The following is a 288,358-nucleotide window of genomic DNA, read 5'->3' on the forward strand; positions in this document are numbered from 1 at the left end:
AAAGTTAGTTGCAAAATACTGAGTTATGTGTGTGTAGCCAATGCACATGGGTAGACCTGTTCATGAATTCACATAAGCAAACCCACATGAGGGAACCCGACATACATAAGCAGGGGGTTTAGAGAGGAGAGACGGAGATGAGGGGCTCCATGAATAAAGATAATGTGAAAAGTAGATACATACATTTGTTTGATATCATCTGAAAAAAAATAACGAACCATTTTATTGACATTTCTCACCTTATAAGAAAACTATTACATGCATAAAACTTAAGAACTGATGTGCCAAAAGGGGAAATGCAAAGAAAAAACCAACAAGCCTGTTGAACGCCTTCCTGTGTACTGTCATTGATAATATGAAGGAATGAACTACAATCATATTCAGAAACCAAGACAATGCAAAAAAAATATTCATACCATGCCCACCTTCAGTGACATTTTTGCATTATTTCAAAAGCACCTGATATGTTACTCCTCTGCATAAGTAGGTTTTAGATCCAAATCTTGAATATAGGTGTGTTCATGCTTTTAGGCTAAAATCTTTGAAGACAGTGAACATTTCAAGCTTCTGAGCCCGACGACAACACAAAGGCTCACGCATTCACACACAGCTAACTCTGGTGAAGCATTTGTAAGACTGCCTCAGCGCAATCCGTCTACTTTGCAACTTTGACTTCAGGTGTTTGTTGCCCCCAAAAAGGCTCAACACAGTCAAATTAAGATTTGGTAGTAGAAAGAGTCTGAAATTAAGAAAATATAAAATCCGAAGACAGCTCCCATCAGAGTTCTAAAACCATCATGGTGCGAAACTATAAAATTTACTTATCCAGGTGTGAACCAGATGCTTTAAGATTATTTTAAGGTACTTTCTCTTCTGCAAAGATCTGCCTTTCAACATACTCTTAAGGATTACATATTGATGATTCACACTTGTGCTGAACACATTCCACATTGCTTAGGTAGGAGTTACTTCTAACAAAAACCAAACAAGGGCTTTTGAAGATTTATTTAACTGGTGTTTTACTGGTTGTCATTTATTTTCTAGCATTTTGGGGAAAAAATCTGACAGCAGATTTAGAATATAGAGGAATATTACAATTGTTAAAAAGCACTCAGTGATATTAGAGGTAGTAAAGCAGTAAGAAAAAAGTGGAACTCTTAAGATATCTTTTTATGTACAGAATCCTTATTACATGTGTGATATTCAGCTCATTACAATAAAAGACTGTCTCTGGACAAACAGGTATGAAGTAGTTGGCAACAGAAATCTGATACTGTAAAATATGCAAATGACAAACACCACCGTTTTCAGTAAACTTACATAGAGCCCACATGTAACAAAGAGTATGAAGTATGTAGTATACATTTTCAGGTCAGGTTGAACAGAAATAAATTTAATTTTATTGCACTGTAAGTAAAACTGAGAAAATATCTGGACCTTCCCCCCCCCCAAATTTCCCACTAGGCCTGTGGTAAAAATAAATATTAGAAAAACACGGTGTACGGTTTATCATAGAGAGAATATAATGCTGCGAGTGAGGCTGTGACAGACCGCTTCAAGTCACAAAAGGGGACTGGTGTAAATCCTCAGCAAGAAAAGGCCCTCCATGGGCATCGGCATGTCCTGCAGTGACTGAACCCTCATTACTGAAAGAGTCATGGAGGAAACAATTATACAAGGCTGAGGCATTTTTCTAGGCTAATTGGGATATGACAATCTGGCCGCAGAAGCCTCCCTCCGACTGTACTTGCTGGTTTCCAACCCCTGCAGCTGAGATATTTCACCTCGTGGCTTTTCTTCCTCGAGGAAAACGACATATCTCCAGAGAGCTGGCTCTCAGCTAATTTCAGCCATGCCAGGGATGCATTTGCCAGACATATGTTGGGGAGAAGCTGGGGCAGGCTGTCTACCATGCAATTATCATGACCTCATTAGACAAAATCGCCAGGTCCACACCCATGGAGACCCTCCCAAGATAAACACACCCCCACCTCGCCCTTCTCCCTTTGACCACGTCCCCGACTCTGCCTCAGATCCCCATTTCCAGCCTCTCGCTCTGCCTTTTCTTTTTTTTCTCATCTCCTGTTCTCCTGCCCATCTTGTTCTCTTCTTCTTCTTCTTCTCTATTTCCCTCTCCATGTTCTCATTTCCTCTCCTTTGACCTTTTTTTTTTTTTTTTTTTTTGGTCCTCTCTCATCTCATCTACCTAGGCAATTCTTTTGGGATTGGGATGGACACCTCTCGGAGCAAATTCTCTGTGGTACGTTTTTGCAGCTGACCCCAGAGTCACATCCTTTGTCATGCTAAATATGTCACCCTTGGCCCACACTGGCTCTTTGTAACCCAAATGTGTCATTCCCTTTGGCAAGGTAGAGTGTTTAGAGCAGTAAACACTCTATAGGATATCAAAATCCTACTGATGTATTGCCCTCAGCAACACATTTAGGCCAGATTTTTTTAAAAAGATTTATTTATTTATTTGAGAGAGAGAGAGAGAGAGCAGGGGGAGAGCCAGAGGGAGAGGAAGAGCATCTCAAGCAGACTCCTTGCTGAGTGCAGAGCCCCACGCAGGACTCGATCTCACGCTCCTGAGATCATGGCCTGAGCTGAAATCAAAAGTCGAACACTTAACCCGCTGAGCCACCCAGGCGCCCCTAGGCCCAATTTTCAAGGCCCCTCCCTTTTCAGAGTCTCCTGTATTTAAGGCTTCTGTTTGATTTATGCTTAAAGCCAGTAAGTTATTTTCTGCAAAATAAGAGGCAAAAAGTCAATTTTATCTCATTAAAATGGAGACTGTTCCTTTGAAAATCTGGCCAGAAATGTTGGTGGGATTGCTCTACTCATCAAGGTTCAAAAGACCGAAGAGATCGGACATCACCAGGAGAATAAACATGACAGTGCTGTGCCAATATACAAGATGTCAGAGCCAGCGACTGATACCGCTGTGATGGGTGACTAGGGCTCGCCTATCAGAAAGGAAACAGTTAAAGTAAATCAAATCTAAAGTATGGGAAGGCATCATCCACCCACTACTGTGACACTGTACATATGAAATAGTTCCCAGTCAGAGTCAAGGAAAGAAGCCCCTTTGGAGCTCTCTGGAGGTGGGTGTTCTACTCACGGAGTGACTGCAAACGTGGTCCCATGCATCCACAACAACACGATGCCAACTCCCCACCTCCAGTAATATTAGCCACTGTCTGATAATAAATACTAATATTTATTACCTAATAGCACTAATAGGTTAGGTACCCACCTTATTCCCCTTTCAAAATGCTAACCCTCTGATTTTTACATTGTGAATTCTCTCGTGATTAAAGCCGGAGTTAAAAATAGTGCTCATCTGTGTGGTTCTTGACAAAATTTCAAATGAAGCCAAATTCTCTCATCCTGTTTGAACCAGACAAGAAGTTACTGCCTTCGTGGTTTTTTTTTTCTTCTTGAATCCTATTAGCTGTTCCGTGATTCACGGCTTAGTATGTGATCATGGCATTCTTTTCTGTGATTAACCCAAGTTAAAATTTACATTGTCTGCTTTTTTTCTTCAGATTTTCTAATTGGATAAAAAGGAACACACTTAGCATTCAGTGGGAATTATGATAATGGAAATGACCCTAGTCAGCCATGATGGCACTAAAAATACGTGGTTTGCTAATTATAAAAGGAAAAAAAAAGCTATTCTGTCAGTTTAAAAGCTTCATCTCTTAATGGGCAGCAAGCGCAGAGTTTCTTTGTCTGAAGAGTGTCTTCAAATCAGTTGTTTCTTTTGTATCAGCATCCAAAGAATCTGCTTTTGTTACCTGAAAAATTCAATAGAAATTTCTAGCAATATAAGAAATATTTTTAAAGGGTCAAGGGCACTATCTGAAATGAAAAGGATGCTATGGAGATAGATAGATGATGGATGGATGGATGGATAGATAGAGACAAAATCTCGTGACATTCAAATGTTTCTAAATCATCCTGGAATGTTCACAATGAAGGGAACTGTAGTCACTGGGTCTCAAATTTCGCTCTGAAACACCTGGAGGGCTTATTAAAACACAAAACGTGGGCAGATTCAGCAGAATTTGCCTTTGCAGCAAGCACGGGTGATGCTGACGCTGTTGGTCCAACAACAACCCTGTGAGAACCTCGGAGCCAGGCCAACCCTCTTGATTTATGGAGTAGGAACCTGCCATTTGAATATGGAGCGCAGTGCTACACAGCTTGCAGGTGGAGGAGGGTCAGAAAAGAACCTGGCTCTCCTTGCTCCTGGTTCCATCCTTGGTCCTCTCCACCAGGGCTTCTCAAACCCTCGTGTGTATCTACCATGACCTGGGGAACTGGTTCAAACACAGACTGTGGTTCAATAGGTCTGGGGTACGATTTGGGCTTGTATGTTTCTAACAAGTTCCCAGGTGCTGACCTTGAAGCTGGTCCACAGACTGACTTTGAGTAGCAAGGTCTTACACTGTGTTATGCAACAGTGGCTTCTTTATGTGAATTACCCTCCAAAAAGGTAGAACAAATTTTTTTCTAATAAAATTTATTTTAGAGAAGTTTTAGGTTCAGAGAAAAATTGAGCAGGCAGTACAGAGGGTCTCCATGTACCCTCCATCACCATGCACAACCTTGCCCTCTATCAACGTCCCCAACAAGAGTGATGATGACCTTACACTGATCCATCATTATCACCCAAAGTCCATCGTTTATATTAGGGTACACAGTTGTTGTCATTGTAAGTTCTATGGCTTTTGACAAACGTATAACGGTGTGTATCTGCTGTCATAGTATTACACAGAACACTTTGACTGCCTTCAAAATCCCCTGTGCTCTGCCCATCCATCCTTCCCTAACCCTTGGCAACCACTGATCTCTTTGTCTGTATTGTGTTTGCCTTTTCCCGAATGCCATATAGTTGGAATCAGACAGTATGTGGACTTTTCAGTATTGACTTTTTTCACTTTGGTTCCTCCACGTATTTTCATGGCTTGATAGCTCATTTCTTTCTAGCGCTGAATAATATTCCATCATCTTGATATATCACCATTTATCTATTCAAGTATTGAAGGACATCTTGGTTGCTTCCAAGTTTTAGCAATTAGGAATAGAGCTGCTATAAACATCCATGTGCGGGTTTTTGTGTGGACATAAGTTTTCAACTCCTTTGGGTAAATACCAAGGAATGTAATTGCTGGATCATATGGTAGGAGTATGTTTAGTTTTGTAAGAAACTGCCAAATTGTCTTCCAAAGTGGCTGTAGCATTCTGCGTTTCCACCAGCAATGTATGAGAGTTCTCATTGCTCCACATCCTCACTTGTATTTCGTGTTGTCACTGCTCCAAATTTTGATCATTCTAATAGGTGTCTAGTAATATCTCATTATTATTTTAATTTTCAATTCCCTAATGATACGTGATGTTGGACATCTTTTCCTGTGCTTATCCACCATCTGTATATCTTCTTTGATGAGGTGTCTGTTAAGTACCTTGGCTCATTTTTTAAATTGGTGATATTTTTTAATTTTTGAGTTTTAAGAGTTCTTTCTATATTTTGGATAAATCTTTTATAAGTTACATCTTTTGCAAATGTTTTCTCCCAGTCTGTGACTTGTCTTCTTGAATTATTAAAAATATCTTTTAAACTACCTTTTTATTACATCAGAAGAGGAAGAATACTCTGAACATGCTGAGTATTTTTTATGGACGTGTTAAAACTGTTTTAATGAGTAGTTATTAAATAGCCATCGATCACTAGCTTGTATATGTATCCATTCATTCGAGAGCCTCTATTATCAAGAGCTTTCCCTGTGCGAAGAATTTGGAACACCAGAGTCTTAAGACCCAGTCTCAGGCATCAAGTCTAGTTAGGAAGGTGAGTGTAAGATGAGGAACAGAGTGCACTGTTGTAAGTGTGACCACGAGCAATGTATATAGGAATGGAATGAGTGCTGTAGGGAAAGAGTATTTAGAAACGACTTAGGAGAGGGGGTAACTTCTGAGCTGAATTTAAAGGTACACGTGGGGGTTGAACAGATATTGAGAGGGGTATGGAGGAGGGACAGACATTCCAGACTGACGTGTCACAGAACTTAAGAGTAGAAGAGGAAAGGTCTGAAGACAAAACATTGATGAAGGTTTATTTACATTTAGGGAGACAAGGGAGGAAGTTAAAGCAAAACAGAGTTAGGGCATCTTCAGAGACTTGGGAGAAGCTAATGTCCAGAGGTAAATTTAAAAATAACATAGGGTTACCTCTTGATTGTTCTTGGACTCCAGTAGGCATAAACAACAAGCATCTAGCTCCTTATCAGATTTGTAGTCTATAGAAAACTCAATACACTATAGCTCAGTAGGACTGATTATTAAGGCAGATGCTCTGGCTAAACTTCCGGGACTCATATAAATTTAAAAGTTGCAGTTTTAAAAAACACTATCTCTCTTAAGCAATTAAAACTTTAACACAGGAACAACTATTTTAAGTGAAATGTACTTTAAAGCAATCCAATAAAACAGACTCAGTTGGTCAGATTGCAAACTTTAGGCAGGCAGGAACTTTGACTTAAATTCATAAGGTCCTGAAGATTAATTAACTAGTATTTTTACTTCTACTCTTGCCCTTTACTTCTTTTAAAATGTTATTTATATATATATGTATTTATTACATATATTTATATTTATCCCATATTTATTTTATATGTATATTATATATAGTATATATTTATCCCATATTTATTTTATATGTGTAATATATATTTAGATATTAAGAAAGGTCTTGTTTTCTCTCTACATTTATTCTCAACTTAGCTCAGTTGCAAACCTCTGCTCTTTTTGGCAGCTCTCTTCTCTTCAGGGAGCGATCTTTCTCTGACTCAGACATTTCTGCTTTTTCCCCTCTCTCCTGTAAGACCTCTACCTAAATTTTCCAGCTATATTTCAGCTAAAATATCCCTTCTTTCCTGTGTGGGTAATTCATTTTTCTCCAGTTTATTTTCTACTCTGCAGTTTCCCTGTCCTTCCCTGGAAGAAAGACCTTTTATAGGACTTTTCTAGCTCTCAACATATCCATGCACAGTGATTTAGAGTTAACGTTGCAAATTGTCCTAAAATATGACTTTTTAGTTTGAGAGAGAATATTTGTAAATACCCAGAATCTTTTCAGACAGAAACTGAAGTAAGACTTGAACTTATTCCATGCCAGTGAACTGATTTTCCTGTTTTCTGCCTAAACTTGTGACAATGACAATAAACACTTAAATACTAAACATTGTTACCAATTTAAAAAATATTCAGTACTTAACACAGTTAAGATAATATTTATAGACCGGCTGTCATGTCAACTCAGAAACTGTTAGCTTTTAATATGTAAAATATAAATATAGAAAAATATACTTTTGCACTATCAGGCAGAAGGAAAGAAATAATGAAGATTAGAACATTAATCAATGAAATTGAAAACAGGAAAACAGTAGAGAAAATCAATGGAACAAAAAGCTGGTTCTTTGGAAAAAATCAATAAAACTGACAAATCTCTAGCAAGACCGACAAAGATTAAAAAGAGAGAAAAGACACAAATCACCAACATTAGGAACAAAACAGGATCTATCAATACAGATCCTGCAAACATCATGATAAAGGAATACTACAACCCACTTTATGCTCATAAATTTGACAACTTAGAAGAAATGGACCTTAAAACCACAAGGTATTAAAACTCAGCCAAGATGAAATAGGCAACCTGAATAGTCCTACAAACATTAAATTGAGTTGGTAATTAAAAAGCTCTTGAAAAAGAAACTTCTAAGCCCAGATGGTTTCACTGGAGTATTCTACCAAACACTTAAGTAATTAACACCAATTTTACACAATCCCTTCCAGGAAATAGAAGAGGAGGGAACATTTCCCAGCTCATCTAATACTACCCTCATATCAAAATCAGACAAAGACACTAAAGAAAAAGAAAACTATAGGCCAATATCACTCATGAACTTAGCTGCAAAAATGTGCAACAAAATATTAGCAAATCCAGCAATGTATAAAATTAATTATGTACCATGACCAAAGAGGATTTATTCCAGGTCTGCATGGCTGGTTCAACATTTGAAAAATCAATGTAATTCACCATATCAACAGGCTAAAGAGGAAAGATCATATGATCATATCAATTGATGTAGAAGACATACTTGACAAAATCCAATACCTGATTATAACAAAAATCCTCAGCAAACTACCGATAGAGGGAAACTTCTTAACTTGATAAAGTGCATCTACAAAACACCTAGCACTAACATGATACTTAACAGTGAAAGACTCATGGCCAGGATATCCATTCTCACCATTCTTATTTAATGTAGGACTGGAAGTTCCAGCCATGAGATAAAGGAAGGAAAGGAGGAAGGAAAAAAAAAAATAGGAGTAAAATCTTTGGTAACAGATTAATAGCAGAAAATCTGATGACAGGTGTTACCAGGCAAAAGTTCTGAGACTTGATACCAATATCGTTATCTAAAAATGTAAAACTAATAAACTAAACCTCATCAAAATCTTAAAATTTTGCTCAATAAAAGACTGTTAAATGGATGAAAAAACAAGCTCTGGGCCAGGAGAAATATTTTCAAGGCATCTATCTGACCAACAACTAGTATCTAGAATATGTTACAAGCCCTCAAAACTCAATGTCACACCAATAATCCAATTAAAAATGGGCAAAAGCCATGGAGAAGTATTTTACCAAAAAGGATATATGGATGACGAATAAGCATGGGAAAATGTATCAGCCACTAGGAAAACATAAAATATAGGCATAATAAGATATCGCTACCTACCCATCACAAAGGCTAAAATGAAGAAGAGCAACCACAGCAAATGCTGACAAGATTGCAGAGAAGCTGAATCACTCAAACATTGCTGGTGAGAATGAAAAATGGTACTACTACTCTGGAAAATAGTTTGGCAGCTTCTTACACATCTACATACACAAATAGCCTATGACCCAGCAATTGCCTTTGGGCAATCCCAAAGAAATAAAAACTTATATGCACACAGAAACATTAACGGTTGTTTTAATGATAGCCAAGGACTGGAAACAACCCACATACCCTTCAACAGGTGAATGGTTAGACGAACTGTGGTACATCCGTACCCTAGAATACGACTCAGCAATAAAAAGCATATCCTTATCCATTCATCTGTCGATGGACATCTTGGCTCTTTCCATAATGCAATCCCTATCAAAATACCATCAACTTTATTCAAACAGATGGAACAAATAATCCTAAAATTTGTATGGAACCAGAAGAGACCCTGAATAGCCAGAGGAATGTTGAAAAAGCAAAGCAAAGCTGGCGGCATCACAATTCCGGACTTCCAGCTCTATTACAAAGCTGTCATCATCAAGACAGTATGGTACTGGCACAAAAACAGACACATAGATCAATGGAACAGAATCGAGAGCCCAGAAATGGACCCTCAACTCTATGACCAACTAATCTTCGACAAAGCAGGAAAGAATGTCCAATGGAAAAAAGACAGTCTCTTCAACAAATGGTGTTGGGAAAATGGGACAGCCACATGCAGAAGAATGAAACTGGACCATTTCCTTACACCACACACAAAAATAGACTCCAAATGGTTGAAAGACCTAAACGTGAGACAGGAGTCCATCCAAATCCTAAAGGAGAACACAGGCAGCAACCTCTTCGACCTCAGCCGCAGCAACTTCTTCCTAGAAACATCACCAAAGGCAAAGGAAGCAAGGGCATTTTTTAATTTTTTTCTCCAACTTTGTTCTTTTTGAAAAGATTTATTTATATTTTAATTTAAATTCAATTAATTAACCTATAATGTATTATTAGTTTCAGAGGTAGAAGTCAGTGATTCATCAGTCTTATATAACACCTAACACCCAGTGCTCATTACATCATGTGCCCTCCTTAATGTCCATCACCCAGTTACCCGATTCCCCACCCACCTCCCCTCCAGCAACCCTCAGCTTGTTCCCTATTATACACAAACAATGAGTCATGGAACACTACATCAAAAACTAATGATGTAATGTATGGTGATTAACATAACATAATAAAATTTTTTAAAAATGCAAAAAAAAAAAGCATATCCTTTGAGGACATAAGATGAATCTCTGGGGAATTACACTGAGTGAAAAAAGCCAATCCTAAAAGATGACATACTGTAATCCATTCCATTTAGACAATATTCTTAATATGCTAAAATTATAGAAATGGAAGAGAATAACTGGATGCCAGTGTGAATCAACAGGGTAGGTAGATGTGGCCACAAAGGGGCAATGGACAGGCTCTTTGCCTGTAGTAAGGTTGTGATATTTTACTATAGCTTACTGTAGTTTTATAAGATGTTACCGTTGAGAGAAACCGGGTCGAGTACGTGGGATCTCCCTGAATTATTTCTTTTTCTTTTTTTAATAGATTTTTTTTATTCATTTGAGACATAGAGATAGAGAGAGAGAGCATGAACAGGGGGAGAGGCAGAGGGAGAGGGAGAAGCAGGCTCCCCACTGAGCCAGGAGCCGGACTTGGGGCTCCATCCCAGGACTCTGGGATCATGACCCAAGCCGAAGGCAGACGCTTAACCATCTGAGCCACCCAGGTGCCCCTCCCTGAATTATTTCTTAAAACTTCATGTGAACCTCCAGTTATCTCAAATTAAAACTTTAAACAATCAGTTCTAATCTTTTCCCACTTTCCAATTATTTAATGAATTTTTCATCAATGCCAAAAAGACCTAGGAATCAAATTATAATTCTATGGCGAGGCAAGGGGGAATTATTAATCTGTTTTACAGAATATTGACTAATGATTATAATATTAATAACATGTACTATAAACATGAAGCTCTCCCTCTGGGATCTTGCAAGACAAACAGAATGTGGCATCGCCTCCCCAGGTCTCATATGGAACAACGTGGTGTGTGAGAAACCAAAATATTGGGTGTGAGTACAATCTCAGATTCTCCATCTGGAATGTTAACAAAGTGGCATTTCTATCTTCATCTCCTCCAAACTAGGCTGTAAGTAGTGTTTCTTCTGTGATTACTACTCAGGCTTATTAATGAGTTTTTTTTTCTCTGATGATGACACATTTATTAACATTAAGATAGTTAATGTGGGATTGTTTGTTAATTAGAGTGATTCTTTAATGTGAAATGAAAATCTCATCATTTCCATACAAAGAAAGTCATTACAAGAGATTACAATCTAGGAATTGAGGCCTGGGATTGAATGCTGTCACCACGAGCTCTTGTTTATTCTTCACACCATCACGTATGGACCTTGACAGTATAGATAACGTGCCCATTGTGTATTCTGTTATCTATTAATTTATGCAATTTTATATTCATTTATTCAACTAACATTTCTTGAGAACAGAGCATGTGCATAAAATGATGCTGGGCACTGAAGGAGAGTAGAAAGGTAAATCAAGCTGTGCCCTCAAGCAGACTTCAGAGTAACACACAACCAGAAATATCAACTGCATAAAATAGAAAGTCTTAAATGCCCTAAGATACAAGCCATAAAAGCAAAGGACAGTCAGTGTTCAGAGGAAATGAGTCTTTCCAACTCAGGGAAACTGGCGAAGGCTTTATGGAGAGAATGATGTCTGGTGGAATTTTTAAGAAGGCAAGGTTTAAACAGACTGAGAGTGAAGGTTTAGAACAGAGCAGGAGTCAAGACCATCTGGAATTGCCAGGGAAGGCTGAGGTCACCTGGGCTGATAAAGGGATGGACTTGATTCTATCTCTCACACAGATCACTGAAACTTGCTTGGATTCTCAGGGACAGGTCAGTGACAATGAGGCAGTGAAGTTTCTTCAGCCATTTTTTTTTTTTTTTTAGATTTTATTTATTTATTTGACAGAGAGAGACACAGAGAGAGGGAACACAAGCAGGGGGAATGGCAGGCAGAGGGAGAAGCAGACTCCCTGCTGAGCAAGGAGCCCGATGTGGGGCTCCATCCCAGGACCCTGGGATCATGACCTGAGCCGAAGGCAGACGCTTAACCGACTGCACCACCTAGGCGCCCCTCTTCAGCCATTTCTTACTGGCACCTAGTTCCTTATTCATAAGATAAATTTTACAGAAATTAAGGAACCACAGATACCTCCAGTACCTAAATAATTACATAATTTTAGTATTTTCACTGGCCAGGAGATAGAATAAGAGAAAGTGGGTGCAAGGTTTAGCAGTCAGATAGGAAATCAAGTACAAGTATGAATTGTGTGTGTGTGTGTCTGTGTGTGTGTGTCTGTGTGTGGCTGTGGTGGGGTGGGGACTAGGGTTTAAGAAGGGCAGCACTTCAGTACCAGGGGACTTTGGGCCGGTGTCCACAAGAAAAGAGAAATGGATACTCATCATCATAGGGCATTACAAGGAGTCGATCATTGACTAAGTCAGTGTGAGAAAATATCAAATGTAAATTTCTTTCATTTTTGTGGCTGTCTGTACCCGGTGAAGTTCAGGTAGTAAATAATTTAATTTACCATTAATCCTCTAAAGAGTTTAAGGGAGGGGCTGTGATTTTTTTCATTTGCATATTTTATTTGTTAGTTGGAGACATCCTTTCTGATGCTCATCCATATACTTTCATATTAGATGCTTAAGATGCTTAGTAAAGTCTTCATGTCGGGCAGGGTCTGCTCACAAATTTAAATTTTCTTTCCCTGTTCCCTGAATCTGTACACCTCCAGAATCTGGACATCCCCCAAATGTGTGTATCTGTGCTGTGTGTGTTTGTGTGAGTTGGGGTACGGAAGGAAAAGACATAAGGGAAGGTGGTCGTATCACATATAAACTATTGAAAAATTGATCTTAAATTTCCTTGAAACTTCCAATGACTAGAAAGTTATTTTCATCTTAGTAAAAAACAGCAAAATGAAATGTAATGAGCCCTACGATTGTGAAGTTATGTGCGGTTTGAGTATGTGTTGATCAAGTCCCAGACATAACTGTTATCAATTTCTTCAGATAATTTTAGAAACCTCAGGTTTTGATCTCAAAAAATTAGTAAATGTTAGAATAGTTGGCCATCGGGGCACCTGGGTGGCTTAGTCATCAGGCGTCTGCCTTCGGCTCAGGTCACGATCCCAGGGTCCTGGGATCGAGCCCCGCATCCGGCTCCCTGCTCGCCAGGGAGTCTGCTTCTCCCTCTCCCACTCCCCCTGCTTGTGTTCCCTCTCTCGCTGTGTCTCTGTCAAATAAGTAAATAAAATCTTTAAAAAAGAAAAATAGAATAGTTGGCCTTCATTATGCCCCACCTCTAATTTGACTAATGGGAGACATGATAAGAACAACCTAGAAACAAAGTCTTGAAATGTAAACACAGAGGCCCTGCCTGTCCCTGCCTGCCCCTTTCACTTTCTAATTTCCATAGAGATATTGTGAATTCACATAGCAGACCTGTTTCAATCAGCACATTTCAAAAAAAAGGGAAAATACTCAGATCAACAAAGACTGTTTTTAATTTAGCCTGATGAGCTGTATTTCAAACAGCCATGTAGATAGGAGGCTTAAGAGGCGTTTGCTTACACACACACACACACACAAACCTCCCCGTTTAAAGCCAACTCTTGTAATCACTAGATTGCAGGACTGAACTTCTTGGGAGACATGCCATCTAAGAACCCACAACTTCACAGAGAAGTTTAATTACTACATTGCCCCTTGGAGCTTACCCTCAACTCTGATGAGTAGATTTCATGTTAACCTTATAAACAAAATGTCTAAGCTCTTACTGCTCAGAGTAAAACATGGCTGTACATTTTCGCAAGCAATCCGTCCCAACACGAAGAATCTCCAAAGAAAACAATCCCTTATAAGCCCATGTGGTCATGTCAAATACCACAACCCAGGCAAAGAGATCCAATGTGAGTTTTCTTCCTCGTGTGAAGGTCTAGTTCACTCACCTGAACAAACTGGCCTCTGATACACATTACATCATGAGCATGAGATCAGAGTTTTCTTCTGTAGATAATACTTAATGCAGAAACATAGGAGGCCTGTGTTTCTCTGAATAGCTGGAGTTACAATTATTTTAAAGGGTGAATAAACTATTTGAGTACAAAGTTTCAAAGCACTGGTTCCAAATTATGAAGTGTTCGACATCGGACTAATCACTCTACACGACGATGCCTGACAATTGTTCTCAGGGCCTGGATCTGTAACTCTTACCCTGGCACGTAGGTTTCTCTTAAAATCTGTAATTACCCTAGTGTCCAAGTAGGAACGGAAAGGTAATTAAAAATAATAGTTAAAGTTCACACCGGAGACTAAAGAATCCAAGGAAAGTGGTTGTTCGGTATCTTTATCTTTCACGAGCGTTAACAGATTAGAATTGTGGGTTTGTCGTTTTTGGCAAATATTTTTATTTTGTAGTGATGGAAATATTTGGCTGTGCAAAATGTGTTTTGGTCAGGTAGACTCAGAATCCAGGCCATCCATCACTGGGGTAATGTCAGGACTAGGGTCATTTGGCAGGTGGAGGAGAACATGAATTCCCCAGGAGATGGAGCAGAGAACAATCCCTGAATGACCGCGTATCTGGGGTGGTGATAGCAGCTGCAGGCCATTATCTGCTTCCTCACCCCAAGACATATATCTGCAAATCACAGAGTGACTCAGACCTTCTCGAATGTGCGCAGGACCACAATTACTTTGGAAAGTGGGAAGAGGTCGGCTGCAGGTCTGGGTGGGTCTTGAACATTTAGGTACGCCCTGAGCAGGTGGGCCATTCCAGCCTCTGCTGTGCTGGGCACTCGGAGGTCTCAGCAGACTTAGGGGCATGGCCCGAACCTAGAGTAAGTATCTTCCACAATGGTCAGGTCACACCATCCTCATTCCCCCAGTGGGCGTGGTCTCTCAGTGGCCAACCTCTTCTGCAATATAGACCAGCCCAGTACAAAAGGTCTGGCCATGCAGTGGTTGTGAGTGGGGGATGGGGGTAGATGATAACGTGGCTACTCCTGACACGAATGAGCACAAATTTTCCTCTGTGGGTTGTGCTCAATGTAAATGGCAAATTTTCCAAGTTGTTCTTTGCGTCTGCCTACCATAACTCAAAGAGACTAAGACTCTTGTTACATACATAGGCCAAAATCCTCCCTTGGAGGGGTAGCTGGGCCAGATGCAGCACTTTCAGAAGCCTGAAGAGTTTGTTGTGACATGAGGCTGCACTGATGCTATTATAGCAAACAGGGAAACAAAGACACTCCTAGTTGGACCTGCACCTTGAACACCTGACCCCGGGTCCTCAGTCCTCACCCTGACCTCCATTCAAACTATACCGCCTGAAGGTGCACAACCAGCAGATACATCTCTGCAGTAACTGCCTTTTAGTAGTGAGGTCAAATGTGATAATAGCTAAAGTATCTTCCCATTTTCTTGGATCCACAAGCGTTCCTTAGGCTTTGCCTTACATGTATATCCTGGTACTGTTGGAGACCAGCTCCTGATAGAATTTTCCAGCTCTTATGGGTCATGGTAAAATCCTTTCACCAGGTGTTTCGCCTGCGTCAAGGATATTTCTTTCCGAACTGCCTCACTGCTGATCCAATATGGCAGATTTGTATTTTCACGGTTAGTGGATTTATGCTTCTTCATGATGATCTATGCCCGTGCTGGCACCTCGTCATCAAAGCACAAGAGAATAAGGATTCTTCACTCTTCCTTTGAGATTGAGGGCCCTTTGGTGTTTCCAGGGGGGCTGGAGTTGGAGGGGGTATTCCTATTAATAGATGAAAGATGAATTTACCAGAAAGACTATTTAAAGATAAGCCCTTGCTGTGTGCACATCAAGCTGGCACTTGAGTTCCCAGTTTTGGACTGTCTGAGATGAGGAGGAATGCTGGAGCCCCAGCTGCTTCTCATTTGGCTCGCCTTGAAAAACGCCCCCCACCCCATGCCCGCTTTATAGGTGTCACATGGTTCTGCAGCTGAACTGGTTTTTCTCTAACTCGGCTGTTTCACATGCAAAATATTTTGAGTCAGATACACATTAGCTCAGAGGACCTTAATTTCCATCTCCTAAACTAAAATTTTAGGAAAGGACTTTTTTTTTTTAATTAAAATAGGGCGGGGCTGCCTGTAGGGCAAAGGGGATCAAAATGTTTCATGTCAGCTTCATACCAAGATCTTCACTCTGATGGTTCCATGATTTTTCTCTCTGACGATGTTGTATTCAGGGTCTAGGCAGTTTTATGTGTAAGCAACAAGAACCTAGTCTGTTTTTGAAAAATGATGCTGGAAAGAAAGAAAAAAGCATGTGCCTTTGTAAAACCCAAACCCAATGATCTTAGGCCGATTTATTTTCCACCTAATTTCTCAGTCTTTTATTAAGAATGTAAATATTTAATTAAAGTCCGTTACGTACATATTTGAATTAATGTATAGCGTTCAGTGCTCAAATTTCGGTATTTGGGTGGGAGAATGAACCCTCTAGCTTTTGAGATATGCTAAGATTAATGAAAAGGAAGAATCTGAGGAAAACAAGATTCATTAGTGACTCTTCTCACAACCGCCTCTTGATTTCCCTTCCTCTAGACACATAGGCTGAGTCTCTTTATCCTGGATCGGCTCTTCTAGGAATAAGCTCCCTGAGGATCACAGATCTGTGATCCATTTTGACAGGAAATGCAGGGAGGTGTGTATTTGTGGATATGTATTCAAAATGTCTGCCCTAGGGTTGTCCTCAAGCCTTCAGGAGCTACCCTTCTTTTTCGTACCCCAATAACTTGGATCAATACCCAGTCTATACCTCAGTGCCCCTCCCCATTATTTTCACAGATTTCCCAAAAGGATTTGTTTCCCAGTTTATCTCTTTCTCTGAATTCCTGTGCCTCTGTGACAGCCTACCCCTTTATATTTTCTCAGGCCATTCTAGACAGCCCGAGGGCTACCTTGCTCCACAGAGCTCGGGGGTACTTCTCACTTTGTAGTCTATGGGGATGACATCTCCCAGAGCGCATCCAGGAGTCAATGGTGTTCCTGGCACTGGGCAACATAGCAGCTGCAAAGCTCAAAAAAAAAATTTTTTTTTTTTACTTGCAAAAATACTATTAATGCAAGATAGAAGTTTGTGGAAAATGTTCTGGCTAATAGAGAGTAATTATGTCACAGGGCGGAAGACCTTTTAGACGCTTCAGGCTAGGTGAGAGGAGGAAGGGTTCCACTCTCATAGCCAAACAGATCCAGGCCATGAGGGTATTTTATTGGGAAAAAAAAAATTCTTGAAAAGAATTCTGCCTTCCTCCTAAGCCTTTGCCTCAAGATGCGAAAATGACAGGTATTTTTATTGCCTTGCCAGATGGCTTGAAGCAAAAGGAGGGAAGCATGAGCTGAGACCGTAGGGATGATTTAGGACTATGGCAAAGCCCCAAACTGAAATCCCTGGATTCATCCCCTACTTGCCACTTCACATTATAAATTCAGTCTTTCTCAGACTAAGAGAAACGGGGAAATGCAGCTTTCAGAAACAAGTTTCTCTTATCTATCTAACATCAACCAGTTTTTACTCTATTGATTTAAAAATCTTCCTCCTGCCCTAGGTCTTTCTTAAATTGCCAATTAGCTGGTTCCTAATGTCCTGTCACCAACATTAAGATCCCCTGATTAGGGGTTTATAACTGCAATCTAATTTTTGTTAAATTTCTTGAGATGTGAAGTTTTCCCCTCCTGTGTCATTCTTGTCTTGAACATGAACATATTCAATTGAGGGAAAGGCAAATACATTTTTATTTTTATTATTTTTTTAAGATTTTATTTATTTATTTAAGAGGGAGAGAATGAGAGAGACAGCATTAGAGGAGAGAGGGTCAGAGGGAGAAGCAGACTCCTTGCTGAGCAGGGAGCCTGATGCGGGACTTGATCCCGGGACTCCAGGATCATGACCTGAGCCGAAGGCAGTCACTTAACCAAATGAGCCACCCAGGCGCCCCAATAAATTTTTATTTTATAAGTGATACAGGAGAGCTTAATGCAATCTGAATCAAAGTCTTCAATTATTCTTTATCCTTCAAAGAGCTACATCATTGAATAAAAATTATTGCTGTACCTCTTACTTTCCTTTATGTTGTGCTAGAGCTATGTAAGTTGAACAAAGGCCTTCACCTGTGGAAAAATTAGAAAGTTCTGTGTTTAGATGTAACCACGTCCAAAATAGCTAAGTAGCCAGGAAAATCTCTTCCTGGTAATAGAACATCAGTCATATTTCAAACTACCTTATAAAAGGACCTAATGGAACTAGAAGGATTGACCAGAGAATAATTAATTGAATTTAAGGACATATTTGGAGGAAACACTGCAGTCTATGAAGTGAATTTTTACTTATATTTAAGAAATACAAATAGATCACCTTTTTCCTAAGAACCTCAGATTAAATTCTATTCCCAAGGATCCTAATCAAAAATCACTTCTATGAAGGTTTTTCAGTTGCTTCTTAGAAAATAAGATTGAAATCCTACATAGAGTCTACTGATCTTCCTCGGCTTCTGATGGGGTCACATCCCAATAAACCCGTCATAAATTGAAAATACCGTGAGTCGAAAATGTGTTTAATACCTACGATCGTAGCTTAGTGTAGCCTACCAGAAACGTGCCCAGAACCCTTACAGTAGCCTACAGTTGGACAAAATTATCTCACACAAAGCCTATTTTATCATCAAGTGCTAAATATTTCATGAGATTGATCCAATTCTGCACTGAAAGTGAAAAACAGAGAGATTGTATGGTGACGGAATGGTTGTAAGTGTGTTGGTTGTTTCCCTTTGTGACCGAGTGCCTGATTGGGAGCGGTAGCTGCCCAGCATGATGACAGGGTATCACACCGCACATCACTAGCCCAGGGAAAGATCAAAATTCAAACTACCATTTCTACTGAATGCATATTGCTTTTTACACCATGATATGGTAGAAAAGTTGTGAAGTCAAACCATAGTCTGACCGGGGCCATCTGTAGCTGTTTAAAGAAAAAAATAATCATGATATGAAATGGGGAGTCTGAAGGTATCAGAAAATATGGGACTGAATTGAAAAGACACACAAAAAAAGCCACTGCTGAATGTTTTATGGAACATTGCTGTCTTTTCATCCCAATTAGACTCCCTATGTGGTGTTTGGATTTTTTTTTTTTTTTTTTTTGAGCTCCCTTGCTGAATGTAACATGGTAGGCATTTAAACGAGGTTCAACAGAAGCAGTCAGCACACCTAGAAACTCGTGTGCCTTCTAAAAGACGAGGGCAGGTTAGCCCTGGTGGAAGTAAGCGGGAAGTGCGGGAAAAGTCATCAGTAAAATCCACACATTTCAAACAACAAGATCTTTCACTGCCTTGCTCATGCAATGTCAAGAGGCTGCCTTATGTTGGAGAATGTTCCCTGGCAGAGCTCTCTTCGCCTGCTGTGGGGAGGAGCGTCATGACTGCTAAGTTATAGCTGCAGCTCTGTTAAGATATTCCATGAAGTTTCCTGTCAAAATGGCAAAGGCAGAAAGCCAGGCTAGATTGGTGTGGTAGGGAGCTGCCTCTTAATGTACTTTAAGGAGTTTCTGAAAGCCACTCTGTCACTGAATACCTCCCGCCAGAAAGTGCCTGAAAGCCTCACCATAATATGCATTTCTTTTGCACGAAAGGGGAGTCTAAACAGATTTATTAGGAGCCTGTTAACTGCACACATAATCCAAGAAATGTACCCACTAGCAGCCTTCACTTATGTAACTTCATCAGCTCTTCTCCAGATCCCATTAGGACCCAGATGGAGTGGGACCTAAGACAAGTATGTTTTGGTGGCATCTGTTGAGTGGAGGCAGAAAAGCCTGGGAGGTGGTACACAGTCCAGATCCAAGAATAAAGTGTGGTCCCAGACAGTCCAGCCCAGGGTGAAGATAGTGGATTTCTAGAGGCGAGGGAAGTCAGGGCCTATTTTGAGAGAGAGAAGGCAGTTGAAAAGTGAAATGAGGTGGTCGACTTAAGCTTTGCCTATCCCACAGTTTTGCAGTCAAGTACTGGCCTTGAGTGAGGAAGGACCCTGCTTCGATGGCAGCCATTCACCACTCATTGATGATTGCCACTGGAAAACAAAAGAACAACCCAGAAGTCCGGTTGATCTGCACTTCAAATGCGGTTCCACATTTCAGCGTTGGACAGGAAGCTGCCATCAGGAGTTCATCTTTCTTGTCAGCAAAGAGGCAAGCCTTGCTGTTTTGCCTGGCCAGGGCGCGTTGGCCAAATAAGCGGCTACCACTGGAGATTTCACTAAAAAATCATCTACATTATTTTCTTACTTTGGGTAGAACTGAAGAAAAGAAAACAGAAGCGAACATGGGCCCTGCTGCCTCGCCGGGGTCCCAGGCCAGGCACCAGCACATCCTGGGCAGCTTGGATTATCTGAGAACAAGCCGTATACATCAGTCAGCACATTTTACCTCCCAGCTCCAGGCATAAAAATGCCAGCACAAAGAAATCTAAGCCAGGTGATAAACCACCCCAAGAAGGGATCGCTTTTTCAACTTCTCCTGCCTGGAGAAGGTAGAGGAAAATATTCCAGGTAATTGACTCAGGCTTCATTTGCCTGAAGTGTCACAAACCACCTCCCACCCCCCCACCAAAAAAAAGGGCTGATACTGTCTGCTGGTTTAATAATGACACAAAAGCACAAAGAAAGGTCTAAACTATTTTTAAAGATCCAGAAGTTTCCTTGGAAAGGAATTCAAGGCAGAAGGTAAAATAAATGGATCCTGTCCACCAGGCTGATTAAAGAGTAGCAACTGTTTTGTCAGCACTGCCAGGACTCAAACAGCCCCACGGAATTCAGAATTAGAGATGCTCGTAAGCCTCTTGATCTAGACAAATGGACCACAGACATCCGCCCGGAAGGTGAAGAACCGTTTTACTAACTGTCTTGTGTGGTAATTGACAGAAGCTGACAACAAAAATGGCAGACATGTAGGTCAGGAGGTCAGTCATCTGCCAACATCCGTAACCCTAGGGAAGGCAACTATGCATGTGTGGTTGTGGGTGTAGACCTCACCCATCCTGGGCCAGATCATTTATATTCATGTTTCTCTTCATGTCACGCTTCAAATCACGCCTTGCTGCTGCCTATCTCATGAGACCCAGTGTGTGTACCCACAAAGATGCATGCAAGATGAAGATTTTAATTAGCCCTTGTCCTGATCGCTAGGTCATAGTTCATGAGTAGGAAACTACTGTAACAATAGTAAAAGTAATCATAATTTTAAAAGGGAGAAGAGCATAAGAATATATTGAGGGTTGTTTATTTTATCACTAGATCTAATAGCAAAAGCAAAAGCAAGCAAAAAAACTAGAGACAGACTAAATGTCCATTGAGATACATTGAAATATTCGTCAGGCACCAAATAAAATGAGGTGGACCTATATATTCTACATGAAAAGATGTCCATAAGATGCTTTTAATTGTTAAAAAAATTAAGTGGGAAACAAGATGCCAACTTTGATTTGATTTTATGTTAAAAAGAAGAGATATTTTTTGATATAGGTAAGAAGTGTCTGGAAGAGTACACTCAAAACACACACTTGAAGAATAGGTTTGAAAAGTGAGGTTTGGATTTTCATTTTCTAATGAGTTGACTTCTTTAGTAGTTATATGTTTTTTTAAAAAAATGAGCAGATATTAGCTGGTTGATTTTTTTTAATAGTCAATTTTTTTATTTAAAAAAGAGGGAAATGGTGAAACAGAAAAGTAACATGGAAAGAGCTGAGAGATATGGTTCAATATATGTGCTTTTGCCTGCAGAGCACCTTGTATGCCATACAAAAATAGTCCATTTCATGGTGATGATTTAGTCTGTGTTCAACTCCAGTGGGTAAGTTAAGATTGATAGTCTCTTTAGAATTTCCGAGTGCACGTGTGTAATTTTTGCTAACACATTGAGCGAAGGAAAGAGAAATTATGTAATCATTTCCACTTTTCCTCTTTCTTTTCTTTACTTTGGGAGGCCCGTGTTACTCTTTCTTGCTTTCTCTCTCTCTCTTTTTTACACAGTTTTTATTTGCTCTTGAACATAATCTACTAGTTATGAGTCTTTTGATGACAGGCGACAGAAACCCAGCTAAACTAGCTTATGATGAAAAGGAAAGCAGACTGGGAATTTGGGGATCATGTGAATAAGAAATCCAGGGGCTTACATTTTTCATCAACGTTTTCTTTCTTTTTACCCCTCTCAGTACTGCCTTTCTCTCTGTTGGCTCCATGCTCCATTAGGCTCTTGATGGGGGTGGAGCAGAAATGGCCAACATGGCTGCCTTAGACTCCCATCACTCCCAAAGCTAACAACCCTACAGAACAAGAGAGAATGCCTCTCTTTCAGTCACTCAACAAATCCCCCATCCCTGTGCAATCTCTAGGGTCACTAGAGTGAGAGACTCTGATGGGTTGGTCTTGGCAATGTGCCCATCCTGATGGTGAGGGAGGCAGGTCAAGTGATAAACAAATCTGTCAACAGAGGAAGGCTGAGTTCCCCCTTTTCTTCCCCAGAAGAAAAAGATAATAGCTCTTACCAGAGGGGATAAGGTCTGGGAAGTAGGCAAAAACTACAGATATACACTAAACATGGGGTTTTAAAATGTGTCACGTTCCATACGAAGAAGTAACAGAGCCTTGCTCATCTTCTTGATCTTCATAAACTCTTGGAACTTTTCCCTCCTTTTGCTTCCATAAGTTCTTTACAACTCTCTCACTGGATTGGAACACATGATTGCCTGTGATTCTCTTCCCTTGTGTATCCTATTTCGAGCAAAATGCTCTTCCTCTGTCTTACCCAGCTGTCCTGTCACTTGCCTTCCTGTGATTTATCTCAAAAGGAAACTCTGGTAAAATGAAAAATTCTGATTTTTAAGATTTCCTATTTGATTACGGGGGAAGAAAATACAGTGTTTCAGAGAGGCATTTTAAGACTCTTGAGCTGGTGAGTTTTGCATAAAAATAACTTATGTTCTTTTCCCCGAGCCAGCGGTCCTTTAAAAAAAGCAGGTGTTCCGGATACTAGAGATGACAAACAGCTTTATAACTAACACAAGGAAGAGCAGAGGACAGTGAACTCCTCTGCCAAGTGTTAAAGCCAAGGGCAAAATATTCCAAAATGGATTTTTCTAGAACCATTTCAAAACAGGGGAGGCCAGAGGATTAGTAAAACTGTGAATGTACAGTCTGGTCACTTTGAAGGTTGACGTATTAGCTAGTTTGCTAATGGCGTACATTTGCACACATCTTTTCAAGGGAAAAGATTTTTCCTTCAGCCAACTATGAAGATATGATAGGGTTTTCCTCTGTCCTCAGCTCATGCTAAGCATCATCAACATCTGTTGCATAGTCTACATGGAGTGGGGCTGTTGCCATGAAATTTTCAGAATATACACTGGATGTCTCAGCTGATTGCAAAGGCTTATTTTCTGCTTGTTTAGTTGTGTGGAGGGAGGGACAGGGAGGTGGGGTATAGGGTTGGAGAATCATGCATGCTCTTTTGTTTAAAAAAGCACAAGCAATCTAAAGGACCCTCAGTTACTGGGCACAAGGATAAAATAGTGTCTTGTTTTATTTTGTTTTGTTTTTTCCTCCCCTGGGTTCCTTCTTTGGAAGCATCTGCAGAGCACCCCAGTAATTTCCTCCCAACACTTATTGATGAGTTTTCTACCAACCATCCATTTTTCCAATACGGTGTAACTGTCACACCCATCTGTTACCTTCCACCTAAACCTAAAGCAATTAGCCACCTGTTTCCCCCCCTCCCCCGACAACACAGCCATCCATTTTGACAGAATGCTTTAGGATGGATGTGTAGGGGAGCAGGTATGGTGAGGTCTTTTCCCCCAGAACACAGCTGTCCAAGAACAATTGAGCAGAATGTGTGAGTTTAAGGGTTGAAGTATTGGGATTAAAAAAATTAATGGTGAAATTAATTTTCAGTATTTTATTTAATCCAATATATGTGAACATTATACAGTTATTAGTGGGATATTTTTACATTCTCTTTTCTGTACCGAGACTTTGAAATCTGATGTGTATATTATATGTACAGCATGTCTCAATTTGGACTAGCCTTAGTTCAAGTGCTCAATAACTACCTCTAGGTACTGACTACTGTATTGAACAACGTAGCCAAGGGGGACCCTGTAGGCTATACTTAACATATTTGCTGTGGACTTGTTATGCTTTTTATATAATACTACATAGTTCTGTGCAGTTCAGGATGCTGTGAACAATAGAATTGTGTTTTTTTCAAAAACGTTCATTTCCTCGAATCTGTACCAAGATTCCAAGTTCTTTTCCTCTAGTCAATCCAGCTTAGTAAAGCCATTGCCAAGGTCATGACAGATGTTAGAAAAATGTGGAAAGTTCGAGCTGAGGAAAAGCACTCCAAATTTCAAAGTCACAGTTCTTAAATTCCACATTAGATACCAAACATTTTTTGATGTACGTCCCTCATTATTTATGATTCTCATAGACCTTTTCATCCCCTGCGTGATTTCCTGCTACCCAACTTGCTCTGGAAAGTCTTTTGTGTTCCAGTCTCAGTTGTCCAAGGTTTTGGAACAATTCATCTCCTTTCCACCTCAGCTACACATGTTCAATAACAATGATTGATCTCCACACCACGGAGGATGCCGGAGGAGCTTCTTCTTTCTCTGAGGACTCGCTGTCTGGGGATGAGCGATACGCAGTGATACTGTTCTCACAGATGCTTTGCAAGCACTTTTAATGGGTCAGTATTTCCACTTGTGTTTCCTGAACATATGGTTAGTGGAATGGTGTTGTTGATTGTTTTTGTATGCGTGTGGTGACAGTCCAAGAGGTGGGTTGATATGACCCTCCTTAAATTGCTTCATTATTTGAGAACTACTCTGAACGCTCTTTTGGTTTCTTAGTAGTTGGTGGTGGGGTGCTCAGCAGTCCCAGCTCCTTCTTCTTTCTAGGACTCCCTTCCACCGTTCATAGGGTTGGCTTCTTCTCTTTCTTCATATCTCAGAGGCCTTCCCTGACCACCCAGTGTTATATTAGATCCTTTTTTTAAAGATTTTATTTATTTATTTGAGAGAGAGAGAGAGCATGAGGGGAGGAGGGGCAGAGGGAAAAGCAGACTCCCCTCTGAGCAGCGAGCCTGATGCGGGGCTCGATCCCAGGACCCCAGGTTCATGACCTGAGCGGAAGGCAGACGCTTAACCAACTGAACCACCCAGGCGCCCCTAGAACCTTTACTTTTGTTGCCACAATAATCTGTTTTCTGCCTTCATAGCTCTTAGCAACACTGAAATATACTTGTTTATTGACTATCTATAAGGCAGTCTGGTGTGTCTGTTCTATCCACCCCAGTATATCCTAAACAAGGAGCACATTGCCAAGTGCACAGCAGGTGCTCAAAAATATTACTTTGTTGGATAAATGCATAACAAGTTACTTTGTATTTTTCTAAGAACCCTATTTTTCCATTTCTATCACATTAATGGTAAACCCATCAAAATCGGGCTCAGTTGGTTAAGCGACTGCCTTCGGCTCAGGTCATGATCCTGGAGTCCCGGGATCGAGTCCCATATCGGGCTCCCTGCTCAGCAGGGAGTCTGCTTCTCCCTCTGACCCTCCCCCTCTCATGCTCTCTCTCTCTCTCTCATTCTCTCTCTCAAATAAATAAATAAATAAAATCTTAAAAAAAAATCATATTGTCAGCCGTAGAGTTAAAGATACTGACAATGCTTCTCTGACTAAAGATGTTTCATTTTTCAAAATACTTCCTCTTCATCTGTTCCTGAATTGTGCATCAAATCACCAATGGAAGTCTGGGAAAAATGTTAAATGCCATTTAGAATCCAAAGTTAAATATCACATTAGAGGATCCACATTTTTAAAAATCTTAACTTGCCAGAGCAACAGTGACAATACTTAAACCCAAACTGAAAGTCTTCCCAAATAACAGTTCATGTAATCTTAGAGATTATAAAAAAAGTAGGGCCGTCGGTAACTATACACATACGGCATAGGAATCCAAGAATTTACTTCTACTCTGGTTTAAGGAGTGAAGAATCCCAGGGCTATTTAATGCCAGGATGCAGGTAGAGAAATAATGAACTTCACAGCCAGCTAGCATAGCATTGGGCTTTAGAACCCACATTGCCAGGGAATTCACGCAGGTGCTATTGGCTTTCTAGAGTTCGTTCATTTGACAAATACTTATTAATATTCTTAGTGTGTTCAACTTCAAGTGCTCTTTGAATATTAACTTAATCAATTATCATAACAATCTGGGGAAATAGGCACTATTAGTGTCCCATTTTGTAGTCGTGGAAACTAGGACCTAACCACGTTAACCACCCCTGAGGATAGTATGAGATGAAGCTGAGATTTGAACCTGGAGAGTCTAACACCCAGATCAGTGTGCTTAACGTCTACACTACAGGGTTGCCCTAGACTTTAAATTTAAAAGCATTTAGTCTATCAACAATTACATCTTTCTCTATTCTCTCCACAGGCTGCCTTTAAATCATTTCCCATGATTTACAAGGAACATTTTTCATTGGCCATTAGCTCTCCTCATCCAGTTCAATATGAATTTAGCTTTTCTCTTCTTGTTTTCTTCTAAAGAGGACCGTATGTCCCCAGGCTGAGGACTTGGGAACCGGAAGCTATAAATTTAGAGAAAAAAAGTAAAACTCACAACAGAGTCATATCTAAGAAAACTAAAAACCTCACTTCATTTTCAGTTTTTCTTCCCAAAAGCTGTTTGGACATAGGATTTATTCTGGTTTGGAACAGAGGGGATTACAATTACTTATCCATTCACTGATGGCTTTCTTCTGCAACTTAGAGGTGACCAGTACTAATGTCATGGCTTATCCAAGGGGAAAAAGTTTTTATTCTATTAACCTACCAGAAGCTGCTTAGAGATAAAGCCAAAAAACAGTCCATTATAGCTTTAGTCCCCATGGCATCTAAATCCTTTTGTTGCCCCTCAGAGGGATGAGCATCAGCTGTAGACCTACCCAATCGTCTCCAAATGCATGGGTTTAGTCTCAAGGTAAAAGAGGTAAGAATAAAGGTGAATTACTTATAAGGACAACAGAAACTCTGAATCCAAGCGGATATATATATCACAGTAATATTCACAGCACAGATTAGGTGCTATCGTGAAATGATTATCAAAATGAAGAAGAGAGACTGTGTTATTGCCCAGAGGACCAGGCATAATTAAGTACATAGTGTGGTTACAATTGGTAAGTAATCAGTGGAACGCATTTTTGTCAGTCTCATATTCTGCATCGGGGGCAGGTCCATGGGAACGTGGCATGGTGTTCGGAAGTTGACCTGCATTCCTCTTCAAATCATTTAACCACACTCGCTGACCTGCATTCCTTTTTATAACCATCTAATCGAATTCATTTCAAATACCAAAACCTCCAGTTTGAGATTTAATCGATGTTTACGCACACGTGTGAAATCTCTAGTGTCCACATGTACATTTGAGGATGAAGAGTGCACGTTTGCTGCATTTCACAAGACCTCCCGGCCATAGTGTTTCATTCTTTTTTTTTTTAAGATTTTATTTATTTATTTCAGAGAGAGAATGAGAGATAGAAAGCATGAGAGGGAAGAGGGTCAGAGGGAGAAGCAGACTCCCTGCTGAGCAGGAAGCCCGATGTGGGACTCGATCCCGGGACTCCAGCATCAAGACCTGAGCCGAAGGCAGTCGCTCAACCAACTGAGCCACCGAGGCGCCCGTATAGTGTTTCATTCTCCCGTATAGTGTTTCATTCTTAAATGAATTCCCTCTCTCTCTTCTCCTTCCCCTCCGTCCCCCTCCTCCCCCTCCCCCTCTCTCCCCCTCCTACCTCTCCTCCCCCTTCTTTTCTTAAGAGGTCTTTAATCTGTGGGATATTCCAATTGTTGAAAGCATCCGTCCTGCACCCGAATCTTAGAAATTATTTCTCTCTCCTATTGGTCCATGTTGGAAAGTAGTGCAACCCAGTAGGCAAATTACTAATGTGGAAGCTCTGGAAAATATATTAATCCCATGGTAGAGCATAAAGAATCTGGCTGAGTAGTTAATAACTAAGATATTTTTATGTACACGTGTCATATTATGAAAGTAAGTATGCTGACCATTTGGCAACTTACAGCATCTTCATTTATCCCTAACTACTAAGTTGGATGCTCTGATATAGGAGGGCTTTTCAAGTTACCAACAGAAAAAAGAAACCTATGGAAAAGTTGAATAATGAGACTGTGCAATTTGGAGGATTTAAAACACTGCTCAATTATTGTTGTAGAGTGTTAGGAATTTCCCTTGCAGACAAAAATGTTGGATGTGAAAGTTTGCTTAGAAATAACCGTCTTGTGGTTAAATAACAGTTCCTCGGCCTCAATTCACATCAAGTGACTAGGGTAGCTATTCATGAAGATAAAAAATGCACTAGAATCTGAAGGGTAGGAGGATGGCATCAAAGCCAAACACAGGCACGTAAGATTGATTTTATTCAGGTTCTTGTAATAGCCCGAGCACCTAAATCTGAGTATCCGAGTGTTTCTGCAGCAGGATTTTGTGTTAGATTTTTACAGGGAGGGAGAGACAAGTCACAGGTGGGGTGACTTACATTTGGGATTGTTTTGCAATCAAGGGAAGTCTAGGTCAGTTAGCTGAACAGGAAATGTTTTTTCTGTGTCTAGCAAGTTTCAGAGGGACAAACATTTTAATCTCGGCTATTCATTCATGAGACAAAGAAAGGGAAGTTGGAGGGTCTGTGTCTAGTCTTGTCAGCACGTTCAGGCAGAAGGGGAAAAGTCTGTGTTTGGTTGGCCTTGTCATAGGTAAACAAGGGAGCCACCTGTGAATCTTATGGAGTCATGAGAAAGAGTAGACCATGAGTTTTATCAATCATTTGGGGAAGTGACTCTTTGGGGTAAGCCATTTTCCAGAACACAAGAAGGTGGGGGCATTTCTCATTCCTTGCTGATTTCTGGGAGCACAGGCTCGGGCACATTTCACCCTTTTCAGTGGCAGCCTGAATCAGACTGGCGGCGTCAGCAGACAGATAAGGAGATGGGATTTAACCCAGGGGGAGTCTACTCCAACAGATCTGAAGGCAACAAGCCACCTTGTTGGCCTTGAAAGGGCCTTGAAAGGGCCTTCCATACAAAGTATCCAGGAAAAGGTGACCTATTAATAAAGATGACATGAGGAGGATCTCTGGGAAAAGAGACCCAACCTTTGGGCAGTTTGCTGAAGAAATACCACTTCAAAACAGGGTTTACGGATGAAGCCTAACAATAATGGGCAGAGAGTCTCTCCTGGGAGCAGGTGAAACGGTGAGCCCAAGTCAACCTCAGGGAGAAGAAAGCGCTAACCTGCAAAAATCTGGCCACTGGAGTAAAGTAAGTATAGTTAAATCCAATCATGAAACTTACATACTGCCTGCCTGAATAAAGTTTGGATCCAGAGTTCCTCTCCGTATTTCAACAGCTTTACAAATTCACTGGGCTCTCTGCTAGTAACTCACTATGGAAGAGAACAGAGGAAACACCATGGCCCCAGATCAGCTGATTTACCAAAAAAACAAAAAAACAAAACCCTTTGCCCCGGTAGAGTCTTTTTGTATTTTTGCCCCAGGCTGCCTCAGAACCACATGTCAAGACACTCCTTCTCCTGATCGTAGTTTCACACATGATTTAATGGTTTCCATTTAAAAACACCAACAACCAGGGGCACCTGGGTGGCTCAGTCGGCTAAGCGTTTGCCTTCAGCTCAGGTCATGATCTCAGGGTCCTGGGATCGAGCCCCGCATCAGGCACCCTGCTCAGTGGGAAGCCTGCTTCTCCCTCTGCCACGCCCCCTGCTTGTGTTCCCTCTCGCTGTGTCTCTCTCTGTCAAATAAATAAATGAAATCTTAAAAAGAAAAATTTAAAATAAATAAATAAAAATACCAACAACAAAACTTCCAATGATCTGTAAGAATAGGCAAAAGCATAGTAATGGGATTAATTGAAATCACGGGATAATCTCAGTGAATCGGGTTAACAATCCATAAACTTCCTTCTACACCAAATCTTTTATTAAAGCTGCTATATTATAAGCAGCTAAGCTGCCGGACTTCAATTTCATCTCCCTTCCAATTCTAACTTTATTAGAAGTCTAAGATGAAGCAAAAAGCTAACAGAGAAAAGACATATTGAAGGGTGCAGGAATCACAAGTGAAGAAATGACCATAGACAACTGGTCAGGTGAGGAATGCCAAATTCCTAGTCACACTCAGCGCAGGCGGGTGAAGATACGCGGATGCAGAAGAGATCAGCGCTGTCTAAAGAGCACGTGGAAGATGAGCGTGTGCAGGTGGGGAGAAACAAGTGAGTATGTCCTATAACCAGTCTTTTTTCTGTGAAACTCAAAACTGTTCAAAAACGGCTCCTCATCATTTTTTGTCGGTCACATTTCTTTACCATGGGTTTGGTGATTATTTCAGAAAGTAAAATTTGCTATAGCGTTTGCATTTCTGTCCAACATCTATTCCCCTACTTAAGCTCTATGGCTTTCAGGCAAAATATGCAGAGAATTTTCTCTGGTTTTATCTACAGTGAAATGTAAAATGTTCACATTTCCCCATCTTAATATTTACCAAATATTCTGGGTATGTTGTAGGATGCCTGTCCTTCTTCTCTTGTTTAAGATTTTATTATTTGACAGAGAGAAAGCACAAGCAGGGGGAGCAGCAGGGAGAGGGAGAAGCAGGCTCCTCACTGAGCAGGGAGCCTGATGCAGGGCTGGATCCCAGGACCCTGATACCATGACCCCAGTGGAAGGCAGATGCTTACCCGACTGAGCCACCCAGTTGCCCATCGTCCTTGTTCTCTTGTGATTGGTGGAGCCACATGACTACTTCCGGCCAATGAGTTGTGAGCAGCCGTGACATGTCTAACTCCTAAGCTGCAGCATCTAATTCCTCATTAAAGACCCTTCTGAGTTCTCTTTCCCTCATTAGAGTGATGAGCAATATTGCTGTTAGCAACTTGCTCCATTTGGCTAGAGTCTTAAAATCAAAAAGACCTGAAACAGAGATGCAACTGACCTGGACTTGACCTCTAGTGAGAGCAAGAAATACATTTTTACTGTTCTCTGAAAGTTCTGAGTTGTTGCATGATTGTTACCACAGCGTAACCTAACCTATCCTGACTGATACAGTCACGTTTATGTAAGAAGTATGGTCTGATTCTCGATATAAATACCTTGTAATTACTTACATACATTTGTACAAGCAAATGAAACAAATGTGACTCCAGAATAAAATAGTCTGCCCCAACCAAATTATAGTTCTCAGCCAGAAATCAGAAAGGACTTCAAACAGATCTTCCCTCAATGACACAAACTGTGCAACGAGAATAAAAAACCTGAGCCTTTAATACAGAGTGAGATGTTTTATTAAAGAAAATCTACATTTCAAGAATAGGGGAAAAAAGAGAATGGTTTTCTGCTTGATTACTGCCAGTGTTATAGCAGGTTTATCCAATGTTTGTCACACAATAAAGATATATTATGGAAACTGGGTAGAAGGATAGAGGCAGATGTTTAATTGTAATAATTGAATGAACAATTAGATGTCAGCTCTTTGGCAGATGATATACAGTGAAATGCACTTTCGTACTAATTATTTTCAGTAGCTAACTCTTGAGTATAAAAATGTGCTCAGTGTTGAAGACCCAAATGAGTAATACAAACTCCCTGGCATCTTGATGGGAACTGACAGTTGAATAGTAGGGGATGAGAAATGGACATGAGGGGAGCCTGGGTGGCCTAGATGGTCAAGCGTCTGACTCTTGATTTTGGCTTAGGTCCTGATCACGGGCTCCTGGGATGGAGACCTACGGGGGCTTCCCACTCACGGGGGAGTCCGCTTGCCTCCCTCTGCCCCTCCCCCTGTGCACGCACTGCTCTCTCTCAAGTAAATAATTTTTTTTTAAAGAAATGGACATGAAGCAGAAATACGCTAACTGCTCTAAAAGGTGCACATCCTGTGCAGTGGTAGGCATGGGTGGGGAGTACTCTTAAAAGGGATAAATGGTCCAGGGGCTGTGGTCGCCAAGCCATTCCATTGGTACTAACTAGCCTACCGAGGCAGCTGCTTGATTGGAAAACTGAGTATCAGAGACTGGTTGGTAATTGGTAATAAGCAGCTAAAAGACTAGGCAGAGTAATTTATGAACTTGATAAAAAGTCAACATGATGTTGAAGAAGCTAGCTTTCTTGCCATCCAATCTAAAATCTAGCAGGTCTGTTCCAACCCAATTACTTCACTCCTTCCACACTTTGGTGTATCAATTTGTGGTTTAGGATTCAACAACAGACTGCACAGGAGAAGGAAACCAACAAACGATCCAAGCAAAAGCAAACTCGTGGACTATGTAGGAAAGTATATATAAGCACAGGTTTAAATCACAGTGTAAAAATAATCACACGGAAACAATGGTAAACATGTAATCAAAAACATGTTAGAAAGAGAATAAACCATGGGAAAAGAACTATAAAAAAACAGGGGAAACTATCTGAAACAACATCTCAGAGATTGCTCTTTTACACTATGGCACGCTATTCCTTTGGCTACACAACAACAGAATTTTTTTTTTCTGGGACAACCCATTTTCTGTACATTCGACACAATCGGTTCCCTTCTTGAACCATTTAAAGTGAGTTAACACCTGGCTCACTGTTAGAGCTAGTAGACGTTCGGGGTAGTGGGAAAAAGATGCCCGTTTATTATTCTCCAACAAATTACTCCTATGATACATTAAAATCTGATTTTTAAAAAACAGCATGTCAAAATATTTAACAAGATGGCGGTGGAAGTAGGCTCTCTATGGACCACGTCAAGGATGACACCAATTTCCATCCATATCTACTGGATGGAAGCAAGATGTGCTTTTCACAGAGTTTATACTAGGCAAAAAAAAAAAAAAAAAGGAAAACACAAAAAACAGTATTTTTATTTTAACCAGATGTGAATGAATTAAGCCCAATATTTTCAAGTATTTTTAGTGCCATATGATGTCATCTGATTTTATACTTTTCTACTGAGGGATAATGTGTGTTTTTAAAATTGTGAAGCCACTTTCCACGCATGTACTTGATGTCTTATACATGATCAATTACAATAAACAAATTACAACACTGCAGGACACAATCTTGGCTGTTGATGTCAAAAAGCGGAGAGAGAGAAATTTAGTTTCTCAATAGGAAATCAAATTAAAAGCATGTGAAATGTCTTCTGCTGGCCTTCAAGGTAGTCCTCATTTCGGTAATTATTGTACGCACCCAAACAGGTCCAGACAGGATTGCCGGCCATGTCCTCCTAACCCTACAGTTTGCCTCTTTCCTGCCAACAGAGGCCCAAGGACTCTATAGGCACTGTGTACAGTATTACACTAGTCATCCAGAGAACTAGTTTTTAAACAACCAGATCGTTTCTGGTTGCTATGTATTAAATATATATTATTATTAACATATGCAGCAATACATTATATGCTATTAATATATGGTACATTATCTTTATTCTGTGTAGTAAATATATTATCGATGATGTATTTTCAATGACAGGCTAACACATGCTACACATCCCCAGTACCATTAACGCAGATAAGCGCTGAGTTTCCCAGGACCGTGGCGCCACTCTCGCTCCCTTGGAACTGGCAAGGGAACAAAGAGAATGGATGGATGAGAACTTGCTTCCTCACACTTTTCTCTGGGGCAACATCAGGCAAGCAGCCACACCCTGGAGCAAGAGAGTGGCCCTCAATAGCTCTGCTGAGTGAACTTCTCCGAGTCATCTCTCCTGGGAAAGAGATTTCTTAAAAACCATTTAAAGCTTTCCAAAGGGCAAAAGACAGATGGTCCTGAGCCAACGTTACCATAAATGCTTCCACTCTCCCTGATTTCATTTCGGAAATAAGGAAGGAAAGAGGCAGTCACCACTGCCGGCTTGCCCACACGCCTCATCCAGCTACCCCCCCACCCCACCCCCACCCCCACCCCCGCCTCCCATTAAGAAAAAGACGGTAAAAGCGAAGTTAATATTACTGTAGGGCCCTTAGAATAGTAAACGTTGTCGAATTAAAGAGCCATTATTTCAGACCGAAGTCTCCATCCAGCACCCACGCCGGAGCAAAGGACAGTCCGGGCCAAGATCCCTTGCCATCCACTCCTTGGCGAAGTCCTGGAGGGGGCGAGCCTCGCGAGCGGGAGGGAGGAGTGGGGGCGAGGACTCCGTGCCAGCGCCACATCCTCTGCCAAAGGCTTCCCAAGCTCAGCAGTGTCCCAGGACTGTGCCCACCTTCCGTTTCCCCTCCCCGAGTCCCTTCTCCCGGTTCAGGCTGGACCGCCGGACTGGCTTGGGGACCAACGAGGCGGCAGCGGCTGACGCGTGGATCCCGGTGAGGGGGGATTTCATTTCCAGGGAGAGAGGCCGCCGAGCCGGGGGATGGCGGTGGGGGGGGAAGCAGGGGGCGGAGGAGAAAGAGGGAAGCGGGGGCAAAAAGTAGGAGGGGAGGAGAGAAGAAGCCCAGCCGCGGAGAAGCAAAGGCGGCAGAGGTGAAGGAGCGAGAGGTGGAGAAGGAAGCGCAGGTTCGCGGACTGGAGCCGGCGGGCCGGCGGGCGGGCGGGGAGGCGGTGCGGGAGGGGCGTGGGCCGGCCGGGGAAGGTCGCCGTCAGCCAGGCGGAGCGGGACTCGCGGTCTCCGGGGGGGCGGGCGCGGGGCGCTCGGCGGCTCCCGCAGCCCGCGCGGTGTGGCCGCGCCCCCGTCCCCGGCGGTGCGCCCGCGCCGCGCCCCGCGTCCTCCGCCCCCCCCGCCCCGCGCGCCGCGCCGGCTCCGCGCCCGGCCGCCCCGGGGCTGCCCCCGCCCCGCGCGCGCCCGTTGGGGGGCCGGGGGAGCGACGCCGGCGGCCCGGCCGCATTGTGACGTAGCGGGGCCGCGGCAGCGCCTCTGCCGCCCGCAGCCCGCCCGCTCCCGCTGCGGCGGCTCCTGCTCCCGCCGCCGCCGCCGCCGTCTACCCGTGCGTCCGTCAGTCGGTCCGCGCTCCCGAGTCGCCGGCGCGCCGGGCGCCCCCGGTGAGTCCAGGTCCCCGGCGGGCGCGGCGGGGAGGCGGGGGGCGGCGGCGCGGGCGACTGAGCCTGTCCAAGTTTGCACCGGGCGACCCCGGCGGGTGTCGCCCCTGCTCCCCGCAGCCCCCGGGGCCCCCTTTGTGCCGCGAGTCCCGGCTGCCCGGGCAGCGGCGGTGCCACTGCAGCAAGGGTTTGGGGGAAGGTCTCTATAGTAACGGCGGCGGCGGCGGCTGCCGAGCGGCAGCTTTACTCTGGGGAAGGGGGGGAGACAGCCCCCACCTCGGTTGCCAAAGGATTGTTCTTTTCCTTTGCCCGTTTGGTGTGGTTATTATCCGTGCTGCCCCTTCACATCGTATCGGAGGCGGCGATGGGCAGTGCCCCAGCGCCTAAGAGTCCAGATAATGAGGGGCCAAGTAATAGTAACAGCGACAGTACCAAATAACAATAATAACGCGAAAGAGGGACGCCTGGGGTTGCTGCCGCCCCGGGGAGCCCCACGCGCGTCCTCGGGGCTCCCGGGCTGCCCCGTCCAGCCGCAGGGCTCAGACCTGCCCCGGGCGCTGTCCTGCTTCCCAGGCTCGTCCGCGTCGATTTGAGCCGGGAAATGTGCCTCTCTTGGCCTTCCCTCGTGGTGATGACTTTCATCTGCAGGTGGTAAGTGAGGTGAACTGGTATTTTGGCTATTGTTAAATGCCACGTTTTGTTTATTTCATTTTTACGAAAAGAAAAGAAGGGAAAATTATGAGCCATTCCTGGCAGCCATACAGTTTCCACAGGAAATACTAGCATTCTTTGAGGAACACGCTACTGCTTGCAGCGAAGAAAGTCTACGAAACAAAAAGGCAACAGCATTGTTGCTCATTTTCAATGGTCCGCTAGGAGAGGATGGGGGGGTGGGGGGGGGGGTGAACGTGTGTTGTTTTTTCCTGTGGGAATGTTGCTTTCCTTGGGAAAGTTCATTGAGGAAGCAGTACTGTTGGTGTCCGTTTGACCCTGGCTGGTGCCTGGGCCTCCTGGCTCTTCTTGACTATTACTGACAAGTGCCCATCAAAGAGCCTGGAGGCAGGGAAGAGCCCAGAGGAAGGGAGAGCCGGTGCAGGACCGTCTCGCCACACACCACGTGCTGTGGAGCCCGGCCAGGGTGCAGTTTGCAAAATGAAATAAGGGCTGTCTGGGGAGGTTTATGAGGATTACATGTGTGCAGAGTATGTCAGTTCTCCAAGGTGTCACTCTAAACACGTAATTTTCAAGCACCACTTTCTTCGCTGAATCTGCAGGAAGGCAAAAAACCTATTTCTCTTATTACGGAGCAGACATCCCAATTGGGAATGGGCTGAAATCTGTGCTTCATTTGTACATATTGAAATTTTAAAAGGCAGAGAGAACAAGGTCTAGGGAAGCAGTATGCTAATGTGTTGACATCTGGGAGAAAACATTTATTGGCTATTCCCGATGAAGCTCAATGTTAATTTAGGCTCAGTGTGGTTCGAGTGGAAGGGACATAGCTTTAAGGGGTTCTTAAAACTATTTGAAGAAGGTGTGACATTTTGCTGTCAATCACGGAAGTCTCTCCGGAAGGCAGTTTTCACTGACGATTACCCATAACCAAATACGTGGGAGTTCCCGAGTCTAGAAGAAGATGGTGCTTCTCTTAAGGGTCTTTTGGACATCTCAGAAATCAAATAGAACAAAATAAGGGATATAACTTTGAATGTAAACTTCATTTTCTCCATCAGAAGCACTTCATGAGGAAAGGTTACGAGATAGTAGATGTGAAATGATGCTGCATTTATTGATTTGACATTTACCATGTGTTGATGTCCGAAAGGACATGACTAGCCAGATGAATCTCTCTATAAACTATGTCGCAGCTTTGCTAATTCCAGGCAGTTGGTGCAGGTGTCAGTGGAAATGTGGAACAGAGGCCAAGAAACTTTGTGTGCACTCTTGTTTTGGAAGGAATTGTAGTAGTACTTTACTGTTCTTAAGAGGAGGGAAACCCACACAAACATCTAATACAAACAAATGATCTTTGATATTATCAGAGAAAGCCTGGAGCTGTTTTTCTTGCTAGATTTAAGGCATTGCTTGTCAGAAGACGAAATCTCACAAGGAGCAGGTGCACCATTATAAGAAACACAAGGGAAATTCTCTTTTAAATGCAAAATCTAATTGAACGGCAACAAGAGAATCAGTGACACTCTTAGAATAGAAGCCTTGTTTTTGGCAGTCTGTCAGGTTACAGTTGCAAACCACATAGGAGAAATATGTGTCTTGGGAGAACAATAATATCCTGGCGAAAATCAAACAGTTACTTCTGTGAAACTTTTACCCTTGTATATTTGTTTCCTTGTGCGCCTTTGATTGATAGGCAGGTCTCCTTACAAGGAGTAATTTACTGAAAATCAATAAATCGGTTACTTTTATGATATATACTTTGAATGATTTTGCACTGCACATGGATAACTAGATTTCATTTTTTATGGTTTGCATCTTCACTCTCTTTTAAGCTTTAAAAGTTAATGATCAAGTTATGTGTTGAAATGATGACTATGAATTGATAAGACTGATGGCTAGGCCCTGGACAAACATTAATTGATCCCTAAATAGTTATAGTATATTCACTTTGTGCATTTGGGGCATATAAAAATATAAAACACACAATCTCTTCACGGGGCTCTTAGAAGGGAGGAAATAGGACACATGAAAGATACTTTATGATCCAGCACCCAAGATGCTGAATAGTAATTGGAAAGGAGTTCTGAGGAGAAAATGACCAAATCAGCTCAGATGTTTTATCCATTATGGTGTCGCTGCATAACCAATCACCCCAAAATACAGTTGCTTAAAGCAACCACGAAAGCTCATGATTCTATGGTCAGTGGTTTGGGCTGAGTTCAGCTGGGTGGTTCTTCTGCTTTTCTTGACGGGAGTTCCCTCGGGCATCTTCAGTCCGCTGGTGGGTGAGCTGGTGGCAGGACGATCTGGGATGGCTTCAGTTATGTCTGGCAGTTACCATGCTGTTAGCCAGGTTAACAGGTGACCAGGACATGTAACTCCCATTCTTGAGCAGATGAGACTGGGCTTCTTTACAAGACAAGCACTGTACCAAGAGCAGCAAAAAAGCAAGTATGAAGCCTTTGCGTATATCCTGTTTGTTACTCTCCCATTGTTCAGAGCAAATCACAAGGTCACCCTGCATTCAAGGGGTGTAGAAAGACTCCACTTATAAGGAGAGGAAGCCCCCCCAAAATTGTAGTCTTTTGTTTGTTTGTTTCAATTTACTACATGTTTGAATACTCATTCTGGTGTATGTTTTCTACTAAGGAAGAGTCTACTATGAGTCAAGAGAGATCAGTGGGCAGCCCAGAATTTAGGTTAGGGAATGCCATCATTGTCCTGTAGTCTTTGTTCTATAAACCTCAAGTAAGTGAGGAATAATGCAGCAATAGTAAAAGTTGAGTCACAGCTTTCTGCCAGTGGAATCAGGATGGTTTGGTGACAGTAGGCTGGTGGCAGAGTCAGCAAACCATTGTTGGGAGGTGAGGAAGGCTCTGGCAAAGGTGGAGGCAGAGACAAGGAAAAGGAAGGGATCACTCTGGGGGGTCCCATATTTTAGGATTAGGTGACTGATGATGATAAGGCACTACTGAAAGCCTCCAGTCAAAATCATTCTGAAATTTTAAAAAAGCTTAAGTGTCTGAAGGAACAATTGTGCCGTCTTGAAAAATAGAGAAATCAATAAGTGATTTATATGGGGGGAGGAGAAAAATTCAGTTCCAGAAAGGTTGATTGAAAGAGATAAATTGAATGTGAAAGTACTTTATAAACTGCAGAGTATGCTGTGAACGTTAGCTATAGCTTAGTGCTTAAGTTGCAGTGAATTATATAGACTTGAGTTTCTCTAGAGTAAAGCAACAGAAACCAAAAGGCAACCTGGAGGATATCCCAAGGGTCAAAGGCAAGTCAGAAGAACCACTTTCAGGATGGAAACAGAACTACTTGGGGACCAGGCGAGTAAGAACTCAAGTTTTTTTCCGGAAGACACAGCTGGAGGTCTGCCCTTGGACTTAGCATAGCCTCAAAGAGAAAACCTTTGGGGGTACCTGGGTGATTCAGCCAGTTGAGCATCTGACTCTGGGTTTCGGCTCAGATCATGATCTCAGAGTCGTGAGATGGAGCCCCGGGTCCCAGGTCGGGCTCCACGCTAGCATGGAGTCTTCTTGTCCCCCTCTCCCTTCCCCTCCCCTTGCTCTTTGTTTCTCTCTCTCTCTCTCTCTCTCAAATTAAATAAATAAATAAATACATACATACATACATACATACAACCTTAAAAAAGAGAGAGAAAACCTTTGGCCTAATGTGAATGGCATGCACACTGCTTAGCTGGGCCCATGGGTTGACCACACCACTAAGATGGCACACAGTGAGGAGTCAGTAGGTGCTTCCTCAGAGGACAGGGGTGTAATGCTCTCAGAAGTGGGAATGGACACAGGATGGCAAAACCAACACCTGCCCACCGGCAATGAACCCTTGCAGATTTGTTTGGACCTAGCCCCTGAGAAGCCCACAGGATAGGAGCTGACAGCTCAGGCATACTTACATAGAGCTCTGTGGGTGCATTAATAAGAGTTAAACCCATGCTAGTGTTGGGGTCTTTTCATGGAAGGAGAGTAAAGAAAGAAGGCCCAACATCGTACGTCCTCCAGGCTCCTCCATAAATGTCAGTGGTTGTTCTATTAGAGGGGAGAGGAATTCAAAACACATTCAGTGCTTTTTCACCTGAGGGCTCAGTGGAGGTGCAGCTTCGCCAGCCTTGGGTTATTGATGGCCAGTCTGAAATTCAGGTAGTGCCCTCACCATCAAGGGCAGCTGTGGGCCAGACAGAAACACCTGGCCACTCTAGCATCACCACAGTCTGAAGAGCACACACAGCTGCTCGTTATGGAAGGGCCTCGGATAGCCCCACTCAAATCCAAGCACACACTTTTATAGTTTCTTTTGTAAAGCCTAAGAACCCTGAAGATGCTCAATAAATGTTAACTTAATGAGTGAATGTGCCATGATCTGGTACGGTAACATTTTCTAAAGCAGTCTCGTTTGACTTTTCATTAGTCACAGTAGAATTTGCTATAAAATCCCTAAAATGTCTTTTTTTAGATTCAAATGTTTCAAGGTACTATTGTCTCATGGAGGTTTTTATAGTCCACCACTCACAGACGTAGACTCTTTCTTTTTGGAGACACAGTTTTCTTTACTTCTTATCTTTATCAGCAGCTCTTGGCTGCAAGTCACAGAAACCTAGCAGACACTTGGTCAGGCGGGAAGGGGCATGTGTTGGCTCCTGTATGGGAAAAGTTCAGGAAGAATCCAGTCTGATTTCCCCCTCTTCTTTGTGGTGGTAGGATGGTCATCAGCAGCTTCAAGCTTAACCCCTGCAGGAAAAGAGAATAATTTGGGATTAACTCGAATTAGTGGGCACATGCCCATGCCTGAACCAGCTGCTGGGGCCAGGGGTTTGGAACACGTGTTCGCTTGTCTTTGACGACGTGCCCAGGCCTGGAGCCTTGGGGAACAGGAGTAGCAGTCCATGTGCGGAGGCGGGAGATGTGCAAATGCTGGAGCTGCATGGGAGGGTGGTCAGCAAAACCCTCCTAAACCCAATGGCCTGAAAGCAGGAAGGGGTTGGTTCCTAAAAAGAAAATATGGAAAAGAAGAGAAAGTGGATACAGTGCAAGCAAAGGGGCCGGTGTCTGCTCTTGCATCTGTTTTCCCTCGTGGACGCATCATCCTCTCTGCCCCCAAGCCGTGAACCTGGGAATGATCCCGATGTGACCTCCACCTGGTGAATCACCAGGACTGCCTTCTCTGTCTCCATCTTACTCTTTCCCCACATTAGTTTAGAGTTAGAGCCTCCCTGTTTCACCCTGCACAAGTCCCCTCTGAAAATGCCACATCCAGTCTCTCCGCTTCAACTCTGTCCTCCCCACCATTTGTTTCTAAAGAACAAATAGATGAAATCGAACCAGGTAACTGCCTAAGAGCCATTCAAAACCTCATAACCCTGGGGGGCGGGGGGAAGACCAAGCTCCTGATCTTGAATTCCGTGGTTGCCGGGGTTCTCCATGATGAGGGCCCTGCCTTATGCCCTTGAACATCCCCTCCTCCTTCCACACTCAACCCAAGTGTTGCTCTTGCAAGAAGCCTTTGCTGAATGCCAGGTCCTGCCCAGCCCTGCATCATAGTTTACTTTGAAACCTTGTTTCAAATGCTGGGGATTTGTGACTCTCTCCCCGGGGCTACTGACAGTGACAGCTGCCTGGGGCTTTCTCGTCTTTGTGCATCCCTGTGCCTAGTGCGGGGCTCCTTGTGCATCCCTGTGCCTAGTGCGGGGCTCCTCAAAAGAAGCTCTACTGTAGAAGAATGAATGAAAACTCTGTGCTGAGTCATTCATCTTGGTGATTTTCAAGGTTTACTCTATTTCCTTTAACTCGATTTCTTAAATTTGCATCTCACAGTGTTGGCTCCGAAAGCAGGTACTCTTTGAAATTGCTGCTCAGACACTTTTCAACTGTTTTCCCAGCTGCTTGGTATGCTCGTTGCCTGCTTGGTCGCTAACAGCTACTTCAAGGAAGAAGCTGAAAAATATCAGCCATCAGCCGCCCAAAGACAGTCTCGAAGCTAGACTGTGTGGCTCAGAGACCAGATGAGGAATACCTTCCGCCCCCCCCGCCCCCGCCATAAAAGAGGTTATTTAATAGTTAATATTTATGAGGCACTTTCTCTGCGTTGGGTGCTTAACAGATGACTTACAATTATTTTCTTATTAATTCTCACAGCAGCCCTAGGAAGGAGATATTACCAGTATACATCCTTTTTCTGCCTATGAGGAAACTAAGATTTACAGAGTTGGAGGGGCTTGCTTGCCACTCAGGTCCCTTCTTCCCGGAGATTGTTCAGCCGTCAGACACACCTCTAGGTTGTTGAGGATTAGGATCAAGCTTTGATTGGGCTCTTCCAATTCACCCATTACGATTTTTGCTGTTATTGCTCTAACGTGAAGTGACCACCTCCTAAGAATAAAACATGCCACCTACCTCCCTTGGCTTTCAATGTGTCAAAAAAGACTATGGAGAAAGATGTATCTAAAGCAGTAAGGACTCCGGTACCATAGTTGAAACGAAGACGAATGTCTCCCTTAGAAATTTCGTGATATTCCTACGGTTCTGCTGTTGCCAGATAATAAAGGGCTCCCCTATGGACGTTGTACTGCTGTGTATAGAATGCAGGCATCCTGAAGAGCCAGAGGGAAGTCTTAGTTCTGAGGATCACTCAGAAACTGAGTCCATAGATCAGTAAAATGAGCCAAACATTTTGGAAGCCACAGCAGCTCAATGGTTTTTACCAGTTTTCAGTCTGAGAGCCAGTTGAGAGCTTTTTTTTTTTTTTTTTAAGATTTTATTTATTTGACAGAGAGCAAGAGAGCACAAACAGGGGAAGCAGCAAAGGGAGAGGGAGAAGCAGACTCCCCGCTGAGCAAGGAGCCCAATGTGGGACTCATCGATCCCAGGACCCTGAGATCATGACCTGAGCTGAAGGCAGATGTTTAACCGACTGAGCCACCCAGGGGCCTCGAGCCCGGTGAGGTTCTGATGAAAGCTATGGAGACTTTGCTCAGAGAAAATAGATGTGCCTCCACACCACTGAGTTCACGGGCTTCCAGGATCCATGGAAGCCCGTTTTTGGATTTGCCGGGGCTCCATAGCCTCCAGGTCAGACACCTTGTTTCAAAGCTGTAATCCGGAAGACAGGTAATAGCCATTGTAGTATATTGACCACATCCTGCCGGTCACCTGCAGGTTTATCCACTGTTTACCCTGTGCCACTCCTTTTGGAGAAGTACAGAGCCCTAAGCACCCCTCTAAGACACGGATTCTGAGCCCTGTTGGAAGGGGTGGGGAGTGAAGTTAGGGGAGGAACCCCGTCTCCCAGCTAGCAAGGGGCGAGAGTGGGATTGAATGCAGGACCCACACCTGCATCGCTGCTACTTCGCTCGGCCTCCACGCTCGCTTCTCTTACCACACTGGGCATGAGGTCGGTGCCCCGGAAATTCTGAGCCTTTGTTAGCCCTGACCCCCCACCCCACCCTTCAGTGCCCCTGTTGGAAGTGGGTCACACAGCTGCTTCTGCGGCAGGAGCTGCTGGAAATGTCTCCCGTGCAGGAGCTGAAAGGGCTGGGCAGGTCTCAGCTCCTCTCCTCCTTCCCCTGTGACAACACCTCATACCCGCATACAGCCCTGCTGCCGGACCCTGGCTAGGTGAGCTCCCCGCTCATTCCAGAGTGCATTTAGCACACTGGGAAACCTTGACTGCAAGGGTCCTCCACTGCAAAGCTGGCTGCAAATTCTCCGTAGGAACCCCTCCCCAGGCGGTTATTTTGAGCTCGCCGTATGCCAGGCACCTCTCAGAGCCAGAGTGAGCACACAGATGTGGTTCCCGAGCTCATGGCATTTCCATGTAGTCTATATCTCGCTGGAAAGGGGGTGGACAAAGAAATAAAGTGTAATGTTTTAGGAAAAAGGAAGTGTAAAGGATTGATTCTACTCCAGTTTCCATTCTTTGCGGCTTTACAACTCTAGGCACAAATGTGTCTCCTTCCCTAGCACCTTCCTCCCTCCCCTGGGATGTTGAGAGTGCTGATTTCCAGAGACTTTAGTAGACAGAGTAATGGGGACCCAGGCACCCCAGGCATCTCAACCACCCCTTTGCAAATGAGCAGGCAGAGTGACCAGATGACCGGCCAGATGGGGTGGAGACACAGGGCTAGCTAGTTGGTCTGGTCCCCAGCAGAGCATGGCTCCCTGTAAACCACAGGCTGCCTCTAATTTATCTGTGATGTGATGATTGTCATTTTGGCCTTTATGGTGTGGTCTCTCTGCTGCACATGAATCTGGCAGGCGTGCACTGCTCAGGAAGCAAACACAATACCAACCTCTGCTCCGTCTTTGCAGCCCCTGAGAGGGGCCCCTGGGGGCTCGTTTCTATGCAGTTCCTTCTTCCTGCTCACCCACCTGCGCCCACACCTGCCCCTGAGCCACCCTCCCAGGTTCTTTCCCCAAGCATTGCCTTGTGCCTCCTTAGACCAGAACAGGCAAATAGAAATAATAGATCCAAGAATGTGAGCCACTTAGGTGATTCCAGGTTCTCTAGTAAGCACATAAAGAAAAGTAAGAAGAAACAGGTAGAATTAATTTTAATAATATATTTAACTTAACCCACTATATCCCAAATATTAGCATTTCCACATATAATATAAAAAAATTATTAACCAGATAGTTTTCCTTCTTATTTTCCACATTTTCTGAAATTTGATGTGTATTTTATTTTTAACTCAGACGCTAGGCACGCTTGTGATGCTCGGGAGCCACATGTGGCTTGTGGCTCCCATGGTGGACTCCAGGCCTGGGCTCTGAGGAGGCACAGGGTGTCCCAGGGGCAGACTCAGCAACTACTGTCTCTGGCTCCCTCAGCAATTAGCTTGAACCTCTACTGTTGCCCCTGTTAGACATGGCTGACTGTGCCCTCGAACGTGGGCTCTTGAGCTCAGGGAATGCGTCGGTCATCTTCCTGCCCCCAGTGAGGAATGCAGTGTGTAGGAGGCCCACAGTTGGCCTTCCGTATGGTGGGAACTCATTAACGGATGAGGAAAGGTTATTTGTTACCCCCAGGAGCCGCAGGGATTGGTGTGTATATGGGGTGGGGGGCTTGCCTTGCGTGACCTCCCTTTGCCTGTCACTGCCTGGCTCTGTCCAGTGCCACAGAATTGCATTTGAGTCAGACTGTGAACAGACAGGAAGCCTCTACAGTGAATAGGGATGTCCCAGCCTAGAGTTGTTCTGAGCTCCTGCAAGTCTGCTTGAGCTCCAGGCTTCATCTCTTTTAATATTGAGTACTAGGACAGCTTACACAAAGCCCAGTGTGTTAAAGCTTAATGGTCTTATTTAACAGGATAACAGCAACAACAAAATCCCCAAATATATAGGATAGACCAAACACCAAAAAGGCCAACTGATATCCAGAACATTCAATATACAGGAAAGGAATTGCTGTGTCAGGGAGCTGAAAAGAGTCATCGTCATGAGAGCTTTCTCTGTTTCCAGTGGTTTTGGACTCATCACGCCTCCCCGGGGAGAATGGGAGATTGATATCCTGAGTAAATTAGCATTTGCACACACAGTTTTTGAAATTTTGCAAGTGCTTCAAACCCACTAATGTGCATGTGCTTGTTTGTCCACTTTACCCCTAATAGTAAATGTCACTTGAAATAATTCATACAACCAAGTCTCACAGATTGGCGCTCCCATAAAGCCCATACTAACCACATATTCAGATAAATGCAAAGTTTGAAAATGGAAGAAATTATTGCTATTTGATCTGTGAAGTGATTCTTGTCTCAGAGAAGAGTATGGTTACCTCAGCCCAATTAAAGAGTGTTGTGAAATAGAAAATGGAATCAGGCCTATCCTCCGTTTTACTGTTGATGACCAGTTTCAAGCTGGAAAGCTCATGGACCTGCTTGGGGGTTTTTGTGTCTCAGAGGGCACACAGGGAAAAGTCAGTCCTGCTGTCACAAGCCATGAGGGGGTGGGGCGGGGATGAATGAAAATGTTTGAACAATTCCTCAGCTAAACTCTTTGGAACAGTTTGGAGACAAGGTAGCTTGCCAGTATTTTTGCGAAGTAGATTCTAAAAAGTTAAAAAAAAATCATAGCCTACATCACAGACATCATATGGTAGATAACTGAACACCAGCCATGTTTAAGTAATTGGAAGATCCCTTCTTTAATAAGTCAAGGATGGTTTGAGACAGACAAAGCTTTACATCTGTTGGCTCCAGTTTGGAGAATGCTGCTTTCATCTGAGTCTCTTAGAAAGGAACTCGTGCCTCTCTGTGACCAAAATATACTTCGTCCAACATGACAGTTCGGCTGTGCTGTGTTGGTGTAATTGAAAACGTATAAAAAGGCTGAGAGCTACTTTTGAATTGGCTCGGTGAACTTGGACGGGATCTGTCAAAGTGGTGAAAGGTTTAAAGGAATTTTCATAAATGAGGTCTCCAAGCTGTGTTTTAACCATTGAATTCCAAGGAACTCCAAGGCCCGTGAACTCGGAGAATAGCGCCTTGGAGAAGAGCAGTCATATCAAGATGGAAATAAATGATTCATTTTCATTCCCCTAGTTCTGCAGACATAAGCACACTTAACTGCTGATCATCATAATTTAGCAGTACTGTTGTGCACTAAAAATACAATTTAAAAGTCTAATCTTTAATTAAATTGAGTACTCACAGATTAACATGGTTACAAATCTTGGGAGCTGGATATAGCACAATGTTTACTCATGTTGCTAGGAAATAGCAGAGCTCTTTGTAAGTTACAGATTGATTTGGTAAGTAGAGAGATGCGGGCTTCTCCCAGCAAGGACTTGATGATTTCTTCTCAGTTTCTGTTGCATAATGTATGTAAATGAATGTCACGTAGCAGAAATCCTGCACACTCAGAGCTTTTGTTGGCGACCGAAAGCACAGGTGTGTGCACCTGAGTAAACATTTGGGAGATCTTTGAAAGGGTGATTTTACTGTGAGCTCTTCGATGAAATAAACATCATCAAGTGTTTGGGTTTTTAATGAACTGAATTTTTCCATTTGTTAGAATTATCAAGAAAAAGGATTGCTCTTTAAAATATAATTACCAGGAGGCTAATTGATGGTTTTGCATTCTTGCCATTTGTGGGAAACTGTGAAATTAGTACAGAAATTTGAGACAGGTTGATGGTTTTCCAGAATCATTAAAACTCGCATGTAGGAAATCCACTCTGCTATTCTTTTTTTCTCCTTTCCCTGCCTTTGGCAAACCTCGCTGCATGACACACTTACAATAGTTTTTAAAAATGCAAAGCTAGTGCTTGTATAGCATGAAAGAGATTGCTGGGCCAGCTCACTTGCCTTGTCCCTGAAAAGACAAAAGATTTCTATGTGCTACTTCAGTCAGGATCAGGCAGCAAAGAGTGGCCTCCTCAAGTTCAAAAGTAGGACTCAGAAAAAAAAAAAAAAAAAAAACCCACAGGAACAAATTACTGTTTGATCTGTTTGAGGCAGCCCCTTATCTATGGAGCTGGTATTTCAAACTAGAGTCCCTTCCTAAGAGATGGAAAACTAGTAGAATACTTGATTTTCTCCAGGAATGACATCAGGGTGAGGATGCTCGTTACAGGATTTTAGCCTATATCCAAGCTCTGAACAACGTGGGGAGAAGTAAAGGATGGTGCTGCCGGCGGGGGGGTAGGGGGGTCAGGAGAGCACTCCCAGATGTGCGCCCATGACCTCTATTGGTAATTAACACACTTTTAACTTCCCTCTGGATAGGTGTTGACTTCTTACTGCAGAAAGCTGTTGTTGATTTTGGTAAGAATTGTTTTCTCAATCCGTGCATGTACCTAGCACAGTCTCAAGTGTGTACTCTATAACCAGTACCTGTTGGCTGAATACATGAATCCTTCAACATGTCTTGAATATAAAAGTATTAATATTATAAGACCCAAGGCTTACTCTGTTGCAGTTAATAGGGGTTAAGGACTTGTCTCCTCAAAAGATATTGTCATGTCACCTGTGTTATATATATTCAGAACATTCTTCTGAGGCAGAATACTATCAGACAAGGGGGCAGAATGCCATGTGATGGAAGGTTTCACTGCTCAGCCCCTGTTGGAATGAGTGATGGAATTGTAAGAAGTGAGAGACTGGCTATTACAGAACTTTTCTTGCAAGAAAGGAATTTGGGGATTTGACAATAATGAGATGGACAAATGAGATAAAACTAGCACATACAGGGCGCCTGGGTGGCTCAGATGGTTAAGCGTCTGCCTTCGGCTCAGGTCATGATCCCAGGGTCCTGGGATCGAGTCCCACATCGGGCTCCCTGCTCCTTAGGAGCCTGCTTCTCCCTCTGCTTCTCTCTCTCTCTCTGTCTCTCATGAATAAATAAAATCTTTAAAAAAAAAAACACACATACATTATGAGCTTCTTGGGGGTGGCAGTTATTTATAATCATTCTGTCTCCCCAGACGCCTGACAGCATACTTATACATGGTGTGGGATAAAGATGGCGGGTAGGAGGCAAAATACCATACTGGTTATGAGCTTGAACTTCCACCTCAGAGCAAGGCTTGGCTCATTCTCTTACACTGTGTGTGATGTCATGTACTTACTAAACCTCCTGACATTATTTCTTCTCTTACTAAGAGATATTTTATTGCTTACATCACTTATTCAGGGTAAGTGGATAATCGGGTTCACTGTCTTCCTTTCTCTATCTGCTTTGTGTACTGAGATGCTTGAACTAAATAAGCAGGCTCCTTTGTTCTCTGGCTTCTGGTTGGGTCTGGCCAGTGGAAGGCATCATCAGGATATGAGCAAGCAGGTAGCAAGAGAATTTGAGCTCTTGACTTCCTGGATTTCCTCCTTACCAGGTTATCTCTTGCTTCTGTAGGCCATGGCTCCTGGGAGGGAGCCAAATCCCTCAAGCTGCTTTCTAAATTCTGGTAACTGTGCCCTCCTGCCGACGCTTCATGCTAGTAACCACTGTCCTTTAGACTCACTCGCTCACTGTGCCATCTCTCGGGAGTTACTCCAAACCCTGCCCACACCTTTTCACACAGTCTCTTTATTAAACTACCCTCGAATTGCATTTGTGTGTATCACCTGTTTGCTGTTGGGAACCTGACGCAAGTGACAACCTGTCTCAGAGGTCATTGTGAGAATGACACGATTGAGGTAGAATTTAAAACAATGATGGGCTCGTAGCGAGTACTCAACAAGGTTATGTATCGTTATCATACATCGTTTTTCTTTTTTACAGAGTATTGGGTTTGCCATAATAATTATTACTGCGTTGTGTTAAATCTTAAAAAGGTGAGAAGAAAACAACTCATGTTGCAAAGGTTAAAAATGGGAACTGCAAGATAGAGGAAGAGCAAGGGCTAAAGTCAGCAAGTGTCCTGTAGCAGAGCTAAAAAGTCAATTAAAGATTTCTGACTCGGTTTCACCACACAGGCTACATAGTCACCACACATCTGGAAAAGAAAGTGACAACTTCCAAGTATTTAGTCACTTAAAACATCATCTACTTGGGATAATTGGGTGTGCTTCATGCAGCAAACCCTGTTTGTGATCACTAAATAATAATTGGGCTGAATCATGGATGTCTCCTCATCTTCAGCTTCATGACCATAAGGGCTGGGACTGAGCATTTTCACACTCATGCCCTCCTGGTAGTTTCAGGACAGATGGTCCTCAGGACTGAATTTCTTCTAGGCTCTCGGGTGTAGACGTGCTTCTATATAATCAAAGCTGACTAGGAGACCAGCATTATGATGCTCATGTAGTAGATTTTCTGCATGTACACACATTCTGTCTTTGAGTTCTCATTCTTGAGTCCCATAAAATAGGTCACTGTGATATTTAGAGTCATCTTGTCTATAACATATAGTACACTGATTAAACTGTCTGTCAAGAATGAAAACTAACGGAGTCCCTGAAGAGGTAGGGGCCAGTGTGAAAACAAAACTTCCTGTGACTTCTTTCCATTTGATGATACATTTGTCGTAGTTGTTGAAATTCTGGACTGGATGGATGTATCTTTCAGTGGCTTGGAAAAATTGTGCAAGTGTTCTCAAACTAGAGAGAGTGAATTTCAGAAATGTCTCATTTTTACAATTAAGTAGAGTCAGGGGAGGCATAGAAATTTGAAGGGCCTTTTGATGTCAGTCCAAATAAGGATTTATATATTGTCCCTTTTGTTCAAGGAGCTGAGTAGAGAAAAAAACATCTCCCATTGCCAGAATTGCTGATGCTTCTGGAAGGAATGGTTGTCATTTGAACATTTGGATCTCTTTATGCTTTCACGTTTGGCTTTAAAGTCAACCCTAGGTAGGCTTCCTGCCTTTCATTATAAAAAATATGTTTTTCGTGTATTGGGCACTTAGCAAATAGGAAGTTTTCTAACTCATTATCTATCATCTGTGTATTTATTGTCTTTAAACTGTCCTTTCTGGAAGAAATAGTATGTTAAAGTGCCATCATGATCTCCCCATTGATCCTAACGAAGCTTCCTATTACTTCATTTCAGCCCTTTACTTGTGCTTAGATTCCATCTCTTGCCATTTTTTTTTTTTTTTTTTTTTTGCCTCAAGTTAAGTGCAGTGGCATTTTCGCTGAGAGGAACCAGTGTATTCATAGTGTTCATTATTCTAAATGATTACGCTGTTGTCACCACATCAGTTGTGTTGACATGAGTACTAGTAACGTGGGAATAAAATTAAATTCTTAGTTGATCGTACCAAAAATATCACGTTACTCTACCCAAGAACCCTCTGTGGCCGCTTGCCAAACAGAAGTAGTCATGAGTCCTTTAAAGCCGAGTAACTGATGGTGTTCACAGATGGAAGACACATTACTTTATGCAGTCGTTCTGTAAACACGCTTTGATACCTTTCCTTGTGTAGACTCAGTCTTTTCCTTCTATGAACTTTCTGCCTCGTGGAGGAGAGAAACTTGTTTGTCTGGAGTAGAGGTGTGAACAAGTTCTATACTAGGGAGGAGGAGGGAGCCGTGAACTCCACCGGAGATGGGGAGGCAGGTGGTCAGATTATCAAGGGCTTCCCAGGCAAAGGGACCTTTGATTTAGAGTTCAAGGCCAAATGGGTGTGTTCACCAGGCAGAAAATTTAGGGGAGGGCAATTTAAGGAAGGGCAACTTCACAGACTTGTGAAGTTTAAAGTATTTTGATGTGACTTCACGGTAAGATAGATGGTGTAGAGTGGCAGGAGAAAATGTCAAAAGGATGACTGAATTTTCTTCAAATCTTCATCTGTTTCCCACTATGGACAAAGGGGGCTTATGTTTCTTTTTCAATGAGTGACGCTAATAAATAATCCTACATAGATTCTTGTGTCATCCATTCTTAGGGCTTATATTATCACCTGTGTTGGTAACTTCCAGATTTTTCTCTCTAGTCCTGGATTAGAGATCTTCTTTGTCTTCTGGTCATGTATATTGTGATGTTTCATTGGCTCTCATAATTTACACCCCCAAAGTAAATTCACCCTTTCCCTCAAAATCTTGGCTCTTCCTCCATTTCTTAATTGAGTAAATGGCCCCAGCTTTCAACGAAATTATGTGTAATTTTCAACCCCCTGTTCTTTTAAATCCCCTGGTACCTCTAGCATCCCAATACTCAGTAAGTCTTGCTTTGTTTAGTCAGTTACTCTCAACATCATTGACTGTTTTCCATCCCCATTTCTAGTGTCTTTACTCAAGGTGTCAGCATTTTCCCCTTTGATTACCATAGCAACCTTTCAACTCAACCCTACCCCTTTCTGATTAGTTCCCGCACTATTACCAAGTTCATCTTTCTAAAATTGATTGTGTCTGTGTTTGTGCTAGTAAATTTGTAATAGGTTTTCATTGCCTACAGATAAAATAAAAAATGCTTAGCATCACATACAAACCCTCATGATTGGCCCTGCACACCTGTCCAGCCTCATGGGTCCCAGGCCAATCTCCCACCCCTCTCGAGACTTATTCAGTGACTTGAAGCTCCCTATAGTTTCCAGTCTTGTAATTTCCTAGGAATTGTCCCTTTTCTCTTCCCAGACTTCTTACCCTGTGAACTCATTTCCCCTGCCTCCACCCAGATTGGGGTGAGGTGTTTCCACAACTGTGTGGTGATTACTTACTTTTTTTTTTTTTGGTCTCCAGTAGACTCACAGCTCCTCAATGCCAGGCTCCATGTCTCATTCATGTCTGCCATATTCCCAGTGCTTACCTTCATGTCTGGCACATAGTTGTAGCAAAAATTAGAGTGTTTTTGAAGCACTTATTATAGACCAGGCAAAGTGTTAACTTATTTACATACATTATCTCCTTTAAAGGGGAAAAACAACATCAAGCTTTGTTTTGGAAAGGGAACGTGGCGGAAAAGTGCAGATTAGGTAAGAGATTTATAACAGGGAGTCAACCTAGGGTGGTTATTTTAGCAACTGAGAATTTGAAAGAGAACTTTACTAGTGTAGGAGCAGTAGAAGTTAAGTGGAGAGAATTTATTATAGTGATTATTAGAAATGCTGAACCAATAGATGGGTGGGTGGATGGGTGGAGAGCCCAGCATGTGTTCCTTAGAACTTACCATAGAACTTTATTTAACTTACGAGTCTTATTAACCTTGGTGTGACAAGCTTATTAGGACTAGAGCAGCAACTCTCTGATGCAGGTGCAGAAGCAGCCTGTGTGGCAACATCCTGAGAGGAAACCGAGTCAAAAGCAGACAGGTTGTAAGAGAGTGTTATGGGATGGCTTTTAAAAATAGATATTTAGGGCGCCTGGGTGGCTCAGTCGTTAAGCGTCTGCCTTCGGCTCAGGTCATGATCCCAGTGTCCTGGGATCGGGTCCCACATTGGGCTCCCTGCTCCACAGGAAGCCTGCTTCTCCCTCTCCCACTCCCCCTGCTTGTGTTCCTGCTCTCGCTATGTCTCTCTCTGTCAAATAAATAAATAAAATCTTTTAAAAAAATAGATATTTAAGGTGCACCCGGGTGGCTCAGTCGTTAAGCATCTGCCTTCGGCTCAGGTCGTGATCCCAGGGTCCTGGGATCGAGCCCCACATCGGGCTCCCTGCTCAGTGGGAAGCCTGCTTTTCCCTCTCCCACTCCCCCTGCTTGTGTTCCCTCTCTCGCTGTGTCTCTCTCTGTGTCAAATAAATAAATAAAATCTTAAAAAAATAGATATTTAAAACTTTATGTATAAAATTATAAAATTAGTTTCAAAATTTTTCAGATAGGTGTGGGAGTCTGTTAAATAATGTAGAATTTTTTCAATCAAAAATGAAGCTTTGAGCGAAGTAATCCTAAGCTTAGGGATTGTAGGCAGAGGGTAATGGTCAAAAGCATGGACCCTATAGTCAGATTGTCTGGTTTGAATTCTTGCTCAGACATGTGCAAGCTGTAGATCGTAGGTCCAATTCTTAACCTCTAAAGTGGCAGCACCATCTCCGTTAGGGTGTTATAACAATGAAGTGAAAAGAGGAAAGCGAGTGCCACTGTGGCATAGTGGGATGTGGTGGCCACTCATTGAAGTCTGGATTTACCTCCGGGTACAAACTTGATTGTTAGCAGTAGGGAGAAAGGGAGTATTTACTGCATTTGTGTTTCACCTTATGGGGTGTTTTTTTAAGATTTTATTGATTTATTTGAGAGAGAGCAAGCAGCAGATGTAGAGGGAGAAGCCAGGGAAGTCAGAAAATATTTGTTGATTTAATGAATGACTGCCTAACAATAATGAACAGTGAACAATGAATAAATGAATGAATGAATGATAACCCCTTGAAGTATGGACCTAGTGAGGTTCTTCTGACTGTCTGCTTTTTTGCTTTCCCTGGTTTCTTTGATAGATCAACTCCATACATGCAGTGTCTTCCCTCAATTCTCTGTTATTCTCTGTACCTTTACCTTGTGTTATTTTTTTTCTTTTAATATTTACCCCCAACCTATCCTATGTTTACTTGCTTTTTTATTGTCTGTCATCCCCCACCTGAATGTAAATCTACATGTGTAAGACTTGCCTTTGTTCACTGCTATATTCCCCAAAGCTGGTAGAGTGGCTGGCCCATAGCAGAAATTGAGTAAATATTTGTTGAATGAATAAGTGTGCAGTTGGAAGCCTGTGCTTGGTAGAGAGTCTTAGGCAGGTTATCTGGCCACATAAATGTGTTTTTGTAAATACTGTTTGCTGAATACATTGGGATGCTTGTTTATGTTTATAAAAACATAAAACTGGGAAAATATGAAGTGTCAGTAGAAAAATTTTAAATCACTCTCCAACTCTGAGGCAGTGATTTCAGATTTTTGTATGTTAGCCCTTCCTGTATTTGATAGCATAATTATGTGTCTTCTTGGATATATTATCTTATACCCTGCATGTTTTTATTTGGTATTGTATCATCAGTATCTTTTTATGTTTTTACAAATGTTTTTGTAAAAACTTCTACTTAAAAATGATGGAGAAAAAGTACATTTCTCGCCGCCTTCCAAACAATGACAGGAATAATGAAAAACAGAGAAGAAAATCCATATGTAATAAAACAAGTCATTAGCAACAAGCCCAGAGCACTTGAGGTATACCTGCCAAGCATGTCATGTTTGGATAGAGGTGAAGGAAGACATAAGAACCTACACTTATCATCTTGGACCTTGAGCAAGACCCAGACTTCCTTCAAATTCACTGCACTGCTGTGAACGACTTCTCCAGGGTCCCTGAGGTGTGGGACAAGACCTAGAGCTGTAGAGAGACTGTGGGAGAAGTTGGGAGTGACTCTGTCAACACCCAGATGTCTGCCACTGAAAGGTAGAGGATGGACCTGGAGGAGAAACCATTCTGATGTGTCATTTTAATTTTCCTCTCCCTAGCTTACTGGCCTAGGGAGCCTGGTCAAAGTGAAGGGCAGAAAGGAGAGGGAGCAGGCAGCCATTGCTCAGAAGGACTTTGCCACAAGGCACATGGGAGCAAGCATTGGGAGGAGCTTGGGACAGAAGAGAAGGCCTTTCTGGAAGAGCCAACCCAGGCTTTTAGGGAAATCCATTACTTATTTCAGACTCTGAGAACATGCTAAGACGCTAAATAGTATATGGTGAACTGAAAGAGTGAATACTTTCCCCCCGACCTCTTTGATAGAGAGACATCGCCACTAGGGAGAAAAGAACCCGTTAAGATTAGAACTAAGAATGAAATAGCTGAGCTTGTACAAACTTTGTGTAGTTTACAGAAAGAGGTTAGCACAAAGATAGGAGCCATAAATCAAAGATTAAGCAACATGGCACAAAGGGGCATGTGTTTCTGTAATTGTAAAATGAGCTTTGTAGCAGAAAGGGAAGCCGAGCTTTTCAAATTTCTGGAATGTTACTGTTTATTTATGAGCCAAGATAAAACTCATTTTTAGATAAATGACTAAATTGAAATACTGTAATGCATACCATTCAAGCGCTGTTATGGCTTAAAAATGTGACTATAAAAATGTCACATTATCGCGGAACCTATTTGTTGGTTAGGTGTTGTTCGAGTCCTATCTACTCAGTTTATTGACTCCCACTAGGTTTCACTACTGCCTGCCTTGCATAGCCAATACACAGTGACTATTGTGAAAGCAAGCTGTAGGCCTTTGTACTGCACACAGCCCTGAAGATCTCAGGACCTATTTAAGCCAGAGCTGAAGTTGTTGACCATGATATTCAATGAAGTAGATATAAGAGCTTTGCATTGACAGAGACCATTTGCAGTAAAGCCATGGGTTCTTCAAAATTCAGTTCATGTTCGATTTGAAACTTTACATCTTACTTTCTAGTTTTTCTACCCCTGCCCTTGAGCACTCAAGCTATGATAATATCTTCCTACCATATTTAATGAAGGCAGAGCTTACTCTATAACTCATTTAATAAAAACCAACACACGTCCTGCATATTGTATACCTTGCAGGTTATGAATTGAGATCTAATATCAATGTTAGTGAATTGCATTTTACATGTCCTTTGATGCTGCAAATAAAATGTTTAGAGACAGATGACAATAAGAAGTCAGAAATAATGGAAGATGGAATATATGTTATGATGGACATGGAGGAGTTGGCAGCCCCAAGAAGGAACAGATCAGTGTGGAAGGCTTGAGCTTTGTGAAGAGAAGAGAAGTCAATCAAGAGGATGAGTCAGGGAAAAAAAAAAAAAAGAATGAGTCAGGCAACACCATGAGAGGATGCTGTGGCATGCTTTGCATTCTCCAAAGAAGTTACAAGAAGAGGAACATCAGGAAAATGAAATTACAATGGCGAACTAATAATAGCAAACATGTACTTACCATGTGCAGTCACCGACCTAAATGCTTGACATAGGTTAGCAGATTTCATCTTCATGGTATTCCAGTGAGGTAGGAATGATTAACATCTCTACTGTATAGATTAAAAAAAAAAAAAAAGCTTAGAAAGTTAGAATAATTTGCTCAGGTCACACAGCTAACAAGAGGCCCAGCTGGGATTTGAACCTGGGGACCTTAGATCCAAATCTGTACTCTTAATCATTATCCTGCATTGTCTCTTTCAGACATGGGTAACAAATTCAGATGATTTATGGAGAGTTTAACTGTTTATTGTATGAATGAGTTGGCAGGCAAATCTTTGTTCAAGGTCAACACCAGAGTGATTCATACTCAAGAAAGGACCAACAGAGGTGATGAGTTAAAGAGGGCACATGAGTTCATCTCGGTGGGATCAGGTAGTAAAACTGAGGGAGGGAAAACATAGGGCGTATTAGAGAAAATATGTTAATAGCAAAGCCTTATCTGGAAAATGTGGATTCATATTAGAAAAATTGTTTCTTGTACAAGTTCTGTTTTGCAATTGAGAAATATTAAAAAACATGCTAATATTATGCACCTTTGCAGTAGTTCTAGATTAAGTAGCACATGCAATATTTCATTGTCACTGCTATTCAAATGTATAAAATCCTAATTTGGGGTAATCCAGTAATTTGTGGATTATTCCTTCAAATTAGGCCCCTTGGGTGAAAGGGATACTGACCCTAAAGGTGTGGATTTAGTTATTGCAGTTTTCAGGAAATGTCATTAAATTGCCAGAGATAATATTAAATCAGTGTAGGTTTGGCCAGAAGGTACTTTTAAATGCATTTGACAAAGTGCCTTCACTTTTAACAACTACCACAGTTGAAGGGGTGAGAGGAAGACTTCAAGGCAACTCAAATACCTGTTTTCAAGCATTTTTCCCGTTTCCATTTTCTTAACAACCAAGATACTGTTGAATCTTATTTCAAATAAAAACAAAACCTAATGTTTTAGCATCCATCTTTAGTGGAATATTGTTGTTGGGGTAGGGGTGGGGGACAGTTCTGTAGAGAAGTTCGAGTTGTACAATTGCCAAGGACCCAAACAATCAGCTTCATCATTGGTCATATCTAAGGTTTTGTCTTTACAATGTCAAATAAATGTTCAGTTCTAGTAACCATTCAAGTTTGTGAACATATAAGCAAAACTAATCATTGGGCTTCTTTTCTGTCATCTTTCTCAACCAGAGGTACCCATTTGAGTTTGTAGAGACCACAGATAGACCAGCTCTTAGGAGACATAAAAGATGTCTCAGTGATGTTGGGTGTAGGACACCTGATCTCAGAAACCTTTAAAGCAGGGGAGGGAGGCAAGATGTTGGAAGAGTAGGGGACCTCGTTTCATATGGTCCCTTGAATTTAGCTAGATAACCATCAAATCATTCTGAACACCTATGAATTCAACCTGAGATGTAAGAAGAGAATTGCTGCAATTCTACAAATAGGAAAGCGACACTTTTTGTAAGGTAGGAGGTGTGTGGAAGTGAATCAGAGGGGACATATCTGAAGCTAAATGATGGGGCGAAGGAGCCTCTGTAAGCCAGCTACCAGAAAGTGATATAGCAGCAGAGTATAAAATAGGAACTTTTAGAAGTCTGCTCCTGTAAGGGATGTCCCTGCTGAAAGGTGTTCAGGTGGCAAAGTGGGGCAGGATACTAGGATACAGTTTCTTATTTTATGAACCTTTGTTTTTAAGTGTTTTTTTTTAACTTTCAGTTTCACATTTACATTTTATAGATATATTCTTCATTTTTGTCTTCCTTTCACTGTATTCAGTTTTATTTTTGTATAGATATAAGGTTTGCTTTATTTACAATTTGGGGATTTAGTGTCATCTAACAAACAGACCAAACTACACCCAGGACCAAGTGGATCACCCTGTTTGTCCACCTGGAAGATTATATTCTCTCTTTATTCCCTTTTGTTTGTTTGTTTGTTTCTTACCTCTTTGGATCTGTCTAGTGTGTATTTCACTTGGGTCATGGTTGATATTTTTTATTTTGTTCTGGGAAAAATGTTTAGAAAGAGGAATTCACAAGAAAGGAAAGAACCAGAGGTGATACTCTCTGCCACAGATCTAATTGATCTGGATATAAGTAAAATGTCAGAGCTGGAATTCAGGATAACGATTATGAATTTTCTAGCTGGGCTTGAAAAAAGTGTAAAAGACACTAGAGAATCTCTTAGTGCGGAAATAAAATCTAATCAGGCTGAATGTACAAATGCTTTAACTGAGATGCCATCTAAAATGGATGCTCTAACAGCTAGGGTAAATGAGGCAAAAGAGAGAGTCAGTGACATAGAAGACAAGATGATGGAAAGGAAGGAAGCTGAGGAAAACAGAGAAAACTAATGGACCGTGAGGGGAGGCTTCGAGAAATCAACAATACCATAAAGGAAAACAATATTAGAATTATTGGGGTACCAGAGGAAGAAGAGAGAGAGAGGGAGAGAGAAGGTATATTTGAGCAGATCATAGCTGAGAACTTCCCTAATCTGGGGAAGGAAACAGGCACTGAAGTACAAGAGGTAGTGAGAACGCCCCCAAAATCAATAAAAATAGATCAACAACCAGACATACAATAGTGAAACTTGCAAATATTAGACATAAAGAGAAAATCCTGAAAGCAGCTCAAGGCCAGGAGTTCCTTAACCTAAAATGATAGAACATTAGACTGACAACAGACCTATCCACAGAGACCTGGCAGGCCAGAAAGGGCTGGCATGATATATTCAGTGTACTAAATGGGAAAAACGTGCAGCCAAGAATACTATATCCAGCAAGGCTGTCATTCAGGATGGAAGGAGAGATAAAGTGCTTCCAGGAGAAACAGAAACTAAAAGAATTTGTGATCACTAAACCAGCCCTGCAAGAAATATTAAAGGGGATCCTGTAAGCAAAGAGGGAGCCCAAAAGTAACATAGATGAGAAAAAAACAGAGACAATCTACAGAAACAGGGACTTTACAGGTAATAAAATGGCACTAAATCCATATCTGTCAATAGTTACTCTGAATGTAAATGAGGTAAATGCTCCAATTAAAAGGCACAGGGTATCAGATTGGATAAAAAAGCAATATCCATCCATATGCTGTCTACAAGAGATTCATTTTAGACCTAAAGACACCTCCAGATTGAAAGTGAGGGAGTGGAGAACTATGTATCATGCCATTGGACCTCAAAAGAAAGTTGGGGTAGCAATCCTCATATCAGACAAATTAGATTTTAAACCAAAGACTGTAGTAAGGGATGAAGAGAGACACTATATCATAATTAAAGGGTCTATCCAATAAGAATATCTAACAATAATAAGTATTTATGTTCCTAATTTGGGAGCAGCCAATTATATAAACCAATTAAAAATGAAATTAAAGAAACACATTGATAATAATACAATATAGTAGGGGACTTCAAAACCCCACCCACAGCAATGGATAGATCACCTAAGCAGAATATCAACAAAAAAACAAGAGCTTTGAATGACACACTGGACCAGATGGACTTCACAGATAAATACAGAACATTCCATCCTAAAGCAACAGAATACACAAACTTCTTGAGTGCACATGGAACATTACCCAGAATAGATCACAAATCAGGTCTCAACAGGTATCAAAAGACTGGGATTATTCCCTGCATATTTTCAGACCACAATGCTTTGAAACTTGAACTCAATCACAAGAGGAAATTTGGAAGGAACTCAAACACTTGGAAGTTTTAAAGAGCATCCTACTAAAGAATGAATAGGTCAATGAGGAAATTAAAGAAGAATTAAAAAATTCATGGAAACAAATGAAAATGAAAACACAACTGTTCAAAACTTTTGGGATATAGCAAAGGCAGTCCTAAGAGGGAAGTACATAGCAATACAAGCCTTTCTCAAAAAATTAGAAAAGTCTCAAATACATAAGCTAAACTTACACCTAAAGGAGCTGGAGAAAGAATAGCAAATAAAGCCTAAACCCAGCAGGAGAAAAGAAATAATAAAGATTAGAGCAGAACTCAATGAAATAGAAACCAGAAGAACAGTAAAACAGAGCAATGATACTAGAAGCTGGTTCTTCGAAAGAATAAGATAGATAACCCCTTGGCCAGACTTATCAGAAAAGAGAAAGGACCCAAATTAATAAAATCATGAATGAAAGAGGAGAGATCATGACCAACACCAAAGAAATACAAACAATTTTAAGAAGCTATTATTAACTATATGCCAACAAATTAGGCAATCTAGAAGAAATGGATGCATTCCTGGAAACTTATAAACTACCAAAACTGAGACAGGAAGAATAGAAAACCTGAACAGCCACATAATCAACAAGGAAATTGAAGCAGTAATCAGAAATCTCCCAACAAACAAGAGTCCAGGGCTGGATGGCTTCCTGGAGGAATTATACCAAACATTTAAAGAAGAACTAATACCTATTCTTCTGAAGCTATACCAAAAAATAGAAAGGGAAGGAAAACTCCCAATCTCATTCTATGAAGCCAAGATTACCTTGATCCCAAAACCAGACAAAGACCCCATCAAAAAGAATTACAGCCGAATATCTCTGATGAACATGGATGCCAAAATTCTCACCAGGCTCCTAGCCAATAGGATCCAACAGTACATTAAAAGGATTATTCACCACAACTAAGTTGGATTTATTCCTCGCCTGCAAGGGTGGTTCAACATTCACAAATCAATCAACGTGATACATCACATTAATAAAAGAAAAGACAAGAATCATATGATTGATGCAGAAAAAGCATTTGATATAATACAGCACCCTTTCTTGATTAAAACTCTCCACAGTGTAGGGATAGAGGGAACATACCTCAATATCATAAAAGCCATCTATGAAAAGCCCACAGCTATCATTCTCAATGGGCAAAAACTGAGTGCTTTTCCCCTAAGGTCAGGAACACGACAGGGATGCCCACTCTTACCACTGTTGTTCAACATAGTACTAGAAGTCCTAGCTTCAGCATTCATACAACAACAAATATAAAAATAAAAGGCACTCAAGTTGGCAAAGAAGAAGTCAAACTCACTTTTTGCAGATGACATGATGCTTTATGTGGAAAACCTAAAAGACTCCACCCCAAAATTGCTAGGACTCATACAAGAATTCAGCAACATGGCAGGATATAAAATCAATGTGCCAGAAATCTGTTGCATTTCTATATACTAACACTGAGACAGAAAAAAGAGAAATTAAGGAATCTATTCCATTTACAATTGTACCCAAAACCATAAGATACCTGGGAATAAACCTACCAAAGAGGTAAAGGATCTTTACTCTAAAAACTACAGAACACTTATGAAAGAAATTGAGGAAGACACAAAGAAATGGAAAAACATTCCATGCTCATGGATTGGAAGAATAAATATTGTTAAAATGTCTGTGCTACCTAGAGCAATCTACACATTCAGTGCAATCCCTATCAAAATACCATCAACATTTTTCACAGAGCTGGAACAAATAATCCTAAAATTTGTATGGAACCAGAAAAGACCAGAGGAATAGCCAGAGGAATGTTGAAAAAGAAAAGCAAAGCTGGTGGCATCACAATGCCAGACTTCAAGCTCTATTACAAAGGTGTAATCATTAAGACAGTATGGTATTGGCACAAAAACAGACACATAGATCTATGGAACAGAATAGAGAGCCCAGAAATGGACCCTCAACTCTATGGTCAACTAATCTTTGACAAAGCAGGAAAGAATGTCCAATGGAAAAAGGACAGTCTCTTCAGTAAATGGTTCTGGGAAAATTGGACAGCCACACGAACCGTTTTCTTACACCATACACAAAGACAAACTCGAAATGGATGAAAGACCTAATGTGAGACAGGAATCCATCAAAATCCTAGAGGAGAACACAGGAAGCAACCTCTTCGACTTCAGTCACAGCAACTTCTTGCTAGACATGTCTCCAAAGGCAAGGGAAAACAAAAGCAAAAATGAACTATTGGAACTTCATCAAGATAAAAAGCTTCTGCATGGCAAAGGAAACAGTCAACAAAAATAAAAGTCAACCTATGGAATGGGAGAAGATATTTGCAAATGACAGATAAAGGGTTAGTATCCAAGATCTATAAAGAACTTATCAAACTCAACACCCAAAGAACAAGTAATCCAGTCAAGAAATGGGCAGAAGACATGAACAGACATTTCTCCAAAGAAGACATACAAATAGCCAACAGACACATGAAAAAATGTTCAACATCACTTGGCATCAGGGAAATACAAAGCCACAATGAGATACCACCTCACACCAGTCAGAATGGCTAACATTAACAAGACAGGAAACAACAAATATTGGTGAGGATATGGAGAAAGGGGAACCCTCTTACACCGACGGTGGGAATGCAAGCTGGTACAGCCACTCTGGAAAACAGTATGGAGGTTCCTTAAGAAGTTAAAAATAGAGGTGTCCTGTGACCCAGCAATTGCAGTATTAGGTATTTACCCCAAAGATACAAATATAGTGATCCGAAGGAGCACCTGCACCCCAGTGTTCATAGCAGCAATTTCCATGATCACCAAATTGTGGAAGGAGCAAGATGTCCGTCAACAGATGAATGGATAAAGAAAATGTAGTATGTATGTACAATGGAATATTACTAAGCCGTCAGAAAGGATGAATACCTACCATTTAGACTGAAGTGGATGGAACTGGAGGGTATGATGCTGAGTGAATAAAGTCATTCAGAGAAAGACAATTATCATATGGTTTTGCTCATATGTGGAATGTAAGAAACAGCACAGAGGATCATAGGGGAAGGGAGGGAAAACTGAATGGAAAGTCCTCAGAGAAGGAGACAAACCATGAGAGACTCTTAAAATCTAGAAAACAAACTGAGGGTTGCTGGAGGGGAGATGGGTGGGGAATGGGGTGACTGGGTGATGGGTATCAAGGAGGACCCGTGATGTAATGAGTACTGGGTGTTATATGCAACTGATAAATTATTGAACACTACATCTGAAACTAATGATGTACTATATGTTGGCTAATTGAATTTAAATTAAAAAAAAAAAAGAAACCTTTAAAGCACACTGAGATTTGGTGGATGGTTTCTCTGGGCTACACTGTTGCATTTCAGGTCCCCTGGAAACACTGTGTAGGAAGTTGATTAGAGAGTTCTCTTTAGATCAACCCCTGTGGAAAGAAGGGAGGGAAACATAGGTGGGCAGAAGTCGTGGGGCTCTTATGCAGTCTTGCCAAAGGCCTCAGTTGACCTGTGAGGAGCTCTGAAGCCAGGAGGGCCCCCTCAAGAGTATCAAGTTGGGACAGAAAGGCCTGGCCTGTATAACTCCATGCCAGCCAGTCGCTGGATGCAGGCTGCCCTTGGAGGGTGGCTCTGTCCAGCCAGGGACAATTCCCAGAGAAAGTCGACAGCTGAGGGCAACATCCTTTCTAGCAGCCAGGGAAGTAAGTCCTCTGGGTAACACACGATAGTGCTATCCACTACTAAACTGTGATTATTATTACCAAACTATTACAAACTGCCAAACTATTTGGAAATTTTAGGAAAACACTGGAATAATTAAAAATAATATCTACATTTTATCCTTGACATTGAGGTTATATATGGCGTTATCACAGAAACCTCATTTTACAAAGAAAATAAAGCTAAGAGAAATCTTGTTATTTGAATAAGTCTTTTTTTGCATGGGAAAGGGGAAGAGGCCCTCTCTTTAGTTACATCCTGGTTATCAAGAGAATGTGTGTGGTGTGCACAAGAGTGTGTGTAAAAGATCGAGCCACTTTTAGTCTCAGCCACCGTATCAGGAGCTCAGGGAATTGAATCTGTGTGACTCTCCTGTGAGGAAGGTACTGTTGATCTGATTCTACTGATAGAGAAACAGACTCACAGAGGTCAAGTGACTGGTCCAAGATCACACAGCTAATTAATGGGGTAGTCATGACTCTAAATCAAATCTGCCCAAATCAAAGCCCTTTTTCTTGATCCTATGCTCCATAGTTAGTTCTAATCCTTGAACTTTCGCCAGAGATTTTCTGCTTCAGTAGATAACTTTCTACCCTTGTTTTAATGATGTCTCCTTATCTAGGTTTCTATTCTCCCTAACCGCAGAAATTTGATACTTAAACTGGGTGTTTATCGCATTTGACCCTTGCCACAACTTCTGTAGATAGAAGGCAAGTATGCTTATCCCCACCTATCAAGACGGTAGAGCCCATGGCAGTGGCCTGGCCTCCTGTGAAAGGGTCACTTCCAAGATGGCTTCTGCCCTATATTTCTGGCCCACTTAGTAGATGAGTTAGCAGGTAAAGGAAATTTGTGATGCAAACCTGTGGGAGTCAGACGTGAAGTTGGGTGTACTCATTCCAGAGCCCATGCTTGATTTCCCCTTCAGTGGGATTAACACAGAAAAAAGTGTGTGTGTGTGTGTGTGTGTGTTTGTGTGTGTGTGTGTGTGTGTGTGTAGTGTGTACAGAAACAAACCAACCTTTAAATGACCCTACATTATAATCATTTCATTCATGATGAGATTTTGGAACCAGTAGAAAGAAATCACAGGAGTGGTCACTAGGAAAAATAGAAGCCTACAGACTTGAAGTATGTGACTTTTGGAATGAATCGAAACCTCATTTAAATTAGAATAACTTCCTGTGGGCTTCTCATTTGATGAGAATGCCTGAACTGTGTTCTCTTACACCATGTTCTGAATTCTGAGAGAAAACGATTGATTGCTCCCCACAGTTGCATCAGGTTACAAATGAGGCAACACCCCTATTACTCTGTGACAGTCGACTTCCTCCAGTTGGTCTGACAGCACAATTGAAGTAGACAAGGTTCTCTTGTTCCTTTGCTTATTTTAATAGGGTACTGCTCATGTCAGATAATCCAAGAGGATTTTAAGACATTTCTCAGATTTTCGTATCATTTTTCGTCTTCTACAGAAAAAAAAAAAAAAGGAATGAGAGTCACTGTAGTCTCTTTTGTCACATATATTCTTTGATGTAATGAAGTAAATGACAAATAATCTCATTGTAAAGTGTTTTATGCCTTTTCTCAGGCACCTATGACTTTATTCATATGTCTTTGGTTTCAGCTCAGATTTTAATTTAATGGAGGATTTCAGGAACAGCTGGATGGAACAGATATTTTCCCATGATGGATACAGTGTTCCGTATATATTATGTAACTCTGCATTATAAATTATTAGGGATTTTAGTATTAAAAACAGGTGACAGTGTGTTTGCTTTTTGAAATGCAGAAAGGAGGGTACTTTTATATAAACATACAGAAATCTGAATATATCATGAACATGCACACATGCAGGTGCATGCATTAACAACCGCAAGTCAGCCACTTAAAAATATGCATTCACACTTTATCTATATTAATCTAAACGTCTGCAAACTGGATTATCACTACTAGCAGTCAAGACCAGCTAAGGATCTATTACTCATTTTGTACTATTCTGGGTATTAAAATGGTCACAACTGCAGTAATACTGTCTCATATTTATACACGCATATTATGAAGTTAGGCTGACACTGACAATTTATAAAGGTTTATGAATGAGAACCACATTAAAGATGTCTTTGAGTTCTCTTTTTTGTTTCCTACGGTGAAGTCAAAAGTCAAGTACTAATAAAATACCTGGAAATTCATATATAATGTACCACGATTTAATAAGGACCTTTGGGTCACAATGTTATTTTAGATCCCTGTAGTATTTGAATGAGGTTTTGTGTGTCATTCGAGTCTGTTGGCCCACGTCTTCAAGGGAATGCTCATTTCCTAAAACCTCTTTATGGGCTAAGCTTAGGAGTTGATAGCAGGACTCACATGCACCTCTGCTTCTTCTAGGGGCAAGTACACTAAAGTCATGTGAGTACAGAGTCAGGAGGATACTTGGAGACCCGGAGGGAGATTTGGGTATCATACAGTGGGAAGTGGTGGAAACTGGCAAACTGAATGATGTAGGTATGGTCTGAAGGAGGCAGCTGGGTTTGTGACCACTTGGGAAGGTAGTGCCAGTTTCTCCACATCTGATTTTTAAGAGAAGACAAAAATATGGATGTTTTTTGTAAAATGCCTTATTTTTAGAAGACCAAGTGGGCTCAATCAACCCACTCTGTGGGCTTCATGTGCCCAAAGGTCTCTGGTGTTCATATTCCATGTAAATCATGGAAACTTGAGTTGTCTTCGATTTTATATACGTGGGATGCCAATATAGTTTAAGTGGGAAAAATAATAGAATCTTCAAAATAGAATCAAAGCCAATTTGGGATAGGTTTAAATTTTCTTCTTCAAGTGTTAAAAAGAAGAAAAAAAGTATCTCTCCAGTTTTCTAGTTTAAGCCATGTATATATATGTATTTTTCAGCCAAATAAAGAAGGAAGGGGTGGAATCCCGTTTTATTTAGGATATTGTCTTTTATTATTGATTGGTCCAAAATTAGATACCAAATTTCCTCTTTCCCATTTATATCTCAGTATGAGATTTCCTGTCTTGATTCAAGCCTTTGTGGCCTGTTTTTATCTGATCATTTGTCTGATATCCTTGATATGTTTTTATAACATTTTTTACAGAAAATGTAAGTGCTATTTATGGAAAGAAAGCCAGTCGGCTGTGAAGGGTCTCTTGTGATTTCTCAAGTTGTTTTCACATTCAACCAATATTGGCTTCTAGAACAGAAGTCTGAGAACTAACCCTGAATGTTAGACCCCTGAACATGGGTTTCTTTCCTTTCCAAGTCCGTCTTCCGTGGCAGAGAGAAAAGATGAATGGGGATGGAAAATAGATGTGTGTCACTGAGCAGGAGGTTAATTATATTAATTTCAGACTCAACCCAGCTTGAAGACTGTATAATAATCTATAAAAAATGGAATGCCAACGTGGAGCCAAAGTACGATTACCTTTTTCTTTCTGAGAGCACAATATGTTAGAGTCATCAGGAGCTCATAAATTGCCCTTACAAGCGGTTTAGAAAAGGACACTGTATGAAGCCTACTTAGAATTGGAAACTGGGGAGATTCTTTTCCCTATTGCACCTGAGGTATTTTTTCCATGTGTTGAGTTTCATTTTGGTCGTTCAGTGGAGAACATGGAAATTCTGCTGGACTTCTCCCGCATGTGATGGATGAGGAGGGGTCAAGATGCAATTGAGTTATTTTAAATACTGAAGAGCCAAGTGTAAATAGTCCTCTGCAGTGCTCTTTCCTCCTTGTGTGTGTGAATACAGGGATCCATCATGTTTCCCCCTCATTTGTACTAAGTTACCTGGTAAGAATTACACGGTGGATGAGAATGGGAATGAGTAGAAGGAATGATGAAACATTCCGATTTCTTCCAACACCGACCTCTCCTTCCCTCGCTAGGGAAGCTTTGGTTCTCTCCTTCCTCAGTAAGTACTAAGAATCACTGGGCAACAGACCAGTGAGGACTGTTGACATCTTGAAGCAGAGGAATGGTTTTCAAACTATTAGTAACACTCATGAAAGTAACTCAGAATGTCAGGTGAATCTACCCTTAAACTTTGTCCATGGTGCATATTATCTTCAGTATTTACTCTTACTTTGTCCTACAAACATAACTTCAATGACCCCATTTGTTAAAACATAGGAACACCTAACATTTCATTATCCCAAGGAAGCACATGCTCCTACAATGCCATGGAAATCTTGAAGTAAATTTTACTGCCTTGTCACCTGTGTCTAGACAAATTTATTAGGCACTTGCTGATGGTGAGTAATACCTGTTTATTAAGCTGATTTTCAGGCTGCTTACAGGAGAGCTTCCATAAATTAGCTTTAGTACCTTAGAACTTAAGCTTAAACAGAGATTAGGCATTCATAAATTGAATCAAGTGATCATGGTCTAAGACGAAAGAAAAATGTTTTTTAATGCATTTTTGGCCCACCACCCCTCCCTTTCTTTCAGCCCCAGGAGCCTGCTTTACCATAAGGAAGGACATATTTAAAGTTACAATCTCTAGTGCCAGAAATTTCTACTTTATGTCTTGGCTAACCAGTGAGGATAATCAGCACCTTGTCTCTCTTAAAACTGACAGTGGGGACGCCTGGGTGGCTCAGTTGGTTAAGCGGCTGCCTTCGGCCCGGGTCATGATCCCAGGGTCCTGGGATCGAGTCCCACATCGGGCTCCTTGCTCGGCAGGGAGCCTGCTTCTCCCTCTCTCTCCCTCTGCTTGTGCTCTCTCTGTCAAATAAATAAAATCTTTAAAAATATATATATATTTAAAAAAAAAACTGACAGTGTACATTTTTAAAGTGTTGAAAGAGAAGTATACAAAGCTCACAGGTTGAGCAGTCTCAATTCCCTGGTCTCGGTGAAGATTTTGAAGCTTCAGTTGTTTTTAGTTGTCACGGTAACGCACTGTTAATGAATCGGGCTACTTGGTGCATTGGTATTTTCTAGCTAATACAGAAAAATCAGAAGTGCGTACTCTGAAATACAAAAATCAACTTTATTCATGGCAGTGTTCATCTTGTTGGGTTTAATGGTACCTTTTCTAAAAGGAACAGTCCGTTTCCCAGTTTGGTAAGCCTGTCAGCTGTTTACTGTTAAAAAGGCAAACCATGTAAAGACTCAGATTTTATCTTTTTGGGAATGAACCCAATCTCAGGTTTTAAATGAACTCTGCTTAAACTCTGTACTCTCACAAGTGCAATGACCCTCCCAATTTACTTTGCACTTTTATGTGGAAACAGTAGGCGTGCATATGCCTCTTATCACTTTGAAATTTTGCTGCCTTCAGGACCTCCTCAGAAGGGCACTAACAACCTTTGTCTCTTCGGGTCCTGTGGGAAACCATGGTCTTTGGGCAGGGTCTACCATTTGAAACCCAGCCCTACTATCTTGGAAATGCTGGATAGGAAGAGATACATGATGGTATGGTGAGAGTAGCCAGCACTTAAATCAGTAATACCCCATGCTGAATTTCCAGGGTCCTTTGTCTCTCATAAATTCACTTCTTGATTATGTCATAGTATCAAAAGTTAAAGGAGTATAACATAAACTTGAAGACAGTTTCTCTAGCAAATTTAAATAAAACATGATTTTTATCTCCAAGTCACCTTTCTCTCTCAGAGACTGGAACGAACTTCTGTGGATGGAGACGTGTGGGAGGTTTTGGGTTTTAGCTGTGTGTGCCCACCAGCTGCATGTTCTCGCATTGCTCTGGTTGGCGATGTTAAAGCATTTTTTGGTTTTTCCTTTCCTCCTCTTCTACTCTTCGGGGGTTGATCCACTCTTGTCTGGTTGCCCAAGTACTTACATCAGAGCTGGGTGGTTTGGGGGATGGAACCAGCCCTGCCTTGCTCCCTCCCAGTGGGACTCCCTGCTCCAGCTCATAGGTCCTTACGTAGTGTCTACAGGGAGGACAACTGCAGGCTTCCAGGCCCTCCAGCAAGCCAAGATCTGGCATCTCTTTACCACGATTCAGATTGCTGGATATGGATTTGGATGCTAAAGAAAAGGCAGGATCATTTCAATCCACTTGCAACTGCCAGTCATAATTGAAGCCTACGGAGCACCCAGTGGAGTTCAAGTATTTGCAGATGATGTCTCATTTATCCTCATGTTAGTCCTCAGGGAAACTTGGATGGCCACTATCCCCAATTTATGGGTGAGCCAACAAGGCTTATAAAGAAGTCAGGGAACTTGACCCTGGTTATTCCTCAGGTGAGTGTAGTCCACCCTGGCTTCAGAGCCCAGGCACTTCACGCCGCCATGTGTCCTCCCAACTGTCTCTTCCACTCACGGGGATGTAAATGCATTCCACGGTGTAACCCCCCTACTCTGTCCCTTGTTTTCACAGCAACAGGATGACAGCAGGCCTTGCTCTTTTTCCAGGGGCAGAAGGTTTAAGATACATGGTTCTTAGAGATGGTTCATAAGTGATTTTCGCAATGGATATGTGAAACTCCATCTCCATATTTGCTTCGAGTAAGAAACAAAACAGAATCTCTTCTCTTCCTTCCTCTTAATACTTGTGATTACACTTGAATGGTAAGAGATGCCATGGCAGATTGCATCTTAAAATAGTGTTAGCAAATATGTTCAGGAGTTAAAATTATAGAAGTTGTTCATACCAACCAGATTTGCCAGTGACACAATACAAACTGAGTTTTTAATGTGGAAAGCAACTTGGGCACTTAGCTCTCAAGCTCCGTCAACCAAGTGTTATTTTCTGCTTGCTGCTTAGTTGTAGAGAGCGAAGTATTTGTTTAGAGAACTAAATTCTTGCCAGAGAGTCATTTTCTCAAGTTCCTCTTGATCTCCACTCCCCTCTGTCATTAGAGTAGGAACACATTTTTAAAAATTCAATAATTTGAACTGGGGACTGTTGAAATTCGTGTGAAGTTCAGTTACAGGATATTTGAAAGAATAAGAGTTTGGCTTTTCTATGGAAGCAGTTATTTTATCTGAAGTAAGGACATGTTAGTAATTATATCTTGCTTTAATCCACCACTGAGAGTGTTGTGTAAATAAGCTCTATGTGGACATTCTTAATGGATGCTGTGCTGTTGTTTTCTCCGAGGTAGGTAGTCAGGGTTTGGGAGAGGCCAAGCATGCCTCGTTCTCGATGATAGGATTTCTTTCTCAGCCTTGGTTCTCCTGACATTTTGGGACAGATCATTTGCTGTCGTAGGGTTGTCCTCCTGCACTGCAGGATATTTAGCAGCATCTCTGGCCCCTGCACACTGGTTGTCAGCAGCCCCTTCCTCCCAGCTGTAACAATCAGAAATGTTTTGACATTGCCTGGCATCCCATGGGGACACAAATTACTCCAGATTGAGAACCATTGTTTTTTTGGTTCTCCACCTGAGAAACCACAGTTAGGGATCAAAATATCCACTCTTTAGATGGCCAAGCTGAGGTGGAGGACATGCCTAACATCTGAGACCGAGGTGGATTTGTTTTGTCTTTTCAGACATCTCTGCCCAGCTGTCGTCTTGCCGAGCCTTCCATAACCACTCTGTTGAGAAGTAGCACAACTCTGATGACCGTCCCCATTCCCCTCACCCTGCTCTAACCATCTTTCTAGCCCCCTCCTCAATCTAAAATTATATATTTAACTCTGTGTTACCTTTTGCCCCATTAAAATGTAAGCTACACAAGAGCAGGAAATTTGTGTTATATTCAGGACTGTAACCCCAGAGCATAGCTCAATGCCTGGCACCTAATTTGCAATCCATGACTAATTATTGGCTAAATGAGTCGATTATATTTAGAGACACTTAACTGCAAAAATGTAAAGAGTCATGGTATTAAGGATCACAAATACAGATTAAAAGAAATTGTTGAGAAAATTTTTAATGAGGAAGAACGGCTTCACGTATGACACTTCTACCTAATAGTTTTATAATTATTTATTCCATAATTGAAACTTGGGTTTTTCCTTCACTTGATGTAAGTAGTTTTACTGGAGCCTATTTTTCATGTCAAGAAAACAATGGCTTTGGACAAGAGAAAGCTTTGAGCTGTAAGGGAATGAGAGAAAGCCTAGATGATGCATGAAGTGGGAAGACACTAGGAAAATACTAACATTTCTTATACAAGCAGTCTTTGAAAATGTATCAGTAAGGAAAAAGCAGTTAGGTGGTTTCACTGGAAGGAATAAAAAGACAAATACAATATTCCTTTGAACACTTGTTTTGTCCTCGCTGAATTAACAACCGAAGTTTGGAATTGAAAGCAAATAATTTCTCCACTGAGAGTTTAAAATTTTCATTCCATATTTTCAAAACTTTTCTTGTTTCATACTTACTTTTTCAGCTCCCTAAGTGTAACCAACTGCAACTATTTTTAAGTATCCTTACACTCAGCCTTTTGAATTAAAATATTTGCCTTTAATAGGAAATCTACATTTCATTATAAAGATGGAACACAAAATCCTGGGCTTAGTTATAAGGCCCCAAGATGAATGGGTAAAAATGCTCTAAGGTTAGCAAAGAGTAAAGATACACGTTTGACCAAATGTGTTTTAGTCTTGAAAATTATGGACATGTGTCCTGGCAAGGTGAAGAATGCAGCCCCTTCAGGCTGTGCCCTGAACACCACTGAAATTCTATAGAACAAGGATGACCACCCTGGCCCTGGGCAGAGGCCAGAATTCACCACTACCGTCCACAAAGGGGCTGTGGTAATTTATCTTTCCAAAAGTGTTAATACCAAATTCGTTGTTGATCAGAGTGCCTTCAGGTGGTTTGTAATTATGCCTCTTTAGTTCTTTCAAAGAACCTAATATTTCTCACTTTCAAACAAAGGATAATAGAATTATTAAGAATGCTAGATTTGTTTTGTTTTTGTTTTTTCTCTATATCTGCTTCCTGAGATATATGTGAAGTGCTGAAGAGTCCAGGAGGACAGCCCTAGGGCTGTGTTTTGGGCACCTGTTTGTTGTCTCTTCCTTTATTTGCTGAGACTTAGAGAGGAGTTGACCCACCCAATCTCGCACAGTGTATTACTGACAGATCCATCACACCTGACCTCTCATGATCTCTGTCCGGTGTTATTCCCTTCCTTCACTTATGGTATCATGTGACTGTGACTTATCCCTCGTGGATTATAACATTGCTCAACCCCTGGAGTCAGGATTTTTGGTAGAGTTTTGTAATGATAATAAGATGAGTGGAGGTGCCAGAGAGCAAAGAAACAAGAGAGAGCTGCCATTCCCTTAAATTCTATCTGATGGCAGAACATTTTAGGAGTATGTGCACTCAACAGACGTGCTAAGTTTCTGTTTGGTACAAACTATCATAATCGGTGATATGGGAGACCCAGAGATGGATATGATCTGGCCCTGCCCTCCAGGAAAGCATGCCTTCTAATGATTTTCTTCCTGGAGTCCATCCAGGGCAGCCCATCACCACAGACCTTTCTGGAAGTGCTAGAGATTCAAGAATGTCATGCCCCATGTGACTTTTGGAGACCCAACAGAATTACACTGTGTGGTTTGGCTAGTAGCATTTTTGTAGGTCTTTAGAATTCAGCTTCTCAGAGATTTTTTTTTAAACTCAAAAATGCATTTCATTTATCCCATGGTTGGGTCTGTTTGGCTTTTTATTTTCTAAGTACATTAACATCACTAAATGAGGTTAAAAGTAGGATTCCAGTGTTAAAGATGAGGGAATAGAGCTTGTCTCAAATAGCTGATGATTTTTCCAAAACTGAAACGAAATTTCCTCTTTTCTCTCTGTTCACGTAGAAGGCAATTTGACCAGTAAGTACAACTACATCCTGTCTCCTGTAGAGCATAGATTTATGGACTAATACAGTGTAAAAGCTGTAAAATTATTAGAGATGGCCTAGACAGCTAAGTCAGTAGCCACTTAAATACACATCTTCCTTCTTGCCATTGAATAATAGGACTCTCACATTTTTCCTAATAACCTACTGGAATTTGGGTAAATGAAAGTAGGGTTGATATGATCTATTTGCAGGCCTTCCGACATGTCCAGTCCATGGTAGTATAAAGACAAGAAGTCAATTTTAAAACCTTTTAGTAGCCACACAGCAAGTAATCATTTCATTGACTTACTGAGGTATTTGAACTGTGGGGTTGTAAGCGAAACTAATGATTCGGATATAATTATGGATATAATGAAAGCACTTGTCAATGGATTGTGTAAGGTGTTTTGTTTTTTTTTTATCACATTAACTATATTACCAAATAATTAGAACAGAGTTTGAGGCAAGCTTTCCAGGAATGATTCCCAGATGTGAGCGAGCTCATTTTTATCATTAGATTGGAGGTAACATTTCAATGCAGCTAGAGGAAAAGAAAAAAGTATTCCAGTAGAACCTTCAAGAAGCTGGGTGTTATTTAACTTTCTTCATTTTACCCACAAATTATTTGAAAAGATAGACTATGAATTCTTTGTCATCCATAATACATGACAGCTTTCTGGAAGGGCTGTGTGAGAAATGCTTTTTAAAGCTTGTTGGGATAAAGTGGCAATCATAGCATCTTGACGGCAAAGAACATCTGTTTACCAGCTCTGCTTTCTTTGCCTGGTTGTAGGAGTGCTTGAGGGAATGATTTCTTTTTTGTATCTTGACAGGCTTCTGTGCTCAGGGCCAGACTGTGAAGATAACAGTAGTGTGTGTGTGTGTTTGTGTGTATGTGTATGTGCATATGTGCAGAGCATGCTGAAATCTGAAGCGTGGCCACATAAGAATACGTTCCATTTCAGTAGATAAGTGGGAAGTCCTTGGTACTTTCCCATATGGGTAGATACCCTCAATTTGGAAAATAAATAATATTAATTTTCCTTTGTCTCCCTTGTAATTAAGTTCTCAATTTCTAGACATGCCTCACATTTTTAACTAAAATGATGCATTCACAGTGGTACCTTGGAATAACGAGCACCATATTCAGGCAGTTCTGTTTCTGTCTTATTTGTAGAATATTGTGAAAAGAAGTATCTTAGGATTTTTTGGCCTGAAATTGAACTACAAAGTTTTTTAAGGGAGGGAAAAGTTGAATTTGGGCAACATTCATCCTCATTTTCTCCCTGATACCATTTTTTATTTAAAAAATAAAAAAGTGTTTCTCTTTCTATTTCTCCTTTTTTCCCAGCCTTTGAATATTCAGTATTACCAAGTACGTAATGAGCAAGCCAAATTATAGCTAATTTGTTTTTACCTCTTAAATTAAGTGATTTTCCATATGCAAAGTAGTACAAATATTAATCATTGATTATATGTACATTTTGTTAAGTTTCTGGGATTCCCTCCTTTATATCAAATTCCAAGGGACATATATGTCATTCAAAGTATTTTAAGAATTGGGATACAATTGAAAAATTTTATATTTCCATGTATTTTATATGTTGCTTAAAGAAATGTGAAACATGGAAACCACTTTTACAAAGTTTATTCATTCACATTAAGATATCTTTGTTCGTTAGAGGAAAAAAAGATATGTAAGCCTGGCTTTCACTTTATGGGACTTTAGTTAGGGAATTATGATTTTTCTTTACCTCGATGTTCTTAAATAAGTGGTGTGGTAAGCCATCAGCATCTCAGTCCTCAAGTACAGTTACAAGGTGAGCTGTCATAAGAGGAAAATGTTCATTGAAGAAACAACTAATTATAAAAATAGCCTTCAAGAACCATGTCAAATTAATGTCTCTTTTCATCAGTTTTGGGCTGATTATAAGATGCTTACAGCAATTTAATGCAAAAAATGCAATGCTAAAAATGCAGTGCACATACAATCCATATAACAAAGCACATTGATTGCAAATTTATTTATTTTTTTGTAAAGATCTCATTTTTTTAAGTAATGTCTACACCCAATGTGGGGCTCAAACTTACAACCCTGAGATCAAGAGTCACGCTTTACCAACCGAGTCAGCCAGGCATCCTTCTACATATTCTTTAATTCAAAGAAATTGATGTTGGAAAACAGCATGAGGACATCAGTGGACATAAATCCATTGATAAATGAGGACCCGTCAGAGTTATACCAATGAACAGTTTAAAATGAGAGGACTAAAATGGATGAGGACATAAGTTAGATGTTTCATAAGAGAATTATTTCAGAATCAAGGGATAAGAGGAACTTGGGGAAATTAATGACATTTTTGAGAATTCTTCACATACAGTTCTAGTTGAAGCAGAACTGTTGTATAATTTTGTCAGAAAAGAAAAATTTTAGGGGTGCCCAGGTGGCTCATTTGGTTGGGCATCTAACTCTTGATCTCAGCTCAGGTCTTGATCTCAGGATCATAGGTTCAAGCCCCAAGTTGGGCTTCATGCTGGGCATGGAGCCTACTTAAAAAAAAAAAATTTTTGTCCTGAAAAATCAGCCCTTGATTCAATCTTTACTCCAGTTCATAGCCACAAGCACAGACTAAACTTTATTCCTTATGATATAATTTTAATGAATTTATTTAAGGTAATAACCCAGCATGGTTTTTTTCACTATTTCTCTGAAAAAGTGGATTGGCCTTTTCCTGTTACCAATTTTCCTCTAATAATAAAACTCTCCTGCATAAAGCCATCACTCTGAGTTATCCGTCACCAGTAATTATGAATAGTGCCTTAGTTGACCCCTGCCTTTAAAACCCTAACTATTTATTTGTCTCTTCTCAGAATATTAATTTAGCACAGTGTTTCTCAACTCTGGTCACACTTTAAAAATACTTGAGGAGTCTTTTGGAATATGGACGGCCTGCGTGCACTCCCAGAACATTTAAATCCGAATCTCAGTGGGGTGGTGCTTGAGGTGAACTCTTTTGAAAGCTTCCCATGAGATGCCAGTGAGTGCCACTGATAGGACATCAAGAAGGTATTAAAACTTCCAACAATTAGCTTTACAACCAAAGAAAAGGTATGATAGCATTTCTTTCCCCTTCATACATTTTTTTTTTAATACACTGAAAACTTCTAAGGTTTCCCCTACTACTATTCCCCCCCTTGAAAAAGTAATGAGAGCTTATTAGGTCTTTTTTTGACCAGAAAGAGAAATATTCTTAAGCAAGGGAACTCATTTCTGTATTTTGAAAGCTATTTCTTTAGTTTGTCTTCTCTCCTGTGTTTGCTGTCTCTGGAGAAAGTATCATATTCATACTGGTGTTTCTGAGAGATTGAGGATCCTTCAGGAAGGACCTCTGCAGACTCCTCACACCTCCCCCTTTCTCATCCCCTCTCCTCTGCCATCCCATCATGCAGCCTCCTCTAGCCACCCAAGTGTACCCTCTGTTTCCTAAATCTGTGGTGCTTCATCCAGCCGTAATGCTCTTGATGGAACTCTTCTCTGCCCAAGGCTGTCTTGCTCATCTGCCTATCGGCAGTAGAACACCTCCCAACTTCCAAAGTCCTTCCCACCCACATCAGCCGAATGTTCTCTAGAAAGATCAACGGCATTGTATTCTTCCCTATACGAATTTTCCAATTTGCTTATACTAGAGAGACAGTGAGTTCTTTATTAGAAAATGACTGAGAAGGACATAATGCGGGGGGAGGGGGGATCTCAAAGTTGCGTTCACCTATAATAGAAGAATATTCTGTGTCTTGGTCATGTTGTATTTCTGCATTTTGAGCAACTTAAGAATGGCATTATCTGAATCCAGGGATCTGTCCCAGCTAAAGACTTGTAAATACATAAATAAGGTGGCTGATTTATATGTTTTAGAGGAAAGAGATATCAGAGGTAGTTTTGTAAGTTCCTTTCAAATACAGAAAATAATTTCTTTCTTAATTCAGTTCCAGCTAATGCATTTTTTTAAAAATTGGGCTGACATAATTTTTTCATACTATCATTTTACTTCAGTGTACACTAAGTGGGTCTGATACTTTAGATTTGTGCATTCCTTTCCTGCCCAAAAGATAATGCCTTACAAAGGGCTTATAAGGTTTAGAGTTTAGCTTGAACCATTATTGATGATGAGGGAGGTCTTACAAATCATCTTTCTGTATTTTAGCTCAGATTCTGACTCACAGCTCATCATTGACCAATGTTAATTGCATGGGTTTTGGGCAACAATCATGTTATCTTATTTTTTTTGTGCTTATATGTGCCACAAAGCTTGGAGATCACATAATATGTACAATGGGCTTAGGGGACAGGTCTCCAAACCACTCTGTGACAAAAAGGTGGACGTCTGATGAGAATGTGGAGCAAAGGGAAGGTATGAGATGAGCTCTCACACAGTGAATAGGGAGAATAGATTGGGTGGTACCAAAGGATTTCTTGAGGCTTAACAGAAGCCAGAACACCAGAGATCATGTAATAGCTAAGACATTCAGTATTTATTCTTGCTTATAGTGTTGAGTGTTGTTTACTTTCTTTAATACTAAAGAGCCTTGTTAGATACATTAACTACGGGTCTAGTGCATCACTTACAGTAATCCAGATCTTATTTTACTCTATCTGGTGCTGTAGCTCCAACATTTTTCTATTGATTCGTCATATTTACTTTTGTGTTTTCTCGCATATGAAGTGTTAACCCTTTTGCATGTTTTGTTACCCTGCCTAAATTCTGTTTTCTGATATCTTCTCTATTCTTTTTATATCTTCTTTTCCCCCACTAAAAGATGTGCTTTTTGATTCCAGAGGTTCATTAAGAATGTGAACCAATGAAAGACATACTATTTCTTCTGTAGTGGTTTTGCACTTAATATAACCGGTAAGCAGCTTTTTATATTTCGCATTTAATGTCATTAGGACCCAGGCAGGCCTAAACAAAGGGCACTAATCAGCAGTATGCAACATCTTCTCTCTGTGTTTGGACGCAGCTGTAACTGGGATGTTTGTACTGACCGCATGGAGAAAGACTGGCTGCTTAGCAAACTTGGCCAACCCTAACTTGAGCCAAAAGAGTTTGTATACAGTATGTTGGCTGCGTACCAGAAGACCAGAAGATTGCCTTGCTCAGAAAGAAGGGTCTGTCAGTGAGGATGACCTCTTGTTTCCCAAAAAGCAAGACACTGTGATCTCACCTACGGATACCCTCTCAGAGGCAGGCCACGTCTGATTCATCTAATGGCTGTGTTGAAAGCAACAAGGCTTACGAATGATTGGCAAAGAGCAGTTTTCAAAATCTTGGATGCTCATTGTTTGTTAATGATGTTTTCAGAAACATATTAAACTGGTACATTTGTATTTTCTGTGAAACTCCCTTGTTATCTTGTCTCTGCTCTTCTTATCAGATTTCACCCAAACCCTCTGAGAAAAATGAATCCTTGTATATCACTTCTACCTTGTCATCAAAAATGACACCACTGCTTGTATGAAAATCTCAAAGGTCTTTACACAGTTTCCGGGCTTTAAAAAAAAAAAAAAAAAAAAAGGCTATATTTTCTTATTAAGCCTTCTTTTAAACAATGTCCAGGATTTAATAGTTTCTTTTAAAATATTGGAGTTTCTATTGGGCTCTCTTTAATAGGGTTAAAATCTACTTTTTGGGCAAAGTTGTCTTCTCTCATTACTAAGTTTTCTGCTTCTCTTCCTGAAGGACAAATTGCAAATGTGAGATTCTAGCAATTTTTTGATTTGCAAGATTCTGTTGTACAATAAAGAGAAATCTTTCAGGATGCCTGGGTGGCTCAGTCAGTTAAGCATCTGCCTTCGGCTCAGGTCATGATCCCAGGGTCCTGGGATGGAGTCCTGCATCGGGCTCCCTGCTCAGTAGGGAGCCTGCTTCTCCCTCTGCCTGCCGCTCCTCCTGCTTCTGTTCTCTCTCTGACAAATAAATAAAAAAGAGAGAGAGAGAGAAACCTTTCTTCATGGTTCTCTGTGGAGTGTGGGAAAATAATTCCTCACCACAAAAGAGGTTTTTGGAGGTTTTTTAAAAAATATTTTTAACCTCTTTAAAATTTCAGATAGCTTTTAAAAATTTAGTTATTTGACATTAATACATTGCATGTTAATATAAACAATATACACTATTATTTTGAGATAAGATTTGACCTCATGGAATCCTATTCTAATGAAAGACAAAAGTTGGAAAGTAAATATTATTTACCCTGGTTTATAATATCCGAGTCTGAAAACAAAGTTTCAGAGATTTATTTAAGCTTTAGATAAGCTTTCTTAATTCTGATGTCTTGTTTCCTTTTTTTTTAACTAATTAACACTCTCGTTTACAAAATCAAAGATTATTCTTCACTGTCTTTGTGATTTTCCTATATATCAAATTTTTTTTTGTCTAAGAAGTGCTTTATTTTCACCTTATTATATCTGGTCATTTAAGGAAATTATTTTTGTCTTTTATAAGACAAAAGCTTCTCACTTTTGAAAGAGCTAAGTTTCTTTTTAATTTTATTTATCATGTTTGATTATTTTTAAATGTTTCTTGTTACTTAGATTAAGGAACCAAATATTATTGGAAAGTCACCCCTGATCCTATCTTAATGAAATGTGTACATTTCCTCTGAGAACTTTTTGAATTTTGCCTTCCCCAGTTCAGATTTGAAATACAGAAAAATAAGTAAATTGCCAGGATATCTTTTACACCTAAATCAACTTTGGAGATTTCATAGTCATGGGAAATATCACAAAGATATATACTTTCATCTTGTAAAAGAGAAGTACTAGAAATAATTAGTTTTCTTTGAAATGTTACTATTGTAAAAGTTCATGGGAAGAGCTGTGTAGCAAGCTTAGCCTCTCAGCCTTCCCTATGTTATAGCTGTACAGATAAATTGTTTTTAATATAAATATTTCTGAATTTTATGCTTTCATGGGAAGTCCCTGGATATTTGTCAATTCCCCCACTTTCCATATTTTTAATAGACATTATTTTTTAAAACAGTTATAGATTGAAAGCAAAATCGAGAGGAAGGTAGAGATTTCCCAAATACTTGTTGCCCCCAACATGCCATGGACTCCCCCATTATCAACATCCCCCCCAGAGTGGTACATTTGGTACAATTGGTGACCCTACATTTGCATATCATTATTACCCAAAGTCCTTAGTTTACATTAGGCTTTACTCTTGGTATTGTACAGTTCATGGGTTTGACAAGCATATAATGACATATATCCACCCTTACAGTATCCTACAGACAAGTTTCCCTGCCCTATAAAATCTCGGTGTTCTGCCTATTCCTTCCTCCCTCCACATAGCTTTCTCTTGCCCACTCTGAACCTTGTGAAAAAAAAATCAAGCTTTTTAGTCCTCACAGGTAGAAGACAAGAAAAAAAAAATCACTGTGGGCAGATGACGGAACATAAGACAACTTTGGGTTCCTTGAAAAGAGGGTATTGGTCCATCCTTCCAACAAATATTTCCTTCTGTTATCTTTGTGCAAATGAATTACAGGCTACTCAAAATCACCCCACTTTACAAATAAGTAATATGGTCAACTATAGCTGACATGCCATGGCTCTAGCTGAGCAATTGATTAGAACCGTGGACTGTTGGGAACTTTATCGAGAACAGTTCTGGAATCATCCCCTGATTCCAGTTACTCTACTAGTGGATACAGAAGCCCATCTCCATGGAATCCTTTAATACACATCAACAAAGATGTATCGCCTGGACTCTGCTTATAGCTCTTTTTATTACAGTGATCAGTTGTATTGCCCTAGATGATTTCAGAAGTTATTTTTCTTGTATATTGGGTTAGTAATTAGCATCGGTAGAATTTTAGAGCTAGAAGGAATGAAGAGTTACATACAACAGTGTGGATGAGTTTTCCAAACATTATGTTGAGCAAAAGAATCCAGAACACTGTGTGACTCCATTTATGTAAAGTTAACAAAGCCACCCACCTGATTGTGTGGGAATTCAGGAGAGCCGTTACCTAGGGTCGGGGAGGGAGCAATGACTGAAATGGGACAAGGAGAGAACTTTAGTTTGTGAAAATTCATTAACCTTACAATTAGGATTTGTGTACTTTACAACCAAAAGCTTAAAAGAATTCTAACAATCATGAGATATAATCTGGGCGGGGGGGGGGGGGGGGGGGGGCGGTTGGCGATAGCGGCTGTAGTTAAAGCAGGAGTAGTACAAGGGACTCAAATGGGGGTCATGTGAAGGTGAGCCAGTGTGAAAATCACTGGTGTAACCTACCCACTCCATTGAAGAACTGAGGGAAGGAGGGTTCCCCAGAGACCTTAAGTTGACCAGATTTCACAGGCTATTTGCTGACAACATACATTAACTCATTCGATGCATATATAGAACACGGACCATACCCCAGGTATGGGCCGGGATACTGGGATATAGTTGGGAACCAGGCTGACCCAGGCAGACCCAGCCAGACCCTGCCCTCACAGAGTTTAGAATTCAGGGTTTCCAGCTGACCCCATTGCATGACCTGGCCCACCCAAGTAGACGTTTGAGTTTGCACTTCCTTGACTCACATTAATTTTCCTACTTCAGAAAATGGGACATTCTCTTTTGCTAAGGCTCAGACTAGAATTTCCTTCCCACTTCTACTTGCTGCCTGTTTCATGGTGTTCGAGGAAGAATGTTTTTGAGAAATCAAAGGTAGTCTCTTCTTTCCAAGAGACACTGGTCTTCCTCAGCGGCTGTGCTGAGAGCAGAGAGAACTCTTGCCCAGGCCTCTGGGCTTGCCCACTGGAGTCACCATTATTTCTGGGCGGGTAAACTCACTCACATCACTTGGCTCCCAGGCTCCTCATATGAGCAGGCTCTCATCTGCATGTCAATGAGGCTTAAAACCCTGTGGAAAGAATTAACTGGTCTGGGATATTGATGCAAATTTTCAGCAAAGGCAATTGAAAGGAAAGTTGCCCTGACTGAGCTGATTGTCTTGGAGCAGATATATAGTGAAGTAATCATGTTAATATTATGTGACTCCGGTTATATGATATTTTCAATGATCAGCCTAGTAGGAGTTTAAACATGAGCAAAAACACAAACTAATCAAAAACAGTAAATGAAACATCTCTTTTAAAGTAGATCAACTGGCCTTTTATTTATTTTTATACTTTTTTTATTCAGATTAAAGCCTAGGACAAATTCAGATTTCCTTCGGTTTATGAGCCATGTTTTCTCTTGCAGTTTTAAACTAACAATATTAATTTCCAGTTGTATTTCTTTTCCTTTAGGACTAATTAAAGAAAATATGTTTGTTTTTATAGGCATCACTCCCAAATCTTCAAGTGCCAGGATATAAATTCTGGTTTTATGTTCCAAAAGAATGTTTAGGTTTTGAGATCATATAATCTTTAGTAGAATAAAAGTTCGTGGTGTGAGGGGGTGCATATGTTCTTTGTTCACAAGTTTCGCCTCATACCGTAGACATTTCTAGAAAGGTAAGCAAATTCCATGCAAAGACTATCCTGTTAATTCGCCATGGGTTATTAAAATAAACACACAACAAATTCAATTTAGATTTAAAACTATGTTTCAGAGGCCACACGTTTAGTAGGTAAGATGTCTATATTCTCTTATTTGTGTTAATGTCCTTCATGTAGGAGACTTCCTTCAAAAATTCTTGAGAGAGCTTGATTTTCAACTTTATTCAAACTGCAAGATGAGGGGCACCCTGGCTCAGTCATTTAGCATCTGCCTTTGGCTCAGGTCATGATCCCAGGGTCCTGGGATCGAGCCCCACATCGGGCTTGCTGCTCGGCGGGAAGCCTGCTTCTCCCTCTCCCACTCCCCGTGCTTGTGTTCCCTCTCTCGCTGTGTCTCTCTCTGTCAAATAAATAAATAAAATCTTCCAACTGCAAGATGGTAATAGACGATCTTTCATGATCTTCCTTCTGAGAAAAATTGAAGCAAGTCTGTGCCAATAATGGTATACAGCGAACCCCCTTTCTCTAAAGTGATTAGGTTATACACCCAGTGCAGGAGGCCAAAATTATGTCTAGTGAAAATGACCCTTGAATGCCCGTTAAATTGCCCATGAAATCCACCTTCCCATAAGCCTGGCGCTTTGTTTGAGCGTCCGATGAGGTACAACCCCACACTCTAGGAAAAAGTAACCCTAGAAAGGCACCCAACATGGTAAGATCCCCACCCCATGAAATGCATGGGAACCAAGTCAATGGGTGGGACAGCTAATTTCCTATCTTGATTCTCTTGTTCATTATCAGGCCCAGACTCATGGAAAGGAACAGAGAGTGCAATTTCCTACACTAGGTCAGGTGCTTTGCTTTCTTCCCCCATTTCTCTGTGGAGCTGAACTTAAGTTAAACGCCTCCATGCGGTGACTGTGAAGCCCCTAAGGGGCTTTTCTGTGCATAACACACCAATGGCCAGGTCACTTGTCAGCACCTGAAAAGAGCACATGTAAGGAGAGATTTCAGTGGTCCGGACCCCAGCTCTGCTACTAGATAGCATTTGATTATGATTTCAGATAACTGTCTTTGAAGGTAGGTGGCATTTATGCACGTTTGAATACATAGAGATTATATTTAATACTATGCCAAAGTGTAATTTGGCCACAGTAGAACATTGTACAAGTTGGCTTTCTTTTTAAAAGGTCATTAACACGGTTTATACGCCTAATGTTAAAGAAGTTCTTTTTGATCAAGACTGATCACTAATTGGGCATAATTTACCTAAAATGTTATTCATATACACAGACACACACACAGGCTTCCTCACTTTACCAATAAGGGCTTTTCTAGTTTGACTAGATCTTGGAAGATCCAAGATTTTGCTCCTGCTGTTCAGGGTTCAAAGGTCATCCCCTCCTCAGAGTTCAGTGATGTTGGGATAAACTTTACAGCTAACTTGGGAATCCTCCTCCTCCATTTACCCTTTCTTCCTCACACCCACATATCCTGTCAACCACATGCGTCCGTCACCAAGCTGAGGCCTGTTGGCGCCACCCTCACCGTGCATTCTGAGCCTGGCCCTGGCATGGTGCTAGACAAGCCACGGGAGCATGGGCCCCAACTGTCTGGTTCCTGCTTAACCAGCCACTGTGTCCACTTTTCCACTCTGGCAGTCTGGTCTCCAGCGAGCCACATGTCTGATCTTATTGAACGTAAATCAGCTCATGGTACGCTCCCACTTGAAACCGATCCCTGGCTTCCCTCCCCATCAGAGGAAATTCCAGACCCCTTTATGTGGGCCCTGTGGCCCTGCGTGCTCACACTTCTGCCTGCCTCCCCGACCCTGTCCCCTTAGACTCGCTCCGGCTGTCCTCCATGCTGGCCTTCTTGCTGTATCTCCCTGAAGGTCACTGTCACCTCAGGTCCTTTGTCCTTTCCCTTCCTTCTGCTTATAATCCTCTCCCCCCATGTTTTTGTGTGGCTTGATGCCTCTTGTCATGCAGAAAGAGGCCTTTCTTGACCCACCAGAATTAAAAGAGCCCATCCTTCCCACAGTCACCTTCAGCCTGCTCCTTCTGTTTTTTTTTTTTTTAATTGCACTCATCCAAACCTGAAAAGATTTTATGTCTACTTACTTGTTTATTGTATGATTAATCTGTCCCATACGGTAGCCACTAGCCACATGTGGGCATTTAAGTTTAAATACAATACATTTAAACTGAAACTGAAATGAAATAAAATTTAAAATTAAATTTCTCAATTGCACTAGCCTCCCAAAGCAGGCTTCGTGCCACCATACCAGAAAATGCAGATTAAGAACATTCCCGTCATTACAGAAAGTTCTCTTGGATGGCACTGCATTGAAATACGAGTTCCCTGAGGTCACCAAGCCTATCTGGCCTGTTCACTGCTGAATGCCCAATGGCTGTGTCCCATCCATGCCGCTCAGTAGATAAGAGTGGAAGGAAGGGGGCGGGGAGAGCCTTACATTTTTCAGGGAGAGATATCTTCATGTATGCAATCCTTCCATACCCCTAAATTGACTTAAATTTCAGGATTAAAATAATTGTGTTTCTTAAGGGGGAATATTTAACCATCATAATGGAATCCTTTTTAATACACCTCTGTTGATCATGTTTCATCTAATCTCCTTAGAGCCTCAACCTACAAATAAAGACGCGACTTCGGGGAGAAAAGCGCATTTCCCGTCTCTTTTCAGCACAATAAACCATTTTCCTCCTTTTATCTCCAGGATATATGCACATTTTTTTTTCTCTTAGTAGGGCTCCAGTTCCCAAAAGTTAGAAATCTGGAATGTGTTTACCTGCAGGTTATTTGTGTAATTTTTCTGAATTTATCTTTCTGAAAGCATCTTGACAGGGTATGGATTTGCCACCCTCTGTATCATGCCAGACTGGGGAGACTGGGTGCAGTCGCTGAGTGCTGATTAAAAGCAGCACCTTCCCTCTGGCTTGCTTCAGAGCTAAGACCCTTATAAATTGTTGCTGTGAACTTTTGAACTCAGAGAAACTTCTGGATATATGTAAGAAGAGCTAAGATAATCCCGGGCTAAGAATTTGTGTCTTCCTCGTAACAAATCACATCTAGGAAAAAATAAGTTTGATTCTTGGATTTTTAAGACTTTCTTATAATGTTTTAAAACTTACCCAAAACCTTCAAATATACTTCATAGAAGGTTTTTAAAATATATCTTAATATACAATTGCCTAGGTAGGAAATCGTTCGTTCCATCTAGTAGACAGGAAAATTATTTTCAAATAAGGATGGGTTCAAAAACAAGAATTTTCGTCGTTTTTGCTTTAAGACAGAGAAATCATTTACAACCACAACAATTTAGTAAACCATGTTCTGAAGCCTAGATAACCAGAAGTTTATTAGATTTGAACTGTCACAATAATGTCAGAACTTTTAAAAATTTTTGAGCAAGTTTCAAGTTGAAGTTTCCGTTGCCCTGAGAAACATGAGATGTTGAGATCTCGAATAAAACAAAAAAACACTTTGCAGATCTACTGTGCCTTTCTTTCTCCAGAAAACCTAATGAATTAGGGAATCATACTTTTTATTTAATAAGATCTTACAAGAGCAGTATAATAGCTATTAATGGAAAGTTGCATTAATTTTATTTTTATTGGAGAAGGTAAAGCATAAAATGCCTTTAAAAGCTGAGTACTAAGCAGCCTGACTCTGTAGGCTTAGAGATAAAGATTGGGTCTCTGACATGCGTTGCTGGCCACAAATAATATTGCCCTCAACTCCTCAAGAGGAGGGGTATCTCATGCTGCAAGGATCCTATGTATGGAACGTGCTCCAGCTTTGAGAACCTGTTGGATTTTAAGAACCTCTTTATGCAGACAGGGTTGATTATTTGCACTCGTGGTGAGGCTCTTTCATGCCGAAGTGGGGAAACATTGTTCCAAGGAGCACCTGTAACCACTTTTTCAAAGTTCTTTTTGGATTTTAACATTTTGATGTCAGAATTGCTCTTGGCTCACTGAGCCCTGAATATTTAGTAACATGGCCAGCCTCTCAGAAGAATATCCCACAACAGGCACATACGTAAGAACGCTTGGAAGTGGGCGCCTGGGTGGCTCAGCTGGTTAAGCGACTGCCTTCGGCTCAGCTCATGATCCTGGAGTCCTGGGATCGAGTCCCGCATCGGGCTCCCTGCTCAGCAGGGAATCTGCTTCTCCCGCTGACCCTCTTCCCTCTCATGCTCTCTATCTCTCATTCTCTCTCTCTCAAATAAATATAATAAGATCTTTAAAAAAAAAAAAAGAATGCTTGGAAGTGCTTCAATGTCTCTAGCAGCACCTGTTGAACAAAATGCCTGGAACCACCTTGGAGCCATGCATCTTCTGTCTTCCAGAAACGACATTTCAGTTTCTTTGTTATGGAGGCTGGTAACGAACAGGGTTGTATTAGGGACTGAACTGAAGACTCCTCTGGTTGCCACCAGCTCCGGCATCCTGCACCAAATACATTGTCTCCTTTGCACAAAGTGGAGCAATCTTGGGCTCTCTTGTTCCATGTGGATTGTGGGATTGTAATCCTTTCTCCACCAGTCACTTGCTCTGTGAACTAATGACTGTCGCTTCACCCATGTCTGTTTTCCTGCCTCTAAAATGGGGATGCTTCCACAAGCTTTGCCGAGCTGTTCTAAGCATTACAAGTCAGGCATGTAAAGGGCCCGGCGCGTGATTAATTGCTCAGAAAACAGTACTGTCTCTTTAGCTTCATGAAATCCATTAGCTGGAACTCCTCTTGGAGAAGAGAACTCTGTTTTTGGATTGCATTCACTTCGCTCTTAACTTTTATTTTGTAAAGTCTCCAAGTATGCTCCATGAAAAAAAAAAAAGGTATGATTATTTGTACCAGAGCTCCTCATTATCTGAGAGTAGTCGGGGAGTAGAATAAAAGACCGCTTAAAGTGAAGTCGCTAAACCCTGGAACATGTCTTCCTACTAAATACTAAGACAAACAAAATTAACGAGATTTAGGTTAGAACTTTGAATGAATCGGCAGTCAGGTCTTTCAACAATACATTCATATAACATGACATCCATCATTTTGTGTTTGGCTTTGCAGTATATAACAATGGTCATTTTTACAAAAAAAGAGAGAGAGAGAGATCTTGGGCTTCACCAGCTGGCCCACCCCTTCTCTTTATCATTTGATAGTCAACTCATTCTCTTGTGAAACATCTATTAGACCACCATCCTTGCTGATGTGTTTCTGAAATTACTAACTGCTTCAGCTTCTCTAGTGACCTGATGTATACTTCGAAGAGTTACTCAGCATCTTGTTTCTGATTTCAAGAATGCTGCATCTTTTGTAAGCTTTGCAATTTTACTTCCAATCCACTTATGTTGTGTCTGTGTTGCACTGAGGGAGGGTTTAAAACCTTCCATAGACAGAGCAGGATCAACTTCGAAAGATGTTGATTTAATGGATATAGAGCCTTGCTACTTCTAAGCAGGAGAGGGACACTTGAGCGGGGGTAGTTTTTAGAAACCGTCAATTCATGAATATTTTCATGTTATGATGACTTTTGTATCACTGCACACCCTTGAAACTGTGGGAGGTTGGATAACTAGGCTTCCCTGTGTAGAATGATTGTCATCCCCTGATGAAGAAGAGCTGTATCACTGACCTAAAGGTCCCCAGCATGATCTTTTTCAGCATGTTTGCTCATGCTGGCCCCTGGGTTTTCCAGAATGGCTTTTCCATCAGTACCACTTGATCTTCTGCGTCCACATAATCAGTTCATAATGACAGCCCGGACATAGAAAAATGGGGAAAGATCTGTCTTGCTTCCTTAGCTCTGTATCAGCACAATCAACTTTTAACCATCTATAAAACTAGCCTGTAATGACTTTTTTTTAAATGACCCTTGTGTAATCTTCTACTACTGGAGGATAGACGCAGTCTGGGGACAACTAAAAATAGCCAAGAATGTGTGAATGTTCTGAATTCCAGCTGCAGAGTCCTGATTTCCAAATCATCACTGACCTTGTTACGCTGAGTAATTTTGCTTATCACTGGAGATACATAGTTGATCTATACTAAGAATAAAAATAAAAACAGTTACAACTGACATCTATTGAGCACTATTCTAAGGACTTTGTCTACATGATCTCATTTAATCTTCACAATATCCCCAAAGGTCAAATATGCTTTTATTATTACAGATGAAGACACTGAGTCCCCATTACTTAAAAGCCTGTGAACATTGGGTGATGAAGTAGAAATCTAGCAAGAGTATGGGGTGAATCTAGATGTTGTTGCCCACTGAAGTATAAAGGTATACCAGTATGGATCACCCTTGTGGGGTGATGGTATTGGAAATTCAGGAATCTGGTGTTTCCTGACCCCCGAAATGGAGCAAATGGAAAGAATGATGGTGGAGAGCCAAGTTTTTCCTTTGTTAAGCTCAGCAACGTGCAGGGGAACCAAGGAAGGACTCAATTAGAGTTTGACAAAGCAGAGGTCCAGCTGAGGCTGAACGGAGCATGAACCAAACTCAGTGGCCTTGGCAATGCCTCCCTTCCCTAACAATGATATAGCAAACACATGCAGTTGCACGTGCTCCAGCTAGCCGCACCTTGGGGGGAGAGAGTTTGAAAAGCTCAACAAGGGTTTGAGACCCAGACAAAAGACGTGTCCAAGAGGGAAGGAATCTGTGTTTAAAACATTGCATTTCCAGGTACCATGGCTTTTGTTGTTAGTTTCACTGACTTGGTTGCACAGAATGTCAGCAATCCAATTAGTCCCCTGTCTATGTTGTCTTGCCTGTTCTACCAGGTGGCCCTGCTTCCTGCCAGGGTCTTGGTGTGGAAGTGACAGAGCTCTTCCTGAGACCCCGTGGAAGGTGGCTGAGACTGATCGGGACCCCAGTAGTTGAAATTAGCTCCCTTTGCCGTACCTCACCTGGAAGAGTTAGGCCCAGGAAAAGAGAAAATGGGTGTAGAACTAGAAGGAAAGACGGACGTTGAAATTGAGAATCCCAACATGACTGAGGTACAGAAGGAAAAGGAAGAAAGAAAACAAAATCCTGATTTTCCATAACACGTAGAACAGTACTGGAAACTGATTAGGAGTTAAGAACCGTTTCTTGATTAATCTAAAATGGTTTGAAGCTGAAAATTTTCATAAAGAAATAGTACATAAAATATATCTAAAAAAAGTAAGCATCTACATTCAACTTAGAGATTGATGTAGATGTGAGACTTTTGATGCACAGTTTAAAAAACTGTATCCAAACAGATGTATTATTTGTACGAACATGTCCTGTGCCAGCTTGTAATGAGAATGGGACCTTGATGGGTGTTGATGTTGATGGGTGTCTCGCTAATGAAGTCATTTGGACTAGGTGCCTTGGTATGGGTGTATGGGCAGCAACCAACTTTAGGTCACGTTGCTTTAATGTCAAAAAATAATTTTTTTTCCCACTAATTTTATTTCATTTGTGTTACCATTATTTATTTATTTATTTAATTTTCAATAAATTCCAAATACATAGCGGACAGGACAACTCAGGAGATGTGTTTTCTCTACCCAGAATACCATTAGCAAATTGTTGGGCCGTAAGCAAATCACTGGTTCCTTTTAGATGTAATTTCCTTAACTTGTAAGCTGACAAGACTGTGCTAGATAATCACTGTTTTTCTAAGTGCTTTTTCAATTTTTTAGAAAAGTTCTAGGTGCACAGCAAAATTGATGGGAAGGTACAGAGATTTCCTCAGTACCCTCTGCCCCCACACATGCCTAGCTTCCCCCATTACCAACATCCCCCACCAGAGTGGTACCTTTGTTACAATTGATGAACCTACATTGACACATCTTAAGCATCTGAAGTCCGTGGTTTTTACCTTACACTCTTGGTGTTGTATAGTTTACAGGTTTGGACAAATGTCTAATGACATGTATCCACAATTACAGAATCATACAGACTGTTTTCACTGCTTTATAAATCCTCTGTGCTCTGTCCATTCATCCATCTCCCTGTACCTCACACCCCTGGCAACCACTGAGCTTTTTATAGTTTTGCCTTTCTTACCATGTCATATGGTTAGGATCATACAGTATGTAGACTTTCCGATTGGCTTCTTTCATTTAGTAATATGCATTTAAAGTTCCTCCGTGTCCTTTGTTGGCTTGATAGCTCATTTGCTTTTAGTGCTGAATTATTTTCCATTATCAGGATATACCCCAGCTTATTTATCCATTCACCTACTGAAGGACATCTTCATTCCTTCCAAGTTTTGGAATTGTGAATAAAGCTGCTGTAAACATCCCCAGGCAGATTTTCACGTGGACATTGTTTTCCACTCCTGTGGGTAAATATCAAGGAGCACAATTGCTGGATCTCGTGGTAAGAATATGTATAGTTTTGTAACATACTGCCAAACTGTCTTCCAATATGGCTGTACCATTTTGCATTCCCACCACCAGTGAATGAAAGTTCCTGTTGCTCCACATCCTCACCAGCATTTGGTGTTGTCAGTGTTGTCAGTAAATCCAGGATTTAGGCCATTCTATTAGGTGTATAGGGGTATCTCATCATTATTTTAAATGTCGTTTTCCTGATACCATATGAAATGGAGCATTTTTTCATATGCTTACTTGCCATCTGTATATCTTCTTTGGTGAGATGTCTTTTAAGACCTTTGGTCCATTTTTTAACTGGTTGTTTACTTTTTGTTTTGTTGAGTTTCAAGTGCGCTTCAGCTATTTTGGATAGCAGTTCTTTATCAGATGTGTCTTGCACAAATATTCTCTTCCAGTGTGTGGCTTGTCTTATCATCCTCTGGAAACAGTCTTTCACAGGGGAGAAGTATTTAATTTTAATGAAGTCCAGTTTATCAATGATCTCTTTTATGGATTGTGCCTTTGGTGTTTTAGCTAAAAAGTCATCACCATACCCAAGGTTATCTAGGTTTTCCCTTATGTTACCTTCTAGGAGTTTCATAGTTGTACATTTTACATTTACTATGATCCATTTTGAATTAATTTTTATGAAGGGTAAGGTTTGTATGTAGATTAATTTTTTTAAAGATTTTATTTATTTATTTGAGAGAGAGAGAGAATGAGAGATAGAAAGCACGAGAGGGAAGAGGGTCAGAGGGAGAAGCAGACTCCCTGCCAAGCAGGGAGCCCAATGTGGGACTCGATCCCAGGACTCCAGGATCATGACCTGAGCCAAAGGCAGTCGCTTAACCAACTGAGCCACCCAGGCGCCCAGTAGATTAATTTTTTTGCATGTGGATGTGCAGTTGCTCCAGCACTGTTTGTTGAGAAGACTACCCTTGATTCATTGTATTGCCTTTCTTCTTTGTCAAAGGTTGACTATATTTATGTGGACCTATTTCTGGGTTCCCTATTCTGTTGATCTATATATTCTTTTTGCCAATACCCCACTGTCATGATTACAATAGCTTAATAATAAGTCTTGAAGTCAGGTAATGTTAGTCCTCCAACTTTGTTCTTCTCTTTCAATATTGTGTTGCCTGTTCTGGGTCTTTCACATCTCCATATAGATTTTAGAATTAGTGTGTTAGTACCCACAAAATAACTTGTGGAATTTTGTTTGTGGTTACGTAGAATCTATAGATCAAGTTGGGAAGAACTGACATAACATTATTGAGTCTTCCTCTCCATGAATGTGGACTATCTCTCCATTAATTTAGTTCTCCTTTATTTTTGTTCTTTAGTATTTTGTAGTTTTCCTTAAATAGATATTGTATATAGTTTATTGGATTTATACCTAAATATTTCATTTTAGGGGTGTTAATGTAAGTAATACTTACTTGTTCATTGATGGTATGTAGGAAAGCTATTGACTTTTGTATATTAAACTTATATCCTGCAACCTTGCTACAACTGCTTATTCTAGGAGTTTTCTGTCAATTCTTTCAGATTTTCTAAATAGACAATCATGTCATTTGTAAACAAAAACAGTTTTCTTTCTTTCCAATCTGTATAACTTTTATTTCCTTTTGTCTAGTTGCATTAGGTTAAGACTTGCAGTACAATGTTGAAAAGTAGTGGTGAGAGAGGACATCTTTGCTTTAAGCGTCCCATCATTAAATATAATGTTAACTGTAGAGTTTTGTAAATATTACTAAGTTGAGGAAGTTTTCTTCTATTCAGTAATTTTTAAAGTAATAGTTTTCAGTGGTATTCTCCAATGAAAGGAAACAAAGAAGAGAATAGTAGTAAAAAGAGGTACACGTAAAACATTTGGATAAGACTAGAGTTTGAACTTAAAATGATTCTCAGAAGAACTGGTCATTCTTACTGGTGGTGTTTTTTTTCCCCTTTGATTCCTGCCTGCTTTGTGGCCCTCCCCTGACCCTTGGTCAGCCTTGTTTGGTATGTTCACTGTTGTCAAATCTCCATCTTTCCCTTACTTTCCCCCAGTTCTCTTTGTAAACTATATCAAACCATGAGCCCTAAATTTTTTGGAATAATGACTGACTTTATGATACATGCCTTTCCCCAAAATGCAATTATGCCCCATATTTATTTATTTTAACTATATTAAACTATGATTTGTTTTGTGGTAAGACTTCTCTGCAATACTGGTACAGAAAATTTTGGATGCCTTCTGTGGCTAAACTAAAGTTAGCTTCTTATAAAAATATCCCTGTTTGGTTTCACTGCTTCATTCAGTAGACTTTTTTATTCATTCAATAAATTTTTGAGTGCCTTCCATATGCCACAGTATGTGCTGACCACTGTGGCTTACGGTGGACAAGACAAATGATCTCATCATGTAGGAGGCAGATATATGAGCAGATAATAATATCAGGTTACTATCAGTACACTGAATGTAGTTTGCTCAGGAATTTTGCATGGAGGAAAAGGCAGGGAGGTACTCTAAACTTGAGGTCAGGTGTAGACTTGGACACTTCCTTAGAAGTTACTTCCTAAGTCACCCCCAAGGTAAGTCTTTAAAAGTATGTTTAAAGGGTAAACACGGTGAATTAGTCAAACAACAATAAACAGAAACCACTCTAGATATTTCAAACAGAGGGAAACTAGAATAGGGCATTAGTTTCTTCATTGCTGGAAGAGCTGAAACACTAAACTAAGCAAGATAAAGCTGTCCTGAGATCTGCAAAGGCAGAGAAGCCACCACCACTCCTAGGGCTGAAAGGGCAAAAGAAGGAGATCTGTTACCACCTTCAAGTTAGGGTGATTGTGCCTTCTAGCACAATTGAGAATGCGAATGACGCTAATAATGCCTGCCTTAGGAGCTGATGACATGTAGGAAATACAAGCAGGGCAAGTGTGTGTGTGCGTGTGTGTGCGCACGTGCGTGCGATATATAGATATATATGGATAGACAGAAAGACACTTACCAAGTCCTTGTCTCTACCGTCTAATCTTCTGCCCAAGCCTGCTCTTGGCCAGACCCACCAGGAAGTCAGTCAGCTGGCAAAGAGCTTAAGAAATACAGTTGTCTGAGAGAATGGATCTGAGAATAAATAGGCAAATGATTGCGCCATTCGTTGGCGAATGAAAAGCAAGAGGTGGGGGTTTGGACATTTTGAGGTGGTCCCAAGAGGAGGAGGATGTACACAGAGATACCGGCATGAGCCAAAACCCCAGGACATGGAACAGCATGGAATATGCACAGCATCTCAGTTGGTGTCCTTAAAGTTTCCAGTGTGAATCAGAGGTTCGTAGGAGGCCCCCAAGATGATTGGCTCCTTATGACTGGTGGAGGAACTGGCCGTCTGTCTCCTAGGCAGTGGGAAGACACTCAAGTGTTTTCAGTAGGCCATCTTTATGTTTTAAGTCACTCGGACAGTTGTGTAGACAGAATGATTTTGAAGAATGAAAAGTATACTAATTTTTTGGCCTTTAATTTTGTCCTTCTCTATTCATTCAAGCAAGAAACAATGAGAGGAAGCTGTAATAAGAAGTGGTCAGAAGGATGGAAAGGATAAAAATTTAATTGACAGGATGAGTGAATGTCAGGTGTGTGTGGGAGAGGGAGGGACCAGGGATAATACCCAAGTCTCTATCCTTAGCTGAGCAGAGGATGATGGTGTCCCAAGTAAGGTTGAGTTGGAGCCTGTAGGACATCCAAGGAAGGATATCACAAAGCAGATGGCTGGCTGTATGTGTAGGGGTCAGTGGTTGAGTGGGACATGAACCAAGACTTTGGACCCGCCGGGAGCAAAATATTGGAGCTGTGAAGGAAAAAGGGAAAGAATGTCAGACAGGTCGAGGGGTTATCGGATTTAGTATTTAGAAGCTGACCTTGTTCTAAATCATTTTTAGAGGAAAAAGCAGTAGAAACTCACTTGTGGGGAGTTAAGTCAAAGAACATGGGAAAGTGGCAGGTGTGGAATGTAGATGCCTCTTTTGAGAAGTTTGGATGAGAGGGGAGAAAAGGTGGAGTGGAATCCAGAGCCAGGATGGGTTTTATTTGTAGTGTTAGTGAGACTTGAGGATGTGTGTGGTCAGGAGATGGGCTTTATCTTCAAAGAATTGAGTAGAGATAGAGGTAGAGATAGAGACCCAGGGTCTCAGGACTGGAGTCAGGCCTGGAGAAGGTTGGGGGAATTTTCCACAGCTGCTTGCCAAGGAACTGAGCCCTATGCTGCAAAAAAAAAACGTGCATCCAGAAGTTCAACCTTTGGCAAAGAGCCTGTGTAGCACCTTCCACTTACAAGCAGAAAATACCTTCGTGACTGTCTGTATGATTTTAGGACATAAATACAAAACCAGCGGTTGTAAAACACCTTCAGACTGGGTTCGCAATTTCATTGACCCTACGATCGCCCCATAGCTGTGTGTGTAAACAGATATGTACACATGCATACATAGATGTATGTACACTTGTACATGTACACACACACACACACACACACACACACACACACACACGGCTAGATATATTTCATTGTCTCTTGGGACATTAGGAGCCTGAGACTCATTAGGAGCCTGAGACTCAGAGCAGATATGCCTAAACAAAGCTTTCATGATCCATACATGATTGAACCCAGGGCTTCTGGCCTCACATTCCTAGGGACAGCCCTTGTGATTCTCACAGATTGGCCTGAAGAGCATCAGATAGAGGCATTCCCCCCTCCACGCTACTTTCTGGTTGACGAGGCCTTTCTGTCTCAGAGATCTGGGGGCCTCTCTCTGGCACCTCCGGTGTTGAGTGGCTGAGCAGCTTCCCCGTGCTCCAGAAAGCTGCTCCTCTTCTTATATTGCTAGTTTCTCCACTACCAGCCAGGCTTCAGTGTTCTTCTGTCATACCTTCCCCAGATTCTGCCCACAGAGCCTTTCTACCTGGCCTCTTTCTTTCCAGGTACAGTAAGGAAAGGTACCACCGGGGGCTTTACACTTGCAGACTTTTTCATCAAGGCCTAGTTCTCAAATTCTCTCACATTTCCCTGCTCCCAAAATTCTTTGAGCATTTGAATCCAGTATTTCTCCCCATTCTGACTCAAGGTGCTGCCAACCCACTGCTCTTTGGAGCCACACCACCCTTGGGGGATTCTGGATTCAGGGACGTATCCGCTGGAACCAGCTGGGCAGGTTACTCAGGATTATTGAAGCTAATAATGCCTTGTAGGTTATTGGGAGGATTTCAGGAGAAAACGTGTGTGAAGGATCCAGCTCAGTGCCAGGCTTAATCAATCTTCGCTCCCTTTCCCCACCCGAGTGCCCTGGAGCTCTTACCCACATTTCCCAGCACTTAGCACACTAATATAATTAGCAACATTAATGTATCTAAAAGGCAATTACCATTTAATTGCTCTGACCCCAACCAGCCTGAAGTTCCATTCCATTCACTTCCAATTTGGAGCCAAGGGGCTTTAGTCCTACCCGGACTGGTCACAAAATCACTGCCTTAACAGAGAACTGAACATAACTTCAGGCAGCCATTGATTACAAGGCAAATGATTTGGTAATTCTCTCCATTTTGCTCTGTATTAAAATGCAAATATCAGTTTGCTCCTGTCCAGTGGACAAATCAGACAATTTCAAACATCATCTTGCTGTGACTTAGTGAATTATGCTGCTCGGTTAGACCAGCCCCGGCTTTCCAGAAGGCGCACGCTTCCCCGTATGCGCTCTACCGATCTTCATTGAACTAACTTAGTGCCCTTGTATAGATTCAGGCTTAGAATCAAGTTTCAGGCATCTCTTCTTAGAAGACATTTATTTATATTACATACTCAATTTAAAGAAATAAATGCCCTTCCCTCAGCCTGCAAAGTTTGTTTATCTTAGCGCTACTGTGAGAACCTAACGTCCAATTGAAGGCAGCGTGGTTTTTTCCCTCCTCCTCTGACCCAACATCGCCTAAAGTAACAGTAGTTTCTAATCAAGGGGAACCCGAAGTATTCTGAGACTTCTGAATCCCCATCTTTAATATTAGAACTGTGCATGTGCATTTGAGGAAACCTAGATTGCCCTAAGCCACACGGAAAGCATTGACATCTGGACCACTCTACATGTGATTGCGAGCTCAAGGAAAATCTAAATAACTCGAGCAGTTTGCGATTTGGAAAACAGCCTGGGCCGTATACATTTCCCCTTCATTCTTTGTTAAATCTTCCGCCAAAGTAAATGGGAGCCATGGAGAACCTTTGAACTGCTAGTTCTCCAGTGACCTCAGTGAGGCTGGATTGGCAGAAGCAGCGATGCGTTTCCACAGGAGGATGTTTTCCCTTCCCTTCTTGAAGTGCACGCGTGCCGGGGCCCTCTGCAGGTGGAGGATGCGGCTTGCAGCCGGGCCTCCCCGCGTTGGCCCCGGCACTTCGGGAGCTCCTCGCTGCGGCCCGCGGGGCTCCCTGGAGTTGCCCCCCCCGCCGGCCTCTTAGCACCTCCGCCTCACAATTCGGGCAGCTTGTCCACCTTCCGTCCCTTTCAGAAAGAGCTGTTGGAAGCGCGAGGTCTGGAGTGCGGTGCCCACCTGTTCCCCCCCAAGTCCCCGCAAGCCGATTCGCTCCTCCCCACTCCTGTCTCCTTTTTTGTGAACTGGAGATTGAAAAAAAATAGCCCTGCCCACGGGAGCCCCTCTTCTCTCTGAATGTCTTATTCTTGTCCTCCTGACCAATTTGTTACCTTTTATGGTGTGTTATTTATTCACGATTAATAATTATTTATTTAAATAGGCCTTACCACAAATGACCTAACATATTAGATATGTGTGTATGTATATGTAATACAACAGAATATATATGTAACATATATATTATACATGACTACACCAGATTTTGCCACTTTTTTATAATTTATTGATTTTTATTAACGTATAATGTATTATTTGTTTCAGAGGTACGGGTCTGTGATTCATCAGTCTTATACAATTCACAGCACTCACCATAGCGCATAATCTCCCCAATGGCTATTACCCAGCCACCCCATCCCTCCCACCCCCCTCCACTCCAGCAACTCTCAGTTTGTCTCCTGAGATTAAGAGTCTCTTATGGTCTGTCTCCCTCTCTGGTTTCATCTTGTTTCATTTTTCCCTCCCGTCCCCTTTGATCCTCTGCCTTGTTTCTCAAATTCCACATATCAGTGAGATCATATGATAATTGTCTTTCTCTGACTTATTTTGCTCAGCATAATACCCTCTAGTTCCATCCATGTCATTGCAAATGACAAGATTTCATTTTTGATGGCTGCATAATATTCCACTGTATATATATATATATATATATATATATATACACCACATCTTTTATCCATTCATCTGTCAATGGACATCTTGGCTCTTTCCATAGTTTGGCTATTGTGGACATTGCTGCTATAAACATTGGGGTGCATTGAAGGCAGGACAGTGGCATTCATTCTCAGCATAGTGAGTTCTGTCTTGGGAAGGCATCTCTTCAGCCCTAGTGTGCCATCAGTAAAGAAGAGTACTATCCATCCGTCAAGACAATATTCACAAAAATTAATTTTACTCCCCTTGTACTTTAATGTATGCTAGTTCTCCGGTGTAGAAATAACCCTGAAGGGGAAAAAAAATGACACGTGTTTTACACTTTCACTCTAATGCAAAGGAGCATATTACATGTTTGCTAATCCTTTGAAAAACAAAAAATGTTTACATAAGCCTTTATTTTGGGGGGGGGAGATGTTTATAAGACACTTTTTTACCCTTAGCCCTCGGCTCTGAAAAGTCAGAGCTTCTATTAGCCATCAGTTGTTACTATTTGGGCATATTTGAGAAATGGCACCACTTAGACAGTTTCTTAATGTATTATCCCCAAGTCAAATCTCGAATTATGATTATAGTCTCATGATTAAGTTTCGTCTGTTTAGGGTGGTTCTTCCTTGCTCTCCAAATTCATTCCAGGTGGTCACTGTGCCTCTTTAAACAGGGTTGTGGGGGTGGGGTTGACAGCCTTTCTCTGTTCCAGTCAGGGAGCAGAGACTGGTGTGCAGAATATTTAGAGATCTTTATGGATCTGGAAGTCTAAGTGCCCAAAATGTGTAGCCTTGGAGGAGGGAGAACCATTATGGCCAAAAACCTGCATGACTTGTGTATTATAAACCTGAGGAAACTCTTCTCAAAAGGAGTTGCTCAGAGGCACTACGTGTTGGGTGTATCTACTGTAAATCCTTAGGGGAAGATGGAGAATAGTTCACAGAGAATCCATAGTCTGACAGCATGTGTGGAGACAGTGACTAAGAACCAGTGGCTTGAGAATCCATCATACGTGGCTTTGACTCCTGTCTCCATTACTCAATAGCTTTGAGCAATTTACTTTCTAGACTGGTCTTCTATTTACTCAGTGAAATGAGAATGATATTAAGTATTAAATAAGATTAAATTTATAAAGGAACCCGCCAACACAGTGTCTGGCTCGAATTGGTGTCAAATAAATGGTAGCAGGTGTGAGCATTATTATTGTGTTATTTCTGTTATTTTTATCAGTTATTTTTATCATTGTTATTATTACCAGCATCATAAGAAACTCAGGGGTGCCTGTTTGACGGAGTGTAAATAATGCTGAGGTAATGGATATGTTTTAGGGAAGAAAAAGGTGGTGTGGGGGTTCTGAGGTGGCTACCTGTCTTCGTAGCCAATTAGGGATAAGGGGTTTAATAGGAAGGGTCAGCCCCCCAAACACCACTCTCCCCCCCCCACCCCCTGGAAGCTTTCTTACCCACTAACGCTGCCGTAAACCTCTTACACGCATCCTTACTAAAGGAGTTGGTGTATACCAAATACCGATCTTATCCTGACATAGATAAAATATCTGCCCATCTCTTATCTCTTTGATCTGTATTTTTTGCTCGGGCCAGTGTTGTCCCAGTTTAGTAGAGATACAGGGAGAATACAATTCTCTCCCCTCACTGAAAGCCCTGATTTGTAGCATTTGATCATTGGCGTGGTGTCAGTACTCCCAGCATACCCAATGTCAAGCTCCCAACATGAAGCCAGTGAATACAGAGTTGGGAAGAGGTGTGCACAGTTGCTGAAGTGAGGGAAGGCTGCGTCCGGTACACCACTGAGGCAGACAGAGCATGAGCTAGGACAGTATAGAGTGGGATGCTTGGCAGCGCAACTTAGGAGCAAATACAGCAGAGGGAAAGTGGTTTGTCCCCAGCATGGAGCGTTATGATATACCTAGCCAACAGAATTCATCCAGAAAGTGAATTATGCCTGATTACTTGAGCGACGTGTTTCAGTGCTGTTTTTCTGTCCTTGCTCTGTTACTCTCCCAACATTCTTAGGACAGAAATCTTTTCCTAGTCCTCCGTGCACTGGGAGGTGGGGAGGTGGGAGGGTCCACTTAATCACTTCCAACTGTCTGAATGTTTCTTTAACCAGTAGTTGGGAAATTTGGTCATGGACATAATGCCCATGTTTATAAAAGTGTCCTCCTCCCCCCACCCCTACCTGCCTCCTTTCTCTCCCCGCCCCCTTCCCTCCCTCCCTTCCTTATTACCTTCCCTACTGTAATTGAGAGTATTTCCTAACATCTCCTTCATAAGTCAGCAATGCCATGAGATCTTCAGAATAGATAATAGTATTCCTGCTTTGTAAAAATGGTAGAGGTACTAGAAAACTGCCATACTTCATGAAGCTGCCTTGTTACAGTCACTGGTCATTGGTCGTTTTGTTACTTGGAAATCCTCACTATTATTGAGATACCCCACTTCTTTAATTTTTTTTTTTCCATGAGTGGAGACAGTAATTTCAACCACTGGCCACCTTTCCTTTGCAGTCCCAAGTTTAACGTCATTCTCGCCCCTATGGTTGTTGAAAACTGTACCACATGGTATCTAGGAAATTGCATTACGGTGGCTATAAAAAGATTTCCGAGAATTTTTAATTAAGTGAGGACACCTAGAACTTTTTCATCGTAGTTAAGTCCCCGGAGATGTTAAAACAGACTCCTCTTGGGAAGCTGTTCTGTTTTCAGCCGCCCATCACCGCTAGAGCCAGCAGGATGCTGTTACAGACCACCTCACAACTGTTAGGATGATAACAGTTGATGTTCTTCCACCAACCAGTTTTGTCAACCTCGTGGATTAAAAAACCCAGCTGTCCCTGCCAAGACGTTTTCCAAATGCCTAGTGACTGAACTGAAGAGAAGACATCTGCGATAACCAGTTGGTCATTGACCATGAAGCCGTCTGCCGGCGTGCTTGAGATCATCACTTGCACCACCCTAATCCTAGTGAGCGTGGCTGGAAATGTGTGTTTATTTTATTCCACAAGGAAATGTATCGCTGGACCTTTACAGACATCCTTTCTCCTGATTTTCAGCCTTGTGTTTGTCCATGTCCTGAAAAACTTGGTGGTGAACGTCATGAAAATTGTTTATTCTTCCGGTTTTGTGTTGGATTCCGCGGGCTGCAAAGTCGTGCACTTCACGGCCTCCCTGACCACCTCGCTGGCCATCTGGTTCATGTTACACTTTGCCTTGCTCTACCACCGGAAGCTTTACCGCACTGTCCACCCCTTGAGTGAGGCTCCCAACCCGGATCATCCGAAGTGTTCTTGGAGGGTGGTGTGTGCCCTTGGGGTTGCTGGGGTGGTGGCGTACCTCCCCATTTTACTCTGTGCTAGAAAATCAGAACACCACAGTGCCGGAAATGATACAGACCCCTCGTCTCCTAACAGGATTTATATGGATTGCCTCATTGACTTTGGAAACAGGCAGGTAGAGTTTTACTATGGGAAAATATTTTTAGTTCTGATTGATATTCTTCCTTTAGCCACCTTAGTCTTTGTCTGTTTCTGGATGTCTGTTCTCCTTTTGGAAAGAAAGAAAATGACATATGGTGACATCTGGATGGGAGATGATGATTCAGAAATTGAAATCCTTAGAGGGGCCAAGTTCAGCATCTTATTAATGTGGCTGATCACTCCACTTTGGATTTCTCACTTTATCTTAGTCTATTTCTTAAAAGACTTGGCAGCCTGTGTCTTTTTTCCAGCCGTTCTCACAGCACTATCTTCAGGCTTCTCAGCTCTGAGTCCTTTTCTGCTCATGTTGGTGAATTACAGAATGAAGTTGGTATCCTTCTGTGGTGCCAGAGAGGAAAAACCCACCCCTCCGCCTGCAAAGGTTATGCTCTCTCCTTACGCTTAATGGCAAAGACCTCAGTTTCTTTTTTTAATTAAGTTTTTACTTTAATTCCAGTATAGTAACATACAGTGTTCTATTAGTTTCAGGTGTACAATATCATGATCCAACAGGTCCATACATCACCTGGTGCTCCTCACAATAAGTGCTCTCCTTAATCCCCATCACCTATTTCACCCATCCCCCCATCTCCTCCCCCCCTGGTAACCATCAGTTTGGAGAACTTGCTTTTAATCTCTGGGAAACGGGCTCTGGCCTGGGAAGGTGCAGCTGAGGCTTCCCTAGCCCTCATCACTAGACAGTTTTTGCAGGGGGGCTCGAAGATCCCCTCCTCTCTGAAAACAGAGCTCCGGGGGAAATGGCAAGAAGATGACGTGAACACTAAAGTTATTAAAAGCTGCAGGAAAACAGTCATCACAACTTTTGTCACTGGGGACAGTACCGAGATTTTGAATGTAGAAATTCCAAAGTGACTGAACAAGGGTCACAGTCTGGAAATAAACTCCACGTAACAAATAATATATTAAGTATTTACTCTGTGCCAGGTGTTGTATTCGAAAACAGCATGTTGTTGAAACTGAGGATAATAACTTTCTAGCTGAATTGCTAACGGTACTTGACACCAATCTTGTGTTTTCATCTTAAGTTTTTTCTTAACATGCTTTGCCCCACGTTGAAAATCATTCATTAAGTATGCAGTGTTCAGTTTTGCACTGTTAGTCATAGTACCTCATCTAACTGGGAAGCAGATTGCATTCATTTTCCTTTCTCTAAGTGTCTTTAGTAAATTAGGGATAGATGAAAGCATTGGATCAAAGAATTAGTGCTTGCTTAATCATGCTCTGCGTGTATGCATAGATGTGCAAATATTTGGTTACTGAACTGTGCTTGTTTAATTACCTACATATCAAACTATACTCTTCTTCAGAAAAAGGAGCCATTTATGTTATAGTTTATTTCCCCTTTTGGTTATTAAGTCAGTACATTTTAATTGGAGGAATTGATGAAATCTCCATAGTAATCTGATTTCTGGATTTGGATTCAATAAAAATAAGCACATTATAATAATTATAACCATAAATAAAAATACATGACCAGGGGGTGCCTGGGTCGTTCAGTTGGTTAAGTGTCTGCCTTCGGCTCAGATCATGATCCCATGGTCCTGGGATAGAGCCCCCCCTTGGGCTCCCTGCTCAGCAGGACGTCTGCTTCTCCCTCTCCCTCTACCCCTCCTTCCTGCTTTACTTCTCTCTCTCTCTCTCAAATAAATAAATAAAATCTTAAAAAAAAATACATGGCCAGGATTTTATTTTTCACAGTTAGCCAGTGTAGCCATTTGGACTGCTTCAGATTCAGTGAGTAATTATTTTAAATATCTTATAATGCGTACATGTTGTATAAGCATTGGATTTTAAGCTAATTCTCATTAGATTCTTATATTTTTTCTTTCATTTTCCTTCTTTATTAGTAGACATGGGATTTATTATACTGTAGTTCTAGTGACTGGATATCCCTGTATTGAGATTCTTGCTCTAAAAAGGCTGCATCTAAAATTATAAACCTGGATCTCATTAACAGGAGAAACTTAGAACATCTTTGTTGCCATGAAGTGCTATGGAGAAAAGAAATTTTAAAGTAACCAAGGCCTAAATTTTGTAGGATTTTGTAGGCGGGCGTCTGTCCCTTGTATAGCACTGGGAATTAAAACAGACACACACACGGAGAGAGACTTAAGGCCTTCTCGTTTTCTGGGTGGTCTTCATGGGAAACACTTAGTGGAGTCCACAGAGGCAGTTTAATCAGAAGGGCACTAGGCATGGATCCTGTATAATGAAGTTAACATCTGTGGACATGGAGGATGCGGGGAAGAGGTCACCATCTTTTAATTAAGTGCAGATGTAGCCGGGGCTGGGATGAGCTATTGATCTTAGGTAGCAGCTCTCAAATGTGGTTCTGGGACCAGCAGATTCAGCATCACCTGGGAACTTGTGAGAAATGTAAATTCCCAGGCCTCTACCCAGGCCTATTGAATCAGAAACTCTTGGGGTTGGACCCAGCAATCTGCTTTAATAAGCTTTCTGGGGGATTCTCATGTGGGCTTAACTTTGAGAACACTGGCCTAAGGCTGCTTGGGAGTTTAATCTTTACAAACAGAGAAGTAGGAGAACACAGCCAAGATGGCCAACTCTTGATGGAGTCTTGAATGCTCTCCGTGCATATTGCTATTATGTCTACTTCTGTCTAAAAAGGGATTGAGATTGTCATCTGTGTTCCATACATTCTCAATAATAATTGCCAAGCAAATCCACTGTAGAAATCAAACAATCTTTGCAAAATCAGGAGTAAAGCATGACCACTTCAGGTGCGCCAAAAATTTGGAACTTGGATTTGGATAGTTTCCTGTACATAACGGAGTAAGGGATCCAGTTGCAAAATTATTCCATAGTTCCTTTCCAGAAGCCGGTGCAAGACGCAACTGGCTAAGGTCCAGGCTCAACTTCCCAGTGCTAGAAATGTTTCCTTTTTCTTCCCAGATATTTTCTTTTTGTTTGGGCCTCATTAGGTCATAGTTTTGTCCTTGTAGAATTGGTAAGTTTTCATCTACAACGGAGAGTAAATCATATTCTCACTGAATGAACAACATCCCAGTTCGCTTTTAAAAATTATTTTCTCTTTAACTCTCTTGCTCTCTCTCAACCTCCATATTTCCTTCACATTCCTTGTGGGATCAGGGGGCAGATAAGACAGGATTAGGAAGGTTCGACAGAGATTGTCATGGCAACACTGAGGAGAGGGGTCCGGATGGGTCAAGACTGTCCTGGTTCGGTGTTAGGGGTGTTCCCACTGCCATCTCAGACCACACAGAATCTTTGCGTTAGGAAGCCATCTCTTCCTCCTTGCAAATACAAGAGTCCCATCTTTTGCCCTCGAAGGATCCCTCCAGACCTCTAGATGAGCAATTTCTTGCTGGCATGGTTGTGATCTCATAAAGCAGCCTGTTCCATTTAAGCCCGCTCCAGTTGCCATTAGTAGGAAGACTGCTGAGATTGGTGTACCCAAAACTTCCTCTACGATCGACCCTTGGAGTCGAATCTTGCCTTTATGTGGTGGCTCTTTATGGTCATAGAGGGAGAGGAGATTCTCTTCTCCACATTAGATGTTTCCTTAGCTGTGCCACACAAGACAGCTTTCCAAACACCAACTGTCCTGACTTCCTTACTCTTCCTTGGTACATAACAGTTTGCCCCTGACCTTCATAAGAAGTGACATCCAGAACCAAATACAGTATACTATTTTTGTGTTTAGGGGCATGTCTCTATTTTTTTCTATTATACATTCTTTTGTCTTGTGAAGCTCCTGTATGGATTCTTTCCTTCCTCTTTCCAAAAAGAATTTTGAATAATAAATTTATTTTTTTAAAGATTTTATTTATTTATTTGGCAGCAAGAGACACAGTGAGAGAGGGAACACAGCAGAGGGGAGTGGGAGAGGGAGAAGCAGGCTTCCCGCTGAGCAGGGAGCCCAGTGCGGAACTCGATCCCAGGACCCTGGGACCATGACCTGAGCCGAAGGCAGACGCTTAACGACTGAGCCAACCAGGCACCCAATAAATTTATTTTAAATCTCTCTCTCTCTCTCACTCTCTCTCTCTCTCACACACACACAAACACACACACAAATTTAAAAGTGCCTCTTCCTCTAGGCTTAACTACTAAGGTCTTTTCAAGCTCTAAAGTCCTAGTATGAGTTGGTTCATGGTCAGCATTTAGATTTTAGAAATAAAAAGAATGCAAGAATTTTAAACTATAAGCAAGAGCTCAAAACTACCAAAAGACCAACCTTTGTAGGGGTTTGTCAGAGCAATTCAGATCTCCAGAATGAGGTTTTCCAGCCCACGGCTGTCTTACTTGCCTTTTTAATAAAACATAAGGAAAGGTGGTCAACATTTTCTTTGAAGATGAAGTCAAAGTATTATAAACCAACTGACTATGGAACATGATGTTTTATGGAACAGTTCAGGGACCTCTCTGGGTAAGGGATGTTAAGGTGCCCAAAGATCCATATACTTTTCTCTCATGATGATGATCATGCCTACCGTTTTTTCTATTGGGACTCTGCTGGAGAGGGGAAAGAGCAGTTTGCTTGGCATTACAGTTTGTAAGAACCCAAAGTGATACAATTAAGGACTAAGGATGTCTATGGAATTCTGACCCAGATGGCTCAAAGACATGCCCATGTTTCAGAGCAATCCAGAGGGCAAACTGGTAGAGTCCCAGAATTAGTGGGAAGTGGCTTGTCTGAGCTGCTTTTCTCCTACTTAGTTGTACTTAATTTGGGCCAGAACATTCCTATGTTTTCCTATCTGTGAAATAGAAAGGAAATAACTGTAAATCGTGATACACACACTCTACCTCCTCACAGAGTTGTAATAAAGTCAGATAAAAAATTAAAGGTGACTTGAAAAAATCAAATGGCCAAGCACTACTTTGACCCCTGCAGTTTGGGCAAGATGGAATAAAGGAGAAAAGCAAACTTAACATCAAAAGCCCTGGCTGTGTGTCTCTGAGGCAATTGCAGAACCTCTCTGAGCCTCAATTTCCTTATCTCCACCAAAGAAATTTTGAAGAAATTATGAAGGCTTTCAGAGCCTTTGTGAAACATAAATGGGAGACTGTATGTAGAAACACCTAGACCCTGGGTATAAAATTTGTTCCAGATCGGGCACCAGACCCAGATCCCAGTACAGAGCTTTGCTTCACCACTGTTTCTGTGGGCAGTCACACAGGAAGAACAACACCCCCTCCCTGGGAGCTGGAGCAGGGTCAATATGTTGTCTCTTGTTTGATAGCAAACTTTTACTTGTATTTTTTCCAAACAAGCTGGAAAATGTGATATTCCAAGAAAATGTGCTGTGTTTACACTCTGGCTTTGGAAATAATCCCCTGACCACGCCAGCTTACCACCCTGGCCTTCACCCTTCAAGACTCCTTCTTTGGAGCAAAAACAGCAGTAGGTACGAAATCAATGTTATTCCTCTTTCTGGAAGTTCTGCTTGAGCATTCTCAGCTGTCACCACTGCCTGGGACACCTCCCCCAGTCCTCCAGCTCCCCTCACCATGCACACCCTCGTCCCTCAGTGTTCAGCTTAGACCTCACCCCGTCCCAGGGAGATTGCCTCATCTCCAAATCTAGGTTGGGTGTCTCAGGCTCCTGTGGGTTCATTTCTCTTAGCAAGGACCACATTTTATTGTAATGGCTTGTTTTCTTAGCTCTGTCCCTTTGTACTCTATGTTCCATGCCAGTGTGGAGAATGTACATGCGAGGATAGTCCATACATGAAGAAGGGGATGAAATCTCCAGAGGTCGTGCTTTCCCCTTTACCCCTCGTGTGTACTTCTTGGCTCTCCTTCAGTTACCTCTTTCCAGTAGAAATGTCTTGCCTCTATCATTTTTCTGCTTCAGGACTAGGCATTTAGTGACTGCCATGCTTCTGGCCCCTGTTGAATCAAAGAGTAAAAGAAACCAAATCTAACATTTGGAATGAGCTGCTTCCTTGCCAGCCAAGCTACTGAGCCAACTGGGGACGACATTTCATATATTTCACTTTTTTCCACCCATGCCTTCCAGTACTTAGTTGGTGATTTTTTTTTTTTTTTTTTGGAGCTCTTGTTATATTAAAGGCAGTAAGTCCAGTATCTGTGTGCAAGCTTGCAAACTGAAAATGTATCCCAGTACAGATTTGGCTCTTTGTGTGTGTGTGTGTGTGTGTGTGTTTGCGCGCGCACACGCGCATACATGAGCATGCACACAGGGGTGTAGGATGCTGTGTTTTCCCAAGTGCTGGTGAATTAAAGAACAAAGAAAGAAGCTGTAATGCATATCAGTTGAGGTTACCTCATCACCGAAAGTACTCTGCTCATTTATTTTGACAAGCCCAACTTAGGTTTAATTACCAGGCCTTCGTAGGCAACTGGTAAATGGAGCAATAGCGACTTTGGCAGGAAAGGAGAGATGTGTGTAACATGAGCCTTCAGAGTGAGTCTATGCTGACTCCTTGTAAAAGGGAGTGAGGCAATTCGTTTTGAGAAAAATTTCAGTAGAGCAATTTAGGTAATGTGTGACTGTAGTCACAAATCCGTGAGCCTTTTATGAGCCAAGCATGCCAGAATGTGTACATTGAGTGGAGCTTCTCACAGAAATTTTGTTGGCCATTTCAAGCTTTTTCCACTTGATGATGCCATTAGCCAACAGATTTTTGGAAGTCTTCATTTGGAATTATTTTTAGCGTCAATTTTTAAGTCGCAACAAAAACATCAGAAATATCACCTGAAGATAAGCATAATACTAGAGTGGGGGAAGGCTATTTTTTTTAAATTGCTTGCTTCCTTTTTATTATCCAGTTGGACTCTTCGTTATTTTGAGCTCTTTTCCCAGACTGAATTTTCCCTCGAAGGAAGCAGTTGGGCAATCACTGAGGTCCCTTATGAGAAGGTGACATGGTGTTGATAGACCCATTAGGGCTATGAGCCCCTTCTGTACACTTTAATAGGCACTGGAGGGACTTCTGTTTTTGGCAGTTTATCAAAACTCCATGAAAGTAGAAAAAAATCCTACAGACTTTGTGTACAGTTGGTGCTCATTATGTTGTCCTTTATCTCCTCTAGCTGAGCATCCACTCGGAGCTTGGATGGAGTTTCTCCCGATACCTCGGGCACACCAAAAGAAGGGGAGACTATGTCACCAACAGCTTCTAGACAGCATATAGGTCCCAGCCACCTAGCCCTGTGTCCACACACTCTAATTTTTCCTTCTTTTCCTTCCTATAAATTTTCCTACTGAAATTGGTAGCATTTAACCATTAGAAAATATTTTCTTTACCTTTCTCTACTTTCCCACTAGCTTCCATCTTCATCTCTCCCCACCCTTAAAAAAAATTAAACACAGAACATACCTGCCTGAGTGAATAACAAATTAAAAATTGCTAACCTCCATGAAGAGAAAGGAAAAGCTCAGCTGAACTCGAAATGGAATGATTTCAGTCAGTCAACAGTATCTAAGGTAGACAGATCTTGTAAGAGGTATATTGGGGTGAAAGGGGACAGTAATACAAAAGAAAGTCCTTGGGACCTCAGAGAACCTGGGACAAGTGACTGTAGCTTGTAGGGTCAGGGCTGATGGGGACGGGGTGCTACAAATTTATAAATGAGTGGGCTTTGAGATCTCAAAGGGGCCCAAGGCCAACTATGAAGCCTAGCAATAAAAATCTCATGTAAAAGTATTTTTCACTGACGTGTGAACCCGCTCTTGTCGGCCCTGTGTAAAGTTAGCCCTCTTGTGTCCAAGCTGCTAGTCTGGCCAGATGGTGGATAGCCTTGGTTTTCCTCTGGGCTTGCACTTGACACAGCTTGTGCCCTTCCCTCTGGTCGCAACAGCAAAGTGGCACCACATCAATCTACAGCAGCAATCACAACAAAGCAAGAACCCTTCCTTCCTCCAGTTGTACAGTGAAGGAAACCTAATCCCCACCTTGCGACATTTGATGACGTGTGTGAAGGTTTTCTTTTTCTAGTCCTAGGAGAGAAAATGGAGGCTTTGTGAAACTACAAATTATAACAAGCTGGTAATTTATGTGTAAGAAATTTTTTTGTTGCTGTTGTGGCATGAGAATTTAAAACAATCTTAGAATACAAATTTGATCTTGGAATACAAATGAAGTAAACAGTGTTTGGCAGGAGGCACCCGTACCAAAAAGGGGGTGGGGGGTGATGGGACTTATTGTTTAATGCTGAATTCCTTTGACGGATCAAACACTCACATGCCCCCAGGGCCAGGCAGGGCTTCTCAGGGAGGGGAGCTGAAGAAGGGGAGCTGGTGAACTGGGGAGCACATGCCTGTCCATGAGGCAGCTTAGCTCCAGCCAATTGTTGTCATGGGGAATGCGGATCTGTGTTGGCCAGAGCCTCAGATATTTTTAAAGCAAAGCCAGAAATCCAGAATTTTATGTGAAATCACCCAAGGTCTACAAATTGGCAACTCACTCCATTCTTTAAAAAACACTGCTAGGGCCAGACACATCACATCTGTGGGCCAGACTCTGCTCATGGGCCTCCGGTGTATGCCCTCTGTAGCTGTGTATTCCCTTAGAGCATGTGGTCAGGAAAGAGGACCCTCTGGTTTCCATTGTGGGCTGGCGTGGGGGACGCAGGATGGTGCCACTAGGGCAGGATGAGAAAACCACCGGCAGCCTGGCTCAGTTTCCTTATCATGTTGGATGATTTTCAGCCCCTGCTCCCAGCTGACCTCATCCCTTCCCCCATTCCTCCGGAGGGAGTGCCCCTGCATGCCAGGTGCCCCATGCAAGGGCAGATGTGGAGGCAATGTAATGACCCCTGGGACAGCTGTGGTCTCACTCTCTACTGAAAAGGAGCAATGAATATCGGGAATGTGGCTGGATTGGTGAACCATGGGGATTTCTGCACTTTATAACTGAGGAGGTAACACTTCTAAAGTGGCACCTTGAAAGAGGGAAACCCTGAAACCTGACAAGAGGAATTGGGTGGTAGAGAGAATAAGGCATCGTAAGGAGATGGACGCATGTGGAAGCCCATTAGGAGGAGAGGAGGGTCCTGGACTCCTTGGGCCCCTTCATCTGAGGCTGGACCACCCAGCCCACTGAGATAAATATGGGCAGTGGCCCAGCTCTTCCCGTCATGAGCTGGAACTGTTGTAACTCTTGTGTTCTGGCCTATGGAATAAAGAATCTCACTACCTTTTCCAAGTCTAACCAGGAAAATCGTCTGCTTCAGTGTCATGCTTTATATTATCCACTGGCTATGTCCTGTTAGAATAGCTGAACTAGAGTGGATATTGCTGAATATATCATCAGAACACCTCAAACAGGGGCTCGATGAGTACTTGTGAATTTGCTTCATTAAGACGTGTCCATGTGTATTTTATGTTTAGTCTGTATGTCTTATATTTAAAGATGTGCTCGATCCCCAGTCTTGAAACATGTTTTCCTGATTCATGTTCTCATGAATCCATGCTTCTGGTGATATTGGTTTTGTCTGCACCCCATCCTGACACCCACTATCATCTTGTGTTCACCAAGGCCACAGGAATAGAATCTGTAGGTGAACAATTCAACCTGGAGTACAGATGTAGTGAAAAGAAACTAGATTCGAAGAAAGTCTGTCAGCTGACGAGCTAGAATCCAAATAGTCTGGATTGTCTCAGAATCCACCAGAATGGAAGAGAAAGTTACTTTGTGTAATTTGCAAGTATGAATGTGCATTATTTTCCTCTGAAAATCTTTGTGAGGATTAGAGGAAAGGTGACATATTTTTGTACCAAGCAATTTGCTTAAGAACCTCTTTTTAGATTTCTGTAAATAATAAAATTTCTAGATATATTTAGAGAGAGAGAGAATATATAACAAATACAATAATAGATATTTAAATATATAATAACACATATCAATATTTATTATTTATTGGTATGATTAATGTAATTATTGTATAATTATTAATATGGTAATTTTATATATAATATGTAACCTTGATATATAATATTATATATATATAACAAATAAATTGATTTTCTCTTCATTTTAAACCTTAATGTGATTTGAGAAGAAATCACTTTTTTTTTTTTTTTTTTTAGAGAGGGAGAGAGGGGAGGAAGGGGCAGAAAGAGAATCTTAAGCAGTCTGTAAGCCCAGTGTGGAGCCCGACACAGGGCTCGATCTCACAACCCTGAGATCATGACCTGAGCCAAAATCAGGAGTCAGATGCTCAACTGACTGAGCCACTCAGGCGCCCCCAGAAGAAATTTTAATGTTTATTCTAAATGGATAATCTCATTTGAACATGGTAGTAGGCTCCCAATCCTTTCTTGGTTCAACCCTGTATGCACTATAATTAAAAATATGCAAAAATGGTATATGCATGTGGGATGAGAAGGAGAGGAAACACTGGAAATTAAATCAACTGATGGTTTTGAGGTATGGGTGGCAAGTGATTTTTTTTCCCCATTTATTGTAATTAAGCAATTTGTGTAGCTTAAAAAAAGACAAGTTCTCAAAATGGGAAAGCAAGGCCTCCAAAGTAAGAGTTTCGTTTTCAAAAAGAGTCATTTTTACACTCTTGATCTTATATCACTTAAACCCCCTTTCCTCATTAATTAAACCCATTTTCATCAGCCTAGACTTATTTTCACTTCCCAATAACGTATTCCTTAGTCTTCTTATTTCTTGGCCTCATCAAGATAACCCCTTGATTAGAGAACCGAAAGAGGAGAGAATACATTATTTCAGAGGCTCAAGTCTGAATACATAGGACAGTTTCTATAATAAGAAAGACAAGTAAAAAATAAATAAATAAATAAGAAAGACAAGTTCCGGGAAAGGGGATCTCGTTTGCTCTCAGAGTCGGCTCTGCGGGAGACGCTGTGCGCTCAGGCACTACCCGGAGATCTATATTTCTGTTCTTGACATCTTTAGGTACCACTGCCACCGCCAATGGTGATGATGATAAGTGATGGGAAAGCGAACTGCGAGGTGATGTATCTTCCTTGACAGATTTAAAGGATTGCCACGGGCAGCCCCGAGGCAAGTGCTGACTGAGGACATTCTGGCGCCTGCGTCAGGTCACTGTGGCACCGTCAGGCAAAGCTGTGAGAAGCCCGAGCCAGGCGGAAACCCTGTGGTTTACATCTATGCCTGGATCCTGTTTTGGGGGAAGGGTGAACTGGACATTGTCCTCCAACGTCTGAAGTAGCCATTACTCTTGGTTAGTTGGTCTCTGTCTTGTAGTTGGGTTATTTCCATGGCGAGCCAGGATTTACTGCTCCACGCATGGCTTCCAGGGATATGCCTGCCGTAAACAGTGGAATATGGTGAATACCCTAAGATTTTGAGGCTTGCTCCCCATCCCCAAAGCCCTGCTTTCCCCCAGGGTATGGTAAGTGCAAGGTGCGGTCAGTCCTAATATTGGTCCCTGGGGAAGCGGCTGACCTGAGTTACTGTCCTGGCAAAAAAATAAGGAAACAGATGAAGCAAAGCAAAGGAACTTGGGTGCTCCCTGAGGAGCCTGAGGAGCTGAAAAGCCAGGCTGGGCCATCAAAGAGGGAACATGGGCTCCAAGGTAGCACTAGCACCCATTTACCCTGCTCATTTTTGTTTGTTTAAATATAGATGGGAGTTTGAGTTATAAAACAGCTAACCCTTTTGCTTTTTTTTTTTTTTTCTTTTTGCCTCTGTCTTTTCCAGGGCTTTTATAAGTATTTGACTTTACTCAAAATGTGCAAAGAGGAATAATGGAAGCGCCTGAATACCTTGATTTGGATGAGATTGACTTCAGTGATGATATATCCGTAAGTAGCCCTTCTTGCAAGTGACACTTCAGGGAATTCTGCCTTCACCTCCATGGGCCGCTTTATTGTAATCTGTATATCCTAAACTCTCCCAGTCGTACTGAGCAGTTGACAGCAGAAACCCTGTGTGGCAGACAAAGTGGGGTTTCGGGGTCTCCTGGACCAAGAAGTGAATCTCACTTGATGGTGTGTATGGTGGGGGAGGGGTTTGGCCTCGCTGAGCCTCCCCTTCCTAATCTGTTTCCTTGTTGCCAAAATTATTCACTGAGTGAATGTATAAAGTGCCTGTGTATAGCACACGATTAACCCTATCAGGGATAATTCCCTTTATGTGATGGGCTTTGCCACGGCCAGCATTCTCTGGCGTTCCCAAGGACACGGATGGCCAAGTTATTAACTGATGAACAATAAGAGGAATCCTCCCAATCCCTGTGGGGTCAAAGCACAGGTTGGATGCTCTGGGGGAATACTGAGAACGAGTCATGCGTTGATAAGGACTGGACCAGCTGCCCTCTGAGGGCCCTGCTTAATCCTGTAAAGCTGTGGGCCCATGAGCTGCTTCGTTCCCACGACAGCCGCCAACTTCCTGCTGCCTCCCGCTTCCCTCACGGTGGCTCTGATGGGTCATCCGTACGTAGCCTGCGTAGAGCTGATTGTGACGTACCCCGGGCCACACGATCAGTTCTGCCACAGAGCCAACCGGCAGCCATGTTGGCTCCTCAGCCCCCCGCCAAACTGAGCTCTCCGAGTATGTGAAGAGAAGGTTGCTGTTTCTGAGCTAGCCATCTAACTTTTCTTCCCAGCACCTCTAGGGTCACAACTTCCCACGCTATTTTCATCACTCTCTCAGGGCATGTAGCTTTGGGTCACTGCTAGAAATGGTCTCAAAAAGATAAGCTCTTTTCACACACCTCTGGCGAGGGAGTTACTTCTCTACTGCGCGGTTCACTTTGAAGTAAAATTTGCATACAGTATGCCAGCACTGGATTACTAGGGCGAGTTTGATTAATGATCTGCTTTATACAACCTTGAATGAGTGCTTGTGTACCCGGGGAATGTGAATTCAGCCTCTCCCTATCCTCGCTTCCAGACAATCTTTATTAATCCTCGTTAAGACCCACGTGAAGTGACTTTCTTCCTTTCCACAGTTTCTTTTTGTCTCTTCTCTTCTCTCTCTTTTTAAGCTACTATACTTAAAAGTGTTCAGAGCATGGTTCTTTCATGGCACTCACCTCGAGGTATTTTGAGCTGAGTGGGGAGAAGCAAGGAGAGAATCACGTGGGGAGGTGGAGGGAGTGTGGAAACCGTCTGAAAAGGGGAAACGGGCATTATGATGAGGAGTTGAGGGCAGCGCTCTTAGCTTTGATGAAGCTGCATTTTAAGAGCATAGGCTTTGGAAGGGAGCTCCAGCCTCGCTCTGACCTTTGCTGACTACAGCACAGTAACTTCTCCTCTCCAAGATACCCACCTAACTTTTAAGGTTGTTTTGAGCATTGAGTAACCGGATAAAATACATGGAGCACTTAGCTTGGCATACAGTAAGTTGCTCTTAAAGTAGCTTGTGTTATTATTTCAGTGAATAATAGCAATAATGTTTATATGACCAACGGTGAAGAAAGAACTCAAGGGGAAAAAAAACAGGCATTATGTCAGGACATTTTTTTTTTTTAATACAATAGAGTGTTTGTACTTACAGAAGAATCATCTGGCAGCAGCCTATAATTTTGATGAATTAGGGATCTCCGCTTGGAAGATAATAAAGCGCATTAGGCAATAGCCGGCGCTGTTTAGCAAATCGGGGATACCGGATTATGTAAGAGGTCGCGTTTCAACAACTTGACCACTCAGAAACATAAATAAAGATTGCCCATCTGTAATTGTGTGGCTGCACTCAAGCCTTCCCAGCCCCTTTAAATAGGTTTCTATTGTTTGGATCTTTAACCTGCCCTTACGCTTAAATCAGAAGGGAGAAAAAAAAATGGCAGCACGTAGAAAGGTTGAAACGGTAATGGCGCACATATACTGAGCGCTCACTCGGGCAGAGGCATTATCTTGTTTAATCCTCAAACAATCCTGTGAGGCAGGAATTTCTCATGATTTAAGTTTTATAGATGAGCAAACCAAAGCAGGGGAGGTATTACCCATCTTGTCCAGGGCCACCCAGCTCCTTGGGAGCACTCTGTCTCTGAAATACCTGTTCTGGGCCCAGTACTTGACTGACTCTCCAGATGAATATAGTCTACTGCAGTGGTCCTTGTCAGGGTTGATTTTACCCACACCCCAGGGAATCATTTGGCAATGCCTGGAGCCATTTTTGGTTGTTATGGTTGGGGAAGGGTCCCACTGGCATCTAGTAGGTAGACACCAAAGATGCTTCTGAACAACCTAAAATGCACAGGAAAATCCCCTGCAACAAAGAACTCCCTGACCTAACATGTTGGTCGTACTGAGGCTAAGCCATCCTGTATCTTTTTTTAAACCACATGAAATGAAAGAAGCTGTAATATGGCAACCTCTATAACATGGCAGATTATTTTATAATAGTTCCGTCAGATCCAGGTTCAGTCCTTAAATGTGCCAGAATTGTATTGTTCTTAGATAATAACTTCTTGGGGAAAGCAGTGGTGACCCCTTTAATGTTGAAATGATTGTTCTCAGCCTCTTTAGGTAAACCAGGAGCAGTAAATGTTACAACTGCTTTAAGAGCCAAATGGAAGCTATTTGGATGCTGACATTTAAAAATGAAGATGTGTTCAACTTGTTAATTCACTGGCGTAAAAAGAATGTAGTCAGTCCCCCATAAGCACTTCACTTATGGGGGTGAAGTGGAAGGGCTAAAAGGGAAGGCCTAAAAGCCTTCACTTTTAGGATTCCATAACCTCCGTCTCTGACAGCCCTTAACGCCTCTTCCCTGGTTGAGTGGCAGGAGCAGGGAGGAAAATGCCCAATATATTTGAAAAAGGTGGCTCACCCAAAAGATGCCCAAATTCACAACTGCCCTTCTTATTCTCTAGCTGTGGCCCTATGACGTAGTCCACGCCTTCTATCTCATGATTTTCCCCTCCAGTCATGAGCCTGGTTCTTGTTTTAATTAAAACCCGAGCTGCATATTGGTTCAAAGCAGCAACTAGAACTTTTTTGCCTTTACCTAATGAGACAGAACCCAGAAGGCAATCACATTATTTTGAAGATTCCCAGACCCCAAAATAACGTTCATCCTTTGCAAACTGCAGGGTTTAAACTACACGTTCTTGTAACCCTGCCATCTCAAAGGAGAGAACATTGCCCAATCCCAGCAGGTCGAGGTGGGAGATGAGGACACACATAAAACACCACAGTTCAAAGCAGGGCTTTTCTGTCTCTGCAAATGGGTTTGCAGATTTCTTTCTTTACTCCTGTGGAAGCCAGACCCCTCTCTCAAAAAAAAGAAAAATATGCCGGGATATTAGTTCTTACTAGCCATAGGTGTATTTATTTTATTAAGAAAGGCCATTTTGCTTTTCCCAAAAATAGTAGTAGACACAGGACCGAACAAATCAGAGGCTGAACTATAGATCTATGGAGGGACCTCACCGCTAGCTCAGACGTGGGCTCTGCCATGCACGGTGCCCCACACTGTGGGTCTGGTATCTTGGTTGAAGCTTCCCATCAGCTCCTGTTGTCATCCCACTTGGCACATGAAAAAAATTGAGCCTTAGGGAGATCATCTGGCTTTCACAAGGTTATAGGTACATAAGTGGCTGGGTCAGGATTTAAATACAGAACTCCGTGACCACGTTACTCTTCTCCATTCTGAGCGACTTGAGAGTAGGGACTCCGGACCAGTCTGTAAGATGCCATCCGTTTCCACATTTGGTACTGACGCAATTGCAAATCACTGTTTGGAAGTAATGGAGTTGGTATGTATTCTAAATAAAATGTAAAACAAGCTGAAGCAAACATAGGCAAATCTCTTAATTTTTTGGCCCTTGGGCTTTCCCATCTGTAAAATGGTAATCATCTGCTACCTGTTGCCCTGGATTTTATGGAGAAAATATGAAATTTTATATATGTATGTATATAAATCCATACGCACATATTTATGTAATACACACATATGTATACACACATGCCTGTATGCACACACACATATACGTGTAAATACACACACACACACACACAAATGCACGCACACAGACAGAAGTGAGGATATACTCCATTCCTCTACTCAGGAAATTTTGCCACCATTCTATACCACCGTGACCACAACTTTGGTGAAAAATGACATTTTTTGACAGCCTTTTTTTGTGCAGGTCACATGAGATCAAGACAAACAAGTGTCCTTGCACTTCGCTATCCCCTTTAAGCCAACCCACAGAATTTTGTGGATTCATTTTCCTAAAGTGACTGAACCACTGTCTGGTAGGAAAATAACTTCTTATGACAAACAAATCTCCTTTCAGTGGGTTTTCATATTTTTCCATCCTTGCACTAAAATGCCTGCCACCCTCTGGTTTGCATGCACCACTTTTTACTCAAAGCAATCCGCTGACACCACCAAGATTTCATTATATTTCCACAAAGCCATTTCGTAGCAGCGGGAGGCCCCAAGGAAGGGCACAGGGAATTTATCAAGTAGACTCAGACAGGGAGTTGAGTGGGTCAAGAGTACAGCTTTTGCCCTGATTTTAGTAATGAAAAAGAATGAAGTTAATCAAGGTACAAAGAACCTGGCTTGCCTGTCCTCTCTAGCGAGAGGTCTACCTGAGTAAGATCCCATCATCCTTCCCTATGTGCTTCCTAGAAGGTGACCAAGACTCTCTCACGTGGCCTCGGGCTGCCTCAGCCCCTTCTTCACTGTCCTTTCCATCAGCCCTGCCCCTCCCAGCACTCACCTGCGCTCTTCCGCATTAAAACTTTTCTTAGTGCTTCTCCGTATGATCTAGTTTTGTCGGGTGTTCACATGTTCTTTTGCAAATGTCCTGTATTCAAGTCTACGTTACCCTTCACTCCTCCCTTCTGTGGCCCCCATTATCGAAAGCCTCATGCCTTGTTCTGCTATCATATGTCATCTGTGTTCTCTTGTTTTCCGAACACCTGCCAGGAAAGGAATTAGTAATAATCTAATCCAGACAAGATGAATTATATGTTCATGTCCCATAGGTACTATAAGAGGCCGAGACCAGAACCTGGGCCCCACGCCTTGGACTTGATACCTCTTCCTGAGAAGGTGGAGAGCAGCCTTATAGAATGATTTCCAAGAATGAACTGCTGCCAGATTTTTTTTTTTTTTTTTTTTGCTCTTCCCTTACTCTGCGGATAGCCCTAAAAGATCTTATCTTGCCTGCTAGTTATAGCATGTATTAGATTCACAGTACAGATTATTTACACAAACTATTTACCTCTTATGTACCACTAGATTTTATGCTTAACTACTCAACAACACGTATTAAACGTTACCAGTGTGCCAAGAGCAATTCTAGGCTTTGGTGAATGATACAGGCTTGACCTATGTTCTCAGAGCTTACAGAACCCCATCATAACAATTGAGCCATTATGAAATGTCAGGTTAACTTCACAGAAGGTCAGATTTAATTACAATTTCAAGCTCTGCTCTTGACAGTCTTTATATTTCTGTGGTGATTGATTATTGGCTCGTAATTAAAACTAGACCATCACTGAAGCCGAACAAGGATTATAGCCAGCCATGTACCCCACTGCAAGTTAAATTTCTTTTGTAATTCCTTTGTAATTTGTAACATTTGCCTCAATAGTTGCCATTGCTTTGGCTTTGCTTCTAAATGCTCATTTGTATACTTTTTAATGTAAATAATATTAATAGCTAGCATTTATTGAACACTTCCTATGCATCAGACAGGATTACCTATGTTTTATGTGATTAGCTCATAATCTTCACAGCCATGCTCTGATAGAAATACCATTGTTACCCTGTTTTACAGATGAAGAAACTGATAAGAGATTAAGGAATTACTATTAGTTAGCTAGAAAATGGTGAAGCCAGGGTATAACGTGGGCAGACTGGCTCTAGATACCATGTAGGTAACTTCTGTTGAATTGACTTCTGCTGGGCCTGTTGGTCACCTCTGGTCAGCTCGGTTCATCCAGGTCTCTTCTCATCCATGACCACTCCTTCTAGCAGAAGGAGATCATTCAGTGCTGTGATATCTCATCACCTTTGCCAATGTGGACCTTCATCTTTTGCCTGACTACGTGTTAGCATTATAATGCTACATGTGGTATACTCTTAAAATGGTCAAAACAGCTACTGAGTTTTCCCAAATACCAACTGTAAAATACATCTTAGCATAAAAGTATTTGACCATTATTAATTTTAAAAACCCTCTTGATAGAATAAAAACAAGGAGCCAGAACAAAAATGCATTTGAAAATAGGATTATTTGTAATATTTTTCTCTAACAAAGCCTAAATGGTAGAAAGAACTGTAATAAAGCAGTCTGGGATGAATATATGAAAATGTTGATCACCAGTATCTGCACTCTCTAGAGGCAGTGGCTGAAACTCTGGGCATCTGTACGGTCACCTGTGAAGTATGGAATGTGGAAAGAAGAATAGCCAAGGACAGAATTGTGCAGAAGTATGTCCCACATGGTATGGGGAAAAAGAGGCTTCTACCAAAGAGATTGGAAAACAGTTTTCAAAAATATAGGAGGAATACTAAGGGAGTTTAAAAGGGAGAGAGGGATCTAAAGAATTTAAAGAAGTGGCCAATGGTGGGAAATAGACCATTTATTATAAAGTGAAGGGTTGGATTTTCCAGTGAAGACCCATCGGTGGCCATAATAAGAGTGGGGCCTTTGGGGTGGCGGAGTAGCAGCCATGTTGTGGTGGCTAGAGGAGTAAATGCAAGAGGCGAGGAAGGAGAGAAAAGAACCACAGCAATTCTCTCAAAAAAGATGGCGGTGAACCCAAGAGCAAGAAAGCCCATGGGCAACTGGGGAGGCAGCATATCTTGAGGTGGCAGGGGCGCTTATTTGTTTTTATAGGATCAGAGGAGAGAGCCGAGGTGGAGAGGGTGGCTGAAGAGAAGGAAGAGGGACGATGGCAGAGCCAGAGTTCTGAAGGGACGGGAGAAGAAGAGACCTGAGCACAAGTGGAGGGCTGGTGGCAAAGGGGTGGACTGTTAGAGCCGCATCCTCGGCACCATCTGGGGGGAGGGCTTGAAGTCAGGACACGCCTTCCTGAACTGGAAGGGCAGACTGCTAGAGAGGAGGCCCAAACTGCAGAAACTTACCATGTCTCTGAAAATCTCACTTCAGGGTGTGTCTGCTTCCGTGGCCAGCTTGGCGTGTACCCATTTCCTTGTATGCCTTGTTGAGATGCCTGCCTCACTTCTAGAAAGCTTTGTGAGAAATCATGAATTTCAGGAGAGTTGTTTGGATGGCTGGCTTAATTGTTTCTTTTGGAAACTTAATGAGACCTTAGTTGTTTAAAAGTCTCTAAACTTCAAAAGGTGCTGGGGATTTTCATTCTTTTATTCTCTGTGGCTCATTACTGTTTGAGTAATGTCTGCTTGTTCACCCAACTGGCTCCAGCTTTCTGGAGTCAGGGCCAAAGCCTTTCAGTCCTGAACAATATCTAGGGTGGTCAGAGATCCTCATGGCTCTGTGTAGAAATCATGCACTGTTTTATGAATCCCATGCATGTTCAAACTATTTTGCATGGCAGAGTGACAGAAGTGACTGGCGCAAGCTGGGATGTATAGGATTGTCTTACGTCACATCAACTCTGTAGTTTGCGAAGCTAAGTTTCAGTGTTAGCCCTTGGCCGTGGACTCTCTTGGAGGAAGAAAGACCAAAGAGAAGCCAAAGAACAGGCTGGGACAGGCTGGGCTCTCCTCTTTTCCAGTCCCAGCTCGGCCCCCTCTTCTGGTTTCTTTAGTTCCCACATCTTGATCCACTGAGCTTAAAATCAGGAATGAAGGTGGGGAGGGAAGAAGGGCTGTGTACACACATGGAGAACAGGTCGGGGGAAGAGACAAAAACATTCAGCATCATTTTACTGCTTGCAAACTGACTTCACTTGCATTATCTCATGTGATCACTGTGTTCTATCTGTAAAGAAGGTGAACCCCAGAGCTATGAAATGATTTATTTGTCCAGAACCCCAGTTAATAAATATCAGATCTGGGGCTTGAATCTAGATCTTCTGGCTCCGAATCCATTGTTCTTCATACAAAAGACTAAGACATCAGCCAGTACCCATACTATTAATCTATTAGAAGTGTATTTTTTTCTTTTAGATATACCATGATTGCATTGCTAGACTTGTAATAATGGGCCTTTCTAGGAAGATGAGTGCCATATAAATATTAACTTCTGCTATTATTATTTTTATTATTGCCACTAAAATCAGGGTTACATCGGGGAATTCATTTTATTCAGTTCAGTAAGTGCCCAGTATCTTTGGCAAATAAAATATTGCCCACACCCTCAGAAAGTAGTGATGGGAATGTATAGGCAAAATGTCATGTGATGGAATCTGTAATGGACATGTGCCTAAAATCTATATACAAAGCAGTTGTTTTTGAATGTTAGCATGCATCAGAATCATCTGGTTGGCTTGTAAAAATACCGATTGCTGGGCTCTGCCCTCAGAGTTTCGAGGATGGGGCCCAAGAATGTGAATTCCTAACAAGTTCCTAGAGGCAGTTGATGCCACTGGTCCAGACACCACACTTTGAAAGCTGGAATTACTTCCATCTGGGAGAGTGGGGAAGATTTTGTAGAAGTGCTTCCTAAGCAAAGTTTGAAGAATTAAAAAGAGTTTGCCTGATGGAATGGGTGGAATGGCGTTTCAGGTGGACAGAATAGCATGCATAAAGATATAAACAGGTAGAACAGTAGACAGGGGATCGATAAGAAATTTCACTTGGTTATAGTCAAAAGAGAAGTGGACAATGGTAAAAGATAAGCCTGAGCTCATGGAGGCTTCCACGTGCCATGCTAAGGCTTTACCCTGTAGCCCATATGAAACAGAGAAGCACCTTAGTCAAATTTGCATTTTAGAAAGCTAATTGATTCTAGTCCAAGTATGGAAGCATGGAGGAAATTCCCACTTAGTACCTAAATATGAAAGCTCTTTTGAACATCTATAATATTATGCCCAGGGATTAATCAGACATGTGCTAGTCTTGATATTTCAGTCAAATAGTTAATAAGACGCTCTGTGCCATGCATTCATGCAAGTCAAAGACACCGTCCTTTCCCTCTGGCACTTGGGGGAGCCAACACTAACACCTAGGAAACAACAGAGGAGACACCAGAGCACAAGGCAAGGCAGTATTTTACCAAAGGCAGAGAAGAGTGGAGTCTTTTAGGGCTGAAGCAGTTAGCCAGGTTTCATGCAGAAAGCAGAGCACCATCTGGCCTTGTAGAACAGTAGCTTTTGCCTGGCCAGAGGAAGGCTTTGCAGGCAAACAGGACCCTGGAGTAAAGGTACAGAAGGTGGAATTAAACATTGAACACATAGGGTCATTGAAGAAGCAGAGGCAGCTGGTCAACCCATAGCAGGGGCTTTTCTTGAGACATGATAGTGGAGTGGAAATGAAGTTTCGTTCACAAAGGCTATTTCTGTGGGAATAACCTCTGGAAGACTTTTTTTTTTTTTTAATGAATAAATTAGAGCAACATAGAGCCAGGAAATATGGTGCTTCTGAATCATCTGCAAGCCCCCTCTCTCTTATCACCCAAGAATAATAGCTATCAAGGGAACAGAATACAAAGGCATGGGCTGAGGGCAAGAGACAGGGAAGACACATTGGCTTTGGTTCTGGTAGGGCCAAAAATGACAGTAGTTGCCCAGGGAGCTGGCCATTGTCCGGGGAATGAGGTGGGTTGGCGATCAGACAGCTCCTTATGAAAGGCCATCTGTCCTTTGCACTGGGATGAGGGCCTGGGAAGCCCTCCCTTTCAGCTCCCAGATGGTAATACAATGCACTTATGTAAGGGAGACTTCCTGGGTCATTTGCTTATTCCTGAATGTGCACATATGAAAATGTTTTTGCATGTTCGTTTTGTGAATTGGGTGTTTCCTCGGCTACACTTCCCATCATGACCTAACCATACAGCATTCTCTTTAAGCTTATCTTCTATCCAAAGAGCAGTGTGTGTGCTTACCGAAGCAAATACACAAATGGACATTTTCCTTGTGTCTTTATAAAGGATGGTGGATTTGTTCACAGTGTAGGTTGGAGTCTTTACTGAATTCAACATTCCCTATACCCTTAGTGTTATCCAGAACTTTGATTTTCTGGCCAACGCGTCACCCTTTTCTCAGATTGCTGTACCACCCTTGTAATTTTCATGACCAGGAGCAGCCTATGACTTTTTCTTCAAGGTCATTATTCCCAATTAATTAAGATGTCTGCCTTCACAAATGTGATTTTCTGTATGCCAGGGGTGGAGAGGCAAAGCTTCCACGTGGGATGGAGGTTGAGGCAGTGGGTGGGGCTCAGCGAGGCTAGTCCTCTGCCTACTGTAACTCAGTCCCCACACCAACAAGGCCGCCTGCACTGCTCCAATTTAAACCTTATTACATGATGAGTTACCGCATGCTACGGACCTTTGAGGTCACATAGGAAGAACTGAATGTACAGCTAATAATTCAGAGATTCTGACATGCCCCACTTTGGGGTGAGAGGTAGCAGTCAGGATGCACATGGCTGAAAATGCAGAAAGCAACACACCCAGGTTAATCAAATATATATCATTAAGCCCAGTGAGCAACCTTATTGAATTTATCACTAACTATATTTCAACACAATCCATCTTAAATTCCCTCTTTCTAACATTTTGCCTTAGAAGAAAAACAGAACAAAACAGAAGGAGAGGGGGTGAGACTTTGCCAAGGGGTGTTTTCCTGGGGCACATAGCAGCTGAAACACAAGGCCTCATCTTAATTGAATTATAAACTGTGTAATTATTTAACCTGTACCAGCTGGTCTCAAGAAGCTACCAGATTCCTTAGAGAGCTTGTACTTGGCCAGGAACGTAAGGTACCTTATTAGTAACAAGAAAAACGCCTTCTGTACCTATGTTAACCCCAGACTCCAAAAAGCATAGAGCAAAAGGGGAAAAATGCCTTAAGTTCATTTTTGGTTTAAGAGGGAGTCCTCCCTCCTTCTGAGTATGTGAGTAGATTGACTAAAGGCACTGTAGTCTCTAAGGAATGGGCACCATAAACAGGATATTATTGCATCAGACAGGTAAGAGTAATTTCTCTAATTAGTCATTTGAGATTTCATTTTTCACTTGGAAGAATTGGAAATTTAATTTGTTTGTGACAGGCGATTGGCAAGCTACCGTTGCCCCTTCCTCAGTTTTGCTGTCCTGACATCGTGGAGGAAGCACTGGGGGGGGGGGGGGTCTCAATGTAGACACTTGGCTTCATTTATCAACATCAAGCTAACTAAAGTACCTTCTTATTGACAAATGTGTCCTAATTACACATTCCTCACTTGTAATGCTAGAATAATCCTAATGAGTTTCCCATGATCATTTTTCTTTCAGATTAAAGATTTGTTCTCAATCCCCCCAAATTTTGCAGCAGTCTAAGTAATTTATAATACATTCTCATTGCCGTAAGAACATCGTTCTCAAAGGTACAGAGCAAGATATTTTTAGGGAGCCATCTTTTAGGGCTTAATGTGTCATTCAAGACAGTTGTTTGATTAAAGAAATAGTTCATCCTATTTTGTTTTAAAACATCCTTCTCTAAAGAAAGATGGAATGGCATCAAACATAGTCCCCATAAATCATAGCTATTGATTTTACATTTGTTTTAGCTCATCTGATTTTATGCCCCCTCGTGTTGTAATTTGTTATCCTGAGAGCTGGTCCCTGAGTTGGTACTGGGTTGATGCTGGGAGGTGGTTTCTTTCAGTTCAGACTAATCTATAACATGAAACAGATTAGCTTGCAGACACAGAACCATGCTCCTCTTGCTTCTCATAACATTTCCCCTGGTATTTCCTGTGGAGCTCACAGATGCCACCCAGTGACATCTCTGGCAGGTGGTAACATGAGGGACCTTAGCGTAGCCCAGCCAGCACGGGCACGGGTAAGCCTCCTGGCAGCCCTGGGTGCTGCCGGAAGCTGGGGCCTTCTCCCCTCGGCTCTTCACACTCGGATTCCAAATGCAAATATTCTGGACACCTTCTGGAAACTCTTGAGCCAGAAAATTCTTCCATCTTCCACCAGTAGCAGAAGTAACGGGAGAGAGAATGTCTGCTTGGCCACACCTTGCGTGTGAAAGTGGCAGGCGGGGGGGGGAATGTCACCCCTTTTAATGTGCATCTACTTCGATGCTTCTAGGTGGAGCTTGGGATGCAGCCAGTTCCCTAAGCAGCCCATTTCAGATAAAATTAGACAGACTTTCTGGATATATACGTGGTGTACTCAAGTATCGCTTCTTGTGTCTTGCTTTTTCTGGCCAATTTGAATGTGACACTCTTGTTTTAAAGTGTCGTTTTCTTCCCTTTGTCCTCTGGCTTCCCATTCAGTACTCAGTCACGTCGCTGAAGACCATCCCAGAACTGTGCCGAAGATGTGATTCGCAGAGCGAAGACAGATCAGGTACGTCTCTCTCCTCATCCCCTCCTGCCCCGGACTCTTGGAGAGTGGAGGACTCCAGGGAGCTGTTTCCCCCTCACACTCCTTGCTCCTGCCTTCTTTCTTTTACGGCCTCTCCCTTCCTCCCCCCTACACACACGCCCTCCTCAAACAGATGTCAGGTCATCCTCCAAAGGCTAACAGGACGGGGAGGCCCTAATGAGGACGCGGTTGTATACAGCTAGATGGAGGCCGTCATTTCGACAGCTCCAAACCACAGTATACGCCGCAATTTACTGAAAACCCGAGAAACCATTGGTGACAAAACATAATGATGCAGGCGCCAATGAAAAAATGTTGGATGCATTCACTACCCATATGGCCAGGACCAGCTTGGGGGATGGTACTTCGCCAGAGTCTGAAACCCTATCAGGGATGCGACATGATAGGATCTGCAAGAAGGCATACTGTAACAGTTAAGATTAAAGCAAAGCTTTGGAGTTTAATAGTGTAAACTAAACAGAGAATTATGGCATATAGATGAAAACCAGCTGTTTGACCTTTTCTCCTTACACACACCCCCACCCCTGGCAAAAAAAAAAAAAAAAAAAAAAGGGACATTCAGCGTTGTTTTTCCCTCTGTAAATCAGATTAAGCCTCTCTCCTTTTCTCTCCGTGATGGGCAAAAATGAAAATGAAAAAGGATGTCGATGGGAGCGATATGATGGCATTAAACTATGAAAGGATGTGTATTATTTCTCGAAGTAATTACTGTAAGGCATCACCATCAATCGTGCCAAAGCTGGACCTCTTCTGATAGTAGCTTGAATCCTGAGAACCTTGGGCTATGGAAGGCACAAGATAATCCTCCGATTATGTGTATCGTGTTTCAAAATAAATAGATGACCCTTACCTGGACAGCTACTAGAATTCTAGGCTGTTCTCACTGAAAGGACTTGCACAAAGCTAATTTATTTGTCTCCTGGATTGCTCGCTTTCTTTTGACATTTTGCTTAGATGAGATGGGGCAAATAATCAGTCTTTCTAGGTTTGTTTATCTCTGTTTTTGTGAGTGAAAGTAATGCTTCAGTGTTTGGGGGTTGTTTCTGTTTTTTAAATTTCAAACACATTCAAGTTTCTGTCATGTTTAACGGAGGCTTTGGCCACGAGGCTCTAGGGATGTGCCTCCTGACAAGGCATCCCCAGGTTCCAAGTTGGATTGTTGACTGGGGGCAGTGACTTGGCTTCCAAGTTAGGGTTCAGTCAATTATCAGCTATACAGCCTAGAGCCTGAGACTGATCGTCTACAAAATAAAGAAGAAGCTTGTTCCGCCAATGTTACCAGGCACTGTTAGGATCAAAATTAGGTGATGTATCTGAAGTTATTTTGTAGATACAGGATTTTCTTCTTTAACTAGAGGTGGTGAGTAAAAGAGAAGAAATAATAGCAACCACTTGCAGCGTGCTCAGTGTGGGAGGTCCTGTTGTAAGCCCTTCACTCACGTTAACTCAGTTAATCCTAAAATCCCCGTGAGCTGAGTAATTACGATGTTTATGTTAGAGGTGGGCAAACTGAGGCACAGAGCAGAGAAGTTAAATATCTTTTTTTTATTACAGGCATTATTTTAATAATTCTACTTCTTTAGCATATGACAAAACCACAATGTATCTAGAAAGACAAAATGTTTTATTTTAAAACATTGGAAAACCATTGAAAGACAAATGTCCATGATATAACCATGAGCTTTAAATATCTGGAAACTGTAAATCTCCTAACATGTGGTAGGCACTTTCAAAGAGCTAAATATTGCAAGTTATTCTACTGTATGTCTTTTCTAATATCAACAATACTTGATATGATGAAAAATACCAAGAAGACTCAACTAATTATTCAAAGTCACCATCTTAGGGTTCAACTTAATTACATGGGTAAAAGTTTTGTCCAAGATGTTCCTGACACAGGAAGCTTCCAGGTGAATTTCAGAAATGTTAACAAAAGTCTCTTCCTTTTTTGCCTGTGAATGTTTGAGTATTGCTGTATTGTTGGTTAATATCCACTACAGATACTGGTTCTAGGCCAGCCCAAGGGTCTTCAAGCATTGAAGGCTTGAAATAATTTTCCAGCTCATTAGACATTCTTTTTTCTCTACCACGCCCTGATCCAAATGGTGTAGATGTCCTTGGAGAACCCTGGGGGTGGGTCTGCTGCTTCCCTGGGGAGTAGCCGAAATGCTGCTGGGACCCCGCGGGGGGACTTGGAGTAGGAGCCAGGGTAGCCGCCAGGGGACGGAGACCCGAATCGGCCCCCCGGGAAGCTGCCGCCGTGTGGCGGAGAGTGGCTGCTCCCGTAGGGCCTAGACCGGGGCCCGTACGGCGGCGTGTGATGCGGCCTCCCATACGCGTCCGGAGGGGAGGGCGGCCGCGGTCCGCCTCCGCCCGGGGTACCCCGGAAGCTGCTCCCGCTACCCCAACCTCCTACACCCGCGCCGGGGTAGGGAGGAGTCGGGGGTCGAAAATTCTGTCGGTGCATATCAGGAGACGAAGACAAGGACCTCCCGAGAAGTTAAGTATCTTGCCTAGAGGCCCACGGCAGTTAAGTTGCAGAGCTGGGATTCACACTGCAACAAGTCTGTCTCTGGAGTGGGTTCTCTTATCCATTGCATACACTTCCCCTCAGATAGCTTGATTTCGAGGCATTCATTTAGTTTTATGGTATTAGCCTCTAAAAATTTAAAAATCAGCATTTTCCCTCATTGATTAAGTGGTGAATTTCTCTTCTCTGTTCAGTAGCTATATCTTGCTTACCAAGGTAAGTAAGTGAATTAAGCAAAGCTTTTTAAAAATAATTTTTCCTGGGGCCAGTTCATCTCATTTTCTCCAGGTCATGTTACTTCTCGCCACTTGCACAATAGGTGAATATTGGACTTTTCTTCTCTGGTTGAGAAGGAGGCAGTTTCAAGTTCAAAAGCCTTTAAACTTCACTCAGAGCAAAGACCCAGTGCTCAAGGTCATTGGCAATAATTAGACCTGACAAGAAATGGATGCCTGTGGGCAAGACTCAGGCCTCTTAATAGAATCACATGTACACCTCCAATGGAATCACATGGACACCTCATTTGGAGGCTGTCAAACCACTTTCTAATAGAGCCAGAGTGATCCTAGAAAAAGAACACATAGAAAAATCCATCTCTCTCTAGCGTCACTGTAGATTATCTGTGAGCTCCTTTAAAAGAAATTTCAACATAGTAACAATTTTCACAGCTAGTTTCTGAAAGAACTGAGCCATTCTTGATTCACTCCTAGGACATGCAGCTGTGGAAATACCCTTGGCACCCTCTGGTCTTCCGGTGTCAACCACCCAAGAGGGCTTGCAAATTTCCATCTTTATGGTAATCTTTTCAAACAGATGGAAACAGAAGGCACACTGGCCTCTGAGAAGAGTCTACAGCTTCTTTTGGATGGGGCACCCACTGGAAAAACTTTTCTCCAAACCTCCTGTCACTTAGAATATACTCCGCCTCTTTATCTTTCTCAAGTTTGTTAAGCAATTTCTATTTTGTGTAGGTTGTCAAATGCTACCACTCATCCTTGCATTAACAAGCCCTTGATCAGATGTTCTCAGGCCCATTTGTTCTTTTATTTATTCATTCAGCAGGTAACTGAATACTTCTCTGTCATAGGCACTCAGGACCTAGTAACTAATAAGACATAGACAAGGCCCCCGTTCTCGTGATATTTATGTTCTAGGGAGTGACGAAAAAATAAACCAGATCATTTCACCCAGTGATAAGAGGTAACTCGAAGCAATGTGATAGAGTAACTTGTAGGAGTTGGAGGAGGGCACTTGCAGGGGTCTGAGAGTGTTAGAAGGATCCAGCCAGTCGATAACCAGTGAAGATCATTGAAGGCAGAGGAACTAGCAAGTGCAAAGGCCCTGAGCCAGGAATGAGCTTAGCATGTATGAGGAAGAAGAAAAAGAAAACCAATCTGCAGCAGGGTGATCAAAATGAAGATATGAGGCCTGGGAGATGGTCAGGGTCAGACTCTGTAGGGCCCTATCGTCATGTATGCAGACATGGATTTTATGCTAAGTGCCATGAAAAGCACCGCCAGCGGGGTTTCAATTTTTCTAAAATCTCATTACTTGGAAAGAAGCTTCGGTGTGTAGAATCATAACTCTCAACAGAAGAAGGGACCCAAAAATCATCCAGTTGGAGAGAGAAAGAGAGAGCACGTGAGAGTGCAAATAATAAAGCAAATGGGTAAAATGCTAGAAATTGATGAATAAGGATAAAACTTATACAGGTGTTCTTTGTGCTGATTATATATTTTAACACTTTTATAAATTTATTTACATATGAAAAAATTATTTACAAATCAAAAGTTTTTTTAAAAGGCAAAAGAAGAAAACAGTAATAATCACTTATTCCAAAATCCATCAGATCTTCAAAGAGGATCCTAATTATCCTGCTTATACTTCACGGCTCCAGTGACAAAGAGTTCACAGTCTCATGAGGTGCGACCTATCCATAAAAGCTCATTTTTTCATTCAGTCAAAATCAATGTCCCTCAAATTACCATCCCTCGCCCCTGGTTCTTCCTTTGGATCCATGGAGAAGGGCAACCCCTCCTGGACAAGGTGCCCCTACGTGTTTAAAGATGGCAGTCACTCTTGGTCTTGTCTTCTCCAGGTTGAAATTTCCCTCCATGGTTTTAAGTCTATCTTGCTCATCCTTCTTGCTCTCTCGTGGGTGACCGCAAATGACCAGCGTCCTCCTTAAAGTGGAGCCCTCAGAACTGAACCTAAGGTTGCTCCCTGCGTGGTCTGAGGAGAGCCTGGCAGCCCCACAGGTCAGCCTCCAGGACTCCCACCTAGCTGTCCTGCCTTCCCAAGTGAGCTCCAGAGACAACGCTTTCTGCCTGTTTCTCAAGTGTCCTGAGAGGAGCAGGAATATCAGAGGAGCCTGTTGGTGGCCTTGGAAGCCCCTCTGCGAGACATCCAGCCCAGAGCTCACCCCCCTTCATCCCTAGACCCTGGGCCATGCTATGGTGGGATCCGAGAAAGGCAAATGGCAGTGTGGTCAGAAGCCTGGGGCAGCGTCCCACTACCTTCCGCTAGCTGTCCCACACCCACGCGTGTGCCCTAGAAGTGCGCTTCCTTTAGCTGAAGGCTTTGACTCCTATTGAAATCTGCACTTTCCTCTGACAGGAGTAATATTTTAAACTGTCCTCTACCCATTGCACTGCACTATGACTGAGCTTCACATTTTTGTGAGAAAAGTTTTGAAAAGACCTGCGAGGGTATTGCAGAGACCACAAGAAGGCGGGAGAGGAAAGTGAAGAGCTAGAAATTGGACCCTTGAGAACAGACTTGGCCGTTCTTGCGATTTCCTCGTTATTTCTTAGGTGTTCTTCCGGTCCTCCGTAAACAGCTTCTTTGTCCTCAGGATGATTCTCTGAGGGAGGACTATGACTATGCCCAATTTATTGATGAGGAAACCAAGACGCCTAGAGGATAAATAACTTGCCCAGAGTCCTGGAGCTGGCAAATCTTTAAAACCAGCTGTGCTGACTCCAGAGCCCTATGAAGTTGAGTCAACTGAGTAACTGTCATCCAAGGAGCCGTGTGTGGCTACTAGTGTGAAGCAGGGATTAGCAGCAAGGAAGTTATGTGTAAAAAACTTGCACCTCTCCAAGGAAGTTATTTGTGAAACATTCTCAAGTATTCTCTGCTTAATCCCCACTGCTCGTGCAGGAGAAGGGGCCAGTGCAAGGCAGGGACTGTTAACTCTGCCCTCTGGTCTTCTCCAAATGAGGGCTAAAATACATCGACATATGGTATTCAAATCCAACATATTCAGTTTCATTGACTTCGAGTTTTCTTTAACTAATTGGGCATTCAAATACACATTCATTTCAATTCACAGTGCCTTAAGTGTCTTGTGATTCTTTGGAAATATGTATCTGCTAAGCTCATTGGATAATTTTCTCATGAAAGAAGGCAGATAAATATTAATGCAGCTCTGCCGCCAAGAACGAGATGCGCCAAGGAGAGAAAATTCAGTTATGTAACAGTAATAAATGGCCCCGGCATGTGTTTGAGAAGAAATTCTGAACGAATTTTAATACCTACATAATATGGACAATAATTTGCGTGACAGTGAGTAAAGGAGAGCCATTCTTTTCTGAACTTTATATCTGATATCTATCTGGTAAAAGGCATTTTGGTGGTAGATGTAAAAGCATTGCAGATTTGCTATTTTTTTAGCCCCTTGGAATGCAGATTTTGTGACAAACTCTGAACCTTTGAAAATATGTGGTTTCTCTAAGATGTTCAAGGATTTCAGCCAGCACCAAAAATAGTAAATTGACATGAAATTTATCCCCTTGACCCTTCTGTAACATAGCTGATGATGCTAAATATGTAAACCCTCTATTTTCAATTTTATTAAGGTTTAATGCTAAAAGCTTACAAGTGCAGGTTGGTGGGGCAGTTTAAATTTGAAAAGCCTGCTGATGACTCCATCTCATGTGATATATTGCAAAATGGACTCTGAAGAATAGGGAAACATGTTTTCTAAGATCGCAATTAAAAAAAACAAACACTTCAACCCAGGACAGCAAAGAATCGAACACCTATGACAAAAATCTCAGTTTATCTAACCACAGCAAAACCTCTAGATGAGAATGTTATCAAGAGAAACACTTATTTTTATTTCTCTTTAACAAAATCTTATCATTCATTATAAAAAAAATGAAAAGCAAAAATTACAGCTAATCCTGCCACCAAAACAAAATGTGACTCTATTTCTTTCTAGAATTTCTTTTCCCGAGGCCTAGTTTTTGTTTCGGTTACAATCATCACGCAGGGAACGTTTTATCTGCTGCTACAGAACATGCGTGGCCATCATGTGGAGTAAAGCCCAGAACTTACCTGTGAAAGCATACCCCTGCCCCCTCTGTCCAGAGGGAGAGACCATCTCTGCCTTTAATCCCTTAACACTTAGCTTATGTTTCTGAGAGAAAGGCTACAAGTCAGTATGGGGCAAGACAGGAGCAGGGGGACGATGGAAAAGTTAAAAGTAAAACACTGGTAGTGTTGCAAGTAACATAAGGGGCTCGAAGGAGCAGAGCATCAATACATGGCATGCTTGGCCCTTCCTCTCTTCATTTGCACATTTCTTGTCTTTCCTTAGCCAGAGCTACAAGCACCACAGCTCCCTGGTGTTCTAAAACTTTACTAGCATTGGAGAATTAAGAAAGAAATGAGACAATGTAAAGGGAGAGGAACCTTAGGGGAAGGGGACCCAGTCTCCTCTCCCCTGATTTAGTTTATTTTTATCGGACTCTGAGAAACATGTTTTGCTCCCTCAAAATTGATACAGAAATCTTGGTAGAAATGATTTCAAGGAAGTCTGCAGGAGGCAAGGATGAAAATTCGGAAGCAGGGAGATAAGCATCATTTAGGCAGGAAGGGAAAGACTTGAAGCTGAGGGACAAGGAAGAAGTGATACGGAAGCCAAGTGCCTTGTACCTTGCGTGGCCTCCAAAGTTCGTTCCTGTCATAAGGGAGAGTGGTTTCCCAGTCCTGTCTTCCCAATCCAAGGAAGAAGTGTGAGTGTGTGTTAAGAGCGTGGGGGTGGGGATACTAGTTTTGGAGCTTCATAGCATCTCTGTTAGCAACCCACTTCTGGCTGGAAACATCTCCTTTTTCTTTTGTCTCCCAAAATTAAATGCGTTCTATCTTCCCATTTAAAATGAGCCCTCTTTGGGGCGTCTGGGTGGTTCAGTCGGTTAAGCATCTGCCTTTGGCTCAGGTCATGATCCCAGGGTCCTGAGATCGAGTCCCGCATCGGTCTCCCTGTTCAGCAGGGAGTCTGCTTCTCCCTCTGCCTGCCGTTCCCCCTGCTTTGTGCTCTCTCTCTCTTTGACAAATAAATAAATAAAATCTTCGAAAAAATGAGCCCTCTTTGCCCACATACCTCCTTTGCCCAGACTCTTCCCTTAAAAAAATAAAAGTCATAAATTCAAGTCATAGAAATAATCCTAGAATCTCATAGTTGAAGGATCCTCAGAAAGAGTCAAGAGTCATCGCAGAAGTCCAGACCCTTTGGGGGCACCTCACAGAGTGGCCCAGGACCAAAGCCAGCACCATGGGCATCACCTGGGAACTTGTTGGAAAGGCAGACTCTCAGACCTTCCCTCCAGACACCCGGATCAGAATCTGCATTTTGTAACAAGCTCTCCACGTGATTGGTGCATATTCAAGTTTGAGGAGCACTGATTTAGGACACGCTGGTGTTCACCCAGTGTCCGTGATGAGTGTCACTCCGAGCTCAAAACCAAGCAGTAGTTCCCCAAGGGAGTTCTCAAGACATAGAGTGGGAAACTCCTGTGGGCTTTAGAGTGATCCTCTCCTGGTTCAGGAAGCTTCCTCGCATGCCCCCTCCCCCCAGTCTGCCTGCCGCATCAGGGAACCTTCTTAAGTTCTTCCAGTGTGCTCTGTTTTCCACGTGACATTTCCTTCTTCCACCTCCCACTTCACCTCCTCAGGGCCCCTTTACCTGCCTCCCAAAACCACCATGTTCCAATAGAAATAACAATGCAAGCCACTGACATGATTTGTTTTTTTTTCTAAGAACCACATTTTAAAACTATAAACCAATGAGATTAATTTAATGTCTTTAATTTAACCCAGTACGTCAAAACTGTTATTTCAACGTGGGCCACCAGCCACATTTTAGCTGCTCAGTAGCCACAGGTGTCTAGTGGTTCCCATTTGGGACAGTTTGAGCCTACATTAGCGCCGCTGTCCCAACTTTATTATTTCCTAGCTCCCTATAGTTTCCTCCTCTTTAAATATCTGCGTCTCAAAAAACTATTAACAATATTATGTTAGTTTAATATCAGTTTTCTCTAATAGACTAAGTGCTATGTCTCTTGTTTATTATGGAATCCCCGGTGCCTGACGCCGGAGCCTTGTGTATATCTGAGGGATGGATGAGCAAATGAAGGTGTGACGAGGCGAAAGAAAGCCTCCCTTCATTGGCTTTTGTATCATAACTGAGGTATGAGCCAGCTGTTCATGTGCTTCTTTTCATTTGGTGTGACACCTTGATCCTTCAGCTTTCCTCTTTTATCTGTACCATTGGTATCTTTCTCTCTGTGGGGTCATTACCCTCATCCAACAAACACTCTCTGATCATCTCCTGTCTTAAAAAGCAAGCAAACGGGGGGCACCTGGGTGACTCAGTCATTTAAGCATCAGACTCCTGATTTTGGCTCTGGTCATGATCTCAGGGTCGTAAGTTTGAACCCCACATAGGGCTCTACACTGAGTGTGAAGCCTGCTTAAGATTTTTCTCTCCCTCTCCCCCTAGCCCCCCCAACCTCCCACCCCTGCATGCGTGCTCACTCTCTCCGTCTCTTAAAAAAAAAAAAAAAACAGTACCCCCTCTGGTGACTCCCACCCTGGTTCTCTGTTCCTTCCTCTCCCCAGCACCTTCTACCCCCTTCCAAGTACAGCCAACCTGCTATAAAGAGTTAGGGGAACCCCCATCTCCAGCCCTCCCCCCTCCTTCACTTGAAGTATCTCCAAACATGACCTCCACCTCCCCAGGGAAGGCCATGACTTCCACGTTGTCACATCTGCTGACACGGATACTCTCCTCTCTCTTGGCCCCTATTTGAGACTATTGACCGCTCCTTTCTGGAAGCATTCCCCTCTCTTGGCTTTGTGATACCACCTATCTCCTGCTTTTTCTCCCAATACTCTGACGTCTCCTTATCTCCTTTGCAAGTCCTCCTTCTTTACTTGGACTTCAAACATCCAAGTGGGGCTTCTGTATTCAATAGGACCCTCTCTCCTCTCAGTCTCCAAGTCTCTCTGGGTTGGGAGCTCATCCACTGTCATGGCCTCGGACGTCACTTACTTGCTGCTTCTGCTTGCCTGGGCTTCCAAGCCACCTCCTTACGTGCCGGCCGCATGTCTATGTTGGATGTCTCGTGGAATTCTAAGAGGAATCCTTGAATCCCATTCCCCGACTTGTTCCTCCTCAGACGCTCCCTCAGTCATGGGCATTCAGTTTACTGATACACCCACTCAGGGACTGCAGCCAGAATTCACCCTCTCCCTCATACTCCCCATCAGCCTATCACCAGGTCCTGAGTCATCTGTGCCCAAAGTATGTGCCCATCTGCCCCCTTCTCTCCATCTCCTTCCTCAGCTACCAGCTAGGACAGGCCACCTTTGTGTTTCATCCGGGTTAACAGCATGAACTAGTCCTCACCCATTTCTTCATCACTAACCCTTGCGCACCCTCTGTTTCCACAGAGTGGGAAGAAGGATGCATTGTAATTTGCCAAGTGGATCATTTCACTTCTCTGTGAAATCCCCCCAGGACACCCCATTTCTGTGAAAATTCTTCGTTGTGGCCAGAAAACGCCCAAATGAGTTTGGCCCCTGACAACCTTCCCCAACCTCATCTTTGGTAGCTTTCGCCCTTGTTCACTGTTCTCTAGCTGTAAGAGCTATAGAACCTGCCAGATTCTTTCCCGCTTTAGGCATTCGAAAATGTGCTCCCTTCTACCCAGATCACCACAAAATGATCTCATCTCTTGTACTTTCCCTCAGATTTTCACTTAGTTGGCTTCTCGTTACCCTGGTCTTAACTTAAATGTCACCTCCATGATGAGACTTCTCAGCTGCTGTCTCTTCTAGTACCTTTTGCATTCCCTTCAAAGCACTTTGCATTTTGTAATTTCTTATTCATCTGTATGCTTGCTTTACCATCTGGTTCTCTCATTAGGACAGGGATTATGTCTATTTCATTCACCTCTGCACCCCTAGAACCATGTGCACAGAACCATGTGCTAATATGTGTTGAATGAATGGACCCTATAAGAGTATTTTAGCATTCTGTCAATTTAACCCTCTGAACAAGCTTTATTATATTCCCGTATCTCTTGCTTACATACAAGATTGTCATGTTTCACCAGTTGAAAGAACTGGCAGCTGAAAGAACAAATTCTCGGTGATAAGATGACCCTAAATTTAAGCTAATGCCAGTAATGATAAAGTAGGGAAATTCTTCTACTCAACTGTTTCTAAGAAAAGTTGTTGTAGAAAACCATTTTCCTAACTTTGTTCCCATCCAGAAGCTTCTCAGTTAGTGGTTACCAAAACCAAGGCAGGGAGCAGGATTTGGGAGTTAGGTCCACATGAATCTGAAATGAGCTCAACCAGGTTCTACCACTGGTTTCTGGGATTCCATTACCTATATGCGACCCAAATAGAGAAAATATGGGGGCACCTGGGTGGCTCAGTCAGTTAAACGTCTGCCTTTGCTGCAGGTCGTGATCCCAGAGTCCTGGGATCGAGTCCAGCATTGGGCTCCTTGCTCAGAGGGGGAGCCTGCTTCTCCTTCTCCCTCTCCCCCCACTCATGCTTGCATGTTCTCACTCTCTCTCAAATAAATAAAATCTTTAAAAAAAGAAAATATGAATAAGGAATAATTGTAGTTTTGATAAGGCAGTTATGCCCTGTCATGGAAAGAAAGCTGGAGTCACGGAACCTCGGTGTTGGTGGAAGACTCAGCACGCTCTGCGATTTGCGACATAACACTTAAAATTCCCAGAGTTCTCGTTTATTTCAAGTGATACTATGGAAGAACTGCTCATCCATCCTGCAGAGTTGTTGCACAAACCCCTAAGGAAACCATACCCTTGGCCTTGTACTGAGAAACTTAGAAAGCCTTACACAAATATATGGTATTAGCAATTTTAAAATGTTATACACAAAGAATGAATCATGGAACACTACATCAAAAACTAATGATGTAATGTATGGTGACTAACATAATAAAAAAAATGTTAGATGGAGGAAATTTTAGGAACATTCCAATTCAAAAAATATTTTGAGAAATTCATAAAATACGCAGAAGTTTTGTGGGTTTTTTTTCCATTGTTTATAGTAGTGCTTGTGAAGTGTCTACCATACTGCACCAGGAGACAGAAGAAAGTACCTCTGCCATTCATTTATGCTGGGAAAAGCCTCTGTCTGCACTTTGCTTTCGTTCAGCTGTACCTGCTCTTTCTCTCAGAGGCCTCGTAACTAAAAACCATGGTCCAGGTGGGAGCTCTTGTGAACAGACCCCAGGAGGGCTGTCAAGAGAAGAGTAAGCTACAGGCCAACTCTAGGCCTTGCTCCCCTTTCTCCTCCCCTCCAGACCTTAAACTGTGTTCCTCTCAAAAATGAGACCACGTTTCACAGACTTACCACTTTACTTCTCATGGAAAATAGAATTCATTTCCCTTTTACCAGAAAACAGGAGGGAATACTCTTCTTATACCCTGAAGACATACCCATCTTCTCTTTCTTTTTCTTGGGTCTAAAGCTCTATTTCTAATGGAAATACCTAGCTCCATATTTAGAAATCAAATCCTCAGACATTGGGAGAGTCAGCAGTTGGAGATGGAGAATAGAGAAATGGGGAGTAGAGGGTAGAGAGGAAGGATTTTCCCACCCCCACACGTCCTCCACCTGCCTCTCCTTCTCTCCCTCACAGAAGAGCAGTAACTTGGTGTTCTTTGTCCTTGGCAGTTGATCAACACTGTAAAACATCGCCACCTTCAGTTAAAACTGGTGTTTGTCTGCACTTTGCAGAGAGCACACCGGGCCTCCTAACACTTTCCAGATACCACCCAGAGCAAGCTGTCCTCTGTTCCAGTGCTTCTCTGCTTGAGGAGCTTCTTCACTGTCCCTTGTCCTGTGTCTCTCTCTGCAATTCAGCATAGGGAGGTTGAGAATGAAAGGAAGGAGCCTGGAACAGGGTCCTGGAGTGAATACAAGACTTAATGCACTCAAGAGGTTTGGCTAATGGCAAAGTGAAGGTCAGCATACTTTTTGGATGACAGAATGACTCTGAAACCGTGGACTTTCTTCAGACCCACCAACTGCTCTTCTACATAAACTGTGCTTTCGAAGCTCAAAGGTTTAAAGTTGTCAAAATATTGAGTCTGATTTCATGGCAGAATGTGCCTCTTTGGTGAAGTATCTTTTCTGTCTAGTGCAGGAAGGGCTTGAGGATTTCTGGGAGTTTTCACAGAACGAAGAAATGGGTACAGATAGGGCACAAAGTTATATGAGCAAGTCTGGACAACAGTGGGTAGAGCTGGAAATAATGAAATGTGAATCTGACACTTCCAACAGCTGCCTGATACCAACAGCCACTTAAAGTCTGAACTTGAGAACCAAAGCAGTGAATCTTTCCCAATAGTATTTAATGTCTTAAGGTAAATAAATCATTGGTTGCTATTTTTATAATGAGAAAGTGCTCTGTTTTCCCCCTTCAGACTCACAATACTCTCAATAAAGGGTCTATGGCATCAATGAAAGAGATGAACAAGTAATTCCGTGGGAACATTCCAGAAACATGCATTCCTCACACGGGTTCTTCCCAACATAATGGCCCTACACAATTCTCCAAATGCAGAGTTAACTCAGCCCTTGTTTTGGATCAGGTTACAGTCTAGTCTTCCAGGATGGTGCAGAAGAGCACCCATCAGGTCATCCACCCTCAGACTCCAGACCCTTCCTCCCACTGTCACGAGATGGTATAAGTCACCTGTCACCATTCCTTCCAGAGCCTGAAGTGTTTGCAATAAGTGGGTCCACTGCAGATTTAAGTTTACAGTGGCGTAACGAAACTCATGACTAAGGCTGGCACTCCCAATCTTTCATAATGCCCCTCAAGTGTAAAAAATAGAAGGATATGGAATGTTGGAGAACTTAGCAGGTATGTCCTTGAAGGTGCCTGGACTTCTGGTAGCTATAGATGTGGAGTGTGTTGTTACGTACATTTTAAGGCAATTGTGAGTAAAACTGATTATTTTGTTTCTCATGGAAAATAGAATTCATTTAGCTTTTACAGTCAATAGTAGGAAAACACTATTTTATCCTAAAGACATACCCCTTTTCCTCCTCTTCTTGATGTCTAAAGCTAATTTTCTAATAGGGACACACAACTCCATATTTAGAAGTAAAATAAATAGGCATCTGGGGAGCCAGCATTGACGTTTGGTCTCAAAAATTGTATCCACCATTGCAATAGCAAACTGTACATTATCTTCCTAAGAAAATACTAATTTATCAGTCCCAAGAGCCAACGAGTTGTTCTGTGTCAGCAATCAGCTTAGCCTCATAATTATAAATTTGTAAGGATCTGTTGAAAGACATGGATCCAGAAGAATTATAGTGTTTCATAGTGAGTCACTTAGAAGAGAGAGCCCTGTTATTTGTAGACATTCCATATAGTCATAGAAATTTAGAGATGGATCAGGTCTTAGCAATCATATAGTCTAACCCTTTTATTTTACACATGAAGAAATCAAGGCTTGGAACTTATTGTAGGAAATATATGAAAATATTTCCATATGCATCACATCTTCTAAATGTCTATCTTCAGTACATTACTAACACAGTGTGCCCCAAATGTGGAAAGGGTGACTCGTTGTTACAAGATGACTCATACTTATGGACTATACTTTGCATCTTTAGGCTAGCATATTCCTTTCTTCCTTTCCTCCCACCCTCATCCATTCACTCATTCATTCATTCATTCATTCATTAAAAGATAAGCCACTGGGCCCCCATATCTGTGAGATGCTATGCTGGACAGATGGCTGATTAGAAACACAAGGAGGTTCATGAGCAATCTTTGCCTTAGAGGAACTCTCAAGACAGACGGTGAGACAGATGCATGTGTGAAGAGTTGCAAAAGCGCTTCATAAATATCCAAGTCTGGGTACGGGCAAGTATATCTCAGGGCGCTGAGAAGCAAGGAGTAACAGTTTCCTGGGAGTGGCAGGCGAAGTGCACCGTGGAGGTAACCCCTGAGGGGAATTTCCTCAGATGAGCCTTGTCTCAGGCAGAGAAAACAGTCAGGGCATTGTCAGAAGAGAGGGATCTTGCCCAAAGGCAGGAGCACTGAAGGAAGAACATGGTGTGTCCAGAATTAGGGAGTTTAGCAATGGAGGGTGCAGGGGGAAATTAGTGATGTGGAGTGATGGGTGCTTTGATGAGAAGATAAATTAGAAAATAAGTACAGGCATACCTCCTTTTTATTGTGCTTCATTTTTCTCACACTTTTCAAATACTGCATTTTTTATTTATTTTTTTTTATAAATTGAAGGTTTGTGGCAATGCTGTGTCAAACAAGTCTGCACCATTTTTCCAACAGCATTTGCTCACTTCATGTCTCTGTCACATTTTGGTCATTCTCACAATTTTTCAATTTTTTTCATTCTTACTATGTGTGTTAGGTTGATCGATGATCCGTGATCTTTGCTGTTACTCTTGTAATTGTTTTGGAGCTCATAACCCACACCTATATCAGATGGCAAACTTAATCAATAAAGGTTGTGTGTGTTCTCACTGCTCCACCAACCAGCTGTTTTCCCATCTCTCTCCCTCTCCTCCGGCCTCTCTGTACCCTGAGACGCACTCACCAATATTGAAATTAAGGCCAGTCAGTTATCCTACAAGGACCTCTCGGGGTTCAAATGAAAGGAAGAGTTGCACGTCTCTACTTCAAATCAAAAGCTGGAAATGATTAAGCTTAGTGAGAAAGACATGATCCAAAGCCTGGACAGGCTGAAAGCTAGGCCTCTTGCACCCAACAGTCAGGTTGTGGAGGCAAGGTAAAAATTCTGGAAGGAAATTAAAAGTGCTGCTCCAGTGAACACACGAATGATAAGAAAGCAAAACAGCCTTCTTGCTGATATGGAGAGAGTTTTAGTTTAGTAGTCCCATTAGAAGATCAAAGCAGCCACAACATTGCCTTGAGCCAAAGCCTCATTGAGAGCATCAATTATGTGAAGGCCGAGAGAGGTGAGGAAGCAGAAGAAAAGTTGGAAGCTAGCAGATGTTGGTTCATGAAATTTAAGGAAAGAAGCTCTTTCTGTAACAGAAAAGTGCAAGGGGAAGTAGCTCGTGCTTATGTAGAAGCTGCAGCAAGTTCTCCGGAAGATCTAGCTAGGATCATTCACAAAGGTGGCTCCACTAAACAGCAGATTTTCAATGTAGATGGAACAGCCCTCTGTCAGAAGAAGATGCCATCTAGGACTTTCATAGCTAGAGAGGAGAAGTCAGGTCCTGGCTTCAAGGGACAGGTGACTCTCCTGTTAGGGGCTAACGTAGCTGGAGATTTTAAGTTGAAGCCAGTGCTCATTTGCCATTCTGAAGATCCTAGGGCCCTCAAGAATTACGCTAAATTTACTCTGCCTGTGCTTTGCATATGGAACAACAAAACCCAGATGACAGCACATCTGTTTACAACATGGTTTACTGAATATTTTAAGCCCACTGTTGAGACCTACCACTCAGAGAAAAAAAAGATTTCTTTCAAAATGTCATTGCTCATTAACCTGGTCACCCAAGAGCTCTGATGGAGATGGACAATGACATGAATGTTGTTTTCATGCCTGCTAACACAGCATTCATTCTGTAGCCTATGGATCAAGGAGTCATTTTGACTTTCAAGTCTTGTTACTGAAGAAATACATTTTGGAAGGCTTTAGCTGCCACAGGTGGTGATTCCTCTGATGGCTCTGGGCAGGGTAAATTGAAAACCTTCTGGGAAGGATGCACCATTCTAGATAACACGAAGCATATCCGTGATTCATGAGAAGAGGTCAAAATACCAACACTCACAGGAGTTTAGAAGAAATTGATTCCACCTCTCATGGATGACTTTGAGAGGTTCAAGACTTCCAATGAAAGAAGTCACTGCAGATGTGGTGGAAACAGCAAGAGAACTAGAATTGGAAGTAGAGCCTGAAGATGGGACTGAATTGCTGCAATCTCATGATAAAACTTGAATGGATGATAAGTTGCTTCTTATGGATGAGCAAAGATGGAATCTACTCCTGGGGAAGATGCTGTGAAGATTGCTGAAATGACAACAAAGGATTTAGAACAGGACATAAACTTAGTTGATCAAACAGTGGCAGGGTTTGAGAGGATTGTGTCCAATTTTGAAAGAAATTCAACTTTTGGGCAAATGTTATCAAACAGCATCACAGGCTATAGAGAAATCGTTAGTGAGTCAGTCAATGTGGCAAATGTCATTGTTGTGTTACTTTAAGAAATTGCCACAGCCAGCCCAGCACCCACCACTGGGATGGGTCATCAGCCATCTACATCAAGGCAAGACCCTCCATTAGCCAAAAGATGATGACTTGCTGAAAGGTCAGATGATGGTCAGCATTTTTCAGCAATAAAGTATTTTTGGTTAAGGTATGTATGTTGTTTTTTGGACCTAATGCAATTACATACTTAATAACGAGGACATAACTTTTATACACACTTGGGATCCAGAAAATTAATTTGACTTTATTGCGATACTCCCTTTGTCATAACAATCTGGAATTAAACCTGCAAGATCTCTAAGGTATGCCTGTGTTAAAAAAAAAACCTGCTACATCTATGCTAAGAAATTTATTTACTATCCTGAAAGCCAGTTTCCCAAACCTTAGTAATTTAAATATTATTTCCACAATATGTGTTATATCCAGAGCCGCGTTATATTATTTTTGCTCTCCCTTGTAAACTACTCATGCAATTATTTGTTTAACATTTTCCTCAAATGTCTTACTTTAAAACATACCTGTTTTCAAAAGAATCTTCACATCAGTATTGTAAATATAAAACCAATGTCAGGGGTGCCTGGGTGGATCATTCAGTTAAATGTCTGCCTTCAGCTCAGGTCATGATCCTAGAGTCCCAGGATCAAGCCCCACATCGGGCTCCCTGCTCAGTGAGGAATCTGCTTCTTCTTCTGCCCCTCAGCCTGCTTGTGCTCTCTCTCACTCACTCTCTCTTAAATAAATAAATAAAACCTTAAAAAAAAAACAACAATGTCACTTGCAGTCAATTCAAGGTCATCATTAAAATGAATGTGATGAAAATAAAACATTCCTGTTAAGTCTTTGCTCCTGAAAGTCTCCTAGCCTGAGGCCTGCAGTCTCATTATTTTAAAGGGAGATGGTAAGTTTGGGAGAGGAGTTAAATTCACTGTAGCACCAAACTGAGATTCCTTGAATGAGTTAGGTGGGAGAAAGAGAGTTGAACGGCATATGGCTCCCTCTTTCTCTAAGGAGTATTCGGTGTGGTTCCTGTGTGCCATCTTCGATACTGCCGGGATACGCATGCTACATAGGGGGAAATGTCATAGGCCATACAGGGCCACCTGAGGATTCTGAGCTAAGAAGTGACAAAATCAGACCTATGTGAAGAGGGATAACTCAGGACTAGAAAAGAAGACCAGAGAAGTAGCTAGAACTTTGTAGAGGATGCGCAAGGGTTCCCATGTGGTCCAGTCAGTATAATAAGGCTGGAAAAGAGGGACCAGATTTGAGAAAAATTTTCGATCGGGCCACAGCAGGAGTTAATGCCCGGAGGGATGAGAGATGCAGGTCAAGGAAAGAGAAGGACCAGCGATGTTCCGAAGGGAGATTGCTTGGGAAACTGCATGAGTGGTCATATGACCCAGGCCAAGATTACAAAGAAGAGATAGTAGAGCATGTGTGCTTGATGAGTAGGAGAAAGGGAGGGAGCAAGTAAGGGAAGGGAGGGGTAAGACCCCTGCTTTGGAGCATGCTGCCTGTGACAAGTATGCACCCATTCTAGGCTCACATTAAATGTTTGTTGAAGATACGGGCTAAGTGTGGATGGTCAGCGGGCCACTGGAAGCCACCTTGCTGGAGCTCAGAGACAGTCCCAATGACAGTTAGATTGGAAGAGATCACCATGGCCTATAAGTCAGCCTCAAAAACACTTGCCTTTACTTCATGACCATTTCAGAAAATTTGTGACATAATCAGGTAGACAGTTTTAAGGTATACTAGACATGTTTACTTTTGTAAGCTGTTAAAAATGAATCCATTCAACCAAAAAATCATTAAGAACCTATTTATATAAAGCAATTTGCTAAGTGCTGTGAGGAATAGAGAGATAAATTAGACACAGACCCTGTTCTCATAGAGCTTGTAAAGATCTAATAAGATAATAGATAAGATTTTCAGGGATTTAAAGCTTAACGTATGACACCTTTATTCATGATTTCCAAAAAACAAATTTAGCCTCAAAATCTCTCTACTAACCATAGTCTGAACTTTGTTTTCATGTGTTATTAGAAATTGATGACGGTGTTTGGGTAGAACAACAATATAAATGAAATTTGGGGTAGACTTACAGAATTGGAAGTTAAAACCTTGTCAATCATTAGTAGCCCTTTTTCTTATGTTGTGCTTAAAATGCTCATTTTCCCAGCTTAGGAGGAATAATCTAAAGTTTTGTCTTATGTGTAGCATAAAATTGCCCTTCCCCCTCAGATGAATATATGTAGTAATAAATTGGAGCCTTCTCGTGAGACTCTCTTGAACAATCACATAACTGGGATTTTTTTTTTTTCCTGGTCAACAAGACACAGACTAGAAAGCATAGATTTAACTCTGAGCCTAAAAAAGAGTCAGATATTTGAAGAAGAGGAAGGACAACAAGACTAATGTTGATGCCCCTTCTTCAGTTTCTAGACCCTTCTGTGGAAAGAAGTGTTTTCATAAGACTCAGACAGAATTCATTTCCATAGAGCATTCTTAATGGCTCCTGTCAGTAAAAACAGCTGGGAAACATATGGTATCCATTTCCCTGTATCACTTGGAAAAAATTTCACATGTAAATAAAGCCAACATAAAAGAGTAGCCCTTTGAACCCGTGACCTTATACAATACACAAATACATAGGTACAATACGCTCGTTGTATTGGTCCACTAAGTTATGTGACTTTAAAATTTTTTATTACATCCTGAGATGCATATTTTCAAGAAGTTCCAAAGGAATCAAGGTAATTGGCAAAATATTAGCAAATACCATCCCTAATAATAAGTATGTATCTCTGAAATGTCATGGAGTACACACACACACACACACACACACACACACACACACACACACAAAATGTTGGCCACTGTATTTTAAGCTTTTCAGAAAAATTGATGGATAAAATTAAAGGCATATTTACGCATTATAAACTTTATGTCCGCTATCTCTCTGCTGTTTTAAATAAGTAACCATGTGTTCTTGAAAGGAAGAGAGGAAAGCTTGGCAGAAATTTCTGGCAGACAATTTTTCAGAGCTTCACATTTTTAGGGAAAAATGGACCTATAAAGGATAGGAAATCTTTTAAATTTATAATGGACCAACTGGAATTAGTCTTTGCCTTTGCATATTTACATTTCATAAATAACTTCAGAAAATCCAGCTCTCATTGGTGATTATCACTCCTCTGAGTTTATTAACAGGACTTTTGTCCCCTGTGATATTAAGCCGTAAATCCCTCAGAAGGATGCGCTTTGGGCATTTACAAGGAGATTTAATGCGTTGCGCAAAGTGAGATTCAAATTCAAACACTAGCATTTGTTAATTGTCTGCTCTGTGCCAAGTACTGTGTACAGCTTAGAACCGAGCCAATGAAAGGGAAGAGAGGCAGCAGCTTAACAGCATCTAGATACCTTCCTTCCCTTCTGGAACATTCTTGTTAATACCTGTTCCTTACTGGACAGAATCCAGGCCTCCCTTCACAGTTCATAGTATTCTCTTCATAGATTTTAAAGGCCTCAGAACTAGACCACTTAGTGCAGACCCTCTGAGAAAGCCCATGGCAAACTGGTCTCTTTGGGGGGGAAAGACCCCACCCACCAGCAGTTACATAGCATTCAGTCTCAGAATAGTTACTCTCACCTCCTTAGCTCGCTTCCAGAACTTCTCTGAATCTTTTTAGAACACATTGCAATAGGAACAAGATTGACCGATGATCTAAATTTGGGGAACTTTTAATAACTTTCACCCCTAAAAGTAGTGGTAGCCGGGGACTGTCCTAGAAGTTACAGACCTGAATATACCCCATCTCTTTTATTCTTTGGTCGTGTCCAGTAGCAAAGAATGGACACAGCACATGCTTTTAGATTAAATTCTTCCTAGCTGTTGTCATTCCAGAAGAGGAGAATGGGATGGGAGGCCCCTAGATGGAGGGCATGTCCTGAAACCTTCCCCCTTTGAAGGGGGATGGTATAAATGTAATTGGAAAGGGAAGAGTCCATACACCAGTGGCCTACAAGTTTCCAAAGGTGCCGGGTCCTCTGTCTAGTCAGGGGAGTATCCCAGAGAGGAAGCAGGGTCATCATGAGGGAGGAGACTGTGGTTCCGTCATCCTGCGCCAGGAGAAGGCACAGGCTTGCCTTCCATGAGGGTAACCGGGAGAGATGGTGTTCTTATCTTTAACCTCCAGGTGCATTGCTGTTTCACTGTACACTCCATCTCTACCAGGCGCTCACTCAAAGGCAAACCAGACAATCTTTATCTAAGCTTTGCAGAGAAAGGAGAAGAAAGAAAAAAAGCCCACCAACCTGTGCATCTCGCTCTCCCTTTGCAACTCCTTCTCCTCCTGGCTGCTCCCAGCTTTGCCAACACTGGAGGGCCTCCTTGACTCTTACAACACGTTCCGTTGTGAAGTGTTAATACATGATGTTGCTGTGTCGTATGCCAGAGAGCACTGGGAAATGCCTCTGAGTGATGCTTCACTGGGATACCCATCTGTGGTGGACAATCACCCAATGGGTCACAGTTTCAGTTTGCCTGATATTAAATAATTTACCCATTTTTTATGTGGGACTTCTTAAGCTTTAGGGGTATACATATATGTATGTGTGCATGTGCACATGTGCGTGCGTGCGCGCGCGTGTGTGTGTGTGTGGATGTACATCCCTTCTCTCCCCAAACTACTTTGGAAGTTCATTTAATCCAGAGGATCTGACCTCCCATTTCTGTTTTTCAAGGTGGTGACAAGTATCCTAATCCTTCCAAAGAGGTATAGCCATCCAGGGAATGAACCTAAAAATCTGTCTAGATCTGTTGGTTTGTTTGTTTGTTTGTTTTAGCTGTCTGCTTTTTCCATGAATACTTTTTTAATTTTGAGCCAACAGGCCCTAACTTTTATCACTCACTGTTTTCCAGTGGTAAGTGTGAACTGTTTGGTATGTGATACACGTTCTAAGTCATCCCCTCAGACGGGCTTTCTTTGAGCATAACGTAAGTGGACTATGCCTGCCTGCGTGGCCAAGATGTCTTCGGCATTTCAATGTAATACTCTCCTCTTGTATTTATTTCTAAACAGTTTCTAGCTCGAGCTGGAATTGCAACGTGTCGGCTCTCATGACAAACACGCAAAAGCCCACAGGAATCGCGGATGTATACAGTAAGTTCCGTCCTGTGAAGCGAGTTTCCCCGCTGAAACATCAGCCAGAGACTCTGGAGAACAATGAAAGCGATGACCAGAAGAACCAGAAGGTGGAGTACCAGAAAGGGGGTGATTCCGACCCAGGCCCCCAGCCCGAGGAGCTCAGCCCTGGAGATGGAGACAGTGGTCCCCAAAGTAAGAGCACCGAGCCCAGCACCTTGCTGGGGGAGCTGGAGCATTATGACCTTGACATGGATGAGATTCTGGATGTGCCTTACATTAAATCCAGTCAACAGCTTGCCTCTTTCACCAAGGTGGCTCCAGAGAAGAGAATTTTGGGTTTGTGCGCCACCATCAATGGCCTTTCTGGCAAAGCCTGCTCCCCCGGAAGTGCTGAGAGCTCACCAGCCAGCATGACACCGTTCTGTGTTCTTTCGCCAGTGAAAAGCCCTCACTTGAGAAAAGCGTCCTCTGCCGTCCACGAGCAGCAAAAGCCCTCCGGGGAAGAGTCTGAGAGCTCACCGCCTCTGGTGAAGTGTGGCTCTGCATACGAGCCGGAGACCCAGACTAAGGACTTCCTCATCAAGACCTTTAATGATCCTCTGAGTCGAAAACGCGAGAAGGCAATGCCAGACGGCCAGCTCAGGGCCTTCCATCCGCAGTCCGCAGCCGCAGAACCCAAACTAGAAGAGCCGATCGGGGGCGTGAACTGGACCAGCTCCCAAGGCCCGGAAGAAAGGAGTGAGTATCTGAAAAAAGTGAAAAGCATCTTGAACATCGTTAAGGAAGGACAGATATCTCTCCTGGTAAGTATGATCTCATTCCGTCATCTAGAGACTTCGGTTCTATCAGCTCCATTAGGAGTAACAGAATGATGAGCGTTTCTTCCCATTCTTGCTTCATCTTTACTTATAGCCTGAGTTAGATGATGTGCTTCTTGAATTTTAAAATACAAAATTAGGAGGTTAGTACAGGGAGAAAACAAACGGCTATAGAGGGAGTGTTAATCCACTTGAACTGTGCACAAATCTGTGCATGAATCTGACCATAATCTAAAACAAAAAAACAAAGTCCAGCCCTTGCTTTAATGTGAATCCGAATGTCTTTCCCTTCCCTGTTCAAATGGATCCCAGTGCTCTCACTTGGTTGCTTGTGGGGATGTTGGTCCCTTGATGGTAGGCCTGCCAGATACATGAACAGAGGGTCTTCTGTTTTATCCTGATCATTATTCAGAAGACTTGGACCAGGAAGTTTGAAAACATTTGCAGATAGAAGCTTACCCTAGAGCTTGGTTGCCCTCTGACCTCCATGGAGTTTTTACTGAGTTCCAGCGCTGCGTGTCTAGGGAACATGAAGAAGCTTTCCAAAGATTCGAGTCACAGAGTTAACATGATGTAAGAAAAGTCTGTTCTGCTTAGGCTCAGAGAGAGCTCAACTGAAATCACACTCCATCTGCCTGCATTGTTCTTTTCTGGCTTGCAGACTTGGATCAAACAGTAGAAAGCCTGGGCTGATACTATGATGTTAATTAAAGTCTCACTTGAGAAAAGCATCACAGCTTGGCAGTGTGATTCCACTTAGGGTAAAGCCATGCAGAGATAAGTACAATGTGCCTGGTCTATTGTCACAAATCTGACTGTTGTCATAGGATGATAGGATTGAACACTTTTCCAAAAAAGTAATAATTTTTTTTCTCCTGAAAATAGCTTTTCTATTTCTCCTGGCTCTTCCTCTCTTTTTCTCACTGGTTTATTCTTTTCTTCTGTCCATCCCATGTTTTCGTGTTTCCCAGCTGGTAACACCTCTTGACTCACCCAACAGTCTCTATCAACCATGTCATATGCAGGGAACTAAGCTTCACTAGAGGTGAGAACACTAAAGGCCAGGTATAACCTCCAGGTGCCCCAGGACTCTATTTGGGGTGCAAGTGTCGGGAAAAATCCTATGTTAGCTCTAGATGTGGCAGCCATCAGATAGCTTACGATCAAAGCCAGTTCTCTGTCGTTCAAGGCAAACCAGATGGTGGAGAGAAGTAGTTCTTTCATTCAACAAACCTACAACAGAGGATAAAACACAGTCTGGCTGTCAGCACTTAGCAGCTGAATGGAGGAGACAGAGAGAGAACCTGCCCATTACCATAAATGTCAGCGCAGTTGTTTAGAAAACCATCTTGGCGCCTCCACAAGCTCGCTGACCGAGCCCGGTCGCCATGTCTCCCATGAAGATAAGTCCCTTGAGGACTTAGGTTCTAAAGGATAGGATAGCAAAAACTGTAATGGAAAGTCATTAGCATTAATAGTAGGGACTTTCTGACTTATTAAATCCCCAGGATGGCCACCAGAGCTCCTGGAAACTCATCTCTTCTTCCCAGGGCCCACAGCGAAACCCCCATAACATCTCATTCTGATTCTTGACTTAAGTGTTCTAATCTTACCATCTGTACAGCCACACCTCGCTGCCGACAACCTAGACAAAATCCATGACGAAAATGGCAACAATCTCTTACATGTGGCCGCGTCGCAGGGACACGCCGAATGTCTGCAGCACCTCACCTCTTTGATGGGAGAAGATTGCCTCAGTGAGCGAAACGTAGAGAAGTTGACTCCAGCGGGCCTGGCCATCAAGGTGATGATGGGCTGGGGGCTGGACCCACCACAGCTAAAAGTTTCTGTTTTTAAAGATTCCTAGTGAGCTAAGTTGGGAGAGATGAGTGCAGGGAGAGAGTGGCGTGATACACCAAGCAAATGGCACGTGAGCAGACTACATTTAAGAGAGTAATCATTTTGGGTACTAACCGCTTTGAGCTTTGGCGACTACATTCCAATTTATTGTGCAATGAGGGTAAGCTTCAAGTCAGCTAATAAAGAGGAAGGAAAATGATCTGTTGTGGTTCTCAGAACTTTTGTTATTCATGGTGACTGCAATTTAGATTTTAACCACACCTGGATTTATCTGCGACTATTTCATTTCTTCCTAATGTGAGTATAATGAGCGAGACAAATGAGGGAAAGGTGTATTTTAAGGAAAGATAGCTCTCATGAGTATTTTAGATAATAAAGCAGGCTTCTAATGGATCACATCTGAAGTGTAAATGTCTTCAGTACCAAGAGTTGTTTAGAATGTCAGGGCCTAGTTTTGAGTATAGTGTCAACTGGGATAGAGTTAAAACTTAGAAATTGTGAGTCAAGGAAACATGGTCTTTTATAGCTCACTGCTGTGAGTGCCTCTGCAAAACATAACACATCACTAGAAGGTTAGCTATTAAACTACAATTACTTTTAAGATCTTTGGCAAATAAGTGTAGAATTCAGTCATATTTATGAAGAAGCCAGAAGTGAAGTTCAGGGAAATATAATACATCTTGGGCTTCTGCATATGTGCTCTGCTTTACATAATAGTTATGTCTTCTAAAAGCTGAATAATCATTTTTAGAAATGGAATTATTTTTGAAATTTACTAGGGATACTTGCTAGTTAAAGAGATCCACTTGTGTATTCACTGAAGAGCATGTTACATTTGAAAAACAAGTGAATGCTGGCCTACCTTAATATATCTTTTATGCAAATCTGAACTTTTGCATCTTTAATTTATTTACCATTCAGGGAACTTTTTTAAAAGATTTTATTTACTTATTTGAGAGAGAGAGAGAGAGAGAGAGAGCGCGAGCATGAGTGGGGGAGGGGCAGGGAAGAGGGAGAAGCAAATTCCCCGATGAGTAGGGAACCCGAAGGGGAGCTTGATCCCAGGACCCTGAGATCATGACCTGAGGTGAAGGCAGACACTTAACCAACTGAGCCACCTAGGCACCCTACCATTCAGTGAAGTTTTATGTATTAAAATTTGCTTTTTGCTTTATTTAATTTTATTCTATGATAATGTATTATTTCTAAGGTAGTATAGAAGAATTTTTTTTAGTAAAATAAGAGATCCAAGACCCTGGTAGATATTGCTTTCCTTTAATGAATGTTGCTACGTCACATTAGGAACTGAACTGCAAGCAGCCATCATGAAGAGAAATTAGATGGGAAGTTAAGGTGCAGTATAGTTGAGTTCAGCAATGTGTACCAAGTCCACCAGGTACTGTGTGGTGACAGTACAAATTTGAATGAGACCTAGTCCCTTTTCCTCAGAAGCTGATAGCCAGGTAGATAGGGCAGGTAAGTTACCAGTACTTCAAGTGCAGGATGGCAAATTCAGGATCTAGTCCTATATCAGAGTCCTGTGGGAAGACAGGGGTCGGATCTGGTCATCGATGGGTGTGGGTCAGTGATGAATAAAATATTCTTGCAATGCCAATAAATGTTGACATTTGCCTTGCTCTTTTAGTGTTTATAAAATACAGTGCTCATTAGCTTTCCTAACTGATGTTAAATTATGGAGTATATCATAGCCACATAGTTGGATGAGAAAGCTTTTTCTTCATTTATATACCTTAGTGCTTGTTTCCATGGATTAAGAATCTTCAGAGTAGGACAGTACATAAGAAACTTGGTGGTCATTGGGCCAACCCTGGCTATAAAACTCCTTCTACGGTATCCATATTGGTAATTCATTCTTAAACTCCTCCAGTCAACGTACTGCTATCATATAATCAGCATGTAACCTTGAACTGCAGTGCTTTTTATTTCTTTGTTTTAATGAAGAACGCAGATCAAACCCACGAGACTCAAAAGCTCTTATGGATTTGGGGTCTCAGACCTTTCATATTTTTACTTCCAGACAATGATATGAGAAATGGAACTCTTCTTCTCTTTCTTCATTTAATCTAGAATTTACAAAAGAAGTCAAAACAAATATTTTATAGTAAGTGCCACCCCCTTCGGGAATCTGGCCTCAGTCCATTCAGTGTCATTTGATAGACATTGGTGAAGTTGAGGGAGTTCTACTAAGTCATCATTCTTCTGTTTTAGGACCTTGTTTTGAACACCAGCGACCAACTGATGGCATCTCACCTCATTAAGCATAGTTCTGAGAGCCCTGCTGTCATTAAAGACAACAAACTTGGTTCAAAGGAGCAGAAGTCACTGAGAGAATGTGACTCGGCTGACAGGAAAAACAAAGTCAGAGATAGGGTATCAAATAAAAAGATAAAAGATAACCTGAGAAAAGGGGCTTTGAAGGCTTAAGAACACCTCTCCCCTACCCTTAAACTCCTTAAATGGAACATAATAAATTCTTACCAGTTACATACAGAACTTATTGAGAGTTTTCTGGGCAACCCAACACTAGATACTGTGGCAGTTCAGGGCATTACTGAGTGCCCTTTGGGAACAGTTAAGCAAAATAACTGAAAAGAAAGATTTCTATATGGTGAGAGCAGTGTGTTTCTAAAATGGGGCCAACATAATACATTGTTTTTGGAGTTAAGCAGACTTGGAGTGAAACAACCTTAGTTTCTTTTTTATTTCTCATTCAGTCCTTCTGATTAAGCTCAAAGATAACACATTGGTCTGATGAGAAAATGACTTCAAAGACATAACCTACTGACGTTCCTTTTTAACATCCAGTATGAGTGACCCCAGTTTCAGAGACTCCAGCAGGCAAAAATCTCCTGCTGAAATTTAATAACATTTTTTTGTTTTCTTGGTATTTCTGTTTATGTCAAGCAATGTTCTGTTCAAGATCATAGTAGCAATATATTTCCTTCTGCCTTTATAGCAGCATTTTATTATTTAATACATTTATTCAAATGTTACCTTCTTGAATAACTAGACCTAACAGATATCTAACAGAACATTCTACTCAACAAAAGCAGAATACACATTCTCCCCAAATACAGATGGAACATTCTCCAGAATAGACCATATGTTGGGCCACAGAACAGGTCTCAATAAATATGAAAGGAATGAAATCATACAAAGTATGTCCTTTAACCATAAGGAAATGCAATTAGGCATCAGTAACAGAAGGAAATTAGGGATACAAGTATCTGGAATTAACACACGCCAAAATAATCATTTGTCAAAGAAGAAATTACAAGGGAAACTGGAAAATAAAATGCATTCTATTATCATTTAAGGATGCAGCTAAAGCAATGCAGAGAGGGAAATTTATAGCCATAAATGCCAGTATTAATAAAAAGAGAAGGAGAGGCATCTGGGTGGCTTGTGTCAGTTAAACATCTGCCTTTGGCTCAGGTCATGATCCCAGGATCCTGGGATAGAGCCCCACGTTGGGCTCCCTGCTCAGCAAGGAGTCTGCTTTCCCCTCTCCCACTACCCCTCCCCCATGCTTGTGTGCTCTCTCTCTCTCAAATAAGTAGACAAAATCTTTTTTTTTAAAAAAAAGGGGGGAAAAAGAAAGATTTAAAGTTAATAGCTTTATCTTCTACCTTAAGAAACTTGAAAAAGAATAGCACACTACATTCAAAGCAAGCAGAAGAGAAGAAATTCAAATATTCAGGCAGAAATAAATGCAATACAGAACAGAAAAAAAAAAGAAATAGAGGAAGTCAACAAAACCACATCTGTTTCTATGAAAAGATTGAAGAAATTAGTAAACTTTTAGTTAGATGGACCAAGAAAAAAAGAGAAAAGACTCAAATCATTAAAATCAGAAATGTTGCCTCTTCTCTGTGTTCTGTGTAAATGCCAGTTGATATGAACTCTCTTCCCTGGTAGATGCTCACTGTGGTTCCTATTTCTTTTTTTTTAATTCAGAGGGAATAAAGCACATAGTATCAGTGGTTTTATTTTAATCCTGGTAGGAAACAGTTGGCATGCTCAAATTATGCAATTTGAAGAACGTCTATAATGAAGGATTCATGTACAAAAGGGTGATGGGTGGGGTGTAGGGAGCCCAAGAAGAAAAGTACAGCATCCTGGGGATAAGAGCAGAGCACTGTTACCACCTGAGAGCCTGAAGGGGCTGGGGGAGAGGCACAAGCTAGAGATGGCCGAACGGAAGAACTGGCCGATTTCTGACCTTTGCCTGGTGGAGGGACACAGCAGCCAACGGTAACCCCATGCGAGTTGGGAAAGCCAGGAAAAGAGGGAATCTCAAACTCACTCTCCTTTCCTGGTGTCCTGCCAACACTCTCCATCAGCCAAACCCAGGAGGCAAGGGAGCCAGCCCATATAGACCTCCCTCTCCTGGCAGCAATGACTGCAGAGGAAGGAGGAGACAGACCTGAGGTGGCACCTGGAAGCTATTCACCACCCACCTGATCTGGCAATCTAGCCAGATGGAAAGATAGTCTCTTCCCCCAGTGCAAAGATAGTCTCTGCCTGTGAGCAGTTGAGAGTTGACTACTTGAAATTCCACTATCCAAATAGGTGTAGATGGAAGAGGAATAGATTACCTCCTCTATCTTGTGTCTAGAATAAGCTTCCCGGACTCCATGGCATGGTAGCTCTTTTCTCCTGGGCTAAGGCCCCACACTGGGCAAACCAGGAAGGCAGCTGAATGTCTCATTTGTGTCGTAGAGGAGCTGGGAGAGTGCGCTACTAGTAAAAGGTAACAAGTGTTGTGTGCTGAGTAAGCTCAGACGCTTTGTCTCATCTGCTGCTCATAGTAACTTTACGAGGCAGTTAGTGCTATCCCTGCCATTTCACAGATGAGAGAACTGAGTATCAGAGAGGGAAGCAACTTGTTCAAGGTCTTGTAACTAAATAGTGGATTAAGGATTTAAATCCTTTCCAAAGTCTGGGTCCTAATAACTAGGTTATACATTTCACAGCTGCCTTCCTGGTTTGTACAGTGTGGGATCTCAGCACAGGAGGAAAAAGCCAGTGTGGGGATGGAGTCACCAAAGGCTTCAGGGAATGTAGCATTTGAGCCAGTAGAATAATAAGGTTATTTTCTCTTTCTTTATTTTGGAATCCTACCATTTCAAATTCTCAATGGTAAAAGCCTATACTAAGAGCTAATGAATAAATAAATGTTGGTATATTCATACACTGGAATGCTTGTCATCGGTATAAAAGAAAAAACCTTTCATACAAGCAGAAGCTTGGATGAGTCTTAGAGGCATGAATGCCGAGGGACAAAAGTGAGACACAGAAGACTATGTCCTCTATCCTATTGTGATAGAAATCCTATCAGTGGCTGCCTGGGGCAAAGGTGAAGACCTCTGGAGACCAGAGGAATCCTAAAGATTTTGGGGAAAGGGGGGAATGGAAATGTTCTCCATCTTGATGGGAGCAGTAATTACAAGAGAGTATATATTTGTCAAAATTCATCCAACTATATGCTTAAAAAGGGTAGAGTATATTTTATAGTATGCAAATTATACCTCAATAAAGTCATTTTAAACTAACTGATTACAATTATGAAAATGCATTTCAGTAAAAATTCCCCATCTGATTTTGAGCCAAAAGCACAGACCAGAGACAAAATAGGTGATAGACAGCAAATAAATGAAGCCAAATAACAAGAACCAAAATTCACGTGATTTCTTCCCTTGGCAAAATTACCATCTATGAGGTATTTTTCAAATTTGAGTAACCTTGAATTTCTTTCTTTCTTCTTTTTTCCAATCTAGAATGGTCAGTTGGAGTGTGTCCGTTGGATGGTGAGTGAAACCGAAGCCATCGCAGAGCTGAGTTGTTCTAAGGATTTCCCAAGCCTTATTCATTATGCAGGTTGCTTTGGCCAGGTAGGAAGAACTTTTAATGATCGGGTTTATAAGCCATCATTTCTTTGTAGTATTTTTTAATGAAAAACATGTTTAAACAACCTAAATATTCCCTAATAAGATATTGGCTAAATAACAAAACTACATACCTATAATGGAATTTTATGGGAAAACATGGTCATTATATAATATTAAAATGCATGATACAAAACCATTCATATTAATTTGGTACCAACTTTGAATTCTGGAGAGAGAAGAAGAGAAGTAGGTCATAAGACTCGGGGGGAAAAAAAAAACTGTGTCACCACATGTTCATAGGAGTTATCACTCAGGGTGGAATTAGAATGGCTTTTATCTTCTTTCTTCTATTTTTCAGTATTTTCCGAATTTTCTACAATAAATGCATTTAACTTTTGTCAAAAGGGAAAGTGACAAACTTTCTTGTCTCAGCGTTAAAAGGAAAATCTTCAGTAAGATTTTCTTCAGTAAGATTAAGTAAAGTCTTATTTAATTAATTAATTAAGTTAATGAAATTAAACTAAAATTAATTCAGTAAAATCTTCAGTAAGATTAATTAAGGAAGTCTCTCTCTATTAAAGATGAGCAAACACACTAACTGGATGAGTCTCAGTTACAACCAGCTCCTACATTAGGAAATCCCTGTGAGAGTAATTGAAGTTCACAGATCACAATCCAGGGTATGGAGTAAAAAAAAAATCCTCAGTAACTCCCTTTGAGAAGGATAAGTATAAATTATATATTTTTTTAAGTTGGAACCACAAAATGCCAATCTCAGTCTTAAAAAAAATAAATAAAGTCAGCACTGTATTAAAATAGATTTAATCATATTTGTTTGTGGCAAAGAAAATTGCTTCTCATGCATATAACCATATCCCCTTTGGCTTCATAAACTTTCCCAGTGGCAGTAAATTGTGGTATTGTCAACAAGAGATTATGCTTTTTTGAGCATGACAATCTCAAGCTCAAAAAAGACCCGTGGAGAGTGTTACTACAGTCTTTCTTTAGTGGGAGTCCATGTTAGGTGATAGCTTATTTTGTGCCATGGTAACTTCGGTTTATATATATGTAAATATGTAATATGTATTAATATTATATTCGTGTGTAATATATGTATAATATGTAATATGTTACATTAATGGTGATATTAATAATATATAATTACGTATTAATTACAGTTACCATGTTATTATATTAATAATTACAGTCACATTAATATGTAATATTTCCTTTATGTGCCAGGCACCAGGCCATTGGATTTTGCATACATTATCTGACTTATTCTTTAGAACAACCCTGTTGGATCCTATTGACTTATTCCTTAGAACAACCCTCTTGGATCCTATTACCCATTCTGTAGACGAGAGTGAAGAAAGAAATTTAAGTGACTTACACATGTTCCAGTGCCTAGTAAGCAACGATTGCGTCTCAGCTCAGACCCTGTGACTTCAGGATCAGATCCTGTCTTGTGTCCGCCTGTGTAGATAACCTGTATAGCCTGTTTATAGCAGCATTGATCTAGCCGAGGAAGGCTTTTTTTTTTACAATTTTAGCTAACAACACACTGTGATACACAGCTCATTGAAGAAGGGAGTATCTGGTACTAAATTTATGAGATGAAGAAAGGAGCAGGAAGAACATTTAAAATTTGTCAAAGCCACCGTCTTTGAAATAATCACTCCGTTTTCTCTGTGTACTGTCCTTGCGAGCCCTAGCCACAGTTTCCTACCGACAACCATAATAGTTAATAAGCATTTGCGAAGGATGCCCTTTTTTTGCTTGCACTGGCAAAGGGGAGAATAGAATTTTCGAATGACCAGAAGAATGTCATCACTGATAATCTTCATAAATCAGTTGCAGTCTAAAACAGAATGTTATTTATTCCCAAACTGTCTGAATAATTGTCTCATGTCCCTGGCTTCATTTTGCTTATCCTCATTCCTCACGAGGAATTTTCGATACCAGTGGAAAGGCTAACTGCACTTTGGGTAGAGCTTGCCGAAGAAAAGGAGGAGAGGTTTGCATTGCCCTTCTGAGCCTCTTAGGAAACAGTTGGGCCCCCGGGCCTTCTTTGTCTCTTTGCTTAAAGCGTGCCAGTTTCTCTGTTCAGCCCTCACAGTGGGTTTCTCATAATTGTGAAGCATTGGGACAGAACCAGAGTAAAGTGCCCTTTCTGGAACTGGTTGGGTGATGGCGTGGCTTGCTTGACGGGACTCGAGGAAAACCCTGAAACGGGTGACCTAGTCAAAGAGCCATGTCAGACATTTGCCTCATGCCAGTTATCAGTCTCCAGGTTGTTATTTCAAGCTGACAAGCATTGTTAATGACCTCGAGGCCAGCTGTGAGCAGGGCCAGCCCAGCGGCACCCGTAGGAGAGCATTCCTACCCAAGTGGAAAGCGTAGAAGCCCTTCCAAACTGTGAATTCTCTTCTGTCCAGCCATCCTGCATCGGCTGCAGGCACTTACGTAGCAGATAACCTGTGGCGATGCTGAACTTGGAACCGGGACAAGGCTAATATTTTCACAAGGAAAACTGTTACCGAACAGTTTTCTAATGGATTCAGCACATGCAAGTTTTTCCTCCAACAGGCAGGCACTCTACTGTGCTCTGGTTTTGTTTCTTGAGTAAATACCTCTGGAAAGGATAGTGCCGAGCAAAAGTCCTCTCTCGGTTTATTTTCGTTGCCCTCTGCCCCCATATAGATTCTTAAAGAACGGGCTTGCTTTGACTCCCAATTTGTGTCCCTTTCCTTGTAAAAATTACCTTAAAGACTCCGGTACCGCGGGGCAGCCTGCAGTTTTTAGTGGTCTCCTGGAGTGATAGCTCTTCGGGTGATAGGAATTGATTTTCCTCACCGTGACACGTGAAGTCTCAGAGGGTGCAATTACTTCATGGCCTGAGTGTCCCGAGCAGAGCTCACCGCAGGGAGCGCCGAGGCGAGAGCCATGGGGGGACTCAGGGATAAAGCAGGGATGTCCTCCAGTCGGCTCGCTTTGCTGGCCTGTGAGAGAGATGTTGCTGGCGCAACAATGGAGACAGACTTGTCTCCAGTCAGAGCCACCAGCGGTGGGACTCGGGCTGTTTTCTTTCAACACAAAGGTTCCGACGGTCTTGTCCCCGCTCCCAGCAAAGCTGTCGCCCTCAGCTGCTCAGGGGGGCTTCGGCCTGTTCCACGCTGGACATCAGTTCAGTGGGTTCTGTGTTACTTTCAGCATCAAACCTGGTGATCGTGTTGCTCCCGAATCTTCCCTGTGACTCTTGGGAGGGAGATCCTGCTACAGAAACAACCTCCATCGTAGCATTCGGCATATACCAAGAACACCTTTGCCTGTACTGTGTGCATTCTCCCATTTTAAATGTTTGCCCTAATACAGATCCAAAAAAACAAAAAGGCGGGGGGGGGGGGGGCAGACACTTTTTGAGAAAAAGGAAAGTCTCAGCAGTTCCTACAAATGGTCACGAACAGTGACAGGCAGGCTAGCAAGAGGGATACTTCCTTCCACAGGCTGTGTGTTACTGTTTTTCCACGATTCAAAAGGCAGAATATTCTGTTGACTTCACTGTTTCACCATCATGGGGTAGAAATAAGCAAACAACCTGGAAAGTGCTGGGATTGCAGATGAAAGCAAAATAGAAAAACCTTTGATTAGCTTGGGCATCCATCTGCTCTCCGAGGACAGCTCTTTAAAAAACAGCCTAAGCGACCCTGAGCTCTGCAAACCCACAGACTGAGGGGCTGTTAACCATGCTTTCTGTGACCCAAGAGTGGTCACCGTGCAAAATGAGTGTGTCATTTATGGAATCAAGGGTCATGGGTCAGTGAGCGATTGCGGACATTCATACTCAGTAGACAGAAAGGAGAGACCCGGAGAACATGGACTCTGTGTCTGGGTCTATCTAAATCCGAGCCCTACCACTTACTAGCTCGGTGGCCTTGGAGACATTTTTTTTTTTTTTTTTAAAGATCTCTCTGGACCTCGGTTTCCTCATCTCTAATATGGAGATAAAAGAACCTACTTCACCAGGCAGCTCTGGGGATTAAGTGGAAAAAAGCCACATGAAGCATTGCCTGCTGCTGGCACGAAGTAGACATAAGTATTGGTTCTTTGGATTATTGGATGTCTCCCAATTTCCTATTTTTATTGATATCAATATTGTTCAATTTACTTATTTCACCATAAGTAAAGCATTAGGGAAACTTGGCAAAAAAAAATATTTAGGCCTTAACCTATTGAAGACATCCTTGGATATACTTTTTTTTTTCATACTTTACTATCTCTGGATTCTACATTTATCTTATAATAAAGGACACCGTGAAATTATGGCTGGCCACTTTCTTACACTTTACCATCTCAAAAACCAGGCTGAATCATAAAATTGATGGTGTATTAGATTTGATGATATATATGATTGCAGAAAAAGCTGCCTCCTTTAGAACTTAACGGTTGTAGCGAAAACTGTAGAGATTTTATTGATGCCAGTAATAAACCTGTGCACCCTTTTCCATTACATTTTTTATTAGACTTTGTCCAGAAAATCTTGTGAATTACATGTATTAATCGCCTCATTAAACAAATTACATCTCCTTTAAGAACACACAAAATACACCAATAAAGCAGGTTCCCCAAAAAGCAGAAAATCCCCAGAAGAGGAAACCAGGACATGAAGGACGTTTTTAGTCAAAAGATGAAAATTGAATGTACTGAGTGTGTGGGTGGATGGGTAGAATGTTAAGTTGGAAAGGCATTCTGTAAAACAGAAATAAGAGAGAAGGGCCTCTCCATCCACATGACTGTGTCAGATGTTCTCTGAAAGCAATGCTTAGGGAAAATGAAAATCAGAAATTACATCTTGCTTTGAACATCGCCGTGACGCATGCGCACATGCACGCACAGAAGGAGAGCGCTGAATGTCTAAGGAGGGAGGTAGACCTCGCTGCATGTATATTTAATACACATATGCATTCATAAGGCCCTTCTTGGTTGGAGAAGATAGTTGTATTTGTTCTCCTTACTAGATATTTCTCAGATAAGTCGCTGTTTGAATTTTTGGACCGTCGATTTCTGCTGGCATGTTCTCCAGAATCAGAGCAGAAAGCAGCATTTCTCCGAGAGTGGATGCTAAATATGCTCTTACCAGAACCCAGGAATTCAAGATCTTTTGTTTCCATGAAGTTTATCAGTGAACAGGCTGATTATGTCACTTCTTACTAAAGTAAATTGCCCACTGCAGAACGCAAAACTGAATTTGAGGTGCTGGGCAAAGACATGCCTGTTCTGAACAGTAGAATAATGGTTTTACTTTATGTAAGTCTTGCATATTGAATTGGGTAAGATCTTTAATTATCAGGAAGAGTTTTTCATGCCATCAGAAGAAAAAAGGCAGGTCATTGAACAATCCGGGCTAAACCTGACTTGGAAGACCATTGGGAGCCAAGGCAGCTCTTGGCCTCATTCAGAACTTGGCCTGTTTGCCCAGATCTTCAAGCCCCTGCAAAGTCCAGGTCTCTAGGTTCTTCTCCATATTTCGGCAAGAGGAAAATTCCTAGTCTTATGAAAGGCAGTGTTCCATTTCCTACAACCCTGTTATTAAAAGTCAAAACAATGTGAATGATAGTAAAGGGCATTTTCTGTCCAGGTAGAACAGCATTATCCACTATACTATTAATTTGAGTCTGAAAAATATGAAAATATGCCTGACAAACAGGTTCATGTAGAACATTCCTAACTATCTTGCATTCCTTTGAACTTGACTTGCTGAAGAATAGAGCTGCTAGAATATCAGAGGATATATACCTGTCTTCTTTGGTTTTCTGACATGTAAAACAAGGGTGTTTGAATTGGATAATTCCCTGAAGTCTCTCCCACTCTGCAATTTTAAGATTCTGTGATTTATATCAGAGCAAGCCAAGTCACCACATGCTTGAGAATGAGCCACTGGGGTGGCAGGACTGTCCTTGTCACTGGTTGTGTCATGGCGACCTGCCCTCTTGCTGTTTCCAGATCTTCGCCATTGACTTCAATGGTTATGTTTTTTTTTTTTCCTAAGATATGTCCACTCACCCGGATCTTTTAAGGAGTTAAGATCCCATGGTAGAATCATCTGGCTCCAAGTCAGAGTCATACCATTTTTCCCCTTCCTAATTAGGAAAAATAAAGAAAGTTGTTCTACCTTGTGCATAGGAAACATCACCACCCACTCTGGTCCAAGTATCAGCCCCAACTTTCTCCAAGTTTGCCTCGGAAGAAGAGGACAAGCACATCAGCATAACCTGATCCAGAGTCTCATTCCCAGCCCTGGCCTCCAGGCTCTGCTCCACCTCATTCTCCAGGGACCTTCAGGGTTTCATGTTCTTCAGGGTCTTGTCTGCTTTTGCAGCTGACACTCACCCTGCGTTCCCTGGGTGCCTTCTTGATAGGTGATAGGCATTGATTACACGTTTGCCTTCTTGTTCTTTGGGGGTCTTACTCCCTGCTTGCTCACATGGGAAGAATGTGGTGCAAATGTTCATTCTGTCCCTGATGTTGCCAATGCCTTCATAAACAGTGCCCTGCTCCCCCGACGAGGGGTGAACCATGAAAGGAGTTGGCTGTGTTTATCCAACATTCTTTTAGCAGATTAGTTGGCATGTTCAGAAGGTGAAGGCAAATTTAATCCAGAAAAGTATAAAAGTTCATGACCAGTCCGAGCAAGTAACTGGAAAAAAAGAGAAACCTTTAAAAGGCTAAGGAGAGGTTCAAGGCTATTTCAAACACATGATCGTCTTTTTAAATGTCAAATTCCACTCACTAAACTTCATGCTGTTGTTTTTACCACTCTCATGTTTTTTTAACATTATATTTAATTCATCTATTTTAAAACAGTGAAATCCCATCCCCCTGCTTTCTCCTGAGGCCAAACATAACATGAAAATACCACAAAATACTCAGTGGGTAAAAGGCAAACGGATTTTGACAACACGCTGAGCACACTATGTCTTTGCTTTTGAAAGGTTGCCTTCAGAGCGTCGGGCACCCTCCATTTAACAGGCAATACGGGAAGCCTTTACCTTTAAAACCCCACCAACAACGGGTCAGAAAAATCAGGAGGGTCCTGGTTTTCTCTCGGTGAGGTTATCTTATACTTAGCCACTTAAGCTCTTGCTTCTCTCTGTCAGCCTATTGAGTGCAGGAGGTCTGGGATCATGAAGGCATGGTCGAAGCATTATCAACTTCAAAGGAGAAGCTGGTTCTCTTAACGCCTGAGGTTTTATAATAATATTCCTGCACCCTAAAGATAGTAGAACAAAGTGGCAAAAACATTGCCTTGTCATCGAAAGACTTAGATTTTGGTCCCCGCTTTCGATCTGTCTAGCTGTGTCACTTTGAGGAAGTACTCAAACGTTCTACTTTTACATCTATGGGATAACTAACACGAGAGCATTTCTGACATAACTCCCTGCTCTTAAAATTCTCTGAGCGTTCCTCTTTCGTGGACTTTGAGTCAGAGAGATGCATGGATTTTCAGTTCAGAAGGAAGGGTATTTTCTGCTGATACGATAAACCTGGTTGTATGTAAGCTTCCCACGTCAGAGTTTTGTTTCCCTCTGTCTTTATTTCAGACTTGCTGCATAATATTCCATTAATTGCAACTGTCTTTGTGTTTATAGGAAAAAATTCTTCTTTGGCTTCTTCAGTTTATGCAAGAACAGGGCATCTCCCTGGATGAAGTGGACCAAGATGGCAACAGTGCCGTCCACGTAGCCTCCCAGCATGGCTTCCTCGGGTGCATCCAGGTACACAGGCCCTGTTGCTTTGAGGAGACAAATGACTTTATAAGTAATGAAACCAAAAAAATGGAAATTTTGTGTCCTGGAAGACGTGTGTGGATTAAGTCAGCTTTTTCTGCTGTAGTAGATCGTAAGGAATTAAGTTGATATATTCGTATTTCCAGAAGCCCAAAAAAATGGCATCATAAGGAGCCCTACGAGTTTCTCGTTGAGTGTTGCAGGATGTCGGAAGGGACAGCAGATGGAGGGTTGTGGGTTCCCCCCTTTCTCTGGGGCAGGGCAGAGCTTCTAGAATGCCTTCAGAAAGCCCCAGAACTGGTTACAGGGAGGCCTCAGATATTACCATTGCTCCCCTCAGCCCACAGGCAGGCTAGGCAGGGTGGCCAGCCTGTCCAGCTGACAGCCTCGGGTGGCCTCCTGCTTGTAGTCCTACCTGCCTCACAGGTGTTACCATGGTCTGTGTGTGCAAGGGTGTGGGGTTGGGGAGCACAGCCACAGGAGAGGGAGGCGGGTTCTGCCCCCTGCCACCAGCCACCTGAGACAGTATCCACATGCAGCTTAGATCATGTGGAGTTCCCGCAAGAAGAGTCGGAATCTCTCCCCTCCAAGTGCCTTGGTGCATGAAGCTGAACCAAACCCAGGGCCGCCGTCATAATAGCACATGGCCGAAAGCCCAGGGAGGGTCCTCAGGAGTTTGAGGCACGTGTGAATATGAAAAGCAGACTTAAAAAAAAAAAAAAATGTTAAGGCCCTGAATGACAAAGCAAAGAGAAAAGGTGACCAACAAGAAGGAGGAGGAGCAAGAAGAGTGACTGTGTGCGGGAAGGAAAGGGTCTATTTAGATTTAGCCTGGAATTTGATTTATAAATGCAGCATTACCAGCGTCAGACCAGTCACACCATTGTTATCGTGGAAAATGACCCAGCATCTGTGGATGTGTTCCCACATCTGCCTGAGGTGTAGGAAAGCCCTTTCCTGACTGACCGCATACAGCTGAAGGCCATGAGAAAAGAAACTGCTTTTCACCTCACTGAGCCCATGCAGTTCAGATAAGAAAGCAGCATTTTTTGTTGCTTTTACTATATGTTGTTTCTTTTATTACAACGCGGCGTGCTGATTTAACAGGCACTTACTGACGTCCTACTGTGCGCAGGCTAGACTGTATCCAAAAAAGAAAATTGGGCAGTGAGAACCAGGGGTTTAGGAAGGTAGAAGAGACTCTGAAAATGACAGGAGAGGATCTGGAAAAGCTGTCGGCGTGAAAGGCAAGAGACTAATAAAAGCAAAAGGCAGAGGTAACAGCAGAACGTTCTCTAGAGCTTTTGCCCTTTGGAGAACGAAGGGATAGGAAATATTCCACGTGTCTGGACAAACGTTTCCCCACTAATGTTGGCAACGTGTGCATCTTCTCATTTAAGGCACCACGTTGTAAAAGCAGTGATGAGAACCCAGAGCCGAGAAAAGAGAGAAACTTAAATCATTACCAGGATCTACAGAAGGTGAAAGGAGTAGCGTGACTTTTTGTGGAGGAAAAGTAATTGAACATAACCGAAGACTTCACTTTTTTTTCCATTTTAACAAAACGCTCTAATATTTATTAGTCTTGAACTTTTTTTATCGGCTAATAAGTGACTGAAAGCCAAAGAAAACCAGCTGATAGCACTAATTCTGTTTGAGATTTCAGTCATTTTTCTTTTATATGCAAAGAGAGGCTGTGTGTGCTTTCGGGCCATTCATCTCTCCACTTAACACAAATGATATTTTTGGCACTAGATACCGTGGCTGTGGAAACTTGGATAATCTTGGAAGCGGGTCTATCCACTGGGTGTGAGACTTAAAAAAAAAAAAAGCAAAGAAAAGACACAGAGAGACTGAGAGTAGAACAGGAGGTGAGCAAAGGCCCTTTTGAGGGGCGGCAGAAACTGAGTCTAGGAAAATCTGGAAGGGAAATGGCGGAGGCCAGAGTCAAGGGAGTGGGATCAGTGAGTGTTGACAGGGACATCCTGGGCAGGCTGTTGTGACCTCTGAGTTTAAGCGATCTAGGAACTTAAAAATCCTAAGTGTTACTTTTGGGAACAATAGTACCTTTTACTCATATAAACCCAGAGGTCCAGTCTCATCTTGATAGTGTCAACGGATGTGTCAGATTGTGGCAGCTGATTAATATTGATGTAACAGCTTTCTGTGGCATCTCATGTCACCACAGTATAGATAGAAAAGAATTTTGATTTTTTTTTTTTTTTTTTTTTTTAATTAGCGATGTCAACCATGGTCCATCAAGTCTCTCTTCCTTACTAACGATGCCTTGGTCAGATTCCGTAACTTTGTGCTTGCTTGTGCCTTAACATTGACTCCAAACCAGTTTAAAATCTTGGTGTTACTTCTGAATCAAAGTGTTCTCCTCTCCAGCCCAGATGAGACTCGGGGTTCAAGGGACCGAGCCATAATTGGCTTTGTACACCTCACCTTGACTCCTGTTCCCCTCGCTCTGCTGGGCTCAGTGTTGGAGACAAGGAGGAGGGAGGAGAGAAAAGTTACCCGTCTCTTTGCTTAACTGGCAGAGGTCATGGCACTCTCCCTGAAAGCTGTCATTCCTTCTCTGGCTCACTGTGGTGGGCCACCAGTGTCCTCTGTGGCAGCCTTCAGGTGCTGACCCTCTGTTGGGCCTGATGGGTGAGGTCTTCACGGGGCTCTCTGGAGCCTCCCCACTGACACCTGACCTGGGAGATCTGGCCCCCACTTCACGCCCTCCTCCATACAGTCCCTCCGCCTGTGTCACACCCACTGCTCTTTCTGCCGGGAACCCTCTCCTTCCGTAGTGGGGTGATAGCAAGCTCACCCCAAGCCCCCTTCTACGACGTCTCCTCAACCCATGGGTCATAGCCTTGCCAGACACATGGTGGGAGTGTGGGCTGCCCCACACACAGCCCCTGCAGGTCATTTCTCTCCAGTGCTTTTTATTTCTGATGGGGTAGGCTCAGCAATAGACCACATATGCTTCCCAAGCAAATAGGAACAGGTAAACAAAACCCCACTCTCTCCTTGCAGGCGTCCCCAACTTTCTGGGCCCACCCACTGAAAGGAACAAAGCAGCTCAACCCAGGAGACAGCCCCCTCAGGACAGCAGCAGGGTCTGCCCCTCACAGCCGGCTCCTCCAAGGCTGGGTGGGATGGTAGCCTTGGGACGGGATCTGTTGCATGTGTGAAGGCTCCGAGGGAAGTATCTGATACCAACCCCTACAAAGCCACCAGAGGCTCTCTTTTGTATGTGATGATACCCTCCGCCCCCCTCCCCACCCTGCCATGGGCTCTGGTAACTGGTATTGGACTAGCAGGAAAAGTTCCATTCACCTTTCTCTTCCCGTCATTCCAAAATGTCGCCAGGGAGGTCTTGTAACGATCCCATGCCTCTGCACGTTCCCACAGACATTGGTGGAGTACGGAGCAAACGTTACCATGCAGAACCATGCGGGGGAAAAGCCATCCCAGAGCGCCGAGCGCCACGGGCACACGCTCTGCTCCCGGTACCTGGTGGTGGTGGAGACCTGCATGTCGCTGGCCTCCCAGGTGGTGAAGCTAACCAAGCAGCTGAAGGAGTAAGTGGAAGTCCCTGCGAACCAAGTCGGTCTGGTCCTCACTTGGCTCAGGTTCGAGCCCGGTGCCGGTTGTCTGGAGAATTCCCAGCCTTCTGCCCATCTCCTTTTCCTCTTCCACCCCGAGTCCTGCCAGCCGGCATCCACGCAATGGGTGCCATCTGCGCAGAGGAAGGAGGATGCTTCCACAAGCAGACAGTGCAGAGCAAACTCCGTGAGCAGAGAATGTGAGGCACATCGGATGAGAGACAGCCTCTCTCTGTGTGTGCGGCTCACGGCCCGATGACTTAGGTACACACACGCATCATCCCCAAATTTCTGTCCTTTACATTCTAGGAAATCATAAAAAAGCCTGAGAGAGAAGAAGAAAAAACAAAAAACTAGACATGGGCCAGTTTCTCAGGTTTTCAAACAAAAAATGTGTATTACAGACAGGCCGTCTGACAACAGTCACCAATGTTAAGATTTACAGAAACGAAGCCGACAATTCATGAGTCCTCGGAATGGAAAATAGCATTCAGACAGCGTGATGTTACTTAAAACCCTCTTGGTCTAGATGGAGTCAGTTCTGTTCTTGATGAGATTATCAAACTGGTAGCCATTGCCTATCAGGAGCTGTCAGGGAGCATTTCTGGGAGGTTGTCATGATATGCCTGACGACAGGGGGGACAGAGGAGAAGTCATCAGGTAGGTCTCTAGCAGTCCAAAGAATCGAGCCGACACCACCTGAGAGGACTAAGGTCAGCCCTTGGCAAACACACCAGTCAAAGTACAGTTGCATATTGGAGAGGGATTCACTGAAAATCCCAATTGGTATTCAAAATCATGTTGACCGATTAAGAGGATAAACCCCAAAAAATTAAATTTTAGAAGCAAAATAGGGGGTGTCTTAAATTATTTTTAAAAATACTCTGTTTGGGGGCGCCTGGGTGGCTCAGTCGTTAAGCATCTGCCTTTGGCTCAGGTTATGGTCACAGGGTCCTGGGATTGGGCCCCACTTTGAACTCCCTGCTTTGCGGGAAGCCTGCTTCTCCCTCTCCTACTTCCCCTGCTGTCTTCTCTCTCTCACTGTGTCTCTCTCTGTCAAATAAATAAATAAAATCTTTTAAAAAAATACTCTTTTTGGGGCACCTGGGTGGCTCAGTCGGTTAAGCATCTGCCTTCAGCTCAGGTCATGATCCCAGGGTTCTGGGATGGAGCCCCGGGTTGGGCTCCCTGCTCAGTGGGGAGTCTGTTTCTCCCTCTACCTCTCCCCCCTGCTCATGATCTCTCTCATGCTCTTTCTCTCTCAAATAAATAAATAAAATCTTAAAAAATAAAAAAATACTTTTTTTCCTTTTGAAAAGAGACCTGCGATGGCTGGGAGGCCTTCGCCGATCATGCGACACTATGACAAGCCCTTAGACCCTCGGGCTCTTCTCTAAGCTGGGAGAAACCTTCATCTGTCCACTTCCACCCTCTCGCCCCAGAGACCAAGTCTCTGTCCCCTCCCGCCCTCCCCCTACTAGAGTACGCACTTCAATGAGTTGATTAGGATTTTACTAGACACAAATAAGGTTTAAAAATTAAATATTAAAGGGGTTCCCTCCAAAGGTTGTTGAGTATGTGCAGTGACACTCCAAGCGTCCTCTGCCCAGTTACACAAAACTCCCCTGGGGCGGGTGAGTTAAATGAGCTTCAAGGACTTAATGCAATTGAAGGGAAAATACACACAAACTCACAACTCAATAAGTTGCTTTTCCACAGTGAACACACTTGTACATATGTTTTTATGTGTATGTGTAAGTATTTCTAAAGTTAAGTTCCTAGAAAGGGAATTGCTAAAACACAGGGCATACACATTTAAAATGTGGATAGATGTTGCCTAATATCCTTCCAGGTAATGTTGTGGCAATATCCTTTCCCCCGTGGGTAGTGTATGGACATACCCATTCAGAGGAGCTTTAAAATGGTCCAATAGAATGTTGTTGTTTTTTTTCCTTAAGATTCATACTCAGAGGAAAGATCGCAAAACACTGTCCTCAGTCCTGTACCGTGGAGTCTGTGAGCTGTTCATGAGCTATAATAGCTGTTTTATTGGTGAACTCTTCAAGGTCAGGGTCTTGGCTGCCCTCTCGGTTGATGGGCCCAGAATAAAATACACATGTACGCTAATAGATAACAGTTCTTCCATTGTCTCCGAAGCTGAATGCTTTAGACAATTATGGTGAGGCCAGTGGCAAGATAAAATATGAGAGGTTAGGCTGGAGACCCCGGTCTTTTACTTACTGTGTGCCTCAGTGAGATTGGCAGGACTAGAAGTGAACCGGGAAATCCACTGGGTTTGGCCACTGTAGCCTGTGCCCTTCAGGCTCCAGGGCACCCCCTAGCACAGAAAGGTACAGGAGGAGCGATGAGAACCACGAGTTTTTCCAGTCCAAAGTTCTGAGTGAGAGACACTCCAGAGTGCCTTTTCCTGCCAGAAAGCCTTTCTACTAACTCTTTAGAGTTAATAAACATAACTACTGTTTAAAAAGTGGCGACCTTCAGCTCTGTTAGAGGTCCTGATGTACAAGCCTAGATATTACGGGTTGAATTATGCCATCCCCCCCCCAAAAAAATAGGGTAGAGTTTTAACCCCTCGTACCTCAGAATATCCACTTTGGAGATAGGGTCTTTACAGAAGGAGTCAAGTTAAAATGAGGTCATGAGGGTGTGTCCAAATCCAGTATCATTGGCGTTGTCATCAAAGGGGGAAATCTAGGGGCGTCTGGGAAACTCAGTCAGTTAAGCATCTGCCTTCGACTCAGGTCATGATCTCGGGGTCCTGGGATTGAGCCCCGTGTCGGGCTCTCTGCTCAGCAGGGAGTCTGCTTTTCCCTCTCACTCTCCCTCTGTGATCTCTCTCGCTCTCTCTCTCAGATAAATAAATCTTTAAAAAGGGAGGGGGGATTTCGCTATGGAGGCAGACACACACAGGGAGAACACATGGGTGAACATGAAGTCAGGGATCAGAGTGGTGCATCCACAAGCCAAGAGCACCATCAAACCACCAGAAACAAGGAGAGAAGCAGGGAACAGCCTCCCTCTCAGCCCTCAGAGGAAACCGATACTGCCAACCCCTCGGTCTCAGACTTCCAGCCTCCAGAACTGTGAGAAAATAAACTTCTGTTTTTTAGCCACCCAACTGATGGTACTGGGTTAACAACAGCCCCAGCATGGCATATACCCATCTATGTTCTCATGTTTCATATACTTTTACATAATCATATTTCACATGATCATGTGCTTAAAATTGAGCAGTCCTTGCTGAGGGGCTTCTTTAGACTCTAGACAGTAGAGTCCCTTTTTTTTCCCATTCATACATGGAATTCCAATCATCAGTCAACCCGATTGCCCCCAAATAGTTTTCTTAACTGTACCATAATTCACTGTGACACTTAACAAACCCTTTAAAAGTAGACTGTAATCTTGCTTCATCTACTTTAGCCCCTCACTATTGTTCTTTAAAAATTTGACTGGCAATACCAGCTTGCAAAGTGGGAAAGGTAGAATGTACTTTTGTTTTTTATTCTTTCTTTAGAATAAGGGTTAGCCAACTATAGACTATGGGCCAAATCCAGCCTACTGTCTGTTTTTGTAAATAAAGTTTTATTGGAACCCAGCCACACACACAATCATTTACCTATCGTGTAGGGTTGATTTCATGCTACAAAAGCAGAGTTGGGTAGTTATGACACAGACCGTGTGACTCACAAGCCTAAAATATTTACTATCTGACCTCTAGGGAAAAGTTTGCTGGCTCCTTCTTTAGACAATTAGTTTTCAGTAGGTGAGTCACAGAATGAGTGAGACAAATTGAAATCATAGACATTTCTTGTCTTAGGGATAAAATGTTAGGACTAAGACTGACTATGTCTGAAAAACAGAGTACTTGGGGAGTTGGAAGGGTGTCATCCCAGTCTGATCTCACAGAATTAGAGTTAGGTGGCCAGTGGTTGTTGAGTATGTACAGTGACACTTGGCAAGGAGAACAGTGGGCTTCCTCAAGCCCAGATCTAAGGTACCGCAGTCATTTTAAGAACACCGGCAACTCAGGGCACCTGGGTGGCTCAGTCAGTTAAGTGTCTAACTCTTGATTTCAGCTCAGGTCATGATCTCAGGGTTGTGAGATCAAGCCCTTTGTTGGGCTTGTGCTGGGCATGGAACCCGCTTAAGATTCTCTCTCTTCCTCTGGCCCTACCCCTGCTCACGCACTTTGTGTGTGTGTGTGTGTGTGTGTGTGTCTGTGCGAGTGCGCACATGCGTGCACACTTTCTCTCTCTCTAAAAACAACAACAACAACAACAAAATGCTCATTCATTTAGTTCCATGTCCTGGCTCGTGAGAGGGCCTACCATTTTTTATGCTAATTGTATTAGTTCTCTATTCCTATAACAAATTACCACACACCTAGTGGCTTAAAACAACACAAATTCATCTTATAGCTCTATAGGTCCAAAGACTGGAATGGGTCTCCAGATTAAAATCGAAATGTCCACAGGCCACATTCGTTTCTGGAGGCTCGAGGATGGGTCTGGTTGCAGGATCGGTTCCTTGTGGTCAGAAGACCGAGGTCCCCTTCTTTTGCTGGCTGTCAGCAAAGGGTCGTTGCCAGTCCTTAGAGGCCACTGCATTCTTTGGCTCATGGCCCCTCCCTTCGTCTTCAGAGCCAGTAACCACAGATGAAATCTTCACACTTTGAGTGGCTCTGACCTCATCTTCTATCTCCTCCTCACTGTTAAAGATTTGTGATTCGATTGGATAAACCATAATGATAATAATAATAATCCAGGATAATCTCCCTGTTTTCCTCTCAGCTGATAAATAGTCTTGATTCTGTCTGCAACACTGATTCCCTTTTGCCACCAAAGGTAACATAGTCCCACCTTCCAGGGATTAGAATGTGATAGACGTCTTGAGGTGGGAGCGTCAGCATGCTAATACTAGAGTTCGGTAAATACTGCTATTCTCTGAAAGTCAGAATCAGTTGGCTTTACTTTCCTCAGGTTCTGTAATAGGCTTTCTAAACTGATTTCAATTTCTGTAACCTGTGGCTTTTAACTGATTTTCTTAAATTTGAAGCACATTCTCATTCACATGCTCTTATCTCCAGAAGAAAATGAGTGTTGACATACTGTGTTTCCCTTCATGTAAGAAAATACCAAGCTATTTAATGGTTTTTACCCAATACGGAAATAGTTGTGTTGCTCTATTTTGCTCTTTTCTGATCACTAAATTAATTCAATTACTTTAAAGATTTAAACAATTTGGAAAGAGTAAATTATATAAGTATACACGTTATGGAGCTTTCTTAAAAATGATATTATACTACACACAGTATTTTGCAATTTCCTTTTTTACTTACTATACATATATATATACATAAAGTGTACTTTATATATGCACATATATTAGGGAAACCTTTCCTATGTCATGGATACTGAAATATATTCTCATTTTTAATAGCTGCCTTTATGGAAATAACTAAATTATTCACTTAGTCTTACTGATGAGCATTTAGGTTATTTACAGTTTTTTGCTAGCGTGAATAATAAGCATCCTTTTGGGTACTTGATTGTGTCCTTAGGAAAATTTCTGCATTGCAAAATGAAGAATATGCACATTTGTAAGGCTTTGGGATTTGTTGCAATTTATTGAAATAATCACGAAAAAGTTTATAGCTGCTCATTTGTAGTAGTGGCCATGTATCAGAGAGCTCATGTGTCTCCATTTGTTTTTTCTAGACAGACAATGGAACGCGTCACATTGCAGAACCAGCTCCAGCAACTTCTGGAAGCTCAGAAATCAGAGTCACTCCTTTCTTCACCCAGGTAATACCAACAACATGGGTTCTTAGAGTTCTTAGTTATTTTTAGTCTCTGAGCCTTCTTTTGGACCTCTAGGAAAAATATCTTTAAGGAGACCACAATATTTTATTTTTGTAAAGAGGAATAAAATTGAGACATTTCAGGGGAAAAAGGCCTTGGGGCTAAAGTCAGAACACCTGGGTTCATCTCTGGCTCTGTCATTTCTTCTTTCCCCGCTTGTAAGCAAGTCACGTACTCTTTCGGACTCCTTCATTTCTTCATCTGTGAAATGGAAATAAGGATATGTAGACTTGTAAGGTTGTAGAAGATGAGAATAATAGAATTAGAGCAAAATTGATGTGTAAACAGTAAAACAGTAGACACATTTATATTGTCATGGCATTAGGTATGAGGCACTATACTTTGGTCATAGTTGCCACTATGCAGATTGATTTGCACAGACATTAAGGGATTATTCTTATTCCAGTCCTGTCGATTTGTTGTAAGTTGTTCGTGGCAGTGAAGGAAATCAGTGATAGAAAATCCCCTCATATGTTCTCCGTCATCTTTCAGTTCACCATCCTCCCCAGCTTCCAGAAGGTCCCAGTGGAAATCTCCAGATGTGGACGATGAGTCTGTAGCCAAAAGCAAACCTGGAGTCCAAGAGGGGCTTCAGGTTCTCGGAAGCCTGTCGGCATCCAGCCGGGCCAGGGCCAAAGGAAAAGACGAAGATTCTGACAAAATCCTACGCCAGTTACTGGGAAAAGATATCTCAGAGAGCGTCTGCACCCAGGAAAAGTTGTCCTTGGAATTCCAGGATGCTCAGGCTTCCTCTAGAAACTCCAAGAAGATCCCTGCGGAGAAGAGGGAACTCAAGTTAGCTCGGCTGAGGCAGCTGATGCAGCGGTCCCTGAGTGAGTCCGACACGGATTCCAACACCTCTGAGGACCCCAAGAGCACACCCGTGAGGAGGCCTGACAGGCCCCGGCCACCGCCCATCGTGGGAAGTGTGGAGAGTGTGGACAGTGCAGACAGCTTCCACCTGATGATAAAGAAACACCCCTTGGCATCGGGACGTAGGTTTCCTTTTGGCATCAAGGCCTCCAAATCTCTGGATGGCCATAGCCCATCCCCCACCTCAGAGAGCAGCGAACCTGACTTGGAATCCCAGTGTCCTGGCTCAGGGACCAATCCCCCAAGCCAGCCCTCTGGAGACCCCGCTCAGCCCAGCCCCGACAGCACCGCCGCCCAGAAAGTGGCCATGAGCCCCAAGAGTGCCCTCAAGTCTCCATCTTCCAAGCGCCGGACCTCCCAGAACTTGAAACTCAGAGTTACCTTTGAGGAGCCTGTGGTACAGATGGAGCAAACTAGCCCGGAGCTAAATGGGGAGAAGGACAGAGATAAAGGCAGGCCCCTCCAGAGGGCCTCCATGAGTAGTGAATCAGGGGACCAACTGAAAAGGCCTTTTGGAACCTTCCGGTCTATCATGGAGACACTCAGCGGCAACCAGAACAATAATAATAACTACCAGGCAGCCAACCAGCTGAAGACGTCCACACTGCCCTTAGCCTCACTTGGAAGGAAGACAACAGACGCCAAGGGAAATCCCATGAGCTCTGCTAGCAAAGGAAAGAATAAGGCGGTGAGTGCTATTTGGAGACTATCCCTTTTTTGCCTTTGAATTCACTGTGCTGTTCCTCACACTACAGATTGGTGACCTTTGCCACCACGAGGGAATCCCCGGAAAAAGTCCAAAGGGATACACGGGAAGCCCAATCCATGTGTTTTCTAATGAGATATTTCACATTGGAGTATAGACACTTTGCTCTTCCTTTGGAAAATAAGAGAGAAAGATTAAATACATCACAGGGTATTATACGCCAGTCCCCCAGGTGCCCTAAATAGTTGGCTCCCTGAGTGTTAGGAGTCCTGAACCGGGAGGCATTTCTACAAGATCAGACCACCAGCTGATGTGAAATCAGGCCCTTCCTTGGCACTGACTCTTCCTCAGGAAGAATTTGTTCTCCTTAGATGACTGGCTAGTTTATTCTCAAGCCCAGTGAAAGAGCACATAAATACTCTATTTTTAAAGACTTAACCACTCAACTTTGGAGTGACCTTTAAAATGAATACACCCACAGGGACCTCCACATTGGCATTTTACGACACAAACCAGTAAGTGTTAATCAGGATAATGCTGGGGCAGTCTGGAGTGCTCGGTACATGAGGGATGGCGGAGTGTGCCATGAACTACATTTTATAATTGCATTTCCTGGAAAACCATGCACTGTAATCTGTGGTTTAAAACCAGTGACTAAGAGATAGGAACATCTTTTTAGGCGATGTTTGCCGTGTGCTCTGTGCATGCCGTGCCATCCCCAAAAAATGGTATAGCATCCAAAATGTGAAACTCTAAGGAATGAAAGGATGCAGAATATCCATCCTGCAATCTAGAGAGTCCCAACCTGCGTAATTGATTATTGGCCATAAGGTGAAATTCCATTACGGTGAGGTTTAAGACCTGTCCAGATTCCTTTTGCAATACCGAAATCGAGTTTCCATTAATATCTCTCTAATTAATTGAACGCCAGTTTTAACTATACATTGATTTCCAACGTGAATTGTCTTTGTCTTAAAGGACTTCCGTGTTGTATGTATTTCAGCTAGAAAAGTCAGCCCCGTGCCCCAAACCCCGGCCCCTTTGGGTTTCACATGGCCAGCCTTACCTTGCTCAAATAAGACTTTCCCAAGTCACTTACTGGGTTCTGTCACTCAGGAGTGAAAGAATGATCTCTGCAGCTCCCCATGCTCCTTAAAGTAGGTATGAAGCTTCTGTCCAACTAAACTGCCTCCTGCATGCCTCCTGTTGATTGAGACATGTGCATGTGCCGAGCTTTGTTGCATGTTTTCAGATGATGTTTAATTGCACCTCTCTAGGAGATGTACGGCAGCTGCATCACCCTTTCTTCTAACTTGCTGACCGAAGAGCCTCTGCGTAACCATGCACGGTACGTGGTGCTAGCTAGCGGGTCCCTCGCGCAGTGAGGCCATGCCTTTGCTTCCAGTAACATGACCTTTTAAGCCACAGTCCCAGAGCACCCTTAGCAGGAGCTGATACCAAGAAAGAAGAAAATGACACCTTCCACACACACACACACACACACACACACACACACACACACACACACACACACACACACACACACCAACAGAAGCAGCCAAGCTTATAACGGGGCTTTAGAAAGGGATCAAGTGCCTGATTGGCGGGGCTTTATTCCAGCCGCAGAGGGCAGAGGAATCTACTCACCTTACAAACATGCTGAGTCTCCCGGTTGACTTTGGCTTTCAGTCTTTGTTTTAATGGAGTCAAGTACCAAGTAAGTATAGAAATTAAATTTCCTGTCACGGGTGGACGGAGTCGATCTCTGATCAGAATCAGAGCTGTGAAGGAGAGCTGAGGTTTTATTTCATTGCTTATCCTACACTGAAAGCTCCTTTCATCACTGTGCTGGGGAGAAGCAAGGCCCTGCCATTCTGAAATTGCTCTCGCTTAACGCTCAGAACCCCAGTGCCCAGCGGTCAGCCCGTCTGTGTGTACCCACCAGTCACACGTGGGGCTTTCCCAAACAAAAGGTTTATGCTTCAAAATGCATGGACTGTGTCCAGAAAAGGATCGTCTTCGAAGGTCCCCAGTGGCTCAGGCGCCTCTCTGGGCAAAGTCCTTCTGCATCGGGCTTTCTTTCCTCCCTGGGGAATGTGCATAACTCCTACTCCTGGAGGAAGCAGGAAACGGGGGGGGGGGGGGGGGGGGGGGGGGGGGGGGGTAGTGAAAGGAGAGCCGTGGAGGGTGACTTCCTACACTTGGTGCCCGGTGACTGGCTTCTTTCAGAAGAAAGCCCCAAATTCATGTTAAGGGAGGCTGTCACTTTTAAATCATTTAAACTTGCTTGCTTTAATATAATTATTTAAATTAAAAGAAAAATATGTTACGCCTTGCAGCACCCTTCCAAAATCCTCCGCACTGTTTTGTGAATGTGCGTCTGTTTCTATATAATGATAAACACACCCAAATAAGAGTGTATGTTGTGAGTATAAATTTTTAATGTGCGTCTGTTTCTATATAATGATAAACACACCCAAATAAGAGTGTATGTGTTGTGAGTATAAATTTTTAGGTCAGAATACTAAGGTGCAAGAAACGTCCTTTTCTTGACCCTTTAAATCAGATTTAATCTGCTCCAGGTCTCTGGTCAGCCCAGAGGAGAAGTAAATCTCAGGCATTTCAGGGAGTGCCCCTAGGGGTCTCATTAATTCAGTACATTGAAGGAAGCACCTTGGAGCTTAGGTATTTACTGGTCACCAGCATTCAACTTGGGTCAGGCTCACACGGTGCCTGAGTCTGGGCTGCTTCCGGCCACCCTGGGGCAGGGAATCTCAGCCCGTTCTTCGAACCCAAGGCCTGGGGTAGGAAGGAAATAGAAGGAAAAATAAAATGTGCATTCCCCTCCCAGACATTGGTACTGGACCCCCTCTCTTCCTCCCAACCCACCTCCCCATCCCCATACCCTTCTCAGTCCCAGGTGAGGTTGGGTGTGTCTTCTGGTACCTGGAAAATTCTGCTCCTGTCCTTAAACAGAAGTCACCAACTTCTGTTTAAGAAGGCAGGAAAGGCAGCACAAAGACTTGAGAAACTCTTGGGAGGGAGAAGGAGAAACACCTCTCATCTCTCGAAGGTTCCTACAGTACCTGGAAACAAGACAGTTAGTATCACAGTGGATTGTCCTGCCAGAAATATTTCGTCCTGTCTTTTTACAAGCAAAGGAAGAAAGCTGAACAATTTTCTATAATATAATTACAAAAGTCAGAGCACCAAATGAGGTTTTGGGGCTCCTGAGCTATCCAACTCTAGGTTAACTCTTTCCTACTCAGTTGAGGGAACAATCCTTCTGAAGGCTCAGTTCTGAACCTCAGAGTCACTGGGTTTACATATTAACAGAGTTTGATTTCAGCGATAAACTAGAAACCCCAAAATAAAAATACTTAGTGTATTTAAATAAGCATCTTGGCCACCCTTCCCCTCCCTACCTTATAAATTAACCTCTACTTTATCATGGTTTCCGTTTAGCGTGTGTTCCACAGAAAGTGAGAAGTCCCTCGTTGGCTCACACTGGAGAGGGGAGGTTTCTCGGATTCACTCATAATGACACAGAGGCAGAGAGAACGTGGCCAAGTTCACTCCTTAGATAAAATAAGGGTGGACGGCTATAGTGGAAATGAAGATTCCTCAGAGAAATTAACACCAGCATGAGATTGTGGGCATGAAAAACACCTAATTGACTCTAGTGCTTGCTTCATTTTGCCTCAGGGACCCATTGAAGGAACATCCCACAGAAAGATACAATATAGAAAGGAACCCAAGGGTTCATCCCTCAGTGATGCCTTCAAATCTTGGCCCAAGAATTTGCTTGAAAGCTAAACGGCTTCTCCCGGGTAGCAGCAATTCCCCAGGTTTATATAACTTTGGAATCCAATGGCAGTCATTGGGTTGAGGTTGGTTCCAAATATTAATGCCACCGAATTACCCTATCGCTATGGCCCTAGGAGAAAGAGTGGGTCCCCAGAACCTAGTTGCAGACATATGCTGGAGTCCCATTTTAGTTCCTAAGAAATGTTTATTTTTCCTGGGAAAATACGGGCAGTAAATACATTTGAAAGAACATCACCTCTGTGTGGGGATTCTGTTTGCTATTTATTTTCCTAAATTGGTCACAGCTTGATAGCAAAGAATCTAAATTTCTTTTCAATGCCCTTTAAAATTAGATTGGACTCCATTACTCTGGACAGCTTTCCCAGAGTGTTTCCACAGCCCACGATGACTTTGTTTATAACAAGCAGATTTATCTTTACTTTTTCTTATCAAGGACAAGTTGGTTTTGAGTTATTACAACTCCAAAGGAATGTTTGCAATTACTTGTCTTAAAACGCCAATAAGACATTCATTTCCCAGAGTTTAAGTCTAAGTGAGGCCTGGGACACATGACGTGAGCTTTGCGTCCAGCTAGCTAGAGGCAGAGGGTATCATCCTCTGGCCACCACCACTCACACCGTCTGTGACCACAGTGCCACTGCGGCCTGAAACCCTCATCCTAGCCCCAACACCAGAGCAGACGGCTTCAAAACACATTAAGTAATAAACACCATTAGTGTGGGTTTTACTGCCAAGGAATTAGCCACACAGGAAATGATACATGCAGGGCCAAGAGCTCTGGTATCCGATATTTTGCATAGATGTCAAGGATGTTCACTAACCACTTCAACAGGAGTCGTACGTTTGGCCTGAGACGATGTGAGGTGTGGTAGTCATGTGCTGGGCCCAGTAGGAGGTCAGAGTTGAGGGTGCCCACCCCCACCAGCACACACACACACACACGCACGCACGCACGCACGCACACACACATTATGTCCTTACTGTCAGGATATCATGCTAATCAGAAAAATGATCAAAGATATGGAAGCCATTGGAAAAGTAGAGGTGAGGCCCTGGCAGAAAGCTGTCTCCCAAGTACAATGTGTTATCCTCAGCCCCACTGATGAGCACTTCCAGACTCATGATGGAAAAATCCAGTCGGTGCCAAAAAGGAGCCCCAGTCTTGCTGAACAAAGGCATCCTCACCATCATTTCTCTGGATATGAGAAAATAACCACATTCTAATCTTGTCTTTAATTTTTTACCTTAAAGTATCTATTTTTTAACCCATACGCTTTTTAAGAATTCTTGAAGGGATGTGTCTGTAATTTTTTGGTCACTGTTATGTTACCACGGATCATTGATCCATGCTGAGGACATAGTTCTAGAGCGACCTCCCCGAGGGCAGACAGAGTCTTAAGTATAACAGTTCAGAAAAGTTGGTTCAAGGGCTAATACAAAAAGGGGATTTAGCGATTACAGACATTAGCATTATCACTCAAAAACTACAGTTTTGGCTTCTAAGCCCTGATCAGAAGTGGATATTCATTTGTAATATCCTAGCTCTGGGGTCTAGAGCCAGCCCATTAACAGGAATTGATACCAGGTCCCTGAGGTGCCTTCCTCTACTCCAGAAACCCCTAGAACCCCCCTGGTCACCTTCCCCCCCACTCCTCCTCCGTGTGTCCCCAGGTTCTGTGTTCCCTGTACAACTCTTGTCCCTCCCACCCTCACCTCTGCCTCCTTAGTATTCATATTAGTTTCAGAGGGGAAACCCATATTTCATACTGAGCTTTTTTGTCCCTATGACTTAGAGGAGAGAAGAGACCCCAGTCTTGAACATTTCTCCAAAGGCAGGTTCTCCTTTGCTCAGGCCACGGTTTTTGCATTGTCCTTGGCTATCGCATAGCAGAATCTTGTGTGTGGAGGGAAATACTCATGTGATGAGGGATAGTTAAAATGACCAGACCCTCCCAAAGTCTCGGCACAACTTCGCAAGCTCTTTATAAAAGCAGCCAGAGTTCCCAAGGTTGACCAGAGCATGATTCACAAATGGAGTTTCTTTCCATACATGCCGTACACCCACTGGGAAAAAGAGAAAGTATATGCTGCCACAGGAAGACAATGAAACAGAGTTGAGTCTCCAAGTATAAGGAGTTGAGACATAGAAAAAGCTATTGCAACTAAGATCCCATGTTCAGTCTTCAAGCACTGCCCTTGGAAGGCAGGAAATGACCATGTGGAACAGCCATGAATGAGAAGTAGGAGGGTACAGAGAGAAGACCTTCCTTCAAAACCAAAACCATCCCTCCAGAAATACGTTCTTTCAGCATGTGAATCCTGGCTTAAATGCAATCACGAAACTGAAGAACAGACTACTCCCTTTTCCCACCTCCACCCTCCTTTCCTCCCTCCCCTCTAAGGTCCTGGTTTGAACTGTGAAATGCCCCCAGGGAAACTGCCCTGTTAGTGTCCTATGGGCACCATCTCTGCCACCACGGGGGTGTCTCTGAACATTAAAAAAGCAGTGCCTGTCTATAAGCTCTGAGGAAGACTAGAGTTTCCAAGAAGCAGCCATTGATTTGAGGTTTAAAAGTACCAGCTACCCTATGACCCAGCAATTGCACTACTGGGTATTTACCCCAAAGACACCGATGTAGTGAAAAGAAGGGGCACCTGTACCCCAATGTTCATAGCAGCAATGTCCACAATAGCCCAACTGTGGAAGGAGCCCAGATGCCCTTCAACAGACGAATGGATAAAGAAGATGTGGTCCATATATACAGTGGAATATGACTCAGCCATCAGAAAGGATGAATACCCACCATTCGTATCAACATGGATGGAACTGAAGGGGAAATAAGTGAAATAAGTCAAGTAGAGAAAGACAATTAGCATATGGTTTCACTTCTTTGTGTAACATAGGGAATAGCTTGGAGGACATCAGGAGAAGGAAGGGAAAAATGAAGGGGGTGGAAATCAGAGGGGGAAATGAACCCTGAAAGACTATGGACTCCGAGAAACAAACTGAGGGTGTTAGAGGTGGGGGGGATGGATTAGTCTGGTGATGGGTATTAAAGAGGGCACGTACTGCATGGAACACGGTGTTATACGAAAACAATGAATCATGGAACGCTGCATCAAAAACTAATGATGCACTGTATGGTGACTAACATAACATAATAAAAAAAATTATAAAAAATGTAAAAATAAAAGTACCAGCTAGAGACTTTACCCAGACAACTTCCAGTACCTTCACCAAGCATCCCTGCTCCAACCACAGTCATCTTGGATTTTCCTTCCCACACTGAGAACCTTGCAGATACATTACCCTCCTGGATGCCACATCCCTGGTTTGCCAGTGCACTCACTGCACCACCGTCTTTCTCTCTAAGCCAGGCATTTTGCTGTGCTGGCACAAGGTATGCTGCCTTCCTAAAAGAGATCAGAATCCAGGGAGAATTAAGAGGATAGAGTTATAACACAGTAAACTCCATGAAACATAGAGGAGCTTCATGACAGTGGGGACCCTTGACAGCCTCCCTACACCCCCCATCTGTACCCCAGTGTCCAGCTTGGTGCCTGGCACATGCTAGAGACTTCATAAATATTTGGCAAGAGGGAGAGTGGAGGGAGGAAAGGGAAAAAGAAGAGGGAAAAGGAGAAACAAAAAGGACTGAGCTTGTTATCCCAAGAAACAACGGTGTCCTCCATCTAAATCTAGGCCCTTTGATTACAAGCCTCCCTACCTACAGTGAGTTTTTAGTGTGGGTACTTAGAGGGCAAGTTGTTCATTCTTTGAACCTGAATCCCATTTTTTAGTAGATGGGATTTAGAGATTTGCTCTCAGTAAAGTTCTGAAGGAGACCAGGAAAGTAACAAAATCTCCCTGTTTTGGTTATCAGTGGAAGTGTAATGCATGCCCGTGGACCCTTTTAAACTAATCCTCCAAGTAAATTGCTGTCTGATCACGATGGGCTATGGAAATGTGGAATCCCTGCCTGGATGAATCAGCAAGTTAGATTACTTGCAAAACTGTTATTTAAATTTAAGCCTTTTCTTCTTCCCAATTTTGGTCACTGAGAATGTGATTTTGTATCCAAAAATGAAATCAAGGAACAGCAAATTATCTGAATAATTCATGCCACAATTACCCAAACACTTTTGTTCTTTTGAATACTGGTAATTCAGGACTAGGTAATTGAGGGATTCAGGGAGGCTTATCCTGATATTATTCAAATAAATGCCTCAAATATACACTCGGCTCTAATCATGCTGGGTTTTGTCCTGCAGAAAGTGTTCCTTTTTAGTGTTCTTGACCACAACACCCCTTATATTAAAGCAAAAATACTCTGTTAATGTCTAAATGATGATATCATCCTTAAACTACAACCTAAGCCTTCTTTTTAACTTTTATTGATTTTTTGTTTACTTTTTTGTCAAAGTGCTATAGGTATATATAACAATAATGCTAGCGTCCTAACAAAAATTGGCTCTCCTCTGCCCAACCTACCCTGTTCTGTATTCCCACTCCCCTGAATCAACCACTTGGCTTTCTTTCAGATGTATTCTCTAGTATTCTGTATTGCCAGATCACATGCTCATACAGATACTCAACTTTAGATATTCCCTCTGTTACCTATTGGCTTTCCACTATAAAAGGTAAAATGATAGCTAACACTTATAAAGCATTAACAGTGTACCAAAGAATATTCTAGATGCCATCTGCATATTAACTGTTTTAACCTTCACAGTAACACAATATGGTAAATACTATTATTATCAGAGTTTGCAGATTGGAAGCCAAGAGAGATTATGTATCTTGCCCAAGTTTGTACAGTAATGATAATAATAAATTATGGAGCCAGGATTCCAAAAATCTATATTCTCCACAAAGAAACAAACTTGTCTAGCTCTATTTTAGCACCCAGCACTGCCCCCTACCCCCAAACACACACATACACACACACACACACCTGCTTCCTCTTCCCACCATTATTAATACAGTTGTATCTCTCTTTGGGGTTAAATTAGTATTTGGTGTTTATTATTACTATGGCTGTCTAAATATTAATCACATTAGGTCCGTGCATTTCCTTTCTAATTATAACTTTACATTTTGAGGGGAGAAAGTAATTTTTGCTTCTCAGTTTACAATTCATTTCTAAACACTTCACAGGAGACAGAATCCTTCCTTCAGCACACTCAGACAAGTCAAGTGTCTCTGAGTTTGTTCATGGGCTATGGAAATGTGGAATCCCTGAGGAAAGAGCAACCTCTTTCCTCCTGCCCCAGTCTGGACTGCTGCTATCTGGCAGGGCTATACAGCTGTCTTCCTGGTGTTTCCCCCATACATTATTCTGGGAATTGCTTCTGCTTCTCTCCTGTGTAGAGCCCTATTTCCTGAATCTGTCTTTTCCCATTTGGGGTTTATGCTCTTGTTTTGGTAAACACATCCTCCCATCTTTAGGAGGTGAATGGGTGCTAAATTTGTTGAGACCTTGTCTGTCTGAAAGGATCTTCATTTTGCCCTCATTCTGAATTAGGTGTGTTTGGCTGGGTATAGAATTCTACCTAGGAAACGATTTTCCCTCAGAATCTTGAACACACTGTTTCATTTTCTTCTTGCTTCTAATGTGTCTGTTGCAAAGCTCCATTCCTCTCTAACTGCAAATCCCTTGGAAGCTATTATGATTTTCTCTTTATCCCCAGTATTTTGATTTCCTGATGCTTTGTCATGATGCCATTTTCATTCCTGACATGTGGGCGCTCAGCAGGCTTTTTCAATCTGGAAACCTATGTGCTGCAGTTCTGGGAAATGTTTTTGTACAATTTCTTTGAAAGTTTTCTCCATTCCAATTTCTCTGATCACTCTTTCTGGAAATCATGTTATTGTAATGTTGGACACACTGAATCAATCCTCAGATTTGCTAACTATTTTTCTATCTTTATCCATACTTCTGCTTTTTCTAGTTCCTTTAGGAAAGAACTGACGTGTACCTTCCAACCTTTCTAATTTTTTATTTTTGCTATAATAGTGTTAATTTCTAGAAGTACTTTGTTGGTTTTCTCTGTTTCCTCTTTGTAGCATTATACATGCAGGACTTACTTAAATTTTACAGACAAATACAAATGTATATTTTTTTCTTTTCTTCCTTTTTGCAGTAAAAGTGGTGTCTGATACAGTTTTGCTTCTTGCTTTTCTTCACCTAACACAATGAAGGTCTTTATGTATTAGTATATAGTTTCTTTATTCTTTTACACAGCTATGTATTATCTCATTGTATGAATGTCCTATTTTTAACCCTTCATTTTATTGAGATTCTCACCTTCTTATGACTTATAACAGCTCTTTATATGTTACATATTAGGAAGACTAACCCTTTGTATTATGAATTACAGACATTTTCCCAGTTTTTCTTTTCTTGTTAAAGATGTTCAAAGTTCTCATTGTCTCCCTATGTTATCTCTGTTCACTTTGACTTCCATTTCTCTGTTTATTTTGGTCCTGTCTTTCATAGTAGCACTTTCCTCAAATACCTGATGATCTCCAACTCATTTATATTCACTAAAGCTGAATGGAAACTCCGACTTTATGGGTGAGCTTATGGACTGGTAGATGTTGCTTCACCCGAACTGGTGAGGACAAGGCTCTTTGTTGGGGAAGTCCCTGTCAGTATTTGTAGGTCTTTTCTCTTGGCCAGTTCATTTCTCAAGTTAAGGAAACTCCAGTCTTCTGCCAGGGCCCATAACCTGAATGCCAAGCATTCATGAGTCAGACTAAAGGGAGATGGGTTGAGAATCATATTCTCACTTTCTCACTTAGGGAGACTTTCATTTAATCTTCTGGTTTCCACCCGCTTCAGCTGAATTCAGAGTCTCTCTGGCTCATGCCTTGTAAATTGTTACCTCCAGTTTTCTTTCAGTGGGAAAGAGATATATACCCAGCTACATTTGATCAGGGAGGTAATCTGGGATATGAATTGCTACTTCCAAAAATTTTTCAGATAATCTTCCGATTTTCAGCACCCACTCAGCACCCACTGTCACCTTCAGAAATACATGATGCTTTTGGTTTCTGCATCTTGCAGCACAAATCAGTTTGTTGGGTTCCCTGCCTATAGGCTTGGATTTCTGCATCTTCAACTCTGCTAAATCAACTCCACATGCCCATCCACCTTTCTGTTTCTGAAATAGTGTTGGTATTTTGTCTATTATCATCCCCTCTCACTTGCCTTATTCATTTAGGTTTATGCCTTTTTTATTTCTTTACTTTCCTTTTAGTGTTGTTTTGTAAGAATAGGGTGATGAACGTATGTATTTAATCCACCGTGTTTAATTGAAAGTCCCTAGAACATCTTTTAGCCAACCAGGTTTTTCTTGCCCCTTCTTCCCTTTCTTGCCCACAGACACTCTCTAAGGTTCTATTCAGGGGCACCTGGCTAGCTCAGTTGCTAAAGCTTGCAACTCTTGATCTCGGGGTCATAAGCTCAAGCCCCACGTTGGGTGTAAAGATTACTTAAAATCTTAAAAAAATTAATAAGGTTCTATTTAGAGGCATAAATAAAGTAAGAATAAAGTAAGAATTAGAACATTCAGGTTGTGATGAGGATCAAATACTTACTGGAACACTAAGAATAGACTACATGGTCTTTGTAAGCAAGCACGATTTTGAGGCCATAAAATCCCACTTGAGGCTCTCCATCCAAATATGTCCTCATGTTAGCAAGTAGCATTACCGGAAACACTTTGTTTTTGTCTGATGTAGCAACAAGAAGGAATTTATTAATATGTAGGCTGGCCCACCTTCAGGAGATGACTCCCCTCTGGAAGATTTTTGTACCCAGAATGCGAGTAATATCTCATGAAAATGAATGTATCTACCCAGGAGGGAATTCACTTATACAGCACAACTGTTCCAAGGCTTAAGCTGGTATTTCTTTACATAGGCTTACTAGGTATCAGATCCTGGGGGCAGCAAACAGCATTACTTTTTCCCCTAGACTTACCTACTTATGATCTTCCAACAGTAAACACACACCCAAAAAGAGCATCTTCTTTGAACAATTAAGACTTGAGCTTATTGGACATTAAAGATGTCACCAGTGAATCCATGTCAATAAAATATAAACATCTCTCGTTTCCACTCAACCAACATTACTATACTTACTATCTTATTTGATGTGACTTTGACTTGAATTTGATGAAATTCACTTGACTAGAATCTTGCCTGGATTCCAATCAGCATGATTGAGAAATTACTTCCAGAGCTGGATTAAAAAGTGTTCACTAAGTGTGTGTTATTACATGACTATAGCTTTTATTGTTTAAAGAGTGGTTTATATGAAAAGAAAATAATTTGCCTACTGGAATGAAGTGTTCTTCAGTGTGGTTTGTATGAGGATAGTTTCCATGTTTGGTGAGCTGTTTAGTGCTGTTGTCTTGTAACTTGACCATAGTTTTATCTAATTCTGGCCTTTATGGTTTTTCTTCTGCTTAGGCATAATGACATCAATAGAAAAATGAAGAAATCCTACAGCATAAAGCACAATGCTGAGCCAGAGTCAAAAGAACTCTTCTTGTAAATCACTTTTTTCTTATCTTTCACTGCCGCCCTTTGGACACCATTGGAAATTTCTGGACTATCCACTGTGGAAATAGAATCATGAGAACCAATGCCTCACCAGCAGAAGAACAGTATCAGGATGCCTTAAATTTATAGTAGTAGACTATATAATACACATTTTTGGGTGATATTTGTATATATAACTTGTTTCTAAAGAGATGACGTTTAAAAGCATGATTGGGCCAATGTATGTTTTTTAAGATTGGATTGGTTCAGCCTACCCACACGACATCCACCTAAAGCCACTGGTGCCATCTTGTCTTTCATCAGTTGCATGAGTGTTTGCTAATGTTGATTGAACTTTCCTTTCCCGGTAAAATGGGCAGTTTGGGCTCAGCTCCTAAATGAGACCAGGTCAGTGGTATTGTTTTCTGTCAAGAGTGTTTTTTCTGTCATTTCTACTTTTTGTATAAAGGAAATAAAACAATGTTAACAGCACCTAGAAGCTTGGGGCACCTACTTTCTAATAAGCCTGTGATGTTCTGCTTTCTAAGAGACCTTGAGACTATTTTGATTGCTGATATTTTATTTCAGGAACAAACTGCCCAGTTTAGCTATTTTCCCATAGGGGTGAAATAAAACATTCTAGTTTTCATTAAATACTAAAGGATCAGACAAGTATATAAAGTAAGTCAATTCCTTCTGTCTTCTCAAATCCCAGCGTTGACATGAGAAAATACTAATGACATCTAAGGATTCAGCCCCTGTTTGGGTCACTTTTTCTGTCTAGAACACATTATGAGACCTGTCTAATCCCTTTAGGAGACAGTGTGGAGCCTGAGTTTATAACAACCCTATTGTTGATATAGCTCTTTCAGTCCATGTAAGCAGTAAGTTCCAGATGGTTTCGTCCTATCATGTAAAAAAATATTTCTGTTGAAACTTCAAGAGTTTTATTTTCAAAGTGCTGGCACGGCCCATAAGAGGCCTGTCAAATTTTAGTTTGGAAGTTGAATGTGTTCTTAGCAGTAGGAGGGAGCCCTATATGTTACAGTTACGAGCGGTGTTACTGCCATCAGATGTGAACCATTCCATATCCTGGTGGACACAAGAGGCCAAGGTACTGAGTTAGGAGGAAATCTTGCATATATGGATGACAAGCTTGGCCTGACAAATTTGGGCTTGACAAGATGCAATGAGGTATAGAAGAAGGACCTAATATTCAAGTACCTTTTATGTACCAGCCACACTTATGTAGAGATATTACTACTACCATTTTATAGCTTAGCAAACTCGGAAAGCTTTAAGTCCTATGTCCAAAGTAATACTACTTGTAAATAGCAGACTTGGCTCGGGCCCAGGTTTGCTCATTATTCCCACTGGACTAACCTGTCTGTCCCGCACAATGCCATATCTTTAGTGCATTACCCACTGGATGAGTACACAGGGATCATGGGTTGTGTTGGCTCTACTTCGGGATGACTCTTGGGTCTTGGGCGAGGAACATTGCCTCCTCGAGAAATCTGGAAAAGGGCGAGACTGGCCTGCATGCACATTTAAGAGGTAAGTTCCTTTCGACCTACAGAGCAACATGTCTAGGAATTCAACCAATTTGTTCTGTCCGTGTTTGGGTCCTCTGAGTTCCTGTCATTAGAGCCCAGTGCCCACCATGGTTCTGTGTTGCTCACATTGCCTTCTCCTCAAATGAGATGCCCTATTCTGAATTTGGCCCCTTGGCCTCAAGGACCCTCTCTGCTTCTTCACATTTCATTGCTGGGTCCTACTGTTACGATTCTAATAGAGAATATATGGCCAGCACCTGTGAAGATCCTCGTGCTTTCTGCTTGGTACAGAAGAGGTGACACTAGCAACACACATGAGCCAAGCTTTTGGACTTAGTTCTAGAATGAGGCTTGCAAGGGAAAGGGACCCACAGAGTGCTCTCTCTGTTCTCCAGAGGCCCCAGCTTTGTTCTTAGACAGACTGGGTTTTTAAACGTAAAAGTTGAAGGGGTGGGGGGGCATTCTGCAGAGATTTTACGAGCCAAACAGAGTTCCCAATTAAACGTAGCAGAGCAAACCAAGAGTTTGAAAGAAAGAGATGCTACCTTGACATAGAAAACTGGCAATTCAATTGTTTATTGACACAAGCATTTCAGACACCCGAGTACTAAGCCCTGAAGAGCAAATAATTTAAAAAAAAAAAGGCAAAATAGGAAAATTCAAGTAGATTCAGATGAGCCAGATTGCCAAGACAATGCATTCTGTGTTTATTGATGTTAGGACACTAAAAATGCTGATCCTTAAATCATGCATGTACCCCATCTTTACCATCCAAGTTCTTTATGAAATGGATAAATTACGCTTGCTTGAAATAAATAGAAATGATGTGTTCCTTACCACAAGCTCAGTTGTGTGCAGAATTTATAAAATGAAAACACAGACTCTTATTTCTTCACAGAAATGGAGACACACATGTTAAAGAGAGAGTGTGTTTCCTTGAAGTAAGCGGAACTTTGGGGCCCTCGCCCCATTCCATCCCACTGGGCTAGTAAAATGAGTGAAGCTCTATCTGCCTGCCTAATTACATGCAGCAGAGCTGGAAACTCAGCCCCACTGTAAAAAACTCTCTCAGCATCTGTCAGCGTCTTTTAAAGACTGGCTGCTTTTATGTCACTAAAGGGACTCACTTTGCCAAAGTTCAACACATCAAATTAAGAACGTTTCTTAGAAAAGATAACAAGATACCAAACCTTCACCACTTTGAATGGATTGAATGCCCATTCCTTATTCTCATAAAACATTAGTACCAAGACCTCAACTCTAAGAAGAAATTTCTAGATGTGCATCATGGGGTTAGGAGTGGGTATGAGGACTCTCAAAGGGTAACTATCTTCAAGTAAATTTTTGGAAAGTTAATTTTTTTCTCAAAGCGAATATTTGCAGGCAACATACTGGATGGTACAGGCTAGAGGAAATAACTATAAAATATTTAAATAATTCCCTGAAGGACTCCTTGATACGAAATGTGTTAAATGTTCTCTCTTCAGGAGCCACCTATGTGCGTAATCTGAGTTAGCTGATATAGCCAAGTAAGAATAGGGATCCATGGCAATGGAGGTGATACCATTTCCCCATGTAAAAATGGAGTTTGTGCTGTCTATTGCCCTGAAACTTATTTGTTGATGGGTCTTTCTCTGTAAGTCCCATGTTATCTCCGATTTTATTTCCCTTTATTCTTCATTGCATAGTTCAATGTAACTTGCTGAGTGCCTGATTCCTGTCCCCTAACAAAACCCTATGTTCATTGATCTCCACAAGAATCTTTGTCGCCTCTCATAGATGGTGGTTAGTAAATACCAATCGTCAATTTTTGTCAATATTTTTCAACTTCTGCTACCCTTATATCCTTCTTAGTTTCTTCTCATTTCTTCCCCATTCTACCCCTTCCTCTTCCTCCTCTTCTCTTTTTCTCTCTCTCCCTCCCTCCCTTACTCTCTTTCCTTTGCTGACACCTCCACTCTCCATTTTTCCCCTTTGTCTGCCCTAGGTTCCCAAGATCTGGAAACCCTCTTTATGGGGTTTCCTTGGAAGAAGACTGGCAAAGGAATTGCAGTAAGTAGAAATGTGCTGGACCCATACTTACAATGAAAAATCCTCTCTCCCTTCTTGCTACAGCGTGTAAACAGAACAGCATTTTTCTATATGCTGATGTGGTCATCAGACTCTGATTGAGCCCATGCCAGCAATGGCGCCCTGGGCTAGGCACTCTCTTGGAATAAAAACCACTCAGAAATTGGTATTAGCCACGGTGGGGGCATACAAGGTTACATAAGTTAACAAATTGTGTATTTGGAGGGACACATGGGGAAATGTATTGTAATTGGTTCATAGCTTATGGTTCTCAAACTTTGCTATATATTAGAATCACCTGGGGGAGCTTTTAAAAATCTGATGCCCAAGGGCACCTGTGTGGCTCAGGTGGTTAAGCATCCAACTCTTGATTTCGGCTCAGGTCATGATCTCCAGGTCATGGGATCAAGCCCCGAGTTGGGCTCTGCACTCAGTGCAGAGTCTGCTTGGGATTTTCCTTCTCCCTCTGCCCTTCCCCCGTGCTGAAAAAAATAAATAAAAAATAAAAAATCTAATGTCCATGCCAACCCTATAATAAATGTAACTCTTGGGTAGAACCCAGACAGCAGTATTTGTAAAAACTCGCCTCACAATTCCAAAAAGGCAACCAAGCTTTAAAACTAACACCTCACTACTCAAAGTGTGGCCAGAGAACATTAGCACTGACACCAGCTGGGAGCACATCAGAAATGCAGAATCATCTGACATTGACCATGGCCTCTCCTTCTAATTTTGTGAGGCTGTGAACTATCTATTGAGACAAAAAAAGACCCTTCCTCAAGGAGAGGGGAAGAATGATGAACCCCTAAACCTAGAGTCAGATTTGGAGAGGGTATTAGGTGTTTTCTGGAAATATCACATTATATTCTTCTGTTTAGTGTGTCCATAAGTTTAAGCGTATATATGGAAATCCTATTCCATACTATAATCTCATATGCAGAAAGTTCAAAATCATATAATTATAGAAAGTGAGGCTTCTTTTCTGGATGGGAGAGGTAGAAGAGAGCACCATAATGTTTCAAGAAAGGATGAGGCCATTGCACTTTTTAAATCCTGCTGGGGGTAGATTTGCATTGTTATTTTTCAAAGTTCTCTAAAATCTGGATGTATGAAACCAAATCACCAAAAAGCTACCCATCTGGCAAGGGCATAAGGAAGACAAAACACGGTCAAGGAAAGACTAAAACCATTCCCAGAACCACTCCTCAACCACCGCTGCGGGGGCTTCCCATATATGCCAACAAGACACATGACTTCATGATTTTATGACTTCAGACACAGTGCAGTGCTATACTGTATGCCAAAGACGCTCCTTTGTTTACACAACACACACACAGAGACACACATGAACACACACACAGTGAATGTCTGCCATGTGCACAGCTCTGTCCCAAGCGGCAGAAAGGCAAGCATAAATCTAGGGTAATGAATGCATATTGCTTTTGATGAAATGTGGAAAGTCTGAGTTCAACTGGATAAATTTTTTGTGATGTCGTGCCCATAGTCGCATTAATATTTTATAACTACATTTCTTTTCTTTCTATGGAATCCATTTCATGCAGTTGTTCAGCCCATGAGGAACAAGGAAGGAAGGATTTAAATTCTATTACTTATGATCGGCCAAGCTAGCTGTCTTCTCAATATCCTTTCTCTTTTTCTTCCCAATTAAGAGAAGCCAGTTAAATGTTCTCAGGTAAAATGACTTTACCAAATGCCCTGGAAATTAGGAACGGTCATGTGACTCGGTTCTGGCTAATGAAAAGTCAGTAGAGATCCTACAGCACTTCGGAAAATGTTGGGGAGAAAAGCTTGCCTGGCGTTTATCTTTTGTGGCTTGTGCTTTCCCCTCTGGGGCAGAGCAGTGCCTCTTGCAGCCATGAGAACAGAAGTTACCTGCCAAAAAGGGACTAGAAGAAAAGAGAAAGACCCCAGTTCTGTGAGCAGATGCACAGGCTTATGGACTGTCTCCCAAATTATTTAAGTGAGTAAAATAAGTCCTTTTCATTGACTAACTCCCTTGTAGCTGGCTTCTGGTAGAAGCAGCCAAATATAAAACCACACTGATGGACTCGTCCTACAGAATAAAGAGTATACATCCAGGTTATGGGAATAAAGCAGCATGGCACAAATGATATTCTATTGACCGTCAGGTCTGGGAGATATTTTAGCTGTGCTTCAGGATTAAAGTATGTCTTGCTAGTTTGGCAAACAGTGCCTAGAAAATCCCTTGATCGATTGTAATGGACCACCTTCAGAAGTCTGGGACTTAATCCCCCTCATTGTGGCTACTGGCCCAGAGCTCTCGGGTGTTAGCTTCCTCAGGGAATTGCCCTTGGCGGAGAAAGCCGCCGTGCCCAAGAGCACACCCCTTCTGAGGACAGCTTGGATCCGGTGAGTGGTCAGTGCGGGGGTGTAGGGTCCCAGCCCCTCACCCCATGGGAGACAACTCCAAAAAGCCATCCCAGGTCCGGTGTTCCCCATGGCTTTCACCCTACTTTCTCCTCCACTTGATCTTGTGCTCCCCCTCCCCTTTTCTTGTCTTCCTTGGGTGTTGATCCCGGGAGCCATTTGCAGTAAACTTCCTACATGCTAATCCCCGGGTCAGAGTCTCTCTACCAGGGAGCTCAATCTGTGACAGCATATTAGCATAGGCAAGTCTCGAAGAATCTCAGAATACAAAAGCAACTCATTCAATTGTGTTTGGTGCTTCAACGGATTTGTAAACCAGAGGATTTTTCCTTTGGAACACTTGTCACATTCTCCATTTCTCTTAATAGGAGTATAGGTCCTCGTGGGGTCAGTTTTCGATCATTGTACATATATGGAATTTATTATGATTCAGGCCCAGTGTTAAATCAAAATGTATGTGTTGGGGCACAACTGTTGAGCCAAATGAGGACTACAACCAAACTTCTGTTCTATTTTAATACAACTTCGTTTGTATGCTAATAATCTCAAATTGATGCTTAGCTCGTGGGCATTACAACTGGATCACTCCATTCCCAGGGTCCCTTCCACAGGCTACAGGCCCAGACATCATCTGTCAACCTCATTTCACTCCTGGGGGTTGAACTCCATCCTAAGTCCCCAAGGAAATGTCCTCTCTCAACGATGACATTTATCAAAAATCAATATAAGAAATGGCCATACAGAAAAAAGTTGCTATCTACGTTTTTATAAAACTGTTATTGAAACCATCATATATTTTAAAAGTCAGTGGCTTTATAAGGGACCATAAAAGAAATTCTTCTTAAAGTTAGTTTTAGGGGGAAAAAAATCTATAGAAAAGCTGGCATGCTTCTTTTTATTAGCTAATAAGAACCTTATATAACGTGTTTTCCTTTTTGTCTTGGCTGCCAGGAAAAGGTCAAAAGTAAAGTTAGTATTCAATCTCAGTAGCAATCCTTAGCTTCGTTTTTTCTAGCTGTACCCATGCCAACTTCACCCCGTTCCTTTGTCCTCATTTCTTTATGCTTTGTTTTTTGAAATATATTTCACAGATAGCATCATATAAATTGAAAGCATTGTATACGTTGATCCTTTTTCATGGTTGAAATACATCTGAGTCTTCTATTATAAGTCCCTGCTAGTCCTGAAAAGTAAGTAGGCTGAAATATATATGTTTCTTTGGGTTTTTTTTTTCCCGTCTTACCCCCCTGGCTGCTCAGTCCCTTTATTTACCTGATGTGAAAACCCAAAACAACTATATGTGCAAGACAATGCTGATTCAAAGCGTAAGACAACTTTTAGCTTCAAGTGGCACATTAGCTTTCAAGGATGGGGGAAGTCATAGACACACATGTAAAGTGCAAAACAGAAAATATGTGGGGTGGGGAGACCCCACATTGTCTCTTAGGAGACAATGTTGTTGAGAGGTGGGAGTAATCACTTTGACTTTGGCTGAGGCCAGGCAGGTGCCCTGTAAGGTTTGCTTTTCATAAAGGTGGACAAATACACTCGGGTTCCGCAATTGGCTACCCCAGTCCCCAGGGAATGCTATTATCAAAATGACATGCATCTGAACACAACGTTACATATCCACAGCCAAATGGACTGGCTGTAGCCTGTCCAACTCTGAGAATCTTGTATAATGTTCAGTCTGCCCTGAACTTGATCCAGCAGGATTTTCTAACCCACAGGCAGGTGAGCAGAGATGGAGAAGTGAGTTCCCTGTATAATTCCACTTGTCCTCTTGCTCTCAGTTACAGGGCCATGGTCCTCGAGCCTTCACTGTGACCCTGCCTGTGTCAGCACCATGTATCCCTCCTTGTGGTGGCCCTGAAGTTCGTTAGTCCTGCCGAGCTTTATTCAAGAGAAGCTTCTATGGGGCATGCCTCCCGCTCCAATTTGGTGCTCACCCCGGGGCCACACTTCTCCCCATGTTTTCTTGGGCAATTAGCTGGGGGACTCTTCTAAGGGACACTGGTGGCCTGGGACTCCCTTTTACCTTGCCGCCATTTTCTCCACAATATGGTGTGATCTGAGGCTCTTCCTATGTTATTCCCCCCTTCTCTCTCTCCTTCCCCATGTGTCAGCCCTGCATCCCAGTCTGAAGGTTCTCCCTGCCTCCTCCTTCCCTCTCCCCTTTATTTTTCAGAGGCATGTCCCTCAAGGAACCTCTTGCACATCTAATCCCATTTTGGTGGCTGCTTTTCAGGCCTTTTAACTGACAAACTCCTTGACCTTCCTCCTGTGTCTTCCTCCTTTTACTTCCCCTGGCACTCCATTCCAAGTTCAGTTTCCTCTTGGCTTTAGCACCCAGCATGGGCTATCCTCTCTTTGCCCTGCTAGGCAGGGTGCAGTGTGGGGTGAGGATGGTGCCTAAGATCTTACAGGTGGTGGTAGGTAAGGCAATGGGTCTTCTCACAGCAAAGATGAACTTGGTGCTACTATGGACATTGTCTATAACTTACGCTGAGTCTTGATTTCCTTCCGTAACATGAGTTACATCACAAAAAGTCATATTCCATTCCCTTGGGCCCCATAAGTTCCAGACACAAGGACAAGGTCTTGGCTTGGTGGGAGAAAGAGAGCAGCTGGTGGGGCAGGGAGAGGTGGTATGTAATGGGAGAAAACTTACCCTACAATACAGGCAAAGCACACTATCTGAGTTTGAAGAAAATTAGAGTCCCTGAGAGGTGAAGAGAATTCTTGTTTTACATGAAGCTCCCCTCCCCAGTGCTTTGTGGGTTGTTCTCTTTGCATCTATTGCCCATGTTCAAAAAATCTTGCTTTCCAGGGGCACCTGTGTGGCTCAGTTGGTTAAGCGTCCGACTCATGATTTCAGCTCGGGTCATGATCTCACATTCCTGAGATCAAGCCCTGAGCTCTGGGCATGGAGTTGGCTTAAGATTCTCCCTCTCCTTCTGTCTCTGCCCCTCCCCCTGCTCGTGCTCACTCGCTCGCTCTCTCCTTCTCTGAAGTAAGTAAGTAAATAAATAAATAAATAAAAATCTTAAAAAAAAATCTTGCTTTTCACAGGTGACTAACTCACACTCCCTTCTCTCACCTCAGGTTTCTCCTTCACATCATCAGTCTCCCTATGTAGGTTAATTTAGCACAAAGAACACATAAGCGAATTACTCAAGTTACTCATCACTGTAGGATTTATTTCCCTTGCGTTCATCTTTATCGAAAGAGATGTATTTTTAAACAAACATTTAAAATTTTCATAAACTTGCTACAGGCAGTAAATTGCAGGTACAGGGAGTAAATATTTGGTTAAATTGCGAAGTTACTGGTCGTCATGTTCCTAATGGTGATTGCCTCTCCCAACTCACGTGCAAGATGTATAGTCACAGCCAATTTCCAAAACCTGTAGAGACTTCGAGGAGAAAAGCAGCATTCTATTTGTGCCTTATCTGAATAGATGCCTGGCATCCTGGCTGCAAACTTCCAGGTTTATCTGAATCTGCACACACACCTGCGAGAAAAGCCCTGTGATGTCACATTCCCAACACTTGCTAGATTGTTATGACAAGTCTCCAGCAGGAAACAATTTATCCTTAAGTTTCAGAGTGGTCAGGAGAGGATGGAAAGCCCTTCTTGCTGCTTGTATCTACAAGAGCAGCTTTTCAAGGGAATTCCAAACCATTGTTCCTTCCCAGGCTGACATTGTGACAAACTAGGAAAAATCACACCTCTGATTTCAGCGCCATGTTGCTAGAATTTATCTTGGCCCCGTGGACCTTAAAAAATACTTAATTTGAATATCCTTCAGCCTCCTTCCAAGACAAGTTTCAGAGGCTGAGCTTCCTCTCCTGTGCCCCTTCTGTTTTCCAGACACACCACAGCCTGCATGACACAAAATGTGCAGCAACAGAATTTCTTGACTGGCTACCTAATTAAGTAAATCTCCTTGCCTGGAGGAAACGAGGTTAAAATAACATTGAGGTCTGTGCCTATACCCGCAAAAGAGAAGAAATTAAAAACCAGGGCTGAAAATGCCCTCTCTTGTGCAATGCGTATTGCAGAAAGTCTGTCAGATGAAGCTTCAAACACGGACTAGCATTTTCCAAAACACAAGCTCAGACCCTGAAGTCTTCTTCAATGTTGCAGGTCTGGCTGACATTCGTTCCTGGAGGATTATGCTGGTAGAAACCACCACAGAAGTGGCTTTCCCAATGCTGCCTGAGATATCTTCTTAATGGAAGGTAAGAGCACCATTTCCTCTGCTTTTCAGTAATGAACACCTGGAAAGGAAAAGCATGGTACTCTGAGGAGAGATCTGAGAGGTCGGCTGCCTCCCAGCACTTGCTAGAAGGGGCATGTGCACACCATCCCAGGTAAGTGCTAAGTCTAAGCATTGGCATTTCATTTTTCAACCATAAAAGTACTAAAATATATCCCCTCAGGAAGCCATGTTTTACTAGTATATATGGGGTTCAATCAGATGAGAATTACTTTAAAGGTAATAAATTGCTCATATTCCTCTTGACCCAGGGAATAAATAATCGTGAAGGACAGACTTCTTGGGGTTATACATCATTTTGTTGGTGTGTTTGTAATAATTCAACGTTGAAGGCATCGCACCTACCTAGCCAATACTGACAAATTCATACTCAACAGCCGGCTCTATCAGACCACTGGTGACAGATCCTCTTGAATGAATTTAGTATATATAGTACAGCTAATGTCTAGTTTAGGCACACCTCTCCGCCTCCCAGTTACCACAAAAATCTATTACATTGGAATTACCTGGTTTGTTTCCATATTAGTGTGTGACATCTAATACGGCTTGGTAACATGGTTTACCATATTTTCAGGGCATAAGCATTTATGGGAAAAACTTGAGATGTGTACAAGGTTTTGGACATGTGACTCATATAAACTGGAATAAGAGCATCGTTGCTAAAACCTAGGGTTTGCTTTGAAGCCTCATCACAGTGTTCCTGGGAAACCATTAAGCAAAATGCCCTGAAGGATAGGAAAAATTGCATTGAGCAATAAAATGTCAACAAACTACAGAATTTGAACATCAGGCACTCTCATCTAAACATGCCCTTCTCTCCTTTTACTTGGCAGGGGTTTCGTTTTTAAAAAGTAATAAACTCTAGACTCCAGTTGACCTGGGGATGTGTTTAAGAAATCCAACCCTAGAGCCAGAAGCATTATGACCTTTAATGTGGACTCCCCACCTCAGAAAAACCATAGAAGGAGAAATATAAACAGAAAAGGAGAACAGAAATCTGTCTCAATTGTCTAGGTCTTGGATTTTTTTTTGAAGAGGGTACACAACAAAACTCCCAGCCAGAAGGAACAATCTTAAATCTGTTTAAACAGGTGTCCAGTACTTAGTGTCTCACAAAGAGCAAATTAATATAACCATAGCACAGTTTAAGAAGGATATGAACAAGGAAAACCTATCCACAAGCCTGTGTAACCTTATAAACCTGGGCCAGACACAGTTTGGTCTCAGAGCAGGACTGCAGTCAAGAAAATAGCTTCTCACAACCAAAAGTAATTTCAATAACTCAAACCCTTTCTTTACGTTTCCTGAGAACCGTAAAGGGGATCCAGATTCAAAGACCATAACAATATTTATGAAAACCTCCTTTCTTCTTCTTCCTCTCCCCGTCACATTGGGTACCAATCCAGAGCCCTTTCATTCACAATTCCCCGTAATTGCTCTCAACACATCATGCTCCTCTTTCTGCCTGTCCTCACGATTTTCTGTGTCACTTCATCATGTATACGGACCTTACCTCTCTTATAGCAGAAAACAAAATTCCTCTTTGTAAGAAGAAAAACAATCAGGAGATTGATCTGGTAATTAGAGAATTCTCTTTGGCTGGATAGGGGAGGGGAAGAGACAGCAATCATCCCACATTCATAATTTATCCCAACGTAACTGTGTCATGAGTTAAAAACTACTGGTAAGGGAGGGCTATATCCTCATTATATCCTTAAAAATGAGACCCAGAGAATCTGAGAGACATGATGTGGGTACATTATGTTTGCATATTTCTAAAGATAATGTTCACCTAGAAAAATTCATGGGCATTAAAGCACAGAGAAGATCTCTGTTCTCTTCCTCAAAAGAATGGAATTTTGTTTTGGAAGGACAAATCTGACAGGTTACCAAGGGGGAGGTCTAGAATTTCTTAGAGAAAGAAGTGCAAAGAGGTGTCATGCTCACTGGGAAAGGTCACACAGTTTGGAGTAGTAAGTTGGGGATTGCCTGTACGTGACTGGCATGAGTTTTCTCATAGGTTCTGTCCTACCATATCAGGGGTGGTGAACCCAAATCCTGTAAGAGTCAAGCCATGTCCTAATCAAGTGGCATGGACGAAGTAGGAGCTAGGAAACATGGAAAGAGCCTGCCCCATCTAAAGTAATTACTCCTTTCCCACTAATTCTTATCACACAGGAATGTTGGCTTAGTGTTGCCAGATTCCCACTTATCCAGAAGAACCTGAAAATCCGGATGCTGTATGTAAGACCTTCCCCCTGCAATCTTGGATGTTGGCAGTTGACTATTTTCCACCTCTGTGAATGCCAAATTGCCATGCCTAAGGGCTGATGCAGCCCACAAACCACATTCACTCTGGGGGAAAAAACTAACCACGTAGAAAATATAGGCTCAGGTCCAAGAAGTCGGTATCAAAATAGGAAAGTACCTTGAAAGAGGATCCCCTTACATAACAATTCCACTTTTAGAAAACTTCACAATGAAAAAATTTCTTAACTACACAAAAACTAATATATGAGGATATTTATCACAACAATTTGTAACTGAAAAATGGAAACAACTAAGTTATCCAACAATAGAGGCCTAGTTTAAATAAATTTTGTACAATATATCCATAATGTACTAAACTCAATGAAAAATAATGCAGAAAATTATCAGAAAGTTGTTCTTGATTTACTGTTAAGTCAGCAAGCAGGTTGCAAATAGAATATAATTCCATTTCTTTATATGCTTATATGTTTATGTGTATATATTCTGTTCAAAGTAGAAGTTATAAAGGAAATTAGAAAAAAGCTTTAAAGTGAAAAATAGTGAGGGACGCCTCAGTCAGTTAAGTGTCTGCCTTTGGCTCAGGTCATGATCACAGGCTCCCTGGGAGCCTGCTTCTCCATCCCCCACTGCCTGCCACTCCCCCCTGCTTGTGCTTTCTCTCTGTGTGTCAAATAAATAAATAAAATCTTAAAAAAAAGAGTAGTGAAAACACAATATATCAACATCTGTGGGATGTAGCAACAGCAATGCCAAGTGGCAAACTTTTAGATTTTAGTGCTTGTATTAGAAAAGAGAAGTTTAAAATCATTTATATAAGTTTCCACATTAAGAAGCTGTAAAAAGAGAAGCATTTAAATCCAAGGTAAATAGAATGAATAAAATAATGAAAATAAGAACAGAAATCTAATAAATAAATATTTTAGAAATATTTAAAAAATAAAAACAAATAAGGATTTATTTAAAATTTTTAAAAAGAGAAGAAATCGATGAAAAAATAAAAGAGAAAAATCTACAGGGGAAAAATCTAGTTATTTGAAAAGGTTTGTAAAATTGGTAAACCCCAGGCTGATCGAGAAAAAAATTTTAAAAACCAGTATCAGCAATGAAATAGTCATTTTCACTATAGATCCTATAGCCATTTAAAATGATAATAAGAGAATACTGTGAACAATTCTATGACAATATAACAACTTTACAAAAAACAAATTTCTTGGAAGACATAAATTGCCAAAATTGACACAAGAAGAAATAGAAAGTCTGAATAGCCATATTTATGTCATAGAATCCTGTATCTAATATATAAATCGAATTAATGATTTTTTTAAAACTTTGGGAAAATTAGCTTTTAAAAAAATAGCTTCACCGCTTAACTCTATCACACATTTAAGAAATGATGTCGATTTCATAGAAACTCAGAAAATCAAGGGGGGGAGAATATTTCCTAATTTATTTTATGTCCCTGGTTTTAAAACCAGATAAATACATAAAAAGAAAACTACAGATTAATATTCCTTGTGAAAATAGAAGCCAAAGTCTTTAATCAAATTTTAGCAAACTGAAGCTAGCAATACAGAGAATAATACATCTTTATCAAGTGGGGTTTATTTCAGGGACACAAGGTCGATTTTTATAATTTTTAAATCATTCGATATGATGTACCACAATAAGACAATGAAATAGAAAATCCTATGATTATATTAATAGATATAGTAAAAGCTTTTGACAAAACTTAATATCCATTCATGAGTAAAAACTTTTAGCCATCAAGGAGAAAAGAAACATTTTTAACATGATAAGGCATGTTAGAAAATCCTACATTCTCCATAATGGTGAAAATGTTGCTATTTTCCTTAAGATTAAGATGAGTAATAAAGCAAGGATGTGCCATCTAATCGCTGCAATTCAAATTGTAATGGAAATCCTGGCCAGTGTATTAATGCAAGGAAAAGCAATAAAATGTTTGCAACTTGGAAAAGAATAAAATTATCGTTATTCCCAGATGACATGATGGTGTGCATAGAAAATCCTAAGGAATCTACAAAGTAAGCTACTAGAATTAATCAGTGAATTTTGCAGTCTCAGGATACAAGGTCAAGAAACAAGAATAAATTGCATTTCTATGTATCAGCAGTGAATAATTGCAAAGTGAAATTTTAAAAATATTTTACAATAACATCAAAAACAAGAGACTACTTAGAAAAAAAATTGAACAAAATACATGTAAGACTTCTACACTGAAAACTACAAAACAATGCTGAGAGAACTTGAAGACGTAGAAACAAAGGAATAAACATTGCTTACAGATTAAAAAATTCAACATTGTTGTCAGTTGTCCCAAATTGGCCTGCTGTTTCTATACAATTACAATCAATGTCTGAAAGGATTTTAGTTTTTCAGAGATTGGCATGTTCATTTCAAAATATAGAGAGAAATGCAAAGGACCTAGAAAAGCCAAAATAACTTTGAAAAGGTTGGAGGATTTACACTCCTTAGGTTCAAGATTTGCTGCAAAACTACAAAAATCAAGACCATTGTGTTGGTATATGGATAGATATATAGATATATAGATCAGTGAAGCAGAATAGAGTCCAAAAATAGACCTGCGCAAATATGCTCAACTGATTTTTTACAAAATTCTCAACAAAATTCAGTGGGAAAAGGATAGAATTTTCAAGTGGCCCTAGGACAGTTGGATATCTGTGTGGATGTGATGGTTAATTTTATGTGTCAGTTTGGGTGGGTCACAGTGCCCAAGTAAGTAGTCAAACATTATTCTGGATGTTTCTGTTAGGGATTTTGTTTTCATTTTTTGGATGAGATTAATATTTCAGTTGGTGACTTTGAATGAAGCAGACTGCCCTCCCTAATGTGGGTGGGCCTCATCCAATTGGTTGAAAGCTTTAATAGAACAAAAACTGATATGCCCTGAGAAAAAAAGCAATTCTACCAGAAGACAGCCTTTAGACTGGAACTGCAACTAACTCTTCCCTGAGTCTCCAGCCTCTGCAACAGATTTTGAACTTAACAAACCTCCACGAACACATGAACCCATTCCTGAAGGAAACCTGTGCTCACTCTGTGATTCAGCCAGTCCGCCCCTGGGTGTGCCCCTGGTAGAGACAGATGCTCTGAAACTTGAATGCTAGAGCATAATAAAAATGAACTCAAAAAGGATCATAAACCTATATATAAAAGTCTAATATTTGAGGGGCACCTGGGTGGCTCAGTCAGTTAAGTGTCTGACTTGATTTCGGCTCAGGTCATGATCTCAGGGCTGTGGAATTGAGCCCCACATTGGGCTCCACACTCGGCAGGGAGCCTGCGTGAGATTCTTTCCCTCTGTCCCTCTCCCTGCTTGTGCTCTCTCTCTCTCTCAAATAAATAAATTAAAAAAAATTAAGTCTAATATTTAAAATTTGTAGAATGAAGCATGGGAAAAATACTTGTGACCTTGGATTGTAAGCAAAGATTTTTCTAGACAGAAAAAAAAATAACTCAGAATTAAGCAAAGACTTTCACTCAGCAAGAGACACCACTAAGATAATAAAAGGTAAGTCATAGACAGCATAAAATATCCACAGTACATATTTCTGACAGGGGATTTAAATCCTGAATATATAAAGGACTGCTACTCAGTTTTAAGAAGATCGGCAAAGTATCTGAACCCGTACTTCACAAAAGAAGATAAACACGTGGCAAATACACACTCGAAAAAGTGCTCACCATCATCAGTCATGAGGGAAATGCAAATTAAAGCAACATGAGACACTCCTGATTGAAACAGCATCTAGTCACTAGAATGGCTAAAATGAAAAAGACTGACAATAATGCCAAGTGTTGTCAAGGATGTCAAGCACTGAGACTCTCTTACACTGATGGTGAGAATGCAAAATGGCACAAAAAACTGGCACTTCGTTGTGATGTTAAACACACACCAACTATATTTACTCAGGAAAAGTGAAAACCTATCCACGAAAAGCTTAGGCCAAAATGTTTACAGAAACTTTATTCATAAATAAAAGAGCCCAAATGTCCATCAACAGGTGAATGGTTAAACAAATCATCATACATTCAAAGAGTGGAATGCTACTTAGCAATAGAAAGGAATAAATTTGTGCAAATCCATGGCAGGAGCCTTGACACAAAAGGACATATACTGTGTGATCAAGAACAACCCAAACTAATCTATACTGATGCAAACAAGAGTAGCGTTGGCTCGTGGGTGGATCTGGGCGGTAAGGGGTTTGACTGCAAAGTAGCATGCAGGAAATTTTACTTCTGTTGGAAACACTCTGTATCATGACTGGGATGGTGGTTTCATAGATGTATATATTCTTTCAAAAACTCATCAAACTTGTACAGTTAAAGTGATACATTTTATTGCATGTAAATTATACTTTAATAAATTGATAAATTTTTTTAAAAAACATTTGCTTATGAGACACCTGGGTGGCTCAGCTGGTAAAGCGTCTGCCTTCAACTCAGGTCCTGGGATCGAGCCCCACATCGGGCTCTCTGCTCGGTGAGTGGTCTGCTTGAGATTCTCTCTCTCCCTCTCCCTCCGCCCCACCCCTCAGCTTGTGCTCTCTCTCAAGTAAATAAATAAAATCTTTAAAAAAAAATTCACTTAAGACTGTCCCACTCCTGCCCCACAGCTGCTCAAGACCTCTTACGTCCAGCAATCTCCACCTGCAAACTCCTAGAAAGCTATTCCCTGTTTTCCAGGTATCAGCACATACATCCACCAGCCCTTGTCTACTCCCTTAGAAGAGGCCTTTATATAGGAAGTGATCTCACCTCTGGCTGGCTGGGCCTTACAGTCACCTGGGGTATCCATTAAAAAAATGCAGGTTCCTGGGTCCTATCCCTGCAAAGTCGGATCATAGGTCTACTTTAAATCCAAGGCAAATGATACAGTGCTGTCCTGTGTTTATTTCTCGCACTCCCAACCACACTAGATGTGAGTCACTGCTGCAGGCTCTGTGGAAACTCAATTCCCGCTTGTGTCCAGGGTGGCCCTACTGGACACTGGCCTCACTTTTTAATAACAGCCTCTCTCAAACTTCACCATCTTAGGGGACAAAATGATATCATTCTGATCATTTATACAGCAAATTATGAGGGCTCCGAGACAAATTAACAGCTCAGTCTTTTTGTAGGGTCCTCACCCCTCAGTAACCCCAAGACCCTCCAGGGGAGGAGGTTACATGGATGCAGGAATCAGGCCTACTCATCAGCAACTGCTTGTCAGGGCATTGGGAACTCACACTTCCCCCTGAGATCCCAGATTAAGGATAAAATTCTTTAATGGCACAGTGAAAATGAGGGTCTCTGCTCTGGCTCCATGTCAAGGTGACCCTAAGGGATTCTTACTACTCAACTGTTGTGTTAAATCAGGACATTTTTCTGCAGTCTGTGCCACAAGACCCCTGGTTAGAAAATTGCTTTGTCTGAAAACCTTTATTTGCTAGTCTGGTCTGATTAGAAAAATCTTGAAGATTGTACCTGCAAACCCACGAATATCAGGATAGTCATGAGGCTGCTCACTTGGGATTTCTACCAAAGCAAGGTTTTGTTTGCTGCCTCCTAGCTTCCAGGGTAACTTTATAGGGAAATAGGGTGTGTGTGTGTGTGTGTGTGTGTGTGTGTGCGTGTGTGTGTGTTGCACGCATGTGTGTGTGCGCACACATATGGGTATACACAGAAGAATGTATCTGAGACCACAATTTTTATTCCATCCATTTCAGGTCCTAGAAGACCAGGTAAGACACTGGACCATTTTTTTCAAACTGCAGATGTTCTGTAGGCCTCATGGACCCTTTAATAGAAGTGTTTTTCATCATTTGGGCTGCCACGAGCACCTAGGGGATGGGAACTGTAGCTGGATAAGAAGGCAACAAGATAAATCTCTGTGCAGGGCAGTAGGGCAGTCAGGGAGGGGAAAGATTTAGAAGGCAAATGGCAGCACGAGGAAATTCAATAGCTACAGTCCAATAACTGGGGTGAAAAGTGGACTCAGAAAGGAAGAGGTGGGTTGGAATGCAGAATGCAAGCTTGACCTTCTCTGCGGGTTTGCCTGGCGCCCTGGTGACAGCTCTTCACTCTCAAACTTTACACGTTTGCCAACAAGGGCACTTTGGAAAGTAGGGAGCACACCTTCCATGATTTAACCTAGTTTCCACTATTGAAACTCTCTGACTCTTTATTATGTCTTTCTGATTCTCTCCAGTGGAAAAGAAAAAAGAGACAAGCCTATACTACTTTGCTAAACATTCTGTCTTATCGGTATGCTCTGGACAGAATTCTCCCTAGTTTAGGATCTCCTAGGAATCCCCAAGGTGTCCATTTCACTAAACTAATGATGCTTGTAGGATTTTATAGACTCATACAATTTTAGAACTAGAAAGGACATTGGAAATTGTGTAGTCCCAACTCTTTTTTTTCTTTAAATTTTTTATTGTTATGTTAATCACCATACATTACATCATCAGTTTTAGATGTAGTGTTCCATGATTCATTGTTTGTGCATAACACCCAGTGCTCCACGCAGAACGTGCCCTCTTTAATACCCATCACCAGGCTAACCCATCCGCCCACCCCCCTCCCCTCTATAACCCTCAGTTTTTCAGAGTCCATCATCTCTCATGGTTCATCTCCCCCTCCGACTTATTCCCCTTCTTTCTTCCCCTCCTGCTATCTTCTTTTTTTTTTCCTTAACATAAATTGCATTATTTGCTTCAGAGGTACAGATCTGTGATTCAACAGTCTTGCACAATGCACAGCGCTTACCATAGCACATACCCTCCCCAGTGTCTATCACCCAACTCTTAATTTGAGGCATTTAATCATTTATGTAAAAATATAGATTGTTACACCCCCCTACTATGGAGCCAGGAATCAGAAAGAGCCCAAAACTTTCCCTCAAACACCTCCATGTCCCTCGTTTAAGCCCCTCTAATTGGTGGCTCTGAATTTCCCTCAATGTGGAGCTGTAAGTTCTTTAGGTAACTACGTGCCATATTCCTTATCTTAATTCCTTGCCTTGTTCCTCAGTTCATCTCCTTCGGACTCTAGCGATAGGTCCTAGGGATACAGTTGTGCATAAAACAGATAAAAATCCTGTCCTAAGTGAGTTCATATTCTAGTGGAGAAAACAGTCAACAAAACTAAATACATATGTGCTATCACATCAGACACTGATGATAAAAGAAAAATAAGAGGATCATGATTGAGAGGCTGGCGGTGTGCTTAGATGGAGGGGTTGGTTAGGAAAACCTCCCCAGTTGGTGACACTTGAACAGACATGTAAGTTAACGCAGAGAGTGAACCCCGTGGAAATCTGGGACTGGCGGTCCAGGCCCCCAAAAACTCTGAGGTGCACATGAGTTCGGCAGGTTGAAGAAACAGCGGACTGAACGAGGCAGATAGGAGGTGATGTCAGAGATAAAAGGAGGACGGATCAGGTACAGGTGCAGGGCCTGGGAGGCAACAGAAGAATAACCAGTGATTTCCCAAGGGCAAGGGTGCAATTTGCCCTGCTCCTACCAGACCAGAGGTAACGTGAAGTCATTATAAATTCCTGAAGTCAAACTCTGTCTTTATGATCTCATACAGTCCCAGTCACTGGACAAGATAAAGTGGATTACCAGGGGAAAAGCGGATTGAGAGCACGATGAGTCATCCCCGAAAGGATTATGATGACTAATACAATCTAAACGGAAAGGTACACATTGAGAGATGTAACTGGGATTTTTCAAACCATAAAAACTGGGATTTTTCAAACCAGGTCCTCATGGAATTATCTTTATCATTTTTTAAATAGGTTTTCCTACTAGAGGTAGAGTCAGTTTTTTTTTTACAGATGTGTAAAAAGAAGCCTCTGGAAGGCCAGTGGCTCGTGAGCAATTCCCAAATGGTGAGCCTTCAAAGAACTCATGGTCAGAGGGGAGCCTGGTCTGTCAGCCGGCGGTGGGGGTGGGCGCCAGTGGCGGGCCAACTGGGCAGAATGAGCTAGTAAATCCAGCACGTCTTAACTTGGGTTGCTATCCAGATTACAGTTCACACTGGTAAAATACAAATAGGCCCTGTTTTCCACAAAGCAGACAATTTCTCAAGTGAATTTTCAAAACCACTCCTCCCAAAGTGCTATCTGCCCAGTACCACTACCGAAGAGTGCTGCTCCCTGAGAATAAGTGATTATTTTTTTTTATCTGAAGCTTAGATAATTTAATATGCTTCCCAAGAAATTAGTCCAGAATGGGGAAATTCCAAGACAGTTACAAGTAAGTAGAAAAGGGGGGGAAAAGTAATTTTATATACTTTACATGTAATCAAGCCTTAATTGAGCACTAAGAGAGAGGTACAATTTTTATTAACAAAAATCAGTATTTCCTCACCCCTACTACATAAAGATTAAACAAATAGGCAAAGAATATATCCATTTGAAGGGATACCAAATGACATACCTTCCACGGGGCCTCATATTTCCAGGTCCAGCTTTACTCTCATCTCATTTTCTCAAATGTGATGAGATCTAGGAATGCCTGCCCCTCTCTTGCCCTAAGTGGAAATGAATATTTGATCCCAGTTGATCCTAAAAACATATCTGGACAAGAAGCAACAGTGCCGGCCAATAGGTAAATGGAAGACAGAGTTGGAGATGTTTTTCCTCATATGGGACCTGGAATATTTAGGGATTCAGGTATGAATATGAACGTCCAAAAGAGGTAACGTTAGTAGCAATCTAAGAAATGGCTACTACATAGCAGGTAGTTTAAGAACTCACAACTCACAACCCTGGGGCACCTGGGTGGCTCGGTCTTTGGGCGTCTGCCTTCAGCTCAGGTCATGATCCCAGGGTCCTGGGATCGAGCCCCGCATCGGGCTCCCTGCTTGGTGGGAGGCCTGTGTCTCCCTCTCCCACCCCTGCTGCTTGTGTTCCTTCTCTCGCTATGTCTCTCTCTGTCAAATAAATGAATAAAATCTTAAAAAGAAGTCACAACCCTGCAGGGAGAGAAATGCATGGCCACCGGCATAGAGGGAGTTAACAAGTCATGTCTCTCTGTCTTCCTGGTTCCATGAGGAGGGCAGCTGAGCCCCTTTCCTGGGTATGCCTTGGTGTCTCCTTCAGACACAGAGTGCCCAATACATAGGCAAATCTTAGGCTTATGTTGTAAAAATACATGGTTTAAGATACCAAGAGGCAGTGGTTTTTAGGGTCTTATATTATCTTCATACTTCAAGGAGCTCAGAAGAGATTTTTAGCAATTCAAATTCGTAGATTGTTGCCTGAGGAGTGTTTATCTCTTAGAAATATTTGTTGTTGGCTAAATGGAGATCTCTGTTTCTGCTCAACTACTTGACATGTCATATGCCTCTCCACATGATTCAGGAGTTTTCTTGGTCTAGCCCATGACCTGGGATCTTCTCTAAATTCCTAAAGAACTATCTGTGCCCTTCATTTGTCATTTAATATATACTCTTCTATAAGGATCCTCCCTCCCTCCCCTTCCTCTCTCTCTCCTTTCCTCCCTCCTTTCCTCCTCCCTTCCCTTCCTTCCTTCCACTTCCCCTTCTCCTAAAATTTATTGACTGCTTACTCTGTGAACACTATTCTTATCTCTTTTCTGTCAATTTTCAAATATAATCAGCTCTATCATCTAATCTCTCCCAATTAGATTCTCTAATTCTTAGGTATAGATATTGTCTTATTCCTCTTTGGATCTTAAGTTCCTAAGATTCTTATTCATCCAAAATAGTAAGAATAATTGACCAAAATCTATGTACTAGAGTCCACTTAAGTTTGACATGTCTCTCATTCCAGTATAACTTAAAAAAAGAATTGTCCATTCTTCATCAGTTCAGTTATTCTGTCTTAGGTTTGTAAATATCATCATAGCATGGCTGGCCCTAAAACAAACATAAAGATTTTTATGGAAACAAGGAAGGAAGAAGGAAGGGAGAGAGGGAAGGGAGGAAGAAAGGGGGGGGAGGGAGGGAGGGAGGAAGGAAGGAAGGAAGAGGGAGGAGATTGGAGAGGACTGACATATCTCCTACTTTGATAAACTGCAAAACAGCTGTCCTCTTTATATGCTCTTTCCCTTCCGTATTCTTATAAATCAGCCAACAGAAGATGATTAGTTTCTTGAAGAATGCTTTTCTATGTAATTATATAAAAATGTTCCTATATCCAAGAATGTATGTGTTGGGGTGGTGGAGGCAGAGGGAGAACATTCCATAAACCCTGATCGGCAACCCCAAAAAGGCCAATTTCTCAAAATTATAAATTTCCAAGAACTGGTTCCCTCTTTACAAACTATTTAAAAACTCTATTCCTAAATTAGTTTGGATCGGGTCTAAGCCCCGAATCCCAAAGGCTGGGGATTCAAACCTTGGCTTCAGAAACCATCAGTGACCTACACACTCATAATGAGAAGTGAAAGAGTCTTCAAACCCCAGAACGGGCAATAAGAAGGCCAAAATCCCTAAGCTCATGGGGCTGCTGATCCCATTCTACAGGAATGTTGAAAACACCAGCTTTCCCGGAGAGAGAGACCCCAAACTATACTTTTAGGAGATGCAATCCAAGCCAAGCTTCCTTACGTGGCCAGAGATAGAGCCAAGGACATTTCTGTCAGTTCTACTTCTTCTTGAACTCTTTGGTCACCACAAATCTGAAATTACTATAACAGCAAAAATTATCTAGGAAAATTCATGAAGTCCTGACATGGTAATAAGGGTTGTCCTTGGAAGACCTACCACACGCCAGGAATTAACCAACTGTACATTTTTCTAATTCTTATACTGACCATAGGAAATACATTATGGACAAGGGTATTGGGACTCAGAGAGGTTAAGTAACAATAAGCAACAGAACCATGATTAGAGCCCAGGACTCTCTCAATGTTTCTCAACAAGAGGCAATTTTGCCCCCTAGGGAACATTTGATAACATCTGGGGATGTATTTGGTTGACATTGCTAGAGGGGTGCTCATGGCATCTCCTGGGCAGAGGGATGGGTGCTAAATATCCTGCAGTGCACAGGACAGTCCCTACCACATGGGATTATCCAGCCCTAAAGGTCAGCAGTGCCGAGGCCGAGAACTCCCTATCTCCCTGACTCTAAGGCTGACTCTGTGCTTGGCATCTGAATGCACAGGGAAATGCAGATGGGACTGTGAGGGTATGGCCAAGAGCCAAAAAGGATGAAGGGAAGACATTGACTTGAGGCGGAGATTTCCACTCATTGGTAATGGAGACGGGGAAGTACGCAGGGAAAAGAACTCAAGCCAAGAAATTGCCCATCATCTAAATGAACTGTCCCCATTGTCAGCAGATGAGCACCAGCCAGCATGGTAGATGATACAGAAGACCAGCCAATGGAAATGGACAAAACCAAGCATTCCAGTCCAGGGAATCATAACTGTGGCTGCCTCCTGACCATGGTCTGCCTGCCTTGAGATTGATAGAGTAATCAAGGCAGCCCGTTAGATCCACTTACCTTGGCACCGTGGCTGTCTGGGAGTGAGCCCTGCCAATGTCTGCTTCACTACCGCCCGGACGCTGATCGTCAGCTCCTGGAGCTGGGGGAGTGGAGGGCCAGGCAGGGTGGATGGTCCCGGACAGGCAGGCCCATTCTCTGTCCTCCCTCTACTAATAAATGGCATTCCCACTGCTGCCAATGCAGGGATCATGGAATCTCTGTCAGCAAGATAGCCATTTCTCCTATGCCTGCTTGTAGCATGAAAAGCAGAAGCTTTCTTGGATTGTAGTTGAGTGTAGATGCTCTGTCTCGCATTTCCTTCACCATTAACCAGTCATAAATCAATCCACTCAGCAACTTCTGTACCTCTCCATGTAGATTTCTTCAACCCTTTCTAGAACTGGACCATGCTGGAGGAATTGCACAGGGAGTTCAAGAAGGGTTTCACCTCTTGCCTGGCACCCTTCCCCTCCACTCCCCAGGGCAAGATGTGGCTTTGTCCAGGGCCCAGGGCTCTCATCCCTCTCCAGCAGAGTATCCCTCTCTGTGTGTCTAGGGGCTCCAGGCTGGCCTGTGAGCTTGCTCCCAGCTCTGTCACCTACTGTCACACTCAACAGCAGAGGGCCTGGTCCTGATGGCTACATCCAATTGCATTAGTGAAATGAATAAATGGGGGTCATATCTGGGCACACGTCCTTTGCAGTAGTCTCGCAGTGTGTTGTTACGTTCACGTGCCTGTTGTCACGTACAGAACGGAAAGCTCCTTGAGAGCTGGCGCCAAGTCTTTTCTCCTTTGTACTCCCACTACCTGGTACGGAACAGAAGCTAAAACAGTTCACTGACCGCAAAGAGTAAAATGAAGCCACTGATGAATCTAGGTTTGAGAGTGTCTCTATATTTGATTTCCAGTGTCAAAACTGAGCACCAGAGATACCACAGTGGTCTATGTCTAATAAGACCCACAAAACCATGCACAAAATGGGATGGATTTTTGCCGTGTATTAAATTAATTTTTTAATGAAAAAGAATATAAGAAATGGACCAGGGGAAATAAATCCCTTTAACAGGTGACCATTATAAAATTTAAAAACAATTGTCTCTCTTGAAAACATTACAGCAAAAAAAAAAACACATTACCACAGAAGCATGGTGTATAAAAAGGAATATTTCACAACTGTCTTTGGAATGTCAGTGTAATCTTATTTCATATACAAGCTCTTGGTGAAAATGAGGCATTTCCAGTTCCTCACGGCAACATTCAGCTACAAATATGTCTTTCGAGAGTCAATGTTCTTTAAGTAGACTGTAACTTGACTAGATTCTTTAAATGCTGTGTGTTAAGATTCCTGAGTTGTAAATATTGTGTTTTGCCCGAAGGATTGATTTATTTGTATCCTAACATATTTCATCATAAAGTAAATGCATGAACTGCTGGGAACAGCTTTCTAGGGACACAGAGACTTAATATGGCACTATATTAACAGAATATTTTGGAAATTAAAAGTATTCCATAATTTAAGGAAAAAAATGTTTTAGAATGGGAGAAATGAATAATACACAGGGCGCCAGAGATCATATCTTTGGTACAAAGTGATAGAATTGTCATGGTCCTTCTCATGGTCTTCGTGACTCTTGCTACTTCTGCCTGAATCCCCCACCTCTGAATTCCGTTGGCACTTCCTGTTGATATTTGCTGAGACTGAGATGACCAGCCTAAGGCAGATTCCATTGAGGCCACATGTGGAATGAATACAGTAAGAGTTTTGTGTGTGCATGTTATTTTGTTTGACTTGCAGTGGTACAAAATTTCGAATGTGTTAACATTTCCAAAACTGGCCAATTTTCTTGTATGAATCCAGTGTTCTCCGTTCTCTTGAGGGATCAGAAAGATCTGGTAAGGCACAGTCCACGTTCCTGTGCAGCTAAAACCAAGGGATGGCTACTTTCTGTAGAAAGAGCAGGTGCCCTCTGGCTTGCCAGTGTCTCTACGGTCCTGTGGGGGACCTCTCTGGCCTCTGTGGACTTTGAATATGCAACTCAACCCGAGGGCTTGACCAGGTGTATGTAACCTTGGTGCAGACCCACTGCACGTGGGTAAGTAGATCAAGCTGATTGCTGAGACCCTCCTCACCAAGTGCTGGATCAAAGAGCCTGGTTGTGAGTATGGCCAAAGCCATGAAGCTGCAGTGAAGGCTCCCGGGCTGAGCGAATCAGCACATGCCTGTAGGGGTTGTAGATGGCTGTAGGAGGGTCTGGCCGACAGTGGACGGGGATCCCCCAAGAGGAGAAAATGGCTTGTATCAGCAACATGGCAGTATCATCGGCAACATTGCCAAGGAAATTGCCTTGGCAATTTCCTTCAACAAAGTTTCCTTCTACAGAACCACAGGATAGCAGGGATCCCATAGGAGTTCTCCATGATTCATGGGGTGAAGGTGCTCATCAGTGTCACTGCTGTCTTCTGAGGCTGAGGTTCTGGCCTCAGAAATCTTCACAGAGGCCCCATTTGGACAAGCACTCATAGCCTATCTGCTCTTGGCTTTCAGTGTATGTTTTACTTCTTCAGTAAGATAGCTACTTGTGAGCAGGTGAAATGCCTTACATTTCACCTGTTGCCACCTCTGACAAACTACTGTGTGTTAGTCAAGTAGCTCATGCGCCTTCTTTGTTCTGACTTAACTCAGCAGGCAGTCTTCAGTGCCCAAGTAAGATCACGAAGACAAAATGGCAGAGCAGTAATGGCGGAAATAAGGCCGGGGGTCATATAACAGCTTGGCCTTCCTTGGCTCTCTATGGGAACTGGGGCCTCTTTGATCCCTGCTAAGCTAGAGATTCCCCAAAGAGAAGAGGCTCTTTAAGATGCGTATATGGAAGCATTTCAAAGTAACTATCAGATAGAAATAGAAGTCTTAGGTCTCACCTGATGACACCTGAGAACAGGTAGTATGCTACTGCAATATTGTCCATGGGATTTTGAGGGCAGGTCTTCCTCTGAAAATTGTATGGTTTCAAACAACTCCCACCTAACTATCAAAATGTATTTGTACCTATACTCATCCAGGATTCTAACAGAAATGAGCTCAAAGAACCACAAGAAGGAAGATTCTTCTGTTGGTGTAAACACTGCTTTATCAGCCTTGCTTCTCATTAGCATACACCCTGCCTTGTAATTATGCCCTAATTTGTACTGTGCAAACATCTAACAGTCCCTCCACCAACAGCTTTTCTAATTAGTCAGAAAATCAGTGGCAGATGTGAAACTCATGGGATGCTGAATATAAAATGTTAATTAATTTGAAAAACTTCAAAGCCTCTTGAAAAACCTCTGAGAAAACTTTGTATCGGGGCTTCATTCACAGAGACCCTCAGAGTTTTGTGTTTCTTTTTCTTCTATCATGCTACCTTTTGAATCTGACTGATAACCATTTTTAGACTCTTCTCTGGACTACAGCTGTTTGGGGAATTCGTTAACCCTTAAATCACTACTTAAGTAGATGTGGAATTGGTCACTGCGACACCTTTGATCAAATACCTAACTGGCCTGACTCGTGATCAGCAGGGACCTGCCCGCTCGCCCCAGAGCAACATGAGGAAAGTCCTAGAGTCTGTGGGTTTGTCACTGCCACAGATGAGGGCCCGGGTGTCTCCTTGTGGGTTTCATCCTATCTCACATTCAGATAGTTCCCAAGACCCCTGGGGTTGCTCTTGAACTTTGGTGCGGCACAATTACCCCCAAAGATGGTACAATATGAGGAGTCTCTCTGCCTCCTGACGTAACAGGCCTCATGCTTCAGGGAATAGCTGGTGACCATCTGGTCAGTAACTGACGCCCACCTTAGTGGGAAAGGGGCTACAAGACCTCACAATGGAGACAGTCATTTTTAGTCACCCCTACAACAAAGCTTGGAAATGAATTCCTGTCCCTGCTTCCCAGGGTGGCTGGGGCCATTCTCCTTCCGCGCACGAAGTTCTGCCTGAGGTGAAAAGTTTGTGGCTCTGCCTGCATTTGCCCCACTGCATCCCCGGCCGTCACTTCGAGCACAGCTGCTGGCTCTGGCCTGACCAGCCTTCTCTTCCTAGCTCGGTTCCAGCCATGCCACCCTCCCGACACATCCTCTGGCCAACGCTGAGGAAGGGTCCTGGTTGCAGGGGTATAAAAATTCTCCACAAACCAACAAAAATCACTACGTTATTTTGTACACCCCTCCCATGGCAGCCACCTGTGTTTTCATCAGATTTTCCTTTTGGAAGACTTAGGAAATATTTTCTTCAGAGCTGAATTAGAAATCGTAAAAATGCAAACAATATGTCCCTCAGCATGTCCTAAATATCATTCAAAGCACGTCACTTGGATGACTTCCCCCTCTCAACCCCTCTGTGAGGTGAGTGCTCTTTATTGTTGCCATTTTACGGATGGGGAAACTGAGGCCTTGCGAGGTGACGCAGCATGCTGGGGTCACAGAGTAAGGGGCAAAACTGGGATTCAAACTCCAGTAAGATGGCTCCAGAGTCCATGCCCCACGAGAGAAGGGACAGCTCACGGTTGTATTCAAAGGCTTCTCTCCAACTAACTGCTCATTGCTGTCCCCAGACTCACTAGATATGTGTCCCTCTGTTCCCCCGGGGTCGGTGTCTTTCTACGTTTCTGCACCCGCTCAGTTGGAAAGCTGTACTCTCCCCGCCACCCCAAAACCCCCACTCCCCCGAGACGCTCATCCCTGAGGGCTGGCTGATGGCGGCTGCCTGACCCTAAGTTATTCTCAGATCAGCTCTGGGCCTTGAACACACAGAACTCTCGGTCCTGTGCTGCAGATATAAAGGCACATTCTTCCCACTGACCCCCACCCCACCCCCTCCACAGACCCTTCCCCTTTAAAGCACCTCTCGGTGTTGGCTGTTGACTGAGGTTCCCGTGTGCACACGTGAATACAACTGACCCCAGGTTTAAGCTCCCCGGGGGACAGCAGTGGACTTCGGCCCTCTGTCAGTGAGGGTGACTTCAGGGAGAACGGGGACATGTTTGTGATCCTAAAGGGCCTCACAATTTACAAAAATACTTGGTGCGATTTACGTGTCTGTTCCCATTGTTTCACCTGATCCTTGAAAGCCAGTCAAGCTGCTTTCATTTCACAAATATTCTGTTCTTAAAAATTGCTTTTTAGGGGCGCCTGGATGGCTCCATCGGTTGAGCGTCCAACTCTTGATTTCAGCTCAGGTCGTGATCTCAGGGTCATGAGATGGAGCCCAGCGCCTGGGCTCTGTGCTCAGCGGGGAGTCGGCTTGTCCCTCTCTCTCCCCCCACTTGCCCCCCCATATAAATAAAATCTTCAAAATAAAATTGCTTTTTAGCTTGTACATCTTAGCAGATTTTGTATGAAGGTGAAAAAAAAAGTTTAATAAAATTAAAAAAAAAGAAAACATCATGCAGGTATATAGAAAGGTACTCTTAAGGCAGTGGGTTGCCAACGTTGACTGCATATTTTCATCATCTGGGGAGCATTTATAAATCTCAACGTCAGGCCACACCCCAGACCAGTTTCATCAGAAGCTCAGAGGGTGGAGCCCATGTTCCGACTTTTTTTTTTAAAGCTCCTCAGGCAATTCCAATATGCAGCTAAATCTGAATACCACTTTTTTTTTTCTTTTAAGAAACGCAGGCTTCCTTCCTGCTAAACCCATTGCTTCCCAAATTATGGTTACCAAGCTTTCTCCCTCGATGCTGGGCTCAATCTTCCTTGAAGAGTGGAAAGCTCAGCTTGCACTGGAGTTGATAATATGTACCATATGCTGGGGGCTTCCTCCACACAAGCATATCCTTGATGCTTCCTGTGAATGGTCTCATTTAATCCTCCCAAGAACACTGTGGGGGCAGGGAGCAATCTCACTCCCATTTTAGAGAGGAGGAGGCTAAGGCTCAGAAAAGCCAAATCGCTTGCCCAAAGTCAAACAAGCTAAAAAGTGGTGGGATCAGGATTGGACCCCACGAGTCAGGCTCTGAGACAGAAATTTCTGAATTCTGGTGACCAGGACCTGGGGATTTTTTTAAGATGTTTTTTATATGTTTTGCACCACCTATGATCTGATTTGAAAATCCTGTGAATTCCCACAAGGAAACAGACTCTTAATGTACAGACCCGCACCCCCGCCCCACCACCACCAGCAGTTCATAGCTAATGCCTCCTTTGCAAATGCTTCTGGCTTGTTGGAAAAGCTGTGCTCTCCAAAAACAAGAGCGTCTTCATCCAACCCAGTTTCAGGGTTCCCAGAACCAGAGTAACGTGGGCTCCCTCTGCTAGGTGCCATGCAAATGCTGATGGCAGTGTCTTGTTCAGTCCTCAAGGCGACCTCTGGGTGGTGCAGCTCACACCCTGATTTTACAGATGAGGAAAGAGGCGCAGAGAGCTTCAGCGATGTGCCTGATGCTTCCCAACAGGTGGCAGAGCTGCCCCCCCAACCCCGTGACCTGGCCACCCCAACCAGACCTCCCAAGTGTTGGGAGGGAAAGAGGGAGCATTTTTATCCATGCAGGCTACAGCTTCTAGAAAAACAAGGACAGCCACAGACCCTGCAGCAGGTGGGAGATAGTAAGAGTGGTCACCAGAGGGAGACAGAGCTTGAGACATCAGCAGGCGCGTCTGCTTCGGCCACAAAGTGCAGAGAAGCTGGAGGAGAAAGAAGAACCAGGGCTGGAATTCTTTGTTTTGGTTCCATTTCTTCCTCTGCTACTGCTGTTTTTCCTTCCTCCTCCTCGTCTACCCGCTCCTTGTCCTGGCGCGTTTCTAACCTGTAGGGAGCAGCTGTAGGAGAGTGTGGCGCCCACGGAGGCTCCTGGGGGGACCAGCTCACCGCCCTCCGCCCAGAGCATCAGCACCTGCAGCCTGAGCAGAGTTTCCGCAGCTCCTCGGTCAGGTCCTGGGGTTCTTGACAGAGACACAAGAGCAACACTAGATATCATTTCTTTTTTGAGGGAAGAAATTGAACACGGCCAAGGCAAAGGGGAGTTTGGGATTCATCTGTAGGGCTGTTTGCCTGACAACTGTAAGTTAGATTCGTAACTACCAAAATATTCCGTGTAAGTGACAGATCCGGGAAGCTACGCTGGTACCATCTGGCCTTGTTTTTTAAAGAACTGATTTCTAATTTCTGGATTTTAAACTTTTCTCAGGCTTCTCCTTAGAATGTGGTGCATCACGGGAAGGGAAAGTGTTTCTTAAAACTGATAGAATTAAGATACAATTTTCTCTTGATTCACAGATCTGATTGAAGAAGACGTTTAGTCTCCTAACATCAAGCTACTAGAGAGGGACAACTTGATGTTATTAATCTAGACTTCTCCCGTGCCTCTCAAGCGTGTTGGCACGGGAAAGATGCTCTCTAGATAGTTATTGAATTGATTAATGAATGACAGATCTATGATTACCTGGTTTCCTCAGCACAGAACCCACACCTGAAAAGAAAGGCCCATCTGAGAGGACACCTTTGGAGAGCAGGACCCAGGCAAACCCAGTAGCTGGTCCCTTGGTTCCTCCCCTCACTGGATTCTGCCTACCCACTTGACCCGGTCAGGAATTATTTGGTGAAAAATAACAAACCCACTCCACGTTGGCTAAAGGGGAGGAAGGACGTTATACTGAGAGGACTCAAGAACCTTTCACGGGATGTAAGGGCAGGAAGCAGCTCAGCCTTCTGGAAGACCTAGAAATAAGGACAGCAGAGCAGTTCGGGACCAAAACAACCTCAGTCTCCCTCTGCTTTTCACCGTCACATCTCTTTCTCTCTTTTCCATGGATTGGTTTTGTCTGTTCCACTATATAGGTAGAAAAATGGCTGCCCTAGTCAACCCAGCATGTCCTCTGAACTCAGCGTCCTGACTGTCACTGTGTCCCAATTCCATTTTCCCCAAACACAGAGTCTGGCCCAGGTTGGGGTCAAGTGTTAACCTTGGATCTAGAAAGCTCTGGCCAGAGGAATGAGACCACTTCGCCTACTACCCATTCAAGCAGCCACCACCCCACCTTCGTAAAGACAGCCTATGGAGCAGATGAGCCTCTTCTTGGTAGATGTTCCTGTTTGATGGACCTAAGAGGTACAATCCTTCACTCTGGTCTGGTCAACCTCGATGGAATAGGATGAAAACACTGGAGGAAAAATTTCATAACTGTGTCTCCAGTTAAGACCTCTGTATTTAGGGCGACTGGGTGGCTCGGATGGTTAAGCGTCTGCCTTCGGCTCAGGTCATGATCCCAGGGTCCTGGGATCGAGTCCCACATCGGGCTCCCTGCTCCTTGGGAGCCTGCTTCTCCCTCTGCTTCTCTTTCTCTCTCTTCCCCCCCCCCCCCGTCTCTCATGAATAAACAAAATATTTTTAAAAAAGACTTCTGTATTTAAAATTACTAAATTTGGCTCAAAAAGCGTTTCCTGTAAACAGATGATTTGGTTGATGCTAATTTTGCCGTGTGCAACTCCTACTGCATACGAACAAGTCTGGCACCAACTTGAGGCACGTTTCAAGGTCCTTGTGACCATATATCTGTGTCATACCTCATTTCTGCAGCATCTGGGAACATGTGGTCACAAAATTACAATTTCAGAATGTATGCGTTTGGGGAAATGGGAAAATTCTTGAATGAGAAAGCAACAGTTGTAAAATATGAGAAATTGAAGGCAAAGGAGTAGTTGAGGCCAAACAGAATGGATCTTCCGCAGTGGTTCATCAAGATGGCCTCAGGTCCAAGGTGATAGGCTATCTTTGGTTGACACTGAAGGGTTTCTACACTTCAAACCTCTTCATGGTGCACCGCAATACAGTGAATCTCAAAAGAGCTAGAGCACGTAGGAATCCTAAAGCATTGTCACCTTATCTGATCAACATAAAAACACACAAATCCAATGGCAAGCACCTAGACCACTGAAAATTTGGCACAAATGAACATTCAGGAATAGAATAAAGGCTAGATTTCTGCAGTCCATCTTCCAATCCAAGCCTTATGCCAGTGGTATGTTACCTGTGGTCACATTGCTGTGTGGATGGTGTTTCAAGATAGGCTTTTGTGAGCCATTCATCACCAAATCCAAGGGTAAGGTACTGCCCCAAAATTAAAATGACTGCTGCAAACTGGGTCAAAATCATCAAAAATGATGAGCTATAATTTGCATAAAATCTTGGTTTCATTGTTTCATTTATCATACAATAAGCCATAGTTTTATGAGACAACTTTTGAAACACCTCATTAAATCTGATTTTTATTTTACTTAACAAATATTTAATACTTTTTAAATAAATAATACTTTTATTTTTAATAAATAATAAATACGATTAATAGAGTACTAACTTGGGGCACCTGGATGGCTCAGTCGGCTAAGCATCTGATTTTGGCACAGGTCATGATCTCAGGGTCGTGAGATCAAGCCCCTCATCAGGCTCTGCGTTTAGTGGGGAGTCTGCCTGTCCCTCTCCCTCTGCCCCTCTCCCCGCTAGCTCTCTCTCTCTCTCTCTCAAATAAATAAATAAAATCTTTAAAAAAAAAAGAATACTTTAAAAAAATAAATAAAAATAAAAGCACTAACTTAATCCTTACAACAACCTTATTAGATGGGTAGTACTTTTCCCATTTTGCAGATGAGGAAACTGAGTCCCAGATGGGTCAAATGACATGCCCAAGGTCATAAGCTAATGAGTAGCTTAATAAATAATGTAATCAGAGCATATTGTATTGATATCTTTTGAAGTCTCCCCTCCCCAAACAGTCCTCTTTAATAGTATATTATAAATTCTCAGGTCCTTTCCTGTGATCCTCTGTCATCCTCAGTATTCTGTGAGCCTCACCTCCTCTTGACAGATAAACAGATGAGATCCCAAATATCAAATGACTCCCCAAAGCTCTGAGAGCTAGTAAGGGATGTAGTTAGGACTCCAACTAGGGCCTCTGATTCCTCCTGTTCAGGGATCTTGCCCTTGTTGGTCAGAGATGCCAGCTGAGCTCTGGTCCCCTTTCTCTTCCTCATCACGGTCCTCCAAGTAGACCAGGAAGCTTCAGGCTGTTTTGCTGTTTTTGTTTGTTTGCTTGCTTGCATATTTTGCTGTCTTCAGTTTGGTAGCAGGAACTTCGTCTCGACTCATAGAATGAGGTGAGAAGCTCTCCATTTTTCTTTTGCTCTGGAACGATTTTTCAAATGCATATTTGGTATCATCTCTCCTATAAAACTCTGACTACATTTTCAACTATTTCCAAAATTATTTCTTGATTTTAATCCTTCGTATTTTGGGGATATATTCGGTAAGAGTCTAAAGCTTATTATGAAAGGCTTCGTGATGGGGCCATCTGAGTGGCTCAGTGGGTTAAGCTTCTGACTCTTGATTTTTGGCTCAGGTCATGATCTCATAGTCCTGCTTGAGATTCTCTGCCTCTTCCTCTTTCCCTCCCCACCCCCATTTACTTACGTTCTTTCTCTTTCAAAAAAATAATAAATCTTTAAAAAAAATAGCTTCGTGATTGAAAACACTTTTGCAGATCCATAGCTGAGAAAATAGAGAAGAGCACCTGTCGAGAGTGGGGTGAGGAGTATATGAGACTATGAACTTCGGGCTCTAGGCAGCAAGGACTTTGGAGGAAAAGCAACGGTTGTCTAACCATAACTTGGCCAAGAGGTTAGAGAAGGGCAATGTATAATCAAGAAAAAATTGAGATTTTTTAGCTCTATTTGTCTTACCCAGGTGCTCTCCCTTAAGAACATGAAATGCAACGTCGAGGTAAAAAGAAAAGTCACCCACTGCTGTTGAAGAATTTCAGGTTAGATGTTCCATATTCAAACTCTACTCTGCCTTCCTTCCACCTGCTGCACAAGCGTGGTCAGTTGACAAACTCCCTGAGTGTCATCTACAAATTTGCAGGTCTCCATTGCTAAGATACCTACAGAATAATCTCTCCATGGCCACAACTAGCATTTGCCCTGTGTCCTCAGGGATGGCAAATGCATATTTTCCCACATGCCCCCAATTGGTGTAGCTATACTAACTGTATTGAAAAGGAATCTGGATCCTGCCTAAACCTAACAGAAGTGAGTTCCATGACTGATGAACAACAGTGTGCCGTGAATGAGTCGTTTATTTGCCGTCTCTGTCCCAGATTAAGAAAACAGCAATGGTAGTTCAGTTTTCCAGTTCGTAAGGTGGTGGCTTCCTCCTTCAGAGGTCATGTAAGAAACAGAAGGTATGTCTTAAGACTTTTGACGGAAGGGTAATAAAATTGCTGTGGACGTGGCTGTGGGATTGTGCTTTGAGCCAAAGTTGAGAAAGTGCTCAAGTGTCAACAACTCCATTGATATTTATAGGCCCTCCTTTGTAAATGATCCCATAGTAAATGATTTTTCGTTTTAGTCAAGATGTCCTGCTCAAGACAGTATTACAAAAGTTCTTTACCAATTAAAATCTTCTGAACACACTAAGTTAAATAAGATAAGCTAAAACAGTGTTTATTTCTTGTTGAGTTTATTGGGTTCTGATTGATTTTTCTCAAGTCATGCAAAAAGATAGTAATGATTCCAGGTAGCTGTTGACCACCCCCCGCCCCCACGCACACACACCCAGTGGCGGATGGATGGGAAGCCTCTGTCTGCTCACCGTGTCATGGCCATGCTCTGTTGGAAACTCCACGCCAGCACAGAAGAATTACAAGAAGTGGGTAAAGGAGAGAGAGTAGAAAGAGCAATCCAAGATTTAGGGTGATGGTCGTATCTTTAGAGTAGAGTTCCTGCCCACAGGGGAGCCCCCTTCAGTTCACACTATGGATGGTGGTCCTTTGTGGGGGAAGTAAAGATCTGATGAGATTGTCCTCTCGTGAAGGATTATGATATGAAGGCTACCAACAAGTTCTCCTTCAGCTTCTTCACTTCGTCATGGATCCAACTGGCAGATTTTGATCATCTACTGTGTGCCAGCAGTGGGGCTACCTAAGGATTAAAGAAATGAATTAGACCCCTTTCAGGGGGTTCATGGTTTAGAGAGGACACATATAGAGCTGTAAACACTCCAGGAAAGTGATGGAGTTCTCTTTGGGAGCAAATCCTTGATGCTGAGGCCACTCTGTATGTACACATACATTACAGAGTAGGAGCTGAAACTAGAGATAAATACTTACTATGAGCTTTGGTTTTCCATAGTTGTTAGGTCATTGGATTTCCAAATGATTTTTATGACTTGGAAAGCAAGTTTTAAAGGCACTCTGGCCAGCGCATCTGGTTTAATTCTAGTCTCATTTCTTCCTGACTCTTTAAATAAGCCTTAGCAATATTGCATTCACATTTAGCAAAGTAAATATAATTTGCAGTAATCCAGGTCTCTTTATCTGAGAAGTGCTCATGATTATGTCAGTGTTTCTTATTTTTGGTTTATTTATATGTTTATCAGAGGCCCTTTTCCCTCCATAAACAGAGTTATTTGCTTTGCTGCCATTTCAGTGTTTCTGGGGGATATTTTTTTGTCTTACCTCTAGCTGTTCATCAGTAAACCATTCTCTTTAGCCCCATGTAACAACTGAGCTCTGGAATCTTAAACAACATTTATAACTACTTTGCACCTGGTGAAATTTTCCAGGTAAATGAAAGAGATGATATGTCAGTGCTTATTTCGCCCCCGATCTATAATCTAGACCCAAGTCATGGTTTCTCAATCTGCTTGTCTGACTTTTTATAAGAGCAAATGCCAATACCAGAACTGATCAAGTTTTAATCCAAATGGTAGAAACCTTCTTAGAGGGCACCAGGAACTTTCTCAGGGTCTGTTACATGGTGGTGGTAACACTATGGAGATTATCCGGTGAGGCAGCTATGAACTTGGCTGCAAGCTACTGGAGGTGGGCCCAAGTGTCATCTTGTACCCTCTGCACCTGCCCCCAAGTGACTTGTGGTACGTCAATCAGTGCTGAACTGAATGCACTCTTCAATTATGTTTTAATATATTTCAGAGCAGTGAATAATAATGGAAAGAATTTTAAAGCATTTGTTTTATAGTTTGGCTTAAAATGCTTTGACTGTTTATGTGCTTTTCAGTCTCTAGTAAAAGCTCCTAGACCCTTACTTAGTCTTCGGACTTAGATTTCTGGAGTCATAACGCAAACCTAGTGCTCTTAGTAAGCATCATATTCCTCAAGTATTTCTTCGAACCAGGATGTCAAGAAAAAGCTAGAAGAAGAAAAAAAATCTGTATGAGCTACCTGTTAGTTCTCTATCACGAAATAGCAAATTATCCCAAAAGCTTTGTGACTTAAAACAATAAATGTGATCTCACAGATTCTGTGGGTCACGAATCCAGGCACAGCTCCTCCGGGGACCTCTGGTTCATGGTCTGTTAGTAGACTGAGATCAGGCTGTTGGCTGAGGCTTTAGCCATCTTGAGGATTAACAGGGGAAGGATCAGCTTGCCCACTCCCTCGGAGGGCCTCTGATCCTCACTGGCTATTGGTTAAAGACACTGGTCCCTTACCAAGTGGGCTTCTCCACAGGGCAGCTCACAACATGGCAGCCAGCTTCCCTCCGAGGGAACAAGTTAGAGAGTAGAAGGCACACGAGATAGAAGCCACAGTCCTTCAGCAAACTAATCTCAGAAGTGATGTCTCCTCGCTTTTCCATTTGTTGGCATCAAGTCACAAGGGCTAGCCCACACTGAAGAGGGGTAATTTACACAAGGGCAAGAAATCCAGGGAAGGGGGGATGTTGGGGAGCCCATCTTGGAGGCTGCCTACTGAGATGTATACGTGACTGAAGACTGAAGATGTATACATGAGTATCTGTGAGTTTGGAAGCTGATCCTTCCCCAGTCAAGCCTTGAGATGGCTAAAGCCTCAGCCAACAGTTTGGTTTCTGCTTAGTAACAGACCATGAGCCAGGGCCACCTGGAAGCCTGGGCCACCAAATATACAAGACCTATTTGTTGTTTTAAGTCACTAAGCTTCAGAATAATTTGTTATGCACATATGTGTGTACATACACGCACCCACACATAGGGGTTAAACTTAAATATCCTTCAAAACAAGATTCGTTTCTGATAAGAAAAAATGATTCTTGTAGCTTCAAGAGTCTGTTTTGTGTCACTAAACACATTCTTGATAGACAGGTTTACATTTTCAGGATGACTCTCTGCCTTGTGATATTTCTCAAGTTGGAAAATAAAATATTTACTTCTGTGTCCTGAAGGAGAGAAGCAATCGATAGCTTTGGTTTTTGTTCCTTGGAAAGGCAAATGCGACCTTCATGACAGTGGGATGAGTAAGCCACCCGGGTTAATTTGCTCAACACTCATCACTGGATTTTTCAAAGGTGTAATTATAAAACCTTCCTGAGCCGTCAATAAAATAAGCTATTGTTAGGAAGCATTTAATATTAATAATGATCTTAATGCTGGAACTGAATCGAGAAGGCAGAATGAATCCCAGGATGGAGTTTATTCATAGGTGTTCCCTAACCCAGACAACACGAGTTCCAGTTCTCAAGAGTCTTTAGGTTCTCCAGAATCAAGGAGAGATCACATGATGGTCAGGAAGTAGAATGATTTTCCAGGTGGCATCCTCTGGATCTTTGGCCCAAACACCATCACCACTCATTGACTGGTCCTTCCCATGACCTTGCAGGTCCCACCTGCCACCTAGGAGCTGACTACCTGCCATCTCTTGAACTCTCCTCCACCTTGTCTCCACATGCCAGCCACAATCCCTACTGCTGCTCCAAGTCCAAGTGCAAACCTGCTTCAGAGCCTCGTGCTTACTGATCTGCCCTCCTCCTGGGGTCATCATCCCCAAGGCTTGTCTCTCGTAGTTCATTTACCGTCTCTTCCCCAATGCCATTTTCCCAGAGAAGTCTTTCCTGTCAAAAAAAAATAACAAAAGGCTTTCCCTCTGTCAAAAAAACACCCTAGCCACATCTAGCCCTTACTCTGCTTGATTTTTCTTCACAGAACAGCACTCCAGATTATCTGAAAGTTTAGCGTCTGTCTCCCCCAGCTAGACTGTGGGCTCTCGGAGAGCAGGGAGCTGGCCATGTCATTCCCTAGGGCATCCCTAGACCTCAGATCAGCACCTGGCACACAGTAGGTACTCAGTCAACTTTTGTTGAATAGATAAGTATCGAAAGCTTCCTTTTTGCCACACACAAGACCCCGCAGTTCCGTACATTTACTTCTATAACCCTCGCAAGAGCTGCCGGGAGAGATCCTGTTCCCATTACCACTATCTGAGAGTTGAAGAACTCAAAGAAGTTAAATTATCCAAGACTGCCCAGTGAGTGGGTGACGGATGTGGCTGTGAGCCCAGGACTGTCAGTCTGTGCTCTTTGCCAACTGACCCCTTTCAATGAAATGCTTATACAAACAGCCTTGAGGTAGTAACAGAAACTCCTGTCACACTGTATACATCAGTAGGACTTTGCCAGGCCCCCACTGGTGCAAATGCCACGTGGATAAGGCAGGGACCGACATCCAGGCCGGTATCGGCAGGTTCTGTCAGTGCTATAATTGAGTTCCTTTCCTCCCTGCAGCCCCATCTTCTCTCTTTTTCTGGAAGAGAGCTTGGATGAATTATCTTTAACTTGAAAATAAAGGGCAGAAAAGCCAACTCTCTTGGTAATTGCAGGAGGATTGAAGGGGAAGATGTTTAAAATAACAGGTTTGTGGGGCACCTCGGTGGTTCGGTCCGTTGTTAAGTGTCTAACTCTTGATCTCCTTTCAGGTCTCGATCTCAGGGTCGTGTTCAAGCCCCGCATTGGTCTCCAAGCTGTCCGTGGAGCCTACTTTGAATGAATGAATGAATGAATGAATGAATGAATGAATGAATGAATGAATGAATGAATGAAAGAAACAACTGTTTCCAATGCCAGCAGCAGGCTGACGAGGGCAGGAGATTGGCGCTCAGAATGGAATACCCAGCAATCAGATTCTCATTCCAAGAGCCTGCCAGCACCCAATTTCTAGAAGGAATTAAGGAGATTAGAGAGTTTGTGCTGGCCTTGCGAACATAATGGCTTTGTTTTGTTTCATTTTGTCTGTTCTGGCAATTCTGTATTAATTGCTTTCTGAGTGGCAGGTACCATGTAATGCAAATAACTTACGATGTCCCCTTAAACTCTCAGTGAGAGCAGGGATTTGACTGTCAGTGTGTTCATCATTTAGAAACACCAGCATTTGCTCCAAATATTAGTAACTGAATACATCATGGTCATTGAATATCACCTATTTGATCTCTGGAATGAGGTGCCAAAAGATCCTGGGTTTTTTTCATTACAGAATATACTCCTAAACATTCGTTTAGCTTGGCAGACAGAGAAGCACAGACCCAAAGCTGGATTCAAATGCAGTGTTGTAGGTGCAGATTGGTTCTCCCACATCATTTTTGCAGTGTTGAGAGAGAGACCTATCTTTGCAAGGCTCGTGCTCGTGATACGCTCACTCACCAGCACACCTGAAACTAATGGCATTGGTTAGAGTACTCACCAAAGTAGTGATTGTCAGTAAGGGGCAGCTGGGAGTGGTTGGCGAGAGCATGCTAGAATCTTAGAGGAAAATCACAGAACTCCCTAAGACTGGGTCCTGCCCCTTCTGGGCAGGATCAGAGGGTTTTCAAAGACCAAGGATGAATTTCTAGTAAAATAAAATAAAAGACTTAAGGGCACAAGGGTTCCCGTAAAAATAAAAAAATTTAAATTTGAAAAGGCAAGGAGGACAACATAGTCCACTGAGATAGTAAGCTTATGGTACATAAACCTTTCGTTATTAAGTCAACGTCCAGCAGGCTCCCATGCAGTTCTCCCAGAGGCCAGCAGAGAGCGCTGTTGGCATGCACATGTATCCTTCACCGCCAGCCCATCCAAGTTTCACGTTACAGTCTTCCTAGAATGGGATTTGATACGGGGAAGGGCGGCTTTAGGTTAACCTAAAAAGCACTGGACTTTAATCCGAAGATACACGATATAAGATACAACCCTAGCCCTACACACTTGGTAAATCTCTGTGAATCAGTTTGGGGTCTGTCAAACGAGGGGGTGCGCTGGACCAGTAAAAAATATCATTTTCCATTTCCTGAGTACTTCCTGCCTGCCAGACCCCCATGCTGGGCCTTTCCATCAGCAGGGGTTCAAATCCTGCCTCTGCAACATTTTTGCATCTGTGTGATTTGGGGCAAGTTACTTAATCTCTTTAAACTTCAGGTTCCTTATCTCTAGGCTAGCGATAACAAAGCCTCATGGGATTACCCTGGAGATTAAATGAAGTAGACGTATATAAAGCACTTAGGCACAACGCCTGGCACACACATGTCAATACACGGCAGCTATCATCCATTACTGATTTCATTTCATCCTCGCTGCCACCCTGCTAGGGAGTGAGTCCATTTTTGCTATTACGTAAAGATCCCTGAGGCTCAGAGAGGGTTGGAATGTAGCTATGGCAACCCAGCTCAGAAGAAGCATCACCTGGATCAAAAGCCAGCTGTGATCTTTCCACTACGCAATGCTAAGCATTCTTAGATCTTACACACTGTATTTTCTAATGTAACATCTTTTGGACTCTAACTTAGCAAATGGAAATACTGCGGATGGAATGGGAGACAGACGGGTATTCACAAGCTGTAGGAGGCTAAGCAAGTCCCACCTAGGATCAGAACAAGCTTAGGGTGTACGGAGGGGTAGAGTCAGCTCTGAAACTGGCCAGTTTGGTACCAGCTGATTTAAGCTGATCTCTCAGCAGTTTTTGTTATTGTTTGGGCCACTTTCTTCCACCCTTCAAAATATGTGTTGAAACTAACTCTCTAAGGTGATAGAAGCCACCTTTTATCTAAAGATCTCTGAAGGAGCAGTGTTAAACCAAAGGCTCTTGAATAAAGTCTGACAAAATGCTATTCAGGAAGTTCCTGCTTCACCAATTCATTGCCTTTCATCCACTGAGGTGGATGGAACCCTCCCCCTTAATATGGACAAGGACCTTCCCACTGCTGGATTGTCTCGCACGTCACTTGCCGCCTTAGGAATAACACAAGCCACCACTGACGTCGGCCTCTGGGTCCCATTTTGTGCTCTGCCCCCGACACGTCCTGTTCTCCGTTCTTCCGATAACACTGCAGTGGTTGTCTTTTCTTCCCTGTTGGACAGTTGGGGACACAGAAGCCTGGGGGAGTGGTGAACCCCATAGTAAGTGACCGAACAGGGATGTGAACTCAAGATTGTTGGATTCCCAATTCCATTGCCATTTTGCTGCTCCATTTCACTGCCTGGCTCGGCTTCAGAAGTCTCTTCTGCACCTCAAGCTACCCCATGTCTTTGGAAAGTCATGGGGCTGTATTCTGGCTCAGTCTGGTTGAGTTTTGTCGTAAGCGTTCATTCTTACCCGCCTTGTAGGCTCTCTACCCAGGAGTAGCCTGGGATACATTTCTTTCTATCCCTTTGCCTCAGGGTTCTGGGTAAAATCTGTGTTCTGGATGCAGTGAGAGGCATTGCGTTGGATTTGGAAGGTGGAAATTATTCTTCTCCCCCGACAGTGGCAACAGAGGTGGGGGCTACAGAGCAGAGCAGCCTCCACAACCCCCTAGTTGTCATCAGCTCAGTGCTGAGGTGGCTCTGTGGAGTTTCCAGTGGTCCCTGTCCCCCGGGTGGTGGTAGCAGCTCTGACTCTGGACCACACCTATGGCAATGAACCTGGAAGCTTCTATCAGATGCCTAGCCCCGCCAGTGCTTTGGTAAACACCTGAATCTCTGTTTGAAATGCTTCTAGTTATTTCTAGCTTCCTGCCTAAACCCTGACCAGTATTATTCTTAGCTCCTTCTGCATGCTTCTTGTCTTCTAAATCCTCCTTAACATTAAGTGCACTCTCAGGTTCCAGATCTTCCCTTCCTGTCTTCCTAATTATGACACTTTCGGGGAAGTCACCTACATCTGTGTTTTCAGTTCTAATCTTCATGCCAATGATGGCCAGTTCAGCCTTTCCAGCCTCGACCTAAACTGGAAGCTCCAGTACATGGAGCCAGATCTGCATTAACATGTCCATATGAATATCTCCCATGCATCCTATTCCATGTACTTTTGCAAAGTAGCAAACCACCCCAAAATGGAGTGGTATTAAACAACTATTTTACTGTGCTCACAGAATTCAAAGGGGCTACAAGAGGGATGACTGATCTGTGATGCGCCATGTCAGACACCTCAACTGGGATGATTCAAGGTTCAGACAACTTGATCATTTGGGCCTCAAATCATCTGGATATGCCTTCACTCACATGTGTGATTATTGACGCACCTGTTGCTTAGAACCTCAGTGGGGCTATTTGCTGGAAAACCCGCACATGGCCTCTCCATGCTGTGTCTCCACCTCGTGCTAGTTTGGACTTCCTCACAATATGGCAGCTTGCATTCTGAGAGTAAGCCTCCCAAGAGGGCCAAGTAGATGTGCATGCAATTTTTATGATATAGCCTTCTAAGTCACATAGCATCAACTCCATCATAGTCTATATTTGTCATGGCAGTCAACAAGTCCCACCCAGGTTTGGCGGGCCTTGGGGGAGGGGGCGGGGGGAAGGAACATAGACCCCCATCTCTCAATGGTGGACATATCAAAGTCACGTTGTAATAAGAGCATGTGATATGGAAGATAAGGTTGGGATCATCTCTGGAAAATACAATATACCACATATTAAAAACTCAGAGTGTCCAAAACCCAAATCATCATCTTTCCTCCCCTCCAAATCTGCCTTCCCTTTATTCTTTACCTTAGTGACTAAGACCATTATCCCCCAGTCACTTGACCCAGGACCTTGGGAGTCAATCCAGCATCCTGGATCACACCCCATCACACAGAACCCTAGTCCCAGCCCACTTAATTATGATCCAGTTCTTCCAATTTTGCCTTCTAAATATATCTGGGACACATCTCTTTTTATGCCCACGGCCTCAGTTCTGTCTCGTTGTTCTGGCTTCCTGCTCTCCGTCCACCCCCAGCCTCAAACCCATTCCCTGAACTGCTATCAGGGTCATTCTCTAAAATTCAAGTTGGAATAAGACAACTTTTCCTGAAAACCCTTCACTGGCTCCCCCAATGCCTTAATTCTCTGTGTCAAGCCATCAACATCAGCTCCCCCTGTACCTCTGCGCTCATGGTGATCATTCTGGCAAACCCATCTTTACCCTCCAGCTCTATCAACCCATTTCTGGTTCCCCAAACTCACGGAGGACTCCTACAGTGTGGCAGGGCCTTTCTGCACACTTGCCCCTTCTGCTGTCCTTTGTCTGCCCCCCTCCTTCTTGCCCTGCAAGACTCAGACAAGTCATTCCCTCTGGCAGGACGCCTTCCAGTGTCTCCTCCAATTGTCACCCCGGTTAGAATAGAGAATCAGGAGTAAGCAGGTTGAGAACTTTCTCTTTGGACCCCCAGGAAGACTTAGCCTCTCTCCTCCAGGGAAAAAGGAGGCGAGGAGATTTTTTTTTTGGCTTTTAAAAGATCTTCAGTTTTTCTTCTACTGATCTCTCAGTGAAAATACCCTTTGTGAATGAATTAGGCATTTTCTTCCTTCTTTCTTTCCACTGCTGTCTTATCTTACATCTTCTGCCTAAAGTGAGAAAAAAAAAAAAAAACCCACAGGATTCACAGTATCAAAGAAGTAACTTCAAACATCCAAAGTCAATAAGACCTTATTTTCTCTCTCTTCTTCTCAAGAGTATTTAATTCCTTCCTATAATGCTGCCGAAGGCAGTAGTTTGTATGGTCCAAGAAAACCAGTGTAGCTTTAAGGCAAATGTAAAAGTGTTGGTATTTTGTGAACCAGCCATCCACATCCCCGATAAATAAAATTGTCATAACTTCCTCAACTCCACATCCAGCTCTTTACTCTGAACGCTTTCTTGATGAGGACAAGGCATTTTAATAGTGAAGTGATGTTTTTGCTCCCCAGAAGGAAGAAGAGATAAAATGTAAAAAGAAGACAGAGGAAGGTAGTACTGGGAAGCTGCTGTTTCTTCCCCTCTTCTGTAGACAAAGATCATCCCTCTCGTGACCACCAGCATTTATCAGGAGCGCCTAGTGTCACTACTGGGATGTATAGGGTTCTAGAAAGGAGAATCTTGGAAACTGCTTAGATCACTTTCTCCAGTAGAAAGAAGTAAGGGGTAACATCTTTTCCTAAGGCAACTTCCAATGATGCTTCAAATATAATGTGTAGAAAAAAATATTTAATTCTTGCAAGAAGGGAAGGAAAGGCCAAGAAGTGTTCTAGTGGCTTTGAAAAAAAAAAAAAGTATAATGACTTGGCCTCCATAAGGCAAAAATAACATTAACTTGTTGTACAAATTTTAGAAAATATTAACACCTACAAGCACAATGAACATCTCCCATCATCTCACTACTCAGAGATAATTATCATTAATATTTTAGTGCATGTCCTGTCAGTTTATCTCTCCCTTTCTCTCTCTCTCTCTCTCTCTCTACTCTGTCCATCTCCCTGCCATGAGTGTGTGTGCGTGTGCCTATGTGTGTATAAACGTGGACTCCAATACATGCATTAACAAAATGAGATCATACTTTATGTCTTGTCACATACACCTGAGTTTTAACCCATTTCTTCTAAACATTTTTCTATGATTATATTGAATAAAACCATAGAATGCCCATGTGCAAAGGTAGGGGATTTAACCAGTGCTCTGTTGTTGGGTGGCAGTGGCATGTTCTTTTTAGAATTTGGGGCATCAATGACTAGTGTAGAAGGAAGCTGCTTTGAGTGGGAGATGAGAGGAGAATGAGATACTCACTGGTGCAAAAAGCCTCTCTGTTTCTAACCCCCGTGGACTCCTCTAATGGACACTCCATGAAGAGCTCCTAGTGAGCTGGCAGAGACTTGGCCAGGTCCACATCACTATCTGATGGCTCCCTCGTCCAGCCCTGCTTCTTGATTGTCCCTTCACAGAACTCAGTGTGCCTGAAACCTTTGTCCTCCCAGCTCCACCCCAATCTGCTTCCTGGGGAGCCTACCCAAACGTGCCCTCCTTTGATTCCCAGGAGAGTACATTTGCACATTTGGCTTCTGAATGGGATTGCCAAGTAAACTAACGGATACGTCGTGAAATTTTAATTTCAGATGACCAGTAAGTAATTTTTAAGTACAAGTATATCCCAGGCAGCATTTAGGATACACTTATCTCAAGAAAATCATTCATTATTTATCGGAAATTCACATTTAACTGAAAATCTTGTATTTTTATCTGCTAAGTCTAGCAACTTATTTCTGGGTCATCTTTGTGCCCATGTAACTTAAGTCCTTAATTAGATCATGAGGTCCTTGAGAATATGGGCCCCAGGTTTTCGAATTTTTTGTTTCCCCGAAGGCTCCTCAGGAAGCAGTGCTTTCTAACTGAGGGGTCTTTGAACACACCCTGAACGGCCACAAAGCTCCCAGAAAATGAAAGCAATGTTTTGTGTCCTGTAGATGAAAAGTAACATGTATGATTGCATATAACTAACTCAGTATTCCTTGGTCCTCCAAAAACTCTGTGAAATAAGCTTCTTCAAAAAAAAAAAAATCATTGCTCTTCCCATTTAACAGGTTAAAATTAGAAAGAAGATATACACAAGATCACACAAAGATATTCAAGTCATGTTCTCAGGCATTAAAATCCTGCATTCCTTCCTTACCACGGGAAGCATGTAGTATAATTTTTTCAATTAAAAAATACCTTCGGGGCACCTGGGTGACTCAGTCAGTTAAGCGTCGGACTCTTGATTTCAGCTCAGGTCATGATTTCAGGGTTGTGGGATCCAGCCCCGTGTCAGGCTCTGCACTGAGTGTGGAGTCTGCTTAGGATTCTCTCTCTCCCTCACCCTTTGCCTCCCCCCACCCCACTCTCCCTTTCTAAAATAAGTAAGTAGGAAGAAAAAGAAGGAAGGAAGGAAGGAAGGAAGGAAGGAAGGAAGGAAGGAAGGAGGAAGGAAGGAAGGAAGGAAGGAAGGAAGGAAGGAAGGAAGGAAGGAAGGAAGAAAAGAAAGAAAGAAAGAAAGAGAAAGAAAGAAAGAAAGAAAAGAAAAGAAAAGAAAGAAAGAAAGAAAGAAAGAAAGAAAGAAAGAAAGAAAGAAAGAAAGAAAGAAAGAAAAAGAGGGAAGGAAGGAAGGAAGAACGGATGAAGGAAGAAAGAAAGAAACCTTCCAATTACTTAGAAATGAGCCTGTTGTTAAAAGCAAATGAGAGATAATGGTGTGCCTTTATATGGGAAGCCCCCAAGGGCGCTTCTCAACTAAATAGAGGAAAATGCTCCGTGTTATGGTCTGAATATTTGTGTCCCTCCCCAAATCTGTATGTGGAAGCCCTAACCCCCAGTGTATGGTATTATAAGGTGGGGCCCTTGGGAGGTAATTAGGTTTAGATAAGGTCATGAGGCTGGGGCCCCATGATGGGCTTAGTGCCCTCATATGAGGAAGAAGATACACCAGAGCTCTTTCTCTCCACCACTGAGGGCAGAGCAAGAAGGTGGCTGTCTATAAGCCAGGAAAAGGGCCCTCGTCAAGAATTGAATTTGCCACCATCTTGATCTTGAACTTCCAAGGTTCCAGAAATGTGAGGGAAAAAATTATTTAAGCCACCAAGTCTGTGGTATTTTTTAGAAATGCCCCAAACATTTGTACCTGTGTTCATGCTGTTTTCTACGTCTTGGATGCCATTCTCTCCCTTTCTTTTGCTCCAGTGAGAACAATCCCACTCGTGCTCTAAACACAGCTTGGTGTTCATGTTATAAGGAATTTAGCCTTGCCCAAAGAAAAGGTGTGGCCTTTGCCCTCAAGTTCTCAGAGGATTTAAATCTCTGGGCTCTTGTAAGTGCCATGTCTATTAGGACAGTCTTGGTTGGACTGGGGTTTTCAGTCATACCAGATAGGCTAACGCTGACTTAAGATGGGGGCTGTCCACAGTAGCTAGTATTTAGAGTGGGGTACTGGCCAGAAAGACCAATAATAGAAGATAAAGTGGAGGTTTTGAGTAAAGTGGTATCAGTTGACTTGGAAACTGAGGTTAACCATGTGAGCAATCAGTTAATCAGTCAGTCATGACTACAGGATGGAGCCCCAGTGAAAACTCTACCAAGTCTTGGGTAAGCTCCCCTGCTTGGCAATGCTCCATGCTACACATCAATTTGGTCACACATCAATGTCAGCAAAGTGAGGCTGTCCCCAAGGCAGCAGGGAGAAAACTATAGAGTACTGCGCTGGGTACTTGCCCACACTCTGCCCTGCCTTGGCTGATTTTAATCCATATTCTTTCCCTATAATAAACTGCGATGATGAATATAGTAGCTCTCAGTGAATTCTGTGAGTCCTTCTGCAGGATTATTAAGACTGAGAGTGGTTGTAGGAACTCCCTGAACTTAAAGTTGGTGTCAGAAGGCAGAGCAATCTTTTGTGGTTGGTGCTGCCACTAAGGTGACCAACTCTTGCAGAGGGAACTTCTCTGAAGAGACTCTCAGACTCCTCCAGGCCCTCCTCTGGGGCTCCACATTTTTTTCATACCCCATAATAATACAATGTATGAGGATTCTTATATGTATTAGCATCCTATTGCTTCTATAACAAATTGCCACAGATTTAGTTGCTGAAAGAAACACATTTTTATCTTACTCTTCCAGTGGTCACCTTTCCAAAATGAGTTTCACCGGGCTAAAATCAAGGTGTTAGCAGGGCCATGTTTCATCCGGAGGCTATAGAGGAGAATCAGTTCCTTTGCCTTTTCCAGCTTCTAGAGGTACCTGCATCCCTTACCTTGTGGCCTCTTCCTCCATTTTCAAAACCAGCAGTCTAGCATCTTTCATTCTCTCCAACTCTGACAGCCTCACCAGCTCTTATAAGGACTGGTGCAATCCAGGATAACCTTCCTATCTCGAGAGTCTTAGCTTAATCACACCTGTAGTATCATTTTTTGCCATATAAGGTAACCTTCAGTGGTTTTGGGGAATTAGGAGGTGGATATCTTGGAGGAGGGCATTATTCTGCCTACCATAATGCTTGATTTGTTTTATCTAAAGTTCATCTCAGAGTTTATGTAAATATCATAAGCCCCCATTTGTGTTAAAGTAACTAACAAGAATTATATGATTTACTTCAGAATGATTGCTGGGATTCCTTAATCTATTGACAATGGCAGATATATTTATTGATGATGGCATTAACAACTATAGGGTTGCTGTAAAGATCAGCTGAGACAGTTCCTATAAATCACTTAGAACAGTGCCTATGCATAGAAACTACACAAATAACGTTAGTTTATTGTTACTATAATTTCTCCTATTATGGTTATTATTGCTATTATTTATCTGATACTTAATGATGGGGCAAAGTATATTGAAGGTCAAAATGTCTCCTTGAAAGAGAAAAAATCTCAAATGTTGATTCTAGATCTTCAGAGGATACAAGAAGCAGTAAGGAGCAAGGAGAAGGAAGAATAACAAGAAGTTGGAAGCATTTCATTCTGTTAAGAATCTCACCTTCAAATATCCATACGCAACATGTATGGATTGTTCAGAGTGGTTGGAAACCAACACTGAAGGAAAGCAGAACGTGGAGGAGAAAGTGCAACTTTCTCTGGTCCGCTAATGGGTCTCAGGCTGATGGAAGGAGGAACATGCCCCTGTTTGAGTTGGTAAAAGGCACAGTTCCCATAGCCTTTTCAGAAGCTTGCCCAGGACAGCCAGTTACTGTCTGCCTCAATGCCTGTTAGAGTCTAGGGGCAAAGTGAATGAGGCTAATTATGTGAAAGTAAATACAACATGCTGGTAATTACTTCTAGGTTCTGCCCTTTCATAAAATCTAATAAAATCGGACTTTAAATGTCTATCTTCATAATGCAGCTGTGATATGTTTGTTCTGGTATTCCTTTTTTTGTCTGTCTTGAATTTTAAAAAGATGCATTTCATTGGAAAACAGTACATTTTTTATTTTAAGTGGAATAGAAAAAGATTGATTTTTTTTTCTCAGCTCTAATTGCAAACATGTCAAATAACATGTCACATTTAAAGGCTGTCATGGGAGCCAAACAGTGTAATTGTATATGGACAGTGCTATCTAATTTAGCTGGGTTTTCATGATTTACTAGGATGTGTTGCTATCAGTTGCATTATTTAGATCTTTGATAATCTCCTTTTTTCCCCTAGTAATCTAAATCTGGAAATTTTTCGCTCCTCTTGCATCAGGAGGTCATTTTTGTCAATCACATTATGCTGGTGCAACAGGAATGGAGCCCAAAACAGAGGTGAAGAAAGGAAGTGTCCCAGCACGTTAACAGTTCAGAAAGCGAGAACTGGGGTTACGGGCGCACAGGATGAATGGGCTCGTCGGGGTTTTCAGGGATCTGCTTGCATATGTTTTGTGGAACTCTGTAATTGTTGGAAGAAGTCACGGCCAAATTTTTTTTCTCACAAAGCAGCTCTTTTATGTCCTAATATCTCTTAGTATCGTATAAACTCAGGTCAAAGCACTAATTTGTCAAACTTAGACCCAGTCGCAACATTTTCAACAACACAATTTGTTTTCCATAAGCACTGAGAGTAAACTATTTGCCAGTCACTTCGATGTAGTACACTAGATTAAGTTTTAAAAGCTTTGAACTTGGTTAGTGTGAATGGGTCACTGTGTTTATGGGCCTACTGCCCCATTAGGGGACCTATAGGCTTATAAAATAAAAATACCCTTTGCCATAGTTGAGGTACCCATAAAGTGCAATAATACTGATCACTATGGCTTGGGCCTCTTTACATGTGGCCATCCACACACCTTTTCTCAGTCCCAGGCTTCAGGCCCCATGCAGGATAGGTGTGAACCTTGGTATCATCTGTCCAAGGGAAAAACAGCAGCTCAGCCAAAGGCAGCTGGTGATTCATGAAGAGTTCTGGGAAAACACCTCATAAATAATTGCATTAGGATACACAGTCTAGCCACTAAGACCCCTTCTTTCCTTTTAATTTGCATTGGATCTTCTATCTGGAAATTGTCTGGTTATCAACACATGTCTTCTCGTGAGTGATTAATAAACTGGAATCTAGCTCTTAAGGTAGCTAGGTTTGCCGTTACCTGCAACAACCTGAAAGGTGCATGTTTTCTGAGAGAGGAAAAATGGTTTCTGAAAGGAAATCCCTTAGAAAAGTGAGTAATGTGGCTCTGGGCATTGTGTAACTATCATACTCTTTGCTTAGATACATTCTTTGCAATACACAGGGAGAGTCTAGTTCTTTACCACTAGTAAGGCCAGAGGCCATCAGTAGGTATTATTTGATAATAAACAACTCTTGGAAAGGAAGAGCAGTAGAATAGTTGGAACTATAATTAATTGAAAAGATGGGTTAGGGGTGCCTGGGTGGCTCAGTCATTAAGCGTCTGCCTTCGGCTCAGGTCATGATATCAGTGTCCTGGGATCCAGCCCCGCATCGGGCTCCCTGCTCTGCGGGAAGCCTGCTTCTCCCTCTCCCTCTGCCCCTGCTTGTGTTGCCTCTCTCACTGTGTTTCTCTCTGTGTCAAATAAATAAATAAAAAATCTTTAAAAAAGAAAAAAAGAAAAGAAAAGATGGGTTAAAGCAACTGACCGAGTCAAAAACACTTCGGTAGGCATATCGTGTTTTTTTGCGTCTCACTTGTTTGTGCTTCAAAGATGCTGCATTTTTTACAAATTGAAGGTTTGTGATGACTGTGTGTTGTGTAGGTCTATCAGAGCCATTTTTCCAACAGCATTTGGTCCCTTTGTGTCTTGTGTCACATTTTGGTAATTATCACAATGTTTCGAATCTTTTATTATTACTATTTGTTTTGGTGATCTGTGATCAGTGATTATGATTCACTAAAAGCTCAGAGGAGAGCACTTTTTAACAATAAAGTATTTTCAAATTAAGGTATGTACATTGTTTTTTTAGACATAATGCTTATTGTACTCTTAATAAACACCAGTGTAGACACAACTTTTATATGTACTAGGAAACCAAAAAATTTATTTGACTTGCTTTATTGCAACATTCACTTTATTACAATCATCTGGAGTTGAACATACAGTATCTCCAAGGTATACCTGTACATACCTTTCTTAAATATACTGTTTAACTTAAGGCATAAATGTGCATTTATTTTGCCAATCTCTTCACTTAATGCCATTACTTTGAGTGTGTCTGTGCTAATTGCAATTCTTTGTTGACTTTATTTCACAAACCAGAACGCATGATCTGTGATTTCTATTTCCATTTTCTTTAAAATGCAGTGAGAGCCTTTAAAATTTGTGATATCATCTTAGTGTAAGAGCCAGCTAGATTTGTATGCGGTATGTACCAGTATTTCATAACTATTTCCCTCACAATTTATTTGAGGGCAATTTTTTAAAACTACTTTGCCAAGACCAAAAGACTTTGACTGTTCTTCCATTCAGATCATTGCTCAGGGTTGTTTTTGCAGCGACATTGAGAGATGACATAACATCTCTCCCCAGGCACAGAGGAGGTTTGCTTACTGCTTGCTATAAGACAGGTAGATTCCCCAATTCTAATGCTTCTTGGCTTTAACGCAAACTGACTGCATGTATAGTCTTTCACATTGTCCTGCTGACTCTTGGAAGCAAGGAAAACTCCTGTGAATATGCTGATGTTCCTGTTGCTTGCTACACCATGAGTAATTAAAGTCTCTGGCCCAAGAGTCTTTTGTCTTCTGCCAGCATCCATGAAATAATAACAGGTCGATTTATTATCTTGTAAGTAGAATAAAAAGCAAATCTCAGACCCAACAGCCCTCAGTAAGCATACAGCTCAACTGTTAGTCTGGAAATATGCAAAGGTACTTAACTACATGCATTTGATATGAAATGAACTTCAATCAGAATGTTGGTTTTTCAATGCAAAGAGGACATGGATATTCTGGTTAAGCTGGCTATGTACAAGTTAATTAAGATAGCACATTCTAGGGGTGCCTGGGTGGCTCAGTCAGTTAAGTGTCTGCCTTCGTCTTAGATCATGATCTCAGGGTCCTGGGATTGAGCCCCACCTCGGGCTCCCTGCTCAGCGGGAAGTCTGCTTCTCCCTCTGCCTCTTCCCGCCCCCCACCCTGCCCCACTCATGCTCATTCTCTCTCTCAAATAAATACATAAAATCTTTTTTTAAAAAATTTAAAAGAAAAAGATAGCACATACTATGTGAATAAAGGACAACATGCACCTAGCTTTAATAAAAGTAATGAGTTAAAGCTGATTATGTAATATACATAATAACAATCATGAAAAGGGATAAAAACAACATAATTGATACCTAAAATAAAAGTTAGTGAATATAAAAGAAAATTCAACATGCTCTTCTATCCTTATATTAGTCACCTAATGGTAAATGACCCATTATATTTTCCACAGCAGTTAGGCTCCCGTTCAATATGAATTTTAGGGGTACTAAGAATCCATTCATCCCAGGGTTATTTCCTTGGTCAAATCTTGATTTGATTTCTATTAGATAACACACACACACACACACACACACACACACAGACTTTTAACAATATGTATGCAGGAGTCAACCAATAACATTTTTTCCACTTAAAATCACAAATTTTCCATTGAATGAAATCAAATTAAGCTGTGAGAAAAATAAAAAGAATTTCTTTTCTTCTTCCCAACGACTTACAACATATTATGAGCATAAAAATATATTCTCCTTCTACTAAAACTATCACTCTGGGTGCCATCAATACCATATACCATCACTATACACATTTAATTTGATTTTTATAAAGCAATATTATAAATTTTATGTATCAATTATAAATGTTTTATGTATGAATTGTAGGAAATGAAGATTATCCAGAATCATTCAAGGAAGAAAATGAAAATTATCAATGATCACCAAATAAAATAGTCACTACAATTTTGTTAGGTATTTAGATTATCTCCAATTATTTGTTATTATTAAAAAAAAGATGCATATTAAGCTGACACTACTCCAGATAAATCCCTGAAATCTCCATAGATTTCATGCTTATTTATTGATTGATTGCTTATTTATTGTTCACATAAAGTCCAAACCAGTGTTTCTGATCACCTTCAAATAGTAATTCAGGGATGCAGTATCCTTCCATATTAAGGTTCCACCATCTTTAACATGTGGCTTTCAAGGTCGACATAGAAAGGGAAAGAGCATAAACAATCAGCAGTGAGACTGTAAGTGACACACATCACATATCACTTCTGTTCACATTCCATTGGATAGGACTTAATCAGATGGTCACCTCTGACTACAGGGGAGGCTGGGAAATATGCATTAGCCGTGGGCTTTGGAAGATGAGGAAATGGGTTTGGTGATTAGTTAATAGTTTCTACCGCATAGTGGTTGTAGATAATCCTTGTGAGTAAATCTCATGTTCATGATTATTTTTTCAAGAGAAATTTCCAGAAATGGAGAGTCATCTTAATATTTTATAAGTATTTTGAGCAGATGTTAGCCTTCTAGCTTTTCATTGCAGCCCTAAGTGATAGATAGATTAAATATGTTAGTATCCTTATTGGGGACCCTGGTTTCCTTTTTCTTGGAAAAATCATGGATCCACAGGCTCTCTGTCCTGTGATCATTTTCCTGATATTCCATTCATGAAAAGCTAGACCTTTCTAGATAAATATGTGTACATGTGTGAGAGTGTGTGTGTGTGTGTGTGTGTGTGTGTGTGTGTGCGCGCGCGCGCATACTTATGTGTGTATATGCCAAAGCCTAGTTAAAGATAATGTGAAAATACATTTGGGTTATTTTTAGAGACATTCATGTTTTTATACCACGAAAGGACATTTTACAAAAGTTTTGGATGTTGGAGAATCTTTTCTGAAACATAAATTTGTTTTGAAAATCATCCTCGTTTTTACCTGTCTAGAATACCTTGAAAGTTCAAATACTTCACTTTTGAATTTTGTAGTTTCTTATTCATATAGACCAAAAGTTACTCTAAAATTATTTTCCATTCACTATTTATTTCTCTACAATTCGTAATCCAAAAAAGTAGTCAGTAAATAAGGAAAATTCTAACAAGAGTGAATATAATCCCCTGGAATCTAAAAAATAAGTTGATGTCAGCCATGCTTAATATGTGATTTCTTGCTGAGTTCCTGTACCGCACCATGGAATCAGTTCACTCCCCATTGAACTGACCACTTCCTAAAGGTGATCTGTATTGATTCCTCCATATCTTCTCCATTGTTCACAAATTTGATTATTGCATTGGCTTCGTCTCAGCAATTTTTTTCTCGGGTTCTTCTTCAACGACTGTGTGTTTAGCTCAATAATTTATAACATGGATGTTTTTCACACATCTTACTGCATACTTTTCTTATTCAGTCTCATTGCTAACTATGGCCTTAATCTCCCTTCTGTATTTCCTCTTGAAAGTGCTGGTTAACACTTAACAATAATCCTATCTTGAAATAGAAAATATGGTTCTGAGACTTGAACCAAATGAAATATCGATTCAGGTTGGAGAATATTTTGATGTTTTTGTTTTGTTACAGTTCAGTTGTTTTAGAAAATATGTAGGTTTGGATTTAGTTCAGACTGGTTCACTGGGTTTTTTGTTTTTAATGGATTTGATTTATAGTTCTGTAAAAAGTTTAATATCGGGTTTAGGTCAGAGAGGTCACGTTCAGCAAAATAGTTTGTTTCCAATTTCAGTTCATGGGTCATTACAAGGCCTGGGCATTGTAACTATTTCCAAAGCCACAGCATGAAGTTTGTACCTCACAGTGGAGTCTTCATCCAAAAGGACAATAGATGCGTTTACTTCCCAAGGAATTGTGATCACTTGCAGTAGACCCAACACTGTTATATACACCCCCTGTGAGATATGGCTATGACAAAGAATTGCATGTTGGGGGATTGTCTGACTTTGAACGTATGACAGGATTTTCTTTTTCTCCGTATGGATAGGAGGGTTCCTCTAATATCAACCTTGGAATGTCTACAGTCTCAATTTTATTTTTTTTCTTCTCTTTTTACTGACATTGAATTAATATCCTAGGCAACAATCTCAATTTTAAATGGACATCTTCCTTTTGGTTTATTTAGTGGGCTTTGATTTCAGAATTATTGCACATTTTTAGGAGACTCACCTGAAAGGCGGGTTCTCTAATGAATTCCATCTTCCCTTTTATTTTCATGGCTAAGTGTGGAGAAGGATTATCAAGTTGTTGAGCATAGTGGTAGTAATACTTTTCCCTCCTGGGAACATTTTATTCAAAACTCCACTTTAAAAATATGGGTGGGGTTGTCACTGGGCATAACAATACTTGAGGTGAAGAAAAGGGGCAAAATCTTCCCACTAGAAAAACTCTTTAAAGGCTGGATAAATAGTAAGGAGTGTGTTTAATACAACTAATTTATAGATAAATGTGGTGCCAAACCAGAATACATTAACAAAGTAAGGCTTCGGGGTCTCTAGGTAAGATAATATATTGCTTTCATTAAAAAGCAATCTGCATGGACTCCATCCACCAGCACTGGAAACTCTGCAGTTGTCACCTTTATCAGGAGCACAAGAGCAAGCACTACATTTTAATCACTGGGGTTTGTCAGGAACGAAAAACAGTCAGCTTCCCACAAATCAACAGACATGTATCCTGATAAGGGAAGTGCCCTGGAAAAGGACAGCTACATACCGCATGACACCGCCAATTCCAGAGTGATCAAAGCCCAGTAATTGTCGAAGATAAATCTAGTGATTTGGGGCTTTAGGATGAAACAGTTGTCTTTGAACAAAGCAGACACACACTTATACGAATTATCCGTGACTTAGAACATGTTTAGATCGGAGTATATTCTGCAGGGTGGGAAGAAATGGACAGCAAAACAGCCAAGCCCGGGGCATGGGCATCCTCAGACTGGTAACTCATTGCTGGCTGTGTTATACTTTGATTAAACTGAAAAGCCATCAGGAAAAAAAAAAAAAAAATGGAATAAGAGTCAGGAGAAGCATACCTGCAGAGAAAACAACAAAACAAAACAAAACCTGGACAAGTAAGACAGGGAAGGGGACTATTTCCTACACGCTCACACCTCTCATGATCCCACTAAGGGAAACAGAGCCTAGCCCGAGCCCAGCAGCTGCCATTCCAGCCCTGTTCCCGTTCAACTGAATGTAGGGTCTTTGCACCAGATCTTCTCGTTTAAGATGTCTTGAGAGAGTCTCTGTGCTCTCGACGTAAAAAATTAGACTTAAAAAAAAAAAAAAAATACTGGCTCTTTCAAAGGTTGCAAACAAGCAAAAACAAGCCAAAAAGTGGAGATATATATAAATACTACAAATTTTTTAAGGATTAAGACGTCATAATGACGCCGGAGAAATGTAGCGCTACCAAACAGGGTTAGAATTTACAAGTCAGAGTGCCTTGAAATGAATGACAACTGAAAGATCACTGAAGTGTAAGAAGATGAGACATACAAGAATAAAACATGCTGGCAAAAGGGGGACCATTTACTCACAGGGGAGTAAACTCAAGGGAAACTGAATTCCAGCTTTGAAAGTCATTGATGGTCCCAACCAAGGAGATTATGATCTATTTTCAAAACCCAAACAAGGCTCTGGTTTAAATTACAGCTGTCAAATGTTGGTTCCCCAGATATCAATAGAACAACCTGTTTATTCCTTATCAACCTAAGAAAGAACATGACTCTATATCCTTAAAAAATTGTATTACTTGAGGTGAAATTCATATAACATAAAGTCAACGATTTTCAAGTATGCAATTATGTAGCATTTCATAAATTCTCAATACTGTGCAACCATCACCTTACCTGGTTCCAAAATATTTGTATCACTTCCAAAGGAAATCCCTTAACTATTAAGCAGTCACTAACCATTCCCCTGTTGCTACCCCAAATCGGAAGCAACCGTTTATCTGCCTTTTTAATCTATAGATTCACCTACTGTGGATAGTTCATATAAATGGAACCATACAATATGTAATCCCTTGTGTCTGGTTTCTTCCGCTTAGCATAATCTTTTTGAGGTTTCTGCACACTACAGCATGTATCAGTGCTACGATTTTTTTTTTTTTATGGCTGAATAGTATTTCATCGTATGGCTATACCACACTTTGTTTCTCCATTGATAGATGCTTGACTTTGAGTTGTTGCTGTCTCATCTTTTGGTTGCTGTGGATACCACACACTTGAGGGAAGGGCAAGTCCTGGTTTATTGGAATTTTGAAGTCTGGGTTCAAGGCTGGTTTTTCAGAGCCAGGACTTGAGAAGGACCAGGTAAGGATTATTGTATAATAGTTTGAGAGTGCTAGAAACAGCAAACATTTTGAAGCAAAAGCTTAAGGAGTCTTAGGATTGTGAACTGCCCATTGATGCTTTCAGTTGAAGATTTGACAGATCTTTTTGGGAAATTTTCTGTAGTAAACAATCCAGTTATTTACTTGGACAAGAGACTCTTGAAATAGTAAAATTATGCTCTTGACAACAATGGAATCCTAAAGTCATGTTAATATAGATACTAAATTGTGCGGTCCTCACACTACAAAAGAGGGAGATACATTCGAAAGGATGCATTTTCTGGCAATACTGGGGGCAGAAGAGCTCTTGAACCATTCCAACCACAAAATTCTGTAAAGTAAGTTAACCAAGGTCGATCCATAGAGTGCCTCTGATAAATGGTAGGATCCCGGGGAGCAAGAACCGTATCTGTCGGCCATTTGTATCACAATATCCTAAATGACCTAGCACACAGTAACAGCTTCCTAAAGTCTCAAGGAGTAATAATAACATGACATTCTTGTGGTGGTGATTAAGCACACATTCATCTCAAGATGCCCCATATCTTGCCAATAAAAATGAGCACCGCTTTAAATATCTTAAATTAGTTGCTTCATATTATCTGGGCTCGTGGGAAGCTATTCTATCATTGAATAAATAATGATCCTTTGCAGTTTGGCCATTTACCCAATCTCTAAAAGAATATGGGAGAAGTTGGAATGTCCTTGCAAGGTAGAAGCTGTAAAGGCTAAGATAAACTTGGCCGCCAAGCTAAGTATCCAAGAGCCGATGCTGCCCGATAACACAGAGCATATTTATAATGAGAGTTTCCTGTAATTAAAGAAAAACTAACTGTAAAGGAGTAGAAAGAACAAATATTTCATTCCTGCTGCCTTTGGATCGATCAGAAAGAGTATTGCAAAAGTAAAGACTTGGCTATTTATTTTCAAATAGAAGTAATCAGAGCGAATATTGTACTGCACAAGGGAAAAAAAAATTTGGGGCTCCATAGAATATGTACTTCGGAAATCCCTGATACCTTTTCTAAGTTAAAAAGAGCGCACTAGGTTATCTGCCTCTGAATGCTGCAGATGGGGAAAGAAAGTGGAATCACCACTTGTTTCAACAACCACTTGTCATTGAAAAACAGTTGCTTGTTTTGGAAATGAAAAGAATTGCCTTTGCTGAAAATAATGAATATTATTTGGAGAGTTTTTTTTTAAGTGGATACGAAGTATGAGGGTCATTTACATTTTTCATAAATTTCCCCAGTAATTCTTTTCTCTTTTCTTTTAAAGATTTATTTATTTATTTGAGAGAGAGAGAGAGAGAGAGAGAGGGAGCACTGTGGGGGAGGGGCAGAGGAAGAGGGAGAGAGAATCTCTAGCAGACTCCCAGCTGAGCATGGAGCCCGAGATAGGGCTTGATGTCACGACCCTGAGATCATAACTTGAGCTGAAATCAAGAGTGGGATGTTCAACCAACTAAGCCACTCAGACACCCCAAGAATTTCTTTCTGTTTTAAGGCTGAGTAGTACTCTATTTCATGTATGTGTCATATTTGTTTGTTGTATCCATTCATCCATCAATGGACATTTCGGTTGCCCCTATGTTTTGGCTATTGTGAATAATGCTATTGTGAAAAATAGGCGTACAGGTATTTATTCAAGTCCCTTCTTCCACTTCTTTGGGGTATATAGAGAGAAGTGCAATTGATGGATCATATCATAATTCTCTGTGTACTTCTGAGAACCACCATCAAGTTTTCCACAGATGCTACACCGTTCTGTATTCCCACCAAAGTGCACAGATGTTCCAATTTCTCTGCATCCCCGCCAACCTTGTCATTTCCTGTTTTACGTTATTTATTTTTAGATGCACTTTTAAAAAACAATTTGATTCTTAAATAATCCCTTCACCCAAGGGGGCTCGAACTTACAACCCCAGGATCAAGGGCCGTGTGCTCTACCAGCCAAGTCAACCAACCAGCCCCCTGTCTTATTTTATAATCACCATCCTAATGAGACTGAAGCGGTGGCCCAGGGCTATGTTAGACATCTCACTTTGCCCTGTCTTCTTTCCCCACTTCTCCTCTTTTCTTATTTGGTTTTCTCCACGCTCCTTTCCCATTTCTCCTGTTTTCTTTAGTAGAATAAGAAATAGACTTTTCAAATACACTGAGTACATTTTGCTTCACAGGGAGGACAGGTACATGGCAATGCATAGCTCTCAGTCTCTGCTAAGGGGAATGACAATGACCAGTATCAACTGTTCAGAATACCTGCACTTAAACTTAGGGGAATAATTTTAAGGGCAACCTTGATCTTTCTGAGCAAGGTTGAGCTTGTGTCTCCTTGAGAGGGGGGGCAAAAGAATATTCCAGTCTCTGACAAGCCTCACAGAGTGTTTTGAGGAACACAGTACAATGCTCTATGTGTTGTTTACCCTGATTTTGATGTTACAAACAGTAATCAGGGAGTGCCACTGCATTTTACTAGGACTGCGGTCACTAAGGTTCTGTCCTGGCTTTGCCACTGGCATTCCCAGTGGTATCAGGCAAGTACTTTCAAAGCTTCAATTTCTGGATTTGTAAAAGGGGGATATTTGAGTTTATTACCTCTGAGGTCACTTCCAGTTCTGGGACACCCCCCCCCTTAATATGGGATCATCTTCAGTAGTTATCTACAGGGATAACATTTGAGAAGTAAAGAGGCAGCAATCTTATAGGTCAAAGCAATGTAGAAAGTAAAACTGGATGAGTCCATTCATTAAGAAGAAATTATTCCAGCATGTGTAGCTTCCTGTGGATTGAAGGAGAGATCACGTTAAGACACACATCGGAACATAGCCCACGGTTTGCTCTGGTATAAAACCACCGAACTGTTATGTGACAATATTAACAGTAATGGAAAAATCTGAATTTTATCATCTTTCCTCTCACTCTTTGTCATCCAAAACCCTATTTCTCAGCAGTGGTTATGGAGTGTGGGTGATTTCTGGGTTATCTGGAATTTTTAGTTAAAGAACATACTGGGAACCGTGGAAAATCATAGCAAAGTTGTAAGAATTTAAAGGCCAGGGTGCATTTCATTCCCTCAGTACCTGGGCATTATTCTTCTTTCACTTTGAACATAAGTATGCTAACAGTTAAATAGAGCCCTTGAATAAGAACCATCATCTTTTGATATGATTAAAATCTGATCGATTAAATTTAATCTATGATTAAAACTAGATTAATGTCTAAACCACCAATTAATAGGAAAATTTTTTACTAATTTTCATTTTAATCAACTAAATCATAAAATCCAATGTCTTGTTTATTCTTGTTTATTTTTTTGCTTATTCTTTAATTCTTGTTTATTCTTGTTTATTTTCATGACGTACTAAAACGTAAGTGTTAACAAACTAGGATTTGGAAGCGAGCTAGATAATCTCAACTCTACCACCCACGTGGGGCCTTTCAAAACTTGTCTCAGTATCCAGACTAAAATAGACAATGACTATTTATGGAATGAAGTCAAGGTCTATGGCTCCTAGACACTCCATATTCTCCTCATGGTCATCACCGATAAATGGTTCTGAGCAGGATTTGGTCTCCATGAGGCCATTTTTCCTTTGTAGGGTGTCGCTTGCACACATGCAATGTTGCCTGTCTCTAGGCTTCTGTTTTCCATTCAGAAGACCTTTCTCAGGACATACCTACCTTGAGGGTAGGAAACTTGCACTTACCAGCACACCACAGATAGACACGCTATCTTAGGCTGCGTGTTTATTTTTTAAACCACACAACCAAATTTTGACTGGAGTTTTTATGGTTAATGAAAAGAGGCTCCCTCCAAACCCCATGCTAATCAAGGATTTATTTCCTGTGATCAGACCCGACTAAAATAGTATGTGAGTTCTTGGGTGGTCCTCTTTGTTCGGTTTAAATCCCTTCATCGATATTACAAACTCTGGATATTTTCTAGGGTATAAAGAAACACTTTCTGCTCAAGTTTAGGAAGTTCAATAAAGGGGAATTCTGTATTACAAACCCATATTTAAGAGTAGTGTTAAATACTCTGATACCCTGAATGGAACAACCATTAAATGCTTTCCTTGACTATCATTTTCTCTCGGAATAAAATTCTCTGTGATCCATCATCCACAGAACTACTTAAATAACATCACCAGTCAGCTGTTGGCCCAGGAAAGAAGCCACACTGTCTTTTCTTTTTTCTTGTACTTTTCAAGAGAGAATCTGAGTATTTCATGTTGATTGCTTGATTGGCTGCAGAGGGACTCTTTAAAAATACTAAAAAAAAATCAGGAATCCAGTACAAATCAAACATAAGCTGCTATCAATCATGTGCCCAGGGCATTATGTGAGGTTTTTACTCAGAAAGATGTCATTAAAAGTTGCAGAAATTAATTGGTGCCATTGAATGTAATGGCCTTTCCTGCCATAGTTTCTCAAATGTAAAGAAAAATTATGGATAACGTAAATTCCTCGTGGGATTCTTATAGATGTCTGCTTTGTTCTGTTATTGTTTATTGCAAATGTTATTACTGTGATCTATGGCCCTATCACGCTTTGTCTATACTGCCCCGCTATTCTGTAGCCCACAACAACGGAGGGCTTTACTCATAAGCGAAGACTGTGTTTATTTGGAAATCCTTTGCTTTTATATATTCCAAAAGTGTCTCAAGGTGTTCATTTTGTGTGTTTAAATTTTTATACAAAAACACATTTGTTCTGATTGATTAAATATTGACTTACAACATTTTTAGAACCACTCTGAATCTTATTTAAGTTCAGGGTTTGTGTTCTGCTTTCCCAGAAGGTTTGAATTCAGTATAATAATGGCTATTACTTTGTGTGAATCGATGGATCGAGATCCACAATCTTTCTCAATAACAACATTGGTTTAATTAGTAGGAGCGTAAAAACTTGACTCTTAATTAAGAAGCAATTGTATATGTCTAAAAAAAGTTTAAGGCTTTTTTTGGAATCTTAAATGCTCTCCTACACTGCATAATCCATAACTCCATATGTAAGTTATATTAAATTTTTATCTAATACCGCTAGAGGTTAACCTTTTGCTTCCAGATATTTTGAAGGCATGTGTGGATTCCTTATTATTCTTTTCTTATTTGATGGCCCCACAAGATTCCAGAAATTCATAAAAAGGGACAAGAGGCCCCATGGAAAATGTAATGAATTACTCTTACGGTGTAGTTTCCTCATGTCTTGGTTGTGTTCTGTGAAATTTTAGAGTATCTCTAGGTTAAACAGCTTAAGACATCTCTTAAAAATTTTAATTTGCTAAGATCATATCAAATGTTGAAAATTTATTTTTTTTTTAAAGATTTTATTTATTTATTTGAGAGATAGAGAGCACGAGAGGGAAGAGGGTCAGAGGGAGAAGCAGACTCCCTGCTGAGCAGGGAGCCCAATGCGGGACTCGATCCCGGGACTCCAGGATCATGACCTGAGCCGAAGGCAGTCGCTTAACCAACTGAGCCACCCAGGCACCCCTGAATGTTGAAAATTTATAATAAAAAGTTAAAGTAAATTCAAGGTCAAGATGGCTCCTTAGGTTCACACATTCTCTTGCATCTAACATACAGAAATGGTCAAGAAAAGAATGAAAAATCTACTATAAAAATTAGTCAGAATAAATTTTAGAATATATAAGAAGAGTGAAACGAAAGCTCTAAAAGAAATAATATTTTGTTTGGGGTTGTTTGGCTTAAACCTGGTAAGTTTTATGGCATGTTTGGGAAGAGTTATGGACTGACTTGATGTTTTATTACTAAAAATATAAATAAATATGGCTATAAAATAATAGTGACCACTAAAAGAACGTGGATGCATTGTATAGGCTTCAAACCAGCAAAGGAAAACAGTAGAGGAGGGGCACCTGGGTGGTTCTATCAGTTGAGCCACCAACTCTTGATTTCAGCTCAGGTCATGATCTCAGGGTCCTGGGATCAAGCCCCACATCAGGCTCTGTGCTCAGCAGGGAGTCTGCTTCTCTTCCTCTGCCCCTCCCCTAGCTCATGCACTCTCTCTCTCTAAAATAAATAAATAAATCTTAAAAAAAAAAAAGAACAGTAGCAGAAATGTTGAAAAAATTTAACAGTCTAATTAAACGCAGAAAAAGAGGAGGAAAAACAAATGAAAAAATAAATGCAAACAAAACAAAACATTAGATGGTATAAATAGGTACATCACTAGGCAGAAAAATTCAAATAGGTTATTGACTCTACTAAAAGACAGTTTATGGAAGTATATATACTTTTTAAAGGCAGTTGTATCTTATTTAAAAGAAACAATGTGAAACTAATTTGTTTTTTTTTTTCAAGTTGTGTGAGCTAAAACGGGTTTATGAAAAATGAGGTTGAGGCTACATAGTCCAAGAGGAAGCTCGTCAGTGGGTGACTATATCAGTCAAAGTTCAACCAGAAAAGCAGAACCAGTAGGATATTATATTACGAGATTTATGGGGCACCTGGCTGCCTCAGCCGGCAGAACATGCAACTCTCCATCTTAGGGTTGTGAGTTCAAGCCCCATGTGGGCATGGAGCCTACTTAAATAATAATAATGATAAGAAGATAAAATAAAATGCTATTTTTTAAAAGAGAGACATTTGGAGCACCTGGGTGGCTCAGTCAGTTAAGCATCTGCCTGAGGCTCAGGTTGTGATCCCAGGGTCCTGAGATCAAGCTCCTCTTAGGGCTCCCTGGTTAGCATGAAGTCTTCTTCTCCCTCTCTCTCTCTCTCTGCTCCTCCCCCTGCTTGTGCTCTCTCAATCTCTTTCTCAAATGAAGAAATAAATGACATCTTTAAAAAAAGAGAGAGAGAGAGAGACATTAATATAAGGAGTTGGTTTATGCAATTGTCAAGGCTAACGAGGCAAGATGAAAATCCATAGGGCAGGGCATCAGGAAGTGTAACTCTCTGGTACAGGCTGGCCATAAGGGGAGCTTCTTCTGCTTCCAGAAAGCCTCAGCTCTGCTTTTGAGATCTTTCCATTGATTGACTCAGGCACACCCAGATTAATTACAAGACTCTCTTACAGCCAACTAATTATGGACTTTAAGCACATTTACAAAATACCTTCAGAACAACACATATATTAGTGTTTGATTGAATAACTGGGGCCTGTGATATATCAAAAAGATCATCAGAGTGAGCAAGATCTGACACTATTGGAGATCAAGGCAGGTGTCTCCTTGTCCGTGAGGCTGGAGGTCACTTCTTTCACATTAGCCCCCCAAATTGGGTATTATCTTTGTGATCTGATACCAGCACCATAACCAAGTTCTCCTAGAAGCTTCTCCAGTGACAAGTCAACAGCAAATCCTAAGAGCACAAAGATTCAATTCACCAACTTCTCTCCAATCTTGTACATCATCATCGTTAGTGGCTGGCGACGAGGCAACTCTGAGTCACTCTGTGAATGCTTCATGTTTACCATATCTCTTGAGACTGCCCTGCCAGTGCAGGGTGACCATTCTTTCTACAGACCATGGTGAAGGGAGAAGATTTAATGCCTCCACTGGAATAAAAAATGGACAAAACATTGGAACAGCCAGTTTACCAGAGAAAACATACAGATAGCAATTAAGGTCATGAAAAGTCACTCAATATGATTAATCAGGAAAATACAAATTAGAAGCACAAAAAGATATCATTCTACACACTTGTTGGAATGGTAAATGTTAAAAAAGAGGAAAAAGAATTCTTACCATGTGCCAGGCATGGTTCTAAGTATTTTACAGGTATTATCTTACTTAAACCCCTCCCAGAACCCCTATGAGATGATACTATAATTTTTCCCATTTTACAGAGGGGATAATAAGGGGTAGAGCTGGGATTAGAATCAGTCTGATTTCTGACTTCCCATGCTTTTAACTCTTCTGCCATAGGCCTAAGACTTTTCCTTTAGACTATCCTCTCCCATGGCAGGTCTTCTTTCCAGAATTTCATACATCCACTCACACAAAAGGCCCTCCAAAAGTCAGGCTAGTTCTCTAATTTTTGTAGAAAGTTTAAGACTGATAATTATAAGCAGATTTTTAATGGCTTACTTTTTCTTTCTACAAATAGATTATTTTTTCTTTAAAATTTTCTTAGAATCAATCAATTTCCATATCATGAATAATGGTCTTTGTATTTCAGAGTTCAAAGAAGTGTTCTGTGTTAATCTGGGTATCCAGTACATTTGGAGATCTAAAATTCTTAATTTTTTTTAAGATTTCATTTATTCATTTATTTGAGAGAGAGAAAGAGAGAATGCGAGTGGGGGGAGGAGGAGAGGGGGAGGTGGAGGGACAGGCAGACTCCCCGCTGAGCACAGAGCCCACTGTGGGGCTCCATCTCAGGGACCCTGAGATCATGACCTGAGCTGAAATCAAGAGTCAGACGTTTAACCAACTGAGCCACCCAGGCGCCCTGTAAAACGTTTATTTTTCTAGAGACTGGTTCCTTTAAATGACAACACAAAATGAAGAAACCCTCTTAATTTTAGGTTGATAAAAAATAAACATTCCAAACCATTCTCCTGTAAAAAGGTCACAAAATAAATGATCTCTCTTTTTCTACTAACTTGAGACTCCTAAGAAGGTACAAATTTTAGGCAAAAAGCCATTGGGGGCAAAATAAAATATGAACCTTACTATTAGAAAGATTCTGTCTGGCTATCACATCTTGATAGGGCAGAAAGAAATGCGTGAAAACTTGAAACCCACATTGGAGTTTGAAGTGATAACAGCTAAATTACACAGAAAATAAACTAATGGGGTTGTCTATTTTCCAGCTTAGTTTCACTTATAAAGCAGCTAAAATTGGGACGCCTGGGGGGCTCAGTTGGTTAAGCGTCTGGCTCTTGATTTCAGCTCAGGTCATGATCTCAGGGTCCCCAGATGGAGCCCCACATTGGGCTCTGCGCTCAGCAGGGAGTCTGCTTGTCCCTCTCCCCCCTGCTCGTGCGCTCTCTCACTATCTCTCTCTCTCTCAAAAAAATAAACAAAATCTTTAAGAAAAAGAGCAGTTAAAACTGATGCTGAGCTTTTAAATAGCGTTTCAAATAGTTGCATCTGATTATTTCATGGTAGTCCAGAGTGATCTTAAAGAGTATCCTTCTCTTAGGCATGGCCCTCACGATGAACACCTGCGAGCGGCCTTAAGAACAGAGGCCTAGACGAAGGTGTGGAGGGAAAGGACCCCTGATGCACTGTTGATGGGGATGTGCAGCCACTGTGGAAGACACTACAGAGGTTCCTCAAAAACTTAATAATAGAACTACCATATGACCCAGTAATTCCACTACTCGGGTATTTCTGTAAGGCAAATGAAAATACTAATCCAAAAAGATACCTGCACCCTTAGGTTTACTGCAACATTATTTACAATAGCCAAGATATGGAAGCAATCCAAGCTTCTATTGATAAAGATGTGTGAGATAGATAAATATATATGATATATATATATATATATCATATATGTGATGGAATATTATTCAGCCATAAAGAAGAAAGAAACCCTGCCACCTGCAAAACCATGGATGGACCTAGAGAGTATCGTGCTAAGTGAAATAGGTCGGACAGAGAAAGATTAATAGCATATGATTTTACTTATATGTGGAATCTAAAAAATAAAACAAAAAAAGTGGAAACAAACCCATAGAGAGAACAAACTGAGGGTTGCCAGGGAGGAGGTGGATGGGGGAATAGGCAAAATGCGTGAAGAAGAGTGGAGATACAGGCTTCTAGTTATGGGCTGACTAAATCATGCGGATAAAAGGTACAGCACAGGGAATATAGTCAATGGTATTTTAATAGCTTTGAATGGTGACAGTTGGAAAGCATAGCATAACATACAGAGTTGTTGAATCACTGTTGTACACCTGAAACATCGTAATGTAATAGTGTGTGTCACCTGTGCATATATATATATAATATATACATAAAGAATAGAGATCTAATGCATATAAAATAATACCCTATTCCCCTCCATAAAGAGTAGCCTTTTAGGACACACTAAATGCCCTTTGACTCTTGTGGCTGGAACTAAAGCGAAAGGAATTACAAGTTAGCCAACTGTGAAATCAGCCCTTTCGGTAAGCATTGAATTTCTGCAAGAACTGAACGTAAACCTCATGTGATCCCTTAGGGCTCTCATCCAACATTGCCCATTAGCTACTGTGCTTGCGAGAGTCGGTGTCTCGTGGGTGTGGCTGAATCAGGTTTGGTATATCTGAGGCTCCCAACTTGGTACGTGTCCCAGGGCAAACTAGCAACTCAACCGTCCTGTTCAGTAGAGGCATCTCTCTTGCCGAAACAAGTAGCCCACCAGGTGGCGAGCCCTCAATGCCTGGATGCCGCTGCTCTGACTCGTGACCAGCTCTTCTCATCTAAGGAGGGAAGGAATGGACCTGCAGCTTGGGCTCCATAAACTTTCATTGCCCTCTGTGTTGCGTCTTTGCTACCTCATTTCTCTAGCCATATGCAGTAACATTTCCTTTCTCAAATATCAGCCACTCTTCAGTATTAGTAACAAGTTACATCTGTCCGCTGCAGACAACATGCTTCAAGTTCCTGTCTCCCCCAAACGCCTGAAGAACATTCATTCTTCTTGGGCTTCTTTCTAGTGACACTCTATACATGGGGAAAATATGATCAACTACATCTTCAAAGAGGAATGAGCTTCCAACACTCTACCTATTCTTACATATTAACGTTCAACATTAAGATATTTTGAGTTTCATAAATCTTAGATACATTTCAGAAGACTTTAAGTCAGTTAATCCACGTTACCTAAAACTAAGATTTATAGCTCAGTCTTGCATCAGGTAAATCTTAATAGTGATTTTTATGGATATTCTTGATGTAACAGAAATTTTTGTGAAAAATGCAGATCTCTAGAACTTCTCAGAAATCGGGAAGATCTGGCAATATATTGGACATGCGATCCTTTACTATAATTGTTCACCGGAACTGAGTTGTGGTTCCTCTGACATATGTTCCTTAGTTCCCCACAGTCTCCCAAGAGAAGGGATGAGTTTTTGCTGCATTTTATCACCTTATGGCTTGACCTTCTATGAGTGGCTGGCCCCTGTGGACATCTGAGTTTGAAGCCTCTGTTTATGATTACTCATATCCAGACAGAACTAAACCTCCTCTGGTCAATTCCGGAAGGGGGCTGCTTATTTGGCTTTGTACACACTCAGAACCAAACATGGGCGCCCATAACACGGCAGCATCTGCTCTACTTCATGTAGCAATGTGGAAAAACTTAGAAGAGTCTTTGAATGAAAGACTGTGAAAACTAAGACAACAGAAAGATGTGTTGAGAATGACTTGCTGAGTTAGGACACAGCCACCATGCATAAGAGCGATGCATTTACCTGCATATATGGTAAGTATGAAAGCAGTGCTCAACCCTCATCTGAGAATCAATTCCTTGGGGGGGAAAAAAACACACATTTATACACCATCACAAATTTTTCAAGCAATTTGAAAGGTTTCTAGTCCCGCTGAGCCCATCTGAGAAACTTCGGGGCTCATAGGTCTTGGTTGTGAACGTCATGCTCTAAGAAAGACAGAGAGAGAGCAATGCTGATATCAGATTTCCTTTCCTCTGCACTAAAGAGCCTGCCAAAGGACATTTGCCTAGTACGACCAGTGGATAATTCTGGGTCATTCTGATTCAATCCAGATCTTCCTTTGTGTCCAAGGTTTTGTCTTCCTGTCTGTTGTTGTTTCAGACTATTTACCTTGCTTGAGCACTTAGTGAATACATAGCCCCTACAGGGGTTATCCACAGAAGGCTAAGATTCCTTCCAGTGTGTTCTGCAAATGCCAATCTGCAGCATTCCCATCGGTGAGGCTGTGCCCACCATCTCTCCCTAAAGGATGAGAGTTCCTCCATAGGCCAGTGGAAAGAGCAACGATTTTATCATCTTTGCTTAGAGCCAAATCTAGGGATGAATCTGTGGACACCATTGTACTTCCTGAGGGATACCGCAGAACATTCCCTTGGTCACAACAGCTCAGATGCAGTCGCTCAATGACTGTCTACTCACTGTCCATCTGGATTATGCACAGATAGCCTCAGGTAGGTGCTCCCTAAAACGAAAGCTGAGAATCGCAGCTACTCACCCTGTTGGTTTCTGTGATGTCAGGACTGGTTTGAGGCTGTGAAATTTTATTACGACGTGTAATCCATCCACCCCTTTTCTCCCAACCAATGCCCTTCTCATTCTGCTGTCCTGGAAGTTTAGCATCACAGCCAGGCAGATAGGCTGTAAGATCCCGGATAAAGTGAAACAAATAAATAATTCTTTTAAAGTTTTTGACCACACATTTTTCCCTTAAGCTTTTTCCTTCGGAAAACTGTTGCCAAGCAATTCTGTATAAAGCGAATTACAGAGAACAATCGTGAAAAGAGCTCAGAAGAAAAAAAAAAGAGGAAATTTATCTCTTTTTTTTTTTAACGTAGCTTCTTCTGTTTTCCTGGTAACATCAAGTCTTTAATCTTCGGCATCATAACCTCTTGCCATGCGAGAGAGTTGACACAGCTTCTGTTTGATGAGGATGCCTTTTGAAGGGTCATGCCCAATATCGTGGTTTCTTCAAGGGCTCGAGATTGCTTGTGTTTTTTGATGTCTTACCTCTTGCAGGCCTGATAAGCACTTAGATGACCATGATAAATGAGGATCATGGGAAAAGTGATAAGAATTCAAAGGCTTGGCATGAGTTATGTCCTCACTCATACAGAAGTCAAGATTCTCTTATCTTTCTCTTTAATTTCTTAATTACAAAAAAAAAATATTTTGCATCTAAACAGAGAGAGTTCCCAAAAATATTCGGGACTGTTATCTGATACCGAATACTTTGTTCTCAGATCCTTTCCTTGTTCATGATTTTTTGCTGTTTTGTTCTTTTTGTGGTTGTTGATGGGGTTTTCTGTGAAAGCCAACATTCTCCATTAAATATTGAAGCTGTTTTCCTGTAATAGAAATACTTTGTTACCAAAGTAGCAAATAAGCATAGATTGCCATCTTAACACGGGCATCAGGAGCATGAATTACCTTTGTAAAGATTCCAGGCTCCTCTCTCCCTTTCTCCCTGTAATCCAGCATGACTGCGTAGTATGTTCACCACCAAAGTCCTCAGCTTGCACACAAATGTGGATTCTAACTCAAACCTAGCCCCTCACAGTCCCCTCCTGCTGGAGCCTGAAGAAGGAAAGAGTTCCAATCCACCTTTGTTCACATTGTTCTCAGGTAGCACAGAGGGTCTGGGCAGAGAAAGAAAAAGGCAGGAGCGTGGTCAGTCATCGTGTGTGTGCCTCTGAGGGCCACACCATTTCCCTTGTCCCTTCTTTCTTCTGGCCTCTCTGCCTGCCAAAATGTACTCCTCTTTTGTGAAAGGTCTTCTTTCCCTGTGTTTGAAATCATTCATTTCCTTTTCTCTGCTCTGAAGTGTCATGCTTTAGCAGTGGGATCAAGAAGAGCATGGATACCGGGGTCTTCAGAGCCAGTTAAAATTCTGGCTCTGCTATTTGTTACCTGTGGGATCTTGGGCACATTGCTTAGCCTCTCTAAAATCCAACTTTCTCATCTCTAAAATGGAGATAGTCACCATTATTTATAGGACTGCCGTGATGAGGATATGAAATAAAATACATCAAAGTGCCCGTGACAACGCGTGACACACAGTAGTACTTGATCAATGTGAGTTCCTCCATGATCACTGCCCTGGTGGGCCCGTGCCTCTCCCCATAACTAAGTCCCCCCGAGGAGAAATATGGTAACACTGTTACACGTATATTAAATTGGTCACTTGAATTGCAAAGTACAAGAAAACTGTGGGTCTGTTTGTTTCTCGCCTGTACAAATTGCACATTATTTTCTCTTTTGAGTTTGGAAAAGGAAGGCCAGGACTGCGCGTGTGTAACTTGACTGTCACTGGAACGGCAACACCTCAACCCAGCTGTCTTGTCCACCTATATAGAACCATTCTTTTTTTCCCCCTTCACAGTTAAGGTCCACTAATGAAGAGAAGTTTTATATCCGAGTAATCTATTCTCTCACAGTATTTCTTGAGCTACAAATAACCTGTGGTATGTATGCTCTTGATTGATTCAACTTTGCACTGCAGAAGGTCATTTGCCCACCCATCTCATCCACCAGCGTGTGAGCTTCCTGGGGTCGGGCAGTGGTCTTCTGTGTCCTCTGCAAAGCTCCTAGCACAGTGGTCTGTGCTCAGTGGTTAATTAATCACTCTGCCACTCTTCTATTTTTTTTTAAAGATTTTTATTAATTTATTTGACAGAGAGAGACACAGCGAGAGAGGGAACACAAGCAGGGGGAGTGGGAGAGGGAGAAGCAGACTCCCCACTGAGCAGGGAGCCCGATGCGGGGCTCGATCCCAGGACCCTGGGACCACGACCTGAGCCAAAGGCAGACGCTTAACGACTGAGCCACCCAGGTGCCCCTCTGCCTCTCTTCTAAAAGAGAAGACTCAAAGCAAGCTTGTTAGGTGCCCAAGTCCAAGTACGTTGGCATAGAAGTGACTCTTCTAACCAGGAAAGACTCAAGTTTGCTTTAACATTTTAAGTCTTCTCTTTCTTAAATGTGTTTCTTTGGTTCACTTCATTTTTATTCTATGTTGAGGGTTGGTCTATAGAGTCTAGGCAGTCCCCTTGGTTCGTAGGACCCAACTCCGCGTCCGAGTTCTCCACCTTCTTTCCCGTATGATATTAAGAAAGTGCCTTACTTTTTCTAGACCACAGTGTCTCCATTATATTCTTGTCTGTCATTTTAGAGATGATTTGTAAGACCCCTTAGATCTAACACTTCATGACAAGCATGAAAATCCATCCTGTGGGTTTGAGGGATACTGCTGAGCCATGGTCTGACAAGGGACCCTCATCTGGAGCTCCTAAGGTGTCACATCAGACACTTGCGTGGTGGGCATCCAAGTGAACACTGTGATTCCACAGACCACCAAGGGCCTTAGTGGTCTTTCTCCTTTTTATGCAGGCAAGAGTGACGGGGGCTCCTGGGTCTGCCGCTCATTTCTCCCCCACTCTTGTTGACGAGGACACCCAGATTGTCCTTGGCATCACTTACCAGCTCAGATTTAGAATCTACTCTCTGATGGAGCCAGGGAGAAGTCAGAGATGTCAGATTCGTCCTGTTTTGGAAGAAAAAAATTAAAAGACTGTAATCATAATCACCCTAGTTTGATAGGTTTTCTAACATGGAGATGACATTCTCTTCAACAAAAACCCTTCAACAGAAACACAAAGAGACTTGATACAAGCCAATTTCCCTGGACTACCTAGCTGTTTGGGGCACATAGTACACCCATTCTAAAGTTTTGCTGGTGAGGGGCTCCTGGGTGGCTCAGTCATTAAGCATCTGCCTTCGGCTCAGGTCAGGATCCCAGGGTCCTGGGATCGAGCCCCGCATCGGGCTCCCTGCTCCGCGGGAAGCCTGCTTCTCCCTCTCCCACTCCCCCTGCTTGTGTTCCCTCTCTCGCTGTGTCTCTCTCTGTCAAATAAATTAATAAAATCTTTTAAAAAATAAAAATAAAGTTTTGCTGGTGAAACAAAGAACAGAAACTCTTAAACCTGTTCTCATCACCTGAAAGTTTACATGCCTCCAAGCCTTCTCTGTGTAGCTAGAGGTTTTATCTCCATTTTAAACACGAATCTTCTCCATTATCCCTCTAAAAGTCATTTCTCAACATATTCTTTTGCAGTGTGCATAGAATACGGAGGGATATTTTCCTTTAAAAAGTCTATACCTTTTACTTTTGTATTGAACAGGTCCTGAACTGTGTGAATAAAAATATTGCATGCAATTCTTTGTTCTAATTTGGAAATTGTCGGTGTTTTCAAAGACACAAGGAAATGAAGTATGGAGGGAGGAGCAGAGAGATGAACAACCCATATGTATATAAATGGTATCTTTAGAAATGCAAAGAGAGAGCATTTTGCACCATAATTATTCAGATTTCTTTAGTCTCCTTCAAACCAAGATTTGTTTACTAGAGGCATTACAATGCAGTGAGACAAATTAGACTAAACTTTTTTTATCTCGGGTGGTTTGCACACGCACTGATTGAACTAGTATTTCTTCCAAAGATTGTCTGGGAAGATAAATGAACAAGAGGAGCAATTAGGGTAAGGAAAAACTAAAGATTGGCTGACATGATTTAAGTTTACCACTAAGGCAGTTTGTCATTTTGTCTCTATAATCTCTATCAGAATTGACTAAAACAGTAAACATAAATCATTATACTAATTTATTTCACCACACTGTGGTCTGGGAAAAGAAGATTTCATTTTTTTCTGAGAGACTTTGGGAATTCAGGCAGCCACTTGAACTCATTTTCATTTATGTATTGGGAGGGAAAATGAGAAAATCCAAGATGAGCACCTCGGGTTCCTCAAAGTGATATTTTTTGGTGGCAAGCCAAGTTATTTGTATTACATGACACTAAAATAACTAGGGGGTGTGCATTAAAAAGCAGCACCGCATTGATTGCATTTTTAAAAAAAAGAGCAAAATTTAATTCTTAAGGTAGAGATGTAATTAAACACATTACCGAAAACAATTTTTCAAATGGCAGTTAATAAGCCTTTAAGCTTTTTCTCTGAAGAAGCCTTTGTGACCACAGAGAGTCAGAATACCATAAACTGTCTGGGACTTCTTAGGAAATATCAACACTCTTCGTATTTAGCAGCAACTGTGCCCTCTGAATATAGAATGCAGTGCTGCTGACTCACCAAAACAAAAGCACCACCCACAGGCCCTTGGACGCAGGATCCAACTGGCTACTTGAACAAAAATGGAGCCATTGATTAACCTATGGAAGTAGGGTATTGCTTTGGGTTTAATTCCCTGTTTTTCCAGGTGAAAATTTTTGTTTTAAAGATAAGTCTAATTATGAACCCTGTTATAAATGAATAATTCCTTCTGAAATTTTTATATATTTTCTGATATTATTCAGAATTTTTTATATCTGTATATATATACATATATGTGTGTATATACATACATGTATTTGTCCAGCTATAATAAATATGAAATTAATTAGATTATCACAGTTTTCTTTAGAGCTTCAAGGAATTTCAAAGCTGTAAGCAATACATACAAACTTATCATACAAATGTTTCATTGAGTGTCCTCTCTATCAGACCATTTTGTATGAAAGGAATAGTCAAAGGAGTTTTAAAATTTTAAACTTTCATAGGGCGCCTGGGGGGCTCAGTCCGTTGAGCGTCAGACTCTTGATTTGGGCTCAGGTCATGATCACAGGGTTGTGAGATTGAGTCCCACATGGGGCTCCGTGCTGAGCACAGAGACTGCTTGGGGTTCACTCTCACTCTCCCTCCACTCCTCTCCCCGCCCCCCACCCTGCTCACATTCTCACTCTATAAAAAAAATTAAAAATGAATAAAACTTATCCTCAGGGAAATTATGATCTATGATAGAAAGTCAGATGTAAACATACATGACTATAGTATGAAGCAGAATCTGAAGTGCCCTTAGGCTGGATATTAACAGGGTGGTGGAGGCAGAGGTGAAGATCCCACTGGACTAAAATAATTGGGGGAAATCCCACAGATGAGATGGGTCGTCACATAGGATGGGTATGATTTCAGCAGCTCTTTGAAGGCAAAAGTAATAGTTGGAGTAATGGCCCAGGGGATGAAAAGTTTGAGACATTTCTGGGGGAATGAAGGGGTATACTGTCTATGCCAGAACTCAGAGGGTTTGTCACTCCAGGGAGCCACCAAGAACATGATGGTAAAATTGGTTGAGACTGGAGCAAGAGTCCTACCTAGTTTAACTAGTTCATATTTGGGGGGGAGGGTCCCTATATTGTGATTTAGCTTTGAAAAAGTGGGACCACTGCTTAAAAACAAAGCACATGCACGCGCGCACACACACGCGCGCACACACACACACATGCAAATTGGATGCATAACCCCTGCGTGAGACATTGGAGAATATTAACTCTGAAAGCAATGTTGGGCCACACTAGTCAAGAGCCTTGAACACCAACCTAAAAGGACTTCTGAGATTTATCTTGGAAAGGATAGAGAGCATCTGAAGATTTTTACATAAGGGAGAGAGTTTCAAGCAATGCTTCAAGAAGATACATCTAGCAACAGGGCTTGAAATGAAACTAGAGGGGCGCCTGGGTGGCTCAGTCATTAAGCATCTGCCTTCAGCTCAGGTCATGGTCCAGGGTCCTGGGATCAAGTCCCACAGGGGTTCCCTGCTTGGCGGAAGCCTGCTTCTCCCTTTCCCACTCTCCCTGCTCTTGCTGTCTCTCTCTCTCTCTCTCTCTCTGTTAAATAAATAAATAAAATCTTAAAAATAAGATAAAAAAGAAATGAAAGTAAATGAAAGGAGTCTATTGCAGTAGCCTTGAAAAGGACTATAAAGCTCTAAACTAGGATGGTGATTCCTAGAAGTAAAATAATAAATGCATACACAATATATTGTGGGTATAGAATCGGGACCAAATTACACAGTGGGGCCAAGTCAAATCGTACCCCAGGAGAAGGCTGCCATGATTACTAGAAACATAACTTCAGGTAAAGACAATGATTTGGGGGGAGGATAATAAATTCACCTAGGGACACTGAGCTTGAGGCACTATTGGGGCACCTAGCTTAGATGTCTAGCAGAGAGTAGGAAATACTAGATAGAGATAGGGTATAGACAATATGGGACTGGACATTTTGAGCTTACTGAATTTAAGATCTGCCTCTTTGTATAAGGAAGGCGAGAAAAAGGAACTAACATTTTGAGCTCCAATCCAGTGCCTGCAATATGCTGAACACTTTACATATTATCTCATTTAACTGTGACAACAACCCACCAACACGTATTCTTAGCCACATTTTACAGTGAGAACATTGCTTGGTGGCAGAGAAGTAGGATCTTTCTGGCTCCAAAACTTTTTCCAAGGCAACGCACTTCCTCTAAAAAGATACGAAGCACTTGCTTACCAAGAACATTTTGAGATCATCCATTAAAAAGGTGAAAATGGGAGCAAATGAGGATGCCAAGGGGGAAAGTCACTAAAGATTCGGCAAAATATTACGAGGGAAGACACACAAAAGAGGGAAGAGTTAAAAGCCACGAGGGATAGCCAACAACTTGGTACGCTACAGGGAATGTAAGAAAGATGGAAACTGAAAAATGCCCATTGTATTTGGTCTATAAGGATTTATCAGTGACTTTTGAGGGGGTGATTTGCTTTCAGTAGTAAAAACAGAAGCCAGATTGCAAGCAGCATAATGAGATGGGAAGGAAACACGAGACTTAGCTAATGTGTAATATTCTTTCTTCCAAAATATTTAAACACTAAAGGAAAATAAAGAGCCATTATCTTTCAAGGGAGTAGCAGAGTAAATGAAAGGAATATTTGTTGTTTGTTTTGTGTTGTTTGTTTGTTCCTATCAAAAGGAACCCTTAGCACATTTTCATTCAGAAAGAAAGGTAGCAGAGAAAGAGTTCAAAGATCAGAGGGTAACTGATAGAGCAAGATCTCCAAACAGCAGAAAGAACTACATTTAGAAATAGTGGTAGCAAGTCAGCCATTCAGAATAAGAGTGTGTCTTCCTCTGAAAACAAGAAACAAGGAGCTCTGAACACCCAGAGTAATGATGACATCATGTGCAGGAGAACCATCAAGGCATACAGGAAGCTCGGTCTCTGACCAAGAGAAGCAGAGAGGAAAGTCATACCTTAATGAAACCTCTCAGCTCCAATGGATAGATAAAACAAATAGAAAAATAAAAAAAGTAACACCAGCTAAATTCAAAAACAATATTTCTAACTCCATACACCAGAAACACAGCAGGCTTCCTGGTGTCCAAATCAAAAATCAGAGACGGCTAGAAGTTCAGCTCTGGTGAGGTACTGGAAACTATGCTTTCCCTGGGGTCCAAACTAGGCTTATTCCTTAAAATCAGGGGGCATTATGGGAATCATCTGAGGAGGCAAAGGAAGCTGGAAAAAGATGCTGAAGTACCTTGTCTGGAGCTGCAGCTGAGCAGGTAGGAGGACAAAGACCTAGTCCAGGACACAGAAATTGCTGGATGGTGACAGCATCTTTGATAGTTTCAATGTCACCACCTGTTTCTAGCAGAAGAGCCCCAGAGGGCCTGGAAGAAGTAATCATAAATGTAAAAGCAGAAACAGACAAATGGGACTCCATCAGACTAAAAACCTTCTGCTCTGCAAAGGAAACCATCAACAGAGTGAGAAGACAACCCGTGGGGTAGGAGATAATATTTGCAAACTGTGAATCTGGTAAGGGGTTAATATCCAAAATATATAAGCATCTCCCACAACTCAGTAACAACAACAACAACAAAAACCCAAAGAAAGCAAATGAAAAATGAGCAAAGGACTTAAACAGCCATCTCCCAAAAGAAGACATGCAAATGGCCAACAAGTATATAGGGGAAAAAAATTGCTCAACAACACTAATCATCAGTGAAATGCAAATCAAAAGCACAATGAAATACGATCTCATACCTCTTAGGATGGCCATTAACAAACAAACAAACAAAGATAATTGTTGACAAGGATGTGGAGAAATTGGAATCTGTGCACACTGTTGATGGGAATGTCAGATGCTACAGTATGGAGGCTCCTCAAAAAATTTAAAATGAATTACCATAAGATCCAGCAATCCACTTTGGGGTATTTACCCAAAAGAATTGAACTCAGAATCTCGACGAGATCTACACACTCCCATGTTCATTGCAGCATTTTTCCCAATAGCCAAGATGTGGAAATACCCCAAATGTTCATTGATGGATAAAGAAAATGTGTTGTATACATACGATGGCATATTATTCAGCTATAAAAAATAAGTCTTACCATATAGGGCAACATAGATGAACCTTGAGCATATTATGCTAAATGAAATAAGCTAGTCACAGAAGGACAAATACTATATGATTCCGCTTCTACGAGGTTTCTAAAATAGTCAAACTCATAAAGGCAGAAAGAAAGTAGGACAGTGGTTGCCAAGGGCTGAGGGAAGGGAGACTTAGAGAATTGCTGTTCGACAGACGTAGTTTCAGTTATACAAGAAGAATAAATTCTAGAGATGTGCTGTACAACATCGTGCTTATAGTTAACAGTACTATACCATGTACTTAAAAAGTTAAGAGGGTGGATCTCATGTTATCTGTTCTTAGCACAATAAAAAAAAATGTAGGCTGCAATATTAAGAACTGAACAACAATCTTATACTACATATCAAAACTTGTGAGATGTAGCTAATATGGGGCCCAGAGGTATATTTATACTCTTAAATGCATCTATTAAAAAATATAGTTCTGGTAAGGTATGGTTAATGGTAAAATTCTCATCATTCAAATAAATTCCTTGGCTCTGTAAAACAACTAAGAAAATATATTTAATATTTAGAACCTAAAGAGTTTATCGAAGAGGGCTAGATATTGAAATAATATACCAAAAAAAGCAATAGCTTTCCTATAATTCAGTGATAATCCTTTAGAAAATGCAATTTAAAAAAATAATTACATTCATCATATAAACAACAACAATATCTGATAACAGTATAACAGAAAAGTATAAAAATTTCTGAGGTTTTAAAATAAGATCTGAAAAAATAAAATAATAAGCTATGTTCCAGATGGGAAGACTAAATATTGTAAAAATATTAATGTCAGTAGGGAACTCATTTCTAATCCCAAGGTAATCATATCAAAATCCTAAAGGACTGAACGAAAGAAAGGGAGAGGAAAAAAAAAAGAAGAGAATGAAAAGTGAAGAGAGGAACTCTAATTGTCTATAGGCCTTTATATATGTGGATGTTTCTATGTTGTTTTTATAATTAAAGATAAATTTATTTTAATTTTAAAGATAATTTAATGTTGTCAACCGTCCTGTGATAGTCGAATAATGACCCTCCCCCAAAACGCAGGCATGCCCTAATCCCTGGAACCTGTGCCTATTACCTAATCTGGCAAAAGGGATTTTGTGGATATGATTAAATTAAGAGTCTAGAGACGGAAAGATCATCCTGGATTTCCCAGGTGGGCTCCATGTAATCACTACTCTGTAGCAAAATAGTATTTTCTTGTGGTCCATGCCATGTCATAAGAAGGAACATAAGATCTTGGCTAATTACGGAAGGAATTTCATTTCCTTGCCATGCCATAAAAGGGAAATGAGTGAATGTATTGCCTCAATTATAGTAGGCAATAATATGTATGTGTCAGGGGGATAAAAGTGTGGCTTTCTTTAAAAAACAAAATCTGTGGTTTACATATTAGAAAGTTTGGTCGATCATACTTAACCTAAGAATATGCCATATCTTTATGATCATTATTCAGTGATATATTGGAGTTAGTACACAGCGCTCTATTTCCAAGTAGGACACATCCTACAGAGTTTGGAAATAAGCTTAAGAAACAAACACCCTATGTTTGACACCATATGTCACCCATATGTAGAAGTATCACCCCAATGAGATGATATCTAAATCTACACCTGGAAAAACTAGATAGTTTTCCCATCCAATCTAATCTTTGAAACCAGGATATAACTTAATCACCCAGTTATTTGGTAATATGTCGGGCTTGAGGAGATGATAAATAGAACCTGGAGAGGAAGAATCGATCCGTTTTTTTCTCCATCCTGGCTACTGGAAATTTTAAGCTCAGATTTACAATCTTCCTCCATCAAGCATACAGGACTTCGCAGACTCTATTTTCCATGCAAAAATCAGGTTATTTCCCTCCCCTCTTCTTTTTCTTCCTTGAATCCCATATTTCTAATTTCTCTCTTTCTTATTTTCTTATTTCTTACACCGTTTAAAATCTTAAAAATCTTCTCATAGTTTATTGTATGCATTATGACAATTCAATACCACCCGTTAAAATTATAATCATTCGTGCTTATCCAGTTCTATACAGAAGGGGGATTCTCTAAAGAGCAGACGTATTTCTGTAAGGTGACTCTCAGCACCTGACATTATTCACGTCCCTAGAGAACCTGAGCACTCCAGACTCTCAAAGCTCGATTCCAACAGCATTAAGATCATGCAACCACCTATCTAGAGTCTAGATTCCTGAGCAGCCTTTGGGCATTAATTCACATTGCTCCACAGGGGAGAGTGTGCTGACCAGTAGACATGAGTCTTCTGGGATGCTTGGCCTAATTTTCTTTCCAAATGTTAAAGAATGTCATTCCATCCCATTTATTGCTCTCTTCTGAGTCTGAATCACATGAGTCAGTTCTCTAAAACCTTACCAATTTAATGATCTGGTAGAATTTTGTTGTTGATCATGTACAGGTGATGAATGGCCCCTGAAGCCTTTGTTCTGGACCCAAAAGCCTGCCCCCTGTGGGCTCCTAGAGCAACCAGAAAACCACTCTTCGGCTCCATTTCACTTGAAGGGAAAAAAAAAAAAATAACTTCATTACATCTTTTCATTCACTATTAATACATTTTGGAATGTCATTACATTTAAATGTTTCCCAGTACAAAATCTATTCCTATGCCACTGGCCAGGAAAAGGGTGGGATTTACCCCCAGAGAGCAAAAATACAAAGCCACCGTGTTTAGGTCTGAATTCTACCAAGTAGCGCAGTCTCTGGCTTTTTGTTTCCTTTGCAAACACCTTACTTATTTGGGGATCTTGTTGAATCATCAGTGAGATGCCTCTGAGTGGTAGGCTTACTCGTTCCTTCGTCCAATGAGCATTTATTGAGAGTCTACTGCATGTTGAATGCTGTGCTTTGTGTCAGATCCTGCCTTACGGAACAAAAAAGTTGAGTGAGGAATTCAGATACTTTTGAAGTACGTAAATAAATGTGTTCTTATACATTGTGATAAGATACATGAGAAAAAATGCATTGGGTGTTAAAGTAGAAAATAAGCTGGGGGGTGGTTGGTGGAATGGTACCAGTGTTAGATTATAAAGCCAGAGCACAGCCCTCTCCCCACTAAAGGATACCTTTTCACTGGGCATCTAAGTTACGTGCCCGTTTGATGGGGGTAGTCCCAGTTCATGCCACCTGCCCTAAAGTGTAATTATTAATAAAGCCTCCTTTCCCACTAAAAGTATCCCAGTTAAGGTAATAAATTATATGGTCACACTAATTTTAAACAAAGTGGAAACTTAGCAAACCGCTAGGTCCTATAAGGCATAATGACTTCTAAGTACTTTGGAAAACATCCTGAGGTGAAGATAAGCATTAGTAGTGTAATGGGCTGAGATTAACTTCGTTCCTGGCTTGATTGCAGGGCCAAATCACAGCTTCAAGCATAATGTATTTAAGGGCATGAAATCAATGTTGAGAGAAGAGAAATGAAGAAGGGACTCCTCGGGAAATAAAACTTGAAGCCTTTTCAACATTATGAAGACAGAATTCGCAGAAGAGAAAAACCCCAGGCCTTCAGCATCATGGGCACCTAGAAAATTTTTTCCATGAAAGCAGGGAGCAGGATGGAGTCATAAAAGATGTAAGCGGAAGGAACCTTGGAAGTCAGCTCGTACGGACGTCCCATCTCAGGGAAAATGATGCCACAGGACAGAAATGTGAATGGTGCCCTTGGAGGCTGGGAATCACTGGATTATATGATGCACAAAACAAAGGATATGGACACGGACCACCTGTGTGATGGGCAGAGTTCCTAAGGCACATTTTCTCTGCACCTCGGTTTCTTCAAATGGAATCCCAGAATCATAAGACCCTCCAGACTATCTCCCAGCGTTGTTATGAAGATTAAATAAAATCACGTAAGCTACAAAGGGCTTTGTAGATTTCGTTGTTGTTAGGGACACATCCACTAGCCTAGCCCATGTTCTGAGGAAAAAGGTCTAATGTTACCATGAAAACATGGCAAGAAGTCTCCGTGCCCTTTCGAGTTGAATACAGGGGACCCCGATTCAGGTTTCACAGCTCTCTATTCCTCCCCTCTCTGATCCCCCAGAATTCACGAGGTCAAATATAAATAACAGACGATAATTAGGCAGTGGACAAAAATTAGGGCTTTACACGCATTCCGCTTTGGGCTGAGGAGGCCATATCTATAAAAGATACTAGGCACCGGGGCGCCTGGGTGGCTCAGTTGGTTAAGCGACTGCCTTCAGCTCAGGTCATGATCCTGGAGCCCCGGGATCAAGTCCCACATCGGGCTCCCTGCTCAGCGGGGAGTCTGCTTCTTCCTCTGACCCTCTTCCCTCTCGTGCTCTCTATCTCTCATTCTCTCTCTCTAATAAATAAATAAAATCTTTAAAAAAAAAAAGATACTAGGCGCCATGGTCACACAAATGCCTTCCCTTTTAAGATAGGGTGACTATAAACCTAAACAGGTTCAGCAACATTGACTCAGGAATAAGTGAACACATTTGAAACAGGGACTATAAAGTGGAGAGTGAAATCTGAGCTTTCCAAGTGAGCGCGGTCATACAGACTGGAGTCTAGCATGAGCCCTGCAAGTGGCAGCACTGACATGGCAAGAACTGGAGTCTTGAAAAGCCCTATGGAGATGGACCAGTGTTTGTTTTCAAGCTGGACATTTTATTGAATAAATACAAGAGATTTTTCAAAACCTTTATAAGGAGTTAAGTGAATCTGGTGAACATATTGAAGGAGGTCAGTAGGCTAGGCCACAGAGACAAACATTTGCAGGGACAAATATAACAGAGGTGTATATTTTGCTCATGGAAAAATCTAAGCAGGTGCTTCTGGATGTGGGAGTTCTGCACACAGTGGCACAGGGACTCCCTTCTTTGGCCCCGCCTACCGCTACAGCCTTGCCGTCAGTTGCATCCAGTCATCCAGCCCATCCAGCCAGGGGAAAGGGGGAAAGACTGGAGGAAACACAGGCTTTCTTAGAAAGCCATCGCCCAGAAACAACACAGCATTTCCTCTCATTTGTCTGGCACTCAAGCTCATGGCCATGCCCAACTCCCAAAGAGCCTGGTAAAGGTGTTGTAGTTGGGAAGAAAAGAAGAGCGTAAATTTTTATAAACAGCTAGCACTGTCTGCAACAGATAAGATTTCTAGTGACCTAAATTCTGTACCGGGACCAGCAGTAGATTGGAAGCAAGACAAAGAAGGGACATAGACTACGAAATGACCCACTTTTCATGCACAGATTTCTCTGCGACCTTGTACCCAACAGAGCCCCCAGGTTTTACAGAGCTGACAAAGTATGAACTAGGGATAGAGTGTTACTCCACTGGCAAATCCTTTGTCTCGTACTTCACTAATAGTAGAAGGGATCCATTTAAGGTATCCTGACCCTCTGATAGCATGAGAGAAAGGTCTTTGGCAAGAATATGGGCCGATCAATTCCCTGTGACCAATCCATAGGCTTCCTAGAACTTTTCATTTGAAAAGTTTATATACCTTGGCAATGATTTGCAATGAGCACAACTTTCAACCACAGAGAGTTTTAGGAACTCTAGACGTTGAGACCTTTGGGCCCAAAACCAATTTAAGTTGTGCCCCTACTTTTCTCATCATTCTGGAAGGTGATCCCTGACTTAGCCACAAACTGCTCTGGAAGTGGAGAGACCATGGGGAAGGAAGAAAGTCAGGCTTGGATGCAGCACCTGGTGTTTAACTGAAAGACAATACTTCAGGAAATTGTGAAACCACCCATCGTCAAGTAGATGGTGTGAAGATGGAAAGTAGTATCTAAAACTATGACGCTCAGAAAGAAAAAGGGACTTTTCATCTACCATGTGTGTCTCTGATCGTCTGCCTATTTTTCTCTTTCTCAAATGAGGGAGAAATAGAATTCCTAGATTTCATCTTTCCTTAACCGAGAATTAAGAGAATGATGTACCATGGACTTTAAACAGAACAAGAAGGGAAGTCCGAGAGGGCTTTAAGATAGAACATGGCAGGGTGTGAGGCCATGTCCAATGGGCTGGCCCTTTGTGTTGGCATCATGGAGGTGCTGGGTTTAACTCTTCTCCTACCAGGGAAACCAGGCTCAGAAATAGACCTCAGGGGCGCCTTGCTGGCTCACTTGATAGAGCACGTGACCCTTGACCTCTGGGTATGAGTTTGAGCCCCACGTTGGGTGTAGAGGTTACTTAAAAATAAAATCTTAGAAGAAATAGACCTCAAATATCAGAATAATTTCTAATCAAGCTGGGTTGGGAAACACATCTTGGATCTACAGCCACAGTTAGGTTGCTTCAAACTAACTAACTTGTCTATCCACTTGCAAGATGACTCATCTGAAAGGGAGTTCCCCAGAGCCCCCTGGAAGGGTCTGGGAGAGAGCGGAGGGGAGGGACATGGGTACATGGAGGGAAGGGCAGAAACGTGAGAGGTTGAGAGTCTGGGAAACAACAGATGACCTGAGAGGCTAGTAGTCAACTGTGGAACAGAGATAAGAGGCAGAATGAATTTGGTCCGACTTTAACAAAAATTAGGGCTTTGTACCCAGGCCTGAGAGAGTCCAGCTGAGGGCAGGTGGGAGGCAAATGAACCCTGGCTGGTTCTGCATCCCACATTGAGGAGGGTAAGTAAGAGTCAACAGCAGAAAACAATTAACCAGGAGCATGTGATTCTCACGGGGGACTGTGGGATTGGCAGCAGCTGCTGGCTGGGCTGGGTTGCCTTTCTCCACGGTTAGCAGTGTTGAAGAAGAATTATTCGTGACACTCGTTAAAGAGCAGTAAGGCTGACTAGAGAGATTATCAGGATAGGTGTAGGGACCACTGCAGTGCGGTCTTGCAATAGGGTAGAGAGATTGGGCTCAACTCCAAACACAGCAAGGAAAAGTGAGAATTTATAGTCAAGGAGCAGAATGGGGGTCAGTAGATGGGAAATCATTAAGGAAACACAAGAAGTAAGAAGACCAGACAGGATTCGTCCTGAAGGTAGGCCAGGATGATCACACATCAGCAGGGGGATGTTGAGGAATGAGGAACCTCATCCAATAACCAGGTGGTCAGGTATCAAAGGCATGAGATTCTACCTCCCTTGACTTAGCAGGATTCTTGCTAAAATTGGACAATATGGAGGCAAACATGGAAATCCGTCAGTTGAAGCCTAGTTAAAAAGAGCCCAGAGGAATCTGATGAGACTCAGGCAGGAGAAGATCTTTGTCGGTAGACATATCTCCACCAGTCTCAGAATAGGGGCCTCTGACAGAAACCCCCAGCACCCCCAGCTGATGAGATGGGCTGTCGCCATCTCTCAGTGTGAATTTGCCTCAAATCATTTTTCAAGATATTGAGGCCCTTAATGTGTATAAAACGTTATGAGATGGAACCATATAAAACTGCCAGATATTTATTTATTTGAGAGAGAGAGAGAGAGAGAGAGAGAGAGAGAGAGCATGCACAAGCACACATAGGAGGAAGGGCAGAGGGAGAGGGAGAAGCAGACTCCCGGCTGAGCAGAGAGCCCGACATGGGGCTCGATCCCAGGACCCTGTGATCATGACCTGAGCCAAAGGCAGATGTTTAACCGATTGAGCCACCCAGGCGCGCAGAACTGCCCGTTTTGAAGTTAACCATCTGTCAACATCAGCGATTTCAAATGATTCAATTTATTGCTAAAGCAGGCCCTTGGCATGTTCAGTGCTGTGCAGTCCACTTCAGGATTAGGGAACCATAAGGGTCCTCCTAAAGGTCTTAGGGTTCAGGCTATCCCCAGAGGACTCTGGGCTATTTACTCAAGAATAACCCTGATGATAACGGCACTGAAATCCTCCATAATTCTGTTACCACGGATGATAGAACACTTTCCCTGTGTTTTTAATTGAGCGACCTAGTCAGACTTTTAAACCCTGAAATTAGAACCCAAACTCCACCTCCCTCACTACGAGTGAACGACCTCACCACCTACATCTCAGAGAAAAGAGTATATGGGGTAAGACTTCGTGCCATCTCCCGCCCAGACACTATGTGTTTGTCTCCAGCTGAATTCTCAGATTATGTGGAAGTCTTTGACTATATTGCTAAAGAATCAACTTAGAAACACTCACTCTGCTTATAGTCTATTGAGCCACAATACAAATGGATGGCAATTCGCAGATACATAGCTAAATTCTCAGACTGGGGACTGCTATCACCCACCCACCCTGCATACTGTGGCCAGGTGATCTTACTGAAATAGAAACCCGAACGGGTCCTTTCTGTGACTTAAAGGCATCAAGCACCGTGGCTTGGTTCAGGAATTCCACCGCTGCATGATCCCCACCGCCCCCCACTTCTCCACTGTTACCACCTGCCGCCTCTGCTTCACCGTGCTCAATTACTTTGCTTCCTGGAACGCATCGTGCATTTTATGCTTCTGTGTTTTCCACATGCTGATTCTTCAGCCCGTAAGTTGGTTTTTTTTTTTTCCTGTCAAGACTTTACTCAGCTTAAGTTTTCTTTCCTTAAGAGATACTTGAATAAGACGCCCCTTCTCAACAGTCCGTTACCCTCTCACACATACCTCTTTCTTTGCTTGTATCCCACTATATATTTTGGCTTAGTTTACTAACCTATGCAATGCACAGGGCATGATATGAGTAGACACAAGGCATTTTGAGTCAGAACGCCACAAAATAACTTGTGCTCAAAATACGAATTGAGAATACTTGTCTACAGGTTTACAATTTAGCTTCCTAGATCCTAAAAATGTATGAATATATCTGAACTGTGCATAGTTATGCTTTATAGTACCGAAAGAGTTTGCAATTTAAATTCATCTTTGCTAATTACTTGTGTGCATTGAAGTAGTCCTTCTGAGTGGCTTCGATCAGAGCAATTACTGAGTACCTACTCGGAGCCAGGCACCATGCTAAGTGCGACCTATCCCCGGCTTAATCCTTGAGACTACGCTCAGAGTTCTCATTTTAAAGATGAGAACACAGAGTAGACATTCCCTTCAATTTACTGGATTGACAAGTAGAGGTTTTGTATGTTCTATTGGTTTGAGTTTTCACCTGACTTGCAACCCAAGCAGTACAATGTCAAATCCGAAACACATTGCGTCTTGGCATAGAAATGTAAATATTTCGATCTTTGAGCAATTCAACTTCTATTTCTTTTTCCTGCCCCATCTACTCTTTGTTTGCTTCAATAAGCACCTGGTGACCTTTCTCCTAATTTGCCAGTTCTTTGGATCTTCCCTTTCCTTTGGTTTTATTAAGAGGCTGAGAGCCTAGAATCACTGGTCAGCAGTTGGATTTCCAGTGCTGGCCAGATCACTCAAGAGTTATATCCCTGCCTGGTGGATTTTCGATGGCAATAAAATCGGATGACAGGAAAGTTCAGAGAAGATGAATGGCTTGAGCTGATGGGCAGCATTTGGAATTGGGTTTTGTTTTCCTTGAGAAATGCAGTGTCATTTTTCTTCGTCTTCTCCTGTCCCTGCTGAGACTGTCTAGGGGATGTCTTGTAATGTGAAAAATTGAGTAATGGCTTCATAAAGAAAAGTCCTGAGAAAATGCCTCCTGGATCCCAACTTAGCCTCCATTCACATGAGCTGCTCCACAGAGTGATGGGCTTTTTTTTTTTTTTTTCCTTTGATTCAATTAGGCTTCAGTTATGACCCAGGAAATCAGCTTCTGGACTCAGTGGGAATCGCAGGTAAGAAACAAACCGGACACTCCATGCTTTTGCTTTGGACGTCTTTGGATCCGTTGTTTCCTCAAAGAGTTCGGATGTGGTGGTAACTTCTAGGTTTTCAAATTCTTCCCTGAAGCTATAAATGAGAAGCTTCCAGTGCCATTTGGCTAGAGCTCGAAATACGATCCAGGTGAGGTTATAGCATGCACACGCGCACACATACACACGCCAACCAAGAGCTAAAGGAAACAAACAGGCAATATTCAGTCTTAAAACCCAATAAAACCCAAGTGTTGCAATAATTATTTGCAGGGGTTAAATGATAGTGTGCATAAAGTAAAATTTAAAAATACTACAACACCAGGCTGCCCTTTACTCGCTCACCCCGACCCTTTCTCCCCCCAGCATCGGGACCAAGTCCTCAGCTCCAGGTGTCCCTACTCGGGTGGGGCTTCCTGATGATCGGAGTTGTCCATGAAGCTGTTTAAACATGCATATTCTCCCTACATATTCTGATTCCTGGTCTAGGAGAATCTATACTTTTTTTTTAAAGCTCCATATATGGTGCACCTTACTGGTACATAAACCAAAAAGAACCTGCAGCAAGTTCTCTCCTCCACCACCCCCTTCCCTCGACATTAAAAAAAAAAAGAAGAAGATTCCAATTCCCTGAACAAGTCTAGAACTGCCAGGAGACTCTTGGAGGATTCTTAGCAGTTCTGACTTTCTGATCCTCGATTTGCCTTTTGAATTAAGGCAGATAGGGTAAATCAGGTTTTCCCAAGCCGCAGTGGGGGTTTTATTATCTTGTCCCTCTAAAGAACATTGGCATCATCTGCATCTTGGGGAACTTGTTGGAGGTACACAGCCTCGGGCCTCACCTACTACCGAATCACAATCTGTGTTTTAACAAGATCTGCACAGTATTTGCAGGCTCATTAAAGTTGGGGAAGCTCTGCTTTATCTCTCTATCTCTGATAGGCACCGAATTGGTTTTTATAGGTCAAGCCTAAGACATGCTCCTCTGGGCTAGCATCTTTGCCTAAAGGTCTCTGAAGTTCTAAATCCCTCCAGGCTTGGGCCTGCCCATTTCTTCTACCATAGAAAGGATGGAGGCTGGACCCTTAAAGCTGAGCTCTTGCTTTATACCCTACTGTTTGCCTACAAAAATCTCTAATGTCAACATGGTCCTCCTCTAGCCTGTTTGCATCGGGATCATCTCTAGCTAAGTTGTACTGGCCTTGTCGCAGGGACATGCTATTAAATGTGCAGGACATTTCTGAAGACAGCCGTTGGCTTAAAATTCCATCGTCAGCTGTGCTTTCATGAAACAGAAGATATGATCTCAAGTTGCTGGATACAGGTGTGAAAATGGGTAACAGCTGTGTCCTTATGCTTTGCCATTCATAGTCCAATGCTAACCAATAGTCAGTTTATCCTTACACAGAGGGTGCAGAAAACTAGAGCGCCAACCCCAAAATTATTAATGTTGACACTAAATCAGAATTCCAAATGAATAACCTATTTGGTTAATTAATGGTCTCCTATAAGAATTTATTCAAATAGTGCCATTTGATCTACGGAGGAATAAGGTGCACATCCTTGAAATATTTGAACTACTGATAGAGGGTAAATACTAGGAAGTTGAAATCTAAGCTGTTAAAGAGTCTGATTTAAAAAAAAGTGTCTGATTATGTCCCTCTTGATGACACAGCTCAGTTGTAAGTTTAATAAAAAGGATTACCTGCCTGTCCATCAAATACTTACCGGGAACTTGGTATGCTCCGGTTACTCTAGCTGTGGGGAATGACCATTTCGCAAACAACATTTACAGAAAAATCTATGTGCCAGATACCGTATATTCAAGATGCAGAGATAAGGAAGACATTGTCCCTGCCCTCAAAGAGGTACAACTTACCAGAACAAGGCATGTAAACTAACTGTAATGTGATCAGGTTCTATGAAGCGTCTAGGGGCTACAGGAATGCTCCCAAAAAGGAGGATCTCTTCTCTCTTGGGGAGCCGCAATTTTATAGAGGATTTTCTTTTTTCTTTTTTTTTAAGATTTTATATATTTGAGAAAGAGAGAGCATGAGCCGGGGGGAGGGGTAGACGGAGAGGGAGAAGCAGGCTCTCCCCCTCCCTCCCGAGGAGGGAGCCCAATGTGAGGTTTGATGTGGGACCAGTCCCAGGATTGTGGGATCATGACCTGAGCCGAAGGCAGACGCTTAACCGACTGAGCCACCCAGGCGCCCAGCATAGAGGATTTTCTTAAAGGATTTTCTAGACAGAGGAAATAGAACAGTAAAGGAACGGAAGCATGACATAAGCATGTCATATTCACAGACCTATGGGAAATTTAATATGCTTGGAGTTTAGTTTTGTGAGGAGAAGTAGGCAAATGGTGCTGGCAGGGGCCAGACCTCACATGTTTATGTTTTTGGACTTCTTTTCCTCTGGGTTGATGAGAGGCCGTCAAATATTTTTGAGCAGGGGAAAGCATCAGTTCCTGGGTTAAGCCTATTACGTCAATTGATTCACCTGATTCTCAAAACAGCTCTATGAGATGAGTAGTATCCCAATGCTGAGGTGAGGGACGGGGTTAACTGTTTCACAGCTAACAAGTGGCAGAGTCTGGAGCCAAACTAGTCTGTGTTCATCAGCAAATTAATAAGCTAATTAGAGATTTAGGTCTACCATGGATAAAGCAAATGGCCAGCAACCAAGGCCCATGCTGTGTGATGTTGACTAGAACAACAGAGGTGGTAGGTGGGGGGGTGGGAATCTTTAGAGGCTGGAGCAGCCAGAGACCTCTGCATGGAAGGAATGGGATTGGTGTAGGACTGCAGCTGGAAGGTGGCAACAGCTTGAGAAAACTGAATCGAAGACTGCTAAAGCCCTCCCGTGGGCCATGCCGCCCCCACCCGGCCTGATCTGTGTATTGGCTGTCTTCCCTCGCTGTTCTATTCTCATCTCCCACACTGCCCCCTGTCCTGGTCCAAGGGTTTGCTCTCTTCTCAAATTTTCTTGCTTTGACCATCTCTCTAACCAGGAGTGGAGAGGGGGCAGGAGAAGGCAGTAGGGGCTGGGAGGCAGGAATCCTGTCTATGCCACGGGAGACCTCTGTGAGCTGGAAGCTCCTGGCTTTTGATATGTTAAAGAGGAAACCAAAAAAAGCTATGAATTACCATCCCACGCTGGTTGATATGGTTATCCTTCCTGCTAAAAAAAATTCTGTGCATGTCAGGAGGTGAATATATTGTCCTTACTGGCTTTCTTGTTGTAACCAAATCTTAATCTTCCTCTAGGCAGATGGATTCCTCAGGTGGATTAGGGGAAAATGTGCTCACAGATGCAGCAAAGAAAGCCTATTAATTATAAAAATTTGCCCCCACTATCGATCATGGGTGGTGTCTTTAAGAAATATTTTAGGATCATGGAAAAATGCCAAGACTCCTGAATGATATAAATTTACTTAAAAATGTCATTTTTATCCAAATTCCAGTTACCCCGTCCCTGGGATAGAGCTGCAGATTTAGGAATATTTGCAAATACCATGTCTTCCCATTAAAATGAAATCATCTCCACAGTTGCTATATACTCAGTCACACTTTCTCAATATAATACATGGTACTGCCTGTTTACCTCAGCCCCAATTTTATTTATAGCTTTACTCCACAAATAAACCCAGATTCTTAGAAAGACTTATATAGACATACATACACACACACACACATATCAGGATATATGTATACACATGTATATAGGATACATGCACCCCCATATAAGGATAGATATGAACCTATATAATAATATATATGTGCACGCACCTATATAAGGCTATATACACACACATGCGCCTATATGAGGACATACATGCACCCTATATAAGGATATATATGCACCTATATAAAGACGGATATATATACATGCACCTGTGTAAGGATATGTATATAACCTTAAAGTCTCCATTTAAGTCTCTGTCCATATCCACCAAGAAATGTATTTTAATCTGTCTTGCTCATTGTCTTTATTTGATATAGAGATAAATTAATTATGAGCCATTCTAATGTGGTTAGTATGTTTGAGCTTTAAATTACAGCTTTTCTGTCTCATCGATGGATTTGAATGATTTTCACTCACGAGCTGTTAATTAAAATTTCTGGCCCATTTATTTATAAGATTTTCTATTTAAATAGTCCTTTTGCCACATCTGTACCTGTTCAGTTTATTTAAGAACAAGAGCCTTTGCATTAATTTCCTGTTCTGCCGCCAAAGTTAACCTCCTGGAGTTTTTTAAAAATGTGAGTCTCTCTACACAGCGACGACACAGAGGCGTAACATAAAAAAGGGGTTCTGCTTCTCCTCGCCCGTTATTAAACGGGCTGGCCCCAAAGATAAGCCAGACTCAGGTTTTATGTCGGCGCGTGGGGATTTTGCACGTGCATGTGTGCAAAGTGATACGTGCAAAAAGGTACACAGTTGGAGCAGGCACACTGACCTTCGGAAAAGGGGGGAAACTACGCGCCCGACGAAACCGTGCGGTTCTGAGGAGATGCGCCCTAACTTTTGCCCACAGGGCTGGTTGGGGCGGAGCCTGTAAGGGGGATGGCGCCCAGCACTGTGAAGCATTAGGTTTTTAGAAGTGAAGTTAAACTGATAAATTAGACCTCATTTATTGAACAGCAGTTAGAGCCGATTGCCTAGGGAGTCGTTTGACACCTTTGAAGACCCTGCTAACTTAATTGGTGATAGTTTGGGGGCTGAAGGAAACATTTAAGCCAGCAGCAGCAGGACACCGTGCCGCATGAAAATGGAGGAGACAAGCATTCTCTCTGACAAGGGGAGTCATATATAGATTTTTGTGTCCATTGTTTTCGCTTATTTGTGTGTGTGCTTTACTCAGTCAATCAAATATAATTGACACCACTGGGTTCTGTTGTTTTGTAGATGACAGGAACTAATGCAAGGGGAAAAAGCTGGAAGTAAACTTCCCCCTGAAAGGCTGTGAAAAGGTTTTTCCACCCGGCCGTGACATTTTTTGCTCAATTGTATTAATTGATGTAGTGACAAGGCACTTGGAAAGATGATGGATACTGATCACTGCACCCTTTTTAAGGTTGGGTTATATCTCGCTATTAGCATAAGCACTTGTTTGTGCAAGGAATGAACAGTAGCCAGAGAGAACAAAAGAAGAAATAAGATGGCACCTGACGGAGGCAGAGCATGGAGTTGGCCGTGTAAGTGTGCCAAGGCTACATTGGAGATGAACGTTTAGTCAAAGCCAAACTCAAAATTTTGAACTTAACATCTACACCCCTACTCCTACTGCCTTTGAGGAGGTTCTGCCCCAGTTTTTGTGTGTGTGTGTGTGTGTGTGTGTGTGTTTTAATTCCTTTGCCCAGAGCAGCAAATGATTATAAGAGTTTTCTTAAAGTCCCAAGCGCTTACGTGCCAGGATGGAAGACCGAGGGAACCCTACAGGCTTTGGGGCACCCTGGGACTAGTACTGCCAAATTATTCAGGCAAGGGGAGCTCTAGGTTTCAGGATGCTCATTTCTCAGAGTCTGTGACAGTGGCAATGATGCGTTAGAGTAGAGCCACATGGCTCAGCAAGACCGTGCCAGGGCTGAAATTACTTTGACTACTCATGGATAGAGCTCTCCAAAGAGGATCTTGAATACTGAAAAAGGGAGACGCAGAGGAAGGACTCCTTTCTTTGTCTGTAGAAATCTTACCAGAAGGTTGCGAAAATAGTCTGTGCTCATTTGAGATACGTGGAGTTGTGCGCGATCAGCTTGAGTCTTGCTTGGATCATCTCCCATGTGTAAATCACCTTGAGTTGTGCGAGTTTATCCTAAATGCACAGTGCAGGTGCGTTTTCACTCACACTCTGAAAATCCACCTGATTAAGACATTTAATTCCATTAGCTGACGGAATTCATCTATCAGGTGCTTTCCATAACTTCTGTTGTTTGGCATTTAAATGTTGGATTGCATCGTTCACTATTATAAAATTCAGTGGGAGGGTGGCGATAAGGATTAAAGGGAAGTGTCCATTATCAGTAGCTAAACGCATAGTCCCCAGAGGGTGGAAGCCCACTCTGCCCTGTTGTTCCAAGAATGTCTCAAGAAAGCATTTTATAAACCTCATCACAGAAGAATTTCCATAATGCATCCTGAGCGAAAAGCAAAACTCCGTTTTCCAGAACAAATCCAGATAGTCTTCCTACTTTTCCAGGCATCAGTAGTTGGTCATGGCAAGTATACAGGAGAAATATCTAGGAGGTCTAGTCATAGTGGGTATTTTGTGGTATTTCTCAGAGAAAATCCATGAAATCATTCATTCATGCATGCATCCATTTACTCGTTCTGCCACATGCTTATTGAGCACCTGCTATGTGCCAGGTACTGGGGGTATAACCCTAAGGGCAAAAAATGTCACCTCTGCTCCCCTGGATCATTCAGTCTAGTATAAGACACAGGTATTAATCAGATGAGAAAACGCAAGTAAATTTAAAGTAAGTTTCAAATGAGGCAAGTGCTCTGAATGAGAAGTGAGTGGTCCTATGGGAGTTTATAACTGGGAACCTTTACCCGACCTGAGGGTTCAGGGAAGACTTCACCAAGGAAATAATGACTGACCTGAAGTGTGAGAAACCGAGTTACTTACACGTGAGGAGTTGGGGCTGGGGCAGGAAGGAAAAGAACAGTTCAGTCACAAACGCATGGCAAGAGGGACGACTTCAGTTCCAGGAACTCAACTGAGCCAGGATGGCTGACACCCAGGCTGACACCTTGGCTTGTCGTAGGAGCCAAGTGAGCTAGGGTAGACAGGAGCTGGACCACGCTGAGGCCAACATCTTTCAAATAACGGTACCATGTAAGTATGTTGTCCTCTCCCAAGCTCTCCCTTCCTTATTGACCTTTTGCTCTTTTTGTTTTTTTGAGATCTAGACTAGTGGTAACAGGCTTTCCAAATAGCAGTCTGGAGGCCACCTTTCCCAAAGCGTCCTAAAAACACCTGCTCTAGCCTGAGGCAGAGCAAGAATAGAGGTTGAAAGGGAACTGGAGCACGCATGCTGTCAGTGGCCCAGGGAATCCTGACTAGCAATGCATCCGCTGTTTCCATTCAAAGTGAAATGAACCCTTATCATTAAGACAGCTTTGACTTTCTGCCTTCATTTCAATTTGGGAAAAAGATTCAGATTAATTGGACAATGAAGAAATTTGCCAGAGGGGTGCGATTTTACTGCAGCAACACAGCGCCATCTTGGATGTGTTCTCCGTACCACCGAGGAGCAAAACCCTTTTGGTTTTTAAGAAATAATATAAGGAGCGAGACTTTTTCTGGAATCCTTGTTCCCGATGCCCTTCTAGAAAGGATTTCCTGGCAGAGGAACAAGGCTTGGCCATCACTGATTGCTGGTATGACAGCAGTAACAGAAAGAGCAGGGGCAGTGGACAGTCCCAGTACCTTGGAGAGAAGCTGCTTATTAGCACCAGCAGCTCTGCCCACTGTCAACTTTGAATACCCGCAAAAAAGCAAAATGTAAAGGCATGGAAGTCATCCATGACCTGGAATTAAGTCCTGAAAAAGAAAACTGAGCATGAATGTGATCCCCGCCACGGGAATCCTCCCGGTGCAAGGAGTCCTGCCTCCCTTGGCCGTGAGTTAGCATGATGCATGGGGCTTAAGCTCCTCCACATCCTCCAACCAGAGAGTATGACAGTTCCCAAGTCTGCCTGATAAGACATTTCAGAAGGAGACTGAATTATCAGAACATACTTTCAACAGAGATTCAATCTGCAACACAACATTTGGCAGCGAGCCACACTGTGTCCCATATGATTGGTCAAATTTCGGATGTTGGCCTCCACACACCCTACCTTTCATGCCAGTCCAGTATTCAGAAGCCACCCATTCCAGAGAAGCTTAACTCATCACTGTCCACCACCCACGCTATGTACGCCTTCCCATCTGCGCATATTTACGTGGGTTTTTTTCTGTCTGGAGCATCCTCCTACCTACTTAGACCCCAGAGGCCATTAGGGTCCACCCAAATCCCTTTCTCCTTGGTGTATCCTTTCATTACCCAGCCTACTCTAATTCCTTGCTCCTTTCTGGTTAGAATTACCATTTAGCGTGTTCATCTGACCTCCCCAACAGGACTGCAAGTGTAACGGAGAGTACAATGGAATTATGATAAGTTAGCTATTGCTGCATGACAAACCACCCCCAAATGTTTAGTGGCTTAAACAACCACCATTTGCCAACAACCATTGTTTACAAGTCTGCAGGTCAGGGGTATGGTTCTGTGGGTCTGGGCTGGCCTTGGGTGATCTCTACTGCACTTGCAGCGGTCAGCTGACAGGCAGATGGGTCTAGTGATCTTGATTGTGGGTGTTGCCCTTGAAATACAGAGGGGAGAAGAAGCAGGTGGAGGCCGTGGGATTGCCCAGACCATGATGCAGGTCTGACACCTGGGAGAGGAGTGGGAGAAAGATGGAGGAGGAGGGAAGAGCCTCAGACTCCTGTGCAGCCAGGTTGTGGGGGTCTTGAGAAGACAGTGCCCATTGGAGGGCTTCTATGTGAGGCACAAATGGCCCAGCTCCAGTGCCCCTGATGTGCTGAGTCCTTAGCTGAGAGCAGCATGGGGGAGAACATGGCCTCAGCATGACTGTGGTAACAGCTGGAGCCCCCTGCCAGCAGGTTCTCTCTAGAAGGGAGATCTGAGTGGCACACATCCTTGGCTGACATAGCAGCTTCAGAACCTCCTTGGAAAAGCAACTCAGTGCCAATGTGCCAGGAAGAAGGAATCTTAAAGTACCTGCACTATATTACTTGACTTCAGTCAGTGGTTCCCGGTTGGGGGTAATGTTCCCGCCCCACCCACCCTGAGGGATATTTGACAATGTCTGGAGATAGCTCGATTCACAGCTAGTGTGTTTGTGGAGGGGGAGGCATCTGGTGAGTAGAAGCCAGATATGCTGCTAAGTATCCTACAGTGTACAGGATAGCCCTCCACAACAAAGAATTAGATGTATGTCTTGTTTTACTGGGCTTTGCTGTATTGTACTTCACAGATGCTGCATTTTTTACACATGGGATGTTCGTAGGCACCGTGGGTTGAGCAAGTCTATTGGTACCCTTTCTCCAACAGCGTTGGCCTGTATCTCTGTCTCACATTTGGTAATTCTCACAACATTTCAAACTTTTTCATCCTTACTATGTTTATTGTGGTGCTCAGTGATCTTTGAGGTTACTACTATAAATATTTTGGGGCACCGTGAACCACAGCCATAGAAGATGGCAAACTTAACCAAAAATTGTGTGTGTCCTGACTGCTCCACACACCACAATGTGGATATTCCCCCATCTCTCTTACTCACCCTCTCTCCTCAGCCTCCCTATTCCCTGAGGTACAGCAGGACTGAAATTAGGCCAGTGAATACCCCAACAGTAGCCTCTATGTGTTCAAGTGAAAGAAAGAGTCACACAACTCTCACTTTAAATCAAAAGCTAGAAATGATTAAGCTTAGTGAGGAAGGCATGTCAAATTCCGAGATAGGCCGAGAGCTAGGCTTCTTGTATCGCATAGTTAGCCAAGTTGTGAAAACGAAGGGAAAGTTCTTGAGGGAAATTAAAAATGTTAGTCCAGTGAACACATGAATGATAAGAAAGTCAAACAGCCAATTGCTGATAAGGGAGGAAACTTTAGCAGTCTGGAGAGAAGATCAAACCAGCCACAGCAGCCCCTTGAGCCAAAGCCTCATCCAGAACAAGGCCCTCACTCTCTTCAATTCTATGAAGGCTGAAAGAGGTGAGGAAGCTGCAGAAGAAAAAAAACTGAAGCTCACAGAAGTTGCTTCATGAGGTTTAAGGAAAGAAACTGTCTCTGTAACACAAAAGTGGGAGGGGAAGCCGCTCGTGCTGACGTAGAAGCTGCAGGAAGTTCTCCAGAAGCTCGAGCTCAGATCATTCATGACGGTGGCCCCGCCCAAGCAACAGATCTTCCATGGAGATAAAGCAGCCTCATACTGGAGGAAGATGCCACCTAGCACTTTCATAGCTAGAGAGGAGAAGTTGGTACCTTGGCTTCAAAGGACAAGCTGACTTTCTTGTTAGGGGCTAAAGCAGCTGGTGACTTCGCAGCTCATTTACCATTTCTGAAAATCCTACGCTAAACTGGGGCAGCTGCTGGCTCAGTAAACTGATAACCTTCTGGAAAGGAGTCACCATTCTAGACGCTGTTAAAAACGTCCATGATTGATGGGAAGACGTCAAAATGTCAACACTCCTAGGACTTTGGAAGAAATGGATTCCCACCCTCATGTATGACTTTGAGGGCTTCAAGACCTCTGTGGAGGAAGTCCCTGCAGATGTGGTAGAAATAGCAGGAGAACTAGAAGTAGAAGGGGAATCCGCAGGTGTGGTTGAATTGCTCTAATCTCGTGATGAAACTTTAATGGACGAGGAGTTGCTTCTTATGGATGAGCAGAGAAAGAGGTGCCTTGAGAGGGAAGATGGCGTGAAGATTGTCCCAATGACAACAAAGGATTTAGAACATGACATATGCTTAGTTGGTAAAGGAGTGGCAGGTTTTGAGAGGATTAACTCCAGTTTTGAAAGAAGTCCTAGTGTGTGTAAAATGCTACCAGACAGCGTCACATGATACAGAAAAATCTTTCCCAAAAGGAAGAGTCCATCAACGCAGCAAAGGTCATTGCCGTGTTACTTTTTAAGAAATTGCCACAGCCACTCCAGCCTTCAGCAGCCACCACCGTGGTGGGTCAGTAGCCATCTACATCAAGGCAAGATCCTCCACAAGCAAAAAGATTATAACTCGCTGGAAGTTCAGACAATGCTTAGCATTTTATAGCAATAAAGTATTCTTAATTGACGTATGTACTTTTTTTGGACATGAGGCTATTGCACACTTACTAGACTACAGGATAGTATGAGCATGCCTTTTATGTGCATTGG

At 42.0% G+C, this 288,358-nt stretch overlaps 2 protein-coding genes across 9 annotated transcripts; one reads left to right on the forward strand and one right to left on the reverse strand.

Annotated features, from left to right (window-relative positions):
* Positions 1–33,686: 33,686 nt before the first annotated feature.
* LOC113929810 (synuclein alpha interacting protein) lies at positions 33,687–188,946 on the forward strand. 8 transcript variants are annotated; one of them, XM_027606979.2, is made up of 12 exons: positions 33,687–34,435; positions 113,664–113,767; positions 126,288–126,360; positions 148,569–149,437; positions 151,077–151,256; positions 157,114–157,227; positions 164,874–164,999; positions 168,420–168,589; positions 174,352–174,438; positions 174,988–176,056; positions 177,352–177,422; positions 188,382–188,946. In XM_027606979.2, the coding sequence occupies exons 2-12, from the start codon at positions 113,711–113,713 to the stop codon at positions 188,464–188,466; spliced, it is 2,901 nt and encodes a 966-aa protein (XP_027462780.1). In that variant the 5' UTR covers positions 33,687–34,435; positions 113,664–113,710; the 3' UTR covers positions 188,467–188,946. The 8 variants fall into 8 exon arrangements, with proteins under 8 accessions (XP_027462780.1, XP_027462781.1, XP_027462782.1 ...); XM_027606980.2 differs by lacking the exon at positions 33,687–34,435 and adding an exon at positions 34,554–34,625; XM_027606981.2 differs by lacking the exon at positions 33,687–34,435 and adding an exon at positions 34,991–35,108.
* On the reverse strand, positions 128,123–128,875 carry LOC113929812 (M-phase-specific PLK1-interacting protein-like). The gene is given in 2 exon segments (XM_035727801.1): positions 128,123–128,586; positions 128,588–128,875. Coding segments are annotated over 2 exon segments (540 nt in total). The 5' UTR covers positions 128,867–128,875; the 3' UTR covers positions 128,123–128,325.
* Positions 188,947–288,358: the final 99,412 nt, after the last annotated feature.

The sequence above is a fragment of the Zalophus californianus genome, chromosome 5 (genome assembly GCF_009762305.2).
Source record: "Zalophus californianus isolate mZalCal1 chromosome 5, mZalCal1.pri.v2, whole genome shotgun sequence".
NCBI classification, from domain to species: Eukaryota; Metazoa; Chordata; class Mammalia; order Carnivora; family Otariidae; genus Zalophus; species Zalophus californianus.

Coding starts and splice junctions, on each gene's coding strand:
- LOC113929810 (XM_027606979.2), top strand. CDS start 113,711: ATGGAAGCGCCTGAATACCTTGATTTGGATGAGATTGACTTCAGTGAT. Junction 151,257..157,113: donor CAGCGGGCCTGGCCATCAAG/GTGATGATGGGC, acceptor TTTCCAATCTAG/AATGGTCAGTTGGAGTGTGT. Junction 174,439..174,987: donor TCACTCCTTTCTTCACCCAG/GTAATACCAACA, acceptor GTCATCTTTCAG/TTCACCATCCTCCCCAGCTT.